Genomic DNA, 243,793 nt, shown 5'->3' with positions numbered 1-243,793 from the left:
ACAGCAAGTCAAAGTGGTTCTGGAGTTTGAGAGGGGGCTAGGTATCATCAAACGCAGCTCTCCCTCTGCCGGACACCACCTGGTGTTCTGTGGTGCGGGCTCACTGATCTGTGATGTCTCCAGCTAGTTGGTCAGCTTCGGGAAACGAGACCTGATGGTGGCCAGCAGGCAATCCTTCCTCTGCAGCTCGTTCGACATCCGTTTTTTGTCCTCGAGAAGGTCAGCGATCATTTGGTATGCCTTGTTTAACAATTGTTCCACCTGTCCAGGTGAGTCGGCAGCGTCCAGTGTGGGCATGGCGGCTCACTGGCTATGCTAATGCTGTTTTTTGAAATCATGTCCCTATTCTGAGTGTCAGAGTATGTCGTCATGTGGTGATGACGTCAAAACCCCTTAACCCCTAATCTTTGTTACCATTATTGATTTATTAACTACTGTGTGCCTGTTTGCTGTTTTTCTCCTGTCATCAACTCATTTCAATAATTTCTTTATCAAAACCTGTCAAGCTGTTTTTTTAGATCCCATCCCAACTAAGCTGCTTAAAGATTGGCTTAACTGGCGCATCATTAAATATGATTAGTCTGTCTTTATCAACAGGCTACATACCACAGTCCTTTAAAGCAGCTGTAATAAAACCTCTTCTTAAAAGCCTACACTTGATCGAGGGTTTTTTGCCAACTATAGACTGATATCCAACCTCCCCTTTCTCTCAAAAATTCTTGAGAAAGCAGTTGCTAATCAGCTGTATGACTTTCTACACAACAATAGTTTATTTGAGGATTTCCAGTCATGATTTAGAGTGCATCACAGCACAGAGACAGCACTGGTTAAAGTTAAAAATACCTTCTAATTGCATCAGGCAAAGGACTTGTCTCTGTACCAGTCTTAGTCTAATCTTAGTGTTGCATTTCGACGCCATTGACCATGGTATCCTATTGCAGAGATTTGGATCATATGCTAATGATGACTCCTCTGTGCTCGCTAAAGCCAGTCAGAGTTTTGCATGGTTCTGTGCCTGGACCATTTCTATTCACACTATATATGCTTCCTTTATTTGACATTATCAGAAAACAGGACTTAAAGACCTGGATGACCTGCAATTTTTTGTTACTAAACTCAACAAAACAAAAAGTTGTAGTACTAGGCCCTAAACACCTTCAAAACTCACTGTCTGATGATATAGCAGTTATGGATGCCATTGCGCTGGGCCCAGCACCTCTGTAAAGAATCTGGGAGTTATCTCAGGATATGTTCTTTAACTCCCACATGCAACACATTTCTAGGGCTGCCTTTTTCACTTACATAAATCTGTCTCAAAACAATGCAGAAAAACTTGTCCACGCATTTGTAACTTCCAGGTTGGATTATTGTATTCCTTACTATCAGGCTGCCTCAATTTGTTGCTAAATACTTTCCAGTTGCTGCAGAATGCTGGAGCACATGTTCTGAAAGAGATCATATTTCTCCAATTTTATTAAATATATATTTTTCTGGCACTGGCTCTCAAAAAAATCAGAATATAATTTAAAATCCTCATAGTACACTATATTGCCAAAAGTATCCAGTCACCCATCCAAATAATTTAAATCAGTTGTTCCAATCACTTCCATGGCCACAGGTGTATAACAACAAGCACCAAGGCATGCAGACTGTTTCTACGAATATTTGTCACAGAATGGGTTGCTCCCAGGAGCTCAGTGAATTTCAGCGTGGTACTGTGATGGGATGCCACCTGTGCAACAAGTGCAGTCATGAAATTTCCACACTCCTTAATATTCCACAGTCAATTGTCAGTGGTGTTATAACAAAGTGGAAGCGATTGGGAATGACAGCAATTCAGCCACGAAGTGGTAGGCTACGTAAAATGACAGAGCTCAGTCAGCAGATGCTGAGGTGCATTGTGCGCAGAGGTCGGCAACTTTCTGCAGACTCAATCCCTACAGACCTCCAAACGTCATGTGGCCTTCAGATTAGCTCGAGAACAGTGCATAGAGAGCTTCATGGAATGGATTTCCATGGTCAAGCAGCTGGATCCAAGCCATACATCACCAACCCAATAGAACACCTTTGGGATGAATTAGAGCAGAGACTGAGAGCCAGGCCTTCTCATCCAACATCAGTGTGTGACCTCACAAATGTGCTTGTGGAAGAATGGTCAAAGATTCCTATAAACACACTCCTAAACCTTGTGGAAAGCCTTCCCAGAACAGTTGAAGCTGTTGTGGTGAACGGACGTCATATTAAACCCTATGGATTAATAATGGGATGTCACTTAAGTTCATATACAAGTCATGGCAGGTGGGCCAATACTTTTGGCAATATAGTGTCAATCTTATTACCCTAGTAGAACACTGTGCTCCCAGAATGCAGGCTTACTTATTGTTTCTAAAGTCTCCAAAAGCAGAATGGGAACCAGAACCTTCAGCTATCAAGCTCCTCTCCTGTGGAACCATCTCACAGTCTTTGTCCAGGAGACACACACATTCTCTACATTTAAGAGTAGGCTTAAAAACTTTCTTTTTGATCAAGCTGGCTGAAGCTCGCCTTGGATCAGCCCCTAGTTATGCTGCCATGGGAATAGTCGGAGGACTTCCAATGATACACCAAGCACCTCTGCTCTTCTCTCCCCCTCCATCTGTACACTTTTATGTCCTACCAAGGCATGTTACTTACTTAGCTTCTTCCCTGGAGTCTTTGTACTTTGTAGTCTCGCAGGTCCCCATGGATAGTGGCTGAACCTGGATTGTGGATTATAGCTATGTCTCCTGCCATGGCCCTGCCTGACATCCACTGCAACTGCTACTACTATTAGTCATGCTTCAATTCTTATTAGATCCACAGTGCTGTAATACCTACATATATCACATACATAAATACATCATATTTGTGTATACTATGCTATATTTACAAGACATATAGTTAAGAGTCTATTTTCACTGGAGTTTTCACTGTACTGTGATTGCATTTCTGTCTCTGTCCCTCTCTCTCTCTCTGTGTCATGTAGAAGTTTTACACGTGCTTCATAATAACCTTCCATCACCTTCTTCATCTGTACTGATAACATGATTCTGCTGCACAGTAAATTATGAAGCTGAAGTTGGCTTCCAGTATAGCTTTAGATTTTCCCTTTTTTTTTCCACATGCTGTATTGAAAGGGCATATATAAAAAACTGAAACACTGTTTAAAAAAAACTCTTAATGTCATGTCTACTACATGGGATTGAAAATGCTGACAGAGTCAGACCAATATATTTTCCCTAAAATGTCCCCTTGTTCCTGAGAAAAACAGCATTCAATTCACATACTTTATTTCACAAATAATTATGCAATAAAATCAATACAGAAATAAATAAAACTGAAAGAAAAAATAGATGAGATGATACCAACTGATTTAAGTGCAGTTCTTCATAATGCTAATGGCTAGCCCTCTGGCTGGAACATCTGATGGAGAAATGACGGTGAAGGTTGTAGGTCTCAGTTTCCATGTTTCCTCTGCTATTGACATCTAACTAGAGACAGTTGACACTGCTGAGGGGTGCAGTGCACTACATGAGAATGTAAAAGTCAAATGACATGAGAATATTAACACTAGGTAGGTAGTTAAACCACACTTAAGAGAATGTATTGCCCTTACAGAATAGAATGCTGAGGATGATTTTTCACTGGCCAGGTGAAATTACAGGAATGGACTGACAACAAGCTAACTCTGCATTTCTCTAAGAAATAGGGAAAGAGAGCGGGGAGAAAATCCTAAACTGCAGTGTCCATTTCATGAAGGAGTTCAGGTAACAGGTGTTGGTAGGCTACTTTGGTTTTTTGCTTCTTGTCTATGGTCTTGCCTCCGACTGGAACAGAAGAGTAAGGAGGATTGGATAATGAGGTGGATGAAGGAACTGGATTAGCTAGCCCCTGGACTCCAGAGATCTGTAAGAAAAGATACAGAGCATTGTGCTGCATGTTGGTAAATTTACCTACAAAAATTGGCAAGTCGTATAAGTTGTTTCTCTAGGACTTTGCTGCAGATGTCATGAGAAGAATATCCATGCATTCATTTAGTAAACTGCTATCCCATCCCAGCGTGAGAGGGTTCTTACAGGGTTAACACACATTTACAGCTAGTGGCACCTAAGGCACCATTTCTACCAGATGTTTACATGTGATCTGTATCATGGATATCTGATCTGGATCAGGAAAAATTGATGTTATAATACAGGTGTACACATAGATTTCATACAGAAATTGTACTGTGATCAGATCTCAGCCAGGTGTAAAGATCTTTGCCTTTTAACCCCACGCCATACGGCAAAGGAAAAATAAATACTCATTTATTCAACAGAACTGCTTGTGAAGAGGTGTTACTTTCTTACGACAGTCATCTGTCATTTGACCCTCACCTTTCATGCCTTCATGCCTAGCTTTCCGTGACCTGAGGTAGGTCTGCCAGCTACACCTGGTATTTGCATACTGAGATCCGATAATAATGAGGGTAGAATCACGATAGCTAGAATGATTAAATACAAAGGCCAGGTAATATATCCGTTGAACAGACCATATTATATGTCAAGTGGAGATGGTGTCTGAGTTTCTGACCCAACTCTGGATGTCTTTGGATTTTCCGAGAAAACCCATAGAGACCCAGGGTGAGAAAGTAAACTGCACGTGATTGTTTTGAAAAACAAAACAAAACAAAACAAAACATATATTTTGTTATCTTTTTAAATTTCATTTGATTGAGGTTTAACGTTGTACTTATCCTGTCATTTCCTGTTAGTATGAAATGGAAAAGTATGTTGATTTTCTATATACTAACTACTGAAACTGTATACTATGACACTACATTTTGTACATAGAATTAAATATGCAGTATTGATTTTGGACACACTGACAGTCTGTACGCATACGTATATTAATAGTAGTGATGACTAAGTGCAGACTAACTGCAGCCTCACGAGTAGCTGGTGTGCTGCTGTCGTCTCCGGGCGCTCCTCATCTTCTCAAAGCGGGCCTCCATTTCCTCCAGGACCTTTGGGGTGTAGCGGACCACCAGCTTGACTGAACCCTGGGCAGCCTTCAGCAGTTCTACAGCCTTCTCGTGGTGTTCCCCCTCAACACTCTGCATGGGCACAACACACAATATTTACAATTGTTTTGCTATAAGAAGACAATTAACAATAATTATAAACAACCCTTCCTTGGGTAATAATTGGTGTGCCAATCAAATTATAGCAAACAAAACCAGAATAATCTGCCTAAAACCACAAGATACAGGTGACAATATGATTTTTGGAATTTGTGTGAACTGATCTTTAAATGCCATCTTTGTTCTTTTGCATATTACTGTTGGCCATTGTTACAGGTCCAAAAGACTTTAAACTTTCAATCAGAAGAAGTTGGTGAAACAGTGCACATTAGCTTGGTGTTCAGTTGCTCTTTAAAGACTTCTGAAATTGCTTTGAGAAAGGCAGCATTAGAAAAGCATTTTAAAACTTATGAGAATATGGATCTAGTGCAGGTCTTTAACTTTTTTTCTCCAGTTCTTAATGTTAATCATCTAGACTGGCTAAAGTATTTGTCTAATAGATTATGGATATTAATCTATATGAAAATATAGCTGAATAAAAAAATAGCATTAAAATAAACTTGTCTGAGTGTGTGTTGCTCTTCTCAGTAGGTTTTTAGTAGTTCACAGTGGGTCAGAGTTTCTTACTACTCCATTGACAGACAGCAGCTGGTCTCCTCTCTTCAGTCCTCCTTGTCGGTCGGCAACTCCCCCAGGAATCACTCTGGAGATGTAGATGGGGGAGTTCTGCTCTTTGCCCCCCATGATGTTAAAACCCAGACCCTCTTCTGTCTTGGGCAGCTCCACCACCCTTGGGTGCGCGTGGCCCTCACTGGCTGCAAAGGCTGCAACTGTGGCCTGGTCAGGAAGGCAACCATATATGATCAGGAAAAAAGTCAACTCTATTACTAAAATGGTTACACAAGGAGTTTAGGTGCCTTTAATCTCCAGTTACATAACTAGAAATAGTATACAAAGCGATGTCAAATTAAAGTTGACTGTGGACTGGACTCAAGTAGGGATGCACCAATCCGATATTGGTATTGGTATCGGTCCCGATATTGAAGAAAATTCTAGATTGGGTATCGATGACAATGGACCCGATACATAGGAGCCGATCTATTCAGTCTAACGCTATGCTATAGGGGCTGTGAGTGGCATCATGCGCAAGCAACATACAGTGCTGAAGCGTACATAATGTGGACCGCATTGTTTTCAAAGTAGAGCGAGCAAAAGGATCGGCAATCTGGAACTTTTTCACACTACCTCAGCCTACAAACTCGACGGCTACTTGCAATACCTGTGCAGTAAATGTTCCGAGGGGTGGTGATAAAACGTGAAGTTATAACACGACCAACTTAATCATTCACAGCTACAGAGATTTCACACCAGGGAGCACACTGAATTCATTGAACTGAATAAACACAAAGGAGGCGGTATGACCCAGCTAACTTTGAAGGAGATGAAGGAAAGAGGTGAAAAATTTAAACCTAATAGTGTGCAGGCAACAAAAATCATGGAGAGGATGTCCCGTGTCACTTTTAAGTTTTACTGCATGGTGGTTGGATGAGAGTTACGTGCCACACAGTGCAATGCTAAATGCTACAAACTGCCGTTGGTCACACACCAGCAAGGCAATAGCAACTCCCCTGAAGGAAATGTTTGACGTACATTGAGTAAAGTCCACGTGATTCTGAGGGACAACGCCAGCAACATACGAAAGGCAATGGAAAGCATGAGAGTGCGTAGTTTAGACTGTGTTACACATACAATGCAACTGGTTGTCAACGAGAGGCTTCTATCACAGCGCGCTGTAAATGATGCCATTGTAAGTGGGAGACAGATTGTTGCACACTTTATATTCCTAATTGCACTAACTGAACCTAACTTGTTATATTTTTTTACATGTTGTTGGACCAAGCTAAAGAAGCTATTGGTTTAAGATTGTTGTACTGGTGCATATTTATTAAATAAATAACTCAGTACATTTATATCCGTTTGTTTAAAAAAAAACAAAAAAAAAAACAGGAAAGAAATGTTTAAGTCAAGTCTGATGAACAAAAGAATGATCTCAGTCTTTTCCACACAGTGAAACATACTGTTAGGTGTCAAGGACACTGTAAAGTGTCCTTGAGTGTTTTGAAAGGCGCTTCTAAATAAAATGTATTATTATTATTAGGGCTGTCAGTTTAACGCGTTAATTAGATGAATTAATTACACTGCAAATTAACGCGCTATAAAAATTAACGCAATTAATCATAAGTGGCAAGTCAATGCGCAAGCATTTTAAATTTGGCCCTTTGAGTGACCCGTAGGCTGCAGTGGCAGGTCGCATCTTACCTGCGCCACTGGTCAAAAGCAGGGTGACAACAGACATGGATGCGACACCGGAGAGCGAGGCAAGCCTACTTGTACCTTTGAACGGCAAGTTTATTTCTAAAAAGAACAAAGACGGGACTATTAACAAGAACGCAGTGATTTGTACCTTGTGTAAAAAAGAATTTTCCTATCACCGTAGCAGCTCCAGCCTGAATTATCATTTAAACGCTAAACATGTAGTTGCTGCTAGTGCCGCTAGTGCCGCTAGCTGCCTCACGGTAGCACCGTGAGCTCACTCCGCCAACCCACACTTGCTGAGTTAGGAAAACGAATGAGTAAAGCCATGACAGAAAAACTGACAAACTCAATCGCAAAGTGGGTTGCTGCTGATTGCAGGCCGATTTCAATCGTGGAAGACGAGGGCCTAAAAGAGGCGTTTCAGATAGCGTCATCTGACTCTAATTTCCAGCTACCGTCGAGAACTACAGTGATGAAAAGAATTCACCAGCTGTAATGTGAATGTCAGTGAATTGTAATGTCCTAGAATTCAAATTCTTTATTTGGGGACCTTTAGCAGATATGAGATTAAAATACGATTAATTAGATTAATTAATTACAAATCCTGTAATTAATTAGATTAATTTTTTTAATCGCCTGACAGCACTAATTATTATTATTAATTCAGTGCTGTTTTTCTTGATCGGTATCGGCTGATTACTAAACCTTAGATATTGGTATCAGAGGTAAAAAAAGCGGATCGGTGCATCCCTAGTTTCAAGACAGACTATCCTTTAGAATGCAATTAACTATTTTAATGAAACATTTTCTAGACAGTAGATGCTTTCAAATCTGCATAAAAAATAACATTCAGTGTGGTCAAAGCAGGAACATCAGTCAGTCTGCATTTATCTATTAATAATATTATAAATACATCTTGTAGTATTCTCCACAGCTTATCTATATTGCAAGAAAAGTATTTCCTTCAGTTCTGTGGTGGACACAGCTCATCATCATTGGCATGCCATTGTGGAGATCATGGTGGGTACCTTCGATTTGTTTATGGATCCAAGGATCTCCTTAGGAGACTCACCCTCACAACAAAATTATCATACTGTCAGTAAGCAGAACAGAGGTGTTATCCACTCCTTGGAAAGACCAGATTTAAGCATCATGAAGAGATTTATGACGGAGCCTTTGTGTAATTAACAGGCCCAAAAGAATCCATGGCAAATGGTAATCAGAATCTCCACAGAATGCAAAAAAAAAAAATGAGAATTCCATTCTACAATGGAGGAGGCATACAACCTCACCTTGTTGATATTGACTATTTGGTTTCCCAGGGAAGATAATATCAAAAGAACTGGAAGTATCACCAAGGTGTGAACTCTGTCTCTCACAACAGACTCATCACACACTCACATACACATGCTGAAAATTGTCAATCCCCTATTTGTAGATCTGCTGCTGGAGAGGCTCAAAAGATGCTTTCACATCAACAATGACTTGGAAACTAGTAAGTATCTTTTCAATATATGTAGGAATTAACATAAATTAATTGTTTTATTCTTCTGCAGCCAATGTAATAATATTCAGCCCAGGATCCCATTTAAGATGGAATAATCCCCATCCTTATTATACATATTAGGCCTGAGGTGTGCAATTGCTGTATTGTGTATTTCTGCAGCATGACCATAGAGCCATTACCTGTTTATGTATAGTTAGTCCTTCATAATACTAGCATATGCTTAGTTCTCATTCACATTGGCATTTTATTAGTGTTGGTAAAAGGATTGTGTAATCTCCATTTATTTAGAAGTAATGCTAGGAATATTCATTCTCTCTTTGTAGTGTTTTGTTCCCTTTATGAATAGTAGCTTCATATATTGTTTTATTTTAGTGTATTATTACACTAAAACTAGTGTATTATTAGTGTATTATTTAGTGTATTAGCCTGTGACTCCAAGGTTTTTCAGGAGCCACTGTACAGATGCCCCAGTGAAGCCTCTGCACCCGACCTCCACTGGGAAGATGAATGCTCTGCCCGCTTGTGAGCATGTTGCTGATAGATCCGCATAGTTTTCCTTCTTACTCTCATATGAGGCCTCCGAATATGAGAGAAAGAAGGAAAAAACATCAAAAGTTGTCATGTAGAACAGCTTCTTCCTTTTTCTTTTTTGGTTTTCTACACTTCTGCTGTATTTATCGTTTCTGGGCCAAATGTGCCTTTGTTCTTTCTTTTGTCACATGCTCCAATTGTCACATCAGCCAGCTCCTTTTCTGCAGACTACGAGTTTCGTCTTGCCCCCTCTGGACAACAGTACCTGTGGGACCCACGTGCTGCGTTCTGCATTTGGATCCTGGTATCTCCGTTACACCAATAACCTAACCTATGCATTAGATCTTTGCTTTCCTTAAAAAATTGTTCAGTTTTACACTTAATTGGCTGTTCTTTATTAGATATGATCAGTCTGTCTTTATCAACAGGCTACATACCACAGTCTTTTAAAGTATCTCTAACAAAATGTAGGTTTTAGCAGACTATAGACCTATATCTAACCACCACTTTCTCTCTAAAATTCTTGAGAATGCAGTTTCACATCAGTTGTATGGCCTTCTACATAACTATAGGATTTGGAGTGCATCATAGCACAGAGACAGCATTAGCTAAAGTTACAAATGATCTTCTAATTGCATCAGTCAAAGAACTTGTCTCTCTACTAGTCTTGTTAGATCTTAGTGCTGTATTCGACACCATTGACCATGGTATCGTATGACAGAGACTGGAACGCTTTATTGGCATTAAAGGAACTGCACTAAGCTGGTTTAAATTATACTTTTCAGATCAATTTCAATTTGTACACTTAAATGATGATTCCTCTGTACATGCTAAAGCCAGTCTTGCAAGGTTCTATGCTTGGGCCAGATCTAATCACCCTTTCCATTTCCATTATTAGGAAACACCCCATAAATATTCATTGCTATGCAGATGATACCCAGGTATCTTTATCAGTGAAGCCAGATGAAACCAGTTATAACTAAACTCCAAGCACATCTTAAGGACATAAAGACCTGGATGACCTGCAAATTCTTGTTACTAAATTTGGACAAAACTTAAGTTATAGTACTTGGCCCTAAACATCTTAGAGACTCACTATCTGATAAGCAACTATGGATGTCATTGCACTAGCCTCCAGTACCACTGTAAGGAATCTGGAAGTCATCTTTGACGAGGATATGTCCTTAACTCCCACATAAAACAAATATCAAGGACTGCCTTTTTTTCACCTACATAAAATTGTAAAAATCAGGCACATCTTTTCTCAAAATGATGCAGAAAAACTAGTCCACACATTTGTTACTTCCAGATTGGATTAATGCAATTCCTAACTATCAGGCTGCCCAAATTCATTGCTAAATACTTTCCAGCTGACCCAGAAAGCTGTGGCACATGTTTGACAAAAACAAGGAAAAGAGATCATATTTCTCCCCTTACAACTGCTCTGCACTGGCTCCCTGTAAAATCCAGAATAGAATTGAAAATCCTTTTCCCAACCTACAAAGCCCTAAATGGTCAAGCACCATCTTATCTTAAAGAGCTCATAGTACCCTATTACCCCACTAGAACACCTTGTTCCAAAAATGCAGACTTACCTATTGTTTTCTAAAGTCTCTATTAGTCATACTTCTATTATGATTAGATTCATAGTGTTTTATTATGTACATATATAATCTGTTACTAATATGTACATATTGTATATCACATTCAATTGATAAGAATTTAAGGATTCCGATTCCATTATCGATTTTGCTTATTGATCCGATTCCTTATCGACTCTCTTATCGATTCTCATTGGGTGAGGAAATAAAAGAGTACAAATGTTTTTTTTGCGTTAACTTTCTTTTATATTTTCATCTCTGCACAGAATATATAACATATCCAGTATGCACAAATGATGTGTGACGTAACCTCAGAACAAACCTAAAAATTAGGTAAGCTACCTCTCAGAGAAGGGAATGAATGATGCAGAGCTACACTGGTTAAAATAACAACATGCAACTCTGACAGAACTCAAATTTCTGATTTTCATTTGAACAGATATGCCAGATAAAATGCAACGAATGAACCTACCGAAATTCAGGGGCATCTACAGTGGCAAAAGGGTGCAAACCTTTCACCATAAATCTAGTGACCGCTCTGTGACATTCCTTTATACTCATCTCGGTCATTTTACTCTTCCCTGCCTCAGTGAAAGGAGTGGATAGAGGTGCGCGAGACCTGCTGGTGCCCGCTGCAGCCTCTGAGCCAGTGTGAGAGCTGGCCTCTGAGCCAGTCTGACTCTGGCAGTCATTGTCATGTAAATTTGACGGAAGGACATGGAGATGATTCATATGGTGAAAGCAGTTTACACAGTGAAATGGCGTTAACCTTAACACAACAGACACGGCATGTAATAGTACAACATTACCTTTGGCACTAATAACAGATGATGCCCTGGTATTTGCTCTGCCGCTAGATTCACAAGCGTCGCTAAGTAGCATATCAAACACATGACATTCCTGCAAATGAACTGCATGCTGCGTGGACAAATGTTTTAGCATGTTGGAGGTATTTCCCCCCTTTGAAGAAATGAAACTTTTTGCGTGAAATATAGCCATACTTAAGAGCGTTTCTGCCTCGACGCCATATCGGCTACCTTCTAAACCAAAACAATGCAGCGTGCGTGACGTTATCGCGCATGTGCAAGACAGGCGGAATCGATAAGCAGAATTGTTAACCAGGCAGGCAAACGATTCCAAGGAATTGAGCTACTGGGAGCCAGTTCTCAAAAAGAACCGGTTCTCGATTTCCATCCCTAATACTATGCTATATATACTACATAAATATATATTTTGCCATCAACCAGCAAGACATCCATACAGATTGTTCATCTGCCCACAACTGCCTTCAAAATAAGCAAGGATATTTCTACTGAGAATATCTCCCTGGAGTCTGTTGTGAAGAGTTCAGCAACTGCAACATCCACTGCTGCGGGTTCTAACCAAGAGAGTCTGGAGCAACGGCCAACACAGTTCAGCATATGAAAAGCCATCTTACTTCCTGCTTGGATTGACATTGAAATTTTTTTAAGCCTTAAATTTCATCTTAGATATGCTACTATTAGTTTTTAGAAGATCCATAGGCGATCATATCTTCCCTTTCACTATTGTCCAATGCATTGCACAATTTATCATTCACAGTTCCACTTGGACTGTTAAGAGTGTAATTTTCTGTCATTTCATTTATCCTGTATTAATAGATGGTAGGTTTATAAATTCTCATTTAGACCAAGCCATTGTCCTGTGTATTCCTTTGAAGTAGATATGGAGATCAATACAATCACGACTTTTGATATCAGTCTGATTAAGTGGATTCACTGAATTAATTTGGTTGCTACCTTTCCTTTTCAGAGTTGGTACCCCAAATGAGCAATAAACAAACAAAAAAAGGAGATAATTTCACACAGTTCATGTAGTAGTCCATGCATCTGAAGGCAATAGGACTTATATGTTCTATAAATCTACAGCCTCTGGTTTGAGAGGTGCAGCACCAGATCACAGAAGCTGTCCACTGTGTTTTTTGTGATTAAATCACCCACACATCAGGCTCACACAACTCTACAAACACCAGACTGGTAGTTTATAACTCACTATTCTGCCAGTTTATGCAGTGGACATCAGCTTACCATCATTTCATTTCATATCATTTTTTTTAACTAATGAACAGTAAAAAAAAAAAAAAGAAAAAGAAAAGAAAAGAAAAGAAAGAAACCCACACCATTTGCTTTGCACATTGGTGCTGTGTTTTCATGTCATGCTGCTCTGCACTATCCAAATAACATGATTTCCTGCAAATGTCTTTCCATTTGTTGAATCATGCTTCACTGCTGTCTCAGAGAAGTTTGCATCTCCTTTCCACAGGTTCTTTCAGGGTTTCTGACTCGACAGGGAAGTCACTCACTGATAATAACAGATTTGGATGTAGCACACGCAATGACCTGCCCCAGTTTCAGGTTGGATTTTGTACACTGACTCCTCTTTGATTCTGTCAACTACTCGATGCACCCTCTTCCTGGAGGGTCCATAGCATCTGTAACAAGGTGCGGTTTAGCCTCTCCACTGGGTTGCCTTGTGAGTGATATGGTGTTTTGTGTGAATTAGCTATTCCGGCAAACTGCTATAGCCGCTAAAAGCGACTGTTTTCAAACTAATGCCTTCGATTTGGAGTTTTTTAGGAAATCCAAAGCGCGGAATGAAATCTTGGAAGATCTTCTCAGCTGCCATCTTTCCAGACTTATTCCTAGTCAGGTAAGCTTGTGCAAAACAGATGAAATGGTATACCATTACAAGTGCATACTCGTAGCCACCCTTACTCTGCTCCATGGGTATGTAATCTACAGAGACTACTTCAAAGGGTTCTCTCGTTTAGATGCTACCCATTGGTGCTCTCTCTCTGCAGCTTTGTTCCATTTCCACATGGCTGACAAGACATCAGGGGACACAACCTCTGTGTATTGACTCCTGTTCTTCGAGGTTCACATGGCACCAGAACATGGTGTCAGTGTCTGCACTGGAATTAACAACATGTCCAACTTATCTGGGCATAAATCAGACAAAGCTGGTTCAAACAGCATGACTACACCTTCCGGCAACAACCTAACCCCCGACTTCATAAATTTCACCTCGATTAATCACAAGGCCTCTCTCTCATCTTGACCACCCAGTCCTCAGACCTGTCATCATGGGTATGTGTTGTCACTGCAGAGACAATGTTGTTCACAACCTCCTTCCTCAACTTCATGGCTCCACTCAGCAAAGCTACCACTTCATCAGTGATTTCAGGCTGTTCATTAATCTCCTGAATCAGTTTCTCAATGACATTAAATTCTACTAGAGGGGTTTCCACACAGCTTTGGCTGACTAACATGGGCACATGGATGGCTATATTCCCATGCTCACCACTCTTAAATCTTAGCCCATCCTTCAAATTGAATAGGAGTATCATTAACAACAGTGGCATGAAACTTCTCCTCTAACAGACTTGCCATGGGTTGTATCTGGACATTTGGTAAGGCATTTTCAATCGAGGTCCTTCCCACGACACTAACCTGAGCCCCTGAATCTAGAAACATCTCAACTGAAACTCCATTTATTAGGCAGGAAACATGTATCTTTTTTCGACTGACTTAGCCACTCACCTTTTCTGTTGTTTACAAGGTCCTTATCAAGTTTCCCCCCTTTGTTCCCTTTTGAAGGCATCCCACTGGAAGCAATGTGAGCAGCTTGGATTCCCTTGTTTGACACATTCATCACATTTGGGTTTTATGTGGGTTTTGTATGAGGTTTGAGAGTTTGGGGGTGATAGAGTAGCTTGATTTTGAACTACAATATCAGATCTTCTCCACATTCTCAGCTAGAGCTGAAACCTGAGCATTCAGTTCCTTAATGGTTGTACGGTTAGCTTTGACCTCTCCCTCAACTTTTCTCGGTGAAGACTCAACTGCTAACAGATACTGCTGTAACTCATGTTACACAGAATCTGAAATTACACCCCCATGCATCTTGAACTCCCTGCAAGGCAAGAACACTGCAACATCGTGAGTCTGACCAACCTGAGTACCTGTTCTGTCACTGTTGGTCCTCCACTGACCTCATTGTTATCGTTTACAGAGTCCAGTGCTGGTGTATGCTGGTTCTTGATTCTCATCCCCTCTATGTCAGAATCAGAATCAGAATCAGAATTCACTGATCTCTGAGGGGAAATTGTTATATATATATATATATATATATATATATATATATATATATATATATATATATATATATATATACATGTATGTATGTATGTATGTATGTATATATATATATATGTGTGTGTGTGTGTGTGTGTGTGTGTGTGTGTGTATATATATATATATATACACACACACACACATATATATATGTATATGTATATATACATATATATATATATATATACACACACACACACACACAACAAAATAGAAACAAAACTAAATAAAATAAAATACATATACTGAGAAAAAAATAGAGTATATACAGAAGGATGTGCTTTGTGAATTTGGTCAAATATGTATCTGTATAATATCAGTATAAATATGTGTGATCTAACAGGCAGTGAAAAAGTCCAAGGGCCATTCAGAAGGAGGAGTTGTACAGTTTGATGGCCACAGGCAGGAATGATTTCCTGTGGCATTCAGTCTTGCATTCTGGTGGGATGAGTCTCTCACTGAAAGTACTCTTGTGCCTGACCAGCACGTCATGAAGTGGGTGTGAGACATTGTCCAAGATAGTCAGTAGCTTAGTCAGCATCCTCCTCTATGACGCCACCATCAGAGAGTCACACTCCATACCCACAACGTCACTGGCCTTGCGGATCAGATCAAAATGAAGGTGAAAGGTGAAGAGGAAGGGAGAGAGGACAGTCCCCTGTGGGGCCCCATTGTTGCTGACCACTCTGTCTGACACACAGGGCTCTATTTTCGACTCCGCCAGCGCACCGCGCACTTGGTATTTTGGTAAACTGAGGTGTACAGAGGTGAGCCAGGATGGGCGGTGCCGCGCAGTAGGGGGGAGGTGTTGGCATAATGAGTCGGCGCATTGGAAATTTTCGACCATCGATGAGTCTCCACCTCAGACCTGGTCAACTCTGTGCGCCAGCGGTGATTTTCGTAAGCCGGTGGAGTCGTGCGCTCACGTCACCAACACCTCACAGGCAGGTTTCCACAGTGTCTGGCATTTCACTGCGATCAATAATTAGCAACAGCCGCAATTCAATGCAACTATCTCAGTCAGCACATACAGTCAGACCTAAATTTATATATTTTGATCGGTATCTTATCTGACCACATCGAAAGCACGTTCGGCACGCGTAATGGTCACTCAACCTGACCCAATGTACACAGGTGAAACAGGGATGCGAACTAATCGGTTAATCGGTTCTGTATTTTCATAAATGTATAATACACATGTGACATGTCTGTCACACGCATCAACACTAAGTCTAACAATAATGAACAAAATAAAACACAGGAAATACTCAGGCCAGCAAAATTTGTGTGGCGGGATCTACACAGGACCCCCCGCTCCGGTCATGTGTACAAGTGCCTCGATGCCTGCATGTGTTGCTGTCACGGATACCTAGAGACAGACACCACACACCGGGGCTGCTCACAACACCCGCGCCTTTTAAAAATGTCCACTACACCCGATACTCCACCACGTCCTCAAAAACGAAAACACTTGCAAAAGTACATACGTGAGTGGGAATAGGCACATCCTTGGCTGGAGAGCGTCAGTGGAGATGATTACAAGGCAAACTATAAAATACGTCAGCGAGTGTTTTCAGTGGCGCACGGTGGGCTGTCTGACATCAGACAGCATGCATCAGGAGAGCAACACTGCAGGCACATAAGAACGCAGAACACCCAAGCGTCTGGGACATTATGTCATGATTGATTCAGTTTCCTATCTGGTTGTGCTTTTGCCAGAATATGTCAGTGCATGCGCATAGCCTAATTTCGTAGACTATTGTGGTTTGATTGATTGTTTAGGATGTTGAGTTTTTAAAGTCGAATGAATGATCATTTATTTAATATACAGCAGTATTAGCCAATATAAATTATATACATTTAAAGAACAAATCATACAGTTAATAAATGAATGAATGAATAAATAAAAAATAAATAAATAAATATTGTTAAGAGAAAACATTTATTTTTTAAATATATATATATACATTTCCTAGATTAAAAATGTTTGTAGAGCTTTCTGTGTATTCTATGTCAAAATGTTTATATTTTTGAGGAATACAGTGTTCAGTGATCATTACATAAATTCTTATATTAGTGTGGTTTAACTGTTTGGATGACCTGACTTCCTTTCAAGTCATAAGACAGGCAGCAAACAAATAAATAACAAATATAATAACAAACAAATAAACAACAAACAACAAAAACAGTGGCACAAAATAAAACATACCACTGCTGCAGGCGCCCCACCCCACAGGAGTCGGGCCTGTGGTGGTCATGGCCCCGAGGAGCTGTGGTGGGCGTCCCTTCTTTTCATTTCTGAAAGGTAGCAACCCTAATCATAGCTCAAGTCTACACTAAAAGACTTGTACTTAGCTAGCCAACACTCATAAACAGAACACTCAGCCATCTGGAAGAGCCACTCTAGTATCACAAGCTAGCTGTTAGCAGAGATTAATTGCTCAGCAAAGCAGTGCATACCCAAAGCTGGACCAAAAAATAATACTGGAGGAACAAAAACACCTTGGGGCCACGGTTATGGCTGGAACTGGAATTTTTGATTACTTTATTTACACATGACCTCTTGACACCTGGCTGTTTTCACTGTTCCTAATCCAATACCTGCATTAACTTATTTAGTATGCCTGTGTGACAATTCCAAAATAAAAGTCAACCTTTCAAATTGAGAGCACATTTATACAATATGTCAACACTAGCTACAATTAGCATGCTAAAACAAGTGGGTATTTCTGACAAATTACACACTGTACCACACTTCACATTCCCTTTTTGCCTTTATTGAGACCGAGACAGCTAAACACATGACAGGAAAGAGGGCAGAGAGAGGGGACGACACACAGCAAATGAGCCGCAGGTGGCAGTCGAACCTGCAGCCACTGCAGAGGACTGGCAGCCTCAGTATGGCATGTAATATCTTCTGGCAATTTCACAACCTGCCCACTCTTAACCCAGACCACAACGAAGGACCCCCTAGCCATTGCAGGGATACAATGCCCTCTACAGGTTAAATTGTTTCATAGCATGTGATGCATGTAATATCAGTAGGCAGGATTACTTCAGTGCACAGTGTAATGAATGTTAATGAGTGTGAACTTAGTGAATAAACGTAAATTAAAAAGTACATGAAATTGTAGGGTGTCTGTTTTTACATCATTTTTGTATTTTATGTCATGTCATTTTTTTCAGTCCGATACACATTGAATACCTTGGCTGTTGCCTGCGCTCGCACCTCTGGTCCTCCAACAATGTCTAGAGTATCATATAGCTGCTCATATACCTGAAAGACAACAGGGGAAAGCACAAATGCGTCAGAGCAACTTATGAGTGTAGTAAAAAGTGATATACACTGGATACACAGATGAACAACATTATGAACATCCAAAATAAAGAAGTTGAACCTTGAAGTACCTAAGTCATGATTCAAGGCACATTTGTGATGATGAGCCATATGATTGTGCACAAGAGATCTCACGATCACTACTTTCATATTGAGTTTTCAAAACAAACATGGGATTAACAGGGCTTCAAATAGGTTAACAGTTAAATGTCCATTATGTAGGATTGAGGGACTATCCTATTTAAATTTTTATAACATCCTTTGAGGGCCAACTAAATTATCAAACACATATATCACACTAATCTCTATGATGGCTAGAAATGCTTCGCTTTAGCAAGGCATCTGATGTCAGGTAGCAGTGGTGATGATAATTTTCCACCAGCATTTTGAGCAGAGCCATATCTTTGCAACAGTGAGCTTTGAAAAGAACTGCTGGTAGGTCATTCCATATTAAAAAGCTTAGCAAATATGTTCAGTTCTTTTTTTCTTCTTGCTTACTTTTCATGTACTGACAGTAGGAAAATGGATAGTGTTACCCCTTTCCAGTTGCATTTGCCACAGCTTTAATTTTGATTCGAATGATTTTACATTTCAAAGTACAGAGCTGGGAAGCTGGCTGGAACTTGCGGTTCAGGTCCGTAGGGTACTTAATGGCCATCATGAAGGCCAAATCACACACGCACTTACTATCACTGAGTTTCCATGACAAGTTTTCCCTTCATCTCATGAATTATTCCAGATAATCACTTTGAAGTAATTTTACTTTGTCTGGTGCTAGCAGCTCCACAGCAGCAACAAGGCACTCCTTCACAAATTCCTCTGAATTGTTGGGCATCCAGAAACAGAAAGTGTTAAACATCCCAGATTATGAAGCTTTTCCAATAAGTAATATAGGTCTATGAGTTCCATAATACATATTTCTGGAGCTGAAATAGCTTTTAGGAAAAGATTCTCGCTTCCCTCTATTTCCCTCTGTTTCAGTCCCTTTCAGAATGCTGTTTCTGGTGTCTGTAGCTTTAAATGCAAATGAGCTGCTGCTGCCCCACCCATAAAGTGTTGCCGTAGTAACAGGAAGAGCTTAGGCAAAGGAAAGGCTAATTTATTTGTATAGCACAATTCATACACCATGCAATTCAAAGTGCTTTCAGAAGCAGAAAAATACATTAAAAACATAAATAGAAAATACATTTCAAAGAAAGAGAGAAAGAAAGAAAGAAAGAAATTAGAAGAGAATAGAAAAAATACATTATACAAATACATTTAACGGAAAATTAAAAACAGAAGCCAGTAAAAGACAATAATTTAGCATTTAGAATGATTAAAATCATTGAGCAGATATATTTACTTTAAGAAAAAGCTGTAGCAAATAATATTTGTTTACAGTCCTAAATGAACTGACAGCTGGTGCAGACCTCAGGTGTGCAGGGAGAATGTTCCACAGGTGAAGAGCATACTGAAAGCAACTGAAAGCTGCTTCACTTTGTTTGGTTCTGATTCTAGGAGTTCATAAATCTAGAATATATTTTGGTCCTAGACCATTTAATGCTTTTTAGGCCAACAGTAAGATTTTAAAGTCTATTCTTTGACTCACAGGAAGCCAATGTAGTGATCTAAGGACTTGTGTGATATGGTCCATTTTTCTGGTGTTTGTAAGGACTCATGCAGCAGCATTTTGAATCAGCTGTAGTTGCCTAATTGTTTTTTTGTTTAGGCCAGTAAAAACTCTATTGCAATAGTCCAACCTACTGAAAATGAATGCATGAACAAGTTTTTCGATGTCTTCTTCGGAGGTAAAGATGGTAAGTATTCTAGGCTACAAGGTTAGCATATAATCAAGGTGAGTCTGGGTTAGTTTAGGTTCACTCGGGGAGCCAAGGGAAAAGTAACAGAACACTCGGGAGACAGAACTGAATTAACCGGTTGTATTGGATTCAATTATAACAAAAAATACTTGCCAATATGCAAGAGAAAATACCATGACATTAAATTACAAAAAAAAGTTGACCCATTAAAATAAGAAAAACCAAAATCAATGAAAAAGTATTCAGAGCACAGTACTACTAGTAGTTGCTTCAAGTCCTGTTCACAATGCATTGAAATCCACATCCCTCAATCATAAATCACCTTCATCATTCAATAGGCGCCAGTTCATTAAGTTTCACACACACAAATTTCCACAGGACAAAAAAAGGCACAATTCCCAATTAAGCCCTTTACAGTTACTATTGCACTTAAATTCAAAGTGCCAATGTGCTAAAGTGCTTAAAAGTTGTTTTAAGTGCTGGTAACAATAGGGAAAAAGAGGTATTACAGTCCCACACAGGATCTCACTTATTCAGTGAATTCTATTTTTAAGTGAGGAAGTGGATGATTCAATGTTCCAAGGGTTTAAAAATCCTACCACACCACCGAATATATAGGGTGTCAGGCTTGGGGCCTGTTGCTACAGGAGTCAGCCAGGTGGAGTGATCAGTGTCTCTTCAAGGTTTTCATTTCCTTCAGCTCGCCATCCATATTCCATCCAAAAACTTGACCTGTTTTAAACAACCAGGCATGACTAATATGAGGCTTCGATTTCAAATCTCCAAATCATCATCCAAGTTGTTAAAGCACTGGCAAATCACATATATCCATCCCTATCACAAACAGAATTGCTCACCAGTGGTCTGTCGAGCTCCACGGCAGCAGCGGCGCGTCAGCACAAAGTAGCAGATGAAGATGGTCAACTATCAAGTTGTTGGTAGAGGACAGCGTGTTACCCTGTGTTCCCACCGAACGCGATGATAATTATTTAATTGCGCCTCAAATGAAATCGCGTCGCGCCAGACGCTCCAGTTTTGACGCCGGTACAAATACCCCTTGACGCTGGTACAAAAACCCCTTGACGCGTCATCACGTTGCGCGACGAGCCCGCCCAACAACAACATTTCTTCCGCCATTTCATTCTCTCGTCGACCGGAATGTGGTTTTAAGATTATTTTATGCGAGAAAGTGGATGTTAAAACTTAAAATCTGTGGTCGATTCATCACGATAGCGCGTAGTTTAAAATTTGCTCCAAAGTTTTTGGAGATGTGTCGTCCTGCTAACGGACGAGCTGAGATGGTGACGTCATCAAATACGCTGCCGTCCCAATTGCATGCAATGACAGTCCTGCACTCTCCCGTCCTGGAGAGACTGTACTAAAGTTCGTAAGTCCGAACTTGGCGTACTTGGTATTGAGAAACGGCTCATGGCTGAAATAACCACCATCGCTGCACTGTACCTGTACTGCACAAAGTAGTGCAGCTATTGTTGAATGAACCAGACAAGTATGCTAGTAGAGCAAGCTATGCTAACTGGGGCTATGCTACGCTGAACTGTCATAAAGCTCTGGGTGAGCGGTGACTCCTCCATTGTTTCTGGCAGTTTCAGTTTGCGAGGGAACACCAGGACGTCCGTACGTCAGCACGTCGATGACGATCTCAACGCTGATAGGCTGTCGCGGCGCATCTTCACGCGAATCCGCCGCAAAAGTTCAATAATTTCAACTCGAGTGATGAAGCGATGGCGCGATGGGGCAACGAGATGAGAGCGATTTTCGCGGCCAACACATCCAGCGCGCCACGCAATCGTGGCCATCGCGTCGCCCGGCAAAATGATGCTTCACATCGCGTCTTTGCATTGACTTTGTATGTAATCTTGCATACAAAATCAATGCAAAGACGCGATTGAACTTTTGGGGCGGATTCGTGTGAAGACGCGCCGCGACAGCCTATCAGTGTTGAAACTGAAATTTGGAGGGGCTGACTCATTGAGAACTGCTGTACTGTTATCTTGTCCTAACCAAGTTTCAGTTAAAAACACAAAATCAAGCTTGTGCTTGATGATAAAGTCATTGATTAAGAATGATTTGCCTGCCAACGACCTAACATTTAAAAGAGCTAACTTAAATGTGCTAAAAAGTCCAACATCCCTGTGTTTTAGAACATTCTGTGGCTGACATGGAATACATGTTAAATTTGATTACGTGATTTTTCTGGAGAGATGGATCGATCTTCTCCTCCTACCTATTGAGACATGAATCAATGGAGCTTCCGGCACAATGGGCCCTGGCTTTTCCTTGGAAAAGTCAGACATAACATTTGCCTTAAAAGCTGGACCCATCAGTTACCAACACAAATAGGTGGCTGTGCTGGGCTCTCACTAGGGGACTGGAGTAGGTTCAGATCAAGCCGTGGAGGGGGTGGAGGTGGTGCCCATCAGCGCTGTGGTGGTCGAGGGGGCAGGGTGGAATTTGGGGGGACAGGATCCCAGATGGGCGAGGAGTAAGCCTGATGCCAGCGCTGACAAGCTTGTTCATTTGGTCAGTAAATTCCAGCAGGGGGAGGAGGGTGATGGGATACCCAGTGAAGATGATGAGCTAGATGGAGTTTGGATGGTTGGAGATGGTGACCTAGGTGGAGTTTTAGTGGTTGTAGTCGGTGAATCCTCACAAGCACTGGCCCCTGGTGGAGGACATGAGGCATCCCCTTTTTGGCTGTGGCATCCCTCATGGTGGAGGCTAAAAGTTTTAGTCCTGACTTGTTTAGGGAAAGTCCGTCTCCTTTGAAAAAATGTCTGCAGTCCGAGAAAAAGTTAAAATTGTCAATAAAATGGAGTGGACATCACATGCACTTGAAAGCCATCTGTTTACTGCCAACAATCTGCTGAATCTTTCTCCTTCTCCACTGACTGGTGGTAAAGGCCCACTGATGAAGACTTCAGCATTCAGAGAGCTCACTGCAATTAGCAGTTTACCTAAGTCTCGTTTGAGCACTTTAGATTTTCGTTTCACAATATCATTTGCCCCTCTGTGCACTACAAGATATTTCAAAGATGCAATTTCTGCAACAATATTAAGGATTCTGTCGGTCATGTTGGACACTGTATCATCAGGAAAGCACAACCCTTTTGTGTTTCTGCTGTACATGCTTCCCACATCTTTAATAGCAGAATCACCAACAACCAGAGTCTCAGGAGCAGTCAGTAGCTTTCCTTGTAGCTTTCTATCTTCTGACTTCCTATCAGGCCTTACCCTTCTTTGTGAGTCCAAGAAGTTATCCAGGTTTTCAGTTGGAGATCCAGGGTCCTGCAGTAGTGGATCAAACCGATTTTGTAACTGCACACAAGCTGGTTTGGGAGCTTTGTTGCTCATCTTCCCTTTAGCTTTTATCCACGGCTGTGTCGTACTCTGCACAGCTGTTGAGGAGGATGATAACGCAGGCCAGCCTGTCACATCACAGATCTCTGGGCGCTAGGTTTTACCTGTTGGACGTCTCCCCATATCAGCTGATTTACTCTTGGGCTTTGCCTCGAGAGCATTCCAGGGAGGACTGATACTGGCAGATTTATCAAGCACCAATCCCAATTTGTAGCATAACAGAATGATGGGGAGAAGCTCAGCTAAAAGCCTCTACCAAGCATTGCCACCCTAATGAAACATAATTCATACCCCAAGAAATTGTATGGGCATGTCCTTAGTGCGTCTGCTGATTACACTACTTCATGCTAACCACACAAACCTGGTATCATATGAAAGCAGAGAGTCTGAAGGTCCTGGTTGTTTACATTAAAAGGAGGGGGTTTCTAGAGTGGGGGGAGTGCTCTTCATGTGAATGTTGGCTCTGGGGTTGGCTCTGGGGTTACTTCCTTCTGGATCGTCATTGCTGTTTCTGTGGTGAGCTTGGGTGCTGCCCCTCCAATCTCTTGACTCTGACTGGTCGATAGAGGTGCTGATGCTCAAATTCAACCACTGCCTTGCTGAGACATTGACCAGTCTAACTGTGCTGTTAGTTTCAGTGCTCTGTCTCATTTACACATGAATGGGCAGAGTGCACACAGAGGACACTGCTGACCAGCACTACTGGTCAGTCATCTCAGGCTAAGAAAGCATAGCTAGTGAGAGCACGCACATTCATATCTAAAATGTAGGTGCTATTATTGGTTGCAAATACTGGTATGCAAGGTGTCTTATTTCTTTAGCTTTATACATGCATGATTTTTTTTATGTGTTTGTATCAGTGCACATGTGGAAAGTGTAAAACAATGCAGTCAGAGCCTGAGAACATATGCTGCCAGGAGATGCCACAGGTAACAATAACTTTACCTACACTTATGATCGCAGTGTATAATTGCAGATAACATGCAACTGCAGATACTCACCTTATGTTATGCATAATAGGTTACAAGACAGCTGCAGCAGCTGGATGAAGGGCTTTCATGCATGATTGACCATCCAGGTTAAGAACCTGTTTGCCTAAATGTTCTCTCGCTGCAGAGCACATACAACATTTACAGGGCTTACTATGGTCCTTTACAGCTATAGGGGATAGAGCAGTGAGTTGTATCTATAATAACCTACTTAACTTCACTGTTCATACACCATAATAAACTAAATACAGCCAGCCAGTGACACAAATTCAGATCATATTTTTTCTTGAATATATAGGCAAGTTTTTCCTAAGAAAATACTGTATATTAAACATTTATTCACGTGAAACATTTTACAGATATACATGAAAAATTTATTAACTGCAGTCAGGAATGTTTGTACATGGAAATACAGTACAAGTGAAGGATGAACCCAAATTAGAAAATGTGAATACAGATGTGGACAATGTGACTGTTGACTAACATAATGTTCAGTTTTCTCAATTGTTATGGGTATTTAGCCTATAGGAGTTTTGTGAGCTGGTGCTGGGGCTTCCTGGGGCGGAAGATGCGTGTAGTCATCCCATCATGCATAGTATTTTGGATATGTTGGGAGCTTCCTGACGCCCAGGGATGCTCATATTATATTATGTTTATCTTTAGAATCTCAGCTCTGTACAGTGATGGGTCGACAAAGACCTTCTCCATTAACATGTCCATCAAATCATCAATATACCCTGTACAGACACACACATGCACAAAAAAGTGAATCACTAGTATCATTTACTGGATTATTCAGCAACTGTTAATATAGTGACATTTTGCACTTTGAATTTTGTAGTTTCTCAAGTATTTAAGAGTGTATTCTTTTGATTTATTTATTGTGTTGAAAGTACTGAGTTGTGGTGCTTTGTGTCATGTACAATATAAATGTTTATTTTTTTGAGTGAAAAAAGAAGTTAACACTTATGGAATGTCGACTCACTGCACTTCACTGGTTTGGCTTTGCACTCTCCCTTCATGGACTTTGGAAAGCTCAATGTGAAAAGAGGATCCCCTGATGATGTGGTGGCTTGTCCTCTATCAGCATCACTGTAATGCAGCGCATTACAACATTAGTCTTTGCAGGACACAGCAGCCTGGACAGCTGTCACAAAAGTATATTGTTATGACAACAGGGCATACTTAGGAGTAAAACATGACAGCACTATTACAGTATAAATTCATGCACTAAAGGCTGAAACAGCTCACTGCTACACTTGATCAACAGCAGGTAACTGTAACAATGTACTGACCTATATAAAAGGAGAGAAGTGACATCAACTTTATCTTATATGTATAGCTAAGCCAATAGCTACATACAGCATAAAAAAGGATCACTCACAAATAAACTCCAAGAGAAAAAATTCATTGGCTTGGAGTGTAAATTGTGCTGTGATGTTGCAGTTCAACCATACATCCGTTTTCCCCCGGGCTATGCTGACTTATTCCATCCATCCATCCATCTTCTATCCCGCTTATCCCTTTCGGGGTCGCGGGGGGGGGCCGGAGCCTATCTCGGCTGTCAACGGGCGGGAGGCGGGGTACACCCTGGACCGGTCGCCAGTCGATCGCAGGGCACATACACACAACCATTCACACTCACACCTAGGGGTAATTTAGAGTCACCAATCAACCTAATGAGCCTACAACCTAATGTTTTTGGTCTGTGGGAGGAAGCCGGAGTGCCTGGAGAGAACCCACGCATGCACGGGAAGAACATGCAAACTTCACACAGAAAGGCCCGACCCGGGAATCGAACCTGCGACCTTCTTGCTGTGAGGCACGCGCACTACCTGCTGCGCCACCGTGCAGCGCTGACATATTCCAGTTAACAAAATATTTCAAAATTATTTTCACAAATTCCTGAAGCTTAGACCAGGCGGATCGTCTCTGTATGTATTGGTTGACCGACTGTGTTGCTGGGTTTGCATATGGAGACCATGCTGATTGCTAACTAGAAGGTAGAAGGTAGAAGCTAGCAGCTAGCAGCTAGCATTAGCTTGTGCTATATGACAAAACACTACTTGGTTACGTTATAACCAAGTAGTATAACATGCAAAATGAGTTCACACTAATCTACAAAAGAAACACACAGCTAATTATTTGTATACTTACATGTCCCTCGTCTACAGGTATTCCACGCAAAGCTGGAAGTGACTTCTCCTTTAGAAAAAGTTTCCCGGCTAATCCTGCCTTGTACTGTACTGTTGGAGAAGGCGGTTAGCGCACACCAACAGGTTTTGAAGAAGAAGAAGAAGAAGAAGAAGACATCCCTTTATAAGTCACTACACAACATGCAGAGTTACAAGGGGAAACTGCACACGCCATGCTTAGTGAAATTCTTTTCTCCACTTTTAACCCATCCCAACAAGTCCTTCCTCCGCGGCAGACCAGGAGCAGTGGGCTGCCAGCCAACAGCAGCGCACGGGGACCCAGTTCCTTCTTATTTCACACTTCGTATGCGTGTGGGAGCACCAGAGTCCCGAAATTTCACCCCAAATCCCAGAAAAGTGAGTTTTTTATAATGTTGGACCTTTAACTTTATCCATGCGAAAGGACAATGACTTTTGAGATTGTCCTTTTTCATCACTGTGAGCACATCTTCACAAACTAACTTAAACCAGCTTGCCTTTTACTTCAACAAAAATAAAAATAACAATAATTGTTTGTCCATTTCTCTTGGAAAGCGTAACACTGCACATCTACTTTTGTTTTGTTGACAGTTGACTTGATGCATTGATGTGATATAAACGGCATACAGACATACTCAAATTTATTGGTACCATTATAGCTCATTGAAATAATCTTTCATTCCTCTTAAAAAGTGATGACATTAAAAGTTATTTTGTCATGTACACTTGCATGCTTTGGTATGTCATAGAATAAAGCAAAGAAGCTGTGAGAAGAGATAAATTATTCCTCATTCTACAAAGATGTTCTAAAATGGCCTGGACACATTTGTTGGTACCCCTGAGAAAAGATAATAAATAATTGGACTATAGTGCTATTTCAAATTTAAAAATTAGGTTCTTTAATTAGTATCACACATGTCTCAAATCTTGTTATCAGTCATCCAGTGTATTTAAATGGAGAAAAGTAGCCACTGTGCTGTTTGGTGTCATTGTGCGCACCACACTGAACATGGACCAGAGAAAGCAAAGGAGAGAGTTGTCTGAGGATATCAGAAAGAAAGTAATAGATGAGCTCGGTAAAGGTAAAGGCTACAAGACCATCTCCAAGCAGCTTGATGTTCCTGTGACAACAAGGCCACAAGAGGAAAATTGACCATAGATTGACAAGAAGGATAGTGCGAATTGTAGAAAAAGAACCAAGGACAACTGCCAAAGAGGTACAAGCAGAACTCTAAGGTCAAGGTACGTCCACATCCCTCATCCCTAATCTACAGTTGACCTTAGCTGAAGATGAAGACGATGAAGAGTATGACGAAGAGTAGTAGTAGTGATGCGGATGCAGTGGCTCCTCTCTGTCCTGATAATGTGGTGTCTACATGTTTGTCTTCGTCGCTGTGTTCGAGTGATTTTATGTTTTCGTCACGCTTGTTTGTCCCAATGTGCACATACAGCCGTGGGACTCTTTTTGACAACAGCAACACAGTAATCTGCAAATTAAACCCGGCACATGCTAAGGAGCTGCAGGGAGCAGTGCTTGGGGTGAAGTCCCGAGCCCTATTGTTATCCTGCGTGTTTTTAGAGCCACGGTCACTGCAGCTACCAGTGCTCGGCACGAAGCCCTGAGCCCTATTGTTATACTGCATGTTTTTAGGGCCATGGGGCAATCACGCCGAGCACTGGTCACTTCTCATAAAGAATGAATGGGAGGAGGTCAAAAAACTAATCATTGAACTTTTCCTACCACCTACTGTTCTGGCATACTTTCACCTAGAGACTCCATTTAAACTTTAAACTTTAAACACAAGTCTCGTGTATTGTCTATAATTCCACGTTTTGATAGTTCATAGTTTTTGATTAATCACTGTTCAGTGACCATGGTCATTTTGGAAGAAATTTTGAGATTATGATGGGTGTGTATTGCACAGAATGTTCATGTCAGAGTGGGTGGTGTCATCAGTCAGAGTGGGAGAGAGCCTAAAAAAACTCCAGATTTTTTCTCTTTCCACACTCCTCCCAGCCACAATTTACACGCTACATGCATGATTTTTTTTTCCAAATTTGTAGACAAATTTGTTCTGTCTCTCACAATGTGCTCAAAAAAATCAGAGACACTTACAGAATTTGAATTAGCAGCCTCTAAGTGCGGCCACGTCTGTCTCTGCTCCTCATTGACTCCAATACAAAGATTTTCTGAGAGAAGCAGAACGGACCCCTGTTTAAACTCCCAAGTGTCTACAAAATATTTTCTGTAGAAACACTGAAATCACATCAAATCGTTCAGGACGTCCTTATGGTGATGATGGTCTGTGTTTTTTTCTGATGGGAGCTACCGTTTTGTTAGCATAAGCCCAAATGTGAGAGCAGTGCAGAGGCAGAAAATGGCTCTTTTTCTCCACGTTTCTGTCTGCCTCTGTCTGTCTACCTGGGGGGCCCCTATCATCAATGGCAACCACCTCAAGTTGCCATGGCAATCTCTGAGCCTCAGTACGTCTCTGAGCACTCCTCTCCCACACACACAAACACACATATGTAGCTTCATGTGATTACAGACACACACACACACACACACACACACACACACACACACACACACACACACACCCTCTCGCTTAACTCAGTGTTTCTCAATTCCACAGGCCCCCCTGCCCTGCATGTTTTAGATGTTTCCTGCTCCAACACAGCTGATTCAAATAATCAGCTCGTCATCAAGTTCTGCAGTGGCTTGATAACAAGCCACTTTTCTTACTTGCTATTATTGTCGAGTTTGAAATGTTAGTAATGTAATGAGTGATGTTGGCCTGTCGGCCACAATGATAACAATTGACAACTCTGTCAATGCTAACAGTGGCTAATGCTAACATGAGATCCTATGAACTTGCTGGTGCATACAGGTTTGACTTTTGATATCAGGTTGTTGTGCTAGGACCTCATGTTAGCATTAGCCACAATGCTAACAGCGGCTAATGCTAACATGAGGTCCTATGAACTTGGTGCATACAGGTTTGACTTTTGATATCAGGTTGTTGTGCTAATATGCTAATGATTAGCGTGCTAATTTAAACATGATAACTTATGGTAAAATGATTCTTAAATGCATTCTAATGGTGTTTGAGATCTTTTTAATGTGTTATTTGACATGCTAATGTTAGCTTAGCATTAACTGTTTGAAATCTCTGAAGAATCTCATCATAATGTACACACTCTGGCAGTAGCCCCCGTGGCCCTTTCAAAATTTCCCCAGAGAAAAGTTTTATTTAATATTAGAAATAAGTATCTACATTTGCTCCTTCCAACTCTTAAGTCTATTACCTTTCTTGTTTTTAATTTTTATTCAGGGGCTTTTTGTAACAAAAGAATTTCCATTTCCATTTGATAACCATTGTTCAAACTACTCCAATAGTTTCTGTTCTGCGGGCTAACAGATACCCGATGTCACTGATAGCTAGACCAGTAGGGGGTTGGACTTATGTAAATGAGATGCAATGAGCAGCACTGTGTTACCTGGCTCCCCTGGTAGGTGAGAATCTTTCAGGCTGGATTTCTCTAAACTAGTTTAAGGAGTGCCTACATTCAAATGGTCACATCTTCTTCAAATATTTTCAGATTTCCATCTGTTAGACATCATTGGAAAGCTTAGAAACTACACTTTCAGAATCCACGATTAACTCAAAATGCCCCCCCCCCCCAGCAGAACTGTTGCTGGTTTTCTCATGGCTGGTCACATTTTCATTAGTTTTTTTTTTTTTTTGGGGGGGGGGGGTAAATATTATCTTTAAAAAAAAAATCAAAGCATAGTCTGATTTCTATTAAATATGGAATAAACAATGGTGGATGCCCATTACTTTTGTCAGTTTAAAGTTATTTCAGAGAAAATTGTGCATTTTTCATTTTTTGTGGAGGGGTACCAACAAATTTGAGCACATCTGTATGCCCAGAACTTAAAAATTAAACACTACTTTCTCAAAGCCCCTTTTCGCCTTTTTTGTGGGCACTGTTGGAAAAGGTGAGGAGAGGGGTGTTTAGTTGGTTGCAATCTGCAACCTCAGCCACTAAATCCTACACACTGAACCATTAAAACATTCTGGAAAACACGGCTACTTGAGAGTGAGATAAGAAAGCTGAATATCAGTTTTATGTGAGTGAATTCTATATCTCAATTGTTTAATGTCATCAGTTTTTATTATCTTATTTATTCTTAATCAAATTATTATTTGAATTAAATAAAATTAAACAAATGTCAAAATCTTATATTTAAGTTTATGACAGAATGTCTTCTTTTCATGTTGCCATAATCCTCTCCTGCAGCTATTAGCTGAAAAAGCTATGGGATGCTTTGCATGGTGGTTGGCAGCTTGTTAAGTATTTGATTTTAGTCATTGACCTTAAACATGCACAACCACTTGGCCTCTAATTGACTACTGAAATATGAGGTAATGTTATGATTTGTGGATTTGAGCCACTATCGGTCATATAGTTTTCCATTCTTGATTAGAACAGTCTGTGAACAACAAACCAAAACTGCTCACAACATCCACTGGAAAGAGGTCAAAGGTCATTGACCAGAAGTCAAGATCATTCACATATGACATGAGAGACCATCTTGAACAGAAATAGGGGTTACCATCTATCCCCACATATGACTACCTGCAATTATGACCTATCCAAATTCCATTTGCTGATATAAGAGCTTTAAGATACAATCAAAAGATCTGCACAAGGTTTTCCAGTTCATTTTTACATTTGAATGCACAGAGGGCAGATGCCAAGTGCTGTGTGGTGGAGTTACCATGGTGAAATCATACCCGCAATATATTGGAAGGACATATTATTAGGATGTGGAAACAAATACTCCTAATAATATTTAACACTCTTCTGTATGTTCTTACCTCTCTGATAGCAGCACAGAATTTGCTCTGTAGGACTCTCTGCAGGGCCTGCAGTTTGGGAGGAGGCAGCTCACCACTCCGCTGCAGCCGGTCCAGCAGCTCAATCACTCTGCACACGTCTAACACACACAAAACACAACCAAGGCTGAATTACAAACAAGGCAAAGTAGGCAACCGCCCCTGAAGGTCCCACATCCTCAGGGGGCTCCACAGGCCCCAGGGTTCACTGTGTGGCAAATACAATTACAATGTTAGTAATAGTGTCAGGAGAGTTCTTCTTTATTGCTGCACATGAACATTGGTCAGTTTACAGCACATGTCACATTAAGAGATTTGGCATTGGCTGCACTTTTTGCATATTTAAAATCTGAAGTACTTTTTTTAGTCTGCATAGTATTCCAGTCATCTTATGTAATTTAAAATTGAGATCTTTTTTCAAAGTCACTTGTTAAATCCAATTTGAATTAGTCTGATCTTATTAGCTCTGACTTGATTTTATAGGCTCTATTTTCGACTCCGATGCCGGCGTGGCGCAGTGGTATTTTCGAGCAGCGCAGGCAGGCGCATGGCGCACTTGGTATTTCGGTAAACCGAGGCATACAGAGGTGCACCAGGATGGGTGTTGCTGCGCAGTAGGGGGGAGGTGTCGGCATGATGAACCGGTGCATTGGGATTTTGGACCATTTCAGTCTGCGCTGGCGGCGTAAAAGTGCGCTGAAGGCTTGCTAGACCTGGTCAACTCTGTGCGCCAGCGGCGCACCACCGGGCAAGTGGATTTTTGTCGTGCACTCACGTCACCAATACCTCACAGGCAGGTTTCCACAGTGTCTGGCATTTCACTGCGATCAATAATTAGCAACAGCCACAATTCAATGCAACTTGCACATACAGTCAGACCTAAATTTATATATTTTGATCCGTATCTCATCTGACCACATCGCAAGCACATTCGGCACGTGTAATGGTTACTCAACCTGACCGAATGTACACAGGTGAAACAGAGATGTCTGGTGATCTGTGACTCAAATTGCCTGGTCAAAAACATATATGCCACTTTCCCCGGGTCGGCACATGACTCGTTCATCCTGGCGAATTCTAGCATCCCTACAGTCTTTCAGGGGGACACCCCTCTGCATGGGTGGCTGCTAGGTGATAAAAAGAAAGAAAAAATAAACAGTATATACAAACGGGCGTGAAAAGTAATACAAACGGATGTCATGAGACATGAGTGACGTCAGTCTCCTCCTGGGAGAAGTTTGGATGTTGGACACTTTCCTGTGCTGTCTCAGTCATCCTTGAAACTTGCCATGTGCCTCGCCAGTGGCGTTCTTACAGGTGAGACGAGGAGCTACTGTGATTGGTGAAAATTTGACTCGGCTATGTCAAACCCACTCCACGCCTTCTCCCCTCCCTCTTTCCAAGTTGCGCTGCTGGGTGAGACTGAGATGAGAAGGAGGAGGAGATGCGCCGGTGGCGCAGTGCACGAAAATACCAAAGTCTGCGCCGCCATGCCCCATCAGCACAGTGGACCTGATTTTGCAGTGTGCCTGCACCGCGCTGGCAGCGGAGTTAAAAATAGAGCCCATCGAAATGAACTTCCCCTGGTTCAGTTTGTTAGACTCATTCAAGACAGGCTTTTCACAATAAGTAATGCTTTTCTGAGGCTTCATCATGAAGCACACCTCAGTTGATAATTAAATGCATGGTCATAAATTGCCTGTGTGACCATGGCTTGAATCAACTACTGGGGGCATGCATTATGTGACTTTATGGGCGAAACACAAGCCATATAAACAGGTAAATGCATTATATCACATTGTCAGTGCAGTTCGCTCCTGCAGTGGGTTGCACCAGCAATGCATAAGCTCAAGCAAAGCTTCATTTGAATGTAGTTTCCAATTTATGACAGAGTTTATGTTACTTAAACATTTTAAGGGTTGTACCAGCTGAAATATGTCCAACGTAGACAAAAGTTTCAATTTAAATTTTACAGGTAGCTCTTAGTAGGTGTTCCTCCATAAAAGAACAGTTGGTATGGAGCATGTTTTGGAGATTTTCTTGTCCTGGGAATGTGGAAGCTCCTTTCTCCACAAAATTTCATAGATATGAAGATAATATAAGATATAACTTCATTGATTTGATGTGGGGAAATTAGGGTGTTACAGACAGCAAGCAATAATTGTAAGAATAAAAATGAGACATAGAAAAAGAACAAATAGACTCTAAAACAAAATAAAAAGCAAATATATATATGTACATTATATACAAAAGAAGTATAAAAATAACGTTGACAATGGAAATTTTTTAATTGCACAAGGTAAGATATGGATAATAAAGTACAGTGTTTTGCACTATTGCACAGTAGAGAATATATAATTGCACAGTAGAGAATATATAATGCAGTAGAAATTCATATATATATATATTAGTGCTGTAGAGCCATGAAAAACATCATGGAAGCTGCGGAAAGGGCTTCCCGCTGGCTCTGGTTGAGAAGGGGGGATGCGTGGCGTAGTGCAGTACCTGGACACAAGTTGGGGCCTGATCACCCCCGGCTGGGTCACCCGGGCGAGGATGTCTGATGTAAGACCCAAAACACCCCGTGACCCCGGTTACATCACTGAAGATGTGTCCAGGTTGCACCACCAGGTGTATCTTAGTACTAACCTAGCATGGCAGCGCGATTGACTTCCAGGAAAAGGCTGGATGACAACCGCGAAAGGGTGGTGACAACTGGAGAGACAGTGGACAGCTTGGAGAGACGGCCTTCGGAGCAGGGAGGGTTAGCAACCCAAGCTGTAGCTCTTGAAAGGGAGCACCCAACATACGCTACAAAGAACCCTAAGAAGATATACCCCAGGGGTGCCCGAGAGGGGGGGAGAATAAGCGCCCCGAACAGACGGACATTCTGGTAACAACTAATGTGAATGTTCAATCGACTGTGAGTGCAGTCTGCAGATGTGGCAAGGTCTTCAAAAACCCAACAGGTTTGAAGATTCACCAGACCAAGATGGGCTGCATGAGGAAGCTAGCGGTGCAACGCACAGTGCCAGTATCAGATACAATACCTGGTGAGACAGAGGAGGATCCAGGCCCAGATAAACCCCACAGTGCCAAGAACCTCCAAGCACCACAAGCTACACCCCAGAGTAGACCATCAGAGCACCGTCGTATTTTGTGGCCCATTTTGTGGGCCACGATGTAGATGTGGACGTGGCCCTTGAAGTAACAGCCAAGGGGGATATGGACCAGAGGCTCAAGACAATGAGCAGCTTTATAATGAACATCGCATCAGACAGGTTTGGCATTAAGGAACAACGTGCCATCAAGGCTACCACGACAGCACCTATTCCAAACCGACGTGAAGCAAAGATCACCCAACTCAGACAAGAGCTATGGACACTCAGGAGCCAGTGCAAGAAAGCAAGTGAGCAAGAGAAGGCAGCCCTGGCGGAACTCAGAGGTGCAATGCAGGGAAGGCTAACCACCCTTCGGCGCGCTGAGTGGCACAGGAAGAGGGGCAAGGAGAGGGCCCACAAGCGCAGTGCCTTCATTGCCAATCCATTTGGGCTCACTAAGAAACTGCTGGGAGAGAAATGCAGTGGTCAACTCACATGTCCAGAGGACGACATCAACCGCCATCTCAATTACACCTACAGCGACGGCATGAGAGAGCAAGACCTTGGCCATTGCACGGCTCTAATATATCCACCTGAACCCAGCACCTTGTTCAACACCAATGAACCAACCCTCAAAGAAGTCAGAGAGGTCATCAAATCTGCCAGAACAGCATCAGCACCAGGACCTAGTGGAGTGCCGTACAAGGTCTTCAAGAACTGCCCCAGGCTTGTGGAGCAGTAGTGGAGATACGCAGAGGGCGTATGGATTCCTAAGGAAGAGAATGCGAGCAACATCGAGCAGTTCAGGATAATCTCTCTCCTTAGTGTGGAGTGCAAGACCTTCTTCAAGATCGTTGCCAATCGCCTCATGGGATTTCTCCTGAAGAACACCTACATTGACACCTCAGTGCAGAAGGGAGGAGTTCCAGGCATCCCAGGATGTATCGAACAGTTACGTGACGCAACTGATCCGAGAAGTTTAGTTTCAAAAAGTTACCAGATGGGTCGACTGACAAGACCAAAGTTATCTGTGTGTATTGTTGGTGTGAACTGAATTATCACCGCAGCACATCCAGTCTCAAAAACCACTTGGCCAAACACATGGCAAATGCGAATTCTCTGCTGCCTCCTTGTCAAAACCAGGCGACAATGGATGGCTTTTGACATATGCCATAAGGCATATGGATACCGCAACTAAGAACAAGCTTACTGCAGCCATAGCCAAGTAATGTTCATTCTTTCTGGAGAGAAATAAGAGGCTGGGTTTTTCCCTTTATAAATCATACTCAAGCTGGAAGATTATGCAGGTGGATTCACCTCAAATCCCGCCCCCGACACACCCACATTTTACCATGAATGGTCAATGCAAAGTACCCCATGAATGTCTTTGCATATAAATATGCCTGCTGATCAATGGCATTTTACGTTCGATCATGGCAGAGAAAGGAAAAAGAAATTTTACAGAGACTGAAATCAAAGTGCCTGTGGGTGAGGTGGAGGCCAGAAAGGATATTTTGTTTGGTGGTCACAGTGATGGCGTCACGAATAAAATTAAAAAAAAAAAAATGAGTGGCAGCACGTCGTCACCACAGTGAATAGTTCCAGTGCCACAGAGCGTTCTGTGGCAGAAATTAAAAAGAAGTGGTCAGATGTGAAGGTGGAGGCCAAGAAGAAAGTGGCATGGCACCATTGAAGCGCATCTGCCACTGGTGGTGGCAAGGGCGCAACCAAGCCCACACCGCTGGACACCAAGATAGCCTCTATCCTTGGTACAGGATGGCGTGGTTCCGGCAGGTTGGTCTATCTAACACTGGGCCCAGTTCAGCACATAGATCCAAGAGCACCGCTCTAGGGAATCTGAATCAGCTTATTAGCCAGTCATCATCATGGGCCAGGAAATCTCCGTGTTCCCTAAAACTCCTCTCCATCCTGATCCTACCATTTGCGTAATCTTCCAGCAGTGCCAGCGCATCCATTGTGCAGCATTACCCACGAGTGTCACCGCACTATTTATATGCTTACTCAGCAAATTGAATGATTGTTACACACCTTGTCACAATAAATAATAATCCATCAGTGCCATCCACCGCTCTGTATCATTTGAAGATGGAAGTATGATATGTGAACATTGTGCATACAGTAATAGGCCCAACGGCTCATTAAAGGAACACATCTATAACACTGCAGACTTGGGTGTTTATGATTACGTGGGTCTATAAGTCTGATATGTGATGACATTAAATGTATGAGATCAATCTGGCTTCAATTCACCACCTCACCATCTGCACCGCCAGTTCCCCCTGTCTCCAAAACGTTCATACGCAAGCATCAAAGTTGGCTTACCGGTGCGCACATTCTCACGCTAAGTTTATTTTTATAAATCACAACTTTTGCGTAGGAAGTTGCGTACACAAATTTCAAGCCCCATTTTGTGCATAAGCAAGTTTTATAAATGAGGCCCCTGGTCACTGAGGAAAAGTTCCCAATTGAACTAAACAATATGCATAAATAATACATGATCATAAATTATAGTTAGCCAACAAAAATCTTGCACAGGGCTTCATTTGCCAGGCACTGTGCACGTGATCACACAGATCAGGGGCTGAGCAGGTCAATAGGGTTTAGAAAAAAAGAAAACTTTATTTCTTCCAATATATGTTGGTTATACGGAACCATCCAGTTGAATCACAATCCATGCGGTAAACCACCTGGCATTTTGACTGAAGAGCTGCCTGATGTTGGATGCAAGGCCACTATTGCATCCAGCTGCTTTATATAACCTGCTAATATTTATACAGCATTCTTCATCAGTCTCAATATTTAAACATTCAACCAGAATCCCGTATCTAAATTCTTGGTAGGAATGGCAGGGTTAGCTCTCTGAATAAGTTGGAAACTCTGTTGAAGGTGCCCAGCATCGCCATATCCATAAACAGGCAATTACGGATAATGGATGACAATACCAGGCCTAACAACCAAGTGAGTGTCATCAGAAACAGAAGGACCAATATCATGGTCACCATGTGGAACATCACATGGTGACCTCATCACCATGTCATTATGATGATCATTGTAGTGATGGCTAGAGTCAGGGTTTGAATGTCAGTCAAAGTCAAGGTCTGAATGGTGGTGAGAGTCAGGGTTTGAATGTTGGTCAAAGTCAAGGTCTGAATGGTGGTGAGAGTCAGGTTTTGAATGGTCTGAGTAGTGGTCAGGTTTTGAATGGTGGTCAGAGTCAGAGTGATGGTCAGTGTCTGGGTTTGAGTGATGGTCAGCGTTTGGGTTTGAATGTTGGTCAGAGTCAGGGTTCGAATACTGGTTATAAAGAAGTACCCTCTGCTTCTCTGCAACCTGTATTCTTTTTATCAATGGTCCATCAAGACTCACATAATGGTCCCCACAACCTTCAGCAAAATGACCTAGAATCAACAATGGTAGACTTTCATTGTAGTGACCACATGGAGATACTATTGCTGTTGCATCGACACCCAGTGTTGATGCAATCATAAACTGCACATTGATTGATGGTGGATGCTCTTTGTAGTGTCAGATGATCACCATATGTACCACTGTGCTGCATGCTTTGCACGTAGTCATCCCATTGTCCTTCTACAAAATTAGAAAGATGTATACCATTCATGGCACGTGGGTGAAGCATTAGGTCTGATACAATTTCTTGTCCCAGAGATGCTACAGACCGAAAAATCCCAAGTAAAGCAAGTTGGTCGACCATAGCTGCAAACTGGCAGCTGCCGTCCGAGCTAGGGTCCAAACAAATCGTGAAACCCAAGGATTCAAAAGACTCCAACCTCATTTCATGGGTGATGGGCTGTAACAACTGTGTGCGCAGATGTTTGTTTGAACGCTTCTCCTGCTCCCTTGTGACACTTGTCACAAGAACAATTTGATATGCTGATGGCCCGGTTTACCTGGTATTTGTAACTTCACTTTGTATTTTGAAAGATCTGCATTTCTACCGATAACAATGCCTGGTACCACAGCATATCGTTTTGAAAATCTTGGACTTTTGCTGACCCTCACCAATACTTTGTCCTGTAAATTGTAAAGGGATGGTGGATTTTTCCTCAATTTAGTTATGCCTTTCATGCAACGTTCGGTAGCCTTCAGTGTTCTCTTTCGTATCTTCTTGCGGTTTTCCTCAAACTTATTCATGTTCTGGTTTAAGTCTTCAGGAACTGAGCTGGGGCTAGCATTACCTGTATTGTTGGATAAGTGATGAGTTTTGGTGTCATTCTTCCATCCATAATACACTTCAAAAGGAGACATCTAGCTAAGAACCTCTTTTTTGTCCTGATTCATAACTTTTGCATAAACTGGCAGATGTTCTACCAAGTTAACACCTCCTTGTTTGAAATTCACAAAGTCATACATGATCTTTCGACGTAGCACTAAGTGTCTTCTTTCAACTTTACCTTGGCTCTGGGGGTGATATGGAGAGCTCTGAATGACTTTGACCTGATATGATTCCATCAGCTTCTGGACTGCACCTTTGAATTCTTTGCCCTGATTGTGCTGCAAAATCTTGGGTGGGCCATGTTCAGTGTATATTTCAACGAGATGTTTAGCAATCTCGTTGCTCTTTTTGCTCGTCAGGGGGCGTAGCCATGTGTATCTGCTATATACATCAAAGATGGTTAGGATGTACCTATATCTAACGTTTCTATGCTTGACGGCCCATTTCCCCATGTCGAGGAGGTCGATTTGATGACGCTCTTGAACTGTTTTAGCTCTGATGGGTTTAGGAATAGCCTTGTTTCGAAAACTATCTCTGTGGAGATAATAGTGCCTGGACCTGTCCAATATCTTTTGCACATTTCTTGTACTGATTCCAGAATACTGATCCTTCAAGTACACATTAAGTTTTCTGGCACCAACTTTACAATACCTTTAAGGCTAGTCTTTTTTGCAACCAATTTCCCATTGTACATTAATGTTTTACTCTCATCCGATAGCTTAAACAAGTGCTTATTCCTCCAGAGACGAACAAGGGCAAGGCGTTGGACCCTTGTTCTCTCTTTCACAGGAATGTGAAATTCTCCTCTCAGTACTTTAACAATGACATCACATGTCTCATCATCCATCATCCGATTTCAATGGCCTTGAACATCAATAACCAAAAGGCCAGCACCAAGCACCAGCAGCAAGATTGTTATGGCCACTCTCATTGTTCCTTTTCTGTAAATGAAACAAAATTTATCAATTCATTAATTCATTCAACATACAACACACACACACACACACATATATATATATATATATAGAGAGAGAGAGAGAGAGAGAGAGAGAGAGAGAGAGAGAGAGACTGTCAAGAGAAAGAGGGAGGGAGGGATAGAGCGCATCAGCGCGTAGCCGTCACTCAGAGTCAGCATGCTCTGGTGAAATAAAACAAAACTCATCAGTCCACTCACTTTGCCACCTTTTGGTGCAGGCCATGTTATTAATTAGGCTGTCTGATGCACTTGGATATTTCACTCAGAGGACCGGCGGATCAGCTGGTGTGCGCGTGTTATATTATCTTTTTTTTTCTTTCTCCACAGCGCGGTGCGCTTTCACGTTTACGCACTCTCTACACATGTGAAGCAGTGATCACCTTATGTTGCTCACTTAGTTTCATATTAAAACAGTGTGTCAGAGCCAGTTGATCGTCACGGACTGGAGGGGCGGGCTGGCTCCTGTGGACCTGTTGTGGCCGCATGCCGTCTAGTTGATAATAATAGCCTAATAATAAAACATAATATAATGGGCTTGGCTGATCACCTCACCATGTGGAAGACAGTGAAGGCATCAGGCTGGACTTACACTCTTAACTTCGTAAAACGTCGCTGCTGTGTGCTTGTTGCTGCGCTCGAGCACAGGCAGCGGACACGTGTGGTAGCGGCATCACTAACAGAATTGAATGAATAGATCGGCATCGGGATTGGCCTCATTTATTCGATATCCGATCAAGCTAATTAGTCAATATCCAAATATCGGATCGGCGCATCCCTATAAAAATCTTTTTTTGTGTCATTCATTGTTTTCTTTCACAGAGGTACACATTTCTGTGGGCAGGCATTAAAACTGCTGTGCTATGCAACCTCAGATTAACATATTAAAAGGTTTAGTCTGGGGAAAAGATTATTGAGAAAGCATGTCAAGCAGATAGAAAATCCATAACGCGCAAATTAAAGGAGATTTGCAATTGCAGCTGAAACATACAACGTTATCCTACCTAATATCTTGATACGCAAGAAATAGCTGCTAGCTAAAAAGGAGGCTAGCTAAAACACAAGAAATAGCGGTTAGCTAAAACACAAGAAATAGCAGCTGGCTAAAACATACAACATTGTGCTTACAAAAATATTCATACACTGAAAATGGTGGATGGCTTGATTTAACATAGATATTAATTGAATTTTAAGTCTCAATAAGTGCTGCTTACCTGCAGTAGTCAGAAAATAGAGTTGAGCACGCATTCTCAAAGGCCCTAACAACTCTCATGCATGCCTAGTGGCTAAACTTTGTACTACATCAATAAAATATGGGAATACAATGAGGCTATTATAGGCTACTCAGTTTGACTAATTTAGTTTAGGTAATGTGCTGAAACCCACACCTTTGCTTTATTTGCAACTGTATTTGAGAGGTAAATGATGATAATGCACATTTTTTTTCTGTGTTTTCTGTTTTGTTTTTTTTTCTTCACAATATGAGGTATTATTTCATTGTGAACTGTTATTACATTATGAGTTGCTACATAGTTGGGCTCATAATGTAATAATGTAACAATAAACAAATTGTTACATTATTACATTATGTGCAAAGACGCTATTATGTTATGTGCTCATGATTTTAATTCATTATGAGCTGATTGTTACATTATGAACTGTTATTACATTATGAGTCATTATTACATTATGAGTTGCGACAAGGGTTGTTGAAGGGGCTTTTTTGTAACCAAAAATTAATTTTTTTTGTCATCTGTTTATTGACAGTGTTAAATTGTGTGAGATTCTGCTTCAACTGTGAATGACTGCTCAAAGGGAGAATGTTAGTGTGAAATATAAATCTATACGTTGTTTTCAATAAAAAACATTTGCACAAAGCAAGCCTATCCACTTTTCCATGTTGATGTATTAAAGTGATAATTAATGGGACATTTAAAATAGATAAAAATGTGCGATTAATCGCAAGTTAACAATTCAATTCAATTAAATATTCCTTTATTCGTCGAGGGGAAATTCCAATTTCACAGCACCACCAATAAAGTGGATAGAACAGAAAAGACATGCAAGTTAAACACAACAAGTATATATAAAAGGGTAAGATAGAAAGAAAAATGTCATCCTAAAAAAAATTGTAAATAGTATTTACAGGCTGTTATGTGCCAGTAGTATTGCACAGGTTATTGCACAGATTACTGCACAGGGCATTGCACAGATTGTTTCACAGGTTATTGCACAGATTATTATATATATTATTGTACCCCCTACTTGGAGCAGTTTCTGTTGTACAGTCTGACAGCTGCAGGAAGGAATGACCTGCGATACCGCTCCTTCACACACTTTGGATGTAGCATCCTATCACTGATGGAGCTCCTCAGTGCAGTGAGTGTGTGTTGGAGGGGGTGGGAGTCATTGTCTGTCATGGAGGACAGCTTGGCTGTCATCCTCCTCTCCCCCACCTCCTCCACCTGTTCCAGAGGGCATCCCAGGGCAGAGCTGGCCTTTCTGATGAGTTTGTCCAGCCTCTTCCTGTCAGCTGCTGTGATGCTGCTCCCCCAGCAGGCTACACCATAGAACAAGGCAGAGGCCACAACAGAGTCATAGAAGGTCTTAAGGAGTGCCCCACGCACCCCAAAAGACCTCAGCTTCCTGAGCAGATAGAGTCTGCTCTGTCCTTTTTTTTAAGTGCAGTGGTGTTATGAGCCCAGTCCATTTTGTTGTTCAGATGAACACCCAGGTACTTATAAGATGTCACCATCTCAATGTTCCTTCCCTGGATGTTCACTGGTGATGGGGGAGAGTGCGGGCGCTGACGGCTGTGGGCGGTTAGAGAGGTAGTCCACTATCCAGCATGTGAGGTGTTGGTCCACTCCTGAAAGCTCCGGCTTGTTTCTCAGGATGGCTGGTCTGATGGTGTTGAAAGCACTGCTGAGGTACAGGAAAAGGACCCGAACAGAGAGCCCAGGTAACTCCAGGTGAGACAGGGCTCGATGGAGGAGGAAGATGAGGGCATCGTCCACTCCGATGCCAGGCTGGTACGCGAACTGCAGCAGGTCCATGGACAAGCTCACCAGGGGGCACAGGTGGGCAAGGACCAGCCGCTCCAAGGCCTTCATGAGTTGCGATGTTAGTGCCACCGGCCTGTAGCAGCTAGGGTCCTTAGGATGTGGGCTCTTTGGCACCAAGCAGGACATCTTCCAAAAGTGTGGCACCCTTCCCAGTCTCAGACTCAGGTTGAACAGATGTCCAATGATCCCGCTTGGTACACGAACACTCAGGTACTTATAAAATGTCACCATGTCAATGTCCCTTCCCTGGATGTTCACTGGTGATGGCGGAGATTGCGGGCGCTGACGGAAGTCCACAACCACTTCCTTGGTTTTATCCGCATTAATCAGGAGATGGTTCTGCTGACACCAGTCCATAAAATCCTGAATGAGTCCTCTGTATGACCTGTCGGCCCCATCTGTGATGAGGCCGACAGAGCAGGATCTGTGGGGCCTGGGACTGAGGCTGTCCGGTCCTGCAGCCTTCCTGGTCTTTAACCTCCTGAGCCGATTTCTGGAGAGGTGTGAGGGACAAGTTGGAGCAGGGGGGCTGAGTGTCTTGTGAAGTGGATGGGGGGCTGTAAGGAACAGTCTGTGGTGGCATTGGTGGTGGTGGTGGTGAGCTGAATACTGTGGGGGGGGGGGGGTATCAGTGGGGTACTTGGGCAGAGTGCTGGCAGATCAAAGGAGGGCTGCTGCAGTGCTGGTACAGCTGGGGGAGGGGCAGATGCTTCCTCAAACCTGCAAAAGTAGGTGTTCAGCTCATCTGTCCACTTTGCATCCCCAGCTGCCTGAGAGTTTGGCTTCTGGTGGCCTGAAATGGTTTTTGGGCCTCTCCAGACTCCCCTGGTGTTGTTCTCCTGCAGCTGTTCCTCCAATCTCCTCCTGTATCTGTCCTTCCCCTCCCTGATTTTCCTTCTGAACTCCCTCTGAACAGTTTTCAGCTCCTCTTTGTTTCCTGACTTGAAGGCCCTCTTCTTCTCCTTTAAAAGAGCCTTAATGTCAGGATTAATCCAGGGTTTGTTGTTAGAGTGATACCGTACAGTCCTGGTGGACTGGTGGGTACAGTGTTCTCCACACAGAAGTTTATGTAGTCCGTGATGCTGTCTGTCAAACTGTCGATGTCCTCCTCATGAGAGTCATATTAAAAGTATATATATATATATATATATATATATATATACACACACACACACACACACACACACACACACACACACACACATATATACATACATACATATATACACATATATATACATACATACCTACATACATACATATATATGTGTGTGTGTGTGTGTGTGTGTGTGTGTGTGTGTGTGTGTATATATATATATATACACACATATATATTTCGGCCCAGTATGAAAATAAATGTAATATTGCACAAGATATTGCATGGATTTTAATTACAAAATGATAAACACAATAACAAACAGGAGGTTTGTAAACACAGTGGTACATTAAACAATGCTAGAGTTGAACAGTCTGACAGCAGTTGGAATGAATTACCTGAAGTAGCGTTCCTTCTTACAGAGTGGATGCAGAGGTCTATTGCGTCCACTTTGTCCATGGTGTCCAGAGAGCCATCCAGGACAGAGCCAGCTCTCCAGACCAGTTTGTGCAGTCTTTTGCTCTCTGTCTCCCTCCCCTCCCTGTTGCAGTCGCTCCTGTTTGTTTTCTTAGTTTTACAATTTTTTTGCTCTATTCCTTATTATTAATACTTGTACTTTTATGACCATCATCTTGAAGCTGTGTCCTCTCCAAACATGTTGGCTGAGAGAGTTCTGGTCTGTTTTCTCGCTTTGGAATTGCTACTCTCACTGGGACACAGCACTGATGTGCAGCAATTACATGGCCGCAGTGTTTACTCCAGAGACCAGCTGATCGCGCTGAGGCCGGCTGGCTTGTCGGCCAGAACGTCAGAGATCCTCATGGAAATCTGGAGGAAAACACACAGAGGATGGAGGGGAGGACAGAAACAGCAGAGGAAAAGAGCTGGGTCGAGACAACGGAGGTTTATGGAGAAGAGGAGATAAAAGCCGTGTCTCCCCTCTCATCATGGGCAATGTCAAGCCGCTGGAAAATAAGGCGGATGAGCTAGCAGCACTCGCCAGGAGTCAGAGGGCATACCGGGAGTGCAGTCCAATGTGTTTTTCGGAGACATGGCTGAACCAGGACATACCCGACGACAAAGTCTCCATCAGTGGCTTTCAGACTGTTCGGGCCAACTGGGATTGCACCGAGAGCGGTAAGCGTAAAGGAGGGGGGCTCGCCCTTCTAGTCAACAACCGATGGTGTAATCGTGGTCATATTGCCATCAAGGAACGTATCTGTTGCCCGGACATTGAACTGTTGGCTGTTGGGCTCAGGCCATAGCTCAGGCCATATTATAGCTGTTTACATCCCCCACTCTGCCAGCCCAACATCGGCATGTGATATTCACTCTGCCATAGCCCATCTGCAAACTCAACATCCACGTGCATTCATTGCTATCTCGGGTGACTTCAACCACGCCATCATGGCAACAACACTGCCCAATTTCATGCAGTATGTGAGCTGTCCTACAAGACAGGAGAGAACCTTGGACTTGCTGTATGCTAATGCCAAGGATGCATACAGCTGCTCCCCCCTCTGGGTAGGTCAGACCACAACCTTGTGCACCTCAATCCCTGTTATGTGCCTCTAGTGAAGAGTCAGCCTGCAACCACAAGAACAGTGAGGAGATGGTCAGAGGAGACATATGAGACACTGCAGGGCTGTTTTGAGGTGACAAACTGGCAGGTACTCTGTGAGCCGCATGGGGAGGACATTGATGGGCTCACAGAGTGCATCACGGACTATATCACTTTCTGTGTGGACTCCACTGTCCCAGCCAGGACTGTCCATTGTTATCCAAATAACAAGCTGTGGGTGACAAAGGACATCAAAGTCATCAATGAGAAGAAGAGGGCTTTCGGAGCTGGTAATAGGGAGGAGGTGAGAATGATACAGAGGTAACTGAAGATGAAAATCAAGGAGACTAAGGAGAAATACAGGAGGAAGCTGGAGAGGAAACTCCAGCAGAACAACTTGAGAGAGGTCTGGAGTGGAATGAGGACCATCATTGGCTTCAGAATGACCAACAGCAAAGGAGTTGAAGGCAGCGTTGACAGGGCCAATGAACTGAATCTGTTTTGTAATAGATTTGACACTTCAGGCCTGGCTCATCTCCACTCCAACTCCTCTGCTGCCTATCCTGGACAACCACTACCAACCACTCCCTACTCCCCCCCACTTCTTTCACCCCCCATCCTCCTGTGTGAGCCCTCTTCACACCTCTTCCTCCAGCCGACAGACTGACAATACTCTCCAACCTGAGGACTACACCCCTCCCCCACCTGTCACCTCCAGTGTGCTTCACTACTGAGGAGGTGAGAAGACAGCTGATGAGACTCCATTCAGACAAGGCTCCAGGCCCTGATGGTGTCAGCCCCAGGGTGCTCAAAGCTTGTACCCCGCCGCTGTGTGGAGTTCTTCACCATGTCTTCAGCATGAGCCTAAGTCTCCAAAGGGTCCCCATGCTGTGGAAGACGCCATGCCTCGTTCCTGTGCCAAAGACGCCCCGGCCTGTGGACCCCAAGGACTACAGACCCGTGGCACTGACCTCCCACATCATGAAGACCCTGGAGTACATACTGACAATAAACTGGACTGGGCAAAGAACACTGACGCTCTCTACAGGAAGGGCCAGAGTCGTCTATTTTCTGAGGCGACCGAGGTCCTTCAACATCTGCCGGACTGTGCTCAGGATCTTCTGTGAGTCTGTGGTTGCTAGTGCTATTCTCTATGCTGCTGCTTGTTGGGGCAGCAGGCTGAGGATGGCGGACGCCAATAGACTTAACAAACTGATCCACAAGGCCAGTGACGTTGTGGGTATGGAGTGTGACTCTCTGACGGTGGCGTCAGACGATGCTGACTAAGCTACAGACTTTCTTGGACAATGTCTCACACCCACTGATGTGCTGGTTGGGCAGAAGAGTACTTTCAATGAGAGACTAATCCCACCAAAATGCAAGACTGAAAGCCACAGGAAATTATTCCTGTTAGTTTTTACTCATTCCAGGTATTTGTACTCATCCACTATCTCAAATGTCCAAACACTCACATTCCTTATGGTGGGCGGTTGTTTCTTCACCAAAGGTATGTAAGCAGGGAGCAGATGAACCAGGTCGTGACCAGATTGGACCAATAGGGGGAATGGTGAAGAACTGTAAGTATCCTTAGTGTTAGCATACAGTCAGTCCAATCTTCTGTTGTCTTTGATGTGGCATTTAACATACTGGGTGAAGGCAGGGAGAGTGGAAGATGGGGAAGGGTGATTGAAGTGCAAAGAATCATCATGATCTACTCCAGTCTGCTTTGCAAGACAAAATAACAAATGGAGCCATTAAAGTGTCTTTTTTTTTTTTTTTTAACATTTATTAAGTTTTGAATTTTAAAGAAAGTGCCTTTTCCACAAAAACAGTGTGCGGACCACAACTGCTACTCTATGTAGCTAGCTATAAAATAAGCTGAAACAAAAATAAAGTGCTTCTGTTTAATAAAAATGGTACAGTTGAACAAGATGCATTTTTATTTCACAGGAAATTGCAGTACCAAAAATATCATGTGGAACACAACTGTTGCACAGATGAAAAACATGAATATTTCTCAGTAGCTTCAAGAAAAACAAGTTATGAAAATAACTTTTTCAAATGAAAAATAGCACCCATAAGCTAGCTGCCTCTGAATTTTTCATTAAAGTGCCTCTTGCAACAATAGAACTGTCCACAACTGTGCAACTGATTGTATGATTTTCAACAAACCATGAAAAGAGAACTGGACATGAATTGTGTCCAAGATTACTGTGCATTAGCAGGTGCAACATCCAGATTCTTTTGTAGGAAAAGAAGCTGGTCCACATGTGTTGGTGTAAGACTGCTTCGCTGAGCTGTCACTATATCCCCAGCAGTGGACAATATTCTCTCAGCTGCAACACTAGTGTCAGGGATGCACAAGAAGCGTTTTGCCTGTCCAGCCAAGAGAGGGAAATCTGCCTCATGGGTTCTCCACCAGCAGAGGGGGACAGGGACAGTGGCAGATGCAGAACGTGACAGATGGGCGGGCTTGGATTAAGTCTGGGTGGGCCTGATCACCACTTCGCCAAAATTGATAAGGAAGCCACCACACAACAAGTATTTGACCAATTACGTGCGGCTTGAACAGAAAAAAGTTGAGAAAAAAACAACAACAACAAAAAAAAGCCCAAAGCAGCTCGCTCTCTGGCTCCAATTGTTTACTTCAAACCGACACACGACCGACACATCACTACTGTGTTACAGTAGAAAATGTTCAGCACCTACCTAATAGGGGGTTTGGGGACTAATCCCCGATTATTATTATTATTATTATTATTATTATTATTATTATTATTATTATTAAACTGGGCGGTTAAACATGCAGTTTAAATGGAGTTTGGAGGAAGGAAGAGAAATCGTCTTGTCTGACGCGAACAAAGTGGATGGCTGGAGTGGAGGAAACACGTTATACATGTTAATGTTAATATACATATTAATGAATATCTATATTTTAAACTCCAAAAAGAGTTCATGGCATGCACCTCCATGCCTTGAAAACAATTCAATCCACGGTGCTCTTCTGTCCTCTGCGCCTGGGAGCCAATGGAGTGATTTGTGCTCCTCTTTACAGCCAACAACAGAACAACACCTGGACATGATTCATAACACAGTGCTTTCGATAACCTAACAGCGGATCTGTGAGAAGGTGGCGCTGGGTGGAGAGACACCAGGAGCGCCGAATTCAAACGGCTTGTGTGGAAGCTGTAGGCAGGGTGCTTACAGAGATCCGTATCTCACTCAAAAAAAGCGCAGACGGTCTTGTTTCACACTTTGTGTGCAGCACCAGAGACCCAAAGAAGTGAGTTTTTCATAATATGGGACATAACTGTGAAAATTGTTTTATTTAATTTTTTTTTATTTGAATTTCTGATTGGGCGGGCAAGCTTTTGGAGCCAATTTTCAGACTTTATTTTATTTTATTTTCAGTGTCAAACTTGACAGTTTCGACATTCATCCATCATCATTACAAGCAACTTAACTTCAGGCTATAAACGTTGAGAACAGCGGCCACCTATGTAACCTGATTGGCTACAGCAATGATATATGCACGCACGAAAAACATTATGTTATGCCCAGAGATGAAGCTCACTGCTTTTGTAATGACCAGTTACTTCTCTGCACAGATAACTGTGTGAACTTTGTGCTAGCTTGTTAGCTAGCCAGTGCTAACCTGTATGCTCGTCAGTGAGTCTGTTCACCATATTGTCCACTGGCACATCCTCTCCTCACCACCGCAAGTATGAATAACTTGGAGCAAAGGCAGAGACCATTTCTGAAAGCAAACACGGTGTTGCTTACGGACCGACAGGTTAAAGGAGAGAAATATATCTGAAGTTGACATGGTGGATGGTTGTCAGACCTGGGGTAGCTGCTCTAAACAGAGAAAGTAAGAGGTCTTACTCTGCCGCATTTGACCAATTCCAATGTCAATTGTCATTGTCATTTACAATGTTGGATTAGGCTGACTAGACACAACACTGGTGTACTGCTGCCCTCGACTGTTTGTTATTAATATTCCATATATTGACATTTATATTTTTTATATAGTGCAATACTGTACACATATTCCACCAGTTTCTTCATTTTAGTTCAATTGTCCAGTTGAGCAAAAGTGTGCAGAGTAAAAACAGTCTCTCCAGCTGCTCCCAAGTCTTTGAACAGCTTCCTCCTTTAAAGCTAGTAATTGTAACGTAATGTGTTGGGTAATTTTCTTTTTAGTTAAAATTTATTTTATAAAATTGGCAATGAAAAAATATAATTCAGGAACCGGTATTGAAGCCAACGTTTTGGTACGGGCATAGAAAGTTTTTGATTGAAAATGAGGCAACATAAAGACTGAAGATACTGGTGTATGTCTTAGTGTGTCAGAGCAAAATAAGAAGACAAGATAAACTAATTTGCTTTCAGTTGAAATACAGGATTGGATTTTGCTTTGCTTTGCAGTTTACCATATGCAATTTTGCCTCAACCAAAAATTAGTGATTTACCATCTGAAGAAAAAGAAAACCATCTCTGTATCCCTGAAAAAGTTGACATCCAAAGTCCAAAATCAAAATGGCAACCATAGTGCAACCTGGCCAAACTCTTCAAGTGCTCTCACCCACCAAAACTCCAACACCCTTTCAGCCACACCTCCTCATTCTCCTCTTCCCCAGCTGGGCAGGGGGCTCAGTAGCGATAGTGGTCTAGTTTTGAGGGGCCCCTCGACGTGCAGACCCAGGTACTTGGCCTGCTTGTCACACAGCTTGGTCAGCTTCACCCCAAGTTTATCCAGGTGGGTGGCTGTCACCTGTTCATCCAACTAGACTCCTACAGGGTATTTGGCAGTGTTTGTCTAGAACTCGATCTGAGCCAGAACCTGATTGGTGAAGGAGTTGCTCATGATGATGATGATGAATGAATGTATGATGGATGAATGTCCAATGAATACGTGTGTGTGTGTGGGTGCATACCAGGTTGACCAGTCTGCCCTTGGCCAGGATGATGACTGATGATGATAACTGTTCTTCAAAAGATAGCAATAAACCTGAGGCATGATGTTGACCTTGCATGCAGGGTTGCTGTTGAGCCAGCTCCTGTTGATCGCATAATCAAAATATCTGATGTCACAGAGGATGGCATCATTCCTCATATTCTAAAAGTGATGTCCTAGAATAATGTCCTCACAGCCATTGGTAGTAACCAAGATGTTTTGTTCCTTATAAGACTAGTCCATGACTGTAACCTCATAACTCTCCATGGAGGGCACTGACGGGATTGGGAGCTCCAAATCCACACAGTGCCTCAACGCAGCCTTCACACGTCACTATAGCCCACCACCATGGCAACTTGACCAGCCATTATCACATCAGTGGCTTGCTTGGTACCATGGATTAGACTCTCTCAGCAACCGTACAGGTTGTCAAACTTAATCATTGTGAAAGAACTGTTTTCACTGATGGCAGGTACATTCAACTCACTCTTTTTCATCATCTTGTACAGGCTGTGGACACCTGTAGTACTCTCCCCTCTGACCCTCCATGGATACCGCCAGGATTTTGCGCTACTTTTGGTAGACCATGTTGGTGAGGTCTTTTTCGTCGTCCACGATCATGTTGAGGGCAGACCATCTCTGAGCCTGTTCAGTGCACCCCCATTCAGTCTCACCTTTCCACACATACACTGGAATATCAGATTGGTGATGGCAGCAGCAGCACGATCCTGAGTGGAAGTGTTACAGCTCGACCACTGAACCACAGCCCTGAGGGCAGTAAGGGGTCTGGGTGAGCTAAGTGGTCTGATCATGTGGAGGCAACCAGTGGTACCCTAAGTTCCTTCATCTTCATCAGACCAGAAATCTCATTCTCTGTCATTTCAATGACCTTAAGCCCCCATTCAGTCAATGTCAGCAACTTTGAAGGGAAATTTCTCAGACATTCATCTATTCTGCCATTTTGCTCTGAGGATGCTGAGTGCAGCAGCAGCAGCCTGGCCAACGGACAGAGGCAAAAAAGGAGCGGCCCAGGAGGTTGCTGCTTGGCTAGCATTCACACTGACGTACAGGACTGATGCGGATGCTCTCCATAGTGTGGTAGGCCTCAGACCTGTCAAGCCTCAGATTTTTCCTGGGATTCTCTTGCATTTTACATTCCTCTCCGCTCTTACATAATTTCCCATAAATCTCCCATATTTTCAACCTTTTAAAAGAAAGTTGGCTGTGGCATTAATGGGAAAACTGCCTATTTGACGTGTTTGCTACATTCCCCTCTAGTACAGCAGGTGGCAGTATGTAGAACATAAACCATAACATCTGTTGATGAGGACTCATTCACTGAAATGGGACTGGTTGATAAAACAAGAACAACAACAACAAGAAGGATGAACTTTGCCAAAAAGGCTAAAAGTTTGTGCAAGTATTTCACCAAATGAGAGGAAGCTTACCTGTACATCAAATAATGCCACACCGAACTGAGGGAAAAGCAATGAGAGCCAGCATGACAAATTTTCCAAGTATTTGCATGCCCAAGAGACACAGAAACATGCTCCTCCAATGACTAAATTTTTACTGTCTCTCCCATCATTCGAGGGCCACTACAAAGTAAAATGTGATTCAAAGGTGATTTTCAAAGATGGGTCAATACCAACGTTAAACTTACAAGCTGTGAGTTTTGCCATTTTTATGCTGCTTTACTGTTAATTTCACTCGTTAGCCTGTTGAATTTGCTTAGTGCAATTGTTGTTAGTTTATTAGTGAATTGTTGGTTTCTTTGTAGAGAAAAGAGCTTGGTCTGTACCAGCTCTATATGGAAAATGTCCTGAGACAACTTCTGTTGTGATTTGGCGCTATACAAATAAAATTGAATTGAAATTGAATAGTGCGTTCTGAAGCTAATGTGGCATCTAGCATCTACTGTAGACCCACATGTTGGATTAAATAAGACTGAGGGTCAGTCAAGAAAAACTGGGTGATCGTGACAGATCGTAATAAGGAAACAACAATTCAACACACAATTTTATTATCAAAATCAAATGAAAACTGCAACAGTTTCATTTTCAGAAGGTTATTAGAAACACTGATGATTTTTTTAAGGCCAATTTTTCATGCCTAAAAGGAAATCGAAAAAAAAAGTCCCGTTTCCCATTTTCGTTTCATAATAGGAAATCGATTGTGCTGAATGTACAGGGATTGTGCACATGGCCCGCCCTCCTTCGTTCAAATGCTCGTAGACGTATTTCTACTCGGCGTTACTGTATGTTTATCGCACTCTTGCTGCGTCCGCATCATGGACTCTAGATATTGAAGACCCAGCGGCAAGTATGGGAATACTTTGTAATTCGATGTACAGCTAAGCAGAACCATACTAGGCATGCTGTCTAAACAATGAAGTGGAGCAGCCTGGATGATTTATGCAGCTTCTGACGTTTGTATGAGGAAGAAGCGAGGCCTTAACTCTTTCAAACATTTGTGTAGCACCAATAACTGCCAAATACACTGGAGTTACTTTGTAATAGAAATGACAAATAATTACGTTTGAAATAAAAACGTTGTTGTGATCATTAATTATCATCATTTGATTAGCTGTGCATTAATTCCATTCTCGAATACAGCGGTTTACGGTTACCTACATTTATGCCTATATCCCCGATTGTGGGGAAGCTATCTAGCTAGTAAGTAATACATTACCTCTTTCCAGGCAGAGCGGCTCTGTCATAGCCGCCATGTCTGCTTCCTTGGCAGGGTGGTAGTAAGACGACATCATCCTGAGCTCGTCCGTGTCCTCTCTGGTCCTCTAATCAACTGTATAGATGAGTAGAAAATCTGGTTTACAGTGATGCAAGGTCCATCTTTTTGGATGATATGGTCAACAGACAGAAGAGTAGATGTCTGTGGGAGATGCAACACTAAGTACAGGCAGTACAACCAAACGCTGCAGCTTCACGACCGCTCCGGCTGCAGTACGTGAGCATTCGCATACGTATGATTTTTAAGTACTTCTGCGCAGATTGACAGCAGAGACTCAAAGGTACAGCAAATGTTGCATTTAAAACGAAATTTCCCTATAAGACATTTCCAAACAGAAAGGAATCGTACCTATAACTACTCAAACTACTCTTGCTCATTACATACATTTGATGGTGCATTAGCGACGTGTAACCACGTGTAACTTTAAATTGCTGCGGATCATTTGAAATTTTATAATGCAGATTTTTAGATTTGTTGTGTAAATTCCATTTAAGCTGTATGAAAACCAGACTGGAGACTAATCCAGGCAAATCCAACATAGACATAATTCAAAAATGTTTTATTTGAGAATTAATAAACACAACAACCCCAAATTGTTACACAAACCTACATATCCTTCAATTTCACATACATTGAGCAGAAACTGGTCACTTGGTCCAAAATGAGCATACAATCTACATGCTTTCTGAATCTCGAAATAAAAGACAATACAATCTTCCCATCTAAAAATGGATAGAGCTCGTGTTTATGTGTGGGGGGATAACACAACATACCTATCTTGATCACTAAGGTCATCTGATAACATTTAGTGGCACAGATTAGTTTGGCCATACAGGAAAACTGCAACTTTAGTCAAATCAAAATTATACTGTATGCATGTATGTGCAGCAATATCGAGTGGAAAATTTCAACAGATTCTTGACAGATAAGAGAGAGCTAGCTAGGTGTGTGGTACTGATGAAGCCCTGACATCATTTCGGCTTCCTGTGCCTTGGCAGACAGTTATGGGCCATGTTAAAGGATGGTATGAAACAACTTATTTTGGAGGTGCAAGTCTACGGGAAAGGAACCATCTCAGTACTCGTCTCCTGGTGCCTCCATTTTGTACCCATTCTCACTGGAGCCATAGCCATCAGCTGATGGCACTGACTGCTGGTCCATCATCATCCCATCCTGACTGTACTCCTCGATGTGTGGTGGGGCTCCTCCCTCATCCTCATGGCCCATGTCATCTTGGGGGCCCATGTCATCTCGTAGGGAGCTGTGGCGCTCCTCTCTGCGGTCCCCCTTGTCTCTCTCCCCCCGCTCCCTCTTGTGCTCCCTGTCTCTGTCCCGGTCTCCCCTACGTCTGTCTCTGTCTCTGTGGCTGCGCCTACGTTCCCTGTCCCTTTCTCTGTCCCTGTCTCTACGCTCCTCCATGCCCTCACCCACTTCTCCTTCATGATCTTCCAACATCCGCTCGCTACCTTCATGGGCCCCCTCTCCCTGGCTGACCTCCTCGCCATCCAGCCCCTTGCCTCTCTCCCTGTCTCTTTTGCGGTCTCGGCTCCTGCTCCTTTTCTTCCGCTCTCTACTCCTCTCCCTACTCCTGCTGTCTCCTCCCGCTGCCACCCCACGATCCCTCTCTCGCTCTCTACGCCGACTAGTACCAGTACTGTCATCTCCTCCTGCAGTCGGTCTCTCTCTCTCGCGCTCACGGGAACGGGTACGTCGACGGCGTTCACGAGATCGAGACCTTCGCCGTTCTCGGTCCTTGTCCCTGTCACGCTCTCGACTGCGCTCCCTCCGGTCTCCACGGTCCCGATCACTGTGAGCAGTTAGGACAAAGCAGAGACTGTTATACACAGGGAAACAGAATTTTAGGGCAAACTACAGGCCTTCTGTGAAAGTACTCACCCCCCCAGGGGGCGATCATCGTAACGTGATGCATCATCTCGGCCAGAGTGCTTGATGTTGACATCAGCTCCACCTCTCCTGGTGCCACCTAATCCACCACCTGGTTAAGAAAAATAAGCCAAACATAACAGAAACTCAAATATGTGTTAGGTGAAGCAGACTTCATAACTCAAGTCTGGAAAGCTATCATGGTAATAAATATTTTGCTCATCCATCTCAACTAAATTGCAGAATTTATAGTGCAACATGCAAGTACTCTATCTGGTATGCATGTTTTAATATATTTAAGCCCAGCACGGCACACCGAGCTATACCCTAAAACCTCCCAGGACCACTATGTGGAAACCTGAGAAAAGCATAACCTTATATAAACGTCTTCAAAAACAATATGCGCGAACCCCATGTGAGAGCCAATCACTCTTGTGTGAATGCCCTCAAGAACTGAAGCACATAGTTGTTTCATGCTTTCATGTATGTTTTTCTAACACGACTTGTGATGAAACTGAAGGCACATTTTCACATTGTGGACAATTAGGTCTTTGGATTTGTAATTGTTTGCTACTTGGAATTGCTTCTTACACAGATACAGGACTGCAGTGTTGATCAGTCTTACCTGCTAGGGCATCATTGTTGAATTATTAGTTTCAACAACCTGTCGGACCAGGTTACCCAATATTTCTTTTGTGGGAAAACCCTGACTTCTCTGGCCTCCTCCTAAAAAAGCTGATGTATAAGTCTTAGTACAATTGCCAGGGTCAAAACTCATATTGTCATTTAAATTACAACCCTTTTTTTCCAAGCTGTGTCATTCTACACAGAGCACATGCCAAATTGCAAACCAAAACTTATCTCAAAATTAGCCAACTTCAAAACTGTCTTACATACATAACAACTGTAAAGATTTGGCAATACCATTTCCACTGTGGGAGCAATCCTACAGCATCTCTGCAAATCCAGCTGCCTGAATTTACATAACAATGGCTCTATTTTGATATATACGGTTACCGTAAAATAAAGTTACATATACTGTGACAGAATATTTTGGCCATATCTCCCACTCCTATTGTAACAGAACTAGAGAAGCTTAATGGAAATGGAGTGTAACATGATGCAGAGCAGTGCAGCTCATTTACATCTGCTGCTCCGATGCTCTCAGTCCCTGTGCTGAATATTAGGGAAGTCAGCAAAACTCTGGCCCCTCTTCTACTGTCATCCAGAATGACTTGGCTCTTCAGATGATAGTGCTGTGAAGAGCCATGGAGCAGAATCAGTTTTTTACACTCTGCATTTCTTTGACAGTGCAGGAATCAGATATTTTCACATCACAAATGATGCACAAAGGCATTAAAACTTGAGTCTTGCAGATAAATTGACACTCTTGTTGGCCATTCTAGGAGTGGATGTGGGCTGGTTGCTCTGCAGGTGCACCTCAGTACTGTAAACTGGATAAAGGCTGTGAATAATAATTATGTGTTTTGAAGGAAAAAAACAAACAAACAAGAAAAACATCAGTACCCCAAACGTGTTGAGTTGAGTCTTTAGGCTATGTTCATCACAGTGTCACACCTCTGGTTCCTTTACCCATTCTCATGTTTTTGCTGGGTTCAGTTTATGTTTTTTGGTTAGGGGTCTGTTAGTCTTCAGGGCAAAATGAAAACTCAGAAACTTAACAATAGCTTTGAAGTGCATAATATAAAGAAACACAAACACACACACACACACACACACACGCGCACACACAAAGAAAAAAAACAGCTGACCTAGCCTGCGAGGATGCCATCCTTTGACAGTGCGTCCTCGTTCCACGTCCACCAGCACCCTTCTACCATCAATCTTCTTCCCATCTGCATGCTTGTAGGCAGCTGGAGAAGAATGGGGAGAGGGAAGACAGAGGTGAGACAGGCGTACCACCGCATCAGTGTGGCCAAGGAAACAAACAGTGCATCATTATACTGACCAGGAGCAGGCGAGGCCGAGATGGCTGCTCTCTGGGTAAAAGCCGAAGGATAATGGGCGTAGACTTCCTTCCACCCGATGAGTGATTGATATGTTGCACTTTCTAACTGCATCATTTAATTATTCAGCATTCAGTTCTTTCACTGTCTACATTAAATAGTGGTGATGAACAGTGAATATTGTAGCCATTTTAAGTTGTTCAAGTTGTCAACAGGATTTTCTTGTGGTGTAGACTCTTTATACACACTAATTACCACAGAACAAGCAGAGTGACAAGTGACTTCTTAAATTTTGATAAACGCCCAATCTCTCACACAGGGTTGACTGTGGCAAACTAGAACATTCAAAGCACAGTTTAAAATAGGCCTTTCTTCTGTATTTGTAATTTGTGTTTTACACTGCATTTGCTAAATTTAATCCAACCTGCCAGGACATCTGACATTGTATTTATTTACAATTACAAGTTCTGCTGTTATCATAACTGTACGCAGTATATTCAAAACCTGTAACAAATATTTGATATTCCAGTTTGTTTCGAGGTGAATTGTAATTTCTTTTGGGGAAAAAAAAAATCATGACAATTAAGCACACTGTGCGACGTGTTCTGATTGAGGTTTCTGAACCTGAAAGTCTAGTTTGTACAAAGTTGTGACATTTCATTTTGACCATTTATACCTTACAAACACTTGAGAAAAAAAATGTGATTGTGCAGATACAACAGCATATCACTGGTCAGGTAAATTGCACTAATAAAAAGTACAAGATTTTAAACCGAATATTTTGACATGGCAGTGCTGCAGTGGTTTTAATCTGCTGAAACCTTTTATAAGCTTCATAACAAAGCAACATGATGGAAGCAACCAACCATCAACAAGGAGTCTCCAGCATTTGGCATATTTCCAACGTTATGTACAGTCAGACTTTGGCCCACACCTCATCCCACTACAGCACTCAATAGTCTTTTGATCCATCTTGTATGATGGAAGGACTTGGGGAGATCCAGGCAGCTCATCCTTGCTGCCACACTGGTCTGATGTGGTGATGATCCCTGAGAGAATAACTTTTACGTCCAAGAAGAGGGCCTTACCAAAACCCATCACTTAAAGCATACAGTCTGAGGGCCTTACCAAACTCCCTCACTCACACTATTCAGTTGATGGTCTTACCATAATCCCTCACTCCTTATGAAAGTCTCTTGCCCAGTCATTACCGACATCCCTCTGCACCAGAATACGCATACTGTCACAACAAGTCTATCAGGGGCCTTACCAGAACCCCTCCACTTCCTGTGTTCACAAGGATGACAACATCCCCAAAACCTCCTTACCGGGCCCCCACCAGTCCAACCACAACTGAGCACCTGGGGGGTGAGGGGGTTGGGGGTTGAGGCAGACAAACCATGGGGCTACCTTCCTTCCTTACAGGAGCTGCCTTATCACAACCCCAATCAACTAGAAAGATGTTCTTAATACTAAGATTTAAATGAAGTCATGTCTTGGATCTTAAGTGGCGTGAAAATAATATGATTTACGGTGTCCAGTGTCTAAACGTATTTCTTACATATTTTTCATTAGCTGAAAACTGTAGGAACCATTTCTCTGAAAAACTTGACCTTACTATTATTATGAATTGATCTGTGAGGCTAAAGTACCTACCTATAGTTATGTGGTGAATAAATAATGCATGAATAGGTCATTTAGCAGAGTTACCAAAAAAATTCCCCTCATCTGCCTTTTCTATTAAAGCCAGCACAGACTTGGATGTTATGCATCAATCTCTCAGGTGAGATGTGAACCTTTTCTACATTAAAAATGGGGATGTAAACTTCATTCAACTAATTAGGCTATACAACTGGTCAGCTGCCCAAGGCCTTTTGTGAAAAAAAGCAAATGGAGTCGCAGAAAAATGTGTAACTGTGTGGACTAATGTACAGACTGCTCAGCTTAACTGCAGAGTTAATGTTCAGCTTCCATGATTTACATCTTCCATTGCCTTTTTAATTAGTACTGATATTTAGCAGAACACCTGAGCCTAACAGACACAATGAGGCATTTTCCAACTTTACCAGCTGATGGTGACAGAGTAAAGAGTTGGTCATACATCTGCACACTAGAGGTTACAAATAGTTACAATACTATAATGTATGTACTACATTTGTTTCTGAATTTGTTAACAAAATAGTACCCTAAAATTCATGAGTATAATTTTTACTCATATTTAAAATAATTATGTATTGTATTTAATGCTCCACAATGCCTTCCCTGATTACCTATATTTACATGTTACTGCAGTTTATTGCTATGCAACAAGAAAGACTGAAAACTGGATCACTATTTTTCTGAAAAGCTGCAACAAAATAAGTTAACCTTACTGAGTTAACATTAATTACAACAAACTCGACAAAAAAAGACGGTGGGATCGATGGTTGTGTGTCAACGCATTTGGGATTCTCTTTGCTACTTGCTACTGCAAAGCATGAGCCCTCAGTGTCCTGAGGTGGCTTTCATATAAAGGGCAGAATCATTGGGCAACATTTTAATACACAAGTAGTCAGGGGTGCGTTCAATGGTCAAAGCCTAAGATCCAAGCAATAGTAATTGCACTGAAAGCTCTTCAGAGCTTGCAAAGAAAGGTGCTTTACCCATTGAACGTAGCTCCTCTTCCCTATGTAGGAGATGGAGGGTGGAAAGAAATCTTACCCATCATACAAACCCATTATACCAACCATATACTGAGCTGTGGTAGTAGGGTGTAGATGTATCATAACCATCATCATCTGCCAGCCAGCTCTGGCCAATAGCCATCACAGATTGGCGGCTGCAGTGGCAATGAGAACAACACACAGTTAATATACTGTTTAGCCCCACATCCCTCCCTCAGTTCACCCCTGCTGTGACTACATGCTTGCTGTGATTCAGCAACTCTGGTCTTGAAGAGCTGATCGTACCAATATCCCAGAATAGAATCATTGTGTTAGATGGCACCTTTCACTTGTCTGATGAAACAGTACTCCATGATGCACTGTGGCATCACCACCTGTTTAAAATATCTCACTAATGTGGTGACGTTTAACTAATCTCACCATGACCAGGGTTGAAAACCACCAATAGAAACTTTGACAAACAAGCTCAATACCTAGTCATACAAAAGAGGTTTCCATACAGTCCTTGACACATTTGTTTTTTGTTTTTTTTAAAAAGCAAAACAACAAAAACATTCACTGCTTTGTGACCAGTCTGACCTTGTGCTTACCATTAGAGTCCAACCAGGAGAGCTGCTCTTCCACAGAGCTACAACGCCTAACAGTTAAAAGACAATGTGCCCTTTGACAGTCAACAAAGATGTTCCAAGTTCACAGATGAAAGACGCAGTTCTACCTCTTGGTCCTCCCACTTTTCCCATGACACCCCACTGAATGAAGCAGTTCCCCTCCTCAACCAGACTATTAGTCAACTGATGACACGCATCAAACACAAACACACATCACACAACCACCAGACTTGGATTTCAATGTGCAAAATTGTAGAACATATGGCTCTAAGAAGTACTAGATTGCTTTAATGCCATAACAATCAATTTGCTCATTAGGCAGTGATCACTTTCCCTAGGTGTTGACAAAAACTGCCACCCCAGTATCATTACAAAACATATCCATTTAGAATAAAAGGAATATGAGTTCTACTGAAGAATTACTCTGCATGTCAGAGAGATCAGTCCTCCTGAGCATGTGATCATATATAGAAAGGTTTTGACACAGTGTTCTACATTGGTACTCACAGTGCATGTCTCGTTCATGTTCATACTCAATGAATGCATAGCCCCGAGGCTTCCCTGTCCTCTTGTTGTAGACTATGTAAATCTGGAAAAAAAAGAGCCATGGATATATTGGTTGGCTGTGGGATTCATCATTATGCTAATAATCTGTCACACACCATACATTTACACACCACATCAATTATGTGTATATACATCACTGTGACATACAATCCAGATCCAACAACAAACTTCTAACAAAAACTATGACAGAGTTGAAAAAAAAAAACAAAAAAACAAAACCAAAAATATAACATTCCTAAAAGTAACAATTAATGCAGGTCAGTTGCATTACACTATTCCATTTCTCCCCATTGAATAATTTTCTTTCATTATTTTTTGCTTTTAACTTTTATCCACCATAGCCATCCATGAGTATTTGCACTGTTTCTTGGGGAACAAGTTGAGTTTGCTCAGTTTACATACTTGGTGAGTGTATGATATGTAGATAGATGTAATATCAATTACAATAGCAAGTTAGAATTTCCATCACACTGACAAAGCACCACAAATTTCTATTTAAGATGGTAAATTCAAATGAAGAGTGCCATGAGCAAAAAGTGCAATTCGTGTCTCTGAAAGACATCTCTGAATGTAAAATAGCTCAATGCTCGGGTGTCCTTCAGTTTGGGGTAAAGCTTTTGAACATTTTCCAAATTTTAGTGCCTTATCCTTTTTATACAACAAACCATCTAACAGATTTGATCTGAATGGATTTCAAGGTGAAGGTTGTGCAGATACAAAAGCTGTACTTAGTTTTCAACCCCTTTTTTACAATATAGAATTACAGTAGGTGTGATTTAAGTGCAGCATGCACACTTACTGCAAACATGTGACAAAGTGAAAAACAGCAGCTGAACATACCCGTTTGATGGGGCCGTAGACCTCAAATTCACGGCGAAGCTTCGACTCCGTAGTATCATAGTTCTACAGCAAAAACAGAATTAGACATTAATGGTTACAAGTAAATCACATTTGCTTAATCCACAGACCTTAAGTCATACTCACCACTCGTGCAACAAACAACGTCTTGAAGGCATCTCCTTGAGCATTGGGGTCATTATGGGGATCCCCTGACATTATGCAGTTAGGAAAGCAGAATTAGTTTAAGCCAAGAAACCATATAAAGTGAACTGAGCCTGTACTATACATCACTGAAAACTTACAAAGCTTGAGTTCTGTCTCCACCACTGCTTGTCTTCTCTCAATCTTCTCTCGCCTCTGCAAAAGCAAAAGTTTTTTAGGGAATGATCAATGCTCAACAATCGCTCAGATACAACTCTTTGAATGACAGTGCTGAAAGAACAAGTGCTGGCTAAGGATGACTGTCCCAGTGTATGTGAAGCCCCATGAAAACTGCAACCCCTTGTCCTATGACCAAAACAGGGTAGGCACTAAAGTCAAGATTTCAGACATTCACCATGGCTAATAACTATCTTCTCATATGAGGACAGTCACTAGCCCCTTTTATACAGTTTGTTTAAGGCAGGAATGCTTTGCTGTCATTCCACCTTGCTGTTCTGAAAACATGTATAAGCATAGAATGTGGGGACATTGTTCCATTGTCAAACCAGCAATGGAGGTAGTGACAAACTCAACATCTGTCTAAAATGGGGGAGTAGAGCCACTAGATGCCGATGCTGTTGTGTTATACATCACGCCTCTCTTGCTTCCGGAACACTGGCATTCCATCAAAAAATAAATAAATAAAAGAAATTCATTAAAAATGATAAAATTAAATACAACAAAATTGAAAATCTCATTTCATTTCATCATCATCATCATCATCATCATCATCATCATCATCATCATCATCAAGTGACGTGGCCTTTAAAAGCATATTTTTTAAACTGGGTCTGGCGCAGTGCTCAAAAATGCACCAGGGGCTACATTTTATCACTTCAAGATAACTTCACTGAGGACAAAACTGCATCACCTATCTGTGATGAGATCTGAATATTATCTGGCCTAGCTCAGCTCATACTTTAACTGACCCTGAGCCTAAACCCTGAAGCAGCATATAGGCATCTAGGGGAAATGTCATTTCATATCTTACCTTTCTCTCCAGTCGCTCTTCGCGGGTTTCAGCCCGTGTTGGTGGAGGGGCATCTCTAGGGTCCTAATCACAAAGGGAAGACATCAAAAACATGTGAAATGAGGCATTCAAGAAGAAAATGTTGACAAATCTAGAGTGACTCTGAAATCAAAAATCGGATGATAGTATGCCAGCAGTGGTTCAGCGACATATGCCAATCTCTAGAGTGGTATGCCTCTCTTGTTACACTGGCACATAAAGTACCATTTCCGGACATCAGATGCCACTTGAAACTGGCAGGTCAGTGTCAGACTGTCAGTCTAACAGAGTGTTGCAACATTGTCAATAAGGATCTAAAAAATATAGCTTCCATGTAGCCAGTCCAGATCCAACCCTTCACATTCAACAGAAGGAAGCAGCTCAATGGGCCCAAAATTAAAGTTGTGATCAGCAATTAGCAGGTGTCAGGCTTCACAAACACTTGATTAATTCAGTCTCCCACCCTTTCTTTTTCTTCCAATTTATTTTTGGCTTTTACAGCTGAACAAAGACGTGGGGGTAGGGGGTGTTACATGGTTAGTTACTAGCTCTCCACGTCCAAAACTGTATTGTTTTTGTGTGAACGGCAGCGGGCACAATCGTAGCATTCAGTCCATCATGCTGCCATCATGCTTTGCCTGCAAGACAAGCACTGCTAAAAATAAACCCAACAAGAAAATTACGGATGAACATGGCGATAACGAAAAAGGGATTGAGAATGTTCCATCGACTCTTATACAATGGACTAAGCATAGTTGAGGTTTTGAAATCTGCTGTTTTGGAGTGGGAGCTCGACATGAAGAAAAACAATCACGATATTGCTGTCATTACAGACCATGCACGAAATAGGGATGTAGTGATGAGAGATATATAAAGTGGTTTGCACACACTTCAAACAAGCAGGTTTGAAAGTATGGGCGTGTCAGTCATCTGCTTGGTCAAGTGAGGCCTGTAGCAGCGTTTTTCCACCACAGTTCAACTACCACAGCTGTGCAGACCACCAAATGGACTGTTAAACCTGCCAGTACTTAAAGTGATCATGGATATGATCACCCAATGGAACAGCTCTTTGAGACAATTCATGTCAATTTTTTGCACATGCTTTGGTCATGGCTGGCTACTTTTATTTCATGAAAGACGGTAAGCAAGTTAAGTTAGAGCCAAATTTTACATTAATAATTAATTTTATTAATAAAGGGCATTTTTCAAGTAATTTTGATAGATAGATAGATAGATAGATAGATAGATAGATAGATAGATAGATAGATAGATAGATAAAACATTACTTATTACATTCTAATTTCTTTGATTTATTTGATTTTGTATTTTTAATCTGAATCAATGTAAAATAATTTAAGTTATCAATAAATGTAAGTAAATGTAAGTAAAAGGACAAAATGGAATGCTCAAGTGAAGTACCTTGAAACTGTACTGAAATACAGTATGAGTAACTGTACATATGCATATGCTATCGACCACTGTTGTAATGTATTCTTGGTTATGGTAACAGTTCCCACTTCGCTACAAAATTAAACACCGAAAAACTGATTAATGATGTCTCTGCATCACTCTCCAGGAAAAATGCCGTTGTATATACTGAATATAAGTGTAGTCAATCAACATGTAGTGATCGATTCACATTATGCATTAACATTGAGCAAAAATTGCTGCAAATATAGTTGTTGCCTGTCTGTCCCACTTGAAACCATTCAAACCGGTTGACAGCCAACTAGTAAGAGCTACATGAACCATGCCACAGTGTCAATGAGAACAAAGAACCTGTTCGTGCCTGGCATTACATGCATAGTGGGTGAACCAATCACAAGTGGACAGCAGAGACACAGTGGCCGTTTCTCAATACCAAGTACGCCAAGTTCGGACTTACGAACTTGGCAGTTCGGACTTAGCAAGTTCGACTTGGGAGTACAGTCTCTCCAGGACGGGAGGACGCAGGACCGTCATTCTGCAATTGGGACAGCAGCGTACTTGATGACGTTAGCAGGACGACACATCTCCGAAAACTTTGGAGCAAATTTTAAACTACGCGCTATCGTGATGAATCAACCACAGATTTTAAGTTTTAACATCCACTTTCTCACATAAAATAATCTTAAAACCACATTCCATACTACTAAAACAACAGTATTTCCAAACTTGTAACTTATAGTTGTGAGTCCTCTCCTCCGGCATCGTTGCGACAAAATGCATTCTGGGATACGTGGTTGCCCCAAGTCCGCACAAGTCACCATCCGATGCATCCTTGATAAAGTGGGAGGGGCAAGAACACATCCGGGTATTTGAGTGTACTTGTCGAGATGCGGACTTGAGAATTGGAACAGTACTTGGACTCAGAGTGATGACGTTTCTCAAGTACACAAGAACACAAGTACAAAGAAGAACGCATATTGAGAAACGGCCAGTGTCCATCAGAATTTGTCTATCGAGCTATCCAAATGACCACTTGAATTCGTTACTGCCTGTGTCACTTCCTGTTACGTCCACGTGGGGGATGCCTCCACTCAGTCGCGTTTACACTAAAAAAGATGCGTGGTCACATGCGTCACAGACCCCCTAGACAAGTGGCTGACTGATCGGCACACAATGCGTTTGGGAGTTCGTTCACCCTTGAGTCGGATCACGGCATATGCCGCCGATTCACAACTGACATACCATCGGCCAATTTTCGATCTTGGCGCCACTGTAAATCAATGCATACAAATATAAGAGAAGATTAAATATTCACCTCGAAATGCCTGATGAACGGTGCAATGCCACTGTAAGGTTGGTTATGATGTTTCTCATGGGGCAACTTCTCTAGCTGAGGCAGGAAAGGTATGGGGTCCCGCGGTGCAAACAGGGCCAGCAGGTTTGGGGGTAAAAACTGCGTCATCTTTCACCTAAAGAAGCAATAACATGATTACTTTTTTTTATCACAACTAATACCTCACATGCAAAATTCTAGCAGTAAAAGGCAGGCCAACACCACGAACTGAAGCTCGCACGACAGTTAACGCTAGCTTGTGTGCTAATTGTCTTAATTGACGACTTTCCTATTGCCAAATCGATATTAGTTTACAGACATTGTGGACATTGTAGATAGCGTTTAAGCGATACGTTTTCACTCTGACTATCTGAACAGTGCAACATGAACTTAGCGCTGAGACTTTAGTGGAGTCCTTTGCATTAGCCATCAAGCTAACCAACGTTATGCTAACAAGGAGTCTTAAGCGTGATTCTTACCTTCTCTCCTCCAGTGTCTTGACCAGTTTCAGACCATGGACCAGAGGAAGAAACGTACGATATATACAGGTCTCCTGGACCAAATCGCTCTTGCAAAAGTCTACAACCTGTAATTTAAAAGCGGACGTCGCAGGGTTCCTAGACCGTGTGGCGACAAAGTTGAATGTGTCCGGGTTGCTAGTGCAGTCAAAAACATAAAATGGCGGGATGCCGTAAATCGAAAACACCTGACGTAAACCACACCGATGGTGATTATATGTGGATTCGAAGCGAACTTCAAAGTGCAGTGTGGATATTATATTATATTTGTTTCTTCATTGTAACTCAACCCAAGTAATTCTTAGTTTAGGTACAAATTTGTTGACATTAAGGAAAAACAATGCAACCACTCAGATTATGCCACTTTTGGAACAGATGACCTAACAACCATCTATGTTATACGTTATTGTAGGTTCACTATGAGGTTCCAGACACAACCCAACATTATTTTATTAGCTTTGTTTAATGTGCAATAAATTCTATTGAAATTACCGCAGCATTTCTAAATATTTTTGGACTGCCTCTGATAATAAGTCTGTGTAATTATGCTGTTTTATGTTTAGTCTCAGCAACATAGACCAAAGCTTTCTATACCAGTGATAATTACAAGTCTTATGCGGTAAGCACTGGAGGACTTGTTATGCAAATACAGAAAATAGACTAAATAAATAAATCCACTCTATTATGTACAGGTTTTCAAGCAACATTAATATGTTGTTGGTCTAGTCATTTTATTAAGATATTTAGCAACTTTCTCAACCTCAACACATGCACACAAAACACAGACAGTAGAATCAAAGAACTCAGAGGTCAAGCGTCAGTGTATTTGAAACATCATCATTCCACTGGCCAACTCACTGACTGCTCCAGCTCGCATGCTGTCTGTAAAGACAGAGACAGCAGGAGGGAGGGGAAATGTTCTGTAGTGTCCTTACAGTATTGTACAACATATTTTGGTGCTTGACCATCTCCCATTAGCTTGGATTATGATATACATAGGTATGGGGTAGACAAATTAGAATGAACACCTAATTCAGTACTATCGAAAAAAATAGCCCTGCAATTTGTACCACTATTGTGAAGTGTCTAACGGACACAGTCCCCAAAAACTATAAGCTTCACAAAGGTAGTATTTATTGCAGGTGTTGGTGTACTGGACTGTATTAGATCGCACAGGTGTGTATCAAAGCACCCACTTCCTGAACATTGTTTACAGGATACAATTTCTATATGAGACATATTTACATAAAGATCACAGAGATAAAGAAAGAAACTTCCGTAAGATCACATAAAAGCTTAGACAAGGGGGGGCTATGAAAACAACGAAAATATTAGACCGAAACGATTAGTGCATGGCCCAGATCTGGAGCAGAATGTGGTGTGGAGGAACATCTTTAAAAGTCTCCTATCAAGCAGAGGAATGCAGGGCTCCTGGCTCCCTGTCATCCCTCTCTTCCTCATCCATTTTGCGTCCATGTTTCCGGAAGTATTTGTAGCGCTGGACATACAGTTTTACAAGGTTGCTGACTTTGACAGGGTTGATTTCCCCAGTGCGGCTGTGGCAGATCTGAGACAATGACACAGTGTGATTAAACAGCATGTTTCAATACAAGGACATTAATTTGCAAGTTATTCATGGGGTTTCATAGTAGTAATAGATAGTACTGTTGGTTTACCGATCAGACTAACTTGATTTTAAGCATAATTGATAGAATAACACAAAACTATTGTGAACCACATTAAGTAATGTGCACTGATGTACGCATACTGATTTAAATTGTCAGTATTTTCCTATCACTGTGACTGATGCGTGTGCTTCAGCTGACCTTATGCACAGCTTTCCTGAGGATGTCTTTGTATTCATCCTTGTTGATGTCTTTGCGCTGATAGTAAGGTTTGATGGCAAGCTTCACCTCCTCCACTGCCCGCTCCTGGGTGTGCAGTTTCTTCAGGTACTGGACAATTCAAGTAACAGACATGTTAAATAATAATAATAACAAAAATAATAGTTGTATCTGTATAGTGCTTTGCAAGTTACAATTAAAGTGCTACACAACATTAAACACAGATACACCAAACTAAAACACATGATACAATACTGTACAATTTTTTACCTCAACTGTAGAGACAGCCTGGCCTTGCTTAAAACAGGGTTATATGGAGACATCCCTTTATTTCTACTTTGCCCTGTTCAGCTGAGAATACAAGATCAACACTTCCTCTATTTACTGTACCTGTTGTAACTATTACAGTATGAGCAATTTACCACGTGAGTCATTATGTTATTACTCAAATATTACTGGATACTTTACGGTGTACAAGCTAAACAATAACTTTAGGCAGAAATAATGTTTATGTTTACAGTATGAAGGATAGAGGGAAACCTTTTTACAATACATCAAAAACAATTTAAGTATGTTTAAAGTCGACACAAAATCAACTTCTGGTACAGAAGTGGTAAATGTTCACGCCTGGAGCTGATAGCATCAGACCATAGGGAAACAAGGAAGGAACAGTACAGAGCTCGCCTGCTGTGCTGATAACCTGTGTTGTTGTTCTGTGTTTTACGTCTACTTTATTTGTCCCATACTGAATACTTGAATATGAAAACAGTTCCTTAGTTACAGTTCTTGTAACTAATATATGTTTTAAAACCATTTGAATATTTTCCTCTTATTCTTATTGTAATTAATAAGATAGCACTTGTCCTCTAAATTCTTGCACTCTGTCTTGTTGCTGCTGTAACGTGAATTTCCCCCATTGTGGGATAAATAAAGTCTATTTTATCTTATCTGATCTTATCTTATCTAGCAATGTAGAACGAAACTGTTTTGGTAGAGATAGTTCAAAAGGACTGGGCCACGGGGTAGATGCCAATAAGCAGCCATGCAGCAGTTAGTGGGATATATTACACGAAGGAGAGTTGCAATTCTCCTGATCTGTTCATTTACTTCAACTTTACCTTATCAGGGTCTTTGCTCTCATTGTCCCATCCAGTGTCACCAGAGCTTCCACTCACTCCTGAAAGCACCACTGGCATCATGGAGGGTGGGGTCTGTGCACATCCACCACCTATAGTGGGGTGCAGGAGAGAGGGTGGAGTTTTGGTGCAGCCAACCAATGGGAGGGAACTGTGAAGGATAAACTTGGCTGGGCTCAGACCAGGAGGTGGAGGGAGGGCGGGAGGGGGAGGGATCTGTGAGGAGCAGGAGGCAGCTGAGGAGGAAGGAGCATGTTGCTGGGGCTGGCTCTGGTTAGCCTGTGAGAGGATCTGCATGAGAGACATGAGACAAAGAAATGCCAGTCAGACCAGACTTTGCTCCCCATTCATCTCTATGCAACAGGGTGAGATACACTGGCTTCCCATCTCCTTAAATCTGACTGAACTTCAACATACAAAATCTTGAGACCCTCCCATGCTCAGTCACTGTGACAGATTGGGTGGGTTTGAGCTCTCATAAAAGAGAAATGTTTCTTGTTATAACTGCACAACAAAGTAATACAAATAGCAGAGAGGAAGAGATGGTGCTTGGCTGCAGTGAGTTCAAAGACAATTAAAGAGGTTAATGAAAGTGAAATGTCTGATAAAATGATGTGATGTGTAATTTACTTGCTGCTGGCCCACAGGTCATGCTAGCTCTTACAGTTCAGTCTATGTTTACACTTATCCAGGCTATTTCCTGTTTCCCCTGCTTTTATGTTACACCACACAAGTAAAACTTGCAGGTTTTGGTCTGACAGCAGCACACTTCTCACACAGGCTGTGTGGCTACTCTAGCCTGTTAAAATGGGTGCCAAAATGAAAAGAATGAGGTTATGTAATGCGAACGCACTGCTGATGCCCACAGGCCTATTCATACACAAGCATTTATGTGTATTCATTCTTGATATTAAGAAACTAGTGAAAATGAAATAAAAAATAAATAAATCACACAAAATCAAAATAGAAATTGGCTTTTAAAAATAGCATCAGCTGCACAGCACAGTAATTACTGAGTCATCTTTCAAACAAAGAGACATTCAGCATCACCCTCTCACCTGGCTGGTTGCTTGAATGAACTCTTGTGCTTTCGCTCTACTGGCGATATTGGCCTCCTCCATTTTGAAGAGTAGAGCAGTCACTAACAGGAGGAATGATAGCGACAATTATTTCAGGAATAGAACATGTACATCTTACACAATTACACATTAATAACATAATAACATACAGGACAATGCAACATGTAATTTTTTACATACTCTTCAGAGTTTATGAATTAATGATTTATCAATGAGTATTTTTTATCAAAAATTTGGGAACATTTACTGTTTTAGTTCTCAGGTCAGAACAACATTTTTTAATGCAGATGGAGAGACTGGCCATCAGGGACACTGGAAGTCAGTCAGAGTTGGGGTACTGATACTGATATTGAGCAAATTGGCAGGATAACATATCTACTAGTTAACAAAAATTTACAACAGATTAAGAGCGTTTCGCACTACATCAGACCTGAAGAACAACAAAAAAAGTAGCCACAGCAAGTATACAGGCAGTAACACACAACTAATGCATGAGAACTGCTAGGAAAGGAAGAGGGAGTGAGACAGTGCTTGGACGCAGGCGAGTGACATGGCCCATGACCATAGCCATCTTGATCCAAAACACATCACACATACAGCCTCTATCCCACTAAGAAAGAAGAAAACATTATGGGTCCAGTTCTATGGATTATGGATTAGAGTTGGGCAGTATCAAAATTTTGATACCGTCAAACTTTCCCCACTTTTTCTCGGGGTATACAGTATTACCGTGACTAATTAAAAATCACTTTGCAGGGCAGCGTGACATGCACGCAGTTCAGACGGTCAATGCTCACGCTAAGAAGCACCAGTCCTAACTTGTAGCATACCAGAATGACGGGGAGAAAATCAGTTAAATGCCTCTGCCAAGCATTGCCACCCAAACGACACATAATTCATATCCCATGAAATTATATGCACATGTAACAAAAACACAAAAATATGGCACGTCAAAGGTACGGCATCTACTGATTTCACCACTTCACGCAAACCTCAAAAGTCCGGCATCACATGAAAACAAAGAGTCTGATGATCACGAAGATGTCTGCCTCCTCACTGTGCGACGAAAACTTGGCGAGCTAACAGCCAAAGAGTAGCAGAAAAAAACTTCGCTAAATCATAAAGTATGTTTTACCTTTGTTGTTTTGTGGTCAAAAGATATATTCCAACTCGAAAAAACGCTGCTAATGTCTCCTCCTATGACTCTGTATTAGTTTGAGATCAATAGCGAAGGTCCTGCTTGTTTACATAAAGAGGAGGCGGTATCTAGAGTGGAGGGAGCGCTCTTCATGCAATAACTTATCTCTGGGGTTACTTCCTTCTGGATCGTCATTGGTGTTTCTATGGTGAATTTGGGCGGGTCGCTGAGTTATTGACCAGTGTAACCACGCAGTTAATTTTGCCGCTCCGTCTCACGAAGGAGCAGAGCGCTCACAGAGGACTCTGCTGAGCAGCCCAAAGTGTTATTTTATTGTTTTATTTGCATTTCGTCCTTTTATGAGAGCTAAGAACAATAGCAAGCGCCTGGACATACCTGTGTTAAAACATCTGTACGACTGCTCGGGTTCATTCTTAGCATGTACTTTTGCAGTCACCTTTTCCTTGAGTAAAAATTCAACCAGATACATTGAACGGAGTGGACTTAATTTTCGTTATGACGATGCTACAATTATGTTAGGCGCCTATAGACCTATATGCGCAGCATTTTTTTAATGACGGTAATGAAATGACGTTGCTATTTTTAGATACCACGGGATACTTTATTACCGGATTACCGCCCATTATGGATTACTATTATGGATGAAGGCCCGTGGGATGATATGCAATACTTGTAATACCTTCCCCCTGGTCGAGAAGAATGAACACAACAGACTGCTGTCAGGCATCAGATGATATCATGATAAAGTAACTGTGTGATTTACGAAATTAAAAATAAGTGTATTTAGTGTTAAATTACTAAGAGTTAGATTGTCAAAGCAACCACATATACCAAATAAATAGCTCCATCTAAAGCATGAGGTGCTAGAAGCAAACACAGCCTGGACTCATGAGGGTACATTAAGGTGTGTACACATACATTCATTATGCTTTGTCAAGTTTCAGTGACTGGAACCTGCAATATTTACGTGATGGCTTACTGAGCTGTGGGAACCTGAACAAACAAATACAAAAACCAACAAGTATTTTTTTCCAATATGACCATAGAACATTAATTATAAAGGATCATGCCAGTATCAGTATGATATCCATTCACCTCACTGTCGCAGATTTTCCATGTTGTCGCTTCAAAGGTTTCCATTCATTTTACAACAGGCTATGAAATAACAACTTGCTCACACTTTAAACTTGTTCTAATCAGGGAAACCATTATCTCTTTGACTGTCTCCTTTGACTGTATCCAAAATTAAGCTTCAGTTGTATGCAGTTGCAGTTCAAAGTGAATATTAATCTGGAAAGTATGCAGCATGTTACCATAGACTGATAAAGTAACTTAAACACATTTTAAAGGTAACAAGATGTTTAATTTACTAAAACTAGTAGAAGCCTGTAAAATAAGGTGTATTTAAACTTTAAAATATAGTTCTTTGTATGCTCCTTCAAGATGTGAATGTTTTGTAATAACATAGCAGACTTCTCCACATTTATGGAGGGAACTCACATGCTAGGACTCCTCCAGTTGTACAGTCCACACCAGTCTGCAGACTCCAGGGGAGGGTGGGCACTGCTGGAGGTGGAGGAGGAGGAGGCTTACTAGCAGACGAGGAGGAAACAGAGGAGGAGGAGGGGTCTGATGAAGACAGAGGCAGAGAGAGGGAAGTAAGACCACAGCCTGCTGAAGAGGATGAGCAAGGAGGTGAGGCCAGAGACTTTGGTGCATCATCTGGAGGAGGGGGCTTTGCATTGGATGTAGACAAGGTGATGCTGAGGCCAGCTCCCTGGGGGGTGGACAGGGTGGACGGACTTGATGCCGGGAGTGTGGGGCTGGTCTGAATTGGACAGTCCTCAGCTAGGAAAGAAGGGTCTGGAGTCTTACAGCTACTGTCCACAGTCTGAGAGTCTGGCGAAGATTCTCTGTTGTCCCGCAAAGACGCCATAGAGGGTGGAGGTGTGTGTGGTGGTGTGGAGGAGGGTGGGAGCACAGTGGTGGAGGATGAGGAGGAGGAGGAGGAGGAGGAGGAAGAGGAGGAAGAGCAGGGTGCAGGGCCAGCTTGGCCAGTATGTGGACTGACTGACTTGGTCCCATCTCCAACGGCTGACTGAACATCTAAGGAGGCTCCACCCCAGCCCTCAGACATGGCTTTTGTTTGACTGCCATCTCCAGCTCCCAATCCTGCAGCTCCACCTTTTTCTCTTGTCTTCTTGGCCAAGCGACGGCGACGCTTGGTTGCCAGCAATGATGAGGGGGAGGAGGCAGAGGAGGAGGTGGATGTGATGGAGCTTGGTTTTGTTTTTTTGGTTTTCAGTCCTACAGGACTGGTTAAGGAGGATGGTGGTGCAGCCAGGCTGCTTCGTTTTCCTATACTACCTAAATCTTTACTGCGGCTGCCCAGCGACAGCGGCTCTGAGCAAGGTTTGAGGAATGGAGACCTGCTCTCATTGTCCCTGCAGAAAACTACCGCAATTGATCCACCCACCACGGAACCCCCCCCAGCACCTCCCCCTGTACCACCTGGCCCTAGGAGGTCCATGCCCAGCTTTCCAGAGCCAACTGAAGCCCCTGTGGTGCTGCTAACGCCTTCTCGCACCAACACAGAGACTTTCGACTGCAGCTTGCCTTTCCGACTGCCACCGCTCTCTTTCTTGGATTTTCCAGAGCGACCCAAATCCTTTCTGCTGCCTTTGTCCCGGTCTTTGTCCTTTCCCATCTTCCTGGCTCGCTTTACTGAGGGGAGTCCAGATGAGACAGAAGCAGAGCCTGAAGTGACAGTCAGTGAGGAGAGGCATTTACTTTTAGTTCTATTGGATGAGGAGGAGGTGGATTCAGATTGGCCACTTCTCTTTAATGTGCCAGATTTCTTTTTCGGGTGATGTCGTCCAGTCCTGGGGGCAGTATTAGTTTTGGGGCTGGGGGCAGGTGGTTCTGGAGGCAGGGCAGCAGGGGGTGTATCTTCCAAGGATGGATAGTCTGAGTCCAAAGCTTCACCATCTAAAGACAACACATCAATCTCCAATTTGTCTGAATAGTGGTCTGACTCGTAGCTGTGATACCTTGGTGGTGATAGTGACTGTGATTGGCTGTGACAACTTTCTCGATCCTCCACTTCTCCAGCAGAGTGCCATTTTCTCTTCTTCTTTCTCTTGTGGGGCTTGTCAGATTCCTGTATGGGCCGACAGGGAGAGGTAGGGGCAATTCTTGGGGAGCCTGGTACGGTGGTGGTGGTTGTGGTAGTGGTGACAGTGATGGTTCGCTTGATGGCAAAGAGGTCAGGCCCACTTAGGTCTTGGATAGATGGCGGGACAACAGGACGACCATCTCGCCGTCGTTCCCTCTCACATTGCCTGTCTCTATCACCCTCCCTCTTTTCCCTGCTTCTTTTGGACCTCTTTGAAATGCCGCGCTCTCTGCTGCTTGAATGTTGTCTTCCCTTCCTTTCCCTCTCCTTCTTTTGAGAACTAGAATCTCGATCTCTTTCATCTCTTCTACGGCTACCAGTACGATTTTGCTCTGTCTCTCTATCCCTGTCCCTGTCCCTCTCTCTTCCTCTGTCTCTTTCCCTATCTCGATCTCTAATTCTGTCCCTGTCTCCATCTCTGTCTCTTTCCCTCTCTCTGTGTCTTTCTTCAGACAGGCTTGAAAAGGAGTGTCTAGTTCCCCCCCTTCCTGAAGCGTTGCAGGATCGTGAGGCCTCTGGGCTGCTGTGATATCTTTTCTTCATCTTCCGGCTACTGCTCCTGCTACTTCTTGTTCCCTTAATCTCCTTGTGCACTCGCTCCTTTTCTTTAGTCCTGTCCTGACATCCCTCTTTGTCCTTCCTTCTTTTTTTCCTTCTCTCCTCCTTCTCCCCTGCCTTTCTATCCTTGCTTTTCTGTCGGTCGTGGTCCTTAGAACTCTTGGAGGACTTGCGGTTCTTACTACCTTGCTCTACAGGAGGTGTCTGAGGGGAAGAGGGTATAGCAGCAGGAGCATGGGAGGGAGGATGCAAAGGCTGAGGAGAGAGGGGAGAAGAAGCAGGAAAGGAGAGATATCTCTCCTTCCGCTTGCTAACCAGCTTCCTTCTCAGATCCTCCACTCCTACAACAGGCTCATCCTCAGGCTCCCTGTCCACCTCCCAGTTGCCCTCTGTATGCACAGACACAAAGCCATCACCGTCCAGCACCCGGAGGATGCGCTCTGGCTTTGAACCAAAGAAAGACACACTTGGAGAATTAAGGGGGGAGATTTCTCCAACTTGTCTCTTATTGCTTCCATCTCTGTCAGCAGCCCCAACTATCTCCCCCTCCTCTAACTCAGAGTGATCAGAGTCAGCACTATCCCTCTGGTCTTTAGTGGTGCCACAGTCCACTCTCCTCCTCAGAGGGAGCTGGGTGGCCAAACAGGTGCTTGACAGATCATTCAAGGTGTCAGTGGAATCTGGTCGTTCTTCCTCTTTCTCCTCATCTCCTCGCTCAGCATCTCTCTTCATCCCCTTCACTTTACCACTCCTGTCATCAGCATCTGATGCTGGAGAACCAGTGGGGTCAAACGGGTCATATTTCTCATCTTCCCCCTCCTCCCCCTTCAATCCCTCAGTTGGATGGAAAGGATCATACATCTCCCTTTTCCTGCCCTCTTCCTCACAACGAACACTTGGTTGCACTGAAGTGTGAGGGAAGGAATCTGACAAGGTGGTGTTGAGTATAGGTGTGGAGAGAGACTGTGTTGCTAGAGAGGCAGAAGTGGAGGACACCCTGGCCACATCTGTCCCCTGGGTCTGACCTTTTACATTGTTCTGATAAACTGACGAGTTGGCACAGACAGAGGAGGATGTCGACAATGGTGAAGATGGATCAGATGAGGGGGATGACAGAGACAAGGAGGGTGAGCAGGGAGGAGGGCTCCTGGCAATCTCTCTAGCTCCACTTGGGGAAGGGAAGGCAGTAGGCCTCCTTTTGAAGGCTGATGCTGGAGTCAAGTCCATGGGCCAAGAAAACTGATCCAGAAGTCAGACCTGGAGGTTCGTACAATGGGCAAAGCCACACCAGGAAAATGGAATCCAGGGACAAACCTAGTAGAAAGAACAGGACACGAACAGTCTTTATCTTAAAATGAAAAACGTGAAAATGTTTATAACACAGTGGCAAATGTAGCCTATGGTATCATTTGCAGACACCATAAGATTGTGAGATGTATATAAGATGGTTAATTTCGATAAATTACAATTTAAATAAGCAACAAAATCTTTTGCTCTGTTTCAAAAAGCAACTATCTGTAAAATATTTTACCCATATTCAACACCACATCTTATGGATGTCCATGCCAGGACCCCACTGGTCTGTTCTGAGATTACACCAAATCTCATTTCTGCACCCTTCCTCTTCATCCAAGTTAATAATATTTCTTCATATTTTCTTAAGTGAGTGATAATGGGGAGAATAGAGGCCTGACATTTGCAGTGTTTTTTAGATTGTGAGTGAGATCCTGTTTGTCTATATTACAGCCCAACCAAAATATCAGCATGATCAACATTATCCACTGACTTTAGCTTCACACAGACTTACTGAACACCTTGTTTACATCAGCCAAGAACTTAAAAAAAAAAAAAAAAAAAAAAAAAAAAAAAAAAAAAAAAAGGTCAGGAGAGAAATGCCAAAGATATGTTTGTGGTCATTTAGAAATATCAGGCTATAGTCCAGAACTACATTTGGTATTAGTTTGCCAAATGAGGGTTCACTTACAAGAAAGGGGAATTTGAACAAAAACAACACAAAAACGATAAATTACCGAAAACAGAGAATGTTTGAGTCAGCATCAGTTTTTGGATGAAGAGAAAAAGTACAGACTGTTTGTCTGAGAATGTTTACTAACTCATGTGCAATGTGTGATTCATGCTTACCAGTGTGCTGTGTATCAAATCTAATTTCTGGCAATCATATTACGCATAAAGTTTACAGAAACACTAGCAACTAAGAGATCTTTTGTCACAACATGTATGAGTAGAAACAGAGACAACTGCTGAGGAGTGCAAGAAAAATTACGAATTTTTATAGTCAAGAGTTTAGTAAGAGCTTTTGAATAAAATAAATTGCAGGGGACCTTAAATAAGAGCTTTCCTCAGATTCAGCAAAAGTCAAACTAGTTTCAAGATCTCGATTTACCCAAAAATGTCTCCGTGTGTGTGTACCCAAAGAAGTTGAATCTTTTCTACTGATGCAGAGCTGCTCCAATGTGTAGCATTATTACCACGGTAACTACGTTACAGCCCACTGCTTTACTGATGTTGATTTGCCAATTTTTCTGTGCTGTTAATTGGCTTAGTCTTACCGATTTTTGTTGATGGAAAATTGTAAACGTTTTGCTTTCGTGTTTGAGACTTTGCTGATCTGTGGTCACTCCTAGCCTATGTTGACGTTTTAGGGTTAATGTCATGCCGTTGGCGGTCTACCTTAACATTTTTATACGTAACGTAACATTAACTTTAGTGTTTGTAATATTATTTGGCCATTGTTCATAGATTACCCTTGGTTAAAAGACGTAGCTACATTATACCCTCTGTAAAGATGTGTCGGCAGCAGGTATTCAACTGGCTAGCTAGCTAATTTAGCTTACAGTAGCAAGCTAGCTAAGGGCAGCAAGAGTAAGTTAGCTGTACGATAATATTACCTTTTGTCCGGTGATCTGCAGGCTCAGATCAAAGGCTCCGTTTTGACTTTACTGGTTTCTCTTTTTATGACATTAAATCAACGGTTCAAATACCACATCAACTGCTTTTTGCCTTTTTAAAACCGCAACAGCAGCCCCATTCCATCAATCGCCGCCATCTTCCTTCCCCTAAAACCGGACGACAAAGGATGATGGGAAACATAGTTCTGTGCGCAGCCGTCTTGTTCCGTCTTTGCTTCCTTCGCAAAGTTAAGTTAATTCAGTCCACCTTCAATTCAAGTTAATAACAGAAGATTACAAAATCGACATGGGCAATATACTGCTAAATATTAGAAACACATAACTAAAATTCATTTAACAAAGATGTGTTTTCTGGATTTCTTGTAGGGCATAATTAGATTTAAAACACTTAAATCATTTGAAGATCTATTTGCATTCAAATTGGGTTTATCAAGTTACTGACAGAGAATATGGAACCTTGAATGTTCGTTCTACCTGAATAATTACAGACTTTAGAATGATACATTCTAATCTTTTAATACATCTATTCAAACAAAGCTATTATGAGCTTAAACATTGATTAAATGTGTACTTAAGTTATGCATAAACAAAAAAAAAAAAGAAAAAATACAATGATCATTAAAAATGCTGTCTTTTAATGATGGTCTAATAATATAATAGAATTTTAACATGTGGAAGAAGTGCAGCACCATCTAAAAATAAAATGATTACAGACAGAATTTTGCAATAAAAGTACTCCTTGTATCAACTTAAGCAAATATAATACTATATTTGCCACCATCAACAACATTTTCAGTTTTTAAAATTTAATTTCAATTGAATATACTACAAACATTCACAAAACAAAAGATTGTTTTTAAACATTCAGTTTTATCTCAAAACTTATTCCACAAACCAAGTAGTGCATATATAAAACATTAAATATTCGCTTTGTAATCATAAATATGTCACACAAGTTTTCACTCTCAAGATGCTTTAAATCATGTGCTGAAACACTGAGCTTTTCTCATAAAGTGTACAAGGTCACCAAAAGCAGAACTTTTAAGCCAAGACACCATGTTGCTCAAGAGCACAGGGAGGAGCTATGATCAGCTTTTCAACAGAGCCTTTATTTGGCCCAAAGTGTTCCACAATGACATAAACGTCAGCATACAGATGATAATTATGTGGATCCAGTGATGACTTGGTAAGAGGTCCTACCATTCACTAACTTCATACTAACCAGCCAGTCTGACCAGCAGTGACACAGGGAAACTAGGAGTGTTACTATTCTATTCCCTGAGAAAAAAGGACTGCCATGAAATCACACACACAACCTGTCACTATCTGTACACACGGACAAGAAGATCAAACTTTCTACAAGAGGATGAGGGTTACATGAAAAACAAATGCTTGAGTAATTGAAGTTTAATTAGAATTTTGAGGAAAGGTTCTCATGTTTTTCCTACAAAGATTTCAGAATGCAACTTCAATTGTGACATTCAGATATTTCTTTTATTCTAACCTTTACCAATTGAATTCATTTTGACTTTTCTCAGGATTTTCAACTCTTAGACTTTTTTAAAATTTCATTTGGCCCATATCTTCTGTAAAAAATCTACTCCAGTTCCACAAAAAACAAAGAAGAAAAACACTAAACATGGTCTTGAATGTACAGGTTAACAATCCCACAAGAGAGCATTTCTGAATAGAACTGACTTTCCTCTGAATGTCTAAGTTTCCTTTTAGACTCAAAATCACTTTGTTGAAACTTACTGGAACAACAGCATGCTGTTTTTGTATAATCAAAATACTTCCACTCCAAAGCCTGTATTACATGAGTAGAGCCTCTAACCAAATCAACAGCTTGCATGAACACATCCATATACAGTAAAGGCAAAAGAACACACACATACAATGAATAATCAGTGCTGGATGTAAAGTAACAGTCAAGTTGAGTTTGTGCGTTTGTAGCTTTGCTATGATTTGTATGTGTTGTGACATGTGTTGATGTTCAGTGTTACAAATCATCACTGTCTGGGTCCGTGACATCACCAGCGTAACCGATGTTTCTGACCACTCAGCTGGCATACCCACTGTTGCCTCCACTATGTCCTGAGGACGCTCTGCAAGTAAAACTAAAAGTCGGAACACTCTCTTTTCACAAGAATCACTGCTAATCATCTTACATTTAGCTAAAGAAACCGAGTGCATTGCAACGCATCAGATAGCTTTGCTACCTACACGGTTTAAAGCATGTGTTCCAGTTCTGCACTGCTTACTAATTCTAAACAATTCTAATTTGAGTCCATTTGGCTGCGCCTTTCACAGATAAGTTTGGTGATATTTTATATTTTTCTTAGCATAAGAAAATGTGCGGCAGTAGTAAATAGGCCATACTGTATACAATTGGCATTCAGTATGGAAATACTGTAGGACAAAGTAATTGTGAGTGAGGAAGGTATATCTTGCTTAATCTTTACTACTCTGTTTGTCAGGACAACGGGAAGACCCATAACCCCATTTCATTGTCTGTAAGCACTGTCCCACATTCCAACCTTAAACACAGCTGATGTTTAAAATCTGCATTTCAAACAACAGGTATATTTGATGGCAATATCTGGCACTATATGATTTTCTGGTTTTGTCCTCTACTGACCTCAGCACTGGTTAGCACAACCATGCATGACTACATGAAATTGTGCCAGTATAGGAGTACAATTCCCCTTCCTTGCTCAAGCCGAAGTACAATGCTCTGTCAAAATGAAATACATAGGTCTAGGTAGGTCCAGTGATAGAACTTGTAACCCCCTGTTCCCTGGCAGAAATGGCAGTGACAGAATGTGAAAAGGGCAGGAAGATGCAGTGGGTACATAGACAAGATCAGAGCTCACAGGAAGAAATGGGGATCTTTGGGACAGGCAGCATAAAATTATATTGTTAAATGAGGATAGAAGTGGAGGATGGAGCAGGTCAAACCAAACCCTTTATTCTAATCAACACTGTTGCTTAAATAGTCAAACACTGTAAATCTTAAAATTCCCCTACTTGATATCCCTCTGACTCTTTATCTCCACAGTAGGGAGCCAGAGGAGCAGGGAGGAGCAAAGGAGGAAGGAGCTGGACAAAGCGAGGCCCCTTCTGTTTTCAGACCAGCCCGGCATCCTTGGCCATCTTGTAAAAGGCTCCTCTTTGAGCGATGAGATTGGAGGGAGAATCAAACTCTGTCAACTCTCCTCTGTCCAACACTAGGACTCTAGAGGGGCCAGAATACAGATGACAGTTTGACAAAGAAATACCACTACTACAGCTGCTTCTTATACATATACAAAAACTACATCCACACTTGTTAGTACTAAAGCAAATCAAAACTAAATCTGCCTCACATACCTGATTATGAACACTACTGTTTATAGGTATTCACACACCAACCATTAGTTTGTCATTATTATTAGAATCCATTCATCATCATCATCAGAACTCCAAAATATAAATAACTTGAGATAATGACATCTCATTGCCAAGATACTAAGATACCAAAAGAATCATCAGCAACCATGACCAATGTGGGCTTCATAAACAGATAACCAGGTACACACACAGACACACATACAGACAGACAGACACACACAGAGTCACACAGACACAAAGATACAGATTTAATATATTTTAATTAATATATTAAAGCGTTCCGCAATGACTGCTAGTGTGTAGTGTATAATACCTGGTGTAGTCCATGATGGTGTTAAGGCGATGAGCTATTGTCAACACGGTGCAGTCCTCAAACTGAGAGCGGATAGTGGACTGGATCAGGTTGTCTGTCTCCATGTCCACAGCTGCTGTGGCCTCATCTAGAACCAGGATCTTGGTTTTCCTCAGCAGAGCTCTGGCCAGGCACAGCAGCTGCCGCTGACCCACACTGGAGGGAAAACACAGAGATGTACTAAAACAAGCTGAAGGCATCAAATCAGCAAAGAGAGTGACACTTCTTCCCAGGGGTGTGCTTGGGGTTTAGGTCCAAACCCTCCCTGTTTTGTTTTTTTTTTTTTTTCATAAATTACAATTACAATTAGTCATTTGGTAGATGCTTTTATCCAAAGTGAATTTTGGGGCTCAGTATCTTACCCAAGGATACTTCCTTGGGATCAAACCACCAACCACCTGATCAGTGGACGACCGCTCTAGCTCCTGAGCTAATGGATGGACCCATTTAAGGGTCAGGTTAGATAGCCCCCTGCTCCTCTTTGAAGCACACACAGTGCTGAGTAAACTTTTTCAAACATATGAAGCAACCAGCTGTCTACCTACTGAAGCATGTTGATGGAAGCCTGCACAGTGCACTGGGGTGTGGTATTCTAGAGACTGCTACAGAGTAGGTTAAGCATTACTCACCTTGTGTGATGGAGATATTAACTATGTTTTATACTAATTTTCAAGGATGCCCCTTTCACACCCCTTTCAGAATAAGCATATATGTACAAAAAGCTAGGAAGCTACTGTACTTCAGCCTTTTACAAGCAAAGCCAGGTTCTGTCAGCAGTTGAGGCAAATTACATTTTTGGTAGTTTACATGGCTATACATTCCTGATCAAAATTTGAAGACCAGTTGAAAAATTGCAAGAATTTACATTTTGCACTGTTGGATCTTAAGAAGGTTCTAAGTAGAGCTTCAAAATGCAAAAAGAAGAAATGGGAGTGAGACACGTGTAGGATGGTGGAACACGCAGGATGGTCCAAAAGAGTGATGTTATTTCTCTGGAAGAAGTCCTTTGTCAGGCGGGCATTGTGAACTGCAGCGTTGTCCTGTTGAAAAACCCAGTCATTACCACACAGACGATGGCCTTCAGTCATGAGGGATGCCCCCTGCAACATCTCCACATAGCCAGTTCCATTTGTCGCCTCTGCACAACCTGAAGCTCCATTGTTCCATTGAAGGAAAAAGCCCCCCAGATCATGATAGCGCCCCCTCCACTGTGCCATGTGGAAAACATCTCAGGCGGGATCTCCTTGTCATGCCAGTAACGTTGGAAGCCATCAGGACCGTCAAGGTTAAATTTTTTCTCATCAGAGAATAAAACTTTTCCACCTTTCAATGTCCCATGTTTGGTGCTCTCGTGCAAACTCCAAATGGGCAATTTTGTGCCGTTGAAGTAGACAAGGCCTTTGAAGACGTTTTTTGTTCTTAAAACCCTTCTCTCGCAGATGCCGTCTGATGGTTATGGGACTTCAGTTGGCACCAGCGACAAGCTTAATTTGGGCCGAGGATTGTGCCATGTCTTGACGGACAGCCAATTGGATCCTCCGGCTCAGGGCCGGTGAAATTTTTTTGGGTCTACCACTTGACTTTTTTGTTCCATAGCCCTCAGGATCTTTTAAGAAGTTTAAAATGACTGTCTTACTGCGTCCAACCTCAAAAGCAATGGCACGCTGCGAGAGGAGGAGTGTATATAAAGCATATACATGTATATATGTGTGTGTGTGTGTGTGTGTGTGTGTGTGTGTGTGTGTGTGTGTGTGTATATACCTGAGGTTCTCTCCTCCTTCACTGCACTCATGGCTGAGTTTGTTGGGCAGGCCAGACACAAAGGTCTTGAGATGGGAATACTCCAGAGACCTCCATACTTCCTCATCAGAGTAACAGTCAAAAGGATCCAGGTTCATCCTCAGAGAGCCTGAAAACAGCACTGGGTCCTGAGGAGGGGAGAGAGGGTCAAATGTCTGTACATCATATCATATTTCTCAATGATGGTCATTTCTGTGTCTTTCCTGAGAAGGGTGCTGCCTATGGTGCACTCATTTCAAGGTTAATTGACACTCCTTTACCAACAACTCCATCATTTTAATGAGCAGCCATTGAGATGAACATGGATTTAGTCCTGGTTGTAAAGCCAAACATAAAAGCACCAATGTATTGAATAAAACGAACAGAAAAAGACCATTAAATCATTAATCGCAATTATTTGTATGATAATTATCAACTAAGATATCATGATTGTGACAACCCTAGCCACACTCTAATTCAAAATGCTTTCTTTAAATAAGGTGTCACCTTTCAATTGGGACACAGCTGTTGTTTCTTTGTCTTTGAAATACTTAAGCTGCAGTAGGTAACTTGTATAAAAATATTTTTTTGTCATATTTGTATTATCTGTCCCTATGCCCAGACAGCAGTACATGAAAAATGAAATCTGTGCAAAAAAACGGGTCCATTGGTCCCGCACACTGCTCCTACTGCGATTTGCAAGAATCCACCATGCCTGACACAAAACAACCAATCACAGCTAGAGGAGCGCTGCGAACCGCCCCCTCCCTTCGCTCATGCTGCAAGCTGCCGCTCAGTCAAACAGCTCTGTGAGCGGCGTCAGGAGGCTAGTGATGAGGCTAGAGCTTCTGGAATTTCCCCTTGCGGGACTAATGAAGGAATATTGAATTGAAAGCTATGGCGGAGCAACAGCCACCAACAAAGGAGAAACTGCCCATACCGCCGCTGCCAACAACAGCATATACGGCTGAGACAACAAATAACCATAAAAGTAATATGGTGATTGTTACAGTAACACTCCGCAGCGTGTACGGTATGTTAGCGACTATGATGTAGCGCTGGGCAGAGTTAAAATTTTCAAGAGTCAAATTTTCAGGCTAAGTCTGCTCTCTTCTCTATCTTGCATACTGCAGCTTTAACATAGGCTGAATAAGAGGTACAGTGTCGAGTAGCCACAATGCTATTTTTTCAAAGTTTATCTGGGCTAGCATTCATTGGCATTCGTGATAGACCATTCAGGTGTCATTTAACTCCACGTTCTTTTGCATCCTCTCTGCACTGACCTGTGGTATGATGGTAATTCTGGAGCGGAGCTCATGGAGACCCAGCTGAGCAATGTCGACACCATCGATAAAGATCTGGCCCTCGGCTGCCTCAATGATCCGGAACAGCCCCAGTGTCAGGGATGACTTCCCCGCTCCAGTGCGTCCTACAATCCCCACCTAACGGGTAGATGTAGCAGCAGCTGTTACAGGCCATAGACATGCTGTGCACATACATACATCAAGACAGATGTAATACACATACATAGTCACACACACACACACACACACACACACACACACACACACACACACACACACACACACACACACACACACACACACACACACACACACACGTAATCCCTCATCAGTTCACACATAGTCAAAAAGCAGACCATTTTAAGTACACCACTGGCTTCAATGTATTGATGTAAAGGCAAACCTTCTCTCCTCCATTAATGTTGATGCTGATGTTGCGAATGGCTGGGTCCAGATCGTGGCGGTAGCGCAGGCTGAAGCCTCTGATGTCTATGCAGCCATCAGTGGGCCACCCGGGGGGGAGGCTGGAGGGCTTGAGTTTCCACTCTGCCTTATTGTCAGATGATACAATAAGGATTAATAATAATAAAATAATTAACCTAAATAAGAACATTAACATCCCCAACAGCTCTGTAGCCCACCCCTGCACCCCTCACATACTACCATTTCTATGGCCTTGTTTGTATCTTGTATCTAGACCAGATCAGATCAGATCAGACCAGATCAGATCAGACTTTACTGATCTGAAGCCAGGGAAATTAAGCTGTTACAGACAGCAATAAGAGCAAGAATAAAAAGGTAACATCAAAATAGACAAACAGACAATAAAGGGATATAAAATAAAATCAACTATATATATGTACATTATATACAAAAAGAGTATACAGAGACAGAGAAACAGTGGTGGGAGTGTTCAGATCTTTCTCTTAAGCAAAGGTAAAAAAAAATACAACAATGTGAAAATATAAAATTCAAGTCAAATTCTTGTCTCAAAAAATCTACTTCAGTGAAAGTACTATCAGCAAAATGTACATTAAGTATCAAGTGTTTATTATGGAGGAGAATGGCCCCTCGTCAGTGTCATCCCAGTTTCAAGTTGTCCAATTTCTCATTCTTATTTCCTGGTCTGAATGTTCGGTTTTAGAAAAACTGGGAAGTGGTTTTTCAGACAGAAAAAAGTTCAAAATACAAACAATGGTCCTGGACTTCATATTTGATGTGTAATTAACAGTTACTTCAGCTGCTCCTTCCTATGGTTTAACTTCTCACCCTGCTTTAGTAATGCACAGGTGCACCCCAGGAGCTCGTAACATTGCTCTTAGGTGCGATTACAGGTGCAACAGAGCACCTCTTTGACCACATCCAACCCAGCAGTGATGCTGCTGTAGTCAGAAGTGAAACACACTTGAAAGGTTCAACCAGAGACAATTCATATTTACTCTTTAAACTAACTTGTCATTCTCTCTTTTTCTTTCTGCCTAAACACACAGTGATGCAGACCTTGCTGTGTCATTCATCTGGTTGTTGAAGCAATCAGACATATGTGATGCAGAATCCGTCACATTTCTCAAGTGTATAACTCAAAATCAGAACTCACCACAGATGAACTTCATATTTGGTTTCTTGTTGAACATAGTGCAGTTGCTTTGAATATTTTCAGTTCTGGACACCAAAAAACTTAACTTGGATCAAGATACACTGTGTAGTTGTAGTGATATTCCTCTGCTGTCTTTAAAAGGTACAGGAAACTCTAAATCATGAATGTGTAGCTTAATACGTAAATGGTAAGTGGACTGTATTTGTATAGCACTTTTCTAGTTTGAAGACCACTCAAAGCGCTTTTACAACTGAAGTCTGCATTCACCTGCACACACATTCATACTGTAGCTAAGCCACCTGCTCATTATGAGTGTTATACATTCACACACTGATGGCACAGCATCAGGTTTTGGGGTTTAGTATCTTGCCTAAGGATACTTCGGCATGTAGACTGCCGAGGCCAGGAATCAAACCGCCGACCTTCGGATAGGTGGACGACCACTCCACCTACTGAGCCACAGCTGCCCCTATGTGTCAGCTCTTAGAAATATCACCAATTGTTGTTAATTGCGTCTATGTTTCTGTTATGTTTCCTTTCCTAAATGTTACTATCGTTATTTCCTGGTTGAGACGTGGGGTTTGAAGCCTGGCTCTGGTCACAGAGAAGAACAGCTCCACTTGAAAGTCTCCTCCTGTGATTCACATTCAGCAATCTAATTAGCGCTAACAGAAAGTGACTTCTCCACTTCTGTCTCGTGTTGGACAGTGAATCCAAGTGAAAAAGGAGATTTGTGTGGCAATTTCAGGGTGAACTGGAGAAAACAAACTCAGTTATAATCTGTTTAGTCCAGCAGTTCAGAAAGTACAGCACCTCCTGTTGCTGTTGTGGAGTTCAGCAATGATGTTTTTCTTTCTAAATAATAATGCTAGTTTAGTGCATTAGCAAGTAACAGACAAGCAGCAGTGCTTGTGTAGTGCAATATCGCATATTTTAGTGTTATAGCTGCTGTAGTGCAACATTCAACAGCTTAATGCATCGGGAACTCTCCCCCCTCTCTCTCTGCTGCACAGGGACACAGACTATAATGAGGATTGGGCAATTTCCTGGGTTGGTGAGTAAATCTGTGTATCGATATTCAGGTTGCGGGTGCTCTGTTGTATTGACATTTGGGTTATTGATACTCTGTCAGTGTTCAGTTCTTTAGGTTTCCTACAGTTTCTTATAGTACAAAAATGTGTTACTGTGTGTGGCTTTGAGAACACCATCATTACTTTATTCACATCTAATGAAACCACCATCTTGGTGTCTGGACATCAGTGAGAAACAAACAGTCAGACCAAACTTTCCCACTGTTACTTGATGTTTTGAAAAAACATCAAGAATGAAATAAAATGGAAATGAAAAATCCCACTCAAGCCCCACGAAGAACTAAGTCAAGTAAATCCTCCCTCCAAAAACACAAAAGTTTGATCCCTGGAATTTTTGTTTCTTTGTACCTCTTTCTCTGTGTCACTGTACTCTTTTACTTTCTCCACAGCCACTATGTTGGTCTCCACATCAGAGGACATTCTCACCAACCAGGTCAGAGAGGCAGTCAGCTGCACACGAGACAGAGGAAAGACAGGGATTAAAACAAAAAGTCACTTAAAAACTTCAAGAAACCAATATCCGTGCCAAGACTGTGCGGTCGCTGATGGGAACGAAGGAGTAGCTGGGTATGGTCAGCATCAGTGGCGGATGCAGAACATTACAGATGGGCAGGTGTGGATTAAGTCTGGGTGGGCCTGATCACCACTTAGCCAAAATTGATAAGGTCTATGTTATAGTGATGGGAATTCCGGCTCTTTTAACAGAGCCGGTTCTCAGTGGCTCCTCAGATTTTTTGTTGTTTATGTAAATGTTACATAATGTAAAATTATCTGCAAAATTAATTACTAATGTACAAGACATACTTTATATCAAATTTTACTGCATTTCCTGCAGTCACTCATTTTCTCACCTTTCCAGCGTTTTGTCTGTCGTGGCTCTGTGTGTGCTGTGTGTGTGTGTGTGTGTGTGTGTGTGTGTGTGTGTGTGTGTGTGTGTGTGTGTGCGCGCACGTGCATGCGCCCCTACACACTGAAGCCACCACGTCTCAAGTAGTTGACCAATCATGTGTGGCTTGAACGGACAAAAAAAAAGCCCGAAGCGGCTCGTGCTCTGGCTCCAATCATTCACTTCAAAGAGCGGCTCGTTTGCGACCGACACATCACTACTGTGTTATGGTAGAAAGTGTTCAGACGTGTTAATCAGCACCTACCTGATAGGGGGTTTGGGGATTAATCCCCAATTATTATTATTATCATTATTATTATTATTAAACTGGGCTGTTAAACATGCAATTAAAATAGAGTTTGAAGGAAGGAAGAGCAATCGTCTTGTCTGACATGAACGAAGTGGATGGCTGGAGTGGAGGAAACACGTGAACGCAGTTTATGCACCTTTACTATTAATGAATATCTATATTTTAAACTCCAAAAAGAGTTCATGGCATGCACCTCCATGCCTTCAAAAATTAATTCAGTCCACAGTGCTCTTCTGTCCTCTGCGGCTGGGAGCCGATGAGCAATTTGTGCTCCTCTTTACAGCCAACAACAGAACAATGCCTGTGGCGCCTGGACATGATTTATAATACAGTGCTTTCGATAACCTAACAGTGGATCTGTGAGAAGGTGGCGCTGGGTGGAGAGACACCGGGAGCGCCAAATTCAAATGGCTTGTGTGGAAGCTGTAGGCAGGGTGCTTAAAGAGATCCGTATCTTACTCAAAAAAGTGCGGACGGTCTTGTTTCGCACTTTGTATGCGTGTGGCAGCACCAGAGACCCAAAGAAGTGAGTTTTTCATAATATGGGACATTTAACTGTGAAAATTGTATTATTTAATTTTTTTTTTTTTTTTGAATTTCTGATTGGGCGGGCAAGCTGTCAATCAGGGCCCGTAGCTCTGCCACTGGTCAGCATATGAATGTTATGAAAAGCCATGTGAGCGGATGACTGCACCAAGTGCAGTGGTGTATACTGAAAAGAGACACACATACACATGATTTTGTTTATATGATATATAAGGAGATGTATCCACTTTTGCCATTGGCAGTCATCCAGGAATTCACATAACCATAGTTACCTTCATAACGTCTGTTAATTCTTTAGTCATTGTTCTTTAGTTATTGACAGAACCATCAGCTGCCATCAAACATTTTAGAGGTTATTCCTATCCTTCTTTTGCTGTTAGTAGAAGTAAGTTGCTCAGCCTCTCTCAGTGTGGGTATGAAATGGAACATCAAGAGGGTGCAGACCTGATTAAAGGTCAAAAAGGGTAGTGATACAAAGTGATTCATGTGCTGAATTATGTAATTATTTACATTTTTATATTCTTATAAAACATGTACACAGCATCCTATTGAATGGAGTGGTTTCTGACCACTGCCCCTGAAGAAAACATGAACTGGAACATGTAACACAGGTGTGACTATAAACTTTTACCTGGAGGGCATAGGAGATAGAGAGCCCCATTATGCCTGGGCGGAGTCTCTCTCTGGCTATGACAGCAAACAAGGCAGCAAATGAAACGATGACGTTTCCTACAAACTCCAGGCGAACTGCCAGCCATCTAAAAATAGATTCATTGACACAATGAGGACAGAAGACGATTGTAAAAACTAAGTGACACACAACTGCAATGCAACTAAAGAGGAAACATTATTGAAGAGATCAAAAGAGATCCTTTAAAAATCTGTTCATTTTTGTGTTTTCCTCAGTTAAGACAATGCACAGTGCAGCAACAGGTAGGAAGTGTCATAAGAGTGAGTAGAAAAGGTGTCCCAAACCTGTTTGCTACAATGCTGGGGTAGTAAGCTTTCTGATTGTGGTCCACCCGCTGGTCACTCTCACGGATGAAGCGCTCCTGTTCACCAAAGGCTCGGATGACAGAGGTACCCAGCAGTGTTTCACTGAAGTGGGTGTAGATGGGTGAACGGCTGACTGACTCCAGGCGCTTCAGCTGCCGAGATGATGCCACATAAAACCTCTGGACAGAGGAACAACAGAGACAACCAACAACTTCAATCATATCAATTAACCAGTTAGAATTAAATACAGCACAGCTAAAAGTAGTAGCACAGTGAATTTTTTTGAGAATGTTTACAGTTAGATGTTTACAGAGTAGGAACTGTAGATATTTTTACATATAGTCCCTCATATCCCCCAAAGGAAAAATTTTCAACCAACCTGCACAAAAAAGTACACCAGACCAAGAACAGGAATGATGATAGCTACCAGCGGCGTGGCAATCAGGATAACAGCGCAAGCACCCAACACATTAAACATAGAGCCCATGAACATCTTAATAATGCTGGGGATCACTGAGTCGATTGTGTCCATCTCTTTGGCAAAGCGGTTGACCAGGTTGCCACTTGGAGTTCGCTCAAAGAAGGACATAGGTGAGCGCAAGACGTCATAGAGCATGGACTGGTGGAGGCAGCGGGATGCCAGGATTCCCCCGATAGACATGGAAAGGGAGTAACCAAAGACCGCCACACCTGCAACAGAGCAGTGAGGTCTATATGATAAGATATAAGATTTCCTATATCCACACAGAGCCGTCCAATGTCTATATCTGTAAATAATCACACATAATTACAAGTTTCACTTAAATTGCTGTGTTTGAAAAAGTGTCACCTAAACTTCGTGAGAAACACAAATGAGTTGCAGTTACAGGTTCAAATCAAGACCAAGTCCTAAATTTTGTGTTTTGAGTCCTTGACAAGGAATTATTTTTCTGTCTGCTGGACTGCACTGCCAATCACACCTCACCCTCTCGCTTGTGCAATGTGATTTGCTGATTCACAGAATCTTTTTTTTTTTTTTTTTTTTTTTTTTTTTAATTAAAGTGGTGTCTACAGTCACTAGATTCATGACATCTCTTTTCTAGAAATCTGGTGGTGGCTGGATGCAGTGGATGTGATGCAATAGCATGTTACACCTTTAAACTGCATCACTGCACCACAGCAGTTTGTCCAACTACAGGAAAAATAATCTTATTAATACCAGTAGCAACTTCATATTAGTTTTTACATTCTGTTTCCAGATTCAGTATCATATTACAGTCAGTGGTATGTGTTCAGTATACGCATGAATGACACAGAAACCATAAAATCAACTTCTATATTCCTCTGGTCTGTCAGAATGATTCAATTCAAGATCTCTCATTCCTTTGGGCTTCTTGGTCAGTGAGTCGTTTTGCTCTTGCTTTTTTTCTGTATTGCATATATGCTTCTCCCTCCCCTCACCCTGGGACAGGCCAAGAGCACCATACACCTCAAGTCTCATCAGTCTGTCTGGCTGAGTGCCATTAACCACAGGGTCGTCAGTCCACAGGCTCAGCCAGTAGTTGGAGAACAGAGAGACCAGGTGATGGGTGAGGAACAGCAGCAGACTGATGCAAGACAGAAGCACTCCAATGGCTTTCAGATAGGACCAGAACACAGATAGCTTGACCTGGAGAGTCAGAGGAGATCAGCTAGGCTCAAGCTGTGATTGGAAGCATCAAATACTGCACATGGATATGTGATAATGAAATCTTTGTTCCTATGTGGTTGAACATGTTACGCCTCTACCTACCCGTCCAGTGCTGGCCTTGTCAGCCTCTGTCAACTTGCCCACATCTGGGTTCTTGGACTTCTTGCTCAGCACCTTGTCCTCCTTTCCTGTCTGAGACAGTTTGGACACACTGCCAACACCAGGACTGCAACGTACAGATGGAACAATACAAAGAAACACACAAGAGATGAACAACTAGTAGACGTCATGATGAAATAAACATTTATGTAATGAACCTCATGAACAAACTGCTCAAAGATATATTTCCTCTCAGTGGCACAAACAAATGATTTAAGAGAATTTGTGTCATTCAGCAACTTTGTCATAGTTAGAATTATCTCTGAGGTTTGAATGACATTCATGGGTGGTTCAGACCGGCCATATTTGCAGACAGAGAGAAAATATAGTTCTGGAAAATTGGGTTAGGACTAAAAAGAAGGATTTCAGATTTGTTTGCATGTTATTTCTGGCAGGCAAGATAATAATGGATGAAAATGGCCATTTTCACTGTTTTTTTTTGCATGTATTCTGCATGGCACTGAATTTTACGTTTATCTATGATCTGTGTCAATGGCAGAATGCATAAACAGAGTAACAGGGTGGCAACAATGGAGCATTGGACACACTGCAGATGAGACATCATTGCAACACCTGACAGTGTAACATAACCTTCTGCAAGCAATAATATTCTCTTGTCTAATATCTCAGTGACTGCTGTTCCCTTCACCACCTCTCATATTTTAGCATCTAACTTCATGAAGCCTCAGTCATTTCCTCCTTACGTTTGTCAGTGTACACCACTGATCTGACGACATGTACCTGGCAGTTGTTCACTCCATACTTTCTAAATGTTTAAAAAAATATTCTGAACAACAAAGTGGTCCTCAATTTGACTACCGACTATGCTAAACTTGTTACTGTATGTTTTCATGTGCTGATTTCTGACAGCATGACTTGAAGCTCTGGACATTGGAATTCCTTTTTTTTTTTTTTTTTACTCTTTGGTAACATTTTTTGTGAATGAAACTAATCCATATAAATGGTGAAACAGACAGCCTTGTTTGGCAAGCATAGGGGTGTCAGTTATGTTTCTTCTTATTGTTACCAAATCCCATGTGCTGAGCCACACAAACAGTTAATTACTCCTACTAATGTATATTGTCTGTGTATCCAAAGACTGCTATATGTATCTGATTTCTCTGTGCCATAGAGCTCCATTGCTGTCCAGTTTCACTCACCCATCAAGAGTAGCCATTGTTCCATTCTCTGTTGCTTTGGTTTCACTCTTTGGTACTGATTCTAAACGATGGAAGGAAACAAAAATGAAGTATTTATGACAAAAGACTGATCCCTAAAGATTATCTGCAACCACTACAGACAACTAACTACTACACACAACTACACAACTAACTACTACACATTTAATGTTCATCTAGCAGATCTCATCATTCTCAGCCTTACAATTCTAAACCTTTCCATTCCTGTCCTAAACTTTGCTTTATATTCAAATGTATTCCATAAAGTTAAGTTATACAATCACTGTGGCTGTATAAAGTGCAGTGCGCTTGCACTGTATCTCACCTTTGTTGTCAGTGTTGTCAACAGCAGCGTATGTTCGCAAAAACTCTGCGAAGGCTCCATCTGTGGCCATGAGCTGCTGGTAGGAGCCCATCTCTGTGATCTCCCCCTCCACCATGACCAGGATCAGATCGGCCTGGGGCAGATAGCTCATCCCATGGGTTACCAGCACACGAGTCTGCACAAATCCCCACACATTAACATGCTTGTGTGTAAAAGGTGATACCTGCCTCATTTCAAAATCACACTACATCATTACTGTATTTATTCCAAGTCACACAAATATTATCACTGAATTGAATAAAATTTAAATTTGTAATAATTTTAATTTTTTTTGTTTTAATAATTACTGTAATATTGAATATCAGATGATACTGAGAGGTCTAATAGTGTTTAGCCATGCAAGAAGCATGGCTGTAGAGATGGCAATGTCGGTCTGTTGGTTGATTGGTCCACCACTTTGTTCCAGATTTAATATATCTCAACACTTGATTGATGGAATGTCATGAAATGTTGTACATTGATAGCCAGTTGATAAATCCTGATGACTTGATCCTCTGACAGACTGCCAAAGTTTAAACAGAAGAGAAGCAACACAAAACACAATTATTAAATCTCCAAACAGAAATAAGGTGTAGTAAGAACAACATAATCACAAGAAGAAACATTACCATTGGCACATTAGTCCGGTTTTACCTCGTCTGCATCAGCTTCCTGAAACATTCCAAATTGATTTTAAGGTGCATTGCTAAATCCCTTTTTCGTTATTTGCCTCCAAGAACACTGTGATCATCTGCTGCTGGTTTATTGGAGGTTCGCAACCAAAAGAAAACTGGGATGCAGCCTTTGGAACACACTACCTAGATATCAGGGAAGCCAGCTAGCTGAGTGTTTAAAAAAGAAAGTTTAACAAGTATCTCTTCACACTTTAACCTGCCTCAAAGTCGCCAATTGGTAGAGTGTGTACACTAGGCGAAATACTTTTTGAGTGCTTGCCAATTAAGTCTCAAATTGTTGACTGGTATTATATTCAAGGAATGACAGACCTTTAATGCTTCTATTTTCATCCTTAGTTCTATGTCATTTTTATTACTATGATATATTATCATCCTTGTTTTAAGACTATGTTCATTCTATTATGTTCATGTATGTTACGTATGTAACATGTATGTTATGTTCATTATGTTCATTATATGTCTTTTTTGATGTGAAGCACTTGGTGCATGTGGTTTCTTTACGGTAAAGCATACTGAGCTGCAATTATTGTATGAAAGATGCTATAAAATACACACCACAACCCTGTGGTTTTCAGGGCCATTAACTAAATGACACAGAAGCTTGTCCACTCTAAAGACCATACACCTACACATTAGAAAACCAATGTAGTATATGAAGTCCAATGCAGCGAGGACTGTGCATACACTGGGGACATGGCTTAACACAGGTAAACTCCTCAGCTTAACACTAAGAGTAATAACACTGAGAGTAATATACACCTAAACTGGAATGACCATCAGTCAACAGGAGGAGGTCTATGCCATCACTTATTAGACACTTGCAATGCTGACCTGATGTTTCTTTCCAGGATGTTAAGCACCTATTCACACCTTGACTCATGTGATTCAAATGACTATGAAATAACAACAACCTTACAGAGGTTACATGCCTGGGCCTCCTCACCAGCCAGTTAGAACACAGACACATACACAAAGAGCTTGATTCATCCGTGAGACAGAGATGAATGGACGACAAATCAAGCAGATACATCAGAGCAGGAAGAACAAACAGGAGAAAAATGGCATCACCACCAAAGAGAGGTTAGAGACTTTTAATCTTTTCTTATATTTATTTATCTATTTATTTTGAGCCAACAAGGGTTGTTGGTGCCACTTGCACATTATATGCTTATCTGTACTTAACACATCCCTTAAATTTCTAGACACACAGATTCTCTCTGTCGCCCATGAAGCAAACCCCACCCAGATATGAAGCAAACCCCACCCAGACGATCACCCACAACCACTTGTCTCATATGAATCTTTTCGGTTTTATTTTCTTACTCTCCTTTGTGTTTTGTTTTTAATCACCATTACTTTTTATTAGCTCTATACTCTTCTTTATTTATCTATTTGAGCCACTTTCGTGTTGAATTTTAGCCAACTTAATATGCAACAGTTTTAAAGCACAAACCACCTGCAAATTTAGTCACAAGCATTGCTATCAAAACCCCTATTTCCTTTGCTTGACAGATGTTATGTGGCTCAGGAGGTAGAGCGGTCGTCCACTTATCACAAGGTTGGTGGTTTGATCCCTGGCCACACATACAAGGATTGAAGTATCCTTGAGCAAGATAATGAACCCCAAGTTGCTGCCAATGCTGTCTTATCGGTGTGTGAGCGTGTGTGTGAATGGTTACTGCATGTAATGAGCAGGTGGCACACTTGCCGTGTGTGTGAATGGGTTGTAGCAGAACTGGCCTGTAATTGACCCTCTTTCCCCCTCTTTGGCATTCCTTCAGGAGAAATGGAGTTGTAAAACATCCCAACTTTCAAGAGCTATTGACCAACTGAACTGTTGCAGGACGTGTTAATTTGGAGAGAGACAAGATGTCTAGCTTAGAGACATCTCCTCCACACTCTTTCAGAGAAGCAGGAATACCAAAACCTTCACATCAAAGGCTATCTCTTGCTCAGGATGTTCTCATGGCAATGCCAATTCTTTCCTTATAGCCCCATGAGAGCTCAGGACAATAAAACTGTCTGAATGAAAGGTGCCAGGTCCCAGAGGAACCTACAAAATCAGATCATGCTGATGGGTTGTAAATTAGACATTCCTGAAGCAAACTGTTTGTATGTCTGTGTGCCTTCTTTCTAATACACCAGGATAACTGAATCTCTATGTTTGATTTAACTTTGGATTTTCTTACAGTGCCAAGTCCATAATCTGGAGGATATCAATGTTTTTGCGGTGGTTCTAGCTTGTAAAATGATAAAGCTGTGATTTTAACTTTCCTCCAAAGTTTGTCTGAGATTCTACCATGGAACCATGCTGCCATCTAGAGGTTTGTAGTTACGCTGTCGTTGTTACACTAGATACCTGATATAAGACAATTATGATAAGTATTAATAATCATTTCGGGCAAATATAGTCTGCCTTTCTTTATTTCTTTGCTATGTTGGGTCATCATATATATTAGGATGAGTATTAGAAATTGTTATCATGATTATTGTTGAATGTCGTCATTTGTTCATAAGAATTGTCTAACGCATGTTGTGAACAGTGTCAAAATGCCATTGAAAATTGATCATTTGAAATATATCTGACTGACCATAGTGAGAAGCAGATGAGCCCCCTCGTACAAATCAATATTAATTCTCCTCGAATAGGTGAAATCACATCGCTCGCCTGAAAGCCGTCCCACACACACGACAGCCTATTGGTGATTAGACCCACCTTGGAGGATAATACTGTCTGCAGAATGCAGCGCAAGTTTAGTTGTCTTTTAGTTTTCTATTCTGTTCTCGTTTCTGTAAGTTCTTAATTTTTCCATCTAACGCCTAGTTGTTTTTCCGCTGAGTTTCATCCAGCCTTCTTTGTCTTAGTCTTGTCCAGTTGTTTTGCTCTTTAAGTTTCTCCATCCTCTGTGCTACTCAAAAGCAATGCTGAGTAGCGTGAGTTATTCTTCAGAAGATGTGTTTTGTGTTTCATAGTTTTGTCGTGAAACTTTCATTTTACCCGCCGGGTTAACCACATGATTTGTTTATTTATTAGTGAATTTTGGTCAAATAATAATAATTTTTTAGACACTTTTCGACCAGCCATCGAAGAGACTATCAATCTTGTTGTTATCAGTCTAAAATATTACTTCACGGACGCAACTGAACCAAAAAAACCTGCAGCCAGCTGTTGATCCTTTGGTTTGGGTTAACAACCATCCTGAGCCATTCCTCGCCTGCCACCGAAACGGTCAATCCCAGTTCCTGAAACATCACTGTCCAACATCAGCTTTGGTGTGCCTGGGTCTTCCACCAGACCGCCAAGCAGATCGAGCCAAGGACAAACACTGGAAGCATCTTCGGGCCAGTTCGGAGCAGGCCTTGATAGGAACGCCATCAGGCATGCTAAGTGGGTTTGAATAAGAGTTGGTCCGTGAGGATATGATACTGTTAATTTGCCCAGACTCTCTCAACTATTCGTTCAGTCACTTAACTTTACATTTGCATCCCTATTATTCACTTAAAACTACTTCTTACTATCGTCAAACTTATTTTGCCATTGTGTTGCCATAAGTGTCTATTTGTGTTATGCCATATCACCTATATCTTCTGTCCTACTATTCATGATACATTATTCATTATCCATAATTGTGTTTAATAAATGAGACTTTGATTCAAGTTGTGGATAGACGGTGTCCTTTTGAGCTGGATATAAATGATCCCTATATCCAGAGTTTACGCTTCAGATTATCAGACTGGACCCTAACCCTGAACCAACAGTACTTGGTTCATTCATTAGTATTTCATCAGCATTATAGCAGTTAATTCCTGTAGTCCTTCTTAGTTGAGGAAGGTGGCGCCCCGATATGTTATCAACGAATGCAACATCAACTTAAGTTAATTCCCTACAGGGTGAATGATGACTCATGTTGCAAAGCGCTTTGAGTGGTTGTTAAGATTAGGAAAATGCTTTATAACAATATAGTCCATATTTTACACATTTACCCATACAGTAATATTAAACAGCACTGCAGTTGTTTAGTTTTCAATGGAAAGAAAAAGTCTACACATTTAACTACAACATTAAAACTGCTCCATTCCCCCAAACCTGAAAAGTACCAGCACAAACACCACAAAAGGACAAAACCACCACAGACACAACCCCAAGAGGACCAGCAGAAAACTAGACTGCCCCAACCACCACCTACCAAAACCCTCAAATGCAGCAATCACCCGCAGCAGATCGCAATGTATTCACACACACATACATACACACACACACACACGTGTGTGTGTGTGTGTATACACACATAGATAGATAGATAGATAGATAGATGATACTATATACATTATATATATACACTGATGATATGAATTTGTCAGTTTTGGTGGGTGTGGTCTACTGGGAGTAGTACTGTTAGTTAATACAATAATGTCATATTTTATATATGCTATATTAAACCAAATTGATGCTGTGAAGGCATAATAATTACATTGCAAATGAATATTAGCTTAGAAAATACAGAATTTGCCCAATTTAACAGATAGAGATACAGACAATGACGTCTCTGTGCACCTCTACAAATCAAAATAGACCAAGGCACCAAAGGCAACATCAGCACTGCTCTGCTCTCTCACCATTCCAACCACTAGCACTAATGCAACTCTAACCCCCGAACCCCACACAACTGCAGCAGGTGCTTGTTTTTCTTCCAGGCAGCTGGCACCTTGGCATCTGCAGTTAAGGTGCTCCTCACACTCCTTCACACACAATGTTGTTTCCTTTGTCTATGGTCATACTGTACCTTCCGTATAACAACAATACAAATCAGTGTGAATAATTTGGTGGTGCTTTAGGTTGGTCAAGCATGAGCTCATACACACCTTTTCCTTCAGCAGTCCCTGCGGTCCGATGACTTGATCAAAGATGTGTTTTCCTACATGAGCATCAACGGCAGACAGTGGGTCATCCAGCAAGTACACAGCACGGTCACAGTAGACAGCCCTGGCCAGGCTCACCCTCTGCTTCTGACCTCCAGACAAATTCACTCCCTGAATAGAAGAGAGACAGAGATAAAAACAGATATAAACAAGCCAAGGCTACTTCATCAGCTCAAGACTGTTGTGTGATGTCTACAGTAATGCATGTTTCAAAACTCTATACTGTCAAAATTTCATAAAATTGTCTCTAAAGGCTCTAAAGAGATCATAGGAATCATAACTGACAAGTTAGTCAAAGTAATGTGGTCTACTCCTCTGGGGGCTCAAAACAGAGAGGACACCCAGAGATCTCAGGGATGAATCCACCCTCCTGTAGCTTTGACCAAGCCAAGCATGAGGAAGCGAGACAGAACCCCCTAGGGAAAGCAAAAAAAGCTTCTAGACATACCTTTGTATGATGTTATTAAGCCTTGCAGCAGCCTAAATTTCATTTTCAATTTATTTAATTTTTTTTTTTTTTAGCATTGAAAGCAACTCAAATTTCTGCACAAGAATGTTTGAAACGTGAACATAAATGTGCATTTGAATAAGCTTAGCCAGTCTAAACAATCAAAACAACAAATGTGAAATCATACTGGTACAGGGGCTTTTGGAGAATGCATGTAACTTTATGATGTGAATGAATGGCAACCATCAAGCAGGTACTCCAAAAAAAAAAAAAACTCCTGTCAGTTATGGAACTTTGATCCCACAAAAGGGTTTTAAATGCTGAAAACTTCGACATATATCCTACAATGGTACCACTCTGCAGCTAAATTGATATGAGTTGATACCTTCTCTCCAATCTCTGTTTCATCTCCTGCAGGAAGGATCTCCAGGTCAGGCTGAAGGGCACATGCCTCCAACACACGCTGATACCAGGACTCTTTCCTCTCCTGACCAAACATTATGTTGTCTTTCAGTGTGGAATTCTGGATCCAGGCCTGCTGGGGAACATAGGCCACCCAACCCTGCAGAGCGACATACACCAACATACACACATTTGTGTCATGTCCAGTTCTGCTTCCCAGAAGATAAACCCCTGTGATTCAATGGTCCAGTGGCATTTCATAAAGATTTTTTTCATCATTGGAATACTGAGTAACACTGTGTAATTCTAACAGACCTTTAAGTTGGTATCTTAATCAAATTGTTAATAAGCTGCACACATTTTCACTTTTGCACATCCTTTTCAAGCTAATCACATTAAGAGAAGTGGAAATGGGAACATCATTAGTCTTTTCAACAACAATACCCATCTGAATAGAGAACCAATATGCAGTCAAGTCAGATGACTGGTGTTTTGTGAAAAAATGAAGCACAGGAATGTCCTTTAAAAAGTGTGTCCACGAGAGGGAGCAGAGAAGAATGACATGGTGGCTTTCATAACGGACTTTTTACAAACTTCACTAGACACGCAGGGGAAATTGGCTTGAAAGGGCGCACAGAGCTCCCGCTCCGAAACCGAACAAGGACACGGCACCACAATTAGATCTAGAATTGTACGATTTCTGGACTTTAGCGTGAAACAAACAGCCCTGCAGCAGGCTTGGAAATGACAAGACATTGAGTTTCAGGGTCGGAGGGTGTACTTTGACCATTGACTCCTCGCCTGACTTACAGAGAAAAAGGAAGAAGGTACGTGAGGTGTAAAAGAAGCTTAAGGGAAAAAACATTAAAGCCCAGTCGCCATACCCAGCGCATGACAACGGCCCAGCATAAGCTATTTAAAGGGTTGTGAGTTTATACATGAGTGTTGAACTTAAAGTTTGTATAGTTTAAACGGAGTGGATGATTGCATCATATAACATTCATCGGGTGATGTTAAATGATCTGCAGACAATGAAGAATGGCTAAAACTGTAATATGGATGATTTGGTTATAATTTGGGTCTGAGAGGGGGAGGGGGATGCTTATGAACGCCATACACTCTGATGAGTGTGGCAATCCAAAAAAATATTTGGATTTTGATCTACTCATGGCATAGGCGCGAGGCAAGGTACATATCACAAGATGTTGACTATCCAACTAGTTTGATTTCTAATTTTGACCGGTATGAACACATTACATTTAACTAGTTAGAATATTGATTGAATCAATCATCCCATAAAGAGGACAAAAAATTTGGATCAGTTGAAGGGGTTCAAGTGTTCAGTAGCACTGAGAAACAAATAGATTTAGAAAATATTATAAAACAATTGGAACAGGAACACAAAAGACAAAAAAAAGGCAACATCCTGAAGGCCCTTGATCAATATAGACGGGAATTAAATGATCTTCTGACATACAAGCCGAGGGCACACTAAGATTTGCAAATCAGAAATACTATGAATCAGGAAACAGAGCCAGCCGGCTGCTAGCTTTTCGATTATGGAAGGCGCAAGCAAGCCGGATGGTTGCCAAAGTGGTTAGCCCCTCCCCTAATGAAACGGTCTCCCACCCAAAACAGAGAGCAGAGGTCTTTTCTAATTAATACAAGGCGAGTTATGACTCACCAGTGGTAGAAGATAAGGCAGATAAAATTAGAACATTACTTGGGAAAATTAACTTAATAAAATTAAATGAGGAAGAGTCAAGAGCAATGGTAGAGCCAATTACGGAGATGGAAATCAGAGAGGTCATAAAAAATTTGTAAAACAATAAATCACCAGGGATAGATGGGTATCCGGGGGAATTTTATGAGTGTTTTGGAAAGGAGATTGCACCTGTTCTTCAGAGGGTGTTTAGGAGGGACCCTCCTAAAACATGGTCAGAAGCAATAATTTCTGTGATCCACAAAGAAGGGAAGGACCCTACAAACTGTGCCACTAGCTGAAATGATAAAGGAGGACTCTGGAATATATGGGATATCAGATGGAGGAGGGACCCGCAAAATTCTGCTGTATGCGGATGACATCATTTTGTGCTTGAGTGACCCCCCAGCCTCTATACCTGCACTTCTTAGATGTTTGAGGGATTTTGGCATGGTGCCTGGTTACAAAGATAATGAATCACAGCCGCCAGAGAACGTATCGCCACACTCAATAGTTGTGAGGTTTTTGAGCTTCAAAATGAAAGAGTCATTGCTTCGCAAGGCTTGGCAACATAGGGGATTTGTTTGGCATGGAAAACGAATAAATCTAGGCCACGACTACCCACCCTGAAAGGGCCCTGAAAGAAAACGGGGTCTCGTTTCAGACCCTTTTTCCAGCGAGGCTGCGAGTGAGATATAAAGAAGGGCCCAGGACCTACGACACCATAGAGGAAGCTACCGAGGACCAGGCCAAAAAAGGCTATAAAATAAAAGTCATCAGATCACCAGACTCCCTGAAGGAGCAGATCAAATGGCTGACCTGGAGTAGGAAGGAAGGGAGAGCACAGAAAGGGGCCTCCAGCTCTGCAAGAGGAGAAAACTACAAATAGAGGCTCCGGGCATTCAGGAGAGCATCGCCATCAGCTCCTTGAGATCAGAAAGATACATCTTCTTTCCTCCTTGGATATACCTCTCAGAGACAAATCTACAGAGGGCTGAGTTAAGGATGAAGGTTTTGTAAAAAGGTTTGTCGGGGTTCACTCTGAACTGTGCTGCTGCCACATGTAAGGGCCCTCACCAACAGACTTGGGAGGACTTTCCCTTGTGGGCTGTCACAAAGAAGCTCAACAGGGTCTAGTGCTGGGGATTTTAATGTTAGATTAAACCTGAAATTGGATTCATCTAATGGAAAATCAAACACAAAAAATACCAGTAAAAAAATCAGAAATATGATAGAGGAAACTGGATTAGAGAATGTATGGAGGGATAAGAATCCAACCAGTCGTGACTACACGTACTATTCCCCTTCATACAACGTATACTCACCAATAGATTATTTTTTCATGTTTAAAAATGATGTCCATAGAACAGAAAGTTGTGTAACTGGACTGAGCCCCATCTCAGACCACAACCCAATCTAGATTTCTCTTCTTCTGACTAAGAAAAGTAGATCCACTATCTGGAGGCTAAATACAAACTTATTAAACAGTACAATTATAAAAGTTAATATGAAAAATGAAATCAAAAGATATTTGGAAGAAAATGATAATGAAGAGGTGGGGCCAACAATACTTTGGGATGCTCTAAAGTCAGTGATCAAGGGGAAAATAATAGCCTCCAATGAAAAGAAAATCAGACAATAACAACAAAAACTAAAATCAAGGAACTAAGAAGAGAACTGGATGAATTAAATACTCAAGAGATTCAAAAGAAACTTCTCTTTACAAAACAGAAATACTATGAAGCAGGCAGAAAATCTCTGAAGCTCCTAGCATTTAAACTACGAAAAAAACAAGCAGATAGAATGATTCACAAAATACGAAACACAAATACAAATAGTGTTGAGATTGAGAGGAGAGAAGATTGGAAAATATTCACAATTGCTTTAAAAGTTTTTATCAAACCTTATATTCCCAGCCCAAATTGAACAATGAACATCAGATAGACACCTCTCTTTCCCATCTATCTCTGCCTACAGTCACAAGTAAACAAAATAAACAGTTAATATCAGAGATAACTGAAGAACTAAGATCGGCTATTGGAAAGTCAAAAGGAGGAAAATCCCTGGGAACGGACGGTTTTACCTCCGAGTGGTACAAAGAAATGCAAGATCAATTAGTCACTTCTTTATTGAGAGTGTTCAACTGCGTACTGGAAAGGAAAATAATCCCCCTTTCATGGAGAGATGTAATACTTTCAGTAATTCCTAAAGAGGGGAAGGGTAAGTTGAACTGTCGTAACTACCGCCCAGTGAGTGTGTTAAACAATGATTATAAATTATTTACTGCCATAATTTCACAGAGACTTGAAAATTTTTTTCCAGAAATAAAACACAAGGACCAGACAGGCTTCATCAGACAGAGACAGACTCAGGACAATATCAGAAAAACATTGCAAATTTTGAGTCATGTAGTACAACAAAAAATAGAGACCATTGTACTGAGTTTGGATGCAGAAAAGGCGTTTAACTCGTTCAGATGGTCCTTTCTGTATAAAATGATGGCTAAATTTGGATTCCACCAGACCCTAATTGATGTAATTGCTGCATTGTACAGCAAACCATCTGCTAAGATAAAAATTAATGGAGATCTATCAGATTCATTTATTTTGGAAAGAGGTACAATGCAGGGGTGCTGTGTTTCGCTGCTCCTCTTCGCCATCTTTATAGAGCCATTAAGTCATTGGAAAAGGCAGAGGCCTGACATAACAGGAGTTACGATGGCATCTGGTGAACAGAAGCTGTCCTTGTTCGCAGATGATTTATTGTTAACTATAACAAACCCAACTAAAACCCTACCTACATTTATGGAGATGATTAAGGAATATGGTTCACTGTCGGGTTACAAGATTAACATTAATAAGACTCAGGTCTTAACACTAAACTATAGCCCACCGAATAAAATTAGGAATTTGTACAGATGGAACTGGGAAGCAGAATCCTTAAAATATTTAGGTGTCATACTAACCAAAGAATTTTCCAGGACTTTTGATGCCAACTACGGACCCCTAACCTCAAATTTAAAATTTGACATACAGAGATGGAATATGATCCCTTTTTTGACTATACTCCAGAATTGAGTCAATTAAGATGAACATTCTTCTACGCTTGTTGTATTTATTTCAGTGTCTACCAATCCAGATTCCAGAAAGGCAATTTGTGGAATGGGACAGATTAATATCACAATACACCTGGCAAGGGAAAAGGGCTAGAGTGAGGTTCGGAACTCTGCAGTTGAAGAAGGAGAAAGGTGGGCTGGGTCTTCCCAACCTACAGGACTATTACCTTGCAGCTCAACTAAGACCATTAATCTGTCTATGCTCTCCGCCATACAAAGCTGGATGGAAAGACATAGAAGGTACATCAGTGGAAGGAATACCTCTCATATCTATGTTAATGGATAAAGAATTACAAAATGAGTTGATGATACCACATGACTCAATGTTATAACAATGTTAGATTCTTGGAAAAAGATAGTTAAAATTTGTCAATTAGGTAATCGTATCAAAATACTCAGGTGGTGTGCCTTTGACTCAGCTTTTAAGCCAAACAAGTATGATGGGAGATTTAAAGGATGGATCCCAAAAGGATTAACCACCTATCATACATTTCTCCAGAGGGGGGTGTTTCAGAGTTTTGAGGAACTTCAGAACTCCAACTTAATAGGTTGGAAAAGGATGACTTCTATTGATATCTGCAGGTTAGATCCTATTTTAATCAAATTTTACGAGAAACTTGGGAAACAGTCAAACTGGGATTCTTGGATGTGTTTCTGTCTTTGTTGAAATCAGGTTCATGCACTAAAGTTGTTTCCAGGCTCTATAATGGTATTCTGTTATCTAAACAAGGTGACACAGACCACATAAGAAATAAGTTGGAAAAAGAAGGAAATTTAATTATTTCAGTTGAAAGCTGGGAAAAGATCCACAAATTTCAATGGATGACCTCAAGCTCCAACTCGTGGAGGGAATTCTGTTGGAAAAACATTGTTCGATTTTTTGTAACCCCTGCCCGGAAAAAACATCAGGGCAGTGGGGACACCTGTTAGAGACTCTGTAAGACAAATAATGCAAATCACTATCATATCTTCTGGGGGTGTCCAGTGATCAAACCATTCTGGGAGCAGCTGTGTGAACATTTAAATAACATTTTTACTGAGAAAATCCCTTGTAAGTGTGAAGCCCTGTTCTTAGGAGAGATTTCATATGACAACTGGACTCTGAAAGATAAAAAACTGCTGGCAATGCTTCTGATGGCAAGCAAAAAGACTATCACGAGAAAATGGTTGAAGACTGAAGCACCTACAATTGAAGAATGGATCAAAATCGTGCAGGATATTTACATTCTGGAGAAGTTGTCATTTTCTCTCAAAGGTCAAAGGGAATCTTTTTTTAAGATCTGGTCAAAATGGACAAACTATGTAAAACCTGTAATCTCTGTGTAATGAATATGATTGGTATATGAAAACAGTGTCATGATATACATTCCTGTTCTGGTGTAAACATACACACTTTAATATATGATTTCTTCATGCGAGAAGAAATGGAGTAAGCCCTCCGCCTTTGCCCACTTGTTATATCTGTTCGGTTAATCTGTTAAAAACCTGGATTAGAAATTATTATTCTCACATCCACAATTGGTTGTGGATATTGTATGGTACCCAGGAGAAAATTTCTGTACCACTTGCTTTTCCAAATAAACAATAAATTCTAAAAGAAAGAAAGAAAGAAAGAAAGAAAGAAAGAAAGAAAGAAAGAAAGAAAGAAAATGAATGGAATAATTGCACTTGTTGGTTAGGAAAAAAATGAAAACACCCCTATCAATATCAAGAGCCATGCATATTGCGAAGAATGTGGACTTCCTGCCGAGTAAGTTAGACACTGGATTCAAGCAGTGAGCGAATAAGGGTCTTTTCACAATAGACCAAATGTTTGAGGGATGAATTTTTAAGATCATTCTCACAATTGTAAAGGAAATTTGGTTTGGATTCCAGGGATCTCTATAAAAATTTTCAATTGAGAAGTTTTCTAATGTCACATAAGGAGTGGAATACTCTCAGGAAGCCTCCCACACCCATAGAACATGTCTGGATAAAGCTTATAGAGGAACAGAGTTGTAGGAATATTGTATAACAGATGTGTCTGCATTCACAAACACCAGGGCATACTTTGGACATAAAGGAAAAGTGGGAGCTGGAGATGAATGTTACTATTGAGGACAAAGAATGGGAACACATATGTGAAGAGGGACATAGGGTAACCAACAGCCCGCTGTGGAAGGAATTCAGCTGGAAACTAAAACTAAGGTACTTTAAAACACCATTCATAGTAGCAAAATACAATAAAAGTAAAACAAATTTAAGTTGGAGGAACTGCAAAAACATTGGAGATCACACACACATTTTTTGGGACTGCCCAAAATTGAGGTCATACTGGGAGGAGTTTCATGTGGAAATTCTCACTATTCTGCATATTGATTTACCATTAGATACACGGTATTATATTTTGCGAGCAATTCCTGACAGATATATGGAAAGGAATAGGATGGAGAGACATCAGCCACCTCCCCAGTGCTTCAACCTCTCAAACAGAGGACAGAGAGACTAAAATAATCACAAAAATGTAATGTTAGGGATAAAATTCTGGAAAAAATGTAACATCATTAGCTCAGTAAGGCAAGCCAGTGTTTGTGGGATGAGTTCACAGTGATTAAGAAAAGGCCTGTGATGGTAAATGCACTGTATTTAAATAGCACTTTTCTAGTCTTAATGACCGCTCAACACACTGAATGAAAATGAGACTAAAATGTCCCATTTCTTCACAAGACTAGAACCAGTGTCAAAGTCAGGCTCTAAATTAACACTAGTGTTCTCTCTGCATTTTGGTGTGTGTAAATTTTCTTGCTTGTTTAAATTTGACTCTGAGATACAGAAAACTTTATGAAGAAGAATTGTAATGGAAAAACTGGAAAAAAACTCAGGATATTACTCCATGTTGGAAAAGTAGTAGAAAAGTAGGTTTCAGTGCACTGTTTTGAGTGAGTGTTTCACTATGTTAGTCTATTTGTGTGAGAGCGAGAGCAGCCACCTTGACAGCCACAGTTCCTTCGAGTTTTTCCATCTCTCCGAGCAGAGCAGACAGCAGCGAGGACTTTCCTGAACCCACGTGTCCCACCACAGCCACCAGTGAGCCTTCTGCGATAGACACATTCAGCCTGCAAACAAAAAGGGAAACTTAACTCTGTTCACTTCCATTTAGGGAACACTTAGGTTCATTTAATTATGGACCTGTCTTTTAAATGAAGTACTGTGCAGTGTGGGCAACCTTGTATTTTGCATCTAAAATTCTTTTCATGTTTTTATCTGTTTAAGTGAATTCACTGAAGTAACCTAAGGAAAGATGACACATACTTCTTGAGTGTTGGTGACTCCGTTTTGGACCAGCTGAAAACTCCATCCACTATGGAAATACTGTGTGGGGCTGGGAAGAAGAAAGAGAGGTGTGTTAACATACTGTATGCGAAACACCTCCATATGCATACATGCTTTACTTTGAAGGCCTTTCCTCCTCTCTTTTACCATCCCACACACACACACACACACACAGACACACACACACACACACACACACAGACACACACACACACACACACACTTGCTGTCTTTATGCATGTTAGTATAGTCTCTTGTGTAATAGCTGCTTGTGATGCAGTGGGACAATACATGTTTATTGAAGGATCACTGATTGTCGATCTGTATTGCTGGAGTTAAATGAATGCTGTTGTACATTTAAAGATCAGTTGTCAGTGATTATTTGTGCATGTATGTTGTGGTGACAGCTGGTTGTGAGGGTCAGTGCTTGAATTCAACCCTTCACTGTTCACCTAAATAAATGAAAAATGGTATTTTAAACATTGAAATTTTAAATACACTCACAACTTTTTGTCAGATTGTAAACGCCATTTGGTTATTGGTCACTGGTGGACCTCTGTTATTATCAATTCATATAAATAATTTAATTGATATTAATGCAGTCCTATCAGATCCCAACAATGGAAATGTATAATTGTGAGAGAAGAGGGAGGTCGCCACAGACAAAGCAACAGAAAGAAAAGCAGAAGAACTCACAGGTTGCTAAAGCTTTGCGTTCCACACTGTCATCCTGCAGCTCCTCATGTGACAGAAACACTCTCAGCCGCATCAAGGACACACTGGCCTGAAGACAGACAAAGAGAGAGGACAAGGAGTGGGATGTTGACAAGGACCAACAGCTGAAATTGATCACCAATAGTCACCAATGTTGAAATAGGTTAGTTCTGTCCAAAACCATAGACAAATAGTGTAACTCTTCTCCTTCCCTCTCAGTATTATACAGTCATTTCTCTTTTTTTTATCCCCTGAGCTTACAGCAGGCTGCCATGCATGTGCACTATGCGCATATCAAAAATGCCACCAGGGTTTTACAACACAATTTAAGTTCACACGAAATAATATGAAGCACAGTAAAGAACGAATTAATCTACCTTACGAATAAATTGTGTAATATTGTGTAACACATAATTTACACATATTAACTTATTCAAAATTTTCAGTTTCCTGTACTTTTAATATATATTTTCATTTTCACACAGTTGAAGTCTACTGCAGAGACGAGTAACTAAATGGTTTACACGTTGACTCATTTTAAGTGAGGTGAAGGCTTTTCATCTTGACAGCTAACTTCTGTGACCAAAGTCATGTCATGAATCTCTCCATATCTTATTTCTCACTATGAAAATCAAAAATGAAAGGCAAAGCTATCCAGTGGAACATGGGTGACAACTGATTATGCCCACTAACCTGCACCATACTGCTAATGACCATAGGCAGCATGTTGAGAGGAAAACGGAGGATGTTGAACAGTGCAAGTGACACAAAGGCCTTCTGGGCATCGAGCACGTTATGTTCATCGATCAGCACATACACTGTAAAAGTGGACAGGGCAACCTGCACAGTGACCCAGCAGGAATGAGGGAGATCACAGAGAGACAAAGAGATCTTAATAACACGACAGTTCTTATTCAGAAAATATGTTCTGATGACATATGAGTTTATTTGCAATACATTAGATGAGTATATCAATTTTCCCTACAATTGAAGTGCAGCTTGTTTTGCATTTTAGACACTTGTCATTCTGCCATCTTGTTCAATTTGCATAGATGCTGCTGCTATCTTGGGTGTTCGTGCTAGCTGAACAGCTTCATGCCAAGTCTAATTGATGTGGTACTGTGTAATTTTGAAAGAAACTATGCACTTAATTTGTACATAGTGGCACATATCAGTCCTTCTGTGCTGGACTTACCAAGAAAGGTGCACAGACCCAGGTGAAGGTGGACACTGAAGCCAGGTAGGCGGCCTTCTTTAAGACCTGTAGCTCACTCTCACGGATTTCCGACACCTTATCCTTAAAGGCCAGCTCCCAGGCATACAGCTTTAATACCTTGATGCCATTCAGCATTTCATTCATAAGCTTAATGCGATTGTCCTTACTCTTCATCTGAGCCACCTGCTCAACACACACACAACACATTTACAGAAACAAATACAAGCCACACAATGCAACAAACTGACACAATTTAAATGTGGACCCTCAGTGTTCCATCTGTATGAATGAAAAGAAAAAGTGCTTTGTTGGATATGCCCTCAGTGTCACTGCACACATGATGCACAGGTCTTTGTGTTATCTGAAAATTGAAAAAGCTTGGAAAGGCCAGGAAGTGGACCTAGTCATGAAGTTTGTTATGGCTTTCAGTGTTGTCTGTGTGTAGAAGGCCTACCTGGTAGGTTTTGGTTTTCATGGCGATGACAGCATTAACAGGAACCAACAGAACCATCACAGCCACTCCAGCCAATACGGACGGACCAAGGTTCTGCAAAGCAACAGACAAAAAATAAATATATAAATAAAAACATGTTAAGTAAACCTGTCCACTAACATTGCCACGATTACAGGGTTTCACCACACATGTCGACTGGCAGCATTTCAGAAGTGTGTTGTCTAGCAGACTGTTCTTCAACACACATACTTCCAATATGGTTTCCAGTTGTTGTGTTTTCAGCAGATGTGCATTCATGATTGAAGCAGTAACAGATACTTTGCTCTGTTACTTCCTTATATGTGCTATATGTCATATTACATACACACACACACACACACACACACACACACACACACACACACACACACACACACACACACACACACACACACACACACACACACACACACACACACACACACACACACACACAGCACCAGAGACTGACTGCTATGTTTCAGCAGCAACAGTTATTAAGCTTTTCAAAGTTTTCAGCTTCAAAATGTTGGACTCTAATTAGCTGCCCAAAAAGTCAAACACAAAATGTAATGGATGTTGTTTTAATACCAATATGTCAAGTACTGAAAATTAGACGTGAATTCCTCTTTGATCAGATATTTTGTCCTAACTATGTTCATTTCAAAGGATTTCAGTCAAGCAAAGGTCTTACATGCAGTTCTTGTTCTGTCTGCTGTACACTATATTGCCAAAAGTATTGGCTCACCTGCCTTGACTCACATATGAACTTAAGTGACATCCCATTCTTAATCCATAGGGTTTAATATGACGTTGGTCCACCCTTTGCAGCTATAACAGCTTCACAAGGTTTAGGAGTGTGTTCATGGGAATCTTTGACCATTCTTCCAGAAGCGCATTTGTGAGGTCACACACTGATTTTGGACGAGAAGGCCTGGCTCTCAGTCTCCGCTCTAATTCATCCCAAAGGTGTGCTATCGGGTTGAGGTCAGGACTCTGTACAGGCCAGTCAAGTTCATCCACACCAAACTCACTCATCCATGTTTTTATGGACGTTGCTTTGTGCACTGGTCCACAGTTGTATTGAAACAGGAAGGGTCCATCCCCAAACTGTTCCCACAAATTTGGGAGCATGGAATTGTCCAAAATCTCATCTCATCATTCAGAGTTCCTTTCACTGGAACTAAGGGGCCAAACCCAGCTTCTGAAAAACAACCCCACACCATAACCCCCTCTCCACCAAACTTTACACTTGGCACAATGCAGTCAGACAAGTACCGTTCTCCTGGCAACTGCCAAACCCAGACTCAACCATCAGATTCCCAGATGTTGAAGTGCGATTCGTAACTCTAGAGAACACGTCTCCAATGCTCTAGAGTCCAGTGGCAGCGAGCTTTACACCACTGCATCCAACACTTTGCATTGCACTTGGTGATATATGGCTTGGATCCAGCTGCTCGCCCATGGAAACCCATTCCATGAAGCTCTCTACACACTGTTCTTGAGCTGAAGGCCACATCAAGTTTGGAGGTCTGTAGCGATTGACTCTGCAGAAAGTTGGCGACCTCTGCACACTAAGCGCATCCGTTGACCAAGCTCTGTCATTTTACGTGGCCTACCACTTCGTGGCTGAGTTGCTGTTGTTCACAACCGCTTCCACTTTGTTATAATACCACTGACAATTGACTATAAAATATTAAGGAGCGAGGAAATTTCACAACTGGACTTGTTGCACAGGTGGCATCCTATCACAGTACCATGCCGAAATTCACTGAGCTGCCACTGAGAAACCCATTCTTTCACAAATGTTTGTAGAAACAGTCTGCATGCCTTGGTGCTTGTTTTTATACACCTGTGGCCATGTAAGTGATTGAAATACCTGATTTCAATTTCTTGGATGGGTGACTGGATACTTTTGTATTTTGTAATATAGTATCTTAGAATTTTGGCTTGTTTTGTCAAACAAAAAATGTCAAATGCTTAAAAAAGGGAAGACAAAACATGCTTAGGTTTTATTCCTCAAACTAAGGTATCATTGAACGTGATTGTTTTAGTATAGCCATTGTCCCATCACTGCAGGATGCAGTTACAAGTGTTATGTCATGTCAACAGTCTCAAATCTGCTGATGTGAGACTACGTCGGCATGGAGATGTTGTTGGCTAGATGGTCAGTTTGGATCTGTATGACAGTCTATAGTTGCTCTGTAATCATACCTGCCAGAGAAAGTAGAGAGCCAGCACCACCTGTAGAGGAGCAGACCATATCATGTTGATGTAAGTGATGAGGTCCATGAAGCGCTGAGCGTCCACTGACATCAGGTTGACAATCTCTCCCACTGTGGACGTGCGGCGTGCTGCACTACTTATAACCAGTGCCTGAAAGATATGATCCAGTGAGGGACAAGTCCTACAAATGTTTGAGTCCAACTGTAGATTCACATCAAAAGCATGCACACAACTGACCACGAGTACAATTAAACTATAAATGAAAGAATATTACTTCAAGTTTTAATACACTTTCAATTACTGTTTCAACTTAACACAATATAGATGGCTGACTCAATCAAGTAACAACATCATGAAGCACAGCGCAAGTTCAAGCAGACCACGGAGGTCAAGCTTAGTTCGCATTCTAGCTTCACCTGCTGATGGCTCTATTTAAGCTGTCATAGCCTGCTTACACTCTGTTCTTCCTCTGCAAGCCATTTAAAACCCTACTCCACCCCAGCTACACCCTTTATGCCATGTCTGACTTAATCGATGTCATTTATGTTGTCATTGATGCCCGCTCTGTTCTCTTCCTATTGGGGGGTCTTTGCTGCTGCTCTCCCTGCTCATGGCCATTCCATGCAGGCACAAAAAAGAGCAGAGAGGAGCTCTCGCTGCTTTAGGCTTTTCACAAATGTGCGTGAAAGGACAGAGAGGTTGAAGAACAGAGCCATACCGACAAATGTAATTTATGCAAAATGAATAAATACTTTGACTAAAGACGTCCTGGCTGAAATTCAAAAAGTGAAACTTGTATAATGTATACATTCATTTCACACAGACCGACATATTTCAAGTATTTACTTCTTTTAATATTGATGATTATACCTGACAACTAATGAAAACCCCCAATTGAGTATCCCAGAAAATTAGAATATTGTGGAAAAGGTCAATATTGAAGATATCTGGTGCCACACTCTAATCAGCTAATTAACTCAAAACACCTGCAAAGGCCTTTAAATGGTCTCTCAGTCTAGTTCTGTAAGCTACACAATCATGGGGAAGACTGCTGACCTGACAGTTGTCCAAAAGACGATCATTGACACCTTGCACAAGGAGGGCAAGTCCCAAAAGGTGATTGCTAAAGAGGTTAGATGTTCACAGAGCTCTGTGTCCAAGCACATTAGTAGAAAGGCAAAGGGAAGGAAAAGATGTGGTAGAAAAAAGTGTACAAGCAATAGGGATAACCGCACCCTGGAGAGGATAGTGAGACAAAACCCATTCAAAACTGCGGGGGAGATTCACAAAGAGTGGACTGCAGCTGGAGTCAGTGCTTCAAGAACCACCACTCACAGACATATGCAAGACATGGGTTTCAGCTGTCGCATTGCTTGAGTCAAGCCACTCTTGAACAAGAGACAGCGTCAGAAGCGTCTCACCTGGGCTAAAGACAAAAAGGACTGGACTGCTGCTGAGTGGTCCAAAGTCATGTTCTCAGATGAAAGTAAATTTTGCATGTCCTTTGGTAATCAAGGTCCCAGAGTCTGGAGGAAGAGAGGAGAGGCACAGAATCCATGTTGCCTGAGGTCGAGTGTCAAGTTTTCACAGTCAGTGATGGTTTGGGGTGCCATGTCATCTGCTGGTGTTGGTCCACTGTGTTTCCTTAGGTCCAAGGTCAATGCAGCGGTCTATAAGGGAGTTTTGGAGCACTTCATGCTTCCTGCTGCTGACCAACTTTATGGAGATGCAGATTTCATTTTTCAACAGGACTTGGCACCTGCTCACAGTGCCAAAGCTACCAGTACCTGGTTTAAGGACCATGGTATCCCTGTTCTTGATTGGCCAGCAAACTCCCCTGACCTTAACCCCATAGAAAATCTATGGGGTATTGTGAAGAGGAAGATGCGAGATGCCAGACTCAACAACGCAGAAAAGCTGAAGGCCACCATCAAAGCAACCTGGGCTCTCATAACACCTGAGCAGTGCCACAGCCTGATCGACTCCATGCCACACCGCATTGCTGCAGTAATTCAGGCAAAAGGAGCCCCAACTAAGTACTGAGTGCTGTGCATGCTCATACTTTTCATATTTATACCTTTCAGTTGGACAACATTTTTAGAAATCCTTTTTTTGTATCAGTCTTAAGTGATATTCTAATTTTCTGAGATACTGAAATTTGGATTTTCATTAGTTGTTAGTTTAAAATCATCAAAATTAAAGAACTAAACATTTGAAATATATCAGTCTGTGTGTAATGAATGAATATAATATACAAGTTTCACTTTTTGAATGGAATTACTGAAATAAATCAACTTTTCCATGATATTCTAATTTTATGACCAGCACCTGTAGTCTTCATAGTTAACAGAAAGAGAATTTCTATGATCAGTTTTAAATAGTATTTAAATTTGCCTTTACCTTCCTGTAGACAGCTCCGATGATGGCAGTGCGGAGACGCATGCCTGAGACAAAGCAGACGTGAAAGTACTTCTGGAGGATGAGTGACTGCACACAGGTACATACAAAGAGCAGAGTGGTATAGAAGTAGCCCTGCCAGGTGGGGGCACTGGAGTTGTTGACGAAGTGGATCAGCAGCCTGGATGAGACACAAGAAGACAGTGAACACTGTGGACACATTTACATTAAGCCATTATGAAATCACCAACACACTTGTTCATCTGCTTTTCAGAACCATTTCAGACATTTTTGGACCTTATAGTAGGTGAAAGAAAATATTGCTACTGATTTTGAGACTGTCCACTCTGTGCTTAAGGTCCATGGATTTAGTTACTTCAATAGTTAAATTCCAAATAAGGTTTTTGTGTCATCTTTGGGCAGAGCAATATAACAGCTGTTTCTTGTCAAACAAAATGAATCTTACTCTTAAACAAAAAGGCATCTCTGTGGGGATTATTTTCATAATACTGTCAGAAACCTAGAACACTCTTTGAACTTCAGAGCAGCCATAATGTGCAAGATAGGCCTTTCAAAAGCTTGTGGAAACACAAAGAAGGCTGAAGTTGATGGCCTAACGAGGAGAGAGAGGTGCTAAAATAGGCTGGCACTAAATAGGAGTCATGACTGGTATGACTGGTAGATCTGAGGCAGGGAGGCTTGTCGGGCCTGTGATTTATAATTAGTGGCATGTGAGTGTTAGTCACAGTCAGATTTTATATAAATGGAAGTTAAAGCTGAGCCAAAAGTCTCATGGCCCTCCTACTTTTTTCCAAGTGAATGAGTTGAAGTGGATAACAAAACTGTAGCGCTGAATCACAGAAGTTTTCCAACCAGCTGCTCAGTCTAAAACAGCAGCTGAACCATTCACATCCTTTTTTCATGGATGAAATTGGACCGGATTTTACCCATAAATTCTATGCTTTCAGTGAGTCATGTTGCATTTTTATGAAATGTCTGAGTTTGTTGTCATTGGTGCCCACATGAATAAATATTGTATGCACAGAGGGATGGTGGTCAAGGATGGGAGGGATGAATTGTAATAAGTCCTTAATAATAATAATAATAATAGTAATAAGCCCTGGGAAAGCAGCAGGTAATTTCCGTCACTAATTCCACAAACCTAGGTGGAAAAGACCCTACCAAGTTCTGCTAACCAAAGAGAGCCACCCTAAACATAGAAGGTAAGGCAGGATATGGTAATTGTTACAGTATCACCATGGTAACCTCTCCATTGACCTCCCCTGAATGTGTCAACATGGTTCATGGTACAAAAGGGTGGATTCCCTCAGGCCCAGTGCTGCACTTAGAGATCTGATGTGTCCACTGCTGTAAGCTGACTGAGTCCAAGACACTGCACTAGGTCCAGCTGAATTACAGTATACAGAGTGCATGTGTTTGACACAATATGAGATTTACTAGGATTATTGGGACCTCAATGATTATTATACATACATTTTGTCTTTATAATAATAGTGGTACTGATGATGATATGCACCTGTGTGTCCACCACTATTAAGGCATGCCTCAAAAGTCATCTAAAAGTCTAAACACAGTGGACTCCAAAATTGTTAAACTTCCCCTTAATCAAAATCTATTACCTATCTACTCTTCCTATCTTTCATCCTATGACATCTTATTACTTGGATGAAGTTTCTGAGTCCACATGCAAAGCTTTTCATTCAGCTGAGGTATTTGCCATTATGTCGTAGTAAATTCAACTTAAACAGAGTTAACAACCCCTTGGTATACAGTAAATCTGAAAAGAAAAAACCTGCAAGATTATCAGAAGTTATTTAATTAGTGATCACAATATGCATTGATTCATTTCCTACTTTAATTGATTTGAATGAATGTCAACATAATCTAATGTATGTGATAATCTCTAAAGCTGATTTTTTTTTAACATTTAATGCATTTGAATGCGTTACTATTTCTGAAATTTTTTAACAGTGTTCCATTATAACAGTCCACAACAATGGATATTTAAGGACTCTAAAGTGACATTATATGAATCCTTACTGTGTTCTGAGTTACAGATTTTGAAAGGTGTGGTACCAAGACAAGTGTAGTAATCACTATGACTAAAAGCATCTGTATCTTACTGATATCTTATGGTAAAAAGATGTTCTTAATGAGACTGTGCTTTATTTTTCTTGTTTTTCGAGCATGTTTCCTATTTGTTGCCAGCAAGCCTAAACAGTTTATTTACTCCTGTAAATTGAATTGAAATGAACTAATTTATGGATCAATGACTGATATAATCATTGAGTGCATTCTGAGTTTTTCCATTTATGCACTGTCCAGTGAGTGCTGTTTGTTGTTTTAGGTCTTTTATCCATTTCTAGTCATCTTGAAGCAGTACATTTGGCTCAGTGTAAATGCGATCTATGACCTCTGTCAGAGGTCTTAACCACTTGGAAATGCTATTCTTGGTGTCGCCTCTGTCAGGCTGCGAAGGACAGAGCTTATAGGTCATATTTAGATAGATGATTTCAATTTGTTGGACTATGATCAAAATGGGGGTAAACTGTGATTAAAATTATTTAATTTTAATTTTTAATTTTAAAATTAATTATTTGGATATGAAGAAATGCATTGTCATGGTCCTTCACCCTTAGCATAATTTGTGTGAGGAGGGTCATGCTATCTGGTAAAAATGCTGAAGACCTTGGTGATGCTTCATCTTCATAATAAGCACGGATAAGAACTGGTCTTTGTTGTTAGTCACAGACACTGTGTCTACTCCTCAGTTATGGTGTGATTTCATGCAAAGTTGAGACAACTGTGAGAAGAAGTTAAGATTTTAGTTGGACTGTATCCATCTATTGTTCTTTAGATGGAAGCTGCACATATGTGAACCCCAGATGAATCAATGACACATTTTCATTACATACAATTCAAATAATGTTACACAGAAATCGTATCCTACTGAACAGTCTAGTGCATGTCAAAAACTGAGGTTTCTCACCGGAGGATCTCAGGGCCAACGAACATGAGAATGTCCTGGATGATCTTGTACAGACAGGAGATGAGGAAGTAGGGCCCAAAGGTCAGGCAGAGTGCCCAGAACAGGGATGCCTCCTTTGTCTTCTGGGGGGGTTTTACAATCAAGATTTCAGATTCTTCCACAGCTTGGCCCTGTTTGCCCTCACTATGCAGGACCCGCTTGGGGGAATACAAAGTTTTCTGCTCTGTCCTGGGAAGAGAGAATGTAAGGAAAGGCAGACTGCTTAAATGAAATGTTATAAATAAAGTACAATAGTTTACTGAGAGGAGAATCAGAAACTGTTTTTCCACACAAAATCTCAGTGTGACTGAAATTTTTGTGTTGCATTTACATTCAAATTACAGTTTGGTTGAGACTTCAGACAGCAACTACTTGCAAACACCTAATCAACACCTATACTTTTTTTTTTAATTAATGCATGTAGTTTTTTGTTTGTTCTTTGTATTTGATATTCATTGGCTCACAGTACTGTCCAAAGGACAGCAAAATACTGATGTTCCCATATACATCAAATCTGGTGGGTATCTAGCAGGTGCAGTTTTAGCAAATTAACAATATTGAACACTTCTCTGCTGTAATGAGCTCCTGACCTTTTGACCTTTTGGCACTCTGTGATCCAGCGATGCACCAGCTGTGGAACCACTCTCTGGGAGCAGTCCTCAGGGTTAAGAGACCACAGGTCCCTTTCCTCCAGTGGGCGCTTGTAGCCTGTCACCATCATCCTAGTCGAGGGAAGCAGAGAAACATTTAAGTCTAGTAATAACACAAAGAATTTAAAAGTTCCATCTGAGACACACACAGGACTGCCATGACTCGCCACAAGACATTAAAAAGGCCAAAGGTCACAAATTCTGATATGTAATGCTCTGTCACATAATGTAGGTACACAACACAATCCAAACATTTCCAGGCAGGTTGACACTCATTTTCTAAATTAACAACTGTGTACCTTATTACGCATCCGCTGTCTCACAGGCACATTTGGTGAAACCATGACCAAACTTTAATGCCATATAGTTTTTTTTCACTGGTTAATAAGAAAGAGGACATCTTAATTTTCACTTTGAACCCTTTGTAGAATTAGAATAAAACCAAATCAGGACAATAGACAAATCCAGAGAATTAGGTGGAAATAAACAACTTGTACAACAATGTTGCAGTGTATGTAAAAGCTAAGTTAGACAAAAAAAGTGGAGATCAGATTTCTGACTCTTCAAGTACCTGGTACTGTCTATTTCAATAGCAGAGGCCTTATTACATTCTGTGGCAATTTGTTTGTCAGAATTTTGTCTGTCTAAAAAAAATTATCACACATCATGTCATTGAAACAGGTCTTGGTTGCTGTAATCATTCCACATGTTCATTCTTGCCATTAAAATATCCCTTTCTAACATGGGACAAAATACACAGTCCTAGATCTGTGCAAAAATATACTCCACAGTTTATCTGAAGTTAGCAGGACAAATCAAGTGGAGATCTCCCAAACTGATAATCTGTTCAGTTCAGAATGCCTTCTTTGTGTTTAATCATCTGCTTACCTGGTGATCCACCAGAAAGTTATTCTGGAGAGGAAAGAAGCTCCAGGCTCAGGGCAGGGGTTCTGAAGACAAACACATTTTAGTTAGACCAAAAAGATTTTCCTGCTACTGAGGTACTGACCTGAGGATGAGGTTTTAATTCAGCATTTACAAGGTGCACACAGAGTATATGTATCAGTTGTCAATCCATTTCAAATTGCTGATTATTGTCTAGAAGACTTAGAGACTTAGACTTTACTTTCCTAATTTGTGAAATTCTTTTGTTGCAGCAGCAGGTTAAACATACACATACACATAAACATAAAATATATACAATAAAGAAGAATAAAGATGAGAATAAAAGAGAAAAGAATGTTCTTAAAAATATATAACTAAGTATATAAACATAGAATAACAGCAGTTCTAAGATAAAGAATCACTGTAACCACGCACTGCATTCTGGGGATGTGAGGAAAAGATATGAAGAGGTGAAAGGGAGAGGTGCCTGCTGCTGGTTTGACTGCGAACCAACACGGTCTGCAGCTGGAGGCACAGCAGCTGCGACACACAGCTAATGGAGTCGATTCAGTTACTTTACAAGATTGACACCTAAGTGCCACAACTTGGTTCAAAACACACTTTATAAATTTAGAACTAGCCTGAGATCCAAGATGTTTGGGTGGCATAGTTGTCTTGATTTTGTCTGAGTGGGGTGAAAGGTGTCTTGGAACTTGGAAAACTGTTCCAGGATGGGAGGTCAAAACGACTGAGTCCCATTTCAGGGTTGCACATCTGTTCATAGAATTTGACATAAGTGTCAAGCTTGGCTCAATGCAACATCCAACAGGCAATTCTAATTTGAGGGCTGTCATTTTGTGGCTGTCTTCTTCAGATTTACAACATTAAGCAACAAGTGAACATTTAAAGAAAAGTGTAAAAGTCTCCCCCCTCCATATAAATGAGTGACAGAAATGAGAAACTTAAAAGAGAGAAGCAGAGAGAGGACGAGAAGAATTTATAGAATAAGGTTGTCTCACCGAGTCTTTCACAGCCTGGGAGAAGAGAGGCGGCTGGTCTGTCAGGCAGGATAGGAACAGAGCAACCAGCAGCAGAGCATAGTAGATATAGAAAGTGGTGTATCTCCATACACACACCGTCAATTGCTTAAAATAAAAAATGAACATTGTTAGTGGTACATTTGCCATGAAACTGTCTCTTCTGCAGTTACGTGATTTTAAGGTATTGAGATATCCAGATGTTTAGTAATCAAAAGTTTGTTCAACTCTGCTTGTTGAGAACTAACCCGATCCAGGGCCTGGAGGATCTTGGACCTGAAGATAACTGTGGCACACAGTAGTGCCACCAGCCAGTAGATCAGCATTACTCCAGATGACTGAACCCCTTTCATCCGTTCATACTGGATTAACAGGGTGGCCAGCAACTGCAGCATATACACACACACGTTTACTTGGCATTACATAGAAATATTGCTTGAAACAAACACACCTCTGTTACTTTATGTAGTGCTACTAAGAGAAAGTGGGTACACTGTGTTGACTATGGTCCAGCTGGCATCTAGTTCATCCCGTCTCAGATAAAGTTTGAAAAGGATTTCTTGACAGCCTGAGTTTATTTGAGTTTTGGTTGAGGCCCAACCACCTTCTTCATAAGATCAAAATGTTTTTAGCAGTTCACTTCAATGTGTTAAAAGACTGTACCTCATCTTCAATGCATTGGATACATAACATATCCCAGCAGGCCTAGCAATGCATTGAGATTCCATTGGAGGAAATGGAGGAAATAGCTGGAAAGGAGAACGTTAAAGTACTTGGTTTAACCTGCTGCTATGGACCTGGACTTTGATGAGTGTAAGAAAATGAATAGCAGAATGGACTGTAAACCTTTTAACAGTCCCACTGTTGGTGGACTGCATTCAATTTAATTTCTGCGGTCAGCTTTAGTCACAGCTTAGGTCCAAACCTTTTTTGCACTGTTGTCAAGGTGCAAACAAAAATCACCGAATTCTAAAATCCTGTTTGACAGTATTTGTTTTGAGCTGCACACAAGAACCTTGGACAGTTCTTTCCAATTCAGGATCTTTACTGTGCATAAATAAACTACATTTAAAGGAAGTAAACAGATTTCACTTCTTTAAGCTTGATGGCAATGCAAATAAAATTAAACAAAATAAATTCAACTCCAATATACAGAAAATAAAAACTGAAACTCAGATAAAACAAACTTACTTAAATGACTAAAACTACACTAAGAAAATATAAAATGCATAAACAAAAAGATTTAAATAAAATAAAAATAAATGCAAACAAAAATTTGCTCAGCTCAGTGACACGTTTCTCATTGTAACCCCCCATCTATATAAATGACAAAGATAAACTCTCACCATGGTGAGGCCAAGCAGGGTTGGACTGACTAGGTGGACGGGTGCGGGGACACTGTTGCCATGACTTCTTTCCCAGAAAGTATAGAAAACATCTGACCAGCAGAAAATCCACAGTAAAAGGCCAACAGCCTGTAGGAAGAAGAACAGCTCACTTACATCTTCTTATGGTGTTATAACTGCAGAGGATATGTGATAATGTGATATATAATTATTTTACATGTATTCAGCCCTGTTTCAATGTGCAGAAATGTTACAGAACATTATTGAAATGACAGGAAGAACAACAATAATAATAATAATTATGTAATCCTCTGGTTGCATGTTATTTTAAGGAAAATATGTCATTAACGCAATACACCAAAATTCAATGATAAAATGAAATATGTGACTTACATGCACACTGCTAGTCTGGATTAGAGGTAAGATCTTAAGCCCAAGCCCGAGCCCGAGCCCGACCCCGACCCGAAATTCGGGCCGGGTCGGGCCCAAAATGTTAATTATTAACTTTGGGTCAGGTCGGGTCGGGCTGGATTTTTTAGGGCCGATCTTACCTCTATCCTCCTGTCCCTTTACCTTCCCGACCGTACACACTCACAGTCAAAAGCATACTAGGAAGCTTTAGGGCTCCGCTTTTTCAACCAGAGGCAGTGGCACCTGTTTCACGAGCCATTGCTGACTGAAGTCTGTAATAACCGAATACACGGCTCGGGACACGCGCGCGCTTTACGCAGCGCTCAATGCCAGATGTTCAAGAGGACGAGACCCAAGACTGAACTCCCGCACAATACGCACTTTACACCGAGATGACCGCCCTGGACCACCTACCTCAGCAGGTCAGACTTCTGCAAACAGCAGCTGGTCCAGAAACATGTATGAATGGATTCATCCGTGCGCGCAGTCTCCAGCGGAGGATTTTTAAAGTCTGTTTGTTTCCGCCTTTGGTAACGAAGACTATAGTGAACCTGCTGCGCTCTGGAGGCTTTACCCCGTGTATCTCAGATGCCCTTCCTGTGATCTACAATGAAGCCCAGACACCTGCTCCTGCTGCTATTCCTCTCCTTGTCAGAAAGGCGCATCCATGTGAGCACAATATCACACACAGAAATATCTTTAACAAACTTTTCCAGCGTTATTTCATTGTGTAAATGCATTTATAATGATCATAAAAATATGTAGATTATTTTAACGTTAAGAAAACTTGCGATATAAAATTTCGGGTTTGTTTCGGGCTCGGGCCTGCAAATCAAGTTAATTGATCGGGCTCGGGCCGGGTCGGGCTTTAATACCCGCGGGCCTGGGTCGGGTCCGGCTGGATTTTTTAGGGCCGATCTTACCTCTAGTCTGGATCATATTCAGAAAATGTTTACCGATGAAATTACTAAGTGGTCACAGTGTTTTGAGAGAGGCCAGAGGACTTGCCAGTCAACCAATCTGGCAACTTTTTGAAACTAAACTTTCCATTCAGAACCTTGTTCGCAACCATTTCGGCAGACAAGACCAAACATGTGCGTACGGTGTGCCTATTGTTTTGTTTCCAGTTTACAACCGGATCCTACAGTTTTTCTTGTGTCACTAGCAGTGGCCACAGCTTATAAAAAACTACAAGTTCACTAAGTCACAAAGAGCTTTAATCTCGCGATAAAAAAAATGACAGTTAAAATTGATCTGCGTTAACGCGTTAATAACACAATATTTTTGACAGCACTAATTAGGACATTAATCAATCTAGCATATCTGAAAAACCATTTAACAAATCCCTGAAAAGAGAGAGACAAAATGCTTACACTTGGACAAGCAAGAAAGTAAACAATAGCATGCAAAAGTTTGGGCACCCATGGTCAAACTTTCCTTTACTGTGAATAGCTCAGTGAGTAAAATATGGCCTGATTTCCAAACATAAAGTTTAAGATGACACATTTCTTTAATATTTCAAGTGAGGTGATGTTTCTATTTCAATCTTTAACTGTTTTAAGAGATTAAAAATGGAAAAGGGCCAGAAGCAAAAGATTGAGCACTCTGCATGGTCAGTACTTAGCAACACCATCTCTGGCAGGTATCACAGCTTGTCCTTTCAAATGCTCTGTGAGATTCTGTCTTGTATGCACTGCTCTTTTGAGGTCTATCAAAATATTTTCAATGATGTTTAAGTCTGGCAAAACCTTCAGCTTGTACCTCTTGAGGTAGTCCCTTGTGGATTTAGAGGTGTGTTTACAATCATTACCCTGTTGAAGAAGCAGTCCTATTTTCATCTTCAGCTTTTTATGTGATGCTCAATTGCAGAATTTGCTGGTATTTGAGTCCATTCTTCCCTCTACTAGTGAAATATTCCCTGTGCCACTGACTGCAACACAAGCCCAAAGCATGATCGATCCACCCCCATGCTTGACAGTTGGAGAGATGTTCTTTTCATGAAATCTTTCACCCTGTTTTATCCCTACATAGCTTTGCTCATTGTGGCCAAAAACTTATATGGCAGAAAACATGGCAGAAAATTTGAAAGTGGTGGCGCTTGCTACATCCATGGCTGCCACTACGGTGACTCCACTTACCTCCCCACACAGGTGCGACGGCTGTCTCCAAAAATCCCAGTCCATTGCACAACTCGAGCGACGTATCTCTGATCTTTACTGGATCCGGAATGAAGAAAAGCTCCTGGACTCATTTATCACACTGGGCACCGGTCTGCCAGTCAACTCCGAGTTGGACTCTACCATCCCGGTCGCGGATGCTAATCATCTGGCCGCCTCTGTCTCTCAGTCTTCCTTTGGCCTTGGGGATAATCCAACTTCAACCGGGTTGGCTGTCTCAGTCCCACCATGTCTCCAGTCTGATGACCACTGGCTATTGCTGGGTGCAAAGCTCAAGCGTGTGTCTGCTGCTGCTCTGGATTTTACCCCAAATCCGTGGCACAGAGCACGTAGTTCCAACCCGCAGTGAGAGCCTTGGACCACGGTACCAGGCAGGAAGGCAGACGGGACCAGCCTGCAACCCCTCGGTGAACTCCAGCTGTCCAACCGGTACGATGTCCTGAGCTTGGAGGATTTCCCCCCGCTGACCAGGGAGCCGGAGTCGGAGCCAGAGGATGTTCCTGAGTGGGCCGCTGTTTCCATTGCGGCGGCTTCGGCCGGTGCTCCCTTCACTGAGGCTCAAGCTGGTGTCTCCTCTTCTGCTCCAGCGGAACCCATCCCTGCAGCCTCAAAATCGCTCGGAGCCGGGCCGAAATGCACCCTGCTTTGCTGGCTCGTCAGCGCGGCGAAGGCTGCTCAGGGAAGCGGTGCGCTGGCACTCACAGGAGATCTCTCACGGTGCTGCTCCTGAGCAGCAGCAACCAGAGGGAACCCGGCCCCAGTCCAATGGGGACAAGGTAATACCGGCACCCCCTCATCCTCTTTTCCCTCCAACCACCTTAATTGTGGGTGACTCCATAATTAGACATGTCCACTTTTTCCAATGCTGTCACTCGCTGCTTCCCAGGTGCTACTGTACCTGTCATTTTAAATGAACTCCCGGAGCTTCTGCGCTCCCTGCCCGGTACGGTTAGCAAAATTATTGTTCATGTGGGAGCAGATGAAAGCTGATTTTAAAGACCTTTTTAGACTCCTGCACACCACAGGTAAAGCCGTCTTCATCTCCGGCCCAATCCCGACACTGGCCCGCGGAGCTGAGCGGTTCAGCCATCTGCTCAACCTCAGTACCTGGCTGCTTTCCGCCTGCAGAGACTGTGAGATGGCTTTTATGGCAACTTTAATCTATTTTGGAATCGCTATTCCTCATACAGGCCAGACGGTGTACACCCAAACAAACTGGGCAGCACTATGCTAGCTACTAATTTGCAACAAGCGGTGCAATCTGCCACACACGCTGCACATGACTGACACCTGTTTACACCACACACCCCCTTCCAGACCTCTTCCTCTCCACCTTCTGTGGCAGCTCCTAGTCCTGCCTCACTCAACACCGCCCCCCATGGACCCACTATCCCCCACCGCCATCACTGTAAATTGCCGTGGAAGTTCTCTCTCAGCCACTGTGACCATGAGGTGTTAAAATGCAAATGTAAATGCTGCAAAGCTATACAAATGCAAATTGGGATTTTGTGTGTGTGTGTGTGTGTGTGTGTGTGTGTGTGTGTGTGTGTGTGTGTGTGTGTTCTGTGCCTACAGAATACAAAGATTTTTTATTTTTTTTTCAGGAGGATTTAAAAGTGTGTTTAAATAATTTTATAGGTTACATACAGGATAAGTGTCCTGAGTCAGAGGTCTTTAATTTTCCACTTAAATTGCTAAATCAAAATTGTGAAAATTAAAGCATCTACAGTTCTTGGACACTGGTCACAATTTTTCGCATTTTGCCACCACAACACCAGATGAACAATGCTTGTGTGATTAGCTTGCAAAATTCCAGCAGGGTAAGTCTACTGATGATTCTTTAAGTAGGAATAAAAAGGGAATACACCAAATTAGCTTTTCTTTTTTTATTATGATGATGTCACTAAAGAAGTTTACATGTTTTATAAAATATTCAGGGACAAAAATAGAAAATCAAAGTACCTAACAAAATCACAGCATGTTTTTCATTCTACGCAACAAAAATGGTCTTGCGAGAAATTCCGAGAGCGCGACCTCGCATATGATTGGACGCCTCCTCTGATGCAATGACTTCGGCAGAAAACAACCTCGGCGCGTCTGTGAACGCGAATCGAGCTTGGATTAGAACAGTTACGTTTCGGGTCCTGCTAAACTTTAACTCTGTTCATGCAATGGCCGTACGTCGTCTTCAGTTCATTCCAGAAGGCACTCCTCTGCGACGAGTGGATGGCCTGGCTGCTGAGCGACCATATCCAGAAAGTCCAAACAATTTAGAGAAAAAACTGTTGAGCGTCTTCAGTGGATTGTCTCGGCTGCACTACGTTCCGAACGTTTGGTAATCGTTCACGTTACATTTAACATTACAATGTATTTTGTATTTTAAAGGAAAAGGTGCGACGTCTGCACAGTAGTGACGGAAACGACAGGCGATATGAAACTGAGCAGGGGTAAGTTAATAAAATACACAGAAATACACAGGAAATATTCTGCAGAATGTAAGTAAATATAAACGTTGCGTGACGTGTTTGTACTTTTTGTGTTTTACAGAATAAACTCGCCCCACAACGAAACGGTGACGTCATATTCAATGGCGACTTTAACTGGGAGTCCAGACATGGATGGTGTGGACAGCAGTCTTTTTATGTAAGTTGTTTTTTGTTTTTTTTTTTGTTTTTAAATCCTTTCTGTTGTTTCTTGTTGTTGTTTTTACTGAAGCCTGTCTTAATTATTTCAAACCAATATATATTTTCTTCCAGTGGCCTGTAAGACATATTATGAGATGGTGTGGAGGAGCTTCAGGTATGCCCAGCCAGCTCTTTCAGTTCAGGCAGCAACTGTGAAGATTTCAGCTCGCGGCATACAGAGAAGGAAGCGGGTAAGAGTCCCATGAATGCCGCTTTATTTTCACAACAATGTAAAAATGGGCTGAATTTTATTTATTAGCTGCATTGTTTTTGACAAACATGGTCACATATGTTATCATGTGTCATTGTTTCTTAGTAGTACTAATATTATATTAACACCTGTATTTACAGCTGTTGGAAGCAAGAAGGAGTGTCCTAGCTCTCCAAACTCTGCCAGACACTGCAAGAGCGGCTGGAGAGCGACCCAAAGTATGTGGCGACACACCACAAGAGGCTTCGCATCGAGTCCCCTTCAAAGCGACAGGCACCAACTCAGTATGACCCAGAGGCAGCAAAGAAGCATTTCCATAGGCCTTAGACTCTTTTTCATGCACCATGGACGAGCGGCATGGCCCAACCCAGAGACTCTTATCAGTGAACCCCTCTGCACATTTCCTTGCTTTTTTTCCCCAGTAGTCACTGATCTTACTTGGTTGATCCTTGTTAATGTGTGTGTCACGATTTCATTTCAAGACTTTTTTTCAAATTGTTTCTGTCAACTGTGTTCTTTGTGTTCTACTGTGTGGTAGTGTAGAAGGTGGATCGCCAAATAAATCAATGAATCATCAATCAAATAAAATATATATCATTTATATTTTACATATACATAAATAAAACAATATAATAATTATTTTTAATATATTAAATTATGATGTAGTATTAATTCAATATGTATTTATTATCACTATTATTATTATTATTACTATTATTATTATTATTATTTGTGGCGCACAGATGACCAATAGCAGCAGAGTTGTCATCCACTCACTCTTGTGATTGGAGTTGCTATCCAATCACATGATGGTTTCCTTTTAAAATGCCTGTGGAATCATCCAATGGTTGTTTGTGAAGTCAGCAGGCCAGCCTCAGTAGATCAACGTCGGTAGCATTCATGTGCTAATTAGAGCTATTCGCACCTTCATGAAGGTGCAATTAACCACGCCCCCCGCCGACAGATGGTTCGTTTCCGACGATATTCGGAGCTGGTGAAGTTCCCCGTAAAACTCAACGAACTTCGTGGGGATTTACGGGTCGAAAATGTGGTTTTTCATGCAGTGTTATTTTCTACTGGGGGGGTAGGGGAGGCGGGACTGCATCTTTTATTCTGAAATCTCTTAACTCTCACGAAGTTTCCTGTAACAGTTACACATCCTTTAAAACCATGCATTTGTTTTTAGCAGTCCCCCATCCTCTGTATTACGGTCTATAGGCCACCCCGCTATTCCAAAGCTTTTATCAGTGAATTCTCAGAGTCACTTTTAATCGTGCATTCAACTCATAGCAGGATTTTAACTGACAACAACTGATGATTTTAATTTACACGTTGATAACGGATCGGACGCAACGTCCAGAGAATTCTTCAACATTTTAAACTGCGTGGATTTTAACCAGCGCGTTACACAGCCAACTCACAACAGAGGACACACCCTGGACCTGGTCATAAGCTACAGCCTGTCCACTGGTGTGTCCTCTGTGGTTGACCTGGCTGGTCTGACCACTATTGTGTGTTTTTTAACATCACCAGATTTAGCCATCAGGAGGCCCCAGTGAGAACGGTGAGGAAACGCTGTCTTACTTCTGAAGTGGCTGCTAATTTTATTGAGATTTTACAGAGCACTCCTGCCAAAGTTTTACCTGCACCTTGTGATTTTCTTGATGATTTTAATAACAAGTTAAAGACATCACTAGATGCAGTGGCTCCACTTTTAACTAAAACAATAAGAACAAAGAAAACACAACCGTGGAGAGATGACAACATCAAAAAACTGAAAAGGAAATGCAGGAGTGCAGAAAGAAGGTGGAGAAAAAACAAATTAACAGTTCACTATGAAATATACCTGGATCAACTCAAAACCTACAATAACTCAGTCAAACTGGCAAGAAGGGCTCATTTCTCAAAACTCATCACAGACAATAAAAACAACCCAAGGTTTCTTTTCTCCACCTTCTTTTAACAAGGAACAATGAAAACCAAAGGACGCCAACTGGAACGGCTCTATAAAAAAACTGGACTCACAATACACATAAACATGTACAAAACCCACATTCTTCATAACAAAGACTCCATTGCACACAGTAAATCTGCTTATTACTCTGGTCTCATCACATCCAACGAAGGAAACACCAAATCACTTTTTTCACTACTCAACAAGATCCTCCAGCCTCCCCACTCCTTACCCCCCCACCTTTAGTCTATTGACACCTGTAACTCCTTGATGCTCTTCTTTAATGATAAAATCAACTCCATTCACCAGCACCTCTGTTCCCACCCTCCTTCTCTCTCCACACCTGAACCCTTCCTCTACAGTCAACCCTTAACCTCCTTTCAACTCCCCAGTGCCTCTGAAATATCCGACCTCATACGCAAATCTAAGCCCTCCACATGCCTGCTGGACCCTATCCCCACAACCCTGGTCAAATCCTGCCTCTCCTCTCTGCTTCCCCTCATCTCTGCCATTATCCACTCTTCATTGTCTGCCAGTATTGTCCCCTCTGCCTTCAAAACTGCTGCTGTCACGCCAATTCTGAAAAAACCTGGTTCAGATCCAAACTATACACTACAATAATCTCCGCCCTATCTCCAACTTACCTTTCATCTCCAAAATTCTTGAAAAAATAGTTTCCTCCCAACTCCACGCACATCTCACTCTGAACAGTTTGTATGAACCCTTCCAGTCTGGTTTCCGTCCACGTCACAGCACAGAAATTGCACTTATCAAAATTACCAATGATCTCCTCAGCTCCTGCAGCTGACACCGGTTCACTCTCCATCCTCATGCTCCTCGACCTGAGTGCAGCCTTTGACACCATCTCACACCCCATCCTCCTCAGTAGCCTTGGCATCACCCACACCCCTCTTCAATGGTTCCATTCCTACCTCACAGACCGCACTCAGTTCATACTACTCAAGTCTTTCTCCTCCGACCCCTCCCCAGTCACCACAGGTGACAGAGCCCTGGGGCCCCTCCTCTTCATAACCTACCTCCTCCCCCTCGGCCATATCTTCCGTAAATTTAACATTTATTTCCACTGCTTCGCAGATGACACCCAGCTCTACCTCTCCTCCAAACCAAACTCCACACTCCCACCCCCCTCCCTCACCTCCTGCCTTTCTGAAATAAAATCATGGTTCACCTCTAACTTTCTAAAATTAAATAGCAATAAAACTGAATTCCTACTCATTGGCACCAAATCCACCCTATCTAAAGTTGACACCTTCTCTCTCTCTCCATCGACAGCTCCTTAGTCTTCCCCTCCCCCCAGGTTAAGAGTCTGGGTGTCATCCTCGATAGTACTCTCCTTTCAATCCCACATTAATAACACCACTCGGCCTGCTTACTTTCACCTTCGCTCCATCAATTGTCTCTGACCTCCTGACCTCCGTGACTCTGCCACCCTGTCCATCTTCAAATCCAAACTCAAAACTCATCTATTCAGACTTGCCTACTCTCTATAAACTGCTTCACACGGTCCCCCGTCCCTATTGATTGTATCTTGTTTTTATCTTGTATTTTATATCACTGTTTGTATATTTTCTGTACAGCGACCTTGGGTGTCTTGAAAGGCGCTTTCAAATGAAATGTATTATTATTAGTATTATTATTATTATTATTATTAACCAGCACTGATATTAATAAATCCTCCATGATACCAACTGAGATCCTCTGTGAGGAGTTTGCAGACCACTTCAGAAGTAAGATTGATAACATCAGATCCAGTCTTTTATCCAATCAGAATGCTGTTCTTAATACACCTGGATCACTGCTTTTACCCGAGGAAACTTCTAAACGTCCGGCGCCGTACGAGCGGCAGCCTTTTACAGCAGCTCGCTAGACTCTTAGGAGTTTTTCTTATCTTTCTGTGTTTCTTGTTCGTCTTTTTTTTATTCTTTTAGTTCAACGTGTTTGTAAATATCTGGCGCATTAGAGACGCTAAACACGGCAACTCTGGCGCTACTTTGCGACCACTTTTACAACCCGTGCAACTTTCGCCTCGTCTGTGGGTCCGTGAGAGACAATGGCTCCCATTGTTTACAGCAGGGATCAGCTGCTGGCCCTGCGTAATACAGCTGTGCGGCTGGAGGACTGACCTGATGTCCCCCATGAGACAAGGAGGAGGATGCGGGGGTGCTGCGCAGGGATTAAACGTCGCAACAGGAGGAGAGCTTACAGACTGACTCTCCCGTCCATCATCATGGGGAACGTAAGATCTCTCCCCAACAAGATGGATGAGCTGGCAGCGCTGACGCGACATGAACGGGATTACCGACGGTGCAGTTTGCTACTGTTCACAGAGACTTGGCTGGGAATGCAGCAGACGCGACTGTAGCGCTGGATGGTTTTTCACTTATACGGGCAGACCGGACAGAGAAGAGCGGTTAGAGGAAAGGAGGAGGGCTGGCAGTGTTTGTGAACAATAGATGGTGTAACTCCAGGCACATCACTATCAAAGAGCAGCACTGCTGCCCGGACTGTTAATCTGAGGCCATATTATCTGCCGCGGGAGTTCTCACACACCATAGTGGTGGCTGTGTATATTCCTCCCTCCGCTAACACCGAAGCAGCCTGTGACATCATCAACTTCGTGATCAGCAGGCTGCAGACTCAGAAACCACAGGTCCTCTTACTGATCTCAGGGGATTTTAATCATGCCTCTCTGTCCTCCACTCTGCCAAAATTCATCCAGTATGTCACATGTGCCACCAGAGACAATAAAACACTGGACTTATTCTATGCCAACACCAAGGAGGCATATGAATCTTCACCCCTCCCTCCTCTGGGAAGAGCTGATCACAACCTGGTTCATCTCCTGCCTGTCTACAAGCCCCTTGTTAACAGGCAACCAGCTGTGTCCCGCGGAGTGAAGAGGTAGTCTGAGGAGGCTGAAGAGGCTCTGAAGGACTGCTTCGAGACAACCGTGTGGGATATATTCAACGACTCTCATGAGGAGGACATCGACAGTTTGACAGACAGCATCACAGACTACATAAACTTCTGTGTGGAAAACACTGTACCCACCAGGACTGTACGGTGTCACTCCAACAACAAACCCTGGATTAATCCTGACATTAAGGCTCTTTTAAAGGAGAAGAAGAGGGCCTTTAAGTCAGGAAACAAAGAGGAGCTGAAAACTGTTCAGAGGGAGCTCAGAAGGAAAATCAGGGAGGGGAGGGACAGATACAGGAGGAGAATGGAGGAACAGCTGCAGGAGAACAACACCAGGGGAGTCTGGAGAGGCCCGAATACCATTTCAGGCCACCAGAAGCCAAACTCTCAGGCAGCTGGGGATTCAAAGTGGGCAGATGAGCTGAACAGCTACTTCTGCAGGTTTGAGGAAACATCTGCCCCTCCCCCAGCTGTAACAGCACTGTAGCAGCCCTCCTTTGATCAGCCAGCACTCCCACCCAGACTCCTCAGATCCTGCTCTGATCAGCTGAGCGGGATCATTGGACATCTGTTCAACCTGGATCTGAGGCTGGGAAAGGTGCCGCGACTCTGGAAGACGTCCTGCATGGCACCTGCGTCCCCTGGTGAGCTCGTCCATGGACCCGCTGCAGTTCGCGTACCAGCCTGGCATCGGAGTGGACAATGCCCTCATCTTCCTCCTCCATCGAGCCCTATCTCACCTGGAGTTGCCGGGGAGCTCTGTTCGGGTCCTTTTCCTGGATCTCAGCAGTGCTTTCAACACCATCAGGCCAGCCATCCTGAGAAACAAGCTGGAGCTTTCAGGAGTGGACCAACACCTCACATGCTGGATAGTGGCCTACGTTTCCAACCGCCCACAGTATGTGAGGACACGGGACTGTGTGTCAGGGACTGTCCTCTGCAGTGTGGGGGCCCCCCAGGGAACGGTACTGGCACCATTCCTCTTCACCCTCTACACAGCTGACTTTTCCCACCTGTCACCCATCTGCCACCTGCAGAAGTTCTCTGATGACTCTGCCATTGTCAGTCTCATCACAGATGGGGACGATAGGTCATACAGAGGACTCATTCAGGATTTTGTGGACTGGTGTCAACAGAACCAGCTGTTGATTAATGCGGATAAAACCAGGGAGTTGATTGTGGACTTCCGCCACCGCCACCCACACTCTCCCCCATCACCAGTGAACATCCAGGGAAGGGACATTGAGATGGTGACATCTTATAAGTACCTGGGTGTTCATCTGAACAACAAACTAGACTGGATTCATAACACCACTGCGCTTTATAAAAAAGGACAGAGCAGACTCTATCTGCTCAGGAGGCTGAGGTCTTTTGGGGTGCGGGGGGCACTCCTGAAGACCTTCTATGGCTCAGTTGTGGCCTCTGCCTTATTCTACGAGGAGTAGTCTGCTGGGGGAGCAGCATCACAGCAGCTGACAGGAAGAGGCTGGACAAACTCATCAGAAAGGCCAGCTCTACCCTGGGATGCCCTCTGGAACAGGTGGAGGAGGTGGGGGAGAGGAGGATGACAGCCAAGCTGTCCTCCATGACAGACAATGACTACCACCCCCTCCAACACACACTCACTGCACTGAGGAGCTCCATCAGTAATAGGATGCTACATCCAAAGTGTGTGAAGGAGCGGTATCGCAGGTCATTCCTTCCTGCAGCTGTCAGACTTTACAACAGAAACTGCTCCAAGTAGGGGGTACAATAATTTGTATTACAATATGTGCAATAACTGAACTGAACATGAACAGTCATCAGAGTGGGGAAGACACCCGTCACCAAACGGCAGTGGTGAAGCCCCTTCTGAAGAAGAGCAATATAGACTACAACATTTTTAACAACTACAGACCTGTATCCAACTTAACATTTTTAAGTAAAATTTTAGAAAAAGCTGCTTTTAACCAAATAAATTACTTTTTTAATGAGAAACAATATTTTTGAGAAATTTCAATCTGGTTTCAGGATGAACCACAGAACTGAGACAGCACTTTTGAAGATTTTAAATGACACCAGGTGCAATTTAGAGAACCAAAAACTGACAGTATTGGTCTTACTGGATCTTAGTGCTGCCTTTGATACAATAGACCATCACATTTTATTAAACAGACTGAAGCACCTGGTTGGCCTCTCTGGTACTGTTTTTAACTGGTTCCGCTCCTATCTCACGGATCGATCTTTCTTTGTAAGTATGGGTACATGTTCCTCCAGAACACATGAAATTAAATGTGGGGTCCCCCAAGGGTCAATTTTAGGCCCACTTCTTTTTAATCTTCACATGCTTCCCTTGGGGGATGACATCAGGAGACACGGCATCAGTTTCCACAGTTACGCTGATGATACACAGCTGTACATCGCCGTGTCTCCTGATGACACAAGGCCAATTGATGCCTTTCTTAACTGCATTTTAGATATAAACTCATGGATGGCAGATAATTTCCTCCAGCTCAACCAGGATAAAACAGAGGTTTTAGTCATTGGTCCTGAAGGCCAGAGAGTGAAATTTTTACCAAAACTACAAGATTGTAAACCCTCACAATGTGTAAAGAACCTGGGTGTTATTTTTGACTCTGAGCTCACTTTTATTCCCCACATAGGTTTTTACCATCTTAAGAATATAGCCAGAGTCCGCCCGTATCTCTCTCAGGCCAGTACGGAGGTGCTAATGCATGCTTTTATCTCGAGTCATTTAGATTATTGTAATGCCCTGCTCTCTGGTCTTCCTAAAAAGAACATCAATAGCCTACAATAGAGAACTCAGCCGCTCGCGTGCTGACAAGGACCGGAGGGCGGGAGCATATTACACCAGTTTTAGAATCACTGCATTGGCTCCCTGTCTGCTTCAGGATCGATTTTAAGATTCTTTTATTGGTTTTTAAATGTCTTAATGGTCTTGGGCCATCTTATTTATCTGACCTGCTTTTATCATATCAGCCCTCGCAGATCCTGAGGTCCTCTGGTACGGGCCTTTTAACCATTCCACGAATTAAGACAAAAACCCACAGTGAGGCTGCATTCAGCCATTACGGCCCTTATCGGTGGAACAGCCTGACAGAGAGCCATTCATTTGATTTGATTTATATAATTTCATCAGTCAACAGGACTCTGACTGAATTTTGTGGTCAGGATGCAGGAAAGGTTTTGTGTCAATGACTCTTCCATGAAGGTCATATTTGTGCAGGTGTTGCTGCACAATATAACAGTGCACCACCACTGCAAAGTCGGCTAAATCTTCATGAAAGTCTTTTCTGTGTCAAACAGGGTTTTTGGGGGGCTTTCTAGCAATTCTTATTGGTCTTCTGGACCAAAGGATGACATCCACCATTCCTCTTACCTTCCATTTCTTAATTACATTACAAACTGAGGAAACGGCTACATTAAAATGCTTTGTTGTCTTCTTATAGCTTCTCCTGCTTTGTGGACATCAATTATTTTCAATTTCAGAGTACTAGGCAGCTGCTTAGAGGAGGCATGAGTGCTGATTGTTGGGACAAGGTTTGAGAAGTCAGACTGTATGGACAGAGAGCGTGAAATTCAAACTTTACTCCTTTTTTTTTACTTTATGCAATGTGATTCTGTGGTTTAAGAGTGAAGAATATGAACTGCTGTCCCATGTGAATGCTGAACACCCAACCAGTAGACGAACATTATGCTTAATCAATGCTAGTCAGATGGTCAAAAAAACTTGTGAAAACTCCTACCCCCACACCTTTCAAACTGGAATTAGGGGGCCTGTGTCAGACTATTTCTGTAACTTTCAGAAACTTACAAACTGGCATTAACCCCCACTTCACACACTGACTGTCAGCTGTGTGGAGGAAAGAGAGGAGCTAGGGTTTGAACTCCTCTCTCACCTCTCTTTTTCACTTGTTACACAACTATTTATTTTGCTTTTCATGTGAATTGCAGAGTGCAACAGAGCAGAAATAATAAAACAAAGAATATGTGACACTTGCACAACTAGAAAAATGACTGAAGAAATCAAGGGTCACTCACAGTTTTGGTTTTGTTGAGGTGATTCATACAAATGTAACCATGGTCATGGCTGCGGAGGTAGATGAGGTAAATGGGGGCACACATCCACAGGTATAGGCATGGCAGCCACACCAGGACAGTGTTCTGGAAGCACTGGGTGAGGTCTGGGTTAGCAGTATACCATGTACGGTTCCAATCCTGTAGTGGAAAGAAGAAAGAAGAGGATAAAGCCAAAAAGCCTCCTTCGTATCTCATATTAACCTTTTAACTCAAATAGGTGAATAGTGAAACAATGCTTTTTAGTTTGATCCACCCTTGTTTTCTTCAATTTCTTGTTCATTTTAATGCCTGGTACAACTAAAGGTACATTTGTTTGGACAAATATAATAGCTGATAAGAGTTTAATTTAAGAGCTGATATCTAGCCATTTTCCATGGTTTTCTTGATAATAATCAAAATCACTTAAGTTCTTCTGGCACTGTACTACCAAAAACAGTGCTTTTCGACATTCCATGTTTTCTTTTCTGTCTGTCACATGATACACAGAAGAGTCAGTATTTGATTGCATAACCATGTCTTTGATGACTGCAGCCATGCGTCTTGGCATGCTCTCCACCAGCTTCTGATATTGTTCTGCTGTCACAGCAGCCCATTCCTGTTGCAAAAATTCAAACAAATTTGCTTTGTTTTTGGCCTTGTGGTTCTCCATTTTGAGTTTGATGATGTTCCACAGGTTTTCAATTGGATTTAGATCTGGTGATTGAGCAGGCCAAGGCATGGTTCCAATGTTCTGGTTCTCCATCCGGGCTTTAACTGACCTTGTCGTGTGGCAAGGGGCATTGTCTTGTTGGAAAATCCAGTCATTTGAGGCAGAAAAGTGTTTATTAGCTGATGGAAGAAGACTGTTTCCAAGAATAGCACTGTACGTGACCTGGTTCATTCGCTCTTTTGCAATTGCAATTTCAGTGAAACAACCCCAGATCATCACTGATCCACCCCCATGTTTAACTGTAGGGGCAAGACAGTCTGGTTTGTAGGCTTCTCCAGGCTTCCTCCTAACCAAGTTGGCTGGAGTGGGCATCAACTCAAAATTGGATTAATCACTGAAGAGAACCTTAACCCAATCATCAACAGTCAAACCCTTGTGATCCCTAGCAAAGTATAACCGGCCTTCCTCTGCCTTTCGTTGATGAAGGGCTTCTTCCGTGCCCTGTGTGACTTCAGAGCAGCTTCAAGAAGTCCGTTTCAAACTGTCCTTGCTGAAGAAGTCACATTTCTCAACAGTACCCATTCATTTTTAAGATCCCTGCAGATTTTTTGTTGTGCAATAATGACCTTCTTGCCTGCAAATCGATTTCTCCATGTGCTCCATAAATCTCAGATCCTCCCTTGACATCTCCTGCGTTTCCTCCATAACTTTTTCACTAAAGTCCTGGATATACTGAGAGACCAACAGCTCCTCCAGTCTGAGGATGGATATCCTATTGGCATATATAGTCAAGCAGCTTCTCTGACGACCATTGTTGCCCCTCAAAGGTCCGTTGATGATCCACCCCAACAGGGTCTTCATGGCGTAAGGTCCATCACCTTTGCTGTTGATTATTTCCCATGGCTCCATGACCTTTGGTGCATTAGTCCCAATCAAGATTTCAACATCAGCGTCCAGCTCTGGGATCCTAATGTCCTTCAGATAGTCCTACCTTTCAATATCTCGCTGAGTAGGAATATTGTTCTTTGACACAGGGATTGTTTCTTGTGTGAACATTTCTGGAAGCTCCACAAATTGATTACTCTCCAGCCTTGACACCTCCAATCCTGTAAGAATCTGGCTTTCAACCACCTTTTCTTGGCCCATGGTGTGCAACATAATGTGAGTCTTTGTGCCCTGTAAATTTAACTTCTTCATGCAACTGGTGGTACAAAAGGTTGTTGTACTTCCAGGGTCTAAGAAGGCATAGGTCTGCAACACCTTATCTCCTTTCACAGACTTCAACTGCACAGGAATGATGGAAAGAGTGCAGTCTTGGTCCCCGGCCCCAGTACAACCACCTGCTTGCAGAGAGACAAGTGCACTACTCACAGATGTTTCTTGAGGTTTGCTGCCCTTTTCTTTACAATGGATATGCAGGATAGTTGGATGCTTTAAATTGCATTCATCACATGTTCGATGACTTCTGCACTCCTTGTTCATGTGGCCAACCTTCAAACATCCAAAACAGATTCCTTTACCTCTCAGGAACTCAATCTCCTCCCTTTGAGGAATTTTCTTGAGTTTTGAACATTTGGATATTAGATGCACCTCTTTACAATAAGGAAATGTAGCTCTGTAGCCTCGTCATTCTTGAATGTCACAGACTGCAGACCTCCATCTTTATCTTAGTTTGGATGGCCACTTCATGATGACATGTTTCATGTTTGATGGAATATTCAACTCTTCCACGTAGTGAATTTCAGCCATTGCATTGCAACATCCTCTGAGAAACAGAGCCAAAGCATTCAGCGCCTTAACATCCTCTGTCTTAACAATGGGCCATGCAAATATTTTGTCCATGCAAGCTGTTGCTATCGTGTGTTCGTTACCAAAATGTTCTTTCAGAAGAGCCTTTGCTCTCTGATAACCCTCTTGCTGTGCCATATGAAGACAGATTCTCACCAGTTCTCTAGGCTGCCCCCTGGTGTTCTGTTCCAGAAAATACACAGTCTTGATAACTGCTAGTCCTCTCTTCAACGCAATGTTCAAAGTCCTCATAAATGAGATACATTGCAATGGATCACCTTCAAAAATTGTTATTTTTTTTGTGGGAGAATAGCTGACATTTGTTGTGCAAGCATTGTGGTGATTTCATTTTGCCTTTGCATAATTCCACAAATGACATTGTGCTCAGCTGTGTTTTCCACTGGTGAGTGTCCATTTTGAAGACTATGCAGATGTTTTTCTTGTGCGGCAACTGACCTGAGAAGTGCAGCAGTAGAGTTAGAGGTTGGCACTTTAATGTGGTTTTATGAAACATTTCAGTGTTTGGCTGCAACTGTGACCTGGAAGTGTATCCATTCCTCCTGAGGCACCATGTTTAATTTCGTCATGTGTTTTCACAAGCTCCTCCTCCTCTGGTACAGTAGCTGGTTTCTGGCTGGGCTTGTGATTTCCCATCTTGTTTTCTGTATTTATTTTAATTTTCCTTAAACTTGAAAGTTTAAATTTTTGGTTGAATTGGACATCTAAAGACATATTTTATGGACAAACATTTAAAAGTTGTGGATGACCTTTGCGACCTCTGATATTTCACGGATACACTCTGCACTGGCCTACTGACAGAAAAAGCCTACTTTGGCCTACCAACAGAAAAAGCCTGCTGGCAGCTCAAGCTAATTAGCACCAAGATGCCTCTTTTCTCCACAGATGACCTCTACAAACTTCTGCAGCAGGTTGCAGTGTTGGAAACTAAAGTCCAGCGTCTGGAAATAAACGCAGAAGTGAACGGACTTTGTGGAAATGACAGCACTTTGCCACTGACTCAAAACAGCGGACTGGAGAATGCTAACATCCAGCTAATTAGCCCTGATACAGCTCCCTCGAAACTAAAGGGCTGTGTACCGGGTGATAAATCTGCCAGTATTAGTCCTCCCTGGAATGCTCTCGGGGCAAAGCCCAAGAGCAAATCAGCTGATATGGGGAGACGTCCAACAGGCAGAACCCAGCGCCCAGAGATCTGTGATGCGACAGGCTGGCCTGCGTTATCATCCTACTCAACACCTGTGCAGAGTTAGACACAGCCGTGGATAAAAGCTAAAGGGAAGATGAGCAACAAAGCTCCCAAACCAACTAGTGTGCAGTTACAAAATCGGTTTGCTCCACTACTGCAGGACCCTGGATCTCCAACTGAAAACCTGGATAACTTCTCGGACTCACAGAGAAGGGTAAGGCCCGACAGGAAGTCAGAAGCTAGAAAGCTACAAGGAAAGCTACTGACTGGTCCTGAGACTCTGATTGTTGGTGATTCTGCTATTAAAGATGTGGGAAGAATGTACAGCAGAAACACAAAAGTGCTGTGCTTTCCTGATGATACAGTCTCCAACATGACCGACAAAATCCTCAGTATTGTTGCAGAAATTCCAACTCTGAAATACCTTGTACTGCACACAGGGGCAAATGATATTGTGAAACGACAATCTGAAGTGCTCAAACGAGATTTAGGGAAACTGCTAAATGCAGTGAGCTCTCTGAATGTGGGCCTTTACCACCAGTCAGAGAAGGAGGAGAGAGATTCAGCAGATTGTTGGCAGTAAACAGATGGCTTCCAACTGCATGTGATGTCCACTCAGTGCATTTTATTGACAATTTCAACTTTTTCTGGGACCGCAGACATTTTTTCAAAGGAGACGGACTTTCCCTAAACAAGTCAAGAGTAAAACTTTTTGCCTCCAACCTATCTTTCTTCCTGCGTCACACTGTTCCCACTCCCAAGGACAAGAGATAAGAGGAATCCAAACAAAAGCAGCAAACACCAAAACATGAGGGAGAACCAACTCTCCCCCCGTCTGTGTGCTCTAACCATGAGGGATGCCAGAGCAAAAAAGGGGATGCCTCATGTCCTCCACCAGGGGCCACTGCTTGTGAGGATTCACCAACTCCAACCACTAAAACTCCACAGAGGTCACCATCTCCAACTGCCCAAACTCCATCCAACTCATCATCTTCACTGGGTATCCCATCACCCTCCTCCCCCCTACTGGAGTTTACTGACCAAATGAACAAACTTGTCAGTGCTGGTATCAGGCTTACTCCTCGCCCATCTGGGATCCTGTCCCCCCAAATTCCACCCCGCCCCCTACAACCACCCTGTCCCCCTCCACCACCACAGCGCCGACGGGCACCACCTCCACCCCTTCCACGGCTTGATCTGAACCCACTCCAGTCCCCTATTAAGAGCCCAGCACAGCCACCTATTTGTGTTGGTAACTGATGTGTTCTGGGTCCAGCTTTTAAGGCAAATGTTATGCCTGACTTTTCCAAGGAAAAGCCAGGGCCCATTGTGCCGGAAGCTTCATTGATTCATGTCTCCTTAGGTAGGAGGAGAAGATCGGTCCATCTCTCCAGAAACATCACATCATCGAATTTAACATGTATTCCATGTCAGCCACAGTATGTTCTAAAACATGGGGATGTTGGACTTTTTAGCACATTTAACTTAGCTCTTTTAAATGTTAGGTCTTCGGCAGGCAAATCATTCTTAATCAATGACTTTATCATCAAGCATAAGCTTGATTTTATGTTTTTAACTGAAACTTGGTTAGGACAAGATAACAGCACAGCAGTTCTCAATGAGTCAGCCCCTCCGAATTTCAGTTTCATAAGTGAAGTAAGAATGCATAAGAGAGGAGGTGGAGTCGCCATTTTGTTTAATGATAGTATTCAATGCAAGAGAGTCTCTTATGGTCTTATTCTTTTGAATATGTTGCCACTCAATCAAAGTCTCCCTGTCGATCAGTCTTCATAACCATCTACAAGCCCCCAAAATACAATGCAAAGTTTTCTGATGAGTTTGCCAATCTACTGTCTGTTGTTTGTATTGATTTTGACTGTGTTGTGTTAGTGGGTGACTTCAACATTCATGTTGATAATCTCAAAGATGGATGTGCTAAAGAACTTCTAAACATCCTGGAACATTTTGGCCTATCTCAGCACGTAACACATTCAACACATAACAAAGGGCATATATTAGATTTGGTTATCTCCAAAGGGCTTAATATCTCTGAGGTTATGGTGACTGATGTTGCTCTTTCTGATCATTACTGTGTGTCATTTAAAATGGCCACACCTGCTATTTGTAACAAAAGTGGAACAGAGGTAATCAAAAAGCGTTATATTAATGATAACACCTGTGCAGTCTTCACTCAGTCTTTTACACCATCACCAACACTGCCCTCCGCATCAACTGATGACCTTGTAAATGATTTCAGTTCAAAAGTTATGACTATTATTGACTCCATCGCTCCAATTAAGACCAAAGTTTTGTCAGGAAGGAAAAAGGCACCTTGGAGAAACGCCACACTGGTCAAAGTCCAGAAAAGAGTCTGCAGACAGGCAGAGCGCAGGTGGCGAAAAACCAAACTCCAGGTTCATTATGAAATTTACAAAAACAGTCTCCACACCTATAACCATGAACTAAAGAATGCAAGGCAAGCATTCTTCTCAGAGATTATCAACAGAAACTGTAATAATGCCCGCACTTTATTTTCTGTTGTGGACAGACTGACAAACCCCACAGCATCAGTCCCTCCTGAGCTGCTGTCCAACAAGTCATGCAATGATTTTGCAGCCTTTTTTACAGATAAAATTTCAAGGATAAGACAAACAGTGTGCAGCTCAAACTCAGGCAAAATGATAAGTCCATCTGTGCCTTCTTGTTCTCCAGTTAATCTAGTACATTTTAACCTTCTAGATCATACAAGGCTGACAGAAACTGTATCACAGTTAAAATCCACAACATGCTGCCTTGATACCCTGCCAACAAACTTTTTTAAAAATGTTTTTAATTGCATAGCTCCAGATGTGTTGCAGATAATAAATAATTCTCTTCAGTCCAGTCAGTTTCCCCAGGCCTTGAAAACTGCAGTAATAAAACCTCTGCTAAAAAAGACTAATCTGGATGCTTCAGTAATACGGAACTACAGGCCAATATCAAATCTTCCCTTTCTAGGAAAAATTATTGAAAGGGTTGTTTTTCAACAAACACATGCTTTCATGATGCAGAACAATCGTTTTAATGCATTTCAGTCTGGATTTCGTCCACACCACAGCACTGAGACTGTACTTATCAAAGTTTTAAATGACATACATCTGAATAATGATGCTTCCAAAACCTCAGTCTTAGTATCTCAGTGCTGCCTTTGATACGGTTGATCATGACATACTTCTTGACAGACTGGAAAAGTGGGTGGGATTTACTGGCACTGTACTACACTGGTTCAAATCCTATTTACAAGATAGAGACTACTTTGTGTCAATTGGTGAGCATGTGTCTGAACGAAAGAAGATGATGTGTGGGGTGCCACAAGGGTCCATTCTCGGACCATTTCTTTTCAATATCTACATGTTGCCCCTAGCTCAGATTATGGAGCATCATAATATTTCTTATCATATTTACGCAGATGATACACAACTTTATATTTCTGTGTCATCACATGACTACAGTCCCTTACTTTCACTGAGTGAGTGTATTCATCAAATCAATGAGTGGATGTGCCAGAATTTTCTTCAGCTTAATGCAGATAGGACAGAAGTGATTGTTTTTGGCCCCAAAAATGAAAGGTCAAAGATCAGTGCTCAACTTAACTCCATGTCACTGACAACAACAGATAAAGCCAGAAATCTTGGTGTAATTATTGATTCGGACCTGAATTTTAACAACCATTTAAAGCTGATTACCAAATCAGCCTACTACCACCTGAAAAATATAACCAGAATCAAGGGTTGTCTGTCCAAAGAAGACATGGAAAAACTTGTTCATGCATTCATTTTCAGTAGGTTGGACTATTGCAATGGAGTCTTTACTGGCCTAAACAAAAAATCAATTAGGCAACTACAGCTGATCCAAAATGCGGCTGCACGAGTCCTTACAAACACCAGAAAAATGGACCATATCACACCAGTCCTCAGATCACTACATTGGCTTCCTGTGAGTCAAAGAATAGACTTTAATATCTTACTGTTGGTCTATAAAGCATTAAATGGTCTAGGACCAAAATATATTCTAGATTTATTGACTCCATATGAAGTAACCAGACCTCTCAGGTCATCAGGGACAGGTCTATTTCTGATTCCCAGAATCAGAACCAAACAAAGTGAAGCAGCTTTCAGTTATTATGCTCCCTACCTGTGGAACATTCTCCCTGCACACCTGAGGTCTGCACCAAGTGTCAGCTCATTTAAATCAGGGTTGAAAACATTATTATTTGCTACAGCTTTTACTTAAAGTAAATGTATTTGCTCAATGGTTTTAATAATTTTAAATGCTAAATTATTGTCTTTTACTGGTGTCTGTTTTTAATTTTCCTTTAATTGTATTTTATTTTTATTTTTTTGTTCTCTTCTAATCAAAATGTATGATTTTTATGCTTCTGTAAAGCACTTTGAATTGCCTAGTGTATGAATTGTGCTATACAAATAAATTTGCCTTGCCTTGCCTTGCCTTCATTTGCACTTTCAGCTTTGGTCGTGCATCTTGCATAGATAAGGCAGGGGGTGCTGTTGGGGTTTGATCCAAAGGTAATCCTTTTCCTCTTGGTACAAATTCATTTGCATTTGGATGGAATTCCAGTTTTTTCTCCTTAGCTCAGTCTCTCACTTTCTTGTCTGAGTTTCTCCTCCTGTGCCTCAAATTCACGTCTCCTTTGCAAAGCAGGAGCTTTCTGTTTTAAAACTGCTTTCTCAGCCTTTGCCTGTAAGCGTGCAGAAGAAATGCTAAACGTGGCTGATCTAGAGTGGCTTCTCCTGCTTGACCTTTTGCTTGGCACATTAGACACGCTGTCCTCAGGATTGATATCATCTTGACACTCAGACTTTGCATCTTTATCCACATCATTACCTTCATTTTGCTTTTGACTAAGATCATCGTTTTCATCACCACCATCATCATTTTGCTTTTGATCAAGATCATCATCATTTTCTTCATTTTCATCAACATCATCCTCATTTTCATCACCACCATCATCATCATGTTCATCACCATCATCACGTGTGATTCCATTGTCTTTCAACCATGTTGATATTTCTTCAACAAATGCATCGTTAGACCTTTTGGAATGAAACCATGTTTCCTGCCTTATCTTTTCCTCTTCAGGGAGAGAAAACTGTGTGAGAAATGTGTTATGAAGCTCAGATGCCTTTTGACATAGTTGTTTGAACCTTTTTAGATTATGTTGAACAGCAGAACCATTTTCCTTAAATGCCAAGAGTGCTTTGATTTCTGTCTTCAATTTGCTTGCCTGCGCAAAATGGTCTTTTCTTTACTTCTGGAGCCGTTCAATCACAATCATCATTCCTTTATAGGTAGGTTTCCTTGTTCTTTTTTCTGAGATATCACTTCTAACAACTGAGTCAGTTTCAGCATTAACACATTGCATTTCACCCATTTTCAAAAATCGTGCATGACGCTTTAAAGAGAAGATGCTTCAACAGAATGCTGCGCTATACTGGTGACCAATATGTGCGCACTTCTCTTTCCTTCAGCTCCCATCAATGCACAAGTCATCACAATGAGTAAGTTCTACATGAGAACATCGATATCACTGCGGCCATCTGCCGTATCAGCGCAACGCTGCTCCAAACAAGCGCAACAATCTTTAGCACAGGTGAGTTTATGGTACTAACTGCACCTAAAGGTGTTAGTCGGTGCCCACAGACCTTCACCTTCTCCCGGTGTGATGATGACGGACTTGCTGCTTGCGTCCAAACATCCAAGAAGCTCCCAGTCTCCAGGAGAAGTCGGGTTTTTACTTTTATAGCGACTATCCTGCCCTACTTAATCGCTCTGCATGGGAGTGGGGAGATGAGGTTTTTGATGCACTTCTAATAAACAGCTGTCCGTGCCATGTTCCAGAGTTGGGTGATGTTCCCATTTATTGTCAAAAGGGTTTACAACAAAAACACTTAGATGATGCAAAAAAGACCAAAGGGGATGATGCTGTAAAACAAAAGGGGGTGAGATGTAAGCAAGCGAGCGGTAAAAACCGCATGACCCTCCACCCCATGCGTCACCTGTTCACCTGCCTTCCTGCACCGTGAATATAAAGAAAAAGCTACACCGCCACCTGTGGAGAGCTGACGTAACCTGTGAGACAGACAAATAATAGATGTGGCTCCTACAAGGGCTATATGGCATCTTTCAAATTTTGATACCGTCAAACTTTCTCCACATTTTCCCAGGGTATAAGGTATTACCGTGACTAATTAAAATTCACTTTGCAGGGCAGCGTGACATGCGTGCAGTTCAAATGGTCAATGCTCACGCTACCAGAATGAAACATAATTCATACCCCACGAAATTATATGCGCATGTAACGAAAACAGCGCATGTCAAAGGTACGCCATCTGCTGATTTCACCACTTCACGCAAACCTCAAAAGCCCGGTATCATATGAAAGCAGAGGGTCTGATGATCACGAAGATGTCTGCCTCCTCACTGTGCAACGAAAACTAGGCGAGCTAACAGCCAAAGAGTAACAAAAAAAAACTTCACTAAATCATAAAGTATTTTTTACCTTGGTAGTTTTGTGGTCAGAGGTTATATTCCAGCTCGAAAAAACGCTGCTAATGTCTCCCCCTATGACTCTGTGTTAGTTTGAGATCAATCACAAACAATCCTGCTTGTTTAAAGAGGAGGTGGTATCTAGAGTGAAGGGAGCGCTCTTCGTGCGATAACCTATCTCTGGGGTTACTTCCTTCTGGATCGTCATTGGTGTTTCTATGGTGAATTTGGGCGGGTTGCTGAGCTGCTGACCGGTGTAACCACGCAGTTAGTTTCACCACTCCGTCTCATGAAGGAGCAGAGCGCTCACAGAGGACTCTGCTGAGCAGCCCGAAGTGTTATTTTACTGTTTTATTTGCATTCCGTCCTTTTATGAGAGCTAAGAACAATTGCAAGCAGACAAAGGCTGAAAAACTGTTTTCAACAGAGGAGTTTCTCCGTGTACAAAATAACAGTACTCTGCTCAGATGCCCCTAAATGAGCGCCTGGACATACCTGTGTTAAAACATCTGTACAACTGCTCGGGTTCATTCTTAATACGTACTTTTGCACAGTCACCTTTTCCTCAAGTAAAAACTCAACCAGATACATTGAACAGAGTGGACTAGAGTTGGGCGGTATCCAAATTTTGATACTGTCAAAGCTTCAGGGCATTCAATCGATCGCAACTGGACTTTGTCAGTTTGTCATGGAAGACGTTTCGCCTCTCATCCGAGCAGGCTTCATCAGTTCATGCGCACCGGACTAGATAGGACAGCTCTAGTCCAATGAAATGGTGTTAGGTTCAAGTATTTATCCTCTGAGTGAGGCCAACCCCCAAAACCAAGGATAGTATCACTCTATTGTGAGGCAAACAATCCCCCATTAAGGCGGGGTAGGGTGCGACCCTTGGGTGTCAACGACAGTCGCCTGCCTCGTTAGTGTCCCATTCTTGTCATTGGGAGGCTCCTTGAGCCATGTGTGAATGGCTTTGTTGTTTATTTTCAGAGGCTAAGTTTTTGAATCTCTTTGGAAGAGATGAAAGGACAGCATTGTATGTGGGAGATAGGTGGTGTCTCAGACCTCCCCCTCTGTTCAGAGATGGTTTTTCAACCTTGACATGGATGGCTTCTCTCACTCCTCTTTCAAACCATCTGTCTTCTCTGTCCAGAATATGCACATTTTTATCCTCAAAGGAGTGTGCTTCCTCCTTGAGATGCAGGTAAACAGCTGAGTCTAGACCTGAAGAGTTAGCCCTTCTGTGTTGTGCCATGCGTCTGCTTCCAAGACAAACTGACAAAGTCCAGTTGCGATCGATTGAATGCCCTGAAGCTTACAATGACCTGGATGAATGAGAATATTCACAGGCACGATACTGTCAAACTTTCCCCACATTTTCCCGGGGTATATGGTATTACCGTGACTAATTAAAAATCACTTTGCAGGGCAGCGTGACATCCGCGCAGTTCAGACGTTCAATGCTGACGTGAAGAAGCACCAGTCCTAACTTGTAGCATACCAGAATGACAGGGAGAAACTCAGTTAAAAGCCTCTACCAAGCATTGGCACCCAAACGAAACATGATTCACACCCCATGAAATATGTGCAATATGTGTAATGTGCATGTAAGGGAAGCACAAAAAAATGGCACGTCAAAGGCACTGCATCTGCTGATTTCACCACTTCACGCAGACCACAAAAGCCTGGTATCATATGAAAGCAGAGTCTGATGATCACGAAGATGTCTGGCTCCACATTGTGCGACGAAAACTCGGCAAGCTAGCAGCCAAAGAGTACCAGAAAAAACTTTGCTAAATTATACAGTATGTTTTACCTTTGCTTTTTTTGTGGTCAAAAGTTATATTCCAGCCCGAAAAAACGTTGCTAATGTCTCCTCCTATGACTCTGCATAAGTTTGAGATCAATCACGAAGGTCCTAGTTGTTTACATAAAAAGGAGGGGATTTCTAGAATGGAGGGAGAGCTCTTCATGCGATAACCTATCTCTGGGGTTATTACCTTCTGGATCGTCATTGGTGTTTCTATGGTGAATTTGGGCGGGTCGCTGAGCTATTGACCGGTGTAACCACGCAGTTAGTTTCACCGCTCCGTCTCATGAAAGAGCTGAGCGCTCACAGAGGACCCTGCTGAGCAGCCCGAAGTGTTATTTTACTGTTTAATTTGCATTTCGTCCTTTTACGAGAGCTGAAAACAATAGCAAGCAGAAAAAAGGCTGGAAAAACTGTTTTCAACAGAGGAGTTTCTCCATGTGCTTGGACGAGATAGCGGTACTCTGCCCAGGCGCGCCCATATGAGCGCCTGGACATACCTGTGTTAAAACAACTGTAAAACTGCTCAGGTTCTTTTTGTAGCATTTACTTTTGCACAGTCATCTTTTTCTCGAGTAAAAATTCAACCAGATTATTGTATTGTCGGTGTGAATCAAATTATCACTGCAGCACATCCAGTCTGAAACTTGATGACCAAACACACGGCTAATGTGAATTCTCTGCCACCTCCTTGTCAAAACCAGGTGACAATGGATGGCTTTCGACAGAGGCATATGGATACCGCAACTAAGAACAAGCTTACTGAAGCCGTAGCCAAGTAATGTTTTTTCTTTCTGGAGAGAAATAAGAGGCTGGGTTGATAAGCCTCTGGTGAATAAACAGAAGAGCATTAGAGTCTGACTGCTTGTATGTTCAAAGGAAACTAAAGAAATGAAAGTTTAAGCCATGGTTTAACTGCGCTATAGGCTAAGTCCCAGTTTACAATGATGCGCACTTTGTAACGTTATTTTGTATCAAGCATCTTTTTCTCAAGTAAAAATTCAACCAGATACATTGAATGGAGTGGATTTCATTTTTGTTATGACGATGCTACAATTATGTTAGACCCCTATAGACCTATATGCGCAGCATTTTTTTAATGACGGTAATGAAACTGATAGCGTTGTTATTTTTAGATACTGCGGGATACCTTATTACCTGATTACCGCCCAACCCTAGTAGTAACAAGTGAAGTACAAGCGAATGGTGGTGGACAGGGATGATACACTGAGGTCACCAGCCTCAAAGCCCTTTTCCCATTCTCCCACAAGGATGTGACATGAACTGCATAAGGGAAGCTTTTTAATGGGTGACATCTTGGCAATGTACAATGATTGTTGATACACACCCAAAGGCACCACAGTGCAGTGCATGCTCAGTATGAAGACAACATGCCGACACTGGAGTGCGGAAAGTTCCACCTGCAAGTGGTTAAGCCAGTTCATGAGTGTAGTCAGAGGACTGTGCTGTCCTGTGAAATATTACAGCTACAGTAACTTGAAAAATAGTGATATGGGGGCACTGAATTCAATGAATTTTGTATTCATTATCATACCACAATTGAGACAAGAATTAACTAGCTATCATGTGACAGTGCCTTGCATAAGTATTAATCCCCCCATTGACTTTTCCATATTTTGTAATGCAGACCAGCTCAGTCAGGTGGTTCTGTACATGTTCAACCTGAGTCTCAGTCTAGAGAGAGTCCCTGTGGCCCTGTGGAAGACCTCCTGCATGGTGCCAGTCCCAAAAAAAGCCCATCCCAGGGAACCAAGCCACTACAGACCTGTCGCCCTGACCTCCCACCTCATGAAGACCATGGAGAGGATCGTCCTCAGCCACCTACGCACCCAGGTGAGCTCTGTGCTGGACCTGCTGCAGTTCGCTTATTGACCTGGCATCGTGGTGGATGACGCTGTCACCAACCTGCTACACCGGGCCCTGTCTCACCTGGAGTCCCCCGGGAGCACTGTGAGAGTCATGTTTTTTGACTTCTCCAGTGCTTTCAACACCATCCAGCCGTCAATGCTGCGAGGGAAAATAGAAGTGGCTGGTGTGGACCAACAGCTGGCTGCATGGACCACTGACTACCTCACTGACAGACCGCAGTACGTGAGGTTACACAGCTGTGTGTCAGATGTGGTAGTAAGCAGCACTGGGGTCCCCCAGGGTACAGTGCTGTCACCGTTCCTTTTTGCCTCTATACCTCGGACTTCATGTACAAACCACCCTCTGTCATCTGCAGAAATTCTCTGATGACAGTGCCATTGTTGGCTGTGTGTCAGAGGAGAATGAGCAGGAGTACAGGGGGGTCATCACCGACTTCGTGGACTGGTGTCAGAAGAACCACCTGATCCTAAACACTGGCAAGACCAGGGAGATGGTAATTGATTTCCGAAGGAAACCTTCCCCTCACACACTGGTGAACATCCAGGGCTCAGACATGGACATGGTGGACTCATTTAAGTACCTGGGTGTTCACCTCAACAATAAACTGGACTGGACAGACAATACTAATGCCCTATACAGGAAGGGCCAGAGTCACCTACACCTGCTGAGGAGACTGAGGTCCTTTGGTGTGTGCAGGGCTCTACTACGGACATTCTATGACACTGTGGTGGCCTCTGCAGTGTTTTATGCCATAGTGTGCTGAGGAGGGGGCAGCACGGACAGAGACAGGAAGAGACTGAACAAACTGGTTAAGAGAGCCAGCTCTGTCCTGGGCTGCCCACTGGACTCCATCGAGGAGGTGGCAGACAAAAGGATGTTAGCCAAGCTGACATCCATCACGGACACTTTTAGACACACTGCGAGGACCCTGAGCAGCTCCTTCAGCACAAGACTTTTACATCCCCAGTGCAGGAAAGAGTGCTACCGCAGGTCATTCCTGCCCACAGCCATCAGACTGTATAACAGTGCACAATAAATATCCACTCAAATGCAAGTTGTACTGATAACCTGATCACATCTCACATGTTTTCCTCTGTTTTTCATGTGCAATCGTAATTTTTAAATTAGTGTGTACATACTGTATATATTGTAAATTACCATAAGGTATATATGTGCAATATTTTTTATTCTTGTTATTTTTTTATTTGTCTTCTTGTCTTGTTGCTGCTGTAACATGTGAATTTCCCCCAATGTGGGATAAATAAAGTCTATCTTATCTTATCTTACCTTATCTTATCTCCCATCTCATCCCATCCCATCCCATTTTCTCCTGCTTCATCTCGGACTTGGAGGTGCTGACTCTCATCCCAGCTGCTTCACACTCAGCTGCGAACTGCCCCAGTGCATGCTGAAGGTCCTGGCTCGAGGGAGCCAACAAAACAACATCATCCGCAAAAAGCAGAGACGAAATCTGCCGGCTCCCAAACCGAACCCCCTCCGACCCCTGGCTGTGCCTAGAAATTCTAACTGGTGACAAAGGGCAGCCCTGCCTGAGTCCAACATGCACCGGGAATAGGTCCAACTTACTACCAGCAATGCAGACCAAGCTCCTGCTCTGGGCCTCCAACCCCATACTCACAGAATGTCGCAAGGGACACGGTCGAATGCCTTCTCCAAGTCCACAGAGCACATGTGGACTGGTTAGGCAAACTCCCATGAACCCACAAACATCCTGTGGAGGGTATAGAGCTGGTCCAGTGTTCCACGGCCAGGACGAAAACCGCATTGTTCCTCCTGAATCTGAGGTTCGACTATAGGCCGGATTCTCCTCTCCAGTACCCTGGAATAGACTTTCCCAGGGAGGCTGAGGAGTGTAATCCCCCGATAGTTGGAACACACCCTCCAGTCCCCCTTTTTAAAAAGAAGGACCACCACCACCCCAGTCTGCCAGTCCAGAGGCACCGTCCCCGACTGCCACGTGATGTTGCAGAGGCGTGTCAACCAAGACACTTATCTTACAAATTAAAATGGATTCTATTGGGATTGCATGTAATGAACCAATACAAATACATCGACTGCTTTAAAGCAAGGGTAATTATTAAATGGTTTTCAAAATTATCTATGAATAAAAGTATGAAAACTATTGTTTTCATAATTGCTGTTGCTGTGAAAGCCCTTACTACAACCAGTGCCTTCAGTTCTCAATATAAAAACACCTGTTCCATGATGGCCTTAGAGCAGGACTTCTCAAAGTCTGGACCTTGGTCCACATCCGGACCAAATGCCAAGTCAATCCAGACCCAGCCCATACTGTCAACTGGCAGCCTATGGGTCACATCCAGCCCACCATGTTCCCATCCAGCCCACACAATATTAACGAATCCAGGAAATGCATGCATCTAACGTTCCTCAGCAGTGGAACATTCTTCACAGCTGCCATTCCAAATAGCAGGACACAAAATCTTGTAGTGTGTTTGTGTCTGCAAAGTAACATTTAACTATCTCTGTGGCTATCCATCATTCATAAAAAGTCACCAAAATTATACTCATCAGAGACCATTAACTTGCAGAGCAAATCTTGCCCCAACAACAGACCCGGTACCCTGTGGACTGGGAGGGTGTGTCTTGGTTGAGGTTGGATATTGCAAAGTCCTGGCTAAAGTACGCAGTACTATCAGGTATACTGATCTGTACTGGCTCAGAACTACATTAAAGTCTATGTAATTTTTTACAGATGACCTATCTGAGCTGTGTTGGGCGAGGACAGCTCAGGGGCAGTGGGTAGTAATACTAATTAAACATACCAACGTTGAACTGGAACACTGGGATGCACCTTGGATAGGTTACCTCAGCATCACTGTGTGAATGGTAACTGGTGGACTGTATAGCGCTTTTCTAGTCTTAACAACCACTAGTCAGCATTCACCCACTCACACACACATCTGTTCACTGGAGGCCATGTGCCACCTGCTCGTGATGAGCATTAACCATTCACAAACACACTCACACACCAATGACACAGAATCAGAAGCAATGTGGGGTTCAGTAGCTGGACACTTCAACATGCAGACTGCAGGGGCCAGTGATTGAACCACTGACCCTCTATAAGTGATGGACCACTCTACCTCCTGAGCCACATCCAATACGGAAAACATGTATTTGAATTTATCTTACTTGCACGTCTTTTGCCTTTACATTTTTTGTAGGACACTGGAAGGAACATAAGAATACAATAACTTCATACAGAAAAGACCACAGGTCACATCCAGAATTTGACACAAATTGCTATTTTATGCTTTTAATTAGTGCTGTCAAAAATATTGCGCTCTTAACGTGTTAACACAAATCAATTTTAACTGCGCCTTTTTTTTATCACGCGATTAACGCTCTTTGTGACCTAGTGAACTTGTAGTTTTTTATAAGCTGTGGCCATTGCTAGTAACGTTACAATAAACTACAGGATCCGATTGTAAACCGGAAACAAAACAACAGGCACGCCCCACGCACGTGTTTGGTTTTGCCTGCTCACGAACTGTGTGGATGTCAAGTGCGAAACGCCGAAATGGATGCGAACAAGATTCTGAATGGAAAGTTTAGTTTCAAAAAGTTGCCAGATGGGTCGACTGACAAGACCAAAGTTATCTGTGTGTATTGTCGGTGTGAATCAAATTATCACTGCAGCACATCCAGTCTGAAACTTGATGACCAAACACACGGCTAATGTGAATTCTCTGCCACCTCCTTGTCAAAACCAGGTGACAATGGATGGTTTTCGACAGAGGCATATGGATACCGCAACTAAGAACAAGCTTACTGAAGCCGTAGCCAAGTAATGTTTTTTCTTTCTGGAGAGAAATAAGAGGCTGGGTTGATAAGCCTCTGGTGAATAAACAGAAGAGCATTAGAGTCTGACTGCTTGTATGTTCAAAGGAAACTAAAGAAATGAAAGTTTAAGCCATGGTTTAACTGCGCTATAGGCTAAGTCCCAGTTTACAATGATGCGCACTTTGTAACGTTATTTTGTATCACCCTGCTTTGATCCCTTCGAAAGGGTTGTTGAGTGGTTTTTTTTGTAACAAAGTATTTATTTTTTTGTCATCTTTTTATTGACAGTGTTAATAAACAGATCATTCAAATGTGAATGACTGCTCAAAGTGAGAATGTTAGTGTGAAATAAAACACTACACGTTGTTTTCAATAAAAAAAACATTTGCAAAGCAAGCCTAACCACTTTACCATGTTGATAAGAGTATTAAAATGATAATTAATGGGACATTTAGAATAGATAAAAACGTGTGATTAATTTGCGATTAATCACGAGTTAACTATGACATTCATGAGATTAATCGCGATTAAATATTTTAATCAACTGACAGCACTACTCTGCACCCTACTCTAGATGAGGGACGTGAGGATGTGAAAACGTTTGAGTCAAAGGTCAGCTCTTTCTGTTTCCCTTTCAGATTGAGTGCACCACATGCAGTCTGTGGTACCACACATCCTGTGTAGGTGGACCCTGTACATAGGGAGCCTATTCTTGCAATACATGTATGATATAAATTGTAAAAATTATTATTTATCATTACTGTTGTCTTCCTTTTTTTACACAATAATAAGTAAGTTTGCAATGCATTTTAAAACTTGAATTTTATTAGTGTTAATATAAACATATAAGATTCTTACCCTTTTCTTTAATTCAAAAGAGCATGTTGCCTATTCTGCATTTGGTTTTGGTGGGCCAGGCGGGCAGTGCTGCCAGAACACAAGGTACAAGTTATTGTAAAGCACTATATTGTATGGCCAACTTCCAACACCAAAGTTGGTCACATTTCAGATGCTTCAGGGTTTTATTGCTCAGCGTTCACGAATGTGAATGTCACAGTATTTGCAGTGGGTGCGTGGTCTCCTGCCTGGATGTCTCAGTTGCAGACTTTGAAAGGCATCACTGGTGATGATGGTAGGGGCACATTCTGTGGTTCGACTCAAGCACAAAACGAATGACATTTTCGATAAAGAAGGCTAGTACGTCCATGTATTGTTGTCAAGAACAAAAGTAATGTTCCAGCGAAGTGTTTCTATTGCAGTGTTTAAAATTCACAGACAAATGAATGTGTCAGCGGAAGTAATCAGCATATTTATTTCTTGCTTAGCCAAAAATGGGTCCTCAACAGCCACGCAGATGAAACGTCTGCCTGACGCACGCATGAACCAGCAGAAATACACATTTATCCGACACGCCGGTTATTAGCTGTAACACCTGGACAGACTTTATAGATAAAGAAAAAGACATGAAAACCGTGAAAATAAACTTACCCAAAATGGATCAGAACTATCCTGACTGCAGAACTTGTCGAACCCCACTGGCCACGACATAATGGATGTTCAGGTCCTGTTTTTAGAGCCCAGCTTTGGTTTTATAACGTGGCTGAGCAGGCAGCGCGAGAGTTTGTTGTTGTTTCTTCTTCTCCTTCTCCGTCGTCTTCTTCTTTTTCTTCTTCTTCTTGCTGTTCCTCTTCTTCGTCCTCTAATTGTGGGTTGCAAACAGCTTTTAGGTGTTTTACCGACACCTTCTGGATTGGAGTGTGAATGTAAAATAGCCCTGTTACCCACGTCATCTGAAATACCTAATGCCATGCGTTTCCTTTGGAGCGCAGTTTTAAATGTCTGCCTCAATTGGTGATAATTAGGACAATATAAAAATACATGCTCCACCATCTCGTGTAGACCACAATGACCACAGCTACCCATATTATGCTTATCGATTATGTTTAATGGAATGTTCAGACTGGTGTCAACAAACCTCATCCTTCATATAATGTCATCCTCCTTTCTATTTCAGAATCAGGATCAAAATCATGCTGTAGTATGAATGCAGCACTTTTTTTTATTGGTAAAAATTATAACATTGCAAGATGTTTTGTCATTTATAGTATTTTTTTAATTAAATATTTTTCGTGTGCATAAACAAGGAATCCGACTCCAGTTTAAACACAGCACTCAATGTACTTGAATAGGAAAAAGACATACAAAAGACTGAAAATAAGTTCAACTGTGCCAAAATATAAAACATACAATGAACAATATACAAGTAATGGCGAGGCAATAAACAATATGTACAATGAAATTTACAATGTGTGTTGACGGTGACAGTGAGTGATGGTACATATAAAAAAACTGTGTATTAACGGGTTATAATAAGTCAGTCAGTGGATGTTTTGGTGTCAGAGGGTTACTAACACTGTATGACTGTTCAAGGCGATGACTTGTGGGAAGAAACTGTTGTTATGTTGGGTTGTTTTGACGATCAGTGATCTATAGCACCTATCAGAGGGGAGAATTTGGAATATTTGTGTCCAGAATGGAATGGAGTGGTCTGCAGTGATGCTTCCTGCCCGTTTCCTCAGTCTGGAGGAGTGTAATTCCTGAATGGAGGACAGGTTGGCACACATACTAATATAATAAATACAAGGTATAATAGGTTTTTAAAAAACAGAATATGACCCCTGGGTTACTCGAATTTTTGGTCATGTATATGCCTATTGGAATATCCCCATCGAACGGTGTTGTGGCCGTGGTTTAGCGATCTGCTCTGATTTGTTCTGTGTATTCTTTCAGGGCTGGAGCGAGGCAGGGGCGGGGCTGATTGTTGCTGGGGTTTGAGCTTCTACCTGACACACCTGTCACTAATTGCCGCTAATCAGGACTCCCCTTCTTAAGCAGGCTTCTCCCACACTCTGGTGCCAGATGATACCCGTGCTTACGCTCGTGTCCACATCTCAGTGCCGATTGCCTGACCCCTGCCTCGTGTTCTCCAGCCGTTTGCCTTTGTGCACGCTGAGTTTTTGTTCCTGCCTGAGTGCTTTCCCTTTGTGGAGATTTCTGTTTAAGTGTCTGTCGAGTTGTTCTCCAGCGCTTGTGGTTTCTTTTGTGTACTGTGTGCTCTTTTTCCCAGCGGAGTTTTTTCCCGTCCTCCCTGAGTTCTTACCTGAGGCTGTCGAGTTTCTCCAGCACCTGAGTTCTTCTTACCAGTGAGTTTTTTCCCCGAGTGGTGATTTTGAGTTTTTTGTAGTGGCTGTTGAGTTTTCCCTCCAGCGTTTGTTTTTGGACCTTTTGCCCGTGTGCATTTCTTTAATGGAGTTTTGTGTTTTTCATTAGAAGCTGTCGAGTGTCCTCCAGCAGAGACTGTCATCTCCGTTCCCGTTTATCGGCGCCCTCAGTTGTTTCCTTCTTTTGTTGTTACTTTGAAATAAACTGTGATTTCTGCCGCTCTGCATCTGAGTCCTGTTTCAGAGTCCATCACAAACGGAACATTAATTTGTGTTCTGTGCATGTTCTATTCGTAAGGAATCTTGGTCTTTTGAGTGCAGGTAGCATGGATATGGATGGCACAGCTCCGGCCCAATTTCCTATTTCTTCACGTTCTTGCCTTCCATTATTGAAGAAAGTGAGACAGATTAGTGTCAAGTATTGGTGGTGGGTCAGTCCAGCCCCGGGCTGTTCATTATCCGTCGTGCTGCTGTTGTTGTTGTTGTTTTTGGATACAGGAAAAAGAAGCTGAAATGACGCGCAATGCGTCATGATATTCTCCGTGCTTTGACACGTTGTCCATGCGTCGCTGTTTTGATCGAGATATCCCAACTGATTACCCCTGTTTGCTCACGCATGTAAACAGGTTATTCCAAATGTTTCAGAAACCGGAATATTGATCATAACCCGAATAGTGACTGCACGTAAACATAGTGAGTGATAATTGTGCATAGAACAGACTGGATTATTCCTGTGTAGAACTGGATCAGCAGCTGTTAAGGCAGATTGAACTGACACAAGAAGCACATCCTCTTAGACTTAGACTTTATTGATCCCAATTTGGGAAATTCTTTTGCACCTCTCTTGAGGATTGAAGACATGTTTGAAGGCTACCTTACGTCCTGCAAGATAGTGGATCCCAGAAACCTGAAGATTTTCAGAGTAGAAACAATGCTGTTGAGGATGGTGATGGGAGCAGTGTTAAGGGCATTCTCCTGAAGTTCACTGTCATCTCCACAGTTCTGAGCGTGTTCATCTCCAGGTCGGTCTGACTGAACCGGAGAACAAGCTGTTTGACCTCCCATTTATATGCAGACTCGTCACCGTATTGGATAAGGCCGATGCCGTTTTTGTCATCTGCAAACTTCAGGAATTTAACAGACAGGTCTCCTGAGGTGCAGCCCTTGGTGTGGAGGAACAAGAGCAGGGGGGAGAGCTCACATCCCTGGGGGGCTACAGTGCTGATAATCGATGTGCTGGATGTGATCTGTCATGTACTAAGTTTTAACTGTGTTATTTTGTGTTGAAACAACTGTAGATCTGGGGACAAAAATGAGCTGAGGGTGCAGAGGGAGCAGAAAAGGAAGATGAGGAAGCTGGAGAAGTGCCTACGGGGGAACAACGCCTTAGAGGTCTGTAGAGGCCTTAAAACAATCTCTGGCCACACCAAAGTGGGATGGGTCCAGAATCTGGAGACCAGGAATGGACAAATAAACTGAATCCATTTGTCAACAGATTTGATTCTAGTCGCATTCTCTCCCCAACCCACCAGAGCCCATACCTGATGGCTTGACTACTCCACACCCCCTCTTCCTCCCTGAGACCATCCCTGATACCAGCAATACCCTCTTCACACCACACCTCATTTGGACATCGAGATAGTGGGCAAGTACAAATACCTGGGTGTTCAAATCAACCACAAATTGGACTGGACTAACAACAAAGATGTCCTGTATAAGATGGGCCAAAGTCATCTCCATCTGATGAGAAGACAGAGTGGGCAGGACACTGTTAAGAACAATTTATGACACTGTGGTAGCTTCTGCAATTTTCTATGCAGTGGTTTGCTGGGGCTGCGGGAGCTCTGAGAGGGACGAAAAAGACTGAGCAAACTGGTCTTGAGAGCATCGATCATGGACAACCTTTCTTATCTTATAATTATATGTATAATATGTATTATATATCATGTATATATAAGTGCTGTTTCTAACATGGCGCCCCCTGTGGTAGACATGTTTGCTTGCTCCGCTCCCGAATGCCGGCTTTTTCTACTTAGCCGACGTGCGGTCTCTAGAAAACAAACTGGACGAGCTAAGAGCCAGGATTACAGCTCAGAGGGAAATATGACAGTGCTGCGCTCTAATTTTCACCGAGACCTGGCTTTCGGACAAAGTCCCAGAGTGCGCCATTCTGCTACAGACCCACTCTGTACATCAAGGGGACCGGACCGCAGCTTAAGACTAAACAGCAACATACGTGGTGCATACTGGGCTGCACCCCGTCCACACTTTGGACCCTCAGACCTCAACTCTCTTTCTCTGTACCCAGCCTACAAAGACTAAAACAGCCAAACCCTGTCACCAAACAGGTTAAACTCTGGACTTTGGACTGTTTTGCTCGGACAGACTGGGATGTGTTCAAAGCCGCAGCCACGTTGGAGGATTCCTCTGTCAGCGTGCAGGACTGTACTGAGTATGTGACTGGGTACATCAGCACATGTGTTGACAACATCGTTCCCACCATACAAGTCAGGAAGTTCCCCAACCAGAAGCCCTGGATAAACAGTCAGATACGCCACATGCTGCGTGCCCGCTCTCGTGCTTTCAGATCTGGCAATGAGACTGAGTACAAAGCTGCAAAATACAGACTGAGTAAAGCCATCACAGCAGCCAAAAAGCAGTACGGAGAGAAGCTGGATGGCGACTACTCTACTGCTGACTCTAGGCGGATGTGGCAAGGCCTGTGGCACATCACAGACTACAGGATCACCACCAGCACCATCAGCTCCACAGACAGCCTGCCAGATGACCTCAACACGTTTTACACACGCTTTGAGACCACCAGCCACAGCACAGAGAGGAGGCACACACACACCGATGCCACTCCATCCCCCTCCCCTCCACCAACCGTCTCATCAGGCCAGGTATGCAAAGCCCTCAGGAGGATCAACCCCCACAAGGCAGCAGGACCAGACAACATTCCTGGGCAGGCCCTCAGAGCATGTGCTAACGAGCTGGCAGATGTTCACCTCCATCTTCAACCTCTCCCTCTGACAGAGCACAGTCCCCTCATGCTTCAAGACCACAACCATCGTCCCGTTTTCCAAGAAGAGCCCACCCACCTGCCTGAATGACTACAGGCCAGTAGCACTCACTCCAATCATAATGAAGTGCTTTGAGAGAGTGGTGCTGACCCACATTCAGAGCAGCATACCAGACAACGTGGACCCCTTGCAGTATGCCTACCAGCCGGGCAGGTCCCTCACAGACGCCATCGCTGCTGCCCTCCACTATTCCCTATCACACCTGGAAATCAAAGACTCCTACGTGTGGATGCTCTTCATTGACTACAGCTCCACCTTCAACACAGTCTTCCCCCACAAACTCACCCTCAAACTGTTCACACTTGGTCTGCCTCCCATCCTCTGTGACTGGCTCCTGGACTTCCTGACTGGCAGACCTCAGTCTGTCAGGATTGGAAATAGGACCTCGGCCAGCATCATCACCAACACTGGCAGCCCACAAGGATGTGTCCTCAGCCCCATCCTCTACACTTTGTTCACCCATGACTGTGTCGCCTCCCACATGGACAACATCATCCTCAAGTTCGCTGGGGGCTTGAGGTGGAGAGGGAGAGCAGCCTAAAATATCTGGGCATCCACATCACTGAGGACCTCACCTGGACACTTCACAGCACACAGCTGGTCAAGAAAGCTCACCAGCGGCTGTACTTCCTGAGGAGACTAAGGAAGTTTGGAGTGTCACTTAAAATTCTCAGGAACTTTTACAGCTGCACCATCGAGAGAATCTTGACCAGTTGCATCACTGTCTGGTATGGCAGCGCTACTGCCTTGGACCACAAACGCCTGCAGAGAGTGGTAAAGACTGCTGAGAGGATCACCAGGACTCCACTGCCCTCTCTGCAGAGCATTTACCACCACAGGGCCCACAAGAGAGCTGCCTCCATCCTGAAAGACCCCACCCACCCCCAGCACGGACTGTTCACTTCTACCCTCAGGCCGGAGGTACAGAAGTGTGAAATGCAGGATGTCCAGATTAAAGAACTCTTTCTTTCCTGCAGCCATCAGACTCCTTAACAGTTAACTGGAGTCTAATCGTGGATTACCTCATTCATTCAGCTGCATTCATAACTGCACTGTAGCTCACACTTTACTTGTACTTTACTGTTTTTACAGTTTAGTTCTACCATTTTGGACTTTTTACTGCTTTGTGTTTGCTGCTACCAGTTTGCACACTTACTGTTTAATGTTTACTTTTACCAATTTGCACATGCTACTGTTTACTGTTTACACCTACTAGTTTGCACATAATACCACTTTGCGCTCCATGTTTATATTCATTGCAATTATGTATATAGTCATTTGCAATTTCTGTATTTGGTCATTGCAATTCTGTTCATTTATCTCAGATTCTTTAAATTGTTCTTTGTTTGATATTGTTGCTTTTTATATATTTTTTTATCTTGGCATTCTCGTGGACGGCAAAGTAAGAATTTCATTGTACTAGGAAACTTGTTTCTTGCTGTGCATATGACAATAAAACACTTTGACTTTGTATTATGTACTCTATTATTATCATTTCTTTTGCTTCCTCTCATTTCTCCTACCTGCCTTTGAATATTGCAACAGTATTGGCCAAGGTTTCCTCTAGCCCACTGTCCTTGCCATTTCTTTTTCACTTCTGATTTGATTATACTTTAAGTCTCAGCCTTGCTATATTTCATAACCATATTTATTTCTCTTTTTCTTGTTGCTCCTTTTGCATACTTAGGATATCTGCTAGCTCATTTCCATTCACACCAGTATGTGTGCCTTGTATCTCCCTGTGTGTATGTTAGTGCACTACTGGAATCAGAACCTACCAAAGCTTTCATTGGTTTGACTTCCTCTATCCAGCTTAAAGTGAGCAGAACATGGACTTCATGGCCAATGGCCTGTATTTATATGGCGCTTTTCAAGTCTACAGACTACTCAAAGCGCTTTACAACACATGCCACATTCTCTCATTCACACAAACATTCTCTCGTTCTCTCTCTCTCTCTCTCTCGTTAGCACGTGTCCCATGCGCGCGCACACACACACACACACACACACACACACACACACACACACACACACACACACACACACACACACACACACCTATTGGGAGCAATTTAGGGTTCAGTATCTTGCCCAAGGACAGTGAAATGCAGACTGGAGGAGTCGGAGATCGAACCACCGACCCTCTGACTAGTGGATAACCCACTCTACCTCCTGAGCGACAGTCACCCCCAGAAGAGCTGACAGTTGTATACTGTCTGACTGTGACTGCTAGGTTATCACTAACCCTTTTATTTGACATTATATTCAATTCTGGAATGCTAAACGCTACCCCAAATCTATTGTACAATGTTTTAGATGCATCTGTATATACATTAACATATTCTTAAGATAAGATAAGATAAGATAAGATAAGATAAGATAAGATAAGATAAGATAAGATAAGATAAGATAAGATAAGACTTTATTGATCCTACAATGGGGGAATTAAGTTGTTACAGCCAGCAAATATTACAAAAAGCGAAAACAGTGGATCTCTGAAATGCCGGTTATGTGTTGGCTGAAGCCCAGGGGCCCACGGAGTTTAGGGGCATTTTGGGACAAATTAGCATAAAAAGTCAAATTGTTATGTAACTTGTCAGTTTTCCTGTCAATCACGTGCATTATGTGCAAATTTGAGACTATTAAGCCGTTGCCACCATGCCCAACCCCGCCCCGCTATGTATCAATCTGGTCACGCTTCGATAGAGAGACAGGTGTAAGATGTCGGCCAAAAAAAGTTCGAGAGTGGTGCTTCCAAAAGAAAAGAGAAAAGAGCATCCCGAAGCTCATGGGATTCTCTCAGTCTCACACGGATGACAGCAGAGGAAGCGGCCCATCTAACCCAGCAGAGGAAGCAGCGGGGCCAGCACCGATGCCGGAGGTAACGGACACAGGAGAACACAGCGGTTGGGCGGAGGAGGAGCGACAGGCACACAAACTCCCATCAAGCATGCAGCACGACAGAGTGAGTAACCTTACACTTATGTCCATTGAGCATGACATTCTTCATAATTTGGATTTAGCTGTGCATTGTTTGAAAAGTGATGTTGATTAAGCTATTATTTAGTTGCATCTTATGGAAAGTGACATTTAGGCCATGCTCTGTCCATGGTGCTGTGTGTGTGTGTGTGTGTGTGTGTGTGTGTGTGTGTGTGTGTGTGTGTGTGTGTGTGTGCGCGTGTGTGTGTGTGTGTGTGTGTGTGTGTGTGTGTGTGTTGGGGGGTGGGGGTGGGAAGGTGGGAAGGTGGAGAGACTCAGTAAATTTGGAGGACGGGACAGGGCCTACAAAACTTCTCAGCCCAGGGTCCTAACAGTAGGTTAAGGCGGCCCTGGTTGGCGTGTAAACAGGGTTAAACCATAGACATAATATATGTAGATGCCTCATTACATGCTGGAGCATAATCCAGCATCGCTGCATTATTGGTTGGGTCTCCTCACTCTAGGCTAGCACCAGAGCCAACCGAAGTCAATGTAAAGTGAGCAACTATGCCCATATTTTGTGCAGCCTACACTGAAAAAAATTTGGAGTGACTTCCTTGAAAAAACCTAGGAAAGTTTTTGTACTTAAAAATTGTAAGTAAATTCGACAAGGGCAATCATCAAGTAAATTTTACTTGATAAGGTAACTAGCAAACCTCAGATAATTTACTGATGATTATTAATATGGTCACTGAATTTTACTCTCTCCTTTGTAAGTTTAACTTAGAAATCTCACCTAAAATCAATGGCTGTTCAAAGTAATTTTTACATACTTTTTCTAACTTTTATTTATGGACTATATTTAAGCAACATTTACACAACATTTTACATATTTTTTCTGCAGTTTAAATTGCCTAGATTTGTTCTTAATGTTGTTGTTTATTGAAACAATGACTTTAAAAAACTGAGGCAACTGTTTAATTTAACAACATCTTTATTTTTCTGAACTTCTTAAGATATTTCACCCCTTTCATGCCCACACTGACATCTGTGAAACACTGAAAATGGCCCCATGACCCACCAGTTGAGAACCTCTGGTTTAACTTGAATGCTGATCTATCTTCCCTTCCCTTCTCAATTCTTTTTTTCCCCTCCCTCCCGTCCTTCCTTTCTCCATTACTTCTGATCTCCCTTCCTTCCTTCCTCCCTACCTTTTCTCCCTCTCTTCTTTCCTTATCTCCCTCACTTCCCTCCTTCCTCACTACCTTTTCTCCCTCCCTAGCTTCTTTTCTCTCGCCCTTCCTTCCTTCTTCCCTACCTTCCTTTCTCCCTCCCTACCTTCTTTTCTCTCGCCCTTCTTTCCTTCTCCCTCCCTCCCTTCCTTCTTTTCTCCTTCCCTTCTTTCCTTTTCTCTCTCCCTACCTTCTTTTCTCTCGCCCTCCCTTCCTTCCTTCCTTCCTCCCTACCTTCCTTTCTGCATTCCTTCCTACCTTCTTTTCTCCCTCTCTTGCTTTCTACCTTCTTTTCTTCCTTCCTTCCTCCCTTTTTTCTGCTTTCATTCCTACCTTCTTTTCTCCCTTCCTCCCTACCTTCTTTTCTGCCTTCCTTCCTACCTTCTTTTCTCTCTCCCTTCCTCCCTACCTTCTTTCTCCCTCACTTCCTCCCTTCTTTTCTGCCTTCCTCCCTAACTTTTCTCCCTTTCTCCCTCCCTTCTTTTCTCCCTCCTTCCTCCCTACCTTCTTTTCTCCCTTCCTCCCTACCTTCTTTTCTCCTTTCCTCCCTACCTTCTTTTCTGCCTTCCTCCCTACCTTCTTTTTTCCCTTCCTCCCTACCTTCTTTTCTGCTTTCCTTCCTACCTTCTTCTTTCCCTTCCTCCCTCTCTACCTTCTTTTCTCCCTTCCTCCCTACCTTCTTTTCTGCCTTCCTTCATACCTTCTTTTCTCCCTCCCTTGCTTTCTACCTTCTTTTCTTCCTTCCTCCCTACCTTCTTTTCTCCCTTCCTCCTTACCCTCTTTTCTGCCTTCCTTCCTACCTTCTTTTCTCCCTCCCTTCCTTCCTCCCTACCCTCTTTCTGCCTTCCTTCCTACCTTCTTTTCTGTCTTCCTTCCTACCTTCTTTTCTCCCTCCCTTCCTTCCTACATTCTTTTCTCCCTTCCTACCTTTTCTCCCTTCCTTCTTTTCTGCCTTCCTCCCTACCTTTTCTCCCTTTCTCCCTCCCTTCTTTTCTTCCTCCTTCCTCCCACTGCATGAAAAGCAACATTTCTGTCAGTTTCCGTCACTGTAAATTGCCGTGGAAGTTCTCTCTCAGCCCCTGTGACCATGAGGTGTTAATTCAAATGTAAATGCTGCAAAGCTATACAAATACAAATTGGGATTTTGTGTGTGTGTGTGTGTGTGTGTGTGTGTGTGTGTGTGTGTGTGTGTGTGTGTGTGTGTGTGTGTTCTGTACCTACAGAATACAAAGATTTTTTTTTTTTTTTTCATGAGGATTTAAAAGTGTGTTTAAATAATTTTATAGGTTACATACAGGATAAGTGTCCTGACTCTCAAAGGCCTTTAATTTTCCACTTAAATTGCTAAATCAAATTGTGAAAATTAAAGCATCTACAGTTCTTGGACACTGGTCACAATTTTTCACATTTTGCCACCACAACACCAGATGAACAATGCTTGTGTGATTAGCTTGCAAAATTCCAGCAGGGTAAGTCTACTGACAATTCTTTAAGTAGGAATAAAATGGGAATACACCAAAGAAACTTTTCTTTTTTATTTTCGATTATGTCAGTTTAAAGAAGTTTACATGTTTTATAAAATATTCAGGTACAAAAATAGAAAATCAAAGTGCCTAACAAAATCACAGCATGTTTTTCATTCTACACAACAAAAATGGTCTCGCGAGAAATGCCGAGAGCGCGACCTCGCATATGATTGGACGCCTCCACTGACGCAATGACTTCGGCAGAAAACGACCTTGGCGCGTCTGTGAACGCGAATCGAGCTTGGATTAGAACAGTTACGTTTCGGGTCTTGCTAATGCATGTTCTGCATGAACAGAGTTAAAGGTTAGCTCTGCATGTCATCTTCAGTTCATCTTCAGTTCGTCATCTTCAGTTCATTCCAGAAGGCACTCCTCTGCGACGAGTGGACGGCCTGGCTGCGGAGCAACCATATCCAGAAAGTCCAAACAATTTAGAGAAGAGACTGCTGAGCGCCTTCAGCGGATTGTTTCGGCTGCTAACGCAGCTGATCGCGCAGTTGGCGAGGAGAATGGCCGTGATAAAAGCCAGACTGCTCACTCTGGAGGAGCAGCCCCGACCGAACTGCAGCTGCGGAGACGAAGAGACGGGTGCGTAAGTTACTTAAGTAATGTTAGCATTTAGTACTACATTGTGCAGTTTTTAGGTCGCCAAACCTTTATTATTCTTATTGCACTACGTTCCGAACGTTTGGTAATCGTTCACGTTACATTTAACACTACAATGTATGTTGTATTTTAAAGGAAAAGGTGCGACGTCTGCACAATACGGAAACGACTGTGGTCAAGCCATCGGACCTTCGATTTTCTGTGGTCAAACCAGCGGACAGTAAAATTAGCGTACCCGTGTATTCTTACCTTTACGGTAAATGCATTCAAACGATCCCGAACGAGCGATCAGGCACCATTAGGACTTCCGCTTTTCAAAATAAGATGTTACCTATCCCAAACGAGCGAGCAAGCGTCATTAGGACTTCCGCTTTTCAAAATAAGATGCTAGAAACAGTAAATGAAGAATTTACGATATCCAAATGTTATGACAATACACGTGACTGACCCATAATTTCTGGCAATGCTTGATGTACTTGAGTAGAAGACATCTCTGACTACTCCCACACTGAGAATTATTTATTTTTACTGTATCATTATTGAGAAATTTCACATTAAAAGTCCTACATTTGGACTTTGAAATGGTTGCATTTCTAATTTTTCCGACACTGTAAGAGCAAATTGCTCCATAATTTCTGGCAATGCTTGATGTATCTGAGTAGACAACATCTCTGACTACTGACACACTGAGAATCATTAATTTTTACTGTATCATTATTGAGAAATTTCACATTAAAGGTCTTACATTTGTACTTTGCAATGGCTGTATTTCTCAATTTTGTGATACTGTAAAAGCAAATTGCTCCATAATTTCTGGCAATGCTTGATGTACTTGAGTAGACAACATCTCTGACTACTGACACACTGAGAATTATTCATTTTTACTGTATCATTATTGAGAAATTTCACATTAAAAGTCCTACATTTGGACTTTGAAATGGTTGCATTTCTAATTTTTCCGACACTGTAAGAGCAAATTGCTCCATAATTTCTGGCAATACTTGATGTACTTGAGTAGAAGACATCTCTGACTACTCCCACACTGAGAATTATTAATTTTTACTGTATCATTATTGAGAAATTTCACATTACAAGTCCTACATTTGGACTTTGAAATGGTCACATCTCTCAATTTTGTGACACTGTAAAAGCAAATTGCTCCATAATTTCTGGCAATGCTTGATGTACTTGAGAAGACCACATCTCTGACTATTCTCACACTGAGAATTATTCATTTTTACTGTATCATTATTGAGAAATTTCACATTTAAGGTCCTACATTTGGACTTTGAAATGGTCACATCTCTCACTTTTGTGATACTGTAAAAGCAAATTGCTCCATAATTTCTGGCAATGCTTGATTTACTTGAGTAGAGGACATCTCTGACTACTCCCACACTGAGAATTATTCATTTTTACTGTATCATTATTGAGAAATTTCACATTAAAAGTCCTACATTTGGACTTTGAAATGGTCACATCTCTCACTTTTGTGATACTGTAAAAGCAAATTGCTCCTTAATTTCTGGCAATGCTTGATGTACTTGAGTAGACAACATCTCTGACTACTTCCACACTGAGAATTATTCATTTTTACTGTATCATTATTGAGAAATTTCACATTAAAAGTCCTACATTTGGACTTTGAAATGGTCAGATCTCTCACTTTTGTGATACTGTAAAAGCAAATTGCTCCATAATTTCTGGCAATGCTTGATGTACTTGAGTAGACCACATCTCTGACTATTCTCACACTGAGAGTTATTCATTTTTACTGTATCATTATTGAGAAATTTCACATTAAATGTCCTACATTTGACTTTGAAATGGTCACATCTCTCACTTTTGTGATACTGTAAAAGCAAATTGCTCCATAATTTCTGGCAATGCTTGATTTACTTGAGTAGACAACATCTCTGACTACTGACACACTGAGAATCATTCATTTGTACTGTGTCATTATTGAGGAATTAAAACTCCACTGTTTGGCCAATATTTATTTACAAACAACCATTAACACTTTGGTGGAGTGGAAGCCTCGCGGTCTCCGCTCCTTTGTTTGATGATCGAAACTTTCAGATCAAACTTTTCGAAATTTTGTAATTCCCTTTCTGACCCGTCAGTCATGGGGGAACATTTTGAATAAAGATTAATCAGAAAGATCCCAATGCAAGCGCAATAGCCGAGATGGATGAGATCAAGAAATCGTTGGACGCCCTTACGGGGAAAATCAATGTGTTGCAGGACAAAACATTAGTAAATTTGCTGAAAGATGTGAAAGATCTGGTGAAAGAAGAGGTGAAGAGTCTGAAGAAACTGATCAAGGAAAAAGATGACAAGATTGCGGTTCTGGAGCGGAGAGTCGACCACTTGGAACAATATACACGCATGGATAATGTGGTGATAAGTGGATTGAAAACCAGACACCGCTCTTACGCACGAGCTGCCAGTGGGGAGTTAAGGGGAGAGGATGCTCCAATGCACGAGCTACAGACTCTTGAGGAACAGGTGATTCAGTTCTTTCACAGTAAACAAATAACCATTCAAAAGGAAAGTATATCAGCCTATCATCTTTTACCAAAAAGAGCCTCAAACGGAGCACGCCAAACTGAGCCTAATATCATCATACGGTTTGCAAATCGGAAACACAAGACAGATCTTCTGAGACAAGGAAACAAGCTGAAAGAGACTCATGTCTACATAAATGAGCATCTAACGAAAAAGAACGCGAACATTGCTAGATGTGCGTGTTAATTGAGAAAACAGAGAAAAATTAAATCAACGTGGACAAGAAACTGTAAGATCTGGATACGCACGAATGGCTCATCCCCGGAAGAGGAGAAATCCATGGTTATTCGGGAGATTGAAGAACTGGATAATTTCCAATGAGTCTGAATGGACAAATAGAAATATTTAAAGTGACAAGTTTGGCTCTGACATTTCAGTCTTCATTCAGGAGTATTATGGACGTCTTATCGGGAGTTTTGGGCAACAGAAATGAGTTTGGACAGTGTGCGTAATGGTTGGACGACAGTGACCAGTGCTTTCTCCCGAGTGAGATTGGAGCACGGAGTGGCTTGGAGCAGAAGACCTGGCGTGAGTATTGGGAGTGGGCCTACGGACTTGATATGCTGTTTGCCCTGTACTGCTTTATTATCCTGCTGGAGATGCTGGACTGTGGGGACATTGTGGAGGAACAATTGAGTGGAACTTTGGACATGTGTGAGTCCATTTTCAGTGCTTTTGATATTTTTACTTAATTATGAGTTACTGTTTATTTTTTCACCAATGATGGAATGTGAAAGTGAAGAGCTAGATGTAATGATTGGAGGAAATGACATGACCACTCTGAATTCATATCTAGATTTTAATTATGAAACATTTGATTACTCTGGAAAAAGAAAACACAACATTGACTGGGACTTTGATCCAGAAACAAATTTTTTCCATACAATGCACAACGAATGTAGGTATTACACTGAACAGCAATTCAGCGTAAAGGTTAAAATGGTAGGTGTATTCTCAATCTTACATATAAATAGCAGAAGCCTAATTAAAAATTTCTCAAAGGTCTATGACTTCCTGAGGATATTGAAAACTAAGTTTAGTGCTGCAGCTGTTTCAGAAACTTGGCTGACTGATGAAATAGTAAAAGATTATGAATTGCAGGGGTATCAGATGTTTTATGTTAATAGGAGGGAAAAAAGGGGTGGGGGCGTGGCCTTATATGTTGATGAGACCCTACAATGTAAACAAAAAAACATGTCCAAAGAGATAGATGATAAATTGGAATTAGTAACAGTAGAAATTGAGATGGAGAAAGCTAAAAACATAATCATAAGTTGTGTTTACAAAGCTCCTGCATGTGGAATAGAAATTCTTAAGGAACAAATGATTGAATTGTATGAAAAAATGACTAACAAGAAGACTGTATTCATATGTGGGGACTTCAACATTGATTTATTAAATCCTCAGGGTCAAATGGGAACAACTGATTTCATTAACACCATGTATAGCATTGGTTTATTCCCAAGGATCACTAAACCAAGTAGAATTACTAGGTCCAGTGCAACTCTCATAGATAATATTTACTCTAACATCATAGATTCAACTGTAGGGGGGTTGTTCATCCAAGACATTAGTGATCATTTACCAATTTTTACTACTTTTCACTGTAATCCAAAGGGAAATCTGGAAAAAAAACCCTCAAATAACATCTAGACTGAGAAACCCAGTAACAGTGGAGGCACTGAAAATGGATCTAATGAGACAAACCTGGGAATCTGTGTATGTTTCTGACGTAAATGAGGCTTATAATTCATTTTTAAGGATATTTAAAGATTGCTATGATAAAAATTGTCCCCTGAGAACATATAGTGATAGAAATAAAAACGAAAATAAGCCATGGATATCCAAAACACTAAAAAATGCAATTAAAAAGAAAAATACACTATATAGAGAATTTTTAAGAAGTAGAACAGAAAAAGCTGAAAGACGATATAAACTATACAAAAATAGATTGACAAATATAATTAGGTTAAGTAAGGAGAATTATTATAGTAAATTAGTGGAAGAAAGCAGAAACAACATCAGAGAGACTTGGAAATTAATAAATTCCTTAATTAGAAAGAACAGTGGAAAAACTGTTTCTCCCCAATCCATCTTAAAGGTTGGTAATTATATTTACAATAAGGAAGATATTGCAAACGAATTTAATAGTTTCTTTGTCAATGTAGGACCAAATTTGGCAAGAGATATTGTACAACCAATTAACAGGGATGAAGTAAGTAACTTGACAGAAATAAATACAAATAGTATGTTTCTTACAGCCGTTCATGAAACTGAAGTAATGGGGATTGTCAGAGCATTTAAGAGCAAACAGATAATAATGGTTTAGCTATGGCCTTGCTTAAGGACACAATAGAATGTGTGGTTAAACCTCTGACCTATATTTTTAATCGTTCACTCACAACTGGAATATTTCCAAATGAAATGAAAACAGCTTAAGTTATTCCTCTGTTTAAGTCTGGTGGAAAAGATCTTCTATCAAATTATAGACCGGTGTCCTTGCTTCCGCTGTTTTCGAAAATTCTTGAGAAATTATTTGTTATAAGACTGGATAGCTTTATAGAAAAGCATAGCATCCTGAGTGAGAATCAGTATTGTTTTAGAACAAACCAGTCTACTGGATTAGCACTCATGAAACTTATGGATGAATTAACTACTGCAATAGACAATAAATTATACACAATGGGAATTTTTATTGATTTAAAAAAAGCCTTTGACACGATTGATCATGGACTATTAATGCAAAAGATGTATAAATGTGGCGTCAGAGGGGTAGCTCACTCATGGTTGTGTTCTTATTTAAGTGAAAGATGGCAATATGTTTCTTGTGATAAAACTGATTCTGTGTTATTAAAGGTACAATGTGGGGTCCCACAAAGGTCAGTTCTGGGACCAAAACTTTTTATCTTGTATCTGAATGAACTCTGTAAAGTGTCAAAATTAATGAATTGCATCCTTTTCGCTGATGATACAAGTTTTTTCTGCTCTGGGGAACAATTAACTGAAATTATAATGACCTGCCCAGAGGGGGGAGGGGGGAGCAGCGGTATGCATCCTTGACGTTAGCATACAGCAAGTCCAGGGTTCTCTCTGCTCTTGTGGGACAGCTCACATACTGCGTGAAATTGGGCAGTGTTGTTGCCATGGTGATGTGGTTGAAGTCACCCGAGATAGCGATGAATGCACTCGGGTGTTGAGTTTGTAGACAGGCCACGGCGGAGTGAATGACGTCACATGCCGCCGTCGGGTTGGCAGAGGGGGGGATGTAAATAGCAACGATGATGGCATGTGAAAACTCCCTGGACAAATAATATGGCCTGAGTCCAACAGCCAACAGTTAAATGTCTGGGCAACAAATACGTTCCTTGATTCAATTCAATTCAATTCAATTCAATTCAATTCAATTCAATTCAATTCAATTCAATTCAATTCAATTCAATCCAATTCAATTCAATTCAATTCAATTCAATATACCTTTATTAGTCCCACAAGGGGAAATTCCAAATTACAGCAGCATCAGTAAAAATAGACTAAGTAGACAATCAGTAAGTATATACAAGTATAAACAAAAAAAGTGTGATAGAAATAAGTGTCTCTAAATTATAAATTGTGTTTGCAGACTGTTATGTACAGGATGGATTGCACAGATTATTGCACCAGTTTTTGCCCAGATTATTGTACAGATAATTTACAGATAAATGCACAGATTACTACCAGTTATTGCCCAGTTGATGTTTTAGGATTACACCAACGGTTGTTAACTAGAACAGCGAGCTCCCCTCCTTTACACTTACCGGTCTGGGTGCTGCTGCACTCGTGCAGCAATTTTTTTTTGGTAATTCAATGCAAAATTGAGAGAATTACATGTTCTGACATAATGAACAGTGAATGATAAAGGGTGCATATAATGTTTTACCAGATGAAGATTTTTTGTTTGTTTCTTTGATTGTGTTTTTGCAGCTCCATTCTTCACTGAAAGGCTCCACAGTGAGGAGTACTTTACTCATTCATTGCCAGACCAGCCTTGTTTCTTTTTCATCCAAGAAAATGACTGGAAAAAACTTCGGAAGAGACAGTACAAACGTCGTTTTAAATCACTCAACTGGACATGGGTCATATCCAGCGGCATTCGCAGTGTTCATCCATTCTGCAGTTTTGCATTCAAGGGCCACAGTGTGAAAATGATTGGCTCAACTAGGAGTGTACCACTATTTTCTTGCTCTGGTTACTGTCTTTTTGATGATTGCTCTGTAGAGGTTGACGTGAAAGTTCATGATGAGTCATCACTTAAAGCTGTGGTGACCTTCAAAGGAGATAGGGTGCAGCACCATTGTGATCAGCTAAAAAGACGGCCGGTGCGTGGTGATGAAAGGGACTCTTTGGCTGATGTCCTAACCACCGAAATGCCTAGAACACTGTATATTGAGAACATTGACAAACTAGATGACAGTGTTTTTGAATCTGGATGCAGAGACCAGGTCCCAACAACTGGTGTATTGAAAACACTATCTTGGAGCAGCCGGAAGAAACACAGACGGCACAAAAATGACATGATGAGCTTAGAATTAATGATGGAAGAGGAGCACGAGTCTGAGGATGCAGTTATCCAGAAAACAATCCTGCGCCCCAGAGGTGTGATGCTGTGGTCAAAAGAAACCTTGAACCTATTCAACAAGCGTTGTAAAGAAGACATCATCTATTTGGATGCAACAGGAAGCATTGTGAGGAAAGGCAAGGGACAATCCTCACCTTTCTATGTCTACGAAATTGTTGTGAGACATCCATTTAAAGGATCATCCCCATTCCCTGTGGCAACATGCCTAACGAGTGACCATACCACTGCATCCGTTTCATATTTCCTCGGATCATTTGTGACAGACCTGACGAGAATTTATGGACCAAAAGCAAAGACAAGGCCATGTTCATTTGCGATAGCTCTGTAGTCCTTTTGCAGTCACTGTCCTACAACTTCTGTGGACCGAGCCTTCCAGAACTGCTGGCCAGATATTATGCAGTTGTGACTGGTCAGGGACAGGAGGATTCCATCAGGCTAATGATTCTGCATCGCTGCTTGAGCCATGTTATGAAAAATGAAAAGGACCTATGCCAAAAACAGTAAGTAACTACTGTACATTAATATGGTAATAATTTTGGACATCGCAACATTGTGAAATCTTTGTAATACTAATGTTATAAACTTTCCCTTGCAGTGCCTCGAAACATTACCACCTGGCCATGCATGTGTTTGGACTAATGTCACAGGCATCAACAATAAGAGAGCTTGATGAAATTGTCCTCAGTGCCAATATGGTTTTCTCAAGTCCCCACACTGGAAGAAATGTTGAGAAGCATTTCAAAAATCTACAGACGTTGATGACAGGGTCTCCACCACAGGATGAGACACACATCTAGGAGCAAGATTTCTTGGTGGTAATCACTCTGAGAATTGTACTTGTCATATTCTCTCTTCTTGGTCTTCTTCTCCTCTGTATTTATGTACTTGATAAAGAAAGCTCTGATCTTAGATATGACTTTATAAACATACATTTTCAATACAAAAGTGCCATGTAAAAGAAATCCTTGAGCAGTGCCAAGCTTCTTTCATGAACAAAGAATCAATAAATACCATCTTTTTTCTATTTTGTGCTAGAACGATGTGGGACCAACACCATTCCTAGTTCATTTTGAGAGAGTTATTCAGAGAGAAGAACTGCAAAACAATGGGGATCCCAATGTGTATTTCAGCCCAACCTTCATCCCAACATTGCTGAAATACTTTCTACCTCAGGCTGCGCTGTGGACTGGCCTGCTCCTGGGTCAGTCTTCTTATTTGGCCTGTCTTTTGATGTATGCTTATTTTAATAGCTGTTTATTGAAAATTATTGAAAAGACGTAATGTTTTTTCAGGTGACCTTGGACGATAAGGAACAGGTCCTGTGTATGAAAAGCTTACACAGAGGTACAACAGAGCTACCTGTAAACAGTCACAGGTACAATAAAACAAATCATTTTGTAATTCAGTTGAATCCTTTTGCAGTATTTCATGATGGATATTATAGATAACATTATAAATTAATGTTCTAACTGGAGCTGTTAAATACCAGGAGACAAAGGTTTTGATCAGAATTGTTTATTCAGAGAATTATTTGAATGTTGAACTGACATGATGATTGCAGTGGTTCTAAACAAAAATTCAATTCACAAATTCAAATATATTGTGTAAACAAGTTATATTCCAGGCTTTACCAATGAAAGTAGCACAAATATTTATAATAATACTTACACAAACATGTATTTGATCTTAATATTTTTTTTCACAAGTAAATCATGATTATTCGCCACATACCTTAATATTAAATCATACTGTTATCGCGACACATAGAAAAAAACTACTGCTAACATTGATGGTCTCTCAAAAGCAACATAGCAAACACCAACAAATAATCTTGCAAAGGTATGTGGACAGGAAGAGGAGGAAGTCATCATTCAAGGCCTCTATTTATAAAGTTGTAGGTATTAAGGCATACTTGACCATCACTTGTTGGATAAACTTATTGTTTCTAAGAGTAAATGAAGACATTTTCCTCTCACATATTGTATATGTTCACTTACAGAATTCCACCCAAGACAATAAAACACAAGGAATAATGGAGAAAAGTCAGTGGGATCTGAAAAAGATCCGTTTCCAGCGGAGACGACTGACCAGATTGGATGATTTTGTTCACACATACAAGATCACCCTGAATGCTCTTCTAAGGGAGTATGGAGATGCTCTGAAGAGGAAGGACAAGGTCAATAATTTGAAAGTATCCAGGAACTCTTTTGATTGCTGTTATTTCTCTCATGAAGTGGCACATAAGAACATTGCAACTGAGTTTTGAGAATACATATTTTACTTGTAACTTAAACATTTGTGATTATATAACTGATATGGTTGTTACTTTAACACCAGATGAGGTGGGTGGTGTCGTAAACACAGCACACACAGGTAGTTTCAATTGAAGTCCTGTGCTGAGAAACAAAATCATGACAGAGGTAACTCTACAATGACTTTGATAGATTACAGAATTGTAATGATAAAAACTTCACATTAAAGAACAACCGCGTTCAAGATAGTGAAGTTATATGATAATAAAATGCCTTCTAATGACGTAAAACACTACAACAGGGAATAAAGGGCTCTTGAGGAGTGCAGTTGAACACTTACTGTAACTGTAATGTACAATGTTGGAACTCTTATTTGATTACAGACATATCGGGTGGATGTGGAGCGATGGAAAGAAAGAAAGCAGAGGAGACGTGGCTTTTATGTGTCACCCCTAACCAAGCCCTTTCTCTTCAAAGAGAACAAGAAAAAGGTAATCGTTTTCAGTATCCATCTAGCTTTGCCATTCCAGATGTGGAAATATAGCATGAAAATGTATGAAATGTGACATATCAAATACAATATTTGTGTTTAGCACGCAAGAAAAAAAGTCACCAGAAAGGCCATCGCCAAAAAAACCAAGCATGAAAGACAAAGACAGTAAACAGCTGTCAACAAGCTGTGAATGTCAAGCTCCTTCCCAGGAAATGAAATGTGGCATTGCTGCACAAGATGGCATGAACAGGAAGCAAAACATACACCCCAGTGTAAAATATCTGGAAATCAACATCTTGGTGTAGCATTTTGTGCTTGCACTCGTAATTTAAACAGATAATGTATATGCTAATGTGTGACAGTGATTTGCCATTAAATACAGTTGCTTATACATATTTGACAATGTTGCCATTATGAAATTATATCATGAAGAGCTTACACTAACACATTTTTTCATAATTTTTAAATGTAGGATCCCAAACTCAAGACCCTTGCTCAGGGTCCATCTGCAACCACATCTGACATGACACAGCTTCATGAGGAGGAGACATGGGTAAGCATCACTCAAACAGAGGGCGCTCCATCACTGGTGATCTTATGTACATTTTAGTATTATAAAGAGAGTAGTTGATTTATTCTCCAATTTCTGTACCGCAAAATAAGATATGTTTTGTTTAGTTGATGATTCAGTACCAGCTAAGTGTTTCTATGTACAAATACAAATTTGTCAGCAAAATAATGATGGTGTACAATAAAGGAAGTAGTTCTCAGCTTGACAAGGTACCCAAATACAGTAAGAATACCATCAAGAAACAAGCATTCACATGGTCAAGTGTGATTTACACTAGACAAAATACACAATTATTCGAAATGGAATAGAGAGAAATAAGGAAAGAAATGTACAGTAGAAAGTATTGAACGAAGAAGCAGAAGTATTAAATTAAGGCAATAAATTGTAGTAAAGGGCTGCATGGTGGCGCAGCAGGTAGTGCGCGTGCCTCACAGCAAGAAGGCTGCCGGTTCGATCCCCGGGTCAGGCGGGGCCTTTCTGTGTGAAGTTTGCATGTTCTTCCTGTGCATGCGTGGGTTCTCTCCGGGTACTCCGGCTTCCTCCCACAGACCAAAAACATGCTCATTAGGTTAATTGATGACTCTAAATTGTCCATAGGTGTGAGTGTGAGTGTGAATGATTGTTTGTCCTTACATGTGGCCCTGCAATCGGCTGGCGACCGGTTCAGGGTGTACCCCGCCTCTCGCCCATTGTAGCTGGGATAGGCTCCAGCCCCCCGCAACCCCAAAAGGGATAGGCGGTATAGATAATGGATGGATGGAAATTGTAGTAAAATAGTAGTAAGTAAAATAGTGAAACAAAGAGCAAATGACATGAAAAGTAAAACCGGAAGATATTTAAATAGGAAGGAGTGATAGAATCATAATTGAAGTGATTTCAAAGTGAAATTTTCCATGTTTAACTTAACTAACTGCATAACATTGTCCAGCTAACTGCATTGTGGGGGAAAAAGGACACAGAGGTTGTGGTTTCTGTAGTCCCAACTCAAATGAGAGGGAACAACATCATCATCCACCACACGGAGCTACGATCACTTAGACCCCACGAGTGGCTTACACGCGAGGTAAGTCACAGCAAAAATGGAAAAGAAGCCTGCACTATGAAGCAAATTCAACGTAACCAGATTACTTTTTACTCATAACCATGAAGGAATTTCTTAATATGATATAAGAACAAACAATTCAGGTATTCAGCATGGTGCTATGTAAACACAACCAAAGTAGAGAAGAAAAACAGGAAATAATTTCAAATAATGTCTGTCTTTGTCACAAATCTTTAAAGATCATCGAGTGCCTGCTTCACGACACGGCCAATAATCTAAATTTGGGGAGCACAGTGTACATCCTCAGTCATTACACGGCTGGTGTGATCCTCTTCGGAGACAGAGAAGCAGTGAGGAGGCAAAGTTTGTCAAAGGTAAAATATCTTTCAAGTACAGACCCTTATGTTTAGATAATTTTTTTCATGTTTTCATACCTGATAAAACATTTGTGTTTCTGTGTGTACAGTATATACAATATGAGTACAGTATGGACCCCCCCCCCCAAAAAAAAGCTAAAGACAGGTGTATTTAAGAGTAGAGTATGAAGAAATCTTGTAGATTAAAAATGTTTTTGCACAGATTTGATTGTGCTGATGCTCCTTTCATTGCCTTTGACAACTACAAAGCTGTTGTGTCCTTTGTCAACATTGCAGATGTACACTGGCAATTTCTGGTTAGTAGTGAATATTACATGTATCATGTCATCATTGTCTTTATTTTCAGAATGTTCTGAAATTTTTTATTACTATTTCACGTGTCTCTGGTGGTTACAGTACATGAATGCCGAAACAAGCAGCGTGTATGTGGTTGATCCAGCACACAACTCTGCAGAGCTGGCAGAGTCACAGCAAGCTGCCAAAAAATTCAGGTAATTGTCGAGTGTCATCTAGTCAGTCCAGTTACATGCATTCCATTCCCTAATATATGTATTTACCTCACATTCACAATCCATAATTTAAATTACTGAAATTTCTTTATACACATTGCACAAGACTGCTAGCTAATAGAGGAGAAAATAAATATAGAATAAAGCAAAGAAAAAACAGAGGCCATACTTAACAGAAACTATACCCATTCCCATTTTTCCTCTGTGAGAACTTAGTTCAGCCTAACAAGGTAATTGACATTGGCTGGAGCACTGTGGTTGCATGCTCATGGATGCACTCCATGAAAACGTGCTTCCCTGGAAGTAGCTTAGTTGGATTTTTCAAAATTCTGTTATGCCCCACCCTGTTCAGAGGGATGGAAGCAGCTGTGGGGTGATTGCCATCATGGTAAGATGAATCATAAATTAATTTTTTCAAATATGTTTCTATTTTACATCATTGACAATCATCAGATTGGGCGGACTCAGGTAGTTATCCAAGTCATATCTCATGTTGTGTCATTGTTCAGATGGCAAAGGCAGTTATGGAGGCTTTTCCACATATCCCCACACTTGCATTTGCAACAGCAAAGAAAAACATGGCACACAAACGCAAACAGTTTGCTTTGCAAATTCTAAAAGCATCAGGTGTGTAAGAACTTTCCTTAGTAATATACTCATATTGTAGTACTTGGTCTCTAAATGTTGCATTTGTATGTTAGTCTTTGATACAGAGAGCAACTGTGCCATGTGTGCATGCACAAAGCCAGCTGGACCAGGGCCTTCCGTAACTAACTGGGTAAGTTATTGCTGTGTGAAATTATTATTTGTGAATGTTGTACCTTTAATTGAGGGATTCTTCACTAGGAAACATGTTTAACTTCCGAATTTGTCTTGATGATTGCCTTTAAAAATAGATTTGGCTGCTGAAAACTTTATTAAAAATATTTTGTAGTGACTTTGAGCTCACATAATCTTAACACAGAAAAACACCAGATGTTTGATATATTTAACAGTCCTTGTAAAATATTTTCTTAGCAATCATGTGCAAGTCTTAAATAAATCAATGAGTGATTTATGTGGCATTAAAAAGGGTAAAAAAAGTTTCAAACATACATTTTAGGTGATGATTGCCCTTATAGGCTATTACACTATGTATAATAACAACAACAAAAAAAGAATGCTGAAAACAGCTGCTGTAATTTTGCCAATGAAAAAACGGAAAATTATGTAAATTTATGTAATTAATGGGACCTTTAATATGAAATTTCTTAATAATGGTACAGTAAAAATGAATGATTCTCAGTGTGAGAATAGTCAGAGATGTTTTCTACTCAAGCACATCAAGCATTGCCAGAAATTATGGAGCAATTTGCTTTTACAGTATCACAAATGTGAGAAATACAACCATTGCAACGTACAAATATAGGACATTTAATATGAAATTTCTCAATAATGATACAGTAAAAGTGAATAATTCTCAGTGTGAGAATAGTCAGAGATGTCTTCTACTCAAGTACATCAAGCATTGCCAGAAATTATGGAGCAATTTGCTTTTGCAGTGTCACAAAATTGAGAGATGTGACCATTTCAAAGTCCAAATGTAGGACTTTTAATGTGAAATTTCTCAATAATGATACAGTAAAAATGAATGATTCTCAGTGTGGGAGTAGTCAGAGATGTTGTCTACTCAGATACATCAAGCATTGCCAGAAATTATGGAGCAATTTTCTTTTACAGTGTTGGAAAAATGAGAAATGCAACCATTTCAAAGTCCAAATGTATGACTTTTAATATGAAATTTCTCAATAATGATAGAGTAAAAATGAACAATTCTCAGTGTGAGAATAGTCAGAGATGTTATCTACTCAAGCACATCAAGCATTGCAAGAAATTATGGAGCAATTTGCTTTTACAGTATCACAAAAGTGAGAAATACAACCATTGCAACGTACAAATGTAGGACCTTTAATAAGAAATTTCTCAATGATACAGTAAAAGTGAATAATTCTCAGTGTGGGAGTAGTCAGAGATGTGGTCTACTCAAGTACATCAAGCATTGCCAGAAATTATGGAGCAATTTGCTTTTACAGTATCACAAAATTGAGAGATGTGACCATTTCAAAGTCCAAATGTAGGACTTTTAATGTGAAATTTCTCAATAATGATACAGTAAAAATGAATGATTCTCAGTGTGGGAGTAGTCAGAGATGTCTTCTACTCAAGTACATCAAGCATTGCCAGAAATTATGGGTCAGTCACGTGTAATGTCATAACATTTGGATATCGCAAATTCTTCATTTACTGTTTCTAGCATCTTATTTTGAAAAGCGGAAGTCCTAATGGCGCCTGCTCACTCGTTCGGGATCGGTAACATCTTATTTTGAAAAGCGGAAGTCCTAATGGTGCCTGATCGCCCGTTCGGAATCGTTTGAATGCATTTACCGTAAAGGTAAGAATACACGGGTACGTTAATTTTACTGTCTGATGGTTTGACCACGGAAAAACGAACGTCCGATGGCTTGACCGCAGTCAGAAACGACAGGCGATATGAACCTGAGCAGGGGTAAGTTAATAAAAAACATAGAAATACACAGGATACATTCTGCAGAATGTAAGTAAACGTTGCATGACTAAACTCGCCCCACAACGAAACAGTGACTCCATATTTGATGGCGACTTTAATTGGGAGTCCAGACATGGATGGTGTGGACAGCAGTCTTTTTATGTAAGTTTTTTTTTTTTTTAAACTTGTCGTTTTTACTGAACCTGAAACCTGTCTTAATTATTTCAAATGAATACATATTTTCCTCCAGCGGCCTGTAAGACATATTATGAGACGGTGCGGAAGAGCTTCAGGTATGCCCAGCCAGCTCTTTCAGTTCAGGCAGCAACTGTGAAGATTTCAGCCCGCAGCAGACAGAGAAGGAAGCGGGTAAGAGTTACATGAATGCCGCTTTATTTTCACAACAATGTAAAAATGGTCTGAATTTTATTTATTAGCTGCATTGTTTTTGACAAACATGGTCACATATGTTATCATGTATCATTGTTTCTTAGCAGTACTAATATTATATTAACACCTGTATTTACAGCTGCTGGAAGCAAGAAGGAGTATCCTAGCTCTCCAAACACTGCCAGACACTGCAAGAGCCGCTGGAGAGCGACCCAAAGTATGTGGCGACACACCACAAGAGGCTTCGCATCGAGTCCCCTTCAAAGCGACAGGCGCCAACTCAGTATGACCCAGAGGCAGCAAAGAAGCATTTCCAGAGGCCTTAGACTCTTTTTCATGCACCATGGACGAGCGGCATGGCCCAACCCAGAGACTCTTATCAGTGAACCCCTATGCACATTTCCTTGCTTTTTTCTCCAGATTTTACTTGGTTGATCCTGGTTAATGTGTCATGATTTCATTAAAGACTGTTTTTCAAAATGTTTCTGTCAACTGTGTTCTTTGTGTTCTACTGTGTGGTAGTGTAGAAGGTGGATCGCCAAATAAATCAATGAATCATCAATCAAATAAAATATATATATCATTTATATTTTATATATACATAAATATAACAATATAATAATTATTTTAAATATATTAATTTATTATATAGTATTTAATTTAATATGTATTTATTATTACTATTATTATTATTATTTGTGGCGCACAGATCACCAATAGCAGCAGAGTTGTCATCCAATCACATGATCACTCACTCATGTGATTGGAGTTGCTATCCAATCACATAATGGTTTCCTTTTAAAATGCCTGTGGAATCACAGGAAATGGTTGTTTGTGAAGTCAGCAGGCCAGCCTGAGTAGATCAAGGTCGGTACCATTCATGTGCTAATTAGAGCTATTCGCACCTTTCGCGAAGGCGCGATTAACCACGCCCCCCGCCGACAGATGGTTCATTTCCGATGATATTCGGAGCTGGCGAAGTTCCCCGTAAACTTGCCGTAAATCACCGAAAATCAACGAACTTCGCGGGGATTTACGGGTCGAAAATGTGGTTTTTCATGCAGTGTCCCTACCTTCTTTTCTGCCTTCCTCCCTACCTTTTCTCCCTTTCTCCCTCCCTTCTTTTCTCCCTCCTTCCTCCCTACCTTCTTTTCTCCTTTCCTCCCTACCCTCTTTTCTGCCTTCCTCCCTACCTTCTTTTCTCCCTCCCTTCCTTCCTTCCTTCCTCCCTTCACCCCATGACAGCGCAAGGGTCAATACAGTGCAACAAGTTGAAATAAAATTACATCATTAAAACAAGAGAAAAAGAAGTAAATACACAAAAAGCCACATAAACAACTGTGCTGTTGTTCTTTGAAAGGACAACCCCTGGATCAAACATGCACTCAAGCCATAAGCTTGTTTCGCAGAGACAGGATTTTCGTGACAGCTTCAGCACATCAAGTTCAAGAAGAAGCTTCTGAAACACTTCAAAAGTGTATTTCATTTTTGGTGGGTAACTCAAGTTCATGGCATAAATGACGCCATCAGCAGGAGACAGGCTGATGCAACACTTCCACAGTTGTCAAGTATCTCAGTCCAACAACAATCGACACATCAGCGTTAGATGCACCTTCATCGTCTTTACTTGTGTGGAAGACACAGATCCTCAGGACTTGCTCAGCCTGGTCCTCTTGAGCTGCCTTTCTGCTGATATCCTATAAAATATATGTAAATCCATGTTCAGGTGCATAGTACAACTTAATTTTTTATTCGAGTTAGAGACTAATGTCAAAAATATTAATATTTCAATACCTATTGATCCTAAACATTTGAAATAATTTAACAACGTTTAGGAAGTTTAGAAATTGAGTCTTTGAATCATACAAAAAGGAGGAGACTTCCAACTGAGGAGGAAAGGGGGCAGCAGGGAACTAGAGAGTGCATCCTACATGATGATGTTGTTAGTTGTCTCTTCTGTGTATGCATTTGTGTTGATAGGGTCTGGAAACATTTAAGCTTTGCTTATTCCAATCCAAAGGGACCAATAAAGTCTCCATTTTCAAAAATTGGAATATTCTGTCAATTATTTGATGGTCCAAGCAAGTTGTGTTTAAAAGGTAAGTGAATAGGAATTCAATATAATGTACTTAAGTGCACTTTGTGATCTAAAAATGTTTGAATTTACCTTGTAGTCCTTGATGAGTTCCCCTGAAGACTCCCCCAGGAATTCCATCAGGGCACGAATAATGGCCTCCCGTCTCGCTTCAACGTGTCGCTGTTTTAACAGACAGGAGATACTTGTGTAGGAAGTACCATATGAATTCACAAATCTATACATGCTGTCAATAGAAGCAACATCAAAATTCATACAAAACTATGATATCCTGGATCTGCATTGGTTGGTTCTCTGAGGGCATTACTCTTAACTACTGTAGGTTGATCCACTAATCCACCCCCCCCCCCCCCAACCTTCTCTCCCTGGGTTTGTGTGTGGGTGTGTGACAAAGAAAGATCAGGTTTGGGTCCCTGCTTTACCTGGCTGAGTGAATCCAGAAGTGGACGTATTTTGGTCCCAGCTACTCCGCCTTTTTTGCTGAATATCTCCTGCATTTTTGGAGTGTAGTAGTCCAGCTTAGTGAGAAAAGTTTTTTCCAGAGGAATGGTTGTGATTCTTTTGAATTCCTCCTTGATCTGAAAAAAGGAGGTACGATTATGCTATTTACTTTTTTCATTTTAACAAACACTATTTCTCAATGGATTTATAAATGCAACACAGACACTTCTTTTACCTGAGCTTCAGAGAAAAGAGCAGGCCACCTCTCCCGGAAATCTTGAATGGCAGGGCACTGCTTTACACTTCCTGTCTTTGGAAGGAGAAAGATCTCTCTATTTTCTCAGATATTATCCTCTCATTGTTTTTCTTCTTAATTTCTTGCAGCATGTCTACCCTCTCCCTCTCTAAAGTGTCTTCCGTGTCCCCAACTGGCAGTGGAGGCAGATATTTTACCTCTGCTTTCTTGGGCTTTTTGATGCCTTTGCTTGAACCATTCTCATTTGACCTCTGTCTTTTCAGCGAGTTCACTTCCAGTTCTGGACAGGCAAGTTGACGGCCTCTCAGTTTTGCACGGTAATTCCCCATTTTCCATTTCATCCTCTGCTGCCACCCATAAAGGCCATTAAAAGACCCTAGTTGCCTGAGACATGGGAACTTTTTGATTAAGGCTTCGACCACTGTTAAAATTTGAATCCCTGTGGGGTATGCCGTGTAACCAAAAACCACCTCTGCAAGCTTCTCCAGTATGCTGCTTGTCAACTTTGGGTGGTTGAGCAGGGTACCATCCTTCAGGAATGCTTGGTTTCCAGCCTGCAAATGTTCTACATCAAAAGAAAATGTCGGTATTTCAAATTTGGCTGGCCATGGTTGAGCACGTTGGGAAGTTCCGCTTTCATCAGGGGAGGAGAGAATGACGGTGTCTGATGATGATGATGAGTGGGTGGAGATAGTATCAGAGGATTCTCCTGGTGGAGGCAAGTCAACCTCTGTTTCTTCCACTGAACTGAGAGTGAGGACAACTGGCTTTACTGACACAACTTTTAATGTTGCCTTATCCTCCACATCTCCAATGCTGGTTAGAGTGAAAAACTGACCATTGAAATCAATGTCCTGGTAAAGCAGAGAAAAATCCCCAGGAATATCAAAAGAATCCCTGATAGCACAAATAAGGTCTGTGAGGCTGCTTGGTGTGCCTGCAGGTAGATTGAGTTTGCATATATCATCGTCTCCAAAAATGATGCGAAAAATGAGAGCTTTGCTGGGGTGCCCATCCTGGCAGAGAAACCTGCATCAGAGACACAAAAACTGTTCGTTAATCTTTACAGACATTTCATTTCTTCACCACACCATTCCTTCTGATTTGAATTTGCAACTATATACAGTGATGAAAAATCTGTGCAGCACCAAAGGCTGTCGACTTGAAAAATGTGTGAATGCATCTGTGGATGGAGACAGGATAGGGATGTTTAATGTCCAGACAAAAATAAAGCTCCAACCAAAATCCCACATTTGTGACCACTAATAAGGTAGGCAAATGTGGTGCTTCATGGTAACCAGACGTCTTCCTGCCAGAGCGTATGCCGCCAAAGGATAACAATCTGGAAGATCCAATGGCTCAATTACTTGCTCATGGCTTATGTTCTCCAACTCATAACTTCTGAGGTGCTCATTGTACCATGCCATTTTTAATCTGATGACAAACACTGGTTTGTTATGAACTATCATAATTTGTAGCACCTCTGCAAAGTCTGGCAACCCAGCAGTAGAACCATGGCACACCACCATTCCAGCAGCATAGGTTGTCCCTGAATAGTTCACAGAGTTGGTGATATGTACTCTTGTGACACCTGGAAATCTGCACTTCAATGCGTCTTTGATGTCATCCTTCAGAACATCCAAAGACATCTCTGTTGTTTTTGTAAAAAAGAGTGATCGTTTGACTGCATTCGATTCGTGGAGATGGTTTGCAATCATGAGCTGGTGCTTGTTTGCAAGAGAAAGCAAGATATTCTTGAAACATCCTGTGTGTCTGACAACTCTCTTGAAGAAGCTGTGTTTTGCTTCAAATCTCATGGTCCACAGAGCAGCTACAGGACCAAATTCTCGGATAAGCTGGGGATAGTGCTCAAGAAAATAGTGCTTAGGGATGAGCTTCTGTTGAGGAAAAGCTTCAAGAAGTCTGCTGTGATTTTCAGATATTAAACTGTCAAGATAGCAAATGCTTTCCTCTGTATGACTTGGTGACATAACAAGCTCCAAGATGCTTTTCAAAGTCATTAGCATCTGCCACACAGGCTCATCTTCAGGTACTTTCAAACCTATCATCAGAGGCAGCAGACGTAGCAGGCACCAATTTTCATGAGCATTGCCTCCCACCGATTTACGGTTTTAAAAGTTGCCAGGGACAAGATGAGGGCAATTTGTCTTATTGCTCCACTTGTAAGGGAACTGATGGATGGCATCATTTAGTTCAGTGAGAGAAAAATATTTCTTCTTGATGAGGACATCAAAAGACAAAGCCAATTCCAATGGAATGATGCCTTCAAGAAGGTCATGTAAAACATCTGGAGGGTACCCAGATGTAACATGAAAGTGCTCAAGCTTCTCAGACAGTGCACACTGGTTTTTCACACCATAGCACGGGGAATTATCCAGACTGGACAAAGCAGTCTGAACATGTACTGCATGTTGCTCCTCAGTTCTCCGTTGAAAAAAAACAGATCTCACCTCTCTTGACTGATACTCAGACCGCTCAGCAAGACAAAAACGGCAAGCATAACAACCTGAAAAGTTTTCAACAAAGCCTGAAACTGAGTGAGCTCCTAGGTTGTCTGCTACCACACACATAACAGTTCCATTGACAACTTTTCCCAGACCTGGAACAAATAAGCCATCTCTTTCTAAAGTCCTCAGGTCCGTTAGTAACACTTTCTGGTATCCAAATGTCTTGGTGTCCACTGCCTTACACAAAATGGCTAAATTAATGGATGTTAATGCTTATTGAGACTGTGCTGGAATATTTCCCAAGATCCAATACACAGCTGTGACTTTGTTTTTTGTCCTTGAAAATCCCAAAGGATTGCACACCTCAAAGTCATCAACGTACAGGATAAGGCTAAGTCTGTCGTCTTCAGAGAAAAAATCATTCCTCTGTAAGTTGGATCCATCATGAAAAAATTGGTACTGTAAGGCTGTTGCCGAATTTCTAGCAGTATCCAATAGTTTTTCTTGATTGCGTTTGTTGTTCAGAACCTGTGATAGAGATTGCAATATTGGCACATACTGGAATGTTTTGCCATATTTTTAGAGTATATACTCTTTTGGTTCAACAACTGAAAAACGTTCCTTCATGAACTCTCTTCTCTTGTAGGATGTTGAAAAGGGACCATCGCTTGCCAAAGCTGAGCTTATTGGGTGTGCCTCACTGAGAATTTTAACCAAGTCAGAGATTACAGCTGTGTCCAACTCACAGCTATGGGTTCTTAGAGTAGACTCAATCATCTCTCTTATAACAGGAACTGATGCTGTGCATGATATGAATTGAAGTTCAGTAACAATTTCATCAATGCACTTGTTTGAAACATTAAAGGTGCTCTCTAACTTAAGAAAAAGGCTGCCAAACCTCTCCTTTATGATCCTAGATAGATCGTTGTCTTCCTCAATCAAAGGTTGTGGATACTCCTCCTCAGTGTCAAACAATGGATCTGGATCTGAGTATTTTTTCAATACTTCATCTTTGAAGTCTTCAAGGTCATGTGGAGAATGTTTCCTATGTCTGTGCGAAGCGAAGGTTGAATATATAGTGCAAGGCACTGTCTGGCCACGGCTAACCATTCCATGTCTTAGCCTGTAGTGTTTCAACAGGTCTTTTCGTGTGTCAGCCTTGAATCCACATATGTTTTACAAGATCTTTTCATCTTTTCGGACTCAGAAATAAATTAAACCTCATCTGAACCAGATTTTCATATCAGTATAAAATCCTGCATTTTTGCTGCTGTGATTCTGTTCCTCGTCTCAAAAAAGCACTAGAGCATTGCTGGCCTAGATTCATGTCGTTGAGAGAGAGCTGTGTCATATGTATCAAGAATAATGCAGAATCAAAATTTAAACAGTGTTAATGGAATCAGATTAGAGAACAATGAGGCTTCATATCAAATTATAAGCAAAATATAAACCAGGGAATTAGAATTAAAGGCCTCCAAATAAGGTGATGGTCCTTAGGAAGCATGTGGAAGCAAATTATCACACCAAATGTTTTTGGATAGATTTTTTATTTTATTTTTTTTCAAATTCCCACAAATGAATCTTAATTTCAAATACTTAACGCTAATCAGAGCTCTCAAGTCTCAAGCATTTCAACCTGTTCACACGCCACACCTTGTATTTCTCATGCAGAGGAATTACCAGGATAACGCCAACCATGCTGCTTTGCTATTTTTTATAACAGTGGAACAGGTAGAGGTATTAGTGATGTGTCGGTCGCGAATGAAACGGCTCTTAGAGCAGCTATTTGAAGCGAACGACCAGAGCCGACTACTGCCTGGAAGCTGCAGCGAGAGCCGCTTTTTTTTCTCAACTTTTTTTTCTGTTCAAGCTGCACGTAAGTGGTCATATGGTGGTGGCTTCTGTGTGCGTGCGCTGAGCAGGAGAGGGAGGGGCGAGGGTTACAGAAACAGCGCACGCTCGCTCACACACACACACACACACACACACACACACACACACACACACACACACACACACACACACCCTTCCTGCCACCGCGAAAATCGCACTTGGAATGAATATCTTTCCTGTCCTGTTTGCTCTACAGATTCACAGACTGTCTCAGTCAGATTTTAAATTTGTGGCAAGCCAACAGTACACTGGAAAATAACAAAAATGATAGCTTCCTCTTTACCTTATTTATAATAACTGGAATCAGACACACACAAACACCAGCGCATGGACAGGTCGCGCTGGACCTACTAAACAGGGTAAACAGACTCAGAATAGAGAACAATGAGACTTCATATCCAAAGATATAAAAGAGATATAAAAGAGGTTAGCTGGTTAGCTAGCGTCAATTGGGTATGGCAAGGTATGGCAGCTGCCACACCTTGGCTCCAGGGGCTAATGAAAATGTTCATTTAAAAAAATAATAAATTTATTACTCTGTGTCAATTTGTATTGAAACCTCTATTATTTAATACATACATATTAACTACATCTTCTCATCTTCTACAGATCAACAAAATCAATTTCTCAGACTCTGGGTATTATCAGGTCTTATCATTATCATAACGTATCCCCCTCCATCTCTTGAAATGTGGTATCTCCCAGACAATAGCTGTTAAAGCGGGGTCAAAGTTATCGCGGCTTTCTTTGCTAAGCTAACTAATTACGCTAAAATGAAAAGGAAGCAGAAAAGAAGCAGTGACACTGTCCCCCTGCGACCACCAAGAGCACGGAGTGTGTCCAAAGCCTTGTCAGGCTTTATTGTTGGATCGTCCAGTGGGCAGAGAAAAACAGGAGACGAACAAGAAAAAGGCATTTGATTGTTCATCTCCCCATTTCATGGATGTAGTTAAAATGGAACAGTTTGCACAACTGTATGACAAACTGATCGACACCACCCTTCTCAGTTCCCAGTGTCACACAGCAAAAGCCTTCCTTGAACTTGAGATGAAGGATGTGGAGGAGGAGAAAACCATCATGTTGGCTCTGATACGACTCAACACCATGTCTGTTGCCTTTTCAGAGGTGATCAAACTATTTCAGATTGCAGCAACAATACCGGTTTCCACTGCATCAAGCGAGAGATTTTTCTCCGTTTTAAAACGAGTGAAAACATACTTGAGGACCACTATGGGGGATGACAGAATGACGCACCTGATGTTGATGGCTGTTGAGCCTGCCCTCGTGAAGTCACTGGACCCAGATGAACTTGTAAATGACTTTGCCAGTGTGAGGCCTCGGCGTTATCCACTGGTGGATTAATTATGCAAGTTCAACTTAAGGTAAGATATATCACACAAACCGCTAAATCTGTTTGTGCTTTCTCTCTTCTCCCTCCCTCCCTCTCCTCTCTCTTCTCTCTCCTCTTTGCATTTGGACTTTAACAGCTTTACGTTTACCTGTATGTTCATGTGATATTGTTGTAATAATAGTTAATGAAGTGAACAGAATAAGCGGAATTGCGTATGTCAGAAAGGCTATTACTGCTCTATAACCTCCCGCTATCCATGGTGCTGAAAATGGATGCATTAAGACGCATTTGACTGAACTGATGAACACGTACGTGTACGTGTGTGTTTGTGTAGCGGGATGTGAGTGAGACTGCATTTGAAAAAGTTACATTTTTCATAAGCTACACAGCAGACTTTTGTGATGATTATTTGCTGGGCGCGCTGAGTATAATGCGCATAATACCGTAGTTAAGTCATGTGACTAGTAACCTTGCCATACCTTAGCTTTTGCTGAATTGACGCGGGCGGGCGAACGTACAAACACCGGCGGATGAACAGGTCGCGCTGGACCTTAACAAACGCCAAATGCGCTAAATCGCGCTAATGGTACAGTGTTCAAGCCGCGAACCCTTACATATGCAAGAAAAACCCTGAATGACTTACCTTTAAGATGATCTTGCCTCCATTAAAACTGACTGCCGTCGTCGTACTCTTGTGCTTTGGCGGGAAACGAAGCGCATGCGTCTTGTATGCGCGTCACAAGGCGCATCCACAACATGAGTAAAACTTAGTATTTCTATGTTCATGTGCAATGATATGAAACCTTTGAATATTATGTGAAAATACATGGTAAAACTTACTCTTCCCACACAGTTTATTTATTACATGAATGGCATATGTAGTTTTTACTTGAATAGTTCCAGTTCTCAATGATACTTACAATTAGAAAGTAAAAACTGTGACAGTTAACCTAATAAATATTACTACACCACAAAATCATTTTTTTCAGTGTATGGTTGCAATAACCGGCGGAGTATTGAAAGCAGATCACGTGGGATTACCTTTCACATGTAAGATTGAACAATAATTTTGGTTGTTTGACCATTTATAATATTATGTCATCATAACTAACAGTATTTGGCTATCACCCATCTGGGTGGGCAAATTCAAGAAGAGATTTTTTTTTTATACCTATACATCCCTAGTTTACGGTATGGTTCTGTTCTCTGTATCTGTGGAAGAAACATGGTTATACAGTTATTATCTTACTTACCTTCTATAGCCTACCTGTGGAAAAAAACACATGGTTATACAGTTATTACCTTAATTACCTTTTATAGCCTACCTGTGGAAAAAACATGGTTATACAGTTATTACCTTGCTCTTCCTCTCTCACCCAACTGGTCGAGGCAGATGGCCGCCCACCCAGAGTCTGGTTCTGCTCGAGGTTTCTGCCTGTTAAAAGGAGGTTTTTCCTCGCCACTGTCGCCAAGTGCTTGCTCATGGGGGAATTGTTGGTTTCTTTGTAGATAAAAGAGCTTGGTCTGTACCAGCTCTATATGGAAAGTGTCCTGAGACAACTTCTGTTGTGATTTGGCGCTATACAAATAAAATTGAATTGAATTGAATAGCCTACCTGTGAAAAAAAAACATGGTTATACAATTATTACCTTACTTACCTTTTAGAGCCTACCTGTGGGGAAAAATGGTTATACAGTTTCCCAGCTTACCCTCAGAAGATATATCTTTTATAACTCTGACTGTCCTCATTAAACATTTCTGTAATCTAAGTCTTTAAATGTTTTTATTTTTATAGGAGGCTGGAATAACAATCCCACTGCAGGGCAGTTCCAGGGTATTTTCTGCCATCTGATGGTCCGTTGTGGTGTCTCACCAAGTGGGTCAGGCAACGTGGCAGCACAAGATGAGACTGTGTCCCTATCAGCTGCAGACATGCACTCTGCTTTAATGGCAGAGGAAGAGCTCCCGTCCCCATTTGCAAACATTTCTGCAGTCATATGTGACCACAGTTACCTGCCCACCCGCTTTGGTGGTCTTGTAGAAATGCCCTGGTCTACATTTCAGGGTTTGTTGTCAGAAAAATTCTGAAAAAACTGTCATGTGAGGTGTGCCGTGCAAGCCTTGTCACAGCTGCTGTACCCTCATCCTTTGACCAGAGCTACCACCTGCTTCAACTTAAAAACAATGGTGGGCTGATGATCCCCTCAGAGGGAACAGTGAAGGTGGTCAGAGCAGCAGAGCGTGTGATTCGCCAAAACTCAACAGTACAAGGTGTCAGTGTGTCCTTTGTCAACCATTTCATTCGGGCTGAGATTGGTTCAGAAGATGTGTTTTTATGCGGGGAGCACATTGCAGAAACCCAATTTGGAATTGAGAACCATCATTTCATGCTTGTGTCATTTGTTGTCTCTGTATTTCACAAAGTAAGGCTGCACCACATCGCAAAATTAACTACCCTGGAGTTACAGAGTGCCAGCACATGCAAGAAGCTGTGCAAAACAGTTCTTTTTCAAGGGTTTTAGCTCCCCAGCCCCAGTTGCAAGCTTAACAGGGTAGTGTAAGACGCTGGAATGATCCGGAATTTTAAAGCTTACTTTTCCAGGCCTTTAAAAAAAAAAAAGGAAAGAAAAAAATGTACTAAGCAGGTATATATGGGAGCTTCATATATGTATGTATGTATGTATATGCGTTAAAATCAGTGTATATCACAAACGTCAGCAGTTTCAGTCCAGGCTATTGTGGAATCTTCGTCATCCTAAAGCCTGTGAACAGTTGTTTAAATTTAGACATGTCAGGCCAGAAGTTGTGTGTGTTTATGTACGTGTGTGTTTGAAAGCAGCAGTGGACTGTGGGCCGACACACATAATGAGTTGGCCAAAAAGAAAAAACCTTCCTCACTTTGTTTGTTTTGGTGAAGTTTCATTCCAACACAACTGAGTAAAAAACTTACTCAAAGTTTAATACGCATGTCAACAGGTTATATGAGATGTCTGGGGGTTTTTTTTGTTTGTGTGTGTGTGTGTGTGTGTGTGTGTGTGTGTGTGTGAGTGTGAGAGAGAGAGAGAGAGAGAGAGAGAGAGAGAGAGAGAGAGAGAGAGAGAGAGAGAGAGAATAAATTCAAATGAACAATCAAACAGTTTTTTTTATTAAAATATAAAATTAATTCATTTATACATTTATTAATATGCCATACCATAAGTCTGTATTATGCTCTTTAAAAAAGACAAAGTATTTCAGCATGTAAGCAGTTTTTAATGTGTGACGGCATCCTGTATCAGAACTACATCTCTGCCGTTTGTAACAAACCAAACCGTGTGAAAATTGGGAGTTTGAATTATTGTAGTTGGGCATACATCTTCCTCCATAGAAATAAATGCACTGGGGGCGCATGGGGGACCCATCCAAGATGGCGGCCGCGCTGATACGTCAGCTCCAATAGGCAGCGTCATTCTATGAGGCGTCTACGTATATTATGTCTATGGGTTAAATGGTGTTTTAGGTTCTGAAACGTCACAACATGCGACTGAAATTACTTAACTTCATGTGAACGACCTATGTTTACACTCTCGCCCATAGGTTTGGCATAGTTAAGATGACGCTCGATGGCGTATTTATCCGGGTGCAAGTAAACGACAACATTTTTGAAAACAATGTTGTGTGCACGATGTTATTTTTGAAAACGGAGGGGCCAAAATATCTGTTTTCCAAAATACCCTGCTACATGTAAACGTAGGCTTACTCTGAGATGGGAAACTCTGAGCATCTGGTTCCAGAACAGCTGATCTGAGTTAGTTCAATCAACTTTGAGTATGTTAACCATAGATATACATAGTAAAGGCCATAGACATATACACGTAGACGCCGCATTGAGCTGGTTGGGCCGATGCTGCATATGTCAGCGTGTCTGCCATATTGGATGTGGCAGATCAGGGGCCTCATTTATAAACCTTGCTTACGCACAAAACGGGGCTTGAAAGTTGCGTACACAACTTCCTATGCAAAGGTTGTGATTTATAAAAATAAACTTAGCGTGAACATGTGCGTAATCATAAACACCCAAGTCTGCACTGTTATAGATGTGTTCCTTTAGTGAGCTGTTAGGCCTACTACTGTATGCACAATGTTCATATATCATACTTCCATCTTCAAATGATACAGAGCGGTGGATGGCACTGATGGATTAGTATTAATTGTGACAAGGTGTGTAACAATTATTCAATTTACTGAGTAAGCATATAAATAGTGTGGTGACACTTGTGTGTAATGCTGCACAATGGATGCGCTGGCACTGCTGGAAGATCACGCAAATGGTAGGATCAGGATGGAGAGAAGTTTTAGGGACCACGGAGATTTCCTGGCCTATGATGACGACTGGCTAATAAGCCGATTTAGATTCCCTAGAATGGTGAGCTCATCTTCTATGTGCTGAACTGGGCCCAGTGTTAGATAGACCCACCTGCCGGAACCGCGCCATCCCGGTGCATATCCAGGTGCTGACCACTCTGGGGTTCCTGGTGACTGGCTCCTTTCAGTGGGAATTAGCCGACAGGTAAGTGTTTGATATGATTAATATTATATAATGTTACATTGTCTGTCTAAAGCTCCTTTTGGGTATGATATAATTCAGTTAAATTATGTCCTTAGGTCTGGGATATTGCAGCCATCCCTCAGCGCCATAATGCCAGCCGTTTTGGATGCCATTATAAAAATGACCAGGCCAACATTAAAAGGCAATTTGCAGCAATGTCCGGTTTCCCAAATGTAATCGGTACAATTGACTGCACTCACATTGCTATAAGGGCTCAGAGTGAAAATTAATTTACTTATGTGAACTGAAAAAATGTGCATTCACTCAATGTACAAATTATTTGTACCTCGGACATGATCTTGATGAATGTAGTGGCACAGTGGCCTGGATCAACACATGACTCATTCATCCTGACGCACAGTGGTGTAGGGAGCAGGCTGCAGGCAGACGCTGCGCGTGATGACTGGCTCCTGGGTAAGTACATAAACACCATTGTATAGAGTCTACCCATTAAAGCCTGATTTATAATTACTCTTCTGTTATACCTTGCAGGTGACAGTGGCTACCCCCTAAAGTGCTGGCTCCTCACCCCCTTCACCAACCCCCAGAGTGCAGAGGAGGTGCGCTTCAATGTGGCACAGTCTTGCACGCGTTCCATTGTGGAGAGAGCCATCGGCCTCCTCAAAGGTCGGTGGAGGTGTTTGGATGCCTCGGGGGGCAGACTGCTTTATCACCCTACAAAGGTGTGTAAAATAATAATGGCTTGTGGAGTTTTGCACAATGTGGCACTGGGGAATGCTGTTCCCCTCCCGCATGGCCTCCCTCCCCCACACCACGAGGACCTCGATCCACAACCACCTCCCCGACATGAGGAAGCAAGGCTCCGTGAAGGTGTCATGTGGCGTTTTAGATAAGAAGGCAAGTATGTTTCATTCTTTAACAAGATCTTTAATGGAGCTGGCAATGTCAGACATGACCTCACACATGTTGAGGACTTTGGACACGGACTTCATTAATGGCACTGATGGTGTCCCTTTGTGTTTGAAGGACAGCGTCTGTAAGGACCCGGCCACTTCTAGGTGCGCCATGCGGTTGGGACGCACTGGTGCTGGGGACAGCCAGGCCTTCAGCCACGATGCCAGGACACGCTGTGCCCGGAACCTCCTCGTCACCCACCGCTTTCAACTACACAGTGACTGGGGACACAAAGAAGTCAACTACCTTTTCACAAGTCTGTTAAAATATTTACTTTAATAAACAGATAAAACTGTACTTTCTTTTTAATTTCTGCCACAGATCACTCTGTGGCACTGGAACTATTCACTGTGGTGATGATGTGCTGCCACTCTTTTTTTTTTTTTCCATTTTATTCGTGACGTCACTACTGTGACCACCAAACAAAATATCCTTTCTGGCCTCCACCTCACCCACAAACACCTCAATTTCAGTAAAATTTCATTTTCTTTTCTCTGCCATGATCGAACGTAAAATGCCATTAATCAGCAGGCATATTTATATTAGTGTTGTCAAAAATAACGCGTTATTAAGGAGTTAACGCAAATCAATTTTAACGGCGTCATTTTTTTTAATCGCGCAATTAACGTTCTTTGTGACCTAGTGAACTTGTAGTTTTTTATAAGCTGTGGCCACTGCTAGTAACGTTACAAAAACTACAGGGTCCAATTGTAAACCAGAAACAAAACAATGGGCACGCCCCACGCATGTTTTGGTCTTGCCTGCTTGCTAACTGTGAAAGTGTAGGCGGATGTCAAGCGCGAAACGCCAAAATGGATGCGAACAAGATTCTGAATAGAAAGTTTAGTTTCAAAAAGTTGCCAGATGGGTCGACTGACAAGATCAAAGTTTGGACAGAGACATATGAATACCGCAACTAAAAACAAGCTTACTGCAGCCATAGCCAAGTAATGTTCATTCTTTCTGGAGAGAAATAAGAGGCTGCGTTGATAAGCCTCTGGTGAATAAATAGAAGAGCATCATAGTCTGACTGCTTGTATGTTCAGAGGAAACTTAAGAAAGGAAAGTTTACGCCATGGTTTAACTGCACTATAGGCTGAGTCCTAGTTTACAATGATGAGAACTTTGTAACTTTATCTTATATCACCCTGTTTTGATCCCTTAGAAAGGGTTGTTGAAGGGGCTTTTTTGTAACCAAGCATTTATTTTTTGTCATCTGTTTATTGACAGTGTGTTAAAATTGACTGATTGATTTGATTCATTCAAATGTGAATGACTGCTCAAAGTGAGAATGTTAGTGTGAAATATAACACTACACATTGTTTTCAATAAAAAACATTTGCACAAAGCAAGCCTATCCACTTTTCCATGTTAACAATTATTTATTAGTATTAAAATGATAATTAATGGGACATTCAGAATAGATAAAAATGTGCGATTAATCGCGAGTTAACTATGACATTTATGCGATTAATCACGATTAAATATTTTAATCTATTGACAGCAGTGATTTATATGCAAAGACATTCATGAGGTGCTTTGCATTGACCATTCATGGTAAAATGTGGGTGTGTTGGGGGCAGGATGTGAGGTCAATCCAATCTTCCAGGTGGAGTGTGATTTAGGGATAAAGGGAAAATTGCGTGCAGGTGTGAGTATGCACGGTTTTATAAATCCAAATATTTTTTGGCATATACCATTTTCAGCTTTTGGGTGTACGCACACTTTTTGTATGGATTCTACACAATGTTTTATAAATGAGGCCCCTGCTCCATAAACTAATGCAAGGAAATGGACCGAACTTCATCAAGCGCGTTTCTACAAACTGATTTAACGTGATGCCTTGTATTCACCCATTCACACACACACTAATATATTTGGGAAACAAATAGGCATAAAAAACATTACATGTAACTTTTAATGTGATGTGATAATAGTTATAATCCATCCATCCATTTTCTATGCCGCTTATCCCTTTCGGGGTCGCGGGGACCGGAGCCTATCTCGGCTGTCAACGGGCGAGAGGCGGGGTACACCCCGGACCGGTCGCCAGCCGATCGCAGGGCACATACACACAACCATTCACACTCACACTCACACCTAGGGGCAATTTAGAGTCACCAAACAACCTAATGAGCATGTTTTTGGTCTGTGGGAGGAAGCCAGAATGCCCGGAGAGAACCCACGCATGCATGGGAAGAACATGCAAACTTCACACAGAAAGGCCCGACCTGGGAATCGAACCTGCGACCTTCTTTCTGTGAGGCACGCGCACTACCTGCTGTGCCACCGTGCAGCCCATAATAGTTAGAAGTATTATACAGGGATGGTAGCAGTACCATAGAACACCATAGAGGTATTAAATAACTATTATGGACCTTAAACCTTGATTATACATACTAAAGAGATCTTATAGGATTCCTACAGACATTTTTTCGTTAGAGTACAAAAGTACCAAACCAGGGTATGTTTTATAAGTTGTTACAGCTATCAATGTATGCAACACTGTTATTGTGATGATAAATATTGAAATATTAAACATCTGTTTATAATAACCAGATCCTGAATTTTAGATGTGACGTGTTTTCTGAATAAAGAGCACAAACATTTCACTGATTTTGATTAATCATTTTCATATTCAATGATTGCTGAACATATATACATACATATATCTATGCATACATCTGTACAGGGGTGGCATTGTTGAACATATATACATACATATCTCTATACATATATCTGTACAGGGGTGGCATTGATGAACATACAGTACAGGCCAAAAGTTTGGACACACCCTCTCATTCAATGTGTTTTCTTTATTTTCATGACTATTTACATTGTAGATTCTTACTGAAGGCATTAAAACTATGAATGAACACATGTGGAATTATGTACTTAACAAAAAAAGGTAAAATAACTGAAAACATGTTTTATATTCTAGTTTCTTCAAAATAGCCACCTTTTGCTCTGATTACTGCTTTGCACACTCCTGGCATTCTCTTGATGAGCTTCAAGAGGTAGTCACCTGAAATGGTTTTCACTTCACAGGTGTGCCTTATCAGGGTTATCCATCCATCCATTTTCTAGGCCACTGATCCCTTTCGGGGTCACGGGGGAGCCGGAGCCTATCTCGCAGGGCACATACACACAATCATTCACACTCACACTCACACCTAGGGGCGATTTAGAGTCACCAATCAACCTAATGAGCATGTTTTTGGTCTGTGGGAGGAAGCCGGAGTACCCGGAGAGAACCCACACATGCACGGGAAGAACATGCAAACTTCACACAGAAACCCGACCCGGGAATCGAACCTGCGACCTTCTTGCTGTGAGGCACGCACACTACCTGCTGCTCCACCGTGCAGCCCTTATCAGGGTTAATTAGTGGAATTTCTTGCTTTATCAATGGGGTTGGGACCATCAGTTGTGTTGTGCAGAAGTCAGGTTAATACACAGCCGACAGCCCTATTGGACAACTGTTAAAATTCATATTACGGCAAGAACCAATCAGCTAACTAAAGAAAAATGAGTGGCCATCATTACTTTAAGAAATAAAGGTCAGTCAGTCCGGAAAATTGCAAAAACTTTAAATGTGTCCCCAAGTGGAGTCACAAAAACCATCAAGCACTACAACGAAACTGGCACACATGAGGACTGACCCAGGAAAGGAAGACCAAGAGTCACCTCTGCTTCTGAGGATAAGTTTATCCGAGTCACCAGCCTTCGAAATCGCAAGTTAACAGCTGCTCAGATCAGAGACCAGATGAATACCACACAGATTTCTAGCAGCAAACCCATCTCTAGAACAACTGTTAAGAGGAGACTGCACGAATCAGGCCTTCATGGTCAAATAGCTGCTAGGAAACCACTGCTAAGGATAGGCAACAAGCAGAAGAGATTTGTTTGGGCCAAGAAACACAAGGAATGGACATTAGACCAGTGGAAATCTGTGCTTTGGTCTGATGAGTCCAAATTTGAGATCTTTGGTTCCAACCGCCGTGTCTTTGTGAGACGCAGAAAAGGTGAACGGATGGATTCCACATGCCTGGTCCCACTGTGAAGCATGGAGGAGGAGGTGTGATGGTGTGGGGGTGTTTTGCTGGTGACACTGTTGGGGATTTATTCAAAATTGAAGGCACACTGAACCAGCATGACTACCACAGCATCCTGCAGCGACATGCCATCCCATCCGGTTTGCGTTTAGTTGGACGATCATTTATTTTTCAACAGGACAATGACCCCAAACACACCTCCAGGCTGTGTAAGGGCTATTTGACCAAGAAGGAGAGTGATGGAGTGCTGTGGCAGATGACCTGGCCTCCACAGTCACCGGACCTGAACCCAGTCGAGATGGTTTGGGGTGAGCTGGACCGCAGAGTGAAGGCAAAGGGGCCAATAAGTGCTAAACACCTCTGGGAACTCCTTCAGACTGTTGGAAAATCATTTCAGGTGACTACCTCTTGAAGCTCATCGAGAGAATGCCAAGAGTGTGCAAAGCAGTAATCAGAGCAAAGGGTGGCTATTTTGAAGAAACTAGAATATAAAACATGTTTTCAGTTATTTCACCTTTTTTTGTTAAGTACATAACTCCACATGTGTTCATTCATAGTTTTGATGCCTTCAGTAAGAATCTACAATGTAAATAGTAGTGAAAATGAAGAAAACGCATTGAATGAGAAGGTGTGCCCAAACTTTTGGCCTGTACTGTATATACATACATATATCTATCAATCTGTACATTTATACAACTAGTCTCTGTGTGTGTACTGCATGTGTGTGTGTGTAAACTAAAAGCCTTGGAAAAGAATGATCTTGCAAAGCTTTTTCCGTGTGTTGCCTTTCTGCAACTGAAGAGTGTTCATTTTGGCAATGTGGTGCGGCCTTAGTTTATGGAAAACAGACACGACTAATGACATCAGCGCAAAATGGTGGTTATCAATCCCAAACTGTGTATCTTGAATGTGCCTCCCCAGAAAAAACACATCCTCAGAACCAAGCTCAGCCCGGACAAAGTGACTGATCAAGGCCAATTTGACAGCTTGCCCTGGAATTGACTGGCGAATAAACTGCTCAGCTGATCTGACCACCTTTACTGTGCCCTTAGAAGGGATGGTAGCTCTGATCAAATGATGCGGATAACACATCAGTTCCCAAGCTACCACGGCACACAACAAACCCTGAAATGCACACAAATGCATTATCCACAAGACCACCAAAGCGGGTCGGCAGGTCATGATGGTTGCACACTAAGGCAGGAATGTTCACAAAAAGGGATGGAAGCTCTTCCGTTTCTTCTACTGCTGGAGAAAACTCAAAAGCAGTTTGCATTACTCCTCTTTTTCCAGACTCTCCACCCTATTCACGGCTTCCCTGAGTCTGACTCTCAGATCATCATATGATGAAGGCAGAGCATAGGAGTGGTCCTAGTACAAACAAGGATGAAAATGGTACATAATTACATCACTCAGTGACAGTCCGTAACATCTTTACTAGTACAGCGTGCTGTTGTTCTTAGTTTTAGCTCTGCTCAATTGTACTGCCAGCAGCATGTGCGTGTGTGTGTGTGATTGCACACATGTTTGTGTGTGTGTGAAGGTTCAATTGCATATTCAATACTGGCATGTTTCAATGTATGTGCATATGTGTATGTGAGTCTGCCTGAAAGAGTGACAGAGAGTAGTAGGTGTTGTAAGGGCACAGGGAAGTGACAAGAAGTTTGAATATAACCAGCTTGCAGCTGTTTGAAGCATAGCTAGCACTTATTACTCACAACACTGGGCACAGGCAGGGGTTCGGTCTCCTGGACAAGCTGGGAACAGTACGGTGACAAGGTCTCCTGTGCCTTCTTTGAGGTCTGGGACGTCCTGGTAGCCAAGGGCTAAAGTGAAGGATGAAATATAGAAATGGTCTCACAGTGTAAAACTAAATACATCACTGACTCCTTCACATTCAGAAAGGGAAAACATTGTTAGCATAGTGTGACTCTGAATGATCTAATCCTTACAGCCTACACACCTACCCTGTGGAGATGAGCTGGGAAATTGAAGACAGAAGGAAAAGCTCTGTTTCTGATCCCGACTGTCTGATCTGTCCTGTCAAAATCCTCTGGTCTGAAGTGTACACTGCAGAGCATGGATGACTGACTAGCAGAAAACCCGTCCCACCTGACAGCTGTTTCCGACTGAGCTCTTTATTTTTGGGAAACCTACAGAGTATATGAAAAGTTAACCAACTAACAACAATCAGCATAGTTACTTCGGGCCACTTTATTCAGGAAAGACTTTGTTGTTCAGAGGCTGGTTTCACACTGGAATCCACAGTATTTATATGTGGGACTTCATGTTATAACCACAAAGTCTGCATATTCTGTACGTAAAGTTGTGTTATAACGGCCGCATACAGTACAATCAAACGTTTTTTTTTTATTCTTACCTGTTAAAGGTAATCCCTTGCGATTGAGTTGGAGTGTAAACCTGTTGGTACAATTCCACGCTGCACAAGAATGCAGCTCGCTTCTCTGCTCGCTCTTGCCACATTCAATATGGCGGCAACGTTGACGTAGGACTCCAGCGCTCAATGCGGCGTCTACGTGTATATGTCTATGGTAAAGGCTAGATGACCTGCGCTGCTGGCTAATGAAGTTGAACTGTTGTGGTCCTGTTTTCTGTTGTGTTTTTGGTTTTGCTCCCACTTTTCTCTCTCCCTCTCCTGTAGTGCGAGTGTTAAGGGGCGGGGTGATCTCCTGGAGCGCTGGTTCTCCAGGCACACCTGCAGCTCATTCTGCCTAATCATCCGGCTTCATAAACCACCCTCTCGTAGTCTCTAGTGCCGGATTATTCTCTCTGCTTCTTGCATGTGTTGCGCTGCCTGAGATCATCTGCCCCTCGTAACAAGTTTATCTTCAGAGACAGTTTTCTCGAGTTCTTTAGTTTTGTACTCTGTCACTTTTTGTTGTACTTTGGTCCTGGCTTTTTCCCTATTGAAGGTGATTTTCTGTTAGGAGTTTTTGGTTGGTACTTTTGTTTTGTGTTGTAATGGTACATACACTTTTTGAATAACTATAACTTGCTCAATTTTCTACCGATTTTCAAACGGTTTGGTTTGTTATAAACGTCAGAGATTTAGTTATGACACTGCATACTTATGAATAATTATAACCATGGGCTTTCATATGAAAATATTTGTTAAATCAAATCAAATGTATACACTTAAATTCTAGGCTCCTTACCAATGGCTTGATGGCAAAGTTTAACCTTAAAGGAAAGCAAGAAAAGATGGCCTTTGAAAAAACAAAGTGCTACACGGCTGCGTTAGGTAAGACCATTCAGTATTTCATGTCAGTCAATCTTTTAATCCTTTAAATTTGGCCAAATGTATTGTAATGATTGTAATGATGACAGTTTTTACTTTTCCTCTAGATGCTGTCATGAAGGCTCAGGCTGACGCCACTGAGGGGGCCATTAAACAACACATTCCTGACCATCTGAAACATGCGCCAGCAAGGAGGGGAGGCCGGGATAATCCCTAGTCCCAGAATTTATGTTAAATAAATTGTAAAAAGTTCAATAGTTTAAATAGTTTTATAGTTGTAAGTTGTTTGCGTAAATATATGGAAATACTTATTTAGATAGTCTGTTAGTAGTTTTAAGTGTACTCTTAAACAGTTTTAAATGTTTCTGTTAATAGTTTTAAAAAAATCAATGTTGGGGCGGAGGTTTAGCTCAGTTGGTAGAGCGTCTGCCCCATGTACTGAGGCTGTTCGAATCCCGCCTGCGGCCCTATGCTGCGTGTCATCCCCTCACTCTCTGCTGTCTACTCTTCAACTGTCCTATCAAATGAAGGCAAAAAGTGCCCAAAAAATTACTTAAAAAAAAAAAAAAAAATCAATGTTAAGTTGATTTAAATAAATGTAAACAGTTTGTGGAAAGAGTTGGTCGTGTGTGTAAATTGTTTTCTGAGAATTCTTTGTTCTCCTTTTTCCTGAATGGCAGTCTAGAACACTTTGAAGGAAAGTTCTAAATTTTGGAAAGCCATGTAACTGTATTCACACAGTCCATATGCTTAAATCTCTCTCATTTTATCATTCTGTGCTACAATCAACAAAATGCTTTTTTTGTACAACCTTAGTGGCAATTTTAATTACAATATGCTATTTCTGCATTATGTCAAGCTTAAACTGACAGGTTTTAGATGCTGTAAAGTTTCAAAATTATAATTACAGAAGTGATATTGGAATTGGCCAATTTTTATTTTTTATTCCACCCCTCCCCTTTTTTTTAACCTCAAATGAAGAGATAGAAAATGATAGGCAGCAAGTTGTGATTTTATATAAAAACCTCTATGCATAACACTTTTTTAGGTTTAACCCAATTTGATGAAAGGTAAAAGGTAGGCTCTTGAACCAAAACTAAATGCTTGGATGGATGGCGTGATTATGATGTAATCAGGACATCTTGTCTCGATGTCCTGTGGACGTTGAAATTGGGTTGTTCAGGTGTTGTTCAAATGTAATCTAAAGGTCATGTGGACATCAAGGTCGGACGTGTAGACCATGTCAGAAAAAGATGTAAAAGAAATAGGGCTGGGCGATAAAAACGATAGCGATATGTCTTGCGATAGACGCGTCGTCAATATCAATAAAAAATACGTTCGATAAAACACTCGATAATTTTTTTTTTTCGTCGGAAGAAACCTGAGGCCTGTACCATAAAGCTGGATTACGTCTTAGCGAGATAACTTCAGGCTTAACCCTGGCTTTTCGGTACCATAAAGGTGGCTTACTTTCTATCGGGCTACGTTGCTGTGGTAACCTATGCTGAACACCTAACCTGCTCCGGAGCAGGATAAGTTCAGGATAAGAACAGGTATAAATGCCCCACCTACTGACCAATCAGTTCTCTTGGAAAATGGCCTGTCTGTTTTATGAGAACCCGGTGGATCTTGGTGCACAGCTTGTGCGAAGAGCACTCAGGTGCGAGAGAATATTTAGAGATCGCTGTAATCCGTTCGAATTGTCTGAACAATCGCTGTACGAAAGGTACAGGTTTTCGGGAGAGGGGTTACAATACATCTGTCAGCTGCTGGAGCCTTACATCAGTAATGTAACACACCGCAACTACGCGCTGACAATCCCGCAGACAGTGTGCATTGCACTGAGGTTTTTTGCCACAGGTAATATATTTCTTAGTGATGTTTGTAATTATTATGATGTCTTTAAATCCCTCGTTGGATGGGTTACAAGCAAGCCACAGATAAAATGCCATTAATCAATTATTTGTTTAAGTAAATCATGGATTGATTCATAGGTACTTTTATGTATTCTGTTGGCAATGCCGAAAACCTCGGGAAAAACACAGTATGTAGAGCTATTCATGAAGTCGTGGGGGCCCTGACTGAGCTTGTCGATGCATTCGTGGTGTTTCCCGGCCACCTGCCCACACAATGCATCAAAGAGGGCTTTTATGACATCGCAGGTAAGCAAGGTTGATGTGTAATTTGCATAATGTAGACTAAGCCCTGGGATGTTTGCCGTTGTATATTGTATTGTATATAGCCTCCAACATGTAGGCCTACATATACATATGCTACATGTATAAGATATAGTAAGCGTACTGACCACTTTGAAGTATATTTTTATACTTATGTTTGATTTGCTCCCATGTTCTCTTTGCTTCACTCGGGTTGCATCTGAAATAATAAGGCTACAATCACATGCCATAACGAAAAATTTCATACACACATACATTTATGGAACACACAAATGTTACTGTAATCAGATATACAAGTGCAGTCATAGTGGGGAAGTAATATCATAATGGCACTAACTTACGCATTGACACAGTCGGCGATTTTTTGCCAGCAATCCTTGCGCCGTTTGGCAGCTGCAACTGTGTTGGTTTTTGCCTGGATTATTGATTTGTATTCCTCGTATTTATTAATTATTATTGTTTGCTCCTCCGTAGTGAAATATGCGGCTCGGGCTGATTTTTCCATGTTTGCGATTGGTCGCATGCAGCAAACTCTGCCCTTTTTATGTGAGCGCGCACAGATCTAGATTGGACAAGCCTGAATTGAATTAGTGAGTTGATAGCCGGCTTTATGGTACCGAAAATCCGGAGGGCGGATGTCTCGTTAAGTGAAGCCCAATAAGTAAGAGGAAGCCCGGCTAGGTTAATCAAGCTTTATGGTACAGGCCTCTGGGCCGTTTCTCAATACCAAGTACGCCAAGTTCGGATTTACGAACTTGGCAGTTTGGACTTAGCAAGTTCGACTTGGGAGTACAGTCTCTCCAGGACAGGAGGACGCAGGACTGTCATTCTGCAATTGGGACAGCAGCGTACTTGATGACGTTAGCAGGATGACACATCTCCAAAAACTTTGGAGCAAATTTTAAGCTATGCGCTATCGTGATGAATCGACCACATTCCGTACTACTAAAACAGCAGTATTTCGAAACTTGTAACATATAGTTGTGAGTCCTCTCCTCCGGCATCGTTGCTACAAAATGCATTCTGGGATACGTGGTTGCCCCAAGTCCGCACAAGTCACCATCCGATGCATCGTCGATAAAGTGGGAGGGGCAAGAACACATCCGGGCATTTGATTGTACTTGTTTTTTTTTGTTCTTTTTCCTTTATTAACAAAGATGTAAACAAACGATGTGGCTTAGTACAGTGAAAAATAAGCTGTCAGGGCAACAGACAAGCCTCAGATGGATAATATAGAACAGCAATATAGCATGAGAATCTAACAGTGTATAAAAAAAATAAAACAAAAGTACAGACATTAAGTAGGGTAAAGAAAATATACAAATAAGAAGAAGAGAAAAACAAACCAAAAATAAATAAATAAATAAATTTAAAAAATATATATCAAATAAATATGGGTATAAAGCTAGGGATTCTCTTTAAGATTGAGTTCTTCTACTAGATTGTACAGTTTTATTGCAAATTTCTTCTTCATGTATTTCAGTGATGAGAAATACTGACATAGCTCCTTATGGAAAACATAGAAATTAGGTTTTGTTTTCTTGAATTTGTTTTTATGTATAAAAAATTTAGCTAGGATAATAATTGTGTTAATGGCCATTTCATGTACCGTATCTTTTATAGGTAAACCAAATAAAACATTTTCTTTAGAGAGAGTAGAGAAATTGACAAATTTAGAAGACCGGTAAATCAAAACCAGGTAAACCAGTGAATCAAATATTCCCAGAAAGCATGTGAAAAAATACATTCATAGAATAAATGTTCTGTTGTTTCAATTTGTGTATCACAAAATTAACAGTTATTATGATCTATTCCAAAATGGTGTCTTAAGAATTCAGTAGAGGGGTATATATCATTGACAATTTTAAAGTGAACTTCCTTCGCCTTTGGTGAAATGGGAAATTTGAAAAATTTAGATCTTAGCTTCAAAGCTTCTTCTTTAGAGAAAAAATGTCGTATTGAATTCCTGTTTGAGGAAAATGGAAATAATTCTTTAATAAAGGCTTGTCTGATTGTGATATTAGTCAAATTTGGATTAGTAATATTGTGTCCATTCATCAAAAGTGAAGGGAGAGTTGGGTTTACATTACTTTGTAACAGGTTATAAGACATTATAATTACAGATTGAGGGATTGCTTTGGTAAGAATGTTATACTGACATCTATTATTTAAATTTAATTTTTGAACAAAAATCCTCAAAAGAAATAAGGTTTCCTGTATCGTTTAATAAATGCATCACAGACCATATACCTTTCTCTGACCAATCCTTGTAAAGTGATTTATTTTTAAATAAAATGTATCTGCAGTTCCATATAGGGGTGTTATGAGGGCTATAGTTATGTTTGTAAATCAATTTCCAGTACTGTAATACCTGTCTATGATAGGCCGATAATTTGATGGGGAGCTTATTTAAATCATAATCACTCCTAAGGAGCAGATTGATGCCACCTAATTTCATGAAAATTTGATTTGGGATATGAAACCAAAGGCTGTTTTCATTTCTTAAAAATGATCTTAGCCAGGTGATTTTAATAGTGCCATTAATACATTCTATATCGATGGCTTTAAGGCCTCCTTCCTCATAACCTTTAATTATATTTCCTTTTTTAATGTAGTGTGTTTTCCTTTTCCAGATATAATTAAAGTTAGCCTGGTTTATAGACTTTATTGCATTCTTGGAGATTGACAGTGAATAGGCCGGGTAGATGAATCTTGAGAGACATTCCATTTTGGTGAGGAAAATTCTACCAATAATAGAGATGTCTCTTTGGGACCAGAGATTCAAATGTGATTTGCATTTTTCTAATGTATCCCAAATGTTGAGATTATCTAAAGTGTTAATGTCTTTAGTGATGTGTATACCAAGATATTTAACAGTTGATTTGAGAGGGATATTATGAATTGTTGTTAGAGGAGAATCATGAATTGGTACAGTAACAATTCACATTTATTAATGTTTAGTTTTAATCCAGAAGCCTTAGAAAAGAATTGGATTGTTTCGGAGGACTTTGGGAATTTGGTCACTGTTCTTCATAAATATGGTTGTATCATCTGCCAGTTGGCTAATTGCCAGTTGTTTTCCTAACACTGTCAACTTTTCAAAGTCTGTGTTTTTTATGAGAATTGAGAGCTGCTGCGATAAATAAAAGTGGAGAAATGGGACATCCTTGCTTTATTCCTTTATTAATAGAGAATCTAGGGCACGTCCCTTGTGGTAATAAAATTGTGCTATTAGTATCTTTATAAAATAATTTAACCATACTGATAAATTTTTCTCCAAAACCAAACAGATCTAAAACACGAAAGATAAAATTATGCTCAACTGTATTGAACGCTTTAAAAAGATCTACAAATAAAATAAAACCTTCTTCTTCAATTAAATGATTGTATTCCAGTAAGTCGAGGACTAGTCGGATATTTGCATAAATGTGAGTTAAGATTTTATAATCATTATTGAGCAAGGTTATGGGTCTAAGATTGTAAATTAGTTTGGGATTTTTACCCAGTTTAGGGATGAGAGTGATTATTCCTTGCTTCATAGTAGTTGGAAGAGTTTGGGATTCAGAAATTTCGTTTAACATGTTAAATACAAGGTCTTTAATAAACTGCCAGAAATGTCTATAAAAATTGCTAGTTAAGCCATCTGATCCTGGAGATTTGTCTAAAGCTAAGCTCTTCATAGCTTTTTCGACTTCACTCATACTGATGTCTGCCTCACAAATGCTTTTAAAACATTCATCAATTCTGGGGGTCCACTCTTTAACATGCTCAAAGAAAACATCAGCATCCGAGGATGAGTAAGAGGAGGAGTACAGTGTACTGTAGAATTGGAAGATTTCCTTTGAAATCAACTTAGGGTCAGTACATTCTTGGTTATCTATCAGTAGTGCTTTAATTAATTCCGCTCTTGTCTAGTTTTTTCCAATCTACAAAAGTATGCTGAGCTCCTTTCTCCCTCTTCTATCCACTTTGCTCTTGATCTAATATATGCACCTTTGGTTTTAGAGATGTAAATATTATCTAATGAAGATTGCAAAAGTATAAGTTTTTGTTTGTTATTGTCAGTTAAAAAGGGTTTATTACAGATGTAGTTTATTTCCTTAATTATTTCCAGCTCTTTTTTGTTATTATTCCTGTTTATTAATTTGCTATGTGAAATTGAAATCTGGTGTATTTTATACTTCAGGTATTCCCATTTATCTTTATAAGATTTAAAGTTAGAATCTTTAGTTATATCATCAATTGTTGCAATAATTTCTTGACAGAAGAGTTCGTTATTTAGGAGAGCTGAATTAAATTTCCAATAACCTTTTTTAAAACAAGCGTTTGTGGATACAAAATTAAGTTTGATCAAGCAGTGGTCAGTTAGAGATGCGGCGGAGATTGTAGAGATTGATTGTAATCCAGGCCCATTATCAGCCACCAACCAGAAGTCAATTCTTGATTTGACTGAGCCATCAGGTTTGAACCATGTGTAGATCTGGGAATTTGGATTATCGTTCCGCCATATATCTTTCAGGTTAAACACACTACAAAATTCAAGCAAAACAGGATTATAATGGTGATTTTGATATTTGGGAGACCTATCAAGCCATTCGTCCATCACCATATTATAGTCACCTCCAAATATTAAGTTTTCAGTAGGGTACCTGTGATATAAATCTCTTATTGTCATTGTTACTTCATAAAACATATTTTTGTTTTGGTTGAGGCTGTTGTACCCATAAATATTACCTAGGATCAGAAATTTGCAGTCAACTTCAAGTACACAAATTATCCAGTGACCCAAAGAATCCCGTTTTGTGGATAGAGTTTTGCCGGGAAAATTATTTAAGAGTATGACAACACCTGCTGATCTATTTGTACCGTGACTGAAATAGATTTTGTCTCCCCATTGATTTGACCAAAATTTTTCATCCAAGTCATTTGAATGTGTTTCTTGTAGAAGAAAACAATGTGCTTTTTCATTTTTGCAAAAAAGGAAGGTTGATTTTCTTTTAATAGAATCTCTCAGACCCCTAGCATTAAGAGAAACAAAGCTTAGAACTAGAAAAAGACATAAAAAGAGTAATATAAAATCAAAAGAGAGCTGTAGATGTTAGGTTTAGAAATAAGAACTGTTACAGTGCCCCTATCTAACATTCTTGAATTAACTAAAACTTGGAACAGATTGTTTTGAATACCTACAAGTTAAATGAATTTAACAATAACATAATAGAGAAAGGTAAATTGTAAAATGAGGTAAACTGCAAACTGAGGTATAATATTTACCTCTCGCAGTATCAACAAATAGAAGAACTCAGAGTGCATCATGAATTCTTTAACTTACATTGTAATGTATAATAAAATTAAGATTAACTGACCTAGTACATTAGTTAGTAGCCAGTTTAATCATATCCTGCATGAACTTCAAACTAAGGTCCTCACCTAGGGCATTAAATTTTTTTTTAAGCGATGAGCACAATAACAACAACCAAATAAATATTGTGCAATACAATATAAAAGGCACCAACAAAATCACCTGAGATAACCTGAGATAATACTGAGATTTGTGTTGTTCTCATTATGCACATCAGCCAAACTGAGGGCTTCTTAAAGTGCTTCAGTTTTTCCTTTTTAAACATTTTTTTTTCTTTTTCCTTTTATAAGACTGCAGCATATGATGATAGAATTTCTAGTGCATTGAATATATCAAAGACAAAAACCAGAGGCAGAACATCTGTAAATAGAGGCTCTATTTTCTGGTTCTTAAGAACCTGAGAGCATGAGGTATGTGAGATGCTGCACTCTTTAAGGCATCTTATGTAGTGCAACTCTAACACCACTGATACATGTCCTCTGTAGTAGACATTCTTCCCAGCAGCTCTGGCTTGCTCCATCTTCGGCCACGCAGCAGCACGAGCATCACGGTCAGCTTTGCAGAAATCTTGTTTGAAGTGAATCCCTAAGTCTTTGCAGATCTTAGAGTTTTTGGACAGCTTCCAAAAGGCATCCCGGTGGTGTCTCATGGTAAATTGTATGATGACTTGACGGCTCCTCCCCTCCTCTCTTCTTCCAAGACAGTGAACGGTGTCGACCAAGGTTCCCATCGACGCAGCCCACTGTGGTGCAATCTTGGACAGGATGTCTATGATGATATCTCGAATGCGTTCATCATCCTTCTCCTTTAGACCATGTATTTTAAGGTTCCAGCGCCTTTTGTACCTCTCAATCTCTGTCACTTTTTCTTTCAGTTCCTCATTTTCTTGGATGAGTTGGGGCATCTCCTTTTCCACTTCTTTTATCTTGACTTTACACTCTTTGATTTCTGCTGCATTCATTTCCACTAGCCTGGGGATGCTAGCCACCATGACAGAGTTTTCTCTTAGCTGCTCACCGAAGTTCTCCATTTTAGCTGTTAGCTTCTCTATGGCCTGGACAAGTGCCTCATGGTACCTCCGTTGGTTGTCAAATCCATCTGCGAGTAGTCGTGGTCCGAGGCTGCTGCTAGCTTAGTTTCAAATTTCCTGTTCGGCATGGTGGTCAGAAAAGTACAGTTTTTAACTTCCGAAGCACTCTGAGGTGTGGTAGTCTTTCCTTGAAACAATTACGTCGTTGTTTGTAGGTTAAAAATCAATTTTCCATGACAACTTTGGGGCACATGAGCGAGAGCTCAGAAACGGCAGCTTGTCTTGTCCGCCATCTTTGCCCCCTACCCTTTTTACATGTACTTGTTGAGATGCGGACTTTTGAATTGGAACAGTACTTGGACTCAGAGTGATGACGTTTCTCAAGTACACAAGAACACAAGTACAGAGAAGAACGCATATTGAGAAACAGCCCTGAAGTTGCGAAGCGAGGTTGGTTGCATGAACAAGACACTCGCTCTCAGGTAACTGAGCAACGTAGGGAGTAATCGCTGATCAGTGGGAGTGACACGCTAACACGCCAATCATGTAACATTATCACGTTCGGTTGCACCATGGTTGTCTCGTGTTTGATGCTCTGTGAGGAGTGAGATGAGAAATAGAAAGCGCTGCAGTGAGCGAAGAAATTGTCGATAAAACAGGGAAAGTCAGCTTGCCAGTATGGAAGTTTTTTGGATTTTGGAAGTTGGACTGTAGTCAGACCAATGTGGTCTGTAACTTATGCAAGACTGTCGTCCCCACCAAGACCGGTAATACCACAAACTTGTTTAATCACCTTAGCTGCGCTCACTCTTTGGAGCGCAGCCATATTCGCCAACGTCCAACAACATCTGCACCTGCTGCACCACTGCACAAGCAGCTGATTGCCATGCAGAGGTATCTGCTTCAGTGCCTGATGACAAATCATCTAAAAGGCACGAAGACATAACGGAGGCAGCCGCATATCATATAGCTAAAGACATGCTTCACTGAGCACTGAGGAGAAGCCAGGTTATAAACATCTCTTACATGTGCTTTTTTTTTAAAAAAAAAAACACACTTGCAATAAAAATATAATTGAATAGTTCATGTATGTTGAGAGTAAGAAGAGTGACTAAAGTTGTTCAGATGTCTAGGCTGGTTTTATAATTCAGTCAAATCCACCTCAGTTTCTGCTATGTTTCCAAAACACTGCACATATCTGAAAACATTTTATTCAGCAGAAGGTGAATCAGCTCGTGAACTTCCTGCACTAAACCTGCAGGAAAAAAGTTCTCAGGTTTCTCTCTGTTTACATTTTTACACTTTTTTTTTTACATTTATTATTTGAGTGTTTTCCATTGGTTGTGTTGACATTTCATTTCCTTTCTACCTTGATAGCTGAGGGGATTATAATCAGAGGAAGGTTCAGTTTAAAATAAAAATGTTTTAATTGAATGTATTTTTCTCCCGGTCCTTATTTTAAATAGGTCATAAAAAATAACATTAATTATCGATATAAAACACTTATATCGCAATAGAGTTTTCAGCCATATTGCCCAGCCCTAAATAGAAACTTTCATTCTGTACCTCCAGAAGACCTGATTCCGACGTGCAATTTCGACAGAATTTGCACGTCATTGGAGGTCGGCAAGACGTCAGAATCAGACCTCCATATGACGTCCGAAAAAGACGTAATAAAAACTTTCTGCACCTTCAAGAGACCTGATTTGGACGTAGAAAAATTACGTTAATTATACGTCATTTAAACGTCTCATTGCAGTGGGAGGGCAAGTCTCCTTCAAAATGCTGAGTGACAATGTTGTAATCATGTGCCCATGATGTGATACACCTGTGTGTGTTTTCAGCCAATTTAAGAGGGAAAAGGGTGTCCTAATTTATTATTCAACAGAAATTGCATTTTTATTTTACTACATTTAACAGAAGGTTTTAAAAATATTTTCTTTAGTTTTACTTGTTTAGTTATATTACTTGAATCTCTCAGTATTGTTAAAATATATATTAAATATTCCTACGTTTAAATTTGTCAAAAAACACACGTTTTCATAGGGTGTCTTAATTTTTTCACATGACTGTAGGTCTCACTCACAGCATCTTGTTAATAGCTGGGGCGCGTTACTAAACGTTGATAATTTGTGCAAGTACTAGCCGTGATATACAGCTATGCTGCACAATAAAGTAGTTTTTCGAAGAGAATCTGCAATTTCAACATGTTCAAGCATCCAGAATTATGGCTACGTTAATACCGTTTGTAAGAAACCGAACCTTGCAAATGCGTCAAGATTTCAGCGAGAAAGGAGTATTTGCGTTTGTGCAGATCACTCACCAGTCATCGACTGCAGTCAAGCCAGCCTCCACTTCAAAAACCATTGTCAATCTAGCCCCCGCTTGTTTTGTGGTGTGCATATATACTAAGCATTACGGTAAGGCTGCATTAAGGACTGATTTCAAAATAAAAGGAACCTTCTTGTGGACTTGATCGCACAGGTTCGATCGCTCAGCCTGTCTAATGGCGTGGTTGTGAATCAATTAATGAATTTTTAATAAATTCATCTATGAAGTATTTAAATAAAACCACAGGAGGGAATTCAATCTGTGCAATTAATATAAGGATATTTCCAGTATTTACTCCTAAATTGTGATTGATATGGAAAGGAAACGCCCTGTTTCCACAGACCAATTATGATTCAGAATGATAGTACCCATCCTCAGAGTGTCACTCACAATGTTTCAGGGAAGTCTGATGTAGAATTTCAAAATGAAAGCCCTGAGAAACATCCAGTATTTTCAGTATTTACACCTAAATTCAGATTGATATTAAAAGGAAACGCCCTGTTTCCACAGACCAATTAGGATTCAGAATGACAGTACACAACCTCAGCGTGTCACTGACACAATTTCAGGGAAGTCTGATGTAGAATTTCAAAATAAAAGCCCCGAGAAACGTCCAACATTTGAAGTATTTACACCTAAATTCAGATTGATATTAAAAGAAAACGTCCTGTTTCCACAGAGCAATTGTGATTCAAAATGATAGTAGACCACCTCAGAGTGTCACTCACTAAATTTCAGGGAGGTCTGATGTAGAATTTCAAAATGAAAGCCCTGAGAATCGTCCAATATTTTCAGTATTTACACCTAAATTCAGATTGATATTAAAAGGAAACGCCCTGTTTCCACAGACCAATTAGGATTCAAAATGATAGTACACCACCTCAGAGTGTCACTCACAAAATTTCAGGGAGGTCTGATGTAGAATTTCAAAATAAAAGCCCTGAGAAACGTCCAATATTTTCAGTATTTACACCTACATTCAGATTGATATTAAAAGGAAACGCCCTGTTTCCACAGACCAATTAGGGTTCAGAATAACAGTACACAACCTCAGCGTGTCACTCACACAATTTCAGGGAGGTCTGATGTAGAATTTGTAAATTAAAACCCTGACAAATATCCCAATTGCATGGTCATTAAGACAGTAATTTTATACCAAACCATTGTTTATCATACTCTAACAATACTTTCTTTTACCAAAAGGGACACAGATAGTTGGTTGAAAATGTCATGGTCATGAGTACTACGCATCTCTCGAAATCAAGTTTTCTTAATAACAGTTTTTATAATAATGATCCCAATTCTTTCACACTTGAAAATATTCATATTGTCATAACAAAGCAAATTACAAAAGTACAACATATCAAGCCCTAATAAATAATATTTATTAAAAAAATCAAAATGAGCTAGCCAAAAATACAATTCTGTTTTTCTTTTACTGAACTGAGAACATGCAGTAATTGCCTCATCAAGTCCTTTAAGAAATACATGTGACTCGAAAGAAAATTACTCAACACACATAAATAAAATAAAAAGCACCAAAATTGTGTTGTCCAGTTCTTTTATTTTAACATTAATCACCACCAAGTTTTAAAAACACAAGCAGCAATTCCACATTTCTGCCCTCGCCTTCTCCAGGGCTGCAGTGTCCATGTTAAGGCACTGCTCATGGTACCATCTGTCACACTTTTCACATTGTATCTACAAAATGAAAAGATGGTTATCTATAAGATTCTTCTTATGTTATTCTCACAAATATAGACCTGTCAGTGTTTATGTAGAAATTTTGCCCATAATTTAACTACACTCTTTCCGCAGGCCAGCGGTGTAGCCAAACACTAAAATCACACTTAATATTTTTATTTCAAAAATATATATAAAAAGAACAAAGTAGTTTACTGTCAACATGTCGGTGTGTCTAAATACTTTACAGTCTTTACTGCTTTTAAACTCCTAACTCCTTTTTTCTTACAGAATACCACTATAAACAAACACAAACGCTACTATCTCATAGTTTAAAGGCAATATCATAGTCAACCTTTAGTCCTCCCACCCATCCAATCTAACCATAAAACAAAACAAAAAAAACAAACAAAAACAAACTCACCCAATTCGTAATTGGAGGCCCAGATCCAGGAGGCTTTGTGATGGAGCACATGGCACAGTTATTGGCCAAATCGAACACTAAAATAAAGGACAAATAAAATTACATTTATAACAACATCAGCTATTTAGTGTAAAATAAACCATCAGGCCAATTTCAGCATTGACAGAACAAGTAGCTTACAACACTTTAAGCGAGTACTATACAGACTTCATTAATTTTTCTACTTTTTTAATCAGCAAGTTTCATAAAATGAAGCTTAGCGTAAGTTCAGACAGGAAGACTTGCTCTTTAAGTCACACCTTCATTCTTATTCTCCCTCTGTCCTCTCACTCCACCCTCAGTTTTCGTTTCATCCAATCCCTGCCTGCCATCTCGCCTCTCATCTACCAATCAGGCACTTGCTTTCATGTTTAAAACAATCCATTCATCCTCTGCTGTCATTCAGAGAAATCGTCAGCCCACCTCCACCCCATCACCACCTCAAACAGGACGCTGCCAGTCTCTGCCGAGATCTCGTCCCAAACTCCTCCTCGCCAGTGGTCCTCAGCTTCCATACCACCACCATTGTCTAGGCGGGGGGGGTTCTCCTTCAGATGCATGCCTCTCCTTCCTGGATCGGCCCTCTACGCTGATGTACTCCCCGGCGTCTAAGCGCCAAAGTCTTGCATGCATTATTGTTTGTTGTTTAATAAACATTATTACGCTTTCAGCTTCCTCTCTTCTCATTCTTAGTCTTTCCTGATTGAAATTATTTTAAAACCCAGCATTTAGAGTTGTTTTGGTAAACATTTATATCAGACCTAAAGCAGCACATTATGTGCCATGACAATACTAATGTGTGCAAGCTCTATTAAATTTTTCCAAAGGAGTATGTTCCTGCAGACCCTATACCTCCAGCCTTCATTCCCCTCAGCCAAATCATCTGCTTGCTGTATTGCTGTTCTGATGCCCTGCTTTGCTTTACCTTAAAAACCCGGCTAATCACCCATTTTGCCATTTGCTTACTTTAATTTTTTTTTAATCCTCATATTGTCTTCTGTTAATTCATGTTTTGTTATGAAATTAAGCTCTGTGCTGAGACAAACTATTTCACAGACATTTACAGATCCATGTGTAAACTTTTAGAGAGCTATTATTCCATGAGGATAGCTTTTGAGAAGATGTCTTGAACTTGCATGAGAATTAAATTTACCAGACACTGTCATGTCCTGATAAGGATGTATGTAGCTTAACATTCCTAGAGACCACAGACAAACACTTTACTCCAAACCTGATGCTTCCAGTATCTGAAGAGCCATTGCTTTTCTCTCTTTTGCCATTTCCTTTCTCGATGTCCCAAACCTAATGGCTGGAACACCTGGGAAGGCTTTCATTACTGCCTTTGCCATCTAGACCGACACAAATATTCAAAACATCATATGTGTTTGACTACTGCACAGTGCAGCTGCTGTAAGGCATAACTTCATTAACCAAAACAATTATTTAATAATTTTTAGTTGCACTTGTATCTGATTATTATGTTGAGAAATATACATTAATTCCATAGGCAGTTAAAAAAGGCATGAACTTGAAATACAGAGGACAACTAGGAGCTAATCCAATAGAGAACAACATCACATATTTAGGTATTTAATCACATCTGAAAGCACTTACCATTATGACAATGACCCCACAGCTACTGCCACCCTGCTGAACTGGATGGGCCAGGACTCCTCCTTTCCACTTTATGTCCACCCACTCTATTCTGCCAAGGGTTGTTCTTCTCATTTTCAGGTACTCACTGTATGTTATTTATGATGGAAGTTTAAAATTAAATTTGAAATAATTAAACCATATTTGCTAGATATGTTACAAATTGACAATGGATCCAAAACACTCTCCCACTAGTATTAAATTAGAATTTAAGATTGAATGCAGGTAAATGATCTTCTCAAAATCTGAACTTCTTCCCTAAGTCCAGGCCAAAGCAAGTTGTATGTATGTAAACTATAAAATATACCCAGAAACAAATGGTTTAAAAAAATAGAAAAAAAAAAAACAGAATATATATAGTGAGCGTAAGTGATGTGCAATTTACATCTTGTAATATATTTTTTTATATATTCTCATTTCTAATTGCACTATAAGATATATCTTCTACTCTTGTAAGGAGCATATGTAATGTCAACAATTTCCCCTCGGGGATCAATAAAGTATATCTCATTTCTGATTTAATGTTAGGCCCCACCTTTTGGCCTGTTATTTGGATAAATGCTGAAGCTGGATGAAGGAGGCCCTTTGACAATGACATACCTCTAGTGGAAGGTCCTAGCCACATCACATACACCTTTGCAACTGCACAAGACCTCTAAGCACCAAAAAAAATCCAGCACATTTATGTGGTGAAACAGACGTAGGTGGAAACCTCTGTAATCATGGAGGACAGGAAATAAAATTCTTCAGTGCTATGCAAATGCATACACAGTACACCTAATACCCACAGCCATAATGGACGTAATGCTTATTATTCACATGTACTCAAAGTACCTGAGTCTTTGTGCTGCCAGGTTGGAATCCACTTCCTCTGTGGAGCTTTTTGCAGGATCTACCAGATATACTGTCTGGTTGACAGCATTTATGTACTGAAAATGATAAGACAGTAATGACACAAATGTTGATTACATCTTTGTAAAACATAACAGACAGTCTGAATGAAATATAATTAGAGGTTGCCTACTAACCAGAAACTTCCAGTGCACATTGTTTATATTTACAAACGACACTATGCCCTGGTATTTCTCAAAGTTCACCTGTGAAAGAACAAACACGCTAATTAGATTTGCATTTTGAACAATATTTAAATGTCTTCTTTTCAAAGTAATGTGAAATGATATGAGTTTCTCTCTCTCTCTCTCTCTCTCTCTCTCTCTCTCTCTCCACACACACACACACACACACACACACACACACACACACACACACACACACATATATATATAAATTCTACATATATTCTATTCTATATAAAGTATATATGAAGCATAAAAAACAACTGGTCTATTTCATATGTCCTTTGCCCTCTGAAGGGCTTTGACATTGGTTTACCCCTCCAAGGCACTGCCTTGGCACCCCGGAAAAGGTCTTTTCACTCACTGCCAAAAAAAAGATTACCGGGCACAGAATGTCCTCCTCTCCCTATATGACCTCTGCATCTACACTACTTGTTTTCCTTTTTATTCAGCCTTGAGTTACTTATGGATTTGCCACAACTTCTTGTCACTCTGTGGTATCACATTTTGTTCACTAGCACAAGATAGCAGTGGGAGAAAGTGGAGATGCGGCTTCCATCCTCTAAATTTATAGTCAATGGGGTGACCCAAAAGCAAAGCCCGTTAGAGGGATATGCACATACCCATACAGCTGGAGTTACATCCAGGCATTTACTATGTTCAATCTATTCTTAATTTCATTCTGTATATACAAAATTATGTACCTTGGCCAGTCTGAGGTGGGCAAGCTGCTGCCTATCACCAGACAGAATTACACCTGCCGTGTAGTGATTTAGGACATAGATGGTATTCCCCACCTTGTGCTCGTTTGCAGCAATTTGAAACTGGGCTTCAATGATCTAGATCAGGGGGTTGGAGATATAACTGAATGTAAATATTCTATTCCATTCCATGAGCTCATACAATAATAACACACTATAACACTATAATTGACTTCTCATTTCAACTACAGCTTTTAGAGAATAAACTGTAAACTATACTTCGCCTGTTAGCCACCGGTGGGGTCGAAGTGTACAAAGCTCACTGTGATGAATGATAATTGAGTTTCCCCTGATCTGGGAGGGGAGCACAGACACCACAACCTCTGTGTCTCTTTTCTTCCACAAGGAGGTGAGCTGCAGGTCATAAATGTCAACCAAAGACAACACATATCGTTACACAAACAGTAAATTTTGCATTAAAAAAAAGTTCCTCTTTGTGTATCATTTTCAACCAGTTATAATTATTGTTTAATTACTGTTGAGAATAATATTGTAAATTATATTTGATCATACCTGTTGTTCTTGAGCCTGAAAACCTCTCTGGGGAAGCACCAGAATTTCTGACAGGCTTTTTCCATCGCCTTGACTGTTCCTATGTCATTGCTGACAAGGTGAATCATGAGTGGTGCGCCAGGTGATCGTTGTTGTTCATGGTATTCTTTTATGGTCTGTACTATTGTTTCGCAGCAATGGTTAAGTGGAAAGTTGAATATGCCTGAACTCAGGGCTGGAATGGCAACAGATTGGAAACAGTGATGTTCCACTGCTCCGAAGATGCTCTGTACCGCACGTTTAAGTTTTTTCTCTGCAGTTGACATCATGGCTGTTGATGGATTTTGAGTGAGGCGTGGGCCCACTGCATGAATTATATTTTTACAGGGCAAGTTGCCACCAGTGGTAACCATTGCGTCGCCAGTTTTTAAGGGACCAAACTGAGTGATGTAACGGTCACACTCATTCTGAATTTCTGGCCCTCCTGCTTTTGTCAGGACTTGTGCAAGGCCACCACAGTGCTTAAGTTCAATATTTGCAGCGTTGACAATAGCATCAACCTGAAAATTGGTGAGGTCAGCCCTCCAAACATTCACTTCCATGTTTTGCGACAGACTAATAGAAAGCCTCTTTTCATCATGTTGTGGGTTGTCGGCAGCTTGTGCTTCCTGCGATGATCTCAGCTCCTGGGAAGACTTTTCAGGTGTTTGGAGGGGACCCTCAGCCACAGAGGAATCATCCTATTGACAGTGTTAAAAAAATATATCATTAAGTCAACTCATTTCATGATGCTCCCTTTTCTGAACACACATACCATTCTCTAATCATGAGGTTGGATAATATAAAAACTGTATCCTTTCATTAAATAATGCCCTTAAATATATTAAATCTAGGTTTCACAAAGGTGTGATGGCTCTGTGCCAGTAACTGAGTGCAGGGTTTTTTGAAGTCTGAGACTGTGGGCCAACCCATAACTGCATCCCACTGCATTGCTGCTCCCACGTCAAATTTGTTTCAATATTGGAGCATCAATTGAGGTATGGGGGGTTAAGAGCATGTTAAATCGACAGGAGTGCCTACTTGCTATAAAATGTTGTATGATCATATATCATAGTCTTCCTCCTCCTCTTCCTCTTCCACACCGCTCTACTCTGCCTCATCTTCTTTATATCAATACTTAAGGAATAAAAGATGCATAATAGCAACGTTTTCCAAGAATTCTGCTGGCTCTGTGGTGGTGGATTTTAAAGAGGATATGAAACAGTCAGCTAAGTTGTGATGGTTTACTAAATGGACATGCACGCTAATCAACCATTATATATTAAACATGATAAATGTAAGCATTCAGCGCTGCTAGCCAGCGCAGCAGCAGCAGTGGAATAAAATGGGCTGTTAGCTCATGGCTTTAAACACTGTAAAAACATATTTATACATCCATAATGAATACAATAGTGGTCTCCTCCTTGTCTTCTTCTCTCCTGTGCTTTGTATGTCTCCTCCTATCATTGTTTTAGTCGTTACCTGTCTAGATATCTTTTATTATTTTTACTGTAAATGCATTGTACTGTATGCGTGCAGCCAGGCGAACCAATCGCATGAGGTCACACACTAGGGTCAGGCAATATGGCTGTGCCTCGCGACAAAATCTATTATTAGCGGGCATGTCCATTTAGTAAACCATCACAACTAAGTTAACTATTTCTTGTCCTCTTTAAATCTGAAGTCTGCAGTGCACTATAGAAACTTCAATTGTGTGAATCTATTTAAGTTTTTATTGCATTTCGGCCGTTATTCACGAAGTTGTGTGTACAAAACAAAAACATTGCTGATTTTGTTGTTTTTTGTTTTATTTTGTTTTGTTTTTTGCTCTGATTAATAAATGCATTCTTTAATTTTGAAACAGTGACATGATTTTCAGAGTAATCCTTAAATTGGCTGCGCTGAGGGTTTAATTCATTTGTGGAGTACTGAATGAAATGTATGCAAAGTTTATTAAATATCACATCATTGAGTTGCAATAAATGTAAGGGCCAACAATGGACCATGGGCTACACCTTTGGAACCCCTGCAGTAAAGTAATGGATGCTGGAAAAGGTCCTTTCCCGTATTATCTGTATAATTCATTGAAATAAAATGTGCAGAAAATATCTTTGTAAATTGTCACTCCCTTTGCTGTTGTAAATTGGTGAATAACAGTATCACTTTATTCCAAAATTGGCAATTTAACATTTTTGAAAGTGATGTAATTATTTATTTATGGAGTTTTTGGGGGATTTTTTGTTTTGTTTTGTTTTTTTACAAAAGTGGAATGAAACTTTATTCACTCTTAAGTCTTGATTAGATATGCCAGTATGACATTTACCTGTGCCTTCTTGGCTGATGGTTTGAAGGGAAATGGCTTGTGGATTGCTGATACGTATCTTTCCCTCTTTTTCTGTTGCCGTTCCCTCCATTTTTCTACCTCAACTCTGCGGCTCTGCAGAAAGATGTAAGAGGTATTGATGAAAGCAGTCACTGATAATTTAAATTGCTGTGCAGAACATATGTACGCCAAGAGAAGGAGAGACACAGAACAAATGTGTGTCACAAGACAACACTTGTGTTTATAGACTAAATATTATAAGGATTGTAGAACTTTTAGTGACAGCATTTTGAGGTGAATCTACTTGACACATTTTTGCTAAATATCACACCCATCCAAACATTGTTAAGACAGGTTGTCATACAGTCTGAATGTTTTTGGTGTGTGTTATCTTATAAAGAATTCACAATTCCTTAGATAGGTTTGTATCCACATGTCATCCCTTAGGTTATGTTATGTCAGTACTGAAAAATCAGCTATTCATAAAAAATCGATTAGACTCTATCGTTTTCACTTGTATTCCATTGTCCATCAATTCCATTGATTGCAGGGCGACTATTTACAATACTACTAATACTAATACTAATACTAATACTAATACTAGACTATTTTGTTCCACACTCTTCATGGTACAAAAAAAATTAAGGCTATATTAACAAAGTTGAAGTGTTTCTATTTGCTACCATACCTTGGTATAATTCATATATTACTCTTCTAGATTTGTTCTTGTATGCATTACATAGAGTCACAATCACTGTATTTGGTTCTCCTGGGAAGTCTGGCTTTATTTCTTTGTTAAAGTAGTCTCTGATTTGTAGATACAGTACATGTAAAAATTATGTTGCTCTAGTTCATATTCTCTCCTTAATTTAGACCATTTCTGTTTATCAATGAAATGTTTCAATTAATTAATCAATTAGAGATCAACAGCTAAAAGGTAAAAGGTAGACAACAATCTATAGCCAAATAATAAGAAACTCACTATAGGGACATTGCATAAGCTGTTTGAAGTAAAAAAAAAAAAAAAAAAAAGATATGTATGAAAAGAACATCTACAAAAGGGATAATGACAGAAACTCATTTGCACTTTGAAAAGTTCACAAGGACACTTTCAGAAAGTTACTATAATAACTGGATGCCATCTGCAGCAATAAGTGGTATAGTATCACACACACACAGTGAGACTGCCTGAGGGAGGGAGGGAAGAGGGGGATGCCATTTAACTTCACCTTTGTCATGTGGCAAGACGCAATACGATTACCCATGTTTGTCTTTATCAGAATGTCAAGATGGTAAACAGACTGAATAAAAACCGCTTGGGTTTAATTTTTGGACCACCTCAAACGAATCAGGACAATGAGAGTGCAACTTCACTCCAGCAAGATTCTCATGATTTTACTCTGACGCTGACAATTTGTCTGTAACTGAGAGATTGAATACATAACTCATAAGGTTTAAGACCAGCTTTACTTGACTATTAGTCCAAGAGACAATTATTTCTTACTTTTTCTTGTGCTTCTCCAGATAAAACCGGAGAATTAAGTCAATTTATTGTGAAATTATTGAAATTATTTCTCATTAATTTTGGTCGTCTTATTTGGTCGTATTATTTGTCATTTGGTCGATTTATGTTTACTCCGTTGCTACCATGGGTCTCATAGTCACACAATTTCAATCCTCTGGATGTCCTGTACATATGTGGCATTAACAATAAAGAGACTTTGACTTGACTTTGATTTCTACTTGTTCCACAGCCCCATAGATGCTGTGACCTTTCGAATAGACCTACAGACTCATGGATTTTACAAAAAGAGAAAATATGTTTCAAAATCTTCAATTAAAGAATTACAAGAATTACTGTATCAAACATGTGACAGTTGACCATAGCTGCTTAAGATTTAGCTTATCACATCTTCGATGACATGATTAGTAGAATGTGCAAACCTTTCTGCGAAGAACCCGTTTGGAGTCTTCATAGCAGAGCAGTGTGGGTAAGTTGGTATCGCACCACAAAGTCATCCAATCTGGTGAGCCTGCCTGGAAGGAAACGAATATGCTTCAAGTCCCACTGACTCTTCTCCATGATGCCCTGTGTCTTGCTGTCCATGGTTATGTTCTGAGAAAGGAGTAATACATTCAGATTTATTAATAATTTAATTTAGATGACAAATACAATATCATGTATATGAAAAATATCCAGGTAGAGTTTAAAATTTTAATCACTTGTCTTTTAATTTCGCTCAGGGCATTGTATCGCTTTGAGTAGTCCTCATACGCTTGTCCAGTGCCATGCCGTCCAAGGTCACCTTTGCAGAGAAATAATAATTTGTTGTTTTTATTTGCAGAAAATATATTTCACTATATTTTTTGCAATTCTATAAGCAGGTTTCTTGTTTAAACAAATATAACCAACCTAGCATTATCCCGGTCCACAGTCCAGCATAGGGAAGCAGGTACTTGCCGATGTGCTCCATGAGGCCTTTACAGTAATAAAGGTTGGGCTCCCCATCTTTATCCAATGGAGCTCTGGAAATCACTCCCATGTAGTGTCTCCCAAACATGTTGTGTCCTTTGAGTTCCTAAATGTCATAATAGAAATGTGGTTAATAATGTGTTTCAAAAAATTTGAAGTCCCCTAGCACAAATACAGACAACCCACTGACCCCAGTGAGTAACAGTAACAGTAACAAAAAAACACACAAAAGACTAAATTGTAAGACATTCCTAGTTTGACATATTTATGTATAACCTGTCCCATACCCTGAAAACATATCGTCTCATGTCTCAGTAATAGACACCTTTACCATTTCCCATCAGACCTGTACTAAATGTAATGTGCTGTACAAAATGTAAATACAAGACCATATACTCTTGTTACTGTAACAAAGTTGCATACCTGTATTTTGAGTATTTTACAAAAAAATAGGTAATCTTACTTTTACTGTAATTTTTATTTATGTATTTTTATTATTTTTATTGCATTGTATTCATTCATTACAGAGTAAAAAAAGTCAAATACAAAAGTCATGTGGAACTGCGAAAACTGAACAAACAAATCAAAAGCTGAAGCTGAGAAGGAGCTGCTGGTGTGTATGCAGCTGTAGGACAGCAGAGGTCCATGTCCAGAGTGGTGACACCATGCTCTCTTTTGACTCTGGAAAAGATGTGTGAAATGTGACTTTAACTTGCAGGGTGTCAAGTGTTGTAAGGGGTGCAGTCGCAAGTGGGACTAACAATTTTTGAACAATCCAAAAATGCACAATAATGAACTTTATGGAGAAAATTATGGAGGATGTCATTGAGGGTGAAGGTTAGCATTATTATAGCTGAAAATATTTTTTGTTAAAAAGGGCAGCATCTATCTTAAGGGGAAAATCCACCACTTTTACTTTGAATGTCCACTCAGTGTTGCCAGTAGAGTTGTGGCAATTAATGCCTCATTTCTGCCATACTAGACAGTGAAAGCTCAGTTCTTCTGCTTCTGGAGCCAGTCTTTCACCTGGAATTTTCTCTGATATTTCAAATATCAAACCTCAGTCTAGCGGATTTTATCCCTCCACCGCAGCACACAATTTACATCTCCATAGTTTAATCTTTTTAAGTATTTCCACTCAAAATTGGTAGCAGACACCCCATTGTATGTCTAATTTAGATGGTAGTGCAAAAATGCATTAATTATTGTAGGTGCTTGAATTCTTGACACTTTGTGCTCGTTAACTAATTAATTAAAGCGCTCGGTGTGCTCGGCTGGTAACATATGAGAGCAACAAACACAATATCTGAATTTGCACATTGCTATTTTATATTTTTGTCTATTTCATTACATGCATGCCCCAAATATTAAAACAATACATCAGAAGTTACTCAGCAGTTACTCAGTACTTTTTTCACCAAATACTTTGTTACTCTTAATGAAGTACTTATTTGGATGACTACTTTTTACTTTTACTTGAGTCATATCATTCTAAAGTAACAATACTCCTACTTGAGTACAATTTTTGGCTACTCTACCCATCTCTGGTCATAACCTTATGTGTCTTAGATGTGAGACAGTCAGCACTGAGGTAAAGAATCCGAGGGGAGCTCTGCCAAAAATGTTCCCAAGAAGGCCAGTTCCCACCAGTGTTGTTATCAATAGCGCACAGACGATTTGGTTGCCATTGTGTTCTTTGCATAAATTTGGGTATACAATAAAGTCAAGACTTCATGTTGAAACAGTCTGAGAAAGACTGTCCACTTCCTGTTTGAAGTTTCTCTCATAGACATAATGAAGGCAGGTTCATCCCTTCGCATGTGTGGAAGAACTTCTTGTGACACTTCAAACTTTTACTGACTGGAATCTTATCAAATGTATGTTGGAACTGTATGTAGGCTACAAACATTTTGTAGTAATAATAGGTTATGCTTACTACTTTCTGCACATTTCCTTCGCATTTTTCATAATGTGTCTCAGGCAGCGATGGAGGATGGGGACCTCAAAATCTGCCTTAGTTGCTGCTCCACTGGCGATTTTGAAGTACTGGTCAATGGTATTGTGCAAGTTCTTTTTGGCAAATGATAGACATATTGCCTGCATTAACACCATGGACCCATCACACATGACCATGATCGGTGCCCGCATCCCTCTGTGTCCATAGCACCTAGCGACATCGGTTTGAAATGCCTCAAGAAAATATAATACTGAGGCTGTGGTATGGTCACAGGTCAGGTAGGTAGCAACAGGCAAAGGAGATGCATTTTTTTTGGGATTCCTGACCAAAAGTTCATAAACATAAAAAGGGGGAGAGCCCTTCTCCTTTTTTTTGATGCTGCCTGTAGCATCCAGGTACAGAATGTCCTCCCGGCATCGCTCCTGGTAGATTTTGATGCTCCTTAGAGACCACAACAGAACGCCTTTCGGATGAAGAAAAACTTTCTGGAGGACCTCGTCAGGGGTGTTCTTTTTTTTTTCCACCATCAACTGCAGGCTGAGTATATCATTACTGTGAAGACGGCTTCTCTGGCGTACCTCCCAGGATATATTCCTGAGCACCTGGGGGGTAGGGGTCTCATCTCTGCAGCCAGACTCCATTACTTTTGCATCTAATTTTTCGAATTTTTCCAAGTACATGGCTCTCGGTAATTGATGCTGTAGCCCTTGGCCTGTTGCAGTTCTCTCCTCTGCTCGAACAGGTCGTCTTTTCAGCTCATTTTTGTTATGGATGCTCTCCCCACCTTGAAAGTGAACTGTGGCTTTCAGGTCCTCCTCACTGTCTACAGTTACAGTAAAAGTTTCTGGGCAGTCTTCAAATCTGCAGTAACCAAGACACCAGAATTTCGGGCTTGGCTTGGTGGAGCCCAGAACCTTTAGCCTGTGCCTCTTAAATGCAAGTGAACAGTAAGGGTGGATGGTCCTCACTCCTTTAGCTAGAATATTTGTCCACTGCAGTCCTTTGAATCCTCTTTGTCTTCTTTTTTTTTTTAATGCAGCCCAGTCTTTGCGGTCAATAAAGAAGAATGATGGATTTGGAGGTAATACAATCCGGATGAATCCATCATCATCCGATGTGTTGCTCCTGGTGTCCTGATAAAAATGCAAAATGTTAGTGCTGTGCCATAAATTATTATTCTTTTTAAATGTTACATGGTACATTAATAACATGTTATATACGGTTTTTAATTTTGACTCTAAAAATATAATTACTTGGTCTACACAAAAACACATGGAATACAATATTTCAAAATAAACTACATAATGTAAGTATACCTAAGAAATGTTATACAGATCCCCAACATCTTGAATGACATAACTAGTAATGTAATTACCATGGCCATATTTCCATCATTGTTTTCACAATATTACTATACTGGAGTCTACCATGCAATTTGCCAAACTGCTCATCCGGTGCAATTTAGGGTTCAGGGTCTTACTCAAGAATGCTTTGAGAAACTGTGCAGAGCAGCCAGGGACTGAATCTGGGAATAACCAGATGAAGCCCATTTGCTCCCCAAGCATACACAACATGTTTGAACGCTAATTACACACATTGATGACTAACCTGTTCTGGAGACTGATGAACATCTGCCTGTGTCTCCCCTTCACTCTCTTAGGCCAGGAGTGGCGATGGGGATGGCTCTGGCTGGAGCTTAAAAAAAAAAGACAACACACATCCTGCATATGAGCGTTTTAAGTTCGAGGGACAATAAAATTCTATGAAACTGGAATGCACACATTGATGACTAACCTGTTCTGGAGACTGACGAACATTTTCCTGTGTCTCACCTTCACTTTAATATAGCTGCATATTTTTGTATGCCAAATGTTACCAATATTTGGCAGAATAGCCACCATTAAAATGACATAACTTCAAAACAAATTACTTGACTTGGGTCTGATCCCTAGACTCAGTATATGCTAAATTCTATTGGAAAAACAAGACACAATGAATCAAACTAGCCACCCTTCAGAAACCAAAACCACAAGGAGGACTTGAAGCTTCTTGTTTTTACCATTAATTCCTGGCAAAACAACTGCAGTACATACTCAAATGGATCCACCATAATCAAGCAGATAGCACATGGTTAGACATGTAACAAACAGTTATCAAAGATATCTAGATCTCAGATTTGCCATTTTTCAGTCAGTCTTTCAAAAGCCATCCCTGTTTCAAAACATTATCAATAGCGGTGGTTCTGACAGCCTGATGGGAAGCACCGCAATCAGTAAGTTGGGACTTCCCTCCTCAACCTCACAGTTAATTAACATTTTCTCCAATAAAATACTCCGATCTAAAATATATGAGCTAATATCAAAATAAGACACAGCACTATATATCAACAATAAAATGGGAACAAGACATATCAGTCTCTCCTGATGCCAGCTTCAGGATCCAAATTTACATCTACCTGATAACCAAAATGCAAACTTTCAACTCATATGATGTAGGACACTTCACATAACTCACTTCACCTTGAAAAAAATGTTTAAAATGGGTCTCTCACCCGAAATCTGTTCATTCTGCACTCAAAATAGCCTGTATAACTACATTCAAGCCAACTGGTGCTGCACACCCATTCAACACTTCTGGAAAGATATCACAGATGCACTATCCCTGTTATTGGGCTGCCACATCCCACTATCCCCTTCGCTTTGTATTCTGACATATCATCAATCAACCTGAACCAAACAAAGAGCAGATAACTTCTCAAAGCCCTAACTATCAGCCAAGAAAAACATATCCTCATGAACTGGAAATCAAGGAACACCACCCACACTGCACAGTGAAAAAACTTAGTCATGGATTAAATTGCAATAGAAACGGTATCCTCCTCCTCCCAAAACTCAGCTTGTTTGCTCACTTATTTGTTTGTTTATCTATTTATTTTGCTGCCTTATAACAGCTATTATTTCTGTCATTACTACTTTTACCATTATTATTATTACTGTTGTTATTACGTTTATCATCATCACTACTGCTGTTATTAGTATGACTATTATTTTTTTTGTTTTGCCTGTCAACATACTACGCTCAGTTCACATCTGTCTCCTATACACATACATTCCCAAGAGTTTGTTCTTCTTTCTTTTTTTCGTCCTCTTCTTCTTTACATTACTCAAATCAATTTATTGACTATCAAGGTATTTGACGATGGGTTGAAACAATTGGCATCATGGTGAGTTCCAGGATTGGTGGTGGAGGCCAGGATCAACTAAATAGTCCCTATAAATACACGAGTATCCACCCAGCTACCGAGTATCCACTCCTTCTGAGGGCTGTTTATTCACAGTCAGTGAGCAGGGTGGCACTAACCAAAATTCTGTTCTATAAAGTATAGTTCACCTTTTGTCTACTATTAATATTACTAATATTTTTTCTCTCTATTAATTTATTTATTGTATTATTTGTACAGTGGTAAAATTTATTTTTTAATATTGTTGTTTTTGTTATATTAATCGATAGATTAATTACTTAATTTATTTATTGATTGACTTTTTGACCTTCCTCCATCCTTCCCTCTACCCTGTCTCACACACACCCAACACTCATGCTTACCTATCCACACACATACTCAACACACACACTCACACCTGCACACCCATCGAGACCTAACCTGCTGTTATATGTAACAAAACTGACCAATACCTATGTCATTCATGTTGTTCTGTCATACTGTTTTGTTTCTTAACCTATTTTGTGTTGTTCTGTCCCTAGTCTTGCAATTAAAAAGGAGGAAAAGAAAGTGTTACTATTATTTTATATTTTGTATTACCAAAAAAATACCAACCTGCAGTGGTGACAGATGCCCATCTCCAGCCACAAGTTGGGCAGGTTCTGGCACTTTCTGCTAAGGGAAACAACAAAAAAAATATATACTGTAATCTCTAAAAGTCATAAATCAAGCTTTGAATATCTGAAAATAAAATGAATAAGTACACACCTTCACAAGTCCATATGCCTTGTAAATTCTGTATCTATTATTTTTATTGCTGGGAATCCCAAGTGCAGTACATACTTGGCCCCAGAAGCCATCATTATGTGATGCATTTTCCTGAAGTGTAACACCACTCTTGCAGGTCTTCAATGTTTTTCAAAATTTCCTCTGTCAAGATTTGTTTATATTTGTTCTATTGGGGGAAAATGCATAATTAATGATCAGTAACATAGTTGGACATCAATCTGTCATGAAATACAGTATGTGCCATAAATATAACCAAAACATTATTCATAATTAAATAATAATAATAATAGTAATTAACTTACTCACCCCAAATAACCTGAATGAGTGCACTCTGTATAAAATAAAAAAAGATGATATTAAGAGATAGCATACATATCCCTGCTATATATCTTGCTCAAAAAGGTAAGATATGTGTGACTTCATAAAAAAACTTTTTGTGATCATGAATCATAATATTCCCGCAGCATGAGACTTTTTACTCAAAGTCTGATTTGTGCACTTTTAAATACTTTATTACTCCACGTGGATTAATCATAAGCAAAGACAACAATGAACAATTTCACCACAAACCTTAAACTATCCTCCCAACCCTGGCAGTAAATGAAAATAACAATGTAAAAAAAGAAATATTATTAATTTCCAATGCATTTTTGTGAAAGCCAGGGAGCCCGGAGCGGGTCAAAAGAGTAGCATGGCCAAAGTTGTAAGCATCTTTGATAACAATAAGTTAGCAGGCACAATGTGACATCCAGCATTTTTAATGTTAATGAAAAAATCATTAAGTGGCTATGGCTAAGACTCTCATTAATTTACTTAAGCGTGTGTGCTTACCCTTGCTGTTTCTTCGACATTTTGCCAAGTTGTCCCAGACGAATGCGCAGTCGGACTTAAATTGGTAAAACAGGCGCATGAGTTGGTGGTGGGCTGGCGTATCTGCGTTAGTATTACAAAATAATGATCCCCGTGCAGGGATAACCCGGATGTGTAATTGTTTTATTCTTCATTCGATTCGGGTTGTTGTCACTCGATATTCTCGCACATTTTTCTACAATCATAATTTAAATTAAATCTAAATTAAATTGAAATTTGTGACGCCAACTAGCGGCGTCACTACCTAGGTGCATCACGTGCTGGAGGCTGCGCCAAAACAGCTTAATCATGGATGCAGGAGGAGTGTTAGAAGTTATTTACTCGCAGCAAATCATGTTCTCAAAAGCAAGAAATCAGGGCGGTTTTCAAAGAAGTAACTTAGATGTGAATATTGACAGAAGTGACAATGTGATATTTGATTACAAAGTGTGATTTGTCTTAATAATTTTGTGTACCAGTGAAATACACTGCAGACAAGTCTCTGTGAGAAACAGACAGTGTTATATTGTCATCCTCTATGACGAGTCTGTAATAATGGAGGCCCATATCCGCCAATGGGATCCTTAGGATCCCGTAAGTCATTATAATTACACAATTTGTTAAAATAATTAAAATCTAAAATCTAAAATAATGACTTATTATATCAAAATATTGAATCAGTATGTCAAAAACATAATATCTTAAAATAAGGAGATGCCTTATTACCTAGAAGTCCTTATTTTGAGATGCAGATACTAAGTTATTAAGATTTTGATTATTTTTATATAGTGAGGACACAGGTCAATATTAATAATTTTATGAACAGCATTTTCACTTCAGGCACACAAATGGTCAACGGAAAATCTACAAATCATGCACAACATAATTTTATGTCTAAGTACTTAAAGTTGACAGACCTTGCAATGATTAAAAAAAGAATAAATTAGATACATATAATCAAAAAAGTGCCTTCGTCACCCAAACACAAAAGGAATTCATTTTGAATTTAGTATAAAATTGTATCCTAACTATGATGATATTTACAGAGCATAGCATCTGACATTCAGCATTTAATGTGGATTTCAAAACAAATAACAGTCATCTAAAATTCCATTATGTCATGCATATTACTGAAATAGAGAAATATGCTTATGCTGTAAATTTTTGACTTTGACACTGTGACTGGTATTTGATGGAGAGCTAGGTACAGTAGGCTATGTCAGACAAAACATAATTCCACTGCATCATTGTACACATTACAAAATTGCCCAATATATTGTTGAGAATATACTATGCCTTACATTTTTGCATGCACATAAGCTTGCCACACATATAGTCACATATCAGTGCTGAACGTTTCACCTTACACACAGAACATGACACTTGGCAGATGACTCATGCACAGTGGAAATAACTCAAACACAGATAAAGACAGCTGATCAACAATTTGGTGCAAGGCATACAGGAAGACATTTAGGACAACTAAACCACAGTTCCTCCCCACCAGTTTAGACCAATTAGATAGTAGCACATTTTTAATATAAAAGTTTTAACGTTAAGCCAGACACTCTTTCTTTGTGAAGCGGCTACAGCTAACTGCTTGCAGACTGTGGTTTCTGACCAAGGAAAGATCTGTGTACATGCATTTCTGTTCTGCCAATGTCAAATAAATTTTTAACTGAGGATTAGATTATCTCCTCGACTTCTTGCAAGTAACAAATACACTCACAATATACTTAATGGTGGGGCCCACTCCTCTTAGTTTGCCATTACATTTTCCAAGAGTAAAATACCAAAATTTCCATTCTGTCAGATGGTGAACTAAAACGGAAACACAGAGGGCCAATGAATCTACTGAGATTGTGAGTCTTTAGCAGCAGCCCTAGATTTGACTCCTGCCAGCAGACTTTTGCTGAATATCAACCTCTCACTCTTTCTCCCACTTTCTAATCCTCAGTTCTGCTGTCAAAAGCAGAACTGTCATTATTCTTAAAATGAAGAAATTATGAAACAATAAACATCTAATGAAAACAATTAAATTACTTCTTTTCACAAATAGAATAGAACAAACAATGATTTCATAAAAAATGAAATCTTGAGAGTATCATCATTTTTTTATTTTTACCAAACATGTATGTGTTCCCTTGCTTAACACTTTTGGCTGTGTTTTGCATATTTGGGGCTTTAAAAAAAAAGAAAGGTCAGCATGAGTGTGAACAGTGATATAACACTCAGAGAAGGTTGAAGAAAAGACTGTTGAAATTACCTAAATTCAGGTTGGCATTATTGTATATATAATAAATAAGTGCAGTCCAGCTTGTTAATTTTCTACAGTCAAAAACATTTAACAACTTTCCACAAGATGTGTATATCACTTGGTTTGTTAGCTGAGAAACATTAACCTGTCCCGTGTCAGTCTGAGGATGGAAAATCTGTCTGAGTTTTTTCTTCATCCAATCGGTCAGAAAATGTAAAGATTATTTCATGAAAAAGACAGCATTACAAAAATTAAACATCTCATAAATGAATGAGAAATTATAGTTGTGCAAAGTTTCTGGAGAAAAAAAGAGAGACTCGCAGGACACAATGTAAAATGCAAAAGACATATTCTTTACTGAGGTTGTGAAATCATGCACACAATATCAGTCAAAGCAAGTGAACAAATTCATAAAAGAAGAATAATTAAAATCAGAGAAAGAAGCAAATTCCAAAAAATGCTAAATGACTGTTGCAAGGAAAAGACTGTAAAGTAAACACAACAAGCTCTTGCAGTACAGGGACAGGTGATGGAGCGTATACCAGCAATAAAAATTGTTGAAGTGAGACTTTAAATTGAATTCAGTCTAATTGGACAGGGAAACTACTGGATATTTCCCGGGCTTTTATTTTGAAATTCTACATCAGACTTCCCTGAAATTTTGTGAGTGACACTCTGAGGATGGGTACTATCATTCTGAATCCTAATTGGTCTGTGGAAACAGGGCGTTTCCTTTTAATATCAATCTGAATTTAGGTGTAAATCCTGAAAATATTGGACGTTTCTCAGGGCTTTTATTTTGAAATTCTACATCAGACTTCCCTGAAATTTAGTGAGTGACACTCTGAGGTGGTGTACTATCATTCTGAATCCTAATTGGTCTGTGGAAACAGGGCGTTTCCTTTTAATATCAATCTGAATTTAGGTGTAAATACTGAAAATATTGGACGATTCTCAGGGCTTTCATTTTGAAATTCTACATCAGACTTCCCTGAAATTGTGTCAGTGACACGCTGAGGTTGTGTACTGTCATTCTGAATCCTAATTGGTCTGTGGAAACAGGGCGTTTCCTTTTAATATCAATCTGAATTTAGATGTAAATACTGAAAATATTGGATGTTTCTCAGGACTTTTATTCTGAAATTCTACATCAGACTTCCCTGAAACATTGTGAGTGACACTCTGAGGATGGGTACTATCATTCTGAATCCTAATTGGTCTGTGGAAACAGGGCGTTTCCTTTTAATATCAATCTGAATTTAGGTGTAAATACTGAAAATATTGGACGTTTCTCAGGGCTTTTATTTTGAAATTCTACATCAGACTTCCCTGAAATTTTGTGAGTGACACTCTGAGGTGGTGTACTATCATTCTGAATCCTAATTGGTCTGTGGAAACAGGGTGTTTCCTTTTAATATCAATCTGAATTTAGGTGTAAATACTGAAAATATTGGACGATTCTCAGGGCTTTCATTTTGAAATTCTACATCAGACTTCCCTGAAATTTAGTGAGTGACACTCTGAGGTGGTCTACTATCATTTTGAATCACAATTGGTCTGTGGAAACAGGGCGTTTCCTTTTAATATCAATCTGAATTTAGGTGTAAATACTTCAAATGTTGGACATTTCTCAGGGCTTTTATTTTGAAATTCTACATCAGACCTCCCTGAAATTGTGTCAGTGACACGCTGAGGTTGTGTACTGTCATTCTGAACCCTAATTGGTCTGTGGAAACAGGGCGTTTCCTTTTAATATCAATCTGAATTTAGATGTAAATACTGAAAATATTGGATGTTTCTCAGGGCTTTTATTTTGAAATTCTACATCAGACTTCCCTGAAACATTGTGAGTGACACTTTGAGGATGGGTACTATCATTCTGAATCATAATTGGTCTGTGGAAACAGGGCATTTCCTTTCCATATCAATCACAATTTAGGTGTAAATACTGGAAATATCCTTATATTAATTGCACAGATTGAATTCCCTCCTGTGGTTTTATTTAAATACTTCATAGATGAACTGATTAAAAATTCATTAATTGATTCACAACCACGCCATTAGACAGGCTGAGCGATCGAACCTGTGCGATCAAGTCCACAAGAAGGTTCCTTTTATTTTGAAATCAGTCCTTAATGCAGCCTTACCGTAATGCTTAGTATATACGCACACCACAAAACAAGTGGGGGCTAGATTGACAATGGTTTTTGAAGTGGAGGCTGGCTTGACTGCAGTTTACATCGGGTACCACCGAGTTCGCGACTTGCCTGCCAGGCCGCCGGTGATGACGTTCGAGACTCCTCCATAAAGCGTCTAGCCTTTATTATGTATATCTATGACGTTAACCTTGAGTTGTGCGCGTGCACAACCACTATAAAAAGCCATCATCAATGGAGGCCCAATACCACGAGTCACCATGACAACTGGAAAAAAAAAAAAAAAGAAGATCAAATTATTTTACCTTGATGGAGTTGGGGGTCTTATTGCAAGCCCATGCAGAGTATGAGCACATATTTTGGCGTAAATATATCACCACTGCAGCAGCGAAGGAGAGAGAAACTGCATTGGGAGAAAATTGCTACCCGAGACAATGCCATCCATCCATTTTCTATACCGCCTATCCCTTTCGGGGTTGCGGGGGTGCTGGAGCCTATCCCAGCTGTCGATGGGCGAGAGGCGGGGTACACCCTGGACCGGTCGCCAGTCGATTGCAGCCGAGACAATGCGTAAGTTTGAATGTACTATTCCATTGACTTAACATTTAACCGTACTTAAGATCGTAGCATACAGTTATGAACATAAGCAGGAATAAAATCTGATTTTCATTCAGGTGCAATCCAACAGGGGAGACAGAAGCAGCTAAAAATGAAATATAAAAACATCATTCAAAAAGGTAAGGCATATTTTGCTAGGCTATGATTGTACCTCTATTAAACAAAGTAAATATTAATTCAGTGGCTACTTCAAGTAGTAATTTAAACCCCTAACAAAATGTTGTTTTAACACATCATCTCACTTAATACCCCACTTAGTAGATTAACACTTGATACAATGTTTGCACATTTTTATTTTATACGTATTGAAGTCATTTAAAATGTAACAATGTGTCCACGAACACTCAATAAAACACTAGGTAACACTTTATAATAACTATACACTATTAAGCATTAGTTAAGCATTGGTTAAGCATAATTTAAGCATTAGTTAATCTTTAATTCCTCATGAACTCATCATGAATTCACCATTAGTAATGCATTACAAAGCATTAGTAAAGACAGTTATAAATGCTCAACTAATACATTACTAAGCATTAGTAAATCCTTAATTTTTCATGAATTAACCATTAATTCAACATTAGTAATGCATTACAGAGCATTAGTAAAGACAGTTCTAAATGCTCAACTAATACATTACTTAGCATTAGTTAAACATTATTAAAGTGCTTAATTCATCATTAACTCATCATTTGTAAATAATTAGTTATACATTACTAAGGGTTAGTAAACACGGTTATAAACGTTTTAGACTCAACCCATTTATATGTACTTAAGCAGCAGTTGAGCATTAGTAAATGCTTAATTAATCATTAATTCAAGATCTGTATAGCATTTATTACGCATTACTAAGCACTTAATAAACCCGGTTAAAAATGTTTTGTTGCTCATTGATAACCTCAGTTGTTAATACTTTATAAAGGGTTAGCAACTGTGTTAGTATATGTTTTACAAACACGTATTCATACTCAATGAATAACTTATTAATGCCTATTAATGCGGTTACTACTCATTACTTGCCCATTAGTTAAGTATATTCTGTGAGCCCATCTAAAGTGAGGACTATCTATGCTTTATAAAGCATTTATAAAGCATTTATAAATGACACAGAAGCAAAGATATACAAAGTGTCAGTTTTATTGGTCCCAAACAATACCAGCTCTTTTAAATACACATTTCAAACAAATACAATCTATACAATTTCAAGTAAACTTGACTCATTTTCTGTCAACCCACAAAGCCTTCACTGTCCTAAGCTAATAATTTGATGGGAAGTGGTGGGATCCCTATGGAGACCCAAGGCCCTTGAGTCTCCATAAGTCTCCATAATTAAACATTGGAGGAAAATATGGCTATCATCAAATTGTTGGCCAAGGAATGTGACCAAAATGAAAGAATGAAAAAGGCTGTGTGGTTTGAGTAAGCCATAGAAAAAAGATGTTATTTTTGGCGCGAATTAGCCCTTTAAAGTGCATCAAGTGTTTTACAGTAAAACAAAGACACAATTTCCAAATGTTCCAAAGATAAGTGTGTAAAAAAAGAAAAAAGAAAAAAGAAAAAAAAAGTCAACTGACACAGGCTACATGGTGTACAACCCCAAGATGTAAACTAACTTTTGGATGACCTACTGAACACTGAACACCTTCAAAGATTCTTTGACAAACATCTTCAAATAACAACAGTCTGTGATCGCATAAAATAGAAAAATAAAATACAAGCTTTTTTAAATACACACTTTGGAAACCATAACATTTTGAGTAAACTGGTGAACTATCCCTAGTGCACACACACATCAGAAGTAGGTGGCTGCCTGATTCTGGGATTCCGCCAGCGTATTTCAATGGGAAACGAGTGCATTCCTCCTCCTGCGAACGGTAAAAGTTGCAGGAGGAGGAATAGCCACTGCCATACTAGCAGAGCTGGCTTCTCCCCTCCTTGTAGTAGCCTACCTCCATGGCTGGGAGGTGTCCTTGTCGGCGCAAAAAATAAATTCTTAAGCCCCCCTAAATAATTAGATATTTTTTATTGAATTTTTTTTTTTTTTTTACAAAAAAATCGCCGACAAATTTTGTATAATAGGGCAAGAATAGGAGTTAAAATAAATGTTCACATTACCTGTCATTAATTTATAATCATAAATCTGTCTGTTTCCCTTTATTTCATGATGTAAGGTAGAGAGCCCCTTCACTGAGCCGTTACCCAGTCCATTCCACTTGGCCATGTAGAGTATGCCCACACCACTTAGAATCCAGTCCATGTTTTCCCTGCAGCGCGTTGCAGCGCGTGTACCTACCTTTGCAGCACACAGAGCCAACTATTGACTAGAGCACCAGTGGGAGAAGAATGGATATACGAAAGTTTTTCAAAAAAGTAAGTATTTGTCACTGCTGGTAGCAATTAGTTAGCTCCAGCCCACAGTTAACAGCAGATTGAACCATGAACCAGACATTTCCTGTTTTACAAAAATAAATAAAAAAATAAATAAAATGAAAAAAGTGTAGTGTCAAGTGTGCCCTGTGCTCTCTTTAGCCTTTGGGGGCACAGCATCAGTTGTGTTTCTCACATTATGGATGCACACTGCGAGTTACTGAGTTGAGCTGATTCCCCTATGATTAATTTATCATTATTGTGAGTGGATGATAATAACAATGATAATAATAGTAATAATAAGAAGGCTAATACTAGCCTACTACTACTACTAGTAGTAGTAATAATAATCAGAAGAAGAAGAATGACGATGATGATAGTAATAATAATAGGCTATATTAATAATGTAATGATGATTATTATATAATTGACCTGTAGGAGTCAGCAGCGCAGTGGAGCACAGAGAGTAAGAGGGGAGAGACCTCAGAGTGATTAACAGATTTGCCTCGCTGAAAAACAGACGACACACTTTGATGCTGCCACCCAGCAAGTAGCCAGCTAGTGTTGTGTAATGTGTTGTGTAATATATGTACGTAGGTATTTTTTGTTGACATACTTCCTGAGTTTATTGTTTATTTTTGTTGTTGCAGTAGAGTATGTCTGTTAAATCTGTTGTGTTTTTCTTGTTGGTGGTGTTAATGTGATCAAAAAAAAATTCGGCATGTGTTTTCATTAAAATTTAATGGTGGCCTAAAACAATTGCGTATCTCTACTAAATCTGTCCAAAAGTGGGAAAGTTATATCCCGGTTCTTGTTCGTTATTTGTGAATTTTTTGGATTTCCTAATGCCTACTACATTCATCCATATCCAGTGCATCTCCAGGGGGCTAAGCCTCCCCTGTCCTCAGAACCTAGTGACGCCCTTGCTCCCATGTAATAAAAGATAAATCATAGCAGATGGGTAACTGCAGGACAAAACCTTGTCCAATGGTTTTCAGTTTAGGAGTTATAAAGACTTTGAGAACATGTGATTTAGAGCAATTAAATAAATGAATGAATGACTGAATGAATAAATAAATTCTTTGTAATCATTCTTCTTATCATTCTTTTTTTCCCATGTTGCTTTTCTTCTAGGGTCTGTCAACGACCAGAACATGGAGCAAAACAAATTTCGGTCAGGCACAAATCCATCTTCAGCCACTCAAAAATACCCATCCGTAATTGGATGGAATTCATCTACAGGTAAGCAAGTAATAGCAGTATCATTAAACATGTGTCATAGGCTCACAGCGCACTACACTGCCAGTGTCTTTGTAGTATCCATAAAATATGCAATATGAAAACTCATGGGCTGCACGGTGGCACAGCAGGTAGTGCGCGTGCCTCACAGCAAGAAGGTTGCCGGTTCGATCCCCGGGTCGGGCCTTTCTGTGTGAAGTTTGCATGTTCTTCCTGTGCATGCGTGGGTTCTCTCCGGGCACTCCGGCTTCCTCCCACAGACCAAAAACATGCTCATTAGGTTAATTGGTGACTTTAAATTGCCCCTAGGTGTGAGTGTGAACGGAATGGTTGTTTGTGTATATATGTTGCCCTGCAATCGACTGGCAACCGGTCCAGGGTGTACCCCGCCTCTCGCCCATCGACAGCTGGGATAGGCTCCAGTCCCCCCGCAACCCCGAAAGGGATAGGCGGCATAGAAAATGGATGGATGGATGAAAACTCATGCATGGAATGTTTTATCAATTATTTGGATTAGGTTGAGTTACTGAAATCTGTGCACATAGCATGTCAGGTTCACAATAAACATTATTTATTTTTTGTCTTTATAGATTTGCTCAGGGGCTACGGCTGCGGCAGATGCTAGATGACACCATTGCGGGTAGCTCAGCAACCCTGAGCAAAATGGCCAAACAATTAAAGGGAGTGTGTGTAGCGGCGTTAAAAAAAATGAGAAGATGTACAGGTCAGAGGATGGGCGGCAGACGGGAGTTTGTCGCCATCGATGAGAGCCATTTTCGGCACATATGAAAGGTGTGTATTACTAATATTTACTTCCCATGATTTTGAAATACAGTCAACCGATGTTTTGTATTTGTTCATAATGTACCTAATCTGTTTACATATTTGTTTTGTTTCTGCATCAGTATGGGAGAGGAAGAATGGCTGGTGCCTGGAACCGGAAAAAATGGGTCTTTGGGATGCTTGGTGAAAAGGAGAACTCTCGAAGGCCAATTCTATGCCTGGTAGAGCAGAGAAACCGAGCACATCTGGTGCCTCTGATCACCCAACACGTGCGGGTTGGGTCCAACATCATCAGTGATCAGTGGCGCGCTTACTGTGTGCTCCCTGCATTAGGGTATGTGCACCACACGGTAAACCATAGCAGGTCCTACGTTGATCCCCTTACTGGAGCCCATACCCAACATATCGAAAGGGCCTGGAGAACTTAAAAAGAGAAGATTTGGAGGCTCAGGGGAAACCGAACAGAATCCTTGCTTCAAGACCACCTTGCAGTCATTGAGTGGACTGAATGGCTTGCCAAAAAGCACCGTCATGGTGCATTTCGTAGGTTAATTCATGACGTTTCAAGAAAATACAGGTAGTGTGTTGTTTTTTGGCAAGCCATTCAGTCCACATAGCCATTGTGTGTGTGTGTGAGTGTGTGTGTGTGCGTGCATGCGTGCGTGCGTGTGTGAGAGAGGGAGGGAGAGGGAGGAAGAAGGAGGAAGAAGAGCGGGTGTGTGTGAATGATGAAGTACTCCTTGGGGGAGTTTACTTGAAATGTTAAGGATTGCAAAGTGTGTATTTAAAAGAGCTTGTATTTTATTTTTCTATTTTATGCGATCACAGACTGTTGTTATTTGAAGATGTTTGTCAAAGAATCTTTGAAGGTGTTCAGTGTTCAGTAGGTCATCCAAAAGTTAGTTTACATCTTGGGGTTGTACACCATGTAGCCTGTGTCAGTTGACCTTTTTTTTCTTTTTTTTCTTTTTTTTTTTTTTACACACTTATCTTTGGAACATTTGGAAATTGTGTCTTTGTTTTACTGTAAAACACTTGATGCACTTTAAAGGGCTAGTTTGCGCCAAAAATAACATCTTTTTTCTATGGCTTACTCAAACCACACAGCCTTTTTCATTCTTTCATTTTGGTCATATTCCTTGGCCAACAATTTGATGATAGCCATATTTTCCTCCAATGTTTAACTATGGAGACTTATGGAGACTCAAGGGCCTTGGGTCTCCATAGGGATCCCACCACTTCCCATCAAATTATTAGCTTAGGACAGTGAAGGCTTTGTGGGTTGACAGAAAATGAGTCAAGTTTACTTGAAATTGTATAGATTGTATTTGTTTGAAATGTGTATTTAAAAGAGCTGGTATTATTTGGGACCAATAAAACTGACACTTTGTATATCTTTGTTTCTGTGTCATTTATAAATGCTTTATAAATGCTTTATAAAGCATAGATAGTCCTCACTTTAGATGGGCTCACAGAATATACTTAACTAATGGGCAAGTAATGAGTAGTAACCGCATTAATAGGCATTAATAAGTTATTCATTGAGTATGAATACGTGTTTGTAAAACATATACTAACACAGTTGCTAACCCTTTATAAAGT

The 243,793-nt window shown here is 41.0% G+C and overlaps 4 protein-coding genes and 1 pseudogene across 8 annotated transcripts; all 5 read right to left on the bottom strand.

Moving 5' to 3' along the window:
- Positions 1-3,291: 3,291 nt before the first annotated feature.
- lin7b (lin-7 homolog B (C. elegans)) lies at positions 3,292-53,969 on the bottom strand. Of its 2 annotated transcripts, none has more exons than XM_070980473.1 (6): positions 53,491-53,969; positions 31,774-31,892; positions 18,413-18,484; positions 5,708-5,917; positions 4,939-5,113; positions 3,292-3,924 (listed from the first exon to the last, which is right to left on the bottom strand). In XM_070980473.1, the coding sequence occupies exons 1-5, from the start codon at positions 53,564-53,566 to the stop codon at positions 4,946-4,948; spliced, it is 645 nt and encodes a 214-aa protein (XP_070836574.1). In that variant the 5' UTR covers positions 53,567-53,969; the 3' UTR covers positions 3,292-3,924; positions 4,939-4,945. The 2 variants fall into 2 exon arrangements, with proteins under 2 accessions (XP_070836574.1, XP_070836573.1); XM_070980472.1 differs by having other exon boundaries at positions 4,950-5,113.
- LOC139343074 (adenosylhomocysteinase A-like) lies at positions 50,496-51,857 on the bottom strand (annotated as a pseudogene).
- A 125-nt stretch (positions 53,970-54,094) lies between the features above and the next one.
- On the bottom strand, positions 54,095-66,733 carry snrnp70 (small nuclear ribonucleoprotein 70 (U1)). Its single transcript, XM_070980469.1, has 10 exons — positions 66,530-66,733; positions 66,033-66,186; positions 63,272-63,334; positions 62,382-62,436; positions 62,224-62,288; positions 62,080-62,142; positions 61,180-61,261; positions 57,207-57,308; positions 55,447-55,546; positions 54,095-55,357 (listed from the first exon to the last, which is right to left on the bottom strand). The coding sequence occupies exons 2-10, from the start codon at positions 66,177-66,179 to the stop codon at positions 54,625-54,627; spliced, it is 1,410 nt and encodes a 469-aa protein (XP_070836570.1). The 5' UTR covers positions 66,180-66,186; positions 66,530-66,733; the 3' UTR covers positions 54,095-54,624.
- Positions 66,734-67,259: 526 nt separating this feature from the next.
- On the bottom strand, positions 67,260-78,611 carry scaf1 (SR-related CTD-associated factor 1). 2 transcript variants are annotated; one of them, XM_070981149.1, is made up of 7 exons: positions 78,429-78,611; positions 73,287-76,833; positions 70,607-70,689; positions 69,731-69,839; positions 69,531-69,640; positions 68,395-68,523; positions 67,260-68,135 (listed from the first exon to the last, which is right to left on the bottom strand). In XM_070981149.1, exons 2-7 carry the CDS (start codon positions 76,744-76,746, stop codon positions 67,977-67,979), a joined length of 4,050 nt encoding a protein of 1,349 aa, XP_070837250.1. In that variant the 5' UTR covers positions 76,747-76,833; positions 78,429-78,611; the 3' UTR covers positions 67,260-67,976. The 2 variants fall into 2 exon arrangements, with proteins under 2 accessions (XP_070837250.1, XP_070837249.1); XM_070981148.1 differs by having other exon boundaries at positions 69,531-69,839.
- Positions 78,612-79,539: 928 nt separating this feature from the next.
- Positions 79,540-156,537, bottom strand: abcc1 (ATP binding cassette subfamily C member 1 (ABCC1 blood group)). 3 transcript variants are annotated; one of them, XM_070980468.1, is made up of 31 exons: positions 156,314-156,537; positions 137,075-137,251; positions 122,657-122,785; positions 121,559-121,696; positions 121,293-121,418; positions 120,277-120,338; positions 119,329-119,460; positions 118,700-118,927; positions 115,693-115,870; positions 113,281-113,442; positions 111,049-111,141; positions 110,574-110,777; positions 110,072-110,218; positions 109,361-109,448; positions 108,644-108,713; positions 108,321-108,447; positions 100,519-100,695; positions 99,629-99,796; positions 94,032-94,206; positions 93,689-93,749; positions 92,472-92,595; positions 92,141-92,348; positions 91,080-91,390; positions 90,680-90,879; positions 90,336-90,462; positions 88,311-88,412; positions 85,678-85,824; positions 85,254-85,412; positions 83,953-84,119; positions 82,153-82,347; positions 79,540-81,684 (listed from the first exon to the last, which is right to left on the bottom strand). In XM_070980468.1, the coding sequence occupies exons 1-31, from the start codon at positions 156,371-156,373 to the stop codon at positions 81,576-81,578; spliced, it is 4,551 nt and encodes a 1,516-aa protein (XP_070836569.1). In that variant the 5' UTR covers positions 156,374-156,537; the 3' UTR covers positions 79,540-81,575. The 3 variants fall into 3 exon arrangements, 1 of the variants encoding a protein (XP_070836569.1); XR_011603089.1 differs by lacking the exons at positions 79,540-81,684; positions 82,153-82,347 and having other exon boundaries at positions 85,678-85,820; XR_011603090.1 differs by lacking the exons at positions 79,540-81,684; positions 82,153-82,347; positions 83,953-84,119; positions 85,254-85,412 and having other exon boundaries at positions 85,692-85,824; positions 90,336-90,391.
- Between the last annotated feature and the right edge of the window lie 87,256 nt (positions 156,538-243,793).

Source organism: Chaetodon trifascialis, chromosome 15 (genome assembly GCF_039877785.1).
Source record: "Chaetodon trifascialis isolate fChaTrf1 chromosome 15, fChaTrf1.hap1, whole genome shotgun sequence".
NCBI classification, from domain to species: domain Eukaryota; kingdom Metazoa; phylum Chordata; class Actinopteri; order Chaetodontiformes; family Chaetodontidae; genus Chaetodon; species Chaetodon trifascialis.
Note: the sequence above shows the minus strand (reverse complement) of the source record. Positions and strands in the feature narration are given on the sequence as shown.

Bases quoted from the DNA above. Each gene is read 5' to 3' on its own strand.
- lin7b (XM_070980472.1), bottom strand. From the start codon at position 53,566: ATGATGTCGTCTTACTACCACCCTGCCAAGGAAGCAGACATGGCGGCT. The intron at 18,485-31,773 runs GTAAGAACATAC...GTTGTCTTTCAG, and splicing joins TCTGTGCTGCTATCAGAGAG to GTATATGAGCAGCTATATGA. The intron at 5,918-18,412 runs GTATTCAATGTG...CTTCCTGACCAG, and splicing joins GAGCGCAGGCAACAGCCAAG to GCCACAGTTGCAGCCTTTGC.
- scaf1 (XM_070981148.1), bottom strand. From the start codon at position 76,746: ATGGACTTGACTCCAGCATCAGCCTTCAAAAGGAGGCCTACTGCCTTC. The intron at 70,690-73,286 runs GTGAGTTCCCTC...TCCTCCTGTTAG, and splicing joins AACTGGAGGAGTCCTAGCAT to TGACTGCTCTACTCTTCAAA. The intron at 68,136-68,394 runs GTCAGCTGAAGC...TCATTGTCTCAG, and splicing joins TCAGGAAAGCTGTGCATAAG to ATCTGCCACAGCCGCACTGG.
- abcc1 (XM_070980468.1), bottom strand. From the start codon at position 156,373: ATGTCGTGGCCAGTGGGGTTCGACAAGTTCTGCAGTCAGGATAGTTCT. The intron at 110,219-110,573 runs GTAAGTCCAGCA...GTCACTGTGCAG, and splicing joins GGGTCTGTGCACCTTTCTTG to GTTGCCCTGTCCACTTTTAC. The intron at 90,463-90,679 runs GTTTGGGACACC...ATCTATTTTTAG, and splicing joins CCCAGCATTGTAGCAAACAG to ATGGCTGGCAGTTCGCCTGG.
- snrnp70 (XM_070980469.1), bottom strand. From the start codon at position 66,179: ATGACGCAGTTTTTACCCCCAAACCTGCTGGCCCTGTTTGCACCGCGG. The intron at 62,289-62,381 runs GTAAGTTTTCAG...GCATAATGTCAG, and splicing joins GGAGACAGAACTCAAGCTTT to GGGATCCCCATAATGACCCC. The intron at 57,309-61,179 runs GTGAGTACCAAT...ATTCTTCTCCAG, and splicing joins ACATGAACGAGACATGCACT to CTGCCTACAAGCATGCAGAT.